Source organism: Aquarana catesbeiana, linkage group LG07 (assembly GCF_042186555.1).
Source record: "Aquarana catesbeiana isolate 2022-GZ linkage group LG07, ASM4218655v1, whole genome shotgun sequence".
Taxonomy (NCBI): domain Eukaryota; kingdom Metazoa; phylum Chordata; class Amphibia; order Anura; family Ranidae; genus Aquarana; species Aquarana catesbeiana.
Window position 1 is genome coordinate 58336195 of NC_133330.1, and position 288358 is coordinate 58624552.

The 288358-nt window shown below is 43.4% G+C and overlaps 1 protein-coding gene across 2 annotated transcripts; it reads left to right on the forward strand.

Annotated features, from left to right (window-relative positions):
- The first annotated feature begins 35850 nt into the window (after positions 1-35850).
- LOC141103045 (monocarboxylate transporter 2-like) lies at positions 35851-148809 on the forward strand. Of its 2 annotated transcripts, XM_073592202.1 has the most exons (6): positions 35911-35975; positions 36454-36490; positions 66799-67044; positions 130883-131026; positions 138736-139569; positions 141832-148809. In XM_073592202.1, the coding sequence occupies exons 3-6, from the start codon at positions 66828-66830 to the stop codon at positions 142137-142139; spliced, it is 1503 nt and encodes a 500-aa protein (XP_073448303.1). In that variant the 5' UTR covers positions 35911-35975; positions 36454-36490; positions 66799-66827; the 3' UTR covers positions 142140-148809. The 2 variants fall into 2 exon arrangements, with proteins under 2 accessions (XP_073448302.1, XP_073448303.1); XM_073592201.1 differs by lacking the exon at positions 36454-36490 and having other exon boundaries at positions 35851-35975.
- Positions 148810-288358: the final 139549 nt, after the last annotated feature.

A 288358-nucleotide genomic window follows, 5' to 3' on the forward strand; every position in this document is an offset into this window, starting at 1 on the left:
AATTTGGAGATTGATAGTGCTGTTGAGCCGCCACTGTTCATCACTGGCTGAGTTGAATAAAAAGCTCTTAATCGTACATTTCTGTATAAACAATATAGATCCTGTTTTAATCTAAACACATCCATTTTTTCTTTGGGACAGAAGTTCAGGCCTTTATTCAGGACCTGAATTTCTGTAGCATTAAGAGACATAGTAGAAATATTGTGTACCACATTAGAGATTAAGTCCTCTGTCGGTTCCTGGTGGCAATCGCTCTGGTTGTTGTAGCGCCGTCGGCGCTTCTTGCCTCCTCGTCTCCTGCTTTTGACTTTGGGGGGCCACGATCCAAAAAAGATTCCCTAGGTGTGTTAGTAGATGATCCAGAAGAGGTGATGGAAGAATTAGATGTAGATAGCTGTTGATTTTGTCGTGTGTTTTTAAATCTGGCATGGAAGCGATTTGGTTCAATCCAGTTATAGACCCGATTATTGATGTAATCATCCTGGTCTCTGTCCATTTTAGTGCGCTTCCTCGTTTCAATTGATTTTCTGTGTGTTGCTAATTTATCCTCCATTTCCTTTTTGGTTTTTAAAAAACCCTGCTGTCCCAATGATTCGGATAGTTGGTATTCTAAATCAATAATTTCTTGGGAAACGGCAGTACGCTCCTGCTGGAGGAATTCCACTGTTAAAGTATTTAAATAAAAATTATCCCACAGTCCCTGAATTCCAACATGCACCATTACCATCATATCGCAAGGGGAAAACCATACACAGTAGATTGGTTAAATCTGACCAAGTTCATACTCCTACTCCCCGGGTGACATTTCTGGGTCCTCCTAATATGGGTTTGTTCGCGTGCCTCTCTTGTATTCAATGTTCCAGTATGATAAAGGGTAAAAGCTTTAGCCATCCACATAAAGGATACAATATTGCCATTAAAGATTATTTTACTTGTCAATCCACTTATGTAGTATATATTATTAAATGTCCATGTGGACTGGTTTATGTAAGTGAAACTACACAAAAGGTAAAAGACAGGATTGCAAGACATAATTATTCGATCCGGGATAAGATTGACAAGTTACCACTGTCTAGGCATTTTGTAGAAATGAACCATACTGTTTCACAACTCAGGTATATGGTTATAGACGGCATCCCAAACAATAGACGGGGGGGTAATAGAGAGCTGGAACTGAAAAAGAGGGAGGCATACTGGATAAACCATTTAGACACCTTACAACCTAAGGGGTTAAACACGGACTTTGATTTGTATCTGTTCCTTTGAAATGTGCGCTTTCTATTGTGTTCCTTTAGGATCTCAGTCACTAGACAGTCGATCGATTAATATATCGGCCGATTTCATACTGACTGATCCAGTATTCTGGGGGGTCAAATCACTTTAACCCAACCTTTTATATTTTTGACCAAATTTTTCAACACCAACACATATATTAAAATTCCAGTGTACATTAGTCATGAAGGTTTTTCTTTCTGTGCCATATAAGTGAATCTACTTTTTTTATCCCAACTCCTCTGAAACAGGAAAAGCGCACTACCCCTGTACTACCTTTCTCCACCCCCTGCCCCCCCCAAACCCTCCTGGGGGCATTGATTGCACTCCCAACTGCAGGTTCTAGCCCCCCAAGCAGTCAGTCTGGTGCAAATCGCCTGAACCTCCCCTGAAGTTTCAGGTGACTTTGCCATTTGCACTGGACAGATTATTATTATTATTATTATTAACTTTTATATTGGCTTTTTTTCCTGGTGTGGGTTCTCTGGCATTTCAATGTTTGCAAGCTCATAGTTGTGATGGTCAAAAATCCACAAGCGTTGTCCATATTGTGTATACACAGTGTGACGGACTCCGGACACCCTGACTGGGTATCTCCGCCAAGAAGCTGCTTCCCCAGCTCTAGACCATGAGACCAGTGAATCTGGCTATAGTTACCCCAAGAACTAGGCAGTAAACCAGAATAAGAACTGTTTATTTGAACAAGAATACAGAATATATACACCACAGGAGGACATTCCCCTTCTGATCATATTACCCAATAAACTCAATAAACAAAACACAGGCTCTCCAGAGGAGAGTCGGGCTGTGGAGCTAAGGATGTAAGGACGGTGGTCATGGCTGTGTTACTTGGGAAGATATGGAAAACAGGGGTGTACTAAGATGCATTATACCAAAAGGCTGAAAGGGCGCTTTATTACCGCAGGGGACATGGATTACGCATAGAGTATATAGAGAAAGTTCCACGTCAGATACCATACTGGTGCCATCTCTTCCCCAGGTAAGCGATACACAGGCACGTGGCCATCTGCAAAGTGGGATTCATCAGGCCAGGCCATTTTCCATTGCTCTGTGGTCCAGTTCTGATGCTCACCTGCCCATTGTAAGCACTTCTGGCTGTGGATAAGGGTCTGCGGCTACCCAGCTCCATACACAACAAATTGTAAAGCTAATTTTTTCTGCTTTCAATACATATTCAGGGACAACATATTTCCTGTTAATATATCCAACCGACTTCCAGAAGCCATCGTCAAGTTAGTCAATGTCAATTCACTTAACCTGTTAGTGGTCACAAACTTATGGCTGGTCAGTGTATAGGTAAAGGTAATTGGCTTCATGTATATAATTACATCAAAATGTGTTAATGCAATGAATGTGTTTTACTGCTCCTGCAAACAATGTAAGTCTCTTAAAGTGGTTGTAAACCCTAAAGCCTAGTATAAACTAGTAGTCTTTTTTTTGTTCAACCCAGAATGGCTGAAGTTAAAGAAACTGACAGATCCAGAGGAGCCGCTCTACTAACCATGCAATGTTAGTACAGTGATCTCCCCAGCTGTGCTTTTGTGCTCTGACAGGGGGATGGCCCCCCACTAGAACACACCACTGGCCATTAGCTGAGAGCGCTGATTGGGATCCTATAGGCAGACCTTTTTCAGTCATGCCCCATCGACAGAAGCCGCCTTCTGTCGGACCGGCTGCAGTACACACCGGCCACATTTCAGTAGAAAGAGGCCGATGCCGCCCGACATTTGGCTCATGTGTACTAGGCTTTAAATATACCCAGTGAAGTGACTGGCCTCAGGTGATACACAGATATGAAACAAATCCTTACACATATGTTGTACTTGTTTATCTGCAGTAATTTTTTTTCTACAGCTGTTCAAAATCCATAATTTACAAAGCTCGTCTGAGCTTTCAGAAAACCAGGGGGCAGAGAGCTGAAGTTACACACTGCAGACCTCAGTGACCAGAGCTCTGAGAGCTGATTGGAAGGATTGGACACACCCCCTTCACACAGCAAACAGGAAAAGATCTGAGGCTGAAAAGCAAAGCAAGACCCCCTCTCCTGTCACCATTTTTCTCTTGGTGTCAAGAAAACCTGTCAGAAGTGACTCATGCTGACTGCAGAGGAAGGAAGCAGCAGACAGAAATGACACTTAGTTCTCTGGATTGAGACAATTACACACTATAGAGGGATATGTTTTGTACTTATTTTACGTCTGAGGTTCACAACTACTTTAAATTACCTATATACTGTCAAAATGAAATATTTTGTCTCTGTAAGTACACTATACTTTTCCTTTTATATCAAAAAGGTGCTGAGTGTACACAGACATCCTGTACGGCAGCCAAGAATTGGAGGACATTTTCTGCATCGGATCCAGATGAAGCCAGAAGGTCAGTAAGTGAATACATTGCAGATCCTCTGCTGATAACGGTAACCTCAACAGAATCTCTGGTTACTGCACAGAGCAGGAGATGGAGAGGGATTAATGTCTACAGAAAGTTTGTTAGCTAAGAGAAGATAGTGCTTATATAATAAAGGAATACAGACTCCTCTACTCTACTCTTATTTTAGTAAACCAGATGAAGCTGTGTCCACTATAATCAATCAATTATGCTAGCAAAAATCTTTTTTTTTTTCAAAACTTTATTGTCATTTATTCTTTGAAGTGATCATACACTTTTAATTCCATGTTCTATATAGTGGTGTTCAGAGTGAAAAGATAAGGACACTCAAGAACATCTACAGAAAAGAGTAGAAGAGGGAAGATGGGAGAGCCCTTATGATGTAGTACAGGATTGTTGTAAAAAAAAAAAATATTAGGCACATGGTAGAAATAAAAATGTGTGACTTTCATCTGAAGATGCTAAAAACGAGCATAGGCTTATGGTATCTGAAACCTTAAAGTGGTACATGTGGAGAATATATGCATCTCCACACAGAGGAGGTCAAAGTTGCTTTTGATGCTCGGGGGAGCCCAGTCTTAGGTCCACTTGAAGGACATCAGAATGGTAGGGTCAACTGGGCACCAGTAAAAAAAATCCCCAGAGAAGGTGCCTTTGCTTTTCTATGGCTTTTTTATTTATTTTTTTTTACTGAATTTGGTGGATTCATACGATTATAATGGGAATTGTGGGATATTGTGAAATCATTTCCCAAAAATAATACATTTGGTTAAAGAAATATTGTTTGAACTTCATGAATATATGTAGGTTCAATAAATATTTCCTATATTGAGAACATTAATATTAATTTTAACTTTTTTACCAATACTCCATGGTTCCAATATCATCAAATTAATCCACGGATTGGGCGCTTCTGCTTCGTGAGAAACCCCTGGGCTTTTTGTTTATGGTATTCATAGGCTGCAGTCTTGAGCTCAACATCTTTGGACATTTTTACAGGCTTTTTTCAGTGTTTTTACTTGTTATTTTTTTTAATTTATTATTATTATTATTATTATTATTATTATTTATTAAGTATTTTTAGTCAATTGAAAGTTAGTTAACAAAAACAAATGGTAAACTCTACAGCCCAGTTGTAGTTTGGTATATGAAGCAGAAACCATGCAGATTTTTTTACTTTGTTTTAGTTTTTGCACACAAGCCACATGAACATTTTAGGACTCCTGTAATGTGTTGGCATGTTTCTATTGATGAATTAAAAAAAAAAAAAAGTAAAAAGTTTTTTACATGTTGTGTTCTAATTTAATTATTATACTATAGGTTAGAAATTAAAGCAACAAATTGGCAAAAAACATTAGGCACATATAGTAGAAATAAAACAGTGTGACTTACATCTGATGAAATTACGAACAACCATAGGCTTATGGTATCTGCAACCTTAATGTGGCACGTGGTACATGGAGAATACATCTGTCTCCACACAGAGGAGGCCAAAGTCGCTTTTGATAGGGGAGCCCAGTCCTAAATCCACTTGAAGGACAACAGGATGGTAAGGTCAACTGAACACCGGTAAAAAAAAAAAAAAAAAGTCCAGAAAAGCAGAGGCACTTGTTTAGTGGATTAATTAGATTATAATAGGAATTGTGGGATATTGAGAAAGAATTCCCCAAAAATAATAAATTTGGTAAAAGAAATATTGATTGCACATCATGAAATTATGTAAGTTCCATAAATATTTCCTTTATTAAGAACATTATTATTCACTGAGACTGTTTTACCAATACCCCATGGTTCCATGGTTCATCAAATTAATCCACGGAATGGGTGCCTCTGCTTTGTGAGAATTCCCTGGGCTTTTTTTTATGGTATCCATAGGCTGCAGTCACTTTAAAGATGAACATCTTTACAGGCTTTTTAATGTATTTTTAGTCAAGGGAAACTTAGTTAATAGCGGAAAAAACAAATAGTAAAAAAAAATAAACTCTACAGTCCAACGGTAATTTGGTATATAAGTCAGAAAGCATGCAGATACATTGTTTCAGTTTTTGGACACAAGTCACAGGAACATTTTAGGACTCCTGTAACATGTTGGCATGTCTCTGTTGAAGAACTGAACAAAAAAAAAGTAAAAAGATATTACTAAATGCCACGTTCTAATTTAATTATTATAGAACAGGTTAGAAATTAAAGCAAAAATTTACTTGTAATGAGCCCCAGTCGCACCACACACTGATTACCAAAATAATATTGTTTGTGTTTTACGATCACTCTTGCTGCCAACTTTACTGTGGACCTTTGTAACAAGGTTGTTTGTATTTTTGTGATAAAAAGGTATTAATTAATTTACTGTTAATGGATTTACATGTAGGTATTTTTTTTCACTAATCCTTTGCAGGTCAAAAAGTGCTCACTAAAAAAAATAAAAAAATAAAAATAAAAAGTAATATGTTGACTTTGTTGTTACAGCACAAAACGCCTTCCTCAAACAAAACCAGTTCTTGTTTAAACAGACTAATGAAATCTTAAAAAAAAAAAAAAGCCTGTCTCCTTAAAGGCCACTAAGCTCAGCTTAATTTTCGCGGGCTGAGCAAGAGAAAATCATTTGATTCCCTTGTGCAAGCTAAACGGCATAAATTAGGGAATCTCCCATGCCTGCTGTTGTAATCAGAGTTGTGGGCAGCGTCAATACAACAACACTGTCTAACTTTCACTGCATCTGATGGGATACAATCAATTTTTGGCCAGGTGGTGCTTGCAGATCAACTCACCCAAATTTGAGTAACCTGTGAGGCCCTTTAGACTCTATTTAACCACTAGGCGTCCGTGCTATAGCCAAAAGACGGCTACAGCGCGGCACTCAATTGCCGGGAGAGCGTCCCTGGACGTCCTCCTGTTTACTTTCCTGCGTGCCGACGCGGGCACGCATGGGGGGAAATCTGTGTTGGCCATGTCCCTTGGGCACAGCCAATCACAGATCGTGCTAAATGGCCAATCACAGCCCGAGTGCATTCACACTGGGACGGTACGCTTGCAAGACGGGATAAAAAGTCCTGCAAGCAGCATCTTTGGGGCGGTGCGGGAGCGGTGTATACACCGCTCCCAAAACGCCCTACCCATTGAAATAGATGGGCAGCGCTGCCAAAGCGCCTGCAAAGTGATTTGGCAGCGCCGCAACTGAGGCGCTACTAACCCTTTCTTCGGTTAAAGGCGCCCAGTAGCGACCGAAAAGCGCCACTATAACAGCGGTGCTTTACCGCTAACGCCTGCACCGCCCCAGTGTGAAGGGGTCTAACTTTCCCAAAGAAAGAAAGAGCATTACCAGCGCTAGAATGGTAGATTCAATAAAATAGTCCCGAAATATATATATACACCCAGTGAGTCTTAAATTATCCGCATCTTTCAGGTAGGGCAGGGGGTGATGTTCATAGTCCCTTCATAAATCCCATCACCACACTTCGTGGAATACCACTCCCTAAGGAGCCACTGCCACTGACACCAACAACTGAGCACTGTTCCTCCCATTAAGACCAATGCTGGTGCAATATTCCTCCCATTGACACCAACGATGGCATACTATTACTCCCCCTAATACCAACCATGGGGCATTGTTTACTCCCATTGACACCAAGACATTTTCTGCTCCCACTGGCCACAGTGTGCCCCCCCCCTTTAAGTTTGAAGGACTTTAAACTGGCCCTTTGTATAAAAAGTTTGCAGACCCTGTCATAGAGTAATTGTGTTTTATCGATGCATCACAATATCATAATTCACCACCTGGTGGCACTAAATCTGATACATCAAATTGCAGGTCACATTTCTAGTAAAACCACAGGCTTTCAATCGAAAACCTTTTTTCAGCGAAACCATAAATAATTTCCATTTATACCTGGAAGCGCTGATTCCTGCCAAAACATTGGTTGGATGACATCTCCTTCTGCCTTATTTATATCAGCACAGATTCAGTTTCTTTGCAAAGTTGTATAAAGCATGCAGGGTCTGTGGGCTCATTTTCTAATCTCTGTATAAATTCCACAATAGCTAAATCCATCGAGTAAGGAAATCTGCAAGATTAATGCCTCACTAGTATTGTTAGCTTAATTCACATTCCTGTTCTCAAAGATACAATTGAAGAACTGTAACAATCATTACTAATATATCAAGGTTGAGATAAACATATCACACTCATTTGCTATACTAGCAGCTTGCAAAAAGTCATTACTGTATCGAGATTTAAATAATTGTATTTACATTTGGCTAAAGAAACAAAAACAATGAACATCTGTATTTTTTCGGTGAGATTGAGTTTAGATGCGTGGCTGTCGTTGCCGCACCTTTGAAAAGCAATCTCAATCTGTGGTAGATTGCTTTTCAGAGGCATTTGACAGGAGGAGGAGGTGAAAAAGCCTGTTTTATCCCTGTAAATGGCGCAACTCTGTGCCGCAACTGATTGCATTACACACAGTTGCATTGTGGTTTTCTGCACTACCCCATTCACATGAATGCGACAGCAAAGCAAGGCACAACGGGTGTGGCATGTGTACACCCACATCAAGCCGCCTTTGCAACTTAAGGGAAGCGGTAAAAATGAGGTTCAACCTCCTGTCTTCACTGCTCCCATCTCCTTTCCCCTTACTGCATATTTCAAATGATTTCACAACAGGGGTTTTCTTTTCTATTTAAAGATTCACATTAATAATTACATTTAAAGCGGAACTACACTGATCAGCTATAACATTATGACCCCCACATAATATTGAGTAGGTCCCCCTCTTGTTGCCTAAACAGGTCTGACGAAACACGTGATGATGTACGAAACGCGTCAACGTAGGCTGCACCTGTGAGAGCGGAGCTTACAGACTATGCCTGTAGTGGTGACATGACACGCTACCTCTGATAGTGCTGGTGCAACAGGATATCTAGCAGTACACACACCACGGTGATAGTACCAAGAGGAATCTTGACTCCCTGGTTCCAACTCGGAAACAAGGATGTGTTCCAGAAGCTAGCCTTCCACATTCCATAGCAGGAAAACAGAGGTTGTATGGACTATACATTGACTGGAGTACACGGGTATGGTGAGAGCCTGCGGGCAGCCTATCTTACTACTCATAATGTATCCACAAGAAGTGGTGTTTTTTTGTCACCTGAATTGAAAACCAGTATTTCCGGGTGGCCCAAGTTACAATCGACCCTGTCTGCGGTAACAATTGGACACATGACCCCATGCCCGATCCCAGTCTATAACTGTCCACCTCCCTGTGCGGTGCTAGCAATTTTTCATCGCTGCACAAGCTGTGACTATATTCAATCTCTGAGAAGTCATTCAGGATATCCTGGGGTTTCAGTGACCATGCCAGAGTTATGAAATCGCTCAGACACATGCTTGGTGGGAAAGCTTAATCACGCTAAGGCTGTTGGAAAACCATTAGTTGATTGCTGCTCTCTATACTGCTGAAAAGCGACTGATTAGCTGTAACACTTAATTTCAGTATTAACCACTCAAAAATTGTGTTGGCATTTATTTTCATCATTCTGGACATTCCATATGTCTTCAGAACAACACAGAGTCCCACTCATCAGTGTGGTCACTGAGTCAACTAGACTATCCTGTGATTACTGTCCATAATTTTTTTGGCTTGCTGCACTGTAAAAAATATTTGTGCTGGGTCTACTCAAAAAAATTGTGGCAACTATGTGCATCATATTTTTAAGTACTGTCAACTAAACGTATTTTTGTCTGACTCGTTAGACTTTCAATGTTTTCAACTTTGTTGTTTTAAGTAAAGCCAACTCATTTTTTTCAGTTTATAGACCATAGTGTTTTAAGTTAGGAATACATAACTTAACTTGTCTCAAACTATAGTTTTAAGTAACGTCAACTCAGCCTTTTCAGTTTATAGACCATAGGTTTAAGAAAAACCAACTCAATTTTTCCAGTTTATAGACCATAGGTTTAAGTAAAGCCTACTCAATGTTTTCAGTTTATAGACCATAGGCTTAAGTTAGGAATACATACATGTATGTATTCCTAACTTAAACCTATGGTCTATAAACTGAAAATATTGAGTAGGCTTTACTTAAACCTATGGTCTATAAATTGGAAAAATTGAGTTGGCTTTACATAAAACAGCAAAGTTGAAAACATGAAAAGTCTAATGAGTCAGACAAAAATAAGTTTAGTTGATAGAACTTAAAAAGCTGATGCAAATAGTTGGTTGAGTAGACCCAGCAAAATATTTTTTTTCAGTGCATTAACTTGTCTGGAATCATAGTTTTAACTGATATTAACTTATTTTTTTCTTGTAACTTACTACATTTTTTTAAGTTGGTAAAACGTATTTTCCAAATGTATTTGATATATGTTTTAAGGTTTTTATATAATAATACAATAATATGTTTTTTTTTTTAAAAATGAATAGTCTCATGGAACAGGCTTTCAAAACAAATGAACATTTATTACATATAGAGTATTACAAATGGAATATTATATAAAGCAGCATCAAATGAATTGGTAAACATATTTTTAACGACTTCAGAAGGTTTTACCCCCTTCCTGACCAGAGCACTTTTTACAATTTGGCACTGCTTCGCTTTAACTGGTAATTGCGCGGTCATGCAATGCTGTACCAAAACTAAATTTGCATCCTTTTTTACCCACAAATAGAGCTTTCTTTTGGTGCTATTTGATCACCTCTGCGGTTTTTATTTTTTGCGCTATACACAAAAAAAGAGTGACAATTTGGGAAAAAAAACAATATTTTTTACTTTTTGCTATAATAAATATCCCCAAAAATGTTTTTTAAAAAATTAATTTCTTCATCAGTTTAGGCCAATATATATTCTTCTACATATTTTTCTTCAATAAAAAAAAAATCGCAATAAGCGTATATTGATTGGTTTGTGCAAAAGTTATAGCGTCCACAAACTATGGGAAAGATTTATGGCATTTACATAGTAGGAACAAATGACATATCTCCTCTCCTCTGACAGCACAAGGATTTGTGGGTTTACACCCACAAATCCCCGTGCTGGCGACCGCCGGCCACACGAATTGGGTCCCCCGCCGTGCAGCTGGCGCGTGCGCGCGCCCTCTGGTGGCTCTTAAAGGAACCCTGTATCTGTACGGCGTTTCATGCAGGGGAGCCGGTCGGGAATTGGTTAAAAAAAATGCTATTTTCTCAGCTAACAAATCAAACTTAAACACACACATGTAACATACAGTATATCTGTAAAGAACATAGAACACAGAATGTATTAACTTTTTTTAAAGCCTTTTAGGAAAGTAATTTGCACTTTAACTACTTCAGCCCTGGAAGATTTTACCCCCTTCTTGACCACAGCAGTTTTTACAATGTGGCACTGTGTTGTTGTTAACTGACAATTGCGCGGTCGCTCAACGCTGTACCCAAACAAAGTTTGCATCCTTTTTTTCCCACAAATAGAGCTTACTCTTGGTGGTATTTGATCACCTCTACAGTTTTTATTTTTTGCGCTATAAACAAAAAAGACTGACAATTTTGAAAAAAAAACATTTTTTTTTACTTTCTGCTATAATAAATATCCCCAAAAAATATATAAAAGAACAAATTTCTTCCTCACTTTAGGCCAATATGTATTCTTCTACATATTTTTGGTAAAAAAAAAAAAATCGCAATAGGTGTATATTGATTGGTTTGCGCAAAAGCTATAGCGTCTACAAAATAGGGGATAGATTTATGGCATTTTTATTATTATTTTTTTTTTATTAGTAATGGTGGTGACCTGCGATTTTTATTGGGACTGAGACATTGCGGCAGACAGATCGGACACTTTTGACACTATTTTGGACCATTGTCATTTATGCCCTGTACACACGGTCGGATTTTCCGACAGAAAATGTGTGATAGAACCCTGTTGTTGGAAATTCCGACCGTGTGTAGGCTCCATCACACATTTTCCATAGGAATTTCCGACACACAAAGTTTGAGAGCTTGCTATAAAATTTTCCGACAACAAAATCCGTTGTCGGAAATTCCGATCATGTGTACACAAATCTGACGCACAAAGTGCCAGGCATGCTCAGAATAAATTAAGAGACAAAAGCTGTTGGCTACTGCCCCATTATAGTCCCGACGTACGTGTTGTACATCACCGTGTTCAGAACGATCGGATTTTCCGACAACTTTGTGTGACCGTGTGTATGCAAGACAAGTTTGAGCCAACATCTGTCGGAAAAAATCAATGGATTTTGTTGTCGGAATGTCCGATCAATGTCCGACCGTGTGTAGAGGGCATTATACAGCGATCAGAGCTAAAAATAGCCACTGATTACTATATAAATATCACTGGCAGGGAAAGGGTTAAACGCTAGTGGGCGATCAAGGGGTTAAGTGTGTTCCCTCAGCGTGTTCTAACTGTAGGGGGGATGGGCTACCACTGACATGACAGAGATCAATGTTCCTGATGACAGGGAACAGAAGATCTCTGTCATGTTACTAGGCAGAACAGGGAAATGCCTTGTTTACATAGGCAGTTCCCCCTTCTGCCCCCAATCGGCATGATCAGGGGCCACTGGCGGACAGCGAGTCCACGGGACACTCCCGCGGCGCACCCGCTATCCTGCTTTTGCGGGCTGACGTACAGGTATGTCAGTTTGCGCAGGAGTGCCATCTTGCTGACGTATATCAGCGTGAGCCAGTCGGCAAGCGGGTAAAGTGTGAACATTGAATGTCCAATATCTCAAAAACCGAACAAACAGAAAGTTTGTTTTTGTGGTACAAGGCTCTATTGAGGTGCGGAATCTAAGTACTATTTGGTGTTCACCAGAGCTCCTGATGGTGGAGATGAATTTTGCTGTGTGTTAGCACCAGATTGCTGTCCTCGGGAGCAGAAGCATAGTCAAGGAACAAGCCAGAGGTTGGTAATGAGTAGTGGCAGGTTGGGATTAAGCAGAACCGTAGTCGAGGTGCAAAGCCAAATTTCGGTAACGAATTGATGCAGTGCAAACAAATTCTATCTTTATTTTAAAATTTTAGAAGTTTAATAACATTGGGTGCAAAGTGGGCAGGGCTTGATGTTACATAATATGAATTTGAGTTCCAATATCTCAAAAACCGAACCGGCTGAACCATTCACTTTTGTGGCACAAATCAGCACAAACAAATGGTATAATTGTTTTTAAAATTTAATAGCATGGGGTGCAAAGTGGGCAGGGTTTCATCAACTATTATGAGTAATATCTCTGAAACCAAATGGCACAAACATTCATTTTTGCAGCACAATAATGCGATCTTTGTTTTTTAATTTTAATAACATGGGTTGCAAATTGGGTGGGGCTTGAGGTCACATAATCTAAAATTTAATATGCAATAACTTTAAAACCGAATGGCAGAAATATAAATTTTTGTGGCACAAAACACTTTTTAAGCTTAACAGCCGGCGGTTCCTCACCCTGCATCTTGCCTGTGTTCAGATCCGGCCATCCACATGATGTAAAAGAAAGTGTGATTCATCAGACCAGGCCACCTTCTTCACGTGCTCCGTAGTCCAGTTCTGATGCTCATTTGCCCATTGTAGGCTCTTTTGGCTGTGGACACAGGTCAGCATAGGGGACAGTGGCGGCCATCCATTAGGAGCGCAGGGGCACCGCCCACTAATCCATGCTAATCCCAAATCTACATGCAGGGCACCGGACGCATGGATTCAATGGAGTTTTTTTTTTTTTTTTAAGCACATTAGAGCCTGAGGCTCTAATTGTCTTAAAAAAAAGGGTGGGCTCAGGGCACAGGGTACTGCGCCCTGAGCCCACCTAGTTGTATGACATTAGCAAATTAATATTTGCTAGTGCCTTCCTGCTTTTCCTCCAGGCCAATCAGGAAGCTGGTTCTGAGACCCGATTGGCCAGGGAGTCTTAGGACTCCCGGCCAATCGAGTCTCAGGACCCATTTCCTGTTCGGCCGGGAGGAGAAGCAATGGTCCCAGCTCTTCCCTCAGCAAGCTGGAGCAATGAGCAACCTCGACTGATCGCCGCCTTCCCGTCCGATTGCCGCCTTCCCATCCATCTCCTGCCCCCCCCCCCAAATTTTGAGCATCAGCCGCCACTGATGGGGACCCTGACCGGTCTGCAGCTACACAGCCCCATACACATCAAACTGCGATCACCTTTCTATCAGAACCAGCGTTAACTTTTTCAGCAATTTGAGCTACAGCAGGCCATCTATTGGATTGGACTACATGGGCCAGCCTTGTGTATCAATGAGCATTAATGAGCCTTGGCCGCTCATGACTGGCCGGTTTGCTGGTTTTCTTTCCTTGGACCACTTTTCGTAGGTCCTGACCACTTCATGTCCACCTATTACAATTTGTCAAAGTCACTCAAATCCTTGCACTTACAGTGCATCCAGGAAGTATTGACAGCGCTTCACTTTTTCCACATTTTGTTTTGTTACAGCCTTATTCCAAAATGGATTAAATTCATTATTTTCCTCAAAATTCTACAAACAATACCCCATAATGACAACATGAAAGAAGTTTGTTTGAAATCTTTGCAAATTTTTTAAAAATAAAATGTACATAAGTATTCACAGCCTGTTAGGTACCTGGTAGCGAGCCTGACTTGTAGGAGAAGACCTCTCATACAACGCTGGTTCAAGAGCCACTGGAGTGAGGACAGTGGTCTCGTGAGCACAGTGGGGTAGGAGTGCCTGTTGAGATGAAAGGCTCTGATGCTGGAGCAGAGTAGAGATCCCTCCAGGGATGGCTGGACTGCAGGTGAGGTGGTAACAGGAAGCAGCAGGCTGCAGCGCTGAGGATGCAGATGCAGAAGTCCCTGGAGCAGGAGCTGAGGGTGCAATAGCACAGCAGCAAACGGCAGGCACAGGCAGGGTCAGACAGTCCAGATCAGCAGGCAGCAAGGCGGTTAATACAACAGGCAGAAGCAGAGTCGGTAGGCAGGCAAAGGTCGGCAACGGTATTGGTAGATGCAGTAGCAGGGTCAGGCAGGCCGGGTCGGATTGGAGAAGGAGGGATGGTCAGACAAGCCGGGTCAATGGGGTAATCAATCAATCAGGTACAGGTTTAGCAGATCCACAGAGCTGAGACGAAACAGCAGCGCATCCCTGCAGCAGGAGAACTTTTATGCACCTTTTGGCGCCAAAACGGCGCTAATGCGAATGCGCGCGCACCAGCGCCCACACGCGCCGCGCACCAGCGCGCGCCCGAGCGCCGCGCTGACGCACAGTAACAGCTGGAGATTGCTGTATTGCCTGAACAGGGGCGCGCCGGCGCATAGGCGTATGCACATGCGCCGGTCTGGTGCTGACAGATCCCTGACACAGCCTTTGCTCAATACTTTGTTGAAGCACCTTTGGCACCAGTTACAGCCTCAAGTCTTTTTGAGTGTGATGCTACAAGCTTGGCACACCTATTTTTGGACAGTTTCTCCCATTCTTTTTTGCAGGACCCCTCAAGCTCCATCAGGTTGGATGAGGAGCATCGGTGTACAGCCATTTTCAGATCTCTCCAGAGATGTTCAGTCGGGTTCAAGTCTGGGCTGAGCCACTTAAGCACATTCACAGAGTTTTCCCATAACCACTCCTTTGTTATCTTGGCTGTGTGCTTAGGGTCGTTGTCCTGTTGGAAGATGAACTTTCGCCCCAGTCTGAGCTCCAGAGAGCTCTGGAGCAGGTTTTCATCAAGGATGTCTCTGTACATTGCTGCATTCATCTTTCCCTCATCCTGACTAGTCTCCCAGTTCTTGACAATGAAAAACATTTCCACAGCATGATGCTGCCACCACCATGCTTCACTGTAGGGATGGTACTGGCCAGGTAATGAGCGGTGCCTGGTTTCCTCCAGACATGACGCTTGCTATTCAGGCCAAAGAGTTTAATCTTTGTTTCATCAGACCAGAGAATTTTGTTTCTCATGGTCTGAGACTCCTTCGGGTGCCTTTTGGCAAACTCCAGACGGGCTGTCAGTCATGTGCCTTTTACTGAGGAGTGGCTTCTGTCTGGCCACTCTACCATACAGGCCTGATTGGTGGAGTACTGCAGAGATGGTTGTTCTTCTGGAAGGTTCTCCTCTCTCCACAGAGAAATGCTGGAGCTCTGTCAGAGTGACCATCGGGTTCTTGGTCACTTCCCTGACTGAGGCCCTTCTCCCCCAATCGCTCAGTTTGGACGGGCGGCCCACTCTAGGAAGAGTCCTGGTTGTTCCAAACTTTTTCCATTTACGGATGATGGAGGCCACTGTGATCATTGGGACCTTCAATTCTGCAGAAACTTTTCTGTACCCTTCCCCAGATCTGTATTTCGATACAATCCTGTCTCGGAGATCTATTGACAATTCCTTGGACTTCATGGCTTGGTTTGTGCTCTGACATGCACTGCTAACTGTGGGACCTTATATAGACAGGTGTGTGCCTCTCCAAATCATGTCCAATTAACTAAATTTACCACATGTGGACTCCATTTAAGTTGTAGAAATATCTCAAGGATGATCAGTGAAACAGGATGCACCTGAGCTCAATTTTGAGTGTCAGGGCAAAGGCTGTGAATACATGCACATTTGATTTTTTTTATTTTTAATGAATTTGCAAAGATTTCAAACAAACATTATGAGGTATTGTTCGTAGAATTTTGAGGAACTTTGAGGAAAATAATGAATTTAATCCATTATGGAATAGGGCTGTAACATAACAAAATGTGGAAAAAGTGAAGCGCTGTAAATGCTTTAAATGGTCTCTCAGTCTGGTTCAGTAAGAATCACAATCATGGGAAAGACTGCTGACCTTGTGCAGAAAACCATCATTGACACCCTCCATAAGGAGGGAAAGCCTCAAAAGGTAATTGCAAAAGAAGTTGGATGTTCCCAAAGTGCTGTATCAAAGCACATTAATAGAAAGTTATGTGGAAGGGAAAAGTGTGGAAGAAAAAAGTGCAGAAGCAGCAGGGATGACTGCAGCCTGGAGAGGATTGTCAGGAAAAGGCCATTCAAAAGTGTTGGGGACTTTCACAAGGAGTGGACTGAGGCGGATCCTGGACATGGGCTTCAAATGTCGTATTCCTCTTGTCAAGCCACTCCTGAACAACAAACAACGTCAGAAGCTTCTTACCTGGGCTAAAGAAAAGCAGACCTGGTCTGTTGCTCAGTGTTCCAAAGTATTCTTTTCTGATGAGAGCAAATTTTGCATCTCATTTGGAAACCAAGGACCCAGAGTATGGAGGAAGAATGAAGAGGCACACACTGCAAGATGCTTGAGGTCCTGTGTGAAGTTTCCACAGTCTGTGTTGATTTGGGGAGCCATGTCATATGCTGGTGTTGGTCCACTGTGCTTCATTAAGTCCAGGGTCAACGCAGCCGTCTACCAGGAGATTTTGGAGCACTTCCTTCCGCAGACAAGCTCTATGGGGATGCTGACTTCATTTTCCAGCAGGACTTGGGACCTGCCCACACTGCCAAAAGCACCAAAACCTGGTTCAATGACCGTGGGATTACTGTGCTTGATTGGCCAGCAAACTCGCCTGACCTGAACCCCATAGAGAATCTATGAGGCATTGCCAAGAGAAAGATGAGAGACATGGCAAAAAGACCAGGGGCTTCAGCCCGAAGTCCAAGGCCGGCACGGGGGGGGGGGGTCTGCGGCGGCGGTGCAGGGTTTTTTGGCTGGGCGATGGGGTTGTGTGGTGGGGGGTAAGCACACTTGCTGGTTGCTACCTGGCTTACCGGTGCCCATCAATGCTGACCACTAAACTCACCTGCCTGCCACAGTGACCTACCTACTTGACATATACTTACCTACCTACCTGACACACACTGACCTACCTACCTGACACACACTGACCTACCTACCTGACACACACTGACCTGACATACATACACTGTCACGCACTGACCTACCTGACATACACTGACCTACCTGATATACAATGACATACCTACCTGACACGCACTGACCTACCTGACATACATACACTGACCTACCTACCTTACATACAATGACCTACCTGACATACACTGACCTACCTGACATACATACACTGACCTACCTAACATACACTGACACCACTGCATGAGACTGAACAATGCAGAAGAGCTGAAGGCCGCTATTGAAGCATCCTGGTCTTCCATAACACCTCAGCAGTGCCACAGACTGATAGCTTTCATGCCACGCTGCATTGAGGCAGTAATTGCTGCAAAAGGGGCCCAAACCAAGTACTGAGTACATATGTATGCTTATACTTTTCAGAGGTCCGATATTGTTCTATGTACAATCCTTGTTTTATTGATTGCATGTAGTCTAATTTTCTGAGATTCTGGATTTGGGGTTTTCATGAGCTGTAAGCAATAATCATCACAATTATGACAAATCACGGCTTGAACTATCTTGCTTTGCATGTAATGAGTCTATCGCATATATTAGTTTCACCTTTTAAGTTGCATTAGTGAAATAAATGAACTTTTGCACCATATTCTAATTTTTTGAGTATCACCTGTATATGCCACCCACTTTCAGGTGCCATTGTAACAAAATAATCAATGTTATGTACTTTATCTATCAGTGGTCCATAATGTTATGGTTGATCAATATACAGTATATTCACCCCCATTCCAGTGATGCAGTGTCCATGAGCTCCCTCACTGGCAGCTGGCCTAGTTCCAATCTTTGGCCATCTTGATTGGCCTGCCGAGATGTCATTCATCTTGGTAGCTGCCAAAATTGTACACTGGGTTGCACATACAGTGTAAAGTATGGAAAGGCAGATAAAAAAAAAAAAAAAAAAACACTTTAATGCAGAAGAGAAATACAATGGGGTTGATTTACTAAAACTGGAAAGTGCAAAATCTGGTGCAGCTGTGAATGGTAGCCAATAAGCTTCTAACTTCAGCTTGTTCAACGTTTTTTTTTTAAATTAATTTCCACTTTCATTTTAATTTCTACTAGCGAAAATGTACTAGAATCAGGTATCAGCTATCTGTTATTCCTTACACAGCAACACTCAGACTTGGATTGGGAGGTCATCAGGCTGATTACCGTTTGTTGAGGCTGTTTAAATCTCAGGTCTGGATGGACAGAAATACAAATCCTTTAGAAGGTAAAGCAGCTTGCATTCTCAATGTGTATTTAGCTGGTAGCCCAAAATTCAGCTTTCTGGATTTAGATAAAACTTTAAAGTGTATTCATAGCCAAATGTTTTTTTTTTTTTTTTTAATGGCAGTAGTAGAGGTTTGTACCATGCAGGGCCCGGACAATGGGTGGGAAGAAGGGGAAGCTGCCCTGGGCACTGTGGTATCATGTGGGGTGAGGGAGGAACCACAAGGAGGTTGGGGGGAGGGGCTTTGTGTTGGGAGGGGGAATTTGGGGGCGGCAGGGGATAAGACTAGTTCTAGGAGTGGAAATTTGGGGAGGTGTTATAGAAGTGTTATAGGAGTGGTGATTTGTGTTTGGAGGGGGGATGGAGGGAGAAGATTTGTGCTAAGAGGGGTAGTTTTGGGGGGTTTGTACTAGAAAAAGTAATATGGTAGGGGGGAGGAGATTTGTGCTAGGAGGGGATTTTTTTGGGGTGCTGGTATTTGTGCTAGAAGGGTTGATTGGGGGTATTTGTGCTAGGAGGGTAAATTTGGGGGGAATTGTGATAGGTTGGGTGATTGTGGAGAATTTGTGTCGGGAGGGGGGATTTGGATTGGGGGTGAGGATTTGTATTCAAAGAGAACATTTGAGAGGTAGAGGAATTGTTTTAGCAGGGGGGAATTATATTCCCCCCTGCACATTTTTGCTGGGGACATATGGGGAATGAGAGGATTACAGCTGGGAGGGTTGGGTGGGGCAAATATTTGTGCTGGGAAGGGGATTTCAGCAAGGGGTGGAATTGTATTGGGAGGAGGGGGAATTTATGCTTAGGGGGTAATTATGCAGATTAGTGCTTGATTTTTTTGTGCCGTGCTACCCTCTTAGCACCAACCTAGCACATCACCATTATAATATTTAATTGTGTATATAAAAACAAGTAATATGTTAACAAACGCATGACAAAACAGGCATATCATATATAACGCGTGCAGCTGCAACCAGATCCCCACCACTCTATCTATAACACCGCCAGTGTCCAATCTGGCATACATGTTTCAAGGGACAACCCTCTTCTTCAGAGCCCTGAAGAAGAAGGGTTGTCGCTCGAAATAAGTCCGTCAGATTGGATGTTGAAGGGCTTTCCTGCATTATAGGAGGAGCGGTGTGGATCTGGTTGCAGTTGCACTCATGTTTTTTGACATGCCAGTTATTGTCATGCATTTGTGAGTACATATTTTATTTTATATCTAGCACCCTCTAGGTAGGTAGGTACTAGAGTAGGATTTTTTGTTTTAGGGTAGGCAAATTAAGGCAGGCCTGGCTGGCAGTGGCTCAGGATAGGGGCTGGGAGTGGCTCAGGATAGCAGCTGGTGACTCACAGGCAGCATCACTAAGACCTCCATCTTCTTTCTAGAGCTTTCTGTAAGGTACTGGAAAGAGAGGAGAGGTGGAGCTGCCTAGGGAACTCTAAGGAGCCCTGACCAATCCCCAACTTGGATTGGCAGGAACAGGCCTCCTTAAGTACCCAGGGTCAGCCCAGCTGGGGAGGAGTTGGAGTTGTCCAGAGCTTGAACATGGAATGCTAGGTTGTTGGGGCCTTTAGCGGCACTCTCCAGTCTGGGGGGGGGGGTGACCTTGGGCTCAGGGATCGGGTGCGGACGAGGCCCTTCAAGAAACCATGAAGGCGTCTTGGACAGGAGGCAAAGGAGGAGCAAAGGGGACAGCAGGGGAGGGTATTTCCAGGCAAGTCTTCAAGGAGAGGAACAACTGATCACAGCCAGGAGGGCTGGTGAGTGACAAGAACAGTCAGGAGGACTGGGGGGGCACGCCTGAGAGGACTGGGAGCATGCAGTCTGAGATGGGTGCAGAGCCAGTGGAGTAGACTGTGTTGTCAAGGGCAGTATAGAAGGCCGGTTGCAGCTAGGAGGGCTGGCAGGACCTGAAGATGGGTTACTTGGCTTAGTAACCAACGCTAAGACAGCTAGCACCATAAACTTTCTATTTGCTACACTATGGAGCCGCGGTTCCTGCCTGCCAAAGGCTGTTGCTAAGGCCTGGCTGAGTCAGAGTCAACCACATTGTGATAGCTGTGCCTGGATATTAGAGAGGAAGCAATGTGCAGGAGGAAAAAGACTGGGACATTAGAGAGGAAGCGATGTGTAGGAGGAAAAATCGAGTGAACCTACTGAACTGTACATAGTTGTCCCAAGCAAATTGCTATTATTTCTACTGGGCATCCCATATTTTCCCTACCCTATCCAAGCTGAATTCTCTCAATAAAATACAAAAACAAAGCTGACGGACTGTTCATTGCCTTGGAGTGTCTGGGAAGTGAATGCCGGTCTTCTGCCGAAAAAGGTCCCCCGTCGGATAATATCCACCCTGTACTGCGCAGGCGCAGCGCTTGCGCACTACAGAGGACAAAGGAGCCGCCGAAAGTCTCTGAACATGAACAGCTGTACACGGCGCCTGCGCAATTAAGACTACATTGTGCCACACACTCCTGATGCTCATGCAACTCTGCAAGGGGCTACGGAATTATGCAAATATCAAAATGCCTTGATGGGTGGATGTCCACCTGGAGGAGTGAGCATTCCTAGGCAGGCTGTGTTTACATACAGGCCACCCGGGGTAACACCAATATATTATGCCAAGCCGTTACGTTTAAAAGAACTGAAATCCAAATAATGAAAAGGGACAGTCAGGCTGGGGAGGAAATAGCTAAATGATGCTGGGTGCCCTCCAGCCAGGAAATGAGGTGAGCTCTGAATTGCTGCAGCTTCTAATGCATACTGTGAGAAGCTCACGGTGTGCAGTCAAATCAGAGTATGCAGTTTCAGTACAGGAGAGGAGCCTGTACAGCTGTACAAGATCTGAAGGGAAGGCTGGAGTTTAGCTTTAACCATCCCGCTACTTTTTCCAAAAATAAAATGAAATCTTTTGGCTAGGGGTCCCCGAACTTTCTAAACAGTTTACTGTCCTTCAAACATTAGGGGGGCAGACTGTGGCCAATGGGAGTAGAAAATGTCCTGGTGTTAATGGCAATAAACAGTGCCCCCTTATTGGTGGCAGTGGAAGGAAAAGTGCCCCATCATTGGTGGCAGTGGAAGGAATAGTGCCCCATCATTGGTGTCAGTGGGATAAAGAGTGCCTCATCATTTTTGTCAGAGGGAGGAATAGTGCCCCATCACTGGTGTCAGTGGAAGGAATAGTGCCCCATCATTGGTGTCAGTGGAAAGAATAGTGCCCCATCATTGGTGTCAGAGGGAGGAATAGTGCCCCATTATTGGTGGCAGCGGGAGGTATAGTGCCCTATTATTGGTGGTAGTGGGAGGTATAGTGCCCCATCATTGGTGTCAGTGAAAGGAATAACACCTCATCATTGGTGTCAGAGGGAGGAATAGTGCCCCAGTATTGGTGGCAGTGAAAGGAATAACGCCCCATCATTGGTGTCAGAGGGAGCAATAGTGCCCCATCATTGGTGTCAGTGAACTGAATAGTGCCCCATCATTGGTGTCAGAGGGAGGAATAGTGCCCCATCATTGGTGTCAGTGAAAGGAATAGTGCCCCATCATTGGTGTCAGTGAAAGGAATCGTGCCCCATCATTGGTGTCAGTGAAAGGAATCGTGCCCCATCATTGGTGTCAGTGGAAGGAATAGTGCCCTATCATTGGTGTCAGTGAAAGGAATAGTGCCCCATCATTGGTGTCAGAGTGAGGAATAGTGCCCCATTATTGGTGTCAGCGTGAGGAATAGTGCCCCATTATTGGTGTCAGTGGTAGCAACTATGGCCCACTGTTGTGGGGGAAATAATGCCCCAAGGACCTTATCAAATCAAGCAAAGGGCAGTTTGGAGACCGCTGGTTTAGGCTATAGACACAATTTATTTGGTTAGCTGTGAAACTCTGTATATATAATATCCTGGTTACCATTCACAGAAGTGAAGGGAATACAGTAGCTGCTGATCTTTGGAAAGATCGATAACTAGTCCTGTTAGTAAGTAATCAGCAGCTGTTTGCACAGTGGCAGCAGAAACGGACCAAGCTGTCACCCCGTCACATGACTGATTTGTTTACTTTTTGCTTTATGTGACTGTATGAAGCGATAATGTGAATGTAAGTCATGAGTAATCAGCCCTAATGCTATACAATAATAGTGCATTACAAAGCACTATCTTACTGGGGTTAAGGCGATAGTTATCACCACTTCTATATTTGCAGTACTGGACTGTGTCTCAGCGTGTATGGCGGGGTGCAAAAAGGGTGTGGAATGAGTTCTGCACATGGACCTCACTAAATCGCTGGGCTTTATATAAAGCAATTAAAAGTCAACTCCAGGCACATCTAGAAACACAGGTGACATGCACAATAGAAGAGGGCTGTTTTACCTGTCAAGTAGTTATATTCCTGTCCACCCAGTCCTGAGATTTACTCTGCTCTGTCAGACAGTACAGCCAAAGAAATACAGAAAGGAACTCTATACTGAAAACCAGAGAATATAATATAATAAAACAAAGAATATTTTATCTGTTGGTATAAAAAAAAAATAATATAAAATATCCAACGTTTTTCAGCATCAACTCCACTCCCCTTTATCAGGGCTTAACACAGGATAAAACTTGGAAGGATGTTGATTTCACAGTTCTGTATTAGAACTCTCCGTGTGGAGTAACAACTTGACTGCAGTTGCTGAGAAGCAATGGAAGCTCCTCTGCTGCTCAGCAACTGCTGTCCTGTCAGGTGTCTGTGATAGTGAGCCCTTGTAGATCGTCATTTCGGGGTTCCCCAGGGAGCAGAGTCCAAGCACCAGCCTGCTTCTTTACTAGACCCCTGATGGTGGGGATGGACTTGGAACCAAGTCACGGCCCCCAGATATGCCCAGCTGAGGATGCGCAGAACACTCGCATGTGCAGAGTACGAAGGCAGGAGACAGAAGGGAATCCGGGAAACAAGCCGAAGTCAGGGCAGGCAGCAAAGGCAAGCACAGACGGTAGATGGGGTCAACACGGGAAGTCAAACACAGAATACTCATAATAGTAGGCAAACAGGAGCTCAGAGAACTTGGAAACTGCTCAGGCAACGCAGGCTGCACTGAGCATGTCTTATATAGGGAAGCAAACGGGAAAGAGGTGATGGAAAGAAAAGGAAATAAAAACCGTAGAATAGAAGGAGATGCCCATAGGAGAGAACAGAAGCCAAACAACACATGTGAAAGGAATCAGAGGACAAGGAGAACCACTACAGCAAGGAGGTAAGAATCACATAGGCAGGAAACTGCGGGCTAAATCGTAACAAGTCCATTGAAGTTTTATCCTGTGTTGAGCCCTAACGAAGGGTCAGTGGTGTTTCCCCCCAAAACTTTTGGATATTTTTCTTGTTCAAAAATTTTATTAGAAGGTATAAAGTAATACACAGGTAAACAATGGTCCAAGTCCGGACTAAAAATGAATTGGGAACATTACAATAGCCAGAGTCAATGGGCAATTGGCGGATTATACACATGGGTGGAAACAAAGCCTATGTTCAGCCTAGGAGAATAAATTCAGAAATCCAATGAGCTAACATTCATGATACATGTCCAAACTGCAGAAAAACAGAATAGTGGATAGATGAGATGTGCGAAGATTAGCAGTATTGTGGAACTGACCTGGCTTCAAATCTGAGGGTAGAAGTTATTAATAGAATGTTGGCTACCTAAGAGAAGAAGGTAGGTCATATAGAAGGAGAAAAAAAGGAAGAGGGAGAAGAAGGAAAGAAGAGAAGATACCAAGGAAGAAAGTGAGACCAGGTGGGGAGGAGGGAGAGAGCAGTAGGAGAAAAGAAAATGGGAAGGAAAGAGGGGAAGAAGGGAAAGGGGGAACCCCAGGTGTTACTGGACTGTATCAATTAGGCCAGACAGGAAGCATGCCAAAGAGGATACCACTCATGGGAGCAAAAGAGATTCATCAAAATTGGGTGGGAGAAAGTGCATCACCCAAGGGGACCAAAGGGCTTCGTATTTGGCAACTCTGTCAGAAATTACAACCTCAATTTTCGTGTGAATCATAGCCTGCCTTACCTTGTTTTTGACCACAAGGACACAGAGGGTCTTCCATGATTTGAGGATGATTTGTTTGGCCGCTATTGTTATCTGCAAGAGAAGTTTGAACTGATGCTGAGACAGGGCTGGTGGTTTGAGATTCACTAGGGCTATAGACAGGTCAGGTGGTAGAGCTGTGTCAGAAAGAGTAGAGAGCATGTTGAACAGGCTGGACCAAAAGACTTAGGCAATTGGGTATGACCACCACATATGGAGGAAGTTCCCTCTAGGAAGCCTCTAAAGCAGGTAGAGGGTTATTAGGAACATATTTGGAGATCCTGGCTGGGACCAAGTACCAACGAGTCAGGACTTTGTAGTTAGTTTTAACATGTTGGATATTTCTATATGACTTTTTTTTTACCAGCAATTAAATTATCTTAGACTGATGATCCATTTTGTATTTCTATGGTTTGAGCTTCTGTTGGGAAAAATTGAGGGAAAGCCTTGCTGTCTTGAAGCCGTCTCACTAGAGCTACTTAGCATGTTTGAAATTTTCCTTCATCTGACTACACATGCAAGTCTAATGTTCCCACACCTTTTTGAGTATGTTGTTCTGGAGACAGTACAGCCAGACAGAGGACACCACTTTCTCTGTCACAGTCAAAGACTTTGTAATGGGTATAGCGGTGCCATCTGTCCACTCGCAGCTTGCTGGCTGGACAGTAAAAGAGAAGCAAGAGACTGAAGTCATCTCTCTGCTCCCTCTGCTCTATCCTCCTATTATCATGTTCCTTGTCAGCCTATTTACTTGTAGTCAGGGTTTTTTTCTCAGAAAATAGGTGCAGGAACTCAACCACAATCCATGACAACCCTCCACCCCTCCAAATTGCATCAAATAGTGGATGTGGTCAAATTTCACTAACAGTAAATTCCGGGAGTGCATTATGTACAGAGTGCAGAGTTTGGGGTGGGGGGGTTTACACACAGACTGCAGAGTTCAGTGGTGTGCTGCACACAGAGTGCAGAGTTAAGGGGTGCACTACACACAGAGTGCAAAGTTCAGCCTTCTTCCACACCACTGCATCCCCTAACCACATCTCACTTTCTCCCCTCTTAAAGGAGTTGTAAAGGCGGAAGGTTTTTTTATCTTAATGCATCCACTCAGACCCGGGCTTCATGTCTGAGTGGATACAAGGAGCTCTAACTCGGCTTGGGTGCCCCTATAGAAAGCTATAGGAAGCTGCGCTAGTTACTGGAAAGTCCATACAATGGCTTGGAGATAAATTGGTAAACAGTTCAATCTTAATGAATCAAACACCAGGGTGAACCAAAATCAAACCAAACATGCCGCCACCTTAAGAAAAACCTGCTTACCAGCTGGCAAACAAAGTCGGGCAGATGGCTTAAACCCAGCCAGGGCCTTTGCTTGTAAGAAGATCAGCTAGTAGGCTAAAAGCTGGATGGTTAAAATGGATGGTCAAACCGCTCCTGACATCATACGACCTTGATCAGAGGCCCGAGACCCAGCCATAAACAAAGGAAACGAAACCATCCATAGCGTAATATTGTCACTAATAATAATTTAATAAATGAAGTATTGCACTTACATAAAAAAGCTTAAAAATCACGTATAAATAACAAAGCCGGCCGGCTGCATACGATATCCCATCCTCCTAATACAAAAGCATGGTCACGTCAGCACGTATCCTCCTCCAGACGCGTTTCGTCATAAATTACGTTATCAATGGGGAACGGGAAGCGTGCTGATCCACCACCTTATAACACACTACCAAGCCTCGTTCTGAATCCCGTAGGCAGAGTCTCAAGATGCCATCTTAAGTATGGGCAACCCATCCTAATTTCCAGGCAATGTGTTGAAAAAAAACAAAAAAGCAAGAAAAAAGAAAAAAAGAAAAGGAAAAAAGGGAAAGAAAAACTAGCAGCAAAGTGATGCCAATTCTAACTCAGTGCTGATGTTAATAGTACAAAAACGGCCAAAAGACCGACTTGCACTATATGAATCATAGTGAAAGATTGATGTGAAAAGATAATATAATACTAAGTTATACCGGGAAATAAATAAATAACCCAGGTAAACACAATAAATTAACCCTGAACTCTAAGGAAAAATTAAATGTGAAGGATCCATATTAAGTTAAATGGAAATTCAGTATAAAGGATGAAGTGCATAAATACACACAACCAATAGTGAGAAAAATTTAGATTTAAAGTGTATATGTGCATATTATACGATAATAGCAGCAAGATAGAATGTGAAACTACTATATTAAAAAATAGATTCATATATAAGTTAAAAAATTTATCATAAATTGATAATATGTACTAAATGAATTATATTATATAATTCATAATAGATAATAAAAATAACAACAAATAATGAAAGATAAAAATATTGGAAAAAGTATATAGATTAAAATAAAAATAGGAAGGTCTTAGATAAGGTAAGAAAATTAATATATATATTAATTAAATTTTAAATGAATTATGAATATATTAATAATGGGAATTAAGCAGGCCTAATCATAGACAACCACTTATACAATAATCTTGTCTAAGTGGGCTTCTAAGGCAAGCCAAAATATGATAAAATAATAAAAAAACGATGAATCAAGTCCATAGTGATAAACCCACCAACGTGACTCAGATCAAGTTTACACTAGAAAAGACAAAAACCATAACTAAGAACATAAAGAACCGGGAAAGCTAGGAATTGTCTATAAAGGCATTAACATCGACTTTCAAATTTCACGTACCAGGGAACTGCCCCTCCAATTGGGGCTGTATTTATCAATGCCCAAAAAAAGAGTATTAGAGGGATCCACTGAGTCGAACTTGCAAGGGGCGTTTCGTTCTGCCTATATACTGCAGCCCACAAGGGCATTGCAATAGATAGACCACGCCCCTAGCGGTGCAGGTGATAAAAGGACTGATGGCATGTTGTACCTGTGTGCTTGTGGACATAAAGCTGGTGGTCCTTCTATGTATACAGCTATTAACAGAACACACGCGACAGCGCCTGCACTGATAGAATCCAGTCAGTTGGTCAAAAAACGTAAATTTTTTAGTAGGGGGGTCCAATATGTTGGGGGCCACTCTATTTCTAAGTGAGGTAGCTCCCTTAAATACATCTGTGGGTCAGAACAATTCCTTCGTAACCTCAAATACTGGCTTTTAGGTATTGAACTAAGCCAAGGACGGTGATGACAACTGTCCATTGAGATGTAAGAGTTACGGTCGGTTGTTTTAAAAAAGGTAGACATAGACAAGACACCATCCTTGATGGACAACGTAAGATCTAGGAAGTGTATCTGTGATTGACTCATCTCGTAACTCAAATGTATGCCACGTTCATTTGAGTTCAAAGAGGACATAAATTCCTGTAAGTCATGACCATCACTGTCCCATAGGAGGAGGATGTCATCAATATACCTAGCCCACAGGATAAGCGGGGTCTCCTGTGGGCATAGATGACATCCTCCTCCCATCTGGCCATAAAAAGATTAGCCAGATTGGGGGCATATTTTGCCCCCATGGCTACTCCCCGACACTGAAGAGAGAACTGATTAGAAAATCAAAAATAATTATGAGAAGCTGCGTATTCCAAAAGCTCCATTAAGAAGGAAATCTGACAGGCTGGGACTCCCGAATCTCTATCCAGGAAACCCTTAACCACTTCAAGACCCAGGGCAGGGAATCCTTCAGATAGGACGGCATGTTGCGAACTAGAGGCTGATAGAATCAATACCACTCACAATGGGACGTCCCGGGGGGCAGACAGGGTTCTTGTGAACCTTCGGCAGGTAATAAATAGTTGGCGTTCTTGGTGCCTTAGGCACCAAAAATAAGCTCTCTTTTTTATTTAAAATACCCGCTGACAGACCTCTAGATATAATTTTCTCCAAATCTTTTTATAATTATTTTTAGGATCAGAGGGGAGTGGGATGTAGGTCTTGGTATCACCAAGGATCCTGGCCATTTTGGTCATATAATCCTTACGATCAAGAACCACAAAGCTGCTGGCTGAGGGGGCACTCGATAGGAGGGAGGGGCCAGGAGCAGCAAAAAGGGACCCGAGAAGTGGAGGATCTTGGCTGCTCTGTGCAAAACCAACTGCACCGAGAAAGTAAGTATGACATGTTTGTTATTAAAAAAAACAAAAACAAATGAGACTTTAAGCATTGACCTCTGTATGCAACCCCCCTTCCACTGCCCCCATATCCCTCCTCCCTCCTTAAAAGCTCCACCATTTTCCACATCTTACTTGTGTTGCTGTATTAAGCTGAAGCACCAAACTGGCTCCAGTACCTCTCCGCACACTGTAGGTGGCTCTGCCTCTCACACAGGGAGATCCCCAGTGGGGGTATCGGGATCTGCACTGCACCGCCCTTGTCCCCATCCTGCACTCAGTGGGAGGTTCTGAAGATCAGTTCTGTGGGAGCCATTGGGAGACAAGCTGTCACTTGTAAACACAGAAGCCAGACTTCTGTGTTTACAAGTTCTAGTGGTGAGCAGGGAGCAGAGGGCCTGAGCCAGCTGAAAAAAACCCTGCATGCTGTACACTCAAATGCTTCCCAGTTCTGTCCCTCCCTCTTCTAGTCAGAGTGCTGCTGTACAGAGGTTGCAGGAGGCTGATGTTGAGTTGAATTCAGGTGCTTGCACCAGTTGCAATAAAAATGCATTTAATGATTTATTACATATACATTCTAAATGTTCCCATGGCTTCATTTGTTTTTCGATATTAAAAATGTGCATGTTTTTTTAAATTACATAGAGTAGTTTTTGTAAAGAGTAACTTTTAAATGTATGTGACGTCATTGCCTAAAAGGGAGAAAGATCATTGTTGAGAAAATAAAAGCATTCTCTGAGTGGCACCCATGCCGAGCAAGCGACCTCCTATGTCCACTAAGCAGTAGGGCAGCCGCTTGGTACAGGATCTAGTAGCCAGCGGTGGCAGTGCCTTCTACAGTGATTTCGAGCTTTCACATGGATCTCACGGGTATGGCACATACACATTTAACATCAGTCCAACGTAATGTAAAAATTGCTACAAACTGCAGCTTTAAAGTGATTGTAAAGGCTCCATGTTTTTTACCTTCATGTATTCTATGCATGAAGGTAAAAAACTTTCTGTGTGCAGCAGTCCCCTCAGCCCCCTCTTATACTTACCTGAGCCCCATTAAAATCCAGGGATGTGCACAAGAGCCTCAGCTTTCTGAGGACTCTCCCTCCTCATTGGCTGAGACAGCCGTGGGAGCCACTGGCTTCTGCTGCTGTCAATCACAGCCAATGAGAAGAGAGAGAGAGGGCAGGGCCAAGCCGTGGCTCTGCGTGTGATAGGGACACACAGAGTAGTGACTCAGGAGCGAGCCAGCTTGGGTGCCCCATAGCAAGCTTCTTACTCTGGGGGCACTAGGCAGGAGGGAGGAGCCAGGAGGGCTGGCGGAGACCCGAGAAGAGGAGGATCAGGGCTGCTCTGTGCAAAACCACTGCACAGAGCAGGTAAGTATGACATGTTTGTTATTTATTTATTTATTTTTTTAAATTGTCTTCAATATAATTTTAAAGTAAATATTTATTCAATTTTTTGAGTCAGGATTTTGAATTTCTTTAGTACATCAACCTCTATATATAAGCATAAAATTCTATTTTTTTTTCCAATTCTTTTTATTAAATATTTTAAATATAATCAAATATAATATAAATAATACATAATATAATATTATATAATATATATTATACAATATTATAATATAATCAAGACCAAATATACTAAAATGATGTGTAAACTGCAACCTATAAGTATATCCTGTGAATTAAAGAGGAAAATAGGGAGATAAGCACAGCGCTGCGCCAAAAGATATTAGAAGATATATGGTACAATTAGCAGCTAACACACCTCTAGACTCAGGTAAGGGTTAAAAACGAAAATATTCGTGTAGCACTATATGTATATACTGTATATATATGTATATCACAAATCTTACATGTATAAAACAGTGAAAAAACCTAATCATCCCTTGAGGGCAAAAAAGTGCTTAATGAAGTGTCGCTGTGTAGTTCAACACTTGGAATACAGTGAATAATAATAACCAGTGGTAAAGAAAATAATACAATAGATCTAGAAAACCATACGCATATGGTGAATCAACCACTCAAGTCCATAAAAATGTTAATAATAATTTGTGAAAAAGAAAACCACCACCAAAAGTCCATGGGGTTGTGCAATAAAAATGATGAAAAAAATGGTCCTGGTCCTGCCACCTACTTAGATCCTCTGTCCATCTGTGGTTCCTTATCTATCTACTCATCTGCCAGATGTGATTTATTCCATCTACAAGGAAATTTGAGAGCCATATTTTCATCATTTTTTTCATCATTTTTATTGCACAACCCCCATGGACTTTTGGTGGTGGTTTTCTTTTACACAAATTATTAACATTTTTATGGACTTGAGTGGTTGATTCACCATATGCGTATGGTTTTCTAGATCTATTGTATTATTTTCTTTACCACTGGTTATTATTATTCACTGTATTCCAAGTGTTGAACTACACAGCGACACTTCATTAAGCACTTTTTGCCCTCAAGGGATGATTAGGTTTTTTCACTGTTTTATACATGTAAGATTTGTGATATACATATATATATATATACATATAGCGCTACACTAATATTTTCGAATTAAAGAGGAAGTAAACCCTGATGGGGTAAACCCTGCAAAATAAAAGCATAATGGGCTAGTATGCATCACAAACTAGCCCATTATGTTGCACTTACCTGCAAACAAAGCCCGCAATGTCCCCGATGTCCCCACTGGTGGCCGTATCCATCTTCACCATCTTCCTTCCGGGGCTATGGACTCCAGCTCTGTGACTGGCCGGAGTTGCGTGACGTCACTCCTGAGTGGGAGCCGCTGGTCACGGCACGAGCCCTTTAGAAACAGCACGATCGTGCTCTTTCTTCAGTGCACATGTACAGCGCAATCGCATATGGTAAATATCTCCTAAAGCGTGCAGCTTTAGGAGGTATTTCAAGTACCTACAGGTAAGCCTTATTACAAGCTTACCTTGGTAAAAGTGGTGTAACTAGGTTTACAACCACTTTAACTAAAATGTAAGCTATGGATGGCCCTGATGGCATGACCTGGCTTGAAAAACATTAGGAAATCAAAAGACTTGGGCGACAAAAAGACTGCTGAACAGTAGGAATGGGCTCAGGCGTGTCAAGATCCTAGTCCCAACCCACCTGCCTGATCCTGCCACTGCACCTTAATCATATAGAAAATTTATGGAGGGAGGTGAAACTTTGAGTTGCCCAGAGACAGCCGAAAAACCTGAAGGATTTAGAGAAGATCTGTAAAGAAGAGTGGACCAAAATCCCTCCTGAGATGTGTACAAACCTGGTCACCAACTACAAGAAATGTCTGACCTCTGTGCTTGCCAACAAGGGTTTCTCCACCAAGTACTGCTTGGGGATCAAATACTTATTTTAATCACTGAACTGCAACTTAATATATTGCATTTGTTTTATGTGGGTTTTTTTTCTGGATTGTTGGTTGATATTCTATCTCTATTATTTAGGTCTCATGCACACTGGACATTTTTACAGCAGCTGAGAAACGTCGATAAACGCTCAAAAATGCTAATGCGGAAAACCGCTAAAAACGGTAAAAATGCTAATCTGCGCTAAAAAACGCTATTGCAAAAACATTGAAAAAAGTTGAAAAACTCACTGCAAAGCTACTGATGTTTTTATAACGTTGTTTTAACGTCCAGTGTGCATAAGGCCTTAAAATACACAAATTATAGACCCTTCATTTCCTTGTAACTGGGCAAACTTACAAAACCTGCAGAGGATCAAATATTTATTTTCCCCACTGTAGCACGAATGGGGGAATCTATGGATTTCTCTTGTTTGGCCTTTTGGGCTGAAGGAGAGAAACCTTTCTGTGTATGGCCAGCTTTAGATTTAAAGAACTATTCTCTGATCTGTCCTGGAAGTGCTACACAGAGAAGAGGGGGAAGAGCAAGGATTTTAAATCCTTGGACCACCAGACTGGCTGCATGGGTACTAGGGTTGACACCTGTCCGGGATTCACCCGGACAGTTCGGGTTTGGAATCATGTGTCCGGGTTTCAAACTGCCTGAAACCCGGACATATTATTCAGACTGGACTATGGCTTCCAGCAGGGTTGCTGGCTGTAGTTGTCTAAGCCAAGATTGTCTGCTACACTCTCTTTCACACTGCCCAAAGCCAGCACTAACAACCCCCCCTCCCCACACACACACACAGACAGGAGAGGAGAGAGGGCTCGATCTGCTCCTCTTCCTCCCACCTCTACCCCTCTGTGTCTGTCCACACTCCAATCCCCAGGGCTGTGCCTCAGAAAAGGAAAGTTGGGGCCGGAAATGTGAAGTCCAGCAGCCTCAGATACATCTGAATGAGAGGTGCTGACTGCCAAGGGGTGAGTGAGCTCACCATCCATCCCTGTCTGTGACTAAAGTCTCCCCTCTCCCCAGTTCTCTCACCTCCCTCTGAGTGAGTACATGAAGGTAAAATCAGGGTTCTCAGAGCACCCCTTACATCAGAGTTCCCCTTTACACAAGAAGCCACAGTGTAAAACAGATGTAAAAGGGGGACTCTGCTGCTTCAGATGTAAAAGGGGACTTTTGTGGTTAACTTCAAATGATTAGAAATGTTATTTAACTGCAAAATATACAGTATGTATTGTTTATACTGTAAAAATAAAAATTGCTGTGTGCCATTAAAGTGTTCGGGTTTGACTTGAAGAAAAGGTGGCAACCCTAATGGTTACTGACATCTCAGCATCCATGGGGGTAAGTACAGTGGGGACTGGTGGGGGGATTGGTTGAGGGTGTACAGTGTTAGTTTTTTCAGTAAAGTTGAACCAACACTTTAAAAGTGATGCCCCGTACACATGAGCGGAAATTCGGCCAGCAAAAGTCTGATGTGAGCTTTTGGTCAGAAAATGCGACCGTGTGTACGCTCCATCGGACTTTTGCTGGTGGAATTCCCGCCAGAAAAAGATTGAGAGCAGGTTCTCAATTTTTCGGTCGGAAAAAGTTCCTATCTGAAAATGCGATCGTCTGTACAAATTCCGACGCGCAAAATTCCTACGCATGCTCGGAAACAATTTGACGCATGTTCGGAAGCATTGAACTTCATTTTCTCGGCTCGTCGTAATGTTGTACATCACCGCGTTCTTGACGGTCGAAAGTTCAGAGAACTTTTGTGTGACCGTGTGTATGCAAGGCAAGCTTGAGCGGAATTCTGTCGGAAAAACCATCCAAGTTTTTTCCGATGGAAAATCGCTCGTGTGTACGCGGCATAACAGTACCTGAAATACACTTTAATGGCCAAATCCATCTTTCTCACTATATTTCATGTTACACTCATATTTGGGATAAAACTTTGACACAGTCTGCAGCCCCCCTTTTCCTTAGAGAATAAGGGGCTCTTCTCTTTGTATGTTTTGAATTTGACATGGCCGTGAATAAAAAGTCCCATCTACCACCACAGCAGAAGGGGCTCGTAGGTGGTGATTGCCCTTTTAGTCCATTGGTACTTCCTCCAGTCCCATAACTAAGGCTCTATGCACACTAGCTTAAAAAACACTAATAGAAGCATCTTTTGAGCCTTTTTTTTTTTTTTAAAGAAGCAAATAGTGTTATCCTGTATCCATACACACTATTTTGGTCTAGAAGCATTTTTTAAGCTTCAGCTTATGGAGATTGAAAATAAACTCTTTTTTTTTTTTTTTTTTTGCGTCTTTGGGAGCAATTTCCCGGCAGAAAAAAATACTGAACGCTCCTAATTGATGTTAAAATGTTAAAAGCTGGTACAAAAACGCTATTATACCTCTCAACTTTTTGAGATGGGAATGAGGGACACCTACTAGCAAAAGTTTGTAGAAATAGGTCACACCCCCTTAAAGGAGAATAAACCCCCAAAAAAGTTTAGTTAAAGCGGAGTTCTGCTTAAAAAAAAATCAAATACAAATACTGCAGCTGCTGACTTTTAATAATCGGACACTTACCTGTCCCAGGGTCCAGCGATGCGGGGGAATGAAGCCCCGCTCGTCACCCCCTTCTCTCTGCGGCGCCCGCATTGTCACTGTGGGCGCCTGGCTGTGGCTTCACAGCCTGGGCACGCACTGCGCATGCGTGAACCACACGGCGCGCCGTGACTGGCCGGGCAATCATCTGGGACCTGTGACTTCTCCCAGATGATTGCCGAGAGGGAGGGGGGAGATGTGATCCCCCTTCCGGTGCCGCGGTGCGCCGGGAGGAAGTGGGAGCTGGGACCCTCTAAAAAGAGGGTATCCGCTCCCCCCCAGAAACATGACATTCCAAATATGGCATGTCAGGGGGTCATCTTCCCTTAAAGCCGAAGTTCAATTTTTGGGTGGAACTCCGCTTTAAACCCACACGTGCTTTTTTTTTTTTTATAATTTACCACTACTATTCCTTTATATTGGCTTTTGAAATTTACAAATTCAGCAGTTTAGAAATTGTATGAATTGTGTAGCACTGGGAAACACTTTTTGAAAGATAAATAGTGCATTTTATATACAACTATATAGATTAGACCAAAATGAGGGACAAATGAGGAGGAACGAGGGACAGCGGGACATTGCTCCAAATCAGGGACAGTCCCTTGAAATCAGGGACAGTTGGGAGCTTTGTTATAGTGTGCATGAAGCCTAGGTCCGTACCTTGTTACAGACCCGCACCTCGATCCACTGATGCACATTTTCTTTTAGTAATCAATCTGGGTGTATTTATTTTTTTTTTTTTGCAAAAAGTGGAATTCATCTTTCCCACATCATTTTCTATGCAATGCTAGCTAACCTCTGCTTTCTAAGAGGTGCTGCAGCAGCTGAGAGGTGCAAAGTTGCCCAAAGCATAAGCAGCTCCTCTTTCCAGCTGTTTTAATCTATTCAGAGGATAACTAAGTGGCCAATCAGGTAAAGCTGGTCCCATTTAAAGAAAAGTTTTGCAGCCAACCCACAGGTGATCAGAGGCACCCATAATGTAGTCATTGTGGTGTGACTGTCCCAGGCTCCTCCCTGCATCCTGCCTTCTTCTCTCCCAGATAAGAATTCTGTTCAAAAGTATTTTCCCTCTCCCCATGCTCCTTACTTCTAGTCCTCTTCTGCTGGGAGCTCCACGTCATCCAGGACAGGGTGAGTGAGCGGAGCCCAAGCTGAACTTTCTGCTGACTCAAAGTTTGTGCCCGGTGGGATGGCAGCGTTTAGGGTGTTTATGGATGATCAGGGACAAGGCTGGGACCCCGGGGACATGGGACATCACACCTATCACTTATACTGAGCCTTTTATAGCACCCAAATATTATAATGTATTAGTGTTCCTCAGCACCAGGATGTCCAATATTTCTGTCCCTTCATATTCTACTGGAAAGCTGGCAGCTACTAAAGAAACTCGTATCATAGAGCACTCAGGGCTCATTTACATCACACTGCGCAAGGTAATATGTGCATAACGCACGCTGGTATGCGCTGTGAATGCACGCTTCCGTGCAACGTTAAAACACATCGCTTGCTTTTTTCTGGCTGTATGTAATTTTTATACACTAATGCATTGCGATGCATTACAGCACGTCACAACGCACTGCAAAAAAATAATTTTTTTTTTTTTTTACAGAAGCACCGCAGTGTGAACTGAGCTCATAGGACACAAGGTACATTGCCTTCTCCTTACATTGGGACTTCATTCAGCAACACTTCTGAACGCAGCTGGTGCGAATGAGCCCCATTCACTCTTAAGGCAGAGCGTCTTTGTTGGTTTTTTGAGAGGTTTTTTTTTTAACGCATTTGTACAGGCATTTTTGCATGCATTTCAGGCTTGGGTGTTTTTATTTTTAATGAATGGAAAGGTAGCTACTGCATTTTTACAGGTTTTTCGCACTTTTTTTTAGGCGTTCCCAACAGATCTATTGGGGTCAAGATGCACAATTCCAAAAGAGGCTCATGCACTTTTGCAAGTTACCAGCTTCAAGTAACACTGTGGGGTTGATTTACTAAGGCTGGGTTCACACTTGTGCGATGGGGGAACCAGCACGATTCCTGTGCCGGTTCTCGCATCGCTCCTGAATCGCCAGAGGTTTACACTGACATCTGCGAACCGCTGCGGGTGTCAATGTAAAGTTAATGAACACCCATGCGATCCAATTCCAGTGCGGACCAAAAAAAGGGTCCTGTACCATTTTTGGGCGATTGCGATTTCAGCCATATACTTTGTATGGCTGAATTTGCATCGCACAGACATTGAATGTGATCTGCACAGCACTGCGGTGCAAATCACATGCAATGTCTGTGATTGCAGCCTTAAGGCAAATAGACTGTGCACTTTGCAAAGTGCAGTTGCTCCTGAGCTTAGTAAATGAGTTAAAGCTTCACTTTGCAAAGAATACCCAATCACGTGCAAATGAAATAAAAAAACTGCATTTTTGCTTACACATGATTGGATGATGGAAGTCAGCAGAGCTCTCCCTCATTTACTAAGCTCTGGAGCAACTGCTCTTGCAGAGTGCAACTGCACTTTTCAAAGTGCGCAATCTAATTGCCTTTAGTAAATCAACCTCAATGCTCAAATGTGAACATAATATAGGAGAAATCTTAGAGGTTGATTTACTAAAACTGGAGAGTGCAAAATTTGGTGCAGCTCTGCATAGAAACCAATCAGCTTCCAGTTTTTTTTTGTCAAAGCTTAATTGAACAAGCTGAATTTAGAAGCTGATTGGCTACTATGCACAGCTGTACCAGATTTCTAGTAAATCAACTCCTATGTATCAAATGCATGTCTGGTGAAGCTTCAAATCGTGCTACAAATTGCTCGGTGTGAACGGGGTCTGCACGCGGGCGATGCTTTGTACTGTGACCGTGCTGCCGAAAAAGTTTGCAATTAGCGCTAAAGATTGCTAAACATATAGATCTCATTTTGGCATATGACCGCACAAATTTGCAGCGTTGTGCTTATCATTAGCAATTTAATTCCTCTACAGACAAGACGCCATTGTTCCTTATGTGCAGCGATCAGTCGCTGATTGCTAGTTATTCATTGCGGGAGATCGCAGTTGATTTCAGTGGTGCAATCACAATGTGAAACATCACCCGTGTGTGCCCCGTGTGTGCCCCGTGTGTGCCCCGCGTGTGCCCCATGTGTGCCCTGTGTTTGGTTTATATTTTAGGAAATCTGTGATCCTCTTGATGTTTTAGAATACTATGTTTGCGTGGTAATGTTTTTAATTGTTTTCCTCAATATTGTGTTGGTATTTATTATTGTTTGTAAAGTGCTTTATGGCCTTCCATTTACACCTTTGTGTTTTAGCCCCCGTTCATACTTGAGAGCAGGGCTTTATTTCAGCGGTAATTGCGGGGGGAACACAGTTCTGGCACCCAGTGCTGAATTTAGAAGGTGGTAAAAAGGACAACTGCCCTGAGCCCCCTGACAGAAGGAGCCCCCTCCATACAAAAATAATATAACACATTATAAAAAAATGTATATAAAAATAATAATAATAAAATATATGATAATAAAAAATAACTTTCTTTTAATAAATGGATCTTGAGAGTAATATTTTGCTGGCCATCATGTGCAAAAGTTTTACTCTGGACTGGTATATTGTATCATTTTTTAAAAAAAAGGAATTTGGGCAGCTAAAGCGAAACGCTCCTAAGGAGGGTTGCCTATGACGTTGTCTCATGCATTTTGAAAATGTGACTGTTGTTGAGAATGTAAACCAGTCACCCCCCCAGGTCTAAATCTGGCCCTACCGCCACCTCCAAATCTGAATGTATGTAATGGCCAGGGGCATTGGAGTGTGCAGGAGAGTCTATTGTTACTGGTTACTGGGAGAATCTATTGTTGTATTGTTGTGCAGGGAGATCTACTGTTGCAGGGGGGGACGATATTAGTGGGGAGGTCTAATGTTGCTGAATGCTGGGGGATCTATTGTTGCAGATGGATCTATTGTTGTAGGGGGGTCTACCGTTGCTGGGGAGGGCTATCATTGCTGGTGGATGATCTATTGTTGCGGGGGGGAGGGGTATTGTTGTTGGGGAGGCCTTTTGTTGCTGGTAGGGAGTATATTGTTGCTGGGGATCTTATGTTGCTGGGAGGGATTTACTGTCGTTGGAGGGGTCAATTATTACAAGCTGCTGGGGGGTCTATTATTGCTGTTTTTATAATGGGGTACGATTTTTGCTAGGGTAACTATTGTTGCTGGAGGGTCTAAGCCCTGCTGGTTGTATGTTAGGCATTTTTGAGCTTTATTATGTGTTTATACTGATTTTCAAGTTTTTAGAAGTAAAGTGTCTTCAATTATTTAAAATGGAAAGATTGAATGCTAAATGTTAGTGTGGCATGCACCCCAAGTGTTTTGGCTTTGCCATTTTTCTAAGAACTCCAAAAAAATCGGACATTTGAGGTTCCAGTGTAGGGTAGGATGACTCTGGCAATGTGAGGACCTAAAAGTATATTTAAACCCTAACTGATTTAACTAAACCTTAAGGCCTCATGCACACGGGATGATAAAATAACATTATGAAAACGCCAGTATCTTTGCAGTGATTTTTTTTAAACTTTTTTCAGCGTTTTTGCAATAGCGGTTTTTAGCGTTTTTGAGCGTTTTTCCGCGTTAGTGTTTTTTAGCGTTTTTTTTTCATATTTTTTTTTTTTTTTTTTTCAATGGCTCAAAAACGTTAAAAAACGTCGGTGAACGACGTTTTTGAGTGTTTTTGACCGTTTATCAGCGTTAGAGCGTTTTTACAGCTGAAAAACGTCTCTCAGAACCCACTGGTCCTGGGTTTTTTTTTTTGCAGCTTAAAAACGCCTATGCCATTTGCAGCTCAAAAACGCCTAGGTGGGCATGAAGCCATAGACTAAGATAGACAGGCCTTTTTAAGCTGCAAAAAACTCTCAAAAAAGTGGCTGTAAAAACGTCCGTGTGCATGAGGCCTAAAAGAGAAGTATGGGTTTGGGGCTTTTTCCTCCATTATTCTTACCTAGGTGGATGAAGCATGGATCCGGTGCTGCATCTGTCCCGTGGCGCCTCTGCACTGAGAACCGAGCGATCAAACATCGCTGATGGCTCGGTTCTCATAGCTCCCTGAACGGAGAGCTGCTTACTGTCAATCAGCAGCTCTCCGCTTTGCTCCTCCATGTTTACTGGAGCGCTGAGCTGTGGAGGGGCGGCTCGCTGAGAGGCTGAGATGGGTGTCAGTCCAGGCACCTGGTGGATCCCATTGTCGGGATGACGTGGTACCTGGACTGATTTCTGTGACATCAGCAGAGACTTCGATCTGCTCTCTACTGAAAACGGGTCACAGGAGTGCAAAACGAATTACACTTCTGTGACCCATAGGAGAAGTCTGGCCAAACGAACTCAGGCTGGACTTCTCCTATAACTGACATTTAGTTTGATGAAGAACTGTGTGTATCGTTAGCAACTGCCATTTTTTTTTCACAAAATACCATTTTCTTAATTTTTTCATCCTTCATCTCAGTCTACATTACATAAGGGGGTGAATAAGGTTCAGGAGAGCAATTTTTTTTTAATATGAAACCAAAATCAAGAACACGGGGACATAACCTCCAACTAACTGGAGGAAAGTTCAAAACTAATCTTTGAAAGTATTTTTTTACTGAAAGGGTAGTAGATGCTTGGAATAAACTACCAGCAGAGGTAGTGAGGCAGTCAACAGTAAATGGCTTCAAACATGCTTGGGATAAACATGTATCTATACTCAATAAAGTTAACGAAAAGAAAACAAAACAAAAATTGGCTCAATGGTCTACTTTGGTCTTTTTCTGCTGTGACTTTTCTATGTTTCTATGTTACATTCACTTTCTCCAGCTTCAGCTGCACCTTATCTCTCTGGACTATCTTCCTAATGGTGACAGCAGTGAATACTGCCTAAGGCTCGATTCACACCTATGCATGTTGCTTTTGAGCGTTTTTGGAGGTTTTTTTTTCATGCTTGCCGCGTTTTTGAGCCGCGTTTTTGAGCCGCGTTTTTGCCGCGATTTTGCCGCGATTTTGCCGCGATTTGCGTTTTGCGTTTTTTTTTTTTTCATTTTTTTTTACAGTCTTACAAAAAAATTACAAAAAAAAAAAAAAAAAAAAAAAAAAAAAAAAAACGGCAAAAACGCACCAAAAACGCATCAAAAACGCATCAAAAACGCTGCAAAAAAGGTGCACTTGCGTTTTTGATGCTTGTCCATTGAAAACCATTACATGCAAAACGCTGCATTTTGCATGAGAAAAAGTCCCCGACCCTTTCCAAAAACGCGGAGATACAAAAAAGCATTGATGTGAACATGTTCCATAGGAACCCATGTTAAAAAATTCCCGTGCATTTCTGCAAAATGCAAAATGCATCAAAAAACGCGCTAGTGTGAATGGGGCCTTAGGCTCCATTCACACTAGCGCGTTTTTTGATGCATTTTGCATTTTGCAGAAATGCACGGGAATTTTTTAACATGGGTTCCTATGGAACATGTTCACATCAATGCCTTTTTGTTTCTCTGCATTTTTGGAAAGGGTCAGGGACTTTTTTTCATGCAAAATGCAGTGTTTTGCATGTAATAGAATTCAATGGACAAGCATCAAAAACGCAAATGCAGCGTTTTTGCAGTGTTTTTGATGCGTTTTTGCCTTTTTTTTTTTTTTAATTTTTAAAAAAAATTTTTTTTTAGACTGTAAAAAAAACTGCAAAAAAAAAAAACGCAAAACGCAAATCGCGGCAAAAACGCCGCAAAAACGCCGCAATAACGCCGCAAAAACGCTGCTCAAAAACGTGGCAAGCATGAAAAAAAACCCTCCAAAAACGCTCAAAAGCAACATGCATAGGTGTGAATCGAGCCTAAAGCCTCGTACACACGATCAGATTTTTGAATGACCATTCATCCGTTTTTTTGTGGCATGCTAGTCTCATGTCGAAAGTGAAGAGGTTACTCGCTATACGAAAATTCTCCTATGACAGAATACAACTTCAGAAGTGATGTCATGTGTTGAACAGTTTTGTATATATTCTTTCGTTTCTGAGCATGCCTAGTCTTGCTCTTATGATTTTTTCGTACGGAAACCATACTGATTAAACAAAAATCGGACGTTGAGTTCACATACGACAAAACATTTATAGCCTGCACATCCAGCTTTTGTCAGACGAAAAACCAGGATCGGCTATCAAAAGCACCATGCAAGCACTAACGATCCGAAAATCGTCAGATCGTTCGTCGGACGAAATTTTACTTCCAATTTTCGTATCGTGTGTACGGGCTTTTAGTAGCATGTGTTAGAACATCTATTTGTAGTCTCCACCAGGGTTGCATATATCAGGTGGACAATGCAAGAGTTCTGTTGGGAGACAGTTGTCACCCTGACAGGAAGTGCCTGAATAAGGACCTTCATGGCAGGAGCTCCAGGTATATGACAGGTGCAGATTTACAAAGATTAAGCAACTTTTGAAACTATATTAAAGTGACTGTAAACCTCTGAAATGAAAAATGAACAAAGCATATCCTTCTGTAGTGTGTACCAGCCTATAGCCAAAGCACTTAGTGGGATTTCTGTCTCCTCTCTCATTCCTTTGCTATCTGCTTGAGCCACTTTCGACAGTCTATCCTGACACGAGACAATGCCAGGAGACGGTCCTGCCCCTAGCACACAGAAAGCGATTGACACCCTCAAATGTCAAGGTTTCCGTATGAGAAAATTTAGAGGGGGCTTGTCCCTTTCATCCACTCCGGTCTCAGATTAGATTCATCACCCTACTATGTGCTCTGCACTGTGTGACATCAGACCCTGTACCTCCCAACATTGAGATGGGAATGAGGGACACCTACTAAGAAATGTATATAGGTATAGGACACGCCCCCTGCCACACCCCTTAAAGGAGAATTAACAAAAAAAAAAGGTTAATTAAATCCACAAGGACTTTTTTTTTTTTTTACCACTACTATTCCTTTATATTGGCTTTTAAAATGTACAAATGCCACCATTTAGAAATTGGATGAAATTGTATGACATTGGATGAAAGGTTTAGCACTGGGAAAAACTTTTTGAAAGATAAAAAGTGCATTTTATATACAACTTTATAGTTCAGACAGAGGGACATTGCTCCAAATCAGGGACAGTCCCTCGAAATCAGGGAGAGTTGGGAGCTATGATCTTGATCCAGCACTGTCATTGCCGGCAGACCTGCTCTGCTCTCTTCCAGCATCCTTAGCTGGCTCCTTCTGCAGTTAATGAATCCAGTATGGAGGTAGCGGAGGATAGGGCCAAGCAGCGCTGTGTGTGTCAATGGACGCCCAAGATCAAGCCTGCACGAGTGCCTCCATAGAAAGCGGCCTGCTATGGGGACACTCAGGGAGGAGCAGTCTAAACCTCCGGCAGGGGACTAAGGAAGAGGAGGATCGGGGCTGCTCTGAACAATACTATTGCACAGAGCAGGTAAATGTAACATGTTTGTTATTTTAATTTTTTTTAAATAACTTTACAATCACCTTACTCAGAATTGGTTCACCCTTTATTAAAGTAGAAGGAAATGCAAAACTTTTATTTTTTTTTAGTTTTGAGTGAATGTAAAAAATAATCTCAAATTTTAGGTTGTCCCCAGAATAGTAATAGAGGGGAAATCTTCCATTGGTGAAACTTTTTCTAATAACAACCAGGGGTTCCTCCACTTTGGAGGGATTTCCTCTCACTTCCTGTCTTGGCTATGGGACAGGAAGTGAAAGGAAATCTCCCCAATGGGGCACAGATGGATGGCAAAAATAAAACCGGGCTTAAGACCCTCTCTTATGCTATCCAAAATGAAAAAAAAAAAAAAGTTCTGCTTTAACTGTTTATTTTTCCAGTTCCACCTTATTACTGACTTCCTACAATATTGAATAGGAAAGATTAAAAAAAGTAGAAGTCGATGTCTATTAACAAAGGTGTGCCCTTATGTTCAGCATCATCAGTAAGGCTGTGTAGATCAGGGGTCTCAAATTGACGGCCCTCCAGATGTTGCAAAATTACAAGTCCCATCATGTCTCTGTCTATGGGAGTCATGCTTGTAAACTGTCAGCCTTGCAATGCCTCATGGGACTTATAGTTTCGCAAAACAGCTGGAGGGCCGCCAGTTTGAGACCCCTGGTGAAGAGTAATGATGGGCGGCAAAGTGCTGTAACTCAGAAGTGAAGAAATTGTGTGGAATGTAGCAGCCCATCTGTCCAACCCAGGAGCCAGCATGCAATATTAAAGCCCAATTGAATCTTCGGGTTAAATCAATAAAATACATTACAGGTGAATCGAGGCAAAGGTGTGTAAAGCCTTATGTTTTTTTTTTTTTTTTTTTTTTAAGAAGCCAAAGCCTGAGTAGGAGAGATAGCATGCTACAGAGAAGGCCCTTTTAGGCTCCATTCACACTAGCGCGTTTTTTGATGCATTTTGCATTTTGCAGAATGCATGGGAATTTTTTAACATGGGTTCCTATGGAACATGTTCACATCAATGCCTTTTTGTAACTCTGCATTTTTGGAAAGGGTCAGGGACATTTTTCATGCAAAATGCAGCGTTTTGCATGTAATACAATTCAATGGACCAGCATAAAAAACGCATGTGCACCGTTTTTGCAGCGTTTTTGGCATTTTTTTTTTTTTTTTGTAACTGTAAAAAAAAAAAAAAAAAAAAAAAAAAAAAAAAAGAAACGCAAAACGCCACAAAAACACTGTAAAAACGCTACAAAAACGCTGCTCAAAAACGTGGCAAGCATGACAAAAAAAACCTCCAAAAACGCTCAAAAGCAACATGCATAGGTGTGAATCGAGCCTAATGCCCCGTACACACGGTCGGATTTTCCGACGGAAAATGTGTGATAGGACCTTGTTGTCGGAAATTCCGACCGTGTGTAGGCTCCATCACACATTTTCCATCGGATTTTCCGACACACAAAGTTGGAGAGCAGGATATAAAATTTTCCGACAACAAAATCCGTTGTCGGAAATTCCGATCGTGTGTACACAAATCCGACGGACAAAGTGCCACGCATGCTCAGAATAAATAAAGAGATGAAAGCTATTGGCCACTGCCCCGTTTATAGTCCCGACGTACGTGTTTTACGTCACCGCGTTCAGAACGATCGGATTTTCCGACAACTTTGTGTGACCGTGTGTATGCAAGACAAGTTTGAGCCAACATCCGTCGGAAAAAATCCGCATTTTTGATCCATTGAAGTCTATGGAACCAAAAACCACAACAAAATCCCTGGCCCTTTCCATAAAATGCACAGATGTGAACTACATCCATAGGAAACCTTGTTAAATGGATTATAGTGTGTTTCTGAAAAACTTAAAACGCACTAAAAAAAATGCATAGGTGTGAACCAGGCCTTACTCTTGGTGTGGAAGCAGTGGTCTCTCTGCAGAGATCTGACACACCCCCTTGCTGAGTCAAAAGATAGAAATCTTCTCCTTTCTTTGTTAGCAACAGCCAAAAACTGATGTTGTTTTTGATTAGTGATAACCCATGTGATCATTTTTTTTTTTTTTTTTTTAAATTCTTTATTTACAAAGAGGCATGCAAACAGCAATATACAAACATCAATAGAACGGGCACATCAATTCTCCACATTTTACATACAGTTCTACTGATTAATCCTTACTGACTAGCAATATAACCTGATAACGTGTATACTCCTATTCAATTTCACCCTAGTTGACCGGTTTACAGTTCAAGGAAGCCCGCTGTGCCAGGTTTACTATTACGTATTACCTCTTGTTGTATTTTCTTTTCTTAATTTTCTATGTTCTCCCTCCTTTTCCTTTATCCGCATACCGTAGTATGCGAACAAAGAAAGACTAAGAACGGAAAAAGAAGGAGACAAGGAAAGTATAGAGAGCGAGGGGAAGAGGGATGAGAAAGAGAGATAAGAGAGCGAGAGGGAAAGAAAGGAAAGGAAAAAAAAAAAAAAAAAAAAAGGGGGGGGGGGGGGCGGGGGAAGTGGGAGAGCCCCCCCTCTCCAGCCACACCCGCAGTGTCTCCACCTTCAATTTCTCCAACTTACTAAATATCTAGGCCGCCAGCCTTGCATACTCTTCTGAGTAGAAAAACTGGAGCCAATAATACCACTTCTTAGAGAACTGTTCACTACGTCCCTGGTCAATGGCCACAAGGTCCTCCATTTTGTGGATATCAACTATCTTTTTCAACCATACCGCAATACCCGGGGGCTCCGTCTTTTTCCAGAATAGGGGAATACAACTTTTCGCCGCCGTAATCAATGAGGGCAGGATTGATTTCCTGTATGCTTTGCTTGGTATTTCATGATGGTGTAATAAAAAGAATTCGGGGGTCCTGGGCAGCTCCCTATCTGTAAACTTCTGTGTGATCCGGTGTACTTCTGACCAAAAAGGTGCAAGAAGCCTACAAGACCAGAATATGTGAAGAAGAGAGCCCTCTTCCTCCCCACACCTCCAACAAATATCCGTGCTCTGAGGAAACATCCGATGCACTCTGTCTGGTGTGAAATACCAATGTGATAGGACCTTGAACCCCGCTTCCTGTTGGGCCGCACAGATCGAAGTCTTATAGGTAAAGAGAAATATTCTCTCTGCCTGTCTCTCATTTAGCTTTATTCCCAAGACACGTTCCCACTTAGCCAGATAAGGAGGTCTAAATCCCTCGGGGGGTGAGATGAGGAGCTGGTAAAGTTAATGAAATGGCATGGCGCAATGGCTCCTGCTCCGAACAAAGAAGTTCGAATGCTGTCAATGCTCGCAAGAAAGGTGCCGGTGAGGGCTGTGCTCTAAGAAAATGCGCTAATTGGACCTTTTGCCAAAAAGAAAGACTCGCCAGGAGGGGATCATCCATTAGTTCCTCCCTGGTCATCCATTTCCCATTCCTAATGAAGTGACGGAGCTGCGATCTGTTACACCCCTTAAGAGCTTGGAATCTGGATTCGTTCACTCCTGGGCTAAAGGCAGGGTTATCCGTTACTGGGGTTAGCGGTGAGGGAGCGGGCACAATCGAGTGTTCTCTAAATATTTTTTGGGCCATTTGCCATGTCTCACCCACTGTAGGATGATCCGTTATGCGGACTGGTAGATTCTGCTGACACCACGGCAGTCCCTCTAGCTCCATACCCGTCAAGCACTTCTCAATTTGAATCCATTGTTTTAGTGTCCCATGGCGACACCAGTCGATTATTCTTGTCAAATGGCAGGCTGAATGATAGAGAGCCACATCTGGAAGAGCAATTCCACCGAGCATTTTTGGCAACCGTAGGATTGATTGAGCGAGCCGCGGGGGCTTTCTGGCCCAAATAAACAGGGTCAACTCCCTATTTGCTGCTCTTAGGAAAGCCTTTGGGATCCTAATGGGTAGAGTCTGGAGATAGTATAGAATGCGGGGCATAACATTCATTTTTACTATGCTACATCTACCAAACCAGGAGAACAAACCCGATTGCCACTTCTGCAGATCTTTTTTAATGTCTCTCAGCAAGGGGGGAAAATTAAAAGTGAATACGTCTTCCACCTTCTTTGGTAGACGGATGCCCAGGTATTTGATACTGGAATCCGCCCACTTAAAGGGAAAGTCTGCTTGCAGCAGTTTAGCCAATGAGTTCGGCATGGATATGTTTAGGGCTTCCGATTTTTGGAAATTAACTTTAAAATTAGATAATTTACCGTATGCCCTGAGCTCTGACATCAAGTTAGGTATGGAGACTAGGGGATTAGATATAAAAAAGAGCAGGTCGTCCGCGAAGGCCGCTATTTTGGGAGACAATGAGTCCCCCAGGTGTATCCCTGATATGTTGGGATTGTCTCTCACTGTACGGAGAAAGGGCTCCAATGCTAAGATAAATATTAAAGGGGACAAGGGACACCCCTGCCTCGTCCCGTTGGTAATATCAAAAGGGGAGGACAACAGTCCGTTTACTTTCACCTGAGCCGATGGTCTGGAATATATAGCTAACATCCAGTTCATCATCCTCTGTCCCAGTCCTATGTGATACAGGGTCTCGGTCAAGAAGGGCCAGTTCACCCTATCGAACGCCTTTTCGGCGTCGGTAGAGAGAAGTAGCATCGGGATTCCCTTCGTTCGTGCTGCGTGAATAAGGTTGATAGCTTTCGTGGTGTTATCCCTCGCCTCTCTGGAGGGCACAAATCCGACCTGATCTGAGTGGATAATTGACGGGATCCATTCCGATAATCTCATGGATAGAATTTTGGTAAAGATCTTTAGATCCACATTAAGGAGGGATATAGGCCTATAATTCTGGCAGTGCAACGGATCTTTCTCCTCCTTTGGAATCACCGAAATGAATGCCCGTAATGAATCCTGAGGGAAACTCGTCCCCTCCCCAGTGTCATTATAGGCCGCAAGAAAGTGTGGTGTCAGGATACCCCCGAATGTCTTATAGTATGTCAGCGAGTATCCGTCTGGGCCCGGGGCTTTACCTTTTTGCATACGGGTGATGGCCAATGCTACCTCCTCCTCCGATATAGGTTCCTCCATAGTTGCTAACGCCTCATCAGGCAGCCGAGGGAGACCTGACTTCTGGATGTATTGTCGTATAGCCTCCCTTTCTCTTATTTTATCACTAGCCGACAATTGTTGTGGAAGGTTATATAAAGAGGTATAATATTTGCGGAACTGTTCCGCAATGTCCTCCGTAGTATGTACTTTGTGGCCCTGTTCTCCCATGAGCTCAGGTATGAACGTTTGTGCCCTCTGGGCTCTCAAGGCCCTTGCTAACAATTTACCACATTTGTTGCTGTGCTCGTAGAAAGTGCGTTTGCATTTCGCGATCACTGCCTTAGCTTTGAACATCGCCAGTGATCTCAATTGATTTCTCAGAGTTGTAAGTTCCACAAGCGCTTGAGGTGCAAGGGATTGTTTGTGTATGGATTCCAATACCCTAATTTTATCTAAGAGTTCAAGGATTTGCTGAGACCTCGCCCTCTTGAGGCGAGTACCAATTTTAATTAGTATTCCTCTGATAGTGCACTTGTGTGCCTCCCAGATCATCTGAGGTGTACTATCCGGACCTATATTATCTGAAAAAAAGTTTCTAAGTTCCCTCGCCACCTCCTCCACCACCTCAGGTTCTTGAAGTAATGTGTCATTAAGCTTCCACTGCCATTGTCTAGGTACATGTGGTATGAGGTCTATGTCAACAAAGACTGGCGCGTGGTCTGAGAAAGTGATGGGCCCTATAGTTGCCGATCTTACCCTAGATAGCATGGACTGGGGAAGCATAAAAAGATCGATTCTCGTATAGGAATCATGAGGGTGAGAATAGAAGGTGTAGTCCCTCTGTGTCGGGTTCAGCACCCTCCACACGTCAACCAAGTGAAAGGCATGAAAATTCCTTTTTAAGCGCTTGAGTGCTGCATAAGAGATTTGGGAAGTTTGCCTCGACGCGTCTAGGTGTGGGTCCATAGTGAAGTTGAGGTCTCCCCCCAACACCACTGCTCCCTCAGCAAAGTCTTGTAGTTTCGTCAGGATAGACTCAAAGAATCTAATCTGACCAGTGTTGGGGAAGTACAAATTCACTAGAGTTACCAAGGAGCCGCCCAAGGTTCCCTTCACCAGTAATGCCCGTCCCTCATTGTCATTCCACTGTTCTTTCAGTGTCCACGGCGTTGCGGCACGTATTATAATGCTAACCCCCTTTGACTTAGATTCGGGCGAGCACCCATGGTATGCGGTTGGGAAAAAGCGGTCTTGAAGTCTTGGTATTGCATCGGCTCGAAAATGAGTTTCCTGTAAAAAGCATATATGGGCCTTCGCTTGTTTCAAATTAGCCAAGACCATAGATCTTTTCTCAGGGGTATTAAGTCCCTTGACGTTGATAGACATTAATCGGAGAGTATCCCTGGAGTCCATGATGCGGGTTAGGCCTAGGAAAGGGGTACAGAAAGAAATAAAAAAAAAAAAAAAGGGGGGGGTAAGTAGAAAAAAAGCAGAAAGAGAGGGCAGAAAAGTGGAGAGTGGGTCACTAAAGTATCAGTGCACCCAAAAAAAAAAAAAAAAAAAAAAAAAATGGGTGGAAGAAGAAACTAAAGAAACTAAAACGCCTATAGCGTTTGGGAGACTTAGTCTCAGAACACCCTTAGGACTACTAAATCAAGCCCCAGAGGGGTGTTGTCCTAATTGGGGTAGTGGCTGAACACAACCGTGATCGAGAGCTCCCCAACCAGACCCATATGTAAAAAAGAACAAATATAAGACAAGTGAACCATCCTGCACTAGCATATATTACTAGAAAAATTGAAACTGGAAAACGAGAAGTTCTCATGAACCTGCATATAAGCATCAGTATCTTGGACTTTTATCCTGCTATCTATATGACAAGCTACAGATTGAAAACTATGACTTAGGGGGAATGCCTCTGTCGCCCGCTACACCCCATTGCTTGCAATCAGTTAATTACATTCCAGTGATGTCACACTGGGAAACCCTTGTATCCGTCCAACTATATGAGTGTGCAGCAGGCGAAATTCAACACCCCCCAGAGCGCCGATGAGGCAAAACAGTGTAATAACCAGCATAACTTAGAGCATATCTGTGTTAAAGGGACCATACATTTATAACAGTAACAGACTCCCCCCCTCCCCCCCCCCCCCCCCCATGCGTCATTCACTGGTTTCCCTGGTGCAACTGGATTCTGACGTGCAGCCCCGCAACAGCCATCTTTCTGAGCGTGTTCCCTTTCCCGGCGTGACTCTCACCGGGAGGGTGCATCATCTCTGACCATGGCGATACAAGGGACCCCCCATTAACAGAAAGCCCCTGTGCCAAGCCGTTATTCACTAAGAAGCGGTGCAACGCTGCACGTCTACTGCAAATACGCATCCTGTTCCCCACTTCCTGCTATGTTCTAGACACCCCTCATCCCTCCCCTTCAGTGCCTCCACCTCCAAAGCACACACTACCTTCCATATGTTTATTCCTAGCCGTCGAGAGGGGGTTAGAGTCCTCTCAATTTGCTGTGTGAAAAAAAAAAGGATTTGTTAGTGGTTGTCCTCTTAACCTGTGACGAGCATTTTCAAACTTTTGCTGTAGTTTATGGCTCATGTTGCCCCAGGGCAACCACGCCACCCCATAAGACCGCTACCTCCTCTCCGCCGGAGTCTCCTATCTACTTGGTGATATGGGTGCGTATCGGGTGGAACACTCCATGGCATACCCCGGGAGAGGAGGGATGTAATATTTCTAGTATGGTCACACATCACAGTCCTGGAGAGGAGAGGGGTTCGGCAGTACTACTCTCCTGATCACAAAAGAAAAATGTAAGGGGCAGAGGAGGGATACTATCGGGATCGGAGCGGATCCCCAAAACAGTCGGCTTCCAGAGGGGAGGGGAAAAAGTTCAGTATCCCTGAGCCCGTTGATTACCAAGAAAAACATTACGAGTCCCGTAACACAGTCACCTCTCGCTGTCAGTCACTTACATGTATGGGATCTCTGGTCTCACGGCTCCGGATCCCTACTTCTTATCGGAGTATGCTCTCTTTGTCTGCGCCTTGTCGATCGACGAGGGAGACCCAATGATGCGCTCTGAGGGGCTGGACGGAAATCCCTGCTCGGTATGGGACCAAGCCAGTCCCGCAGCAGAACCGGCTCCATTCCCAGGAAGGCAAAAAGGTCCGGGAGTTCGGCATGTCGGCGTAGAGTAAAGGATTCGTTTCCTTTCCGGATGGTCAGTTGTATAGGGAATCCCCATCGGTATGACAGTCCTGCTCGGCTTATTCTCTCCAGCAATGGCTTCAGCATTGCTCTCCTCAAGAGGGTTGCACGGGACACATCTGGATACACTGAAATCTGTGCACCGTCAAAGTCTACCGGGCCCTTGAGCCGCGCTGCGCGCATGATCTGTTCCTTATGACTGTACCGGTGGAGACGGCATAACACATCGCGGGGACGTTCCATGTCCGTATGTTTCGGGCCAAGCGCTCTGTGTACCCTGTCGAACTCCAGGGAGGCGGGAAGGGCACCATCTAGTATTGTGTGTATTAGTGCCCTCACTGTTTCTATTAGATTCTCCGGGCCGGTGGCTTCTGGTATGCCTCTAAACCGTATGTTTTGGCGCCGGCTACGGTTCTCCAAGTCTTCAGCGTGCAACTGTACCTCTGCTAGCTGTTCCAGATATCTCTGCTGCGATCTCTCCAGTAGTGTTACTCGAGTCTCCAGAGCCCCCATTGAGGCCTCCTCTTTAGTTAGCCGTTCATCAATCTCTTGTACCTCTGCCCGGACCTCCTGCAGGTCACGACGGTGCTGCTCCTCTACTCTCAGTACAAGTGCCTCCATGTCCGCCTTGGTGGGGAGAGCTTCCATGTCTGCTTTAGTGGGCAGAGCCCTCAGCAGTGCTCTAATGTCGGAGTCATCGCTAAGTAGCTGCACAGACGGGCCTGTTGCCGGTTGGCTGATCAGCGATGGGTTTAGCAGATTCGGGATCCCCGTGAGGGCCTGTGAACTTGTACTCTGTGAAGCTGCCATGCTGTCAGGTGATGCAGATGGCGAGCAGGCCTCGCCACGTGTTATCCCAGCACGATCCTCCCGGCCTGAGCTGGACTTTTCTTTTAGATATCGGTCGATTTGTGCCGCCGGATTTGGCTTGAGGGATGCCTTGTACTTGCCTCTTTTTCGATAGCTCATGGCCGGGTAGGTAAAAGCTGGTGGAATGGCATAACGGCTTCCTTCGCTCGATCTGGGGTCAGGAGCTGATCTTGCAGAGTCAATGTGTGAGGTATCCCCCCCTTCCTTTTCAGATGCACTGGCAGATACAGGGGATGAGAGGGCACTGTCTAGATGGGGACGGCAAAGCCACAGTCCATGTGCACAGCTCAGATATATGGGGTAGGTGTGCCAAGATGGCCGCCGGTCACCCTGTGTAGGCTCAGGCTGCAGACTAGGCCGGTTGTGAGCATCAGTCTCCCCGGGCCCCTGATGGGTACACAAGGTAGCAGACAGAGGGAAGGGTGCAGCCCAGTCCTCCCAGAAGGCTGTATAGTAGCTGGGTACCTGTGTGGTGTGGAATGCTTCAGACAGGGCCGTCAGTAAGGAGGACCAAGATGGCCGCGGCCTCCGGTAGTAGGCCGAAGCCGCGGTCTCGATTTATATTGCCGCCGAGCGGGAGATCGCCGCTCCGCTCGAGACGCCGAACGTTCCTCCCCCTCAGGGGTCAGATTCTTCTGTCCCAGGTGGTCCGGGGAGACAGTCCAGCCGGTTGCCCAGTGCAGGTAGCTCAGGATTATGGCTTAATTAGGGGTACTGGCAGGAGCTCAGAGACCACACGTCTTACACCATGTTGCGTCAGGCCACGCCCCTCATGTGATCATTTTTATGAATTGTCGTTTGCGTGCAAAATACCACAAAAATCAAGTATATGGCAAATGCAAGAAAGTAATCAGATATATAATGAGCATGTGCTGTCACCAACAGATCTTAGTGAACAAAAAAAAGTTCTTTTATTTATAAAATACAAAATCAATGCACAGTAATGACAATACAATGTGCGCTATGCCCCAGTAAATCAATCCTTTATATCCTTAACATTGGCAAAGGGATTACGTTTTCAAACATAGCAAAAAATACAATGCAATAATGAAATCACAGTACAACATATCAAAACATAACTATGAGGCTAAGTTCACACCATGTGCGTACCTCCTAACATTTTGAGATGGGAATGAAGGAGACCTACTAACAAACGAATGTAGGCATAGGACACGCCCCCTGCCACACCCCCTTAAAGGAGAATTAACCAATAAAAAAAGGTTAATTAAATCCACAAGGGACTTTTTTTTACCACTACTATTCCTTTATATTGGCTTTTAAAATGTTCAAATGCAGCAATTTAGAAATTGGATGAAAGGTTTAGCACTGGGAAATACTTTTTGAAAGAGAAAAAGTGCATTTTATATACAACTATATAGATCAGACCAAAATGAGGGACAAATGTTTGGTGTGACGCGTTGTTGAAAAAGGGTCGGGGCCTTCTTTCTCATGTTTCTTGCATATAGGATATGTCCTTTGAAATGAATGGGCTGCCCTACACGTGATGTGCAGGAACTCGCAGAAAATGCGTGAAAAACTGTGCATGCCGTAGCACCTGTGGGTGTAAACCTAGCCTTAAAGCGAGTCTGCGCTGTGCTCAGAACAAAGGAAGGGATACACTTTAAGCTGAACTCTTGGAGAGAAAAAAAAAACTTTACGTTGGGCTCCCCCTCCACTGCAAGGGTTAAATACTTGTTTTTGCCTATGGTATTATTAGGTTCACACTGCCATAACCTCAAAGTCACATGACTTACAGTGCGACTTTGCCAGGTGACTTCAGTGTGACTTGATGCGATCTGAATTGACTTTGAAGCAACTTCAGGGAATGCCTGGGTAATCTTCCTGTAATGTTGGATCCAAATCACATGAATTAAGATGAGGATCTGACTTGGAGGCGACTCCCCGTACACAAGTCGGATAGACGTCGCCTTGAAGTAGTACAGAAACCTTTTCTAAAGTCGGAGCGACTTTGGTAGTGCTAATTAAGACAGCTCTCATTGACTAACATGGGATTTCACATGTCATGCAACTTGGAGTCTCACAAGTCGGGTCCCAAGTCGCGGCAGTGTTGAACTGAGCCTTATGCCCTGTATACACGATCTGAAAATCGGATGACAGATCGTCCAATTTTTTTCGCTTACAAGTTGCTAGAAGAAATTGAATAGATTACTAACGTCACGAAAATTCTCGTACGACAGAGAAAAAAAAAATCGGAAGTGATGTAATGTGTTGTCGTATATTTGTATTGTATTTTCGGACAACAACTGTATTGACTAAACAAAAATCGTACGATTGGGTATCGTACGAGGAAAATTTTCGTGCTTGTCCGATCGAATAATATCGGATGAACTGTCGTGATCGGCTTTCAAAAGCTCTGTACTAAAGATCCGATTATCGTACGATCACGTTGAAAGCGGTATTTTTCATCCGATTTTTGGATCGTGTGTACGGGCCATAAGGGTCACCTTACATGTTACAATATGACTGTACAATATTTGTACAAAAATAACTATATGATGGCCATACACGATTTGGTTTTATTATCAGAGCAATGTACAATTCGATCAAAATGATCGAATCGGCAAACAATCGAAAAGCCAAAACTTCCCTTCCCATCGTTTTAACCTTTCAATTTATTGTTCATTCGGCAGAAGTTTTCCAACCTGTTCCTTTTTGGCTCTGAAAAATCAAAAAACATTTTCTATTTGTGTATATTGTGTAGTGAAGTAGCGCTAATATAGCACGTAAAAAAAAATAAATAAAAGAATTTCTCAGATGCTCATGGCAAATATAAACTCATATAAAAGTGTTCAAAGTCCTAAAAGGTGCATCCAATAATATATATCTGAGCAATAATGCAATGAAATCCAGTAAAGTGTATCACATAAAACTAAACTAAAAGTAAATTGTTTCCCAGGAGTAATCAGCATCCAAAAAAATCAGGTGACTCAGAGAGATGATCAGTTCCAAAGTTAAAAATATAAATCAGAGTAGATAAGGGGGATAAGGACAGGTGAAAGAGTCCAAATTAAAGATGTAAGATGGTAAACATGTCTTTCTGCAATCCTCCCCCAGTAGTGCTAGCTTCTCACCCTATAGATAGACCCCAACGGGTCTACTGGGGCAACAGTGAACGACCAGCCTGTTGTTGAAGCTTTCCTCACAGCTTTCAAGGGATCACTGCAGCTTTTGTCCGGTCTCCACGGTCTTTTCCTAGAAGAAAGTTTTCTCCCAATCCTATAGGTGGGGCAACAGTAAACGACCAGCCTGGTTTTGAAGCTTTCCTCACAAGGTCCAAGGGTGATCGCTGTAACTTTTTCTCCGGTCTCCACGGTCCTTTCCTAGAAAAAAGTTTCTCCCTATCCGCAAGATAGAAGATAAAAAAGAAGGCTCTCCATAGTGTAGTAGGTTTAAAGGTTCAAAAGTAATTTATTTAAAAAATCTAAAAACTCCTTTACAATATAAATGGCAACAGCAGGCCAGACAGCAAAAAAACGTGTCAAACAAATGAAAAGACTTCCGGTCACGGCCGTAACCGGAAGTGATGTCACCAAGCTCCTCCCGACTAGTTGCTTCACAACACACGTGACTACCTTGATGAAGTCACGTGTGTTGTGACGCAACTAGTCAGGAGATGCTTGGTGACATCACTTCTGGTTATGGCCGTGACCGGAAGTCTTCATTTGTTTGACACGTTTTTTTTCACTGCCTGGCCTGCTTTTGCCATCTATATTGTAAAGGAGTTTTTAGTTTTTTTTTAGTAACTTACTTTTGAACCTTTAAACCTACTACACTATGGAGAGCCTTCTTTTTTATCTTCTATCTTGCAGATTGGGAGAAACTTTTTTTCTACGAAAGGACCGTGGAGACCGGAGAAAAAGTTACAGCGATCCCCCTTGGACCTTGTGAGCAAAGCTTCAACAACAGGCTGGTCGTTTACTGTTGCCCCACCTATAGGATTGGGAGAAAACTTTCTTCTAGGAAAAGACCGTGGAGACCGGACAAAAGCTGCAGTGATCCCTTGAAAGCTGTGAGGAAAGCTTCAACAACAGGCTGGTCGTTCACTGTTGCCCCAGTAGACCCGTTGGGGTCTATCTATAGGGTGAGAGGCTAGCACTACTGGGGGAGGATTGCAGAAAGACATGTTTACCATCTTACATCTTTAATTTGGACTCTTTCACCTGTCCTTATCCCCCTTATCTACTCTGATTTATATTTTTAACTTTGGAACTGATCATCTCTCTGAGTCACCTGATTTTTTTGGATGCTGATTACTCCTGGGAAACAATTTACTTTTAGTTTAGTTTTATGTGATACACTTTACTGGATTTCATTGCATTATTGCTCAGATATATATTATGGGATGCACCTTTTAGGACTTTGAAAACTTTTATATGAGTTTATATTTGCCATGAGCATCTGAGAAATTCTTTTTTTTTTTTTTTTTTTTTTTTGTCGACATGCTATATTAGCGCTACTTCACTACATGATCTACATTTTTAGAGGTGTTGGCCACACTATAGAAATTTAGCTGCATTTTTCATTTAGCACTTTATATGTATGCACTTTATTAATTAGCACCTTATTTGTATTGATACACTCTTGGTAGCGCATTAGTACTTTGCCATATCATTTTCTATTTGTGCCCATTAACTGGACAAAAAAAAAATGGTCCAAATGACAGATTTTCAAAAGATTTTTCATTTAGTGTATGGGGATCATTAGACTTGATTTAGGTTGGATTTGATCAAACTGAGTAGATCGGCCAGGGCAGAAAATGATCAATCATTTTGCTTTGATTGGCAGCATTGATATACTTTATTAATAAATACGATTGTATTTCGATCTATCAAATTATAAGATTGCATGGTGAAAACAGAGGTGAGATCCATAACTAAAATAACATAAAATAAGAAAGAAAATCAGATAACGAACGAAAGTCCGAAAATGCTAAAGAATAAATAACTAACTAATAATAACTAACTATTAAATTATAGGTATTGGAATATCCTCTCAAATTTGGCTGTTAGTGAATGCAACGAATACGAATTTATCCAAAGTTATGAATTATCTGAAATAACAAATGCCGCATCTAAACAAATGGAACGAATTAATGATAAATAATAAAAAGTTTTCCTTATTATTGTTATTTTTGAATTTGGGAATAGTCGAAAAAGTTGGTTAAACGGGTTTTCGTTAAGTTGGATGTTTCTGAATTAATGACTTTGTTAAACGAATTTAGAACAAAACGAATTGCACATGTCTAAATCTCAATGGCCGGGATACAGCAAAAAATGGCAGGGGTTCCAAATCTTCCCTACTCTGTGCATAACTAAAAATAATAAAAGTTTTAGCTAAACATGCTGAATATCTTTTTTTTTTTTCAAAATTTTTTTTATTCAGCAGAGACAATATACAAAACACATACAGAATATCGGGTAGGTGAAACATCATAACATCATATACAAGAAACGTCACATAATGCATAATAATCCGGTCCACATAACCATTTCCCCTGTTCAGGGAAAAAAGAGATTTCAGTAATAGTCTAGAATTCCCACCTGTACTCTAGTGATTCCGCCTGTCCCCCCCCCCCCCAAAACAAAAAGAAATTAACTATATGCAACCCACCCCCCCAGGGCATGAATGCAAAAAATATATAGAGTGGAATATTTCACTACACCATGGGGCTGAACCGAGTCTGTACCCCCACCCTCAAGTCCCTCCCACCAGCTTATGACAAATATATATCTCCGTCTCCATACTTCTTCAGCCTTTACTCATTCACCCCATCTTTCACTGTCTCCTTTGAGTCAACCACCCTAAACCAAACCTTCCTAAATTTCCTGGATGCTCCCCTGGCCTCATACATCATGCGGTAAAGAAGAATGTCAGACAACCATATCCCTAACGTCAGTCGTTCCGTGTGGATCCATCTCCTAGCTATAAGTTTCCTAACTCCAAAGTACATTTTTCTAAGGAAAAGCTTGGTGTGCTCATTTAACACCTGTTGGTCAAAAATTCCCAAGAGACATCTCAAGGAGGAGCATATATTCGGATGGTCAAAGTTATCTGCTATAAATTTAGTCACCATGGACCACAATGGCCTCACCATGACACGTTCCCACACTACAAAAGAGCCATCTGCCCCCAAACATTTATGGCAAGTAGCGGAGTTTCTCCTGTGCCTACGGAATAGTCTGACCGGTGTATAATACATCTGATGGAGGTATCAAAGCTGTATCATCCTATCAGTTGAAAAGATGACAGAGCCCAGATGAGTGTCCAATGCCTCCTGCCACAGCTCCTCTGACAATTCCGGTATAAACATTTCCCAACTAGACCTGGCCTTCGCTACCAACCTGGAGTCCCCTGGGCCCATCTCCCGAAAGTATCTGGAAATTCTTTTGACAGGGTCAGGATCACCAAGGACTTTTTCCAATGAGGTATTCTGTACCTGTACTTCCCTTGTACTGAACTGTGCCACCGCCGCATGCCGCAGCTGGGCGTATCGAAAATGCCAGTTTTCTGGGTATCCCAAACAGTTCCCTCAACTGAGCAAAGGTACACAGCTTATCTTCCTGAAATATGTGGTGAAGCTACTTAACCTCATACTTAGCCCATACTCTCCCATCCTCCAGTTTAAAAAACTCCTTGAGGGTTGCATTATACCACAGAGGGTTATTAGGTGATTTCCATAGGGGTTCATCTCTCTTTTGTTGGGCGCAGATATGAAATATCCATCCAGGCAGAGCCATCACCGAACCTACCCTTCTACTCGGCACTCCCTATAGGCCGTATTCAGAAGAGTCTCGGGATAATATCAAAATACAAGAATCATGTTATTTGAATCTTGTTGTGCTTTTTCATACCTCCCAACATTTTGAGATGGGAATGAGGGACACCTACTAACAAACGTTTGTAGGCATAGGACACGCCCCCTGTCACACCCCCTTAAAGGAGAATTAATAAAAAAAAGGTTAATTAAATCTACAAAGACTTTTTTAACACTACTATTCCTTTATATTGGCTTTTAAAATGTACAAATGCAGCAATTTAGAAATTGGATGAAAGGTTTAGCACTGGGAAACACTTTTTGAAAGATAAAAAGTGCATTTTATATACAACTATATAGATCAGACCAAAATGAGGGACAAATGAGGAGGAAAGAGGGACAGAGGGACATTGCTCCAAATCAGAGACAGTCCCTTGAAATCAGGGACAGTTGGGAGCTATGGCTTTGTGTATTTCTTCCAGAGCTGTATAAACTGTTGGCACTATATAAATCCTGTATATTTATAATAATAATAATTTGTGCAGTAATCCAGTGTGAGACTTTACCTCTGTGCAGGAGCTTCCTGTAATAAAGGCCGCTCATTGCTGCTCTCTCTCCTTGTGCAGAATGACTAGTCTTGTCTCCACCCCCTCCTGTACCTTTCTATAGGCAGAATGTAGTGGGTGGAGCCTGCCAAGTCCCTCCCACAGCTCTTCGCTCTGCACAGTACAGCACAGTGATGATGTCATTGCTACTTTTACAAGGTAATATCTGGTTTTGCAAAGGTTTTTGGTGCACACAAAAGTGGATATGCTGCATGTCCTTTGTGGCTATTGAGTAATAGGATTACATAAAAGTTTTTATGTCGGGAGTTTAGCTTTAACTAATGAAATTTATTTTTATAGCCTCACTGCAGTCAGCGTTTATTACGTTTTATTGGAAGCTTTTTTTTACTGGACATGTGACAGGCAGCTGTAATGTGGATCAGTGTGTAATGTGACCAGATCAGCAGGAGTGCGGGGCAGGCTAAGCTGCAGTGTGGTCACAGCGGATTCAACTCTGATACGACTCGGCACAAGCACTTGGAAGGCACATTGAAACTAAATACAGAGTGGCTCATGTACACATGAATCTCTATTTATTTCCAGCCAGAGTTTCACAAGAGTCAGCTTTTATAGGGTAAACTATCGCTTATGGGGAACAAGTATATTTTTCCAAAGCCTTCTTAGCCATTAAATGTCCTGCCAAACCAGTTTTTTTTTCTTTTAGTTTTAGATAAAAGGGTGAAGGATTAGAACCCCTGTTGGGCTTTTACTGCTATCAGGGGCTCTTGTTAAGATGGCCGCACATGTATCAGAATGATCATTTACGCTGAACTCCAGGCACAAGAACAAATAACAAGAATAAATTCCACTTTGTGTGCACCAATTGTCTTTGCGCACTCAGATATTACTTTGTAAAAGTAGAAGTGACATCATCATTGTTGTGTACATAACCTCTGCAGAGAGCAGAGCTGTGGGAGGGACCCAGCAGGCTCCACCCACTACAGTCTGCCTGCAGAAAACTACAGGAGGGGGCGGGGACAAGACCCGTCACTCTGCACAAGGAGAGAGAGCAGCAGTGACCGGTCTTTATCACAGGAAGCTCCTGCACAGAGGGAAAGTCTCACCCTGGATTACTGCACAGATCTTGAGGAAATACACAAAGCACACAAAGACTCATAGAAAAATACACATGACTCTTGTATCTAGGCAAAATTTGCATATCCTGGAGCTCACCTGTCAATCAATCATTTGATGCAACTAAAATGATCAAATCAAAATAAAAAAATCATAACCCCCAAACCCTCAATTGGAGAGATTTACTGAGCTCTCACTCAATGCTGATCCTAGCAAGATGAATAGACATGGCAGAGTTTTGTTGATTGTTTCTGATGAGTCATTTGGTGGGCACACATGGTTAATTTTTATTATTGGATCAAAGTGCAATTTGATGGAAATGATCAAATATGCAAAAAATCGATTAGCCATAACTTCCTTTCCAATTGATTTTGACTTGATTTAGATTGAATTTGACTGAGCCAATTGGCCAAAGAGGAAAATATGAATAATTTTGCATTGATCCGCAGCACTGCGGTACTTTGTTCATAAATATGGTCATATTTTAATCACTCAGATGATAAGATTACATGATGGAAACAGAGATGTGATTAATCATTTATGATCATATCTTAACTATTGATTGAAATCGACTTCCCTATGTGTGTCATATTGACCGAATAGGTTGTCGACTACAGATCAATATTTCCTATCAGATGAGATTGATCAAAAAAGAAATTGATTACTTATCAAATGTATGGCTACCAATACTAATATCTGCCTTTGTGTTAAAGAGCTGATCTTAATAGAGATTGATTCAATTATTTGCTTTGATAGATCGAATTTTCAATCGATGCCTTATGTGTTGTATTGTTTGATATTCCAGTTGATAAAGAATCGCTTGTTTGCAATTGCTTAATACCTGTAGGACTAGTATGAGAGAGCTTCTCCTTAATTACTGTCACAGTGACTATGGTTTCACATGACAGAAAGTGGGAGAAAACCTGTATCAGGGACACAGAAATAAATACAAAATGTAGATCTTCTCTTTAAATCTTCTCTTGCTTTACCTAAAAAAAAATAAAAAATATCTATCTATCTATCTATCTATCTATCTATCTATCTATCTATCTATCTATCCTCTGTGTTAAAAACAGGAAATAAAGGGAAATCTTTCTAATGGAATCCTGAATAGTAGTAATCTAATAGGGTGTTCTAGCCCCGCCCAGTCTATCCAAAAAAAAAAAAAGTTTAAGTGGATTTACACTTCAGTCTTACATGTGATGAATGGTTGAACAGTATTGCAACTGGATTAAACAATAAAATCCAAAATACGAATTCTAGAGGAAAGTCTATAAAAGGTCCTTTATTTTTACAGAACTTGGGATCTTTGACGTATTTACATTACTTGTGTGTTGGAGTGCTGGTTGTCTGCAGTGGGATTACTCACAGGAAATGTCTTTCCTCGGTAGTGCTGAAGCTTCCTATGAATTCAGTTACAATAACTTCCTGACGTGTATGCAAGTTACATATTACATATTAAATATTATTACATAGTTAATAGGTTGAAAAAAAGACTTGTGTCCATCAGGTTCAGCCACTCCCATGGTTTTTGTCCTCAGGAAGGCAACAGCTGGCAATTTTGCCACATAGGCAGAAAACTTTTTACAACCCCTTCCCCTCTGCCCAAAGGAAATCTGATAGGTTCCCAGGATAAAAATGTCTGCATATTATCCCCTAGTAATTATACCTGTTCATAGTTATAAGTAATTCTTTCAATGTTATCATTATTATTTTTGCCATTACTGCCTCATATGGGAAAGCAATCCACAGCTTAACCACCCTTGTCAGAAGCGTGTGCGTTCCTTCTCCATCATAGCTGCTGGTTCCAGCATCCTGGCTGTGGCTGTGGCCTTCTCCTTGTCTGTCCACCTGCAAGGTGATTGATGTGGCCAGTCTCTGAGTGGAGACCCTACTTGATATAAGCCTTCCAAACTTGCAGTCTCAGTCATGCTTGTAATAGAGTGTGTAATACCTGATCAAGCTGCCTGTTTGTCTGCCATTCTCTGCTAGATGGGATTTCCCGGTGTATGACCTTGGATCGGATAACGACTATTCTCTGAACTCTGCCTGCCTTTTACCTGGACTGTCATTGAACCACTCTGCCTGTCTGCCAACCGCAGTGCCTGTTTGCTTTGCTCAGTTCACACATGCCCTGGAGTGGTGGCCAGGCACTATAGCATTGTGTATAAGTCCTGGGGGTAACCTAGTACCAGTAGGTCTGCTTGCCTTATGGGAAAGGAGGCTGCTATAGGTTAAAGTAGTTCTAAAGTCAGAAGTTTTTTTTTATCTTAACGCATTTTATTCCTTCTGTGTGCAGCAGCCCCCCCCTAATGTTTAACTGATCCTCATCTTAATTCAGCGATGTGCACGAATGCCTCAGCATCTGGGACTCTCCCTCCTGATTGGCTGAGACACAGCAGCGGCACCATTGGCTCCCGCTGCTGTTTATCAAACTCAGTAAGCCAATGAGGTGAGAGAGGGGGGCCGAACTGTGTCTGAATGGACACATGGAGCTGCAGCTCAGATGCCCTCATAGCAAGATGCTATCAAAAATGCACCAGAAGGCAGCAAAAACACAAAACGCTTCCGGAATGCAGAAATTGTGGTATGAACCGACCCTTAAGAGGTTGTAAACCTCTATAAAAAAAAAAGAACCTATAAGACAAAGGCATAATAAACTAGTAGGCATCCCTACTAGCTCATTATGAAATACTTACCGGCTCATGACGATATACGTCGGTACTTTGAAGAGGAATATCGTTGTTATGGCAGCAGCTAGCTTCAGTGAGCGGTCTGATTTCACATAAAAGTGGTCTCTGCGGCGGATTCGCCGCAAAATCACTTTTGTCGGGGGCGGGAGAGGCCCCCCTGCCGCTCTCCGGTAGTCTCTGCCACTTACTGGAGCCGCCGGCGGAGACGATCGGGTCTTCTTCCCTGCTTGGCTGGTTGCCGAGTGAGGGAAAGATGGCTCCATAGATGTCAAACGTCACTTCCGCCCAATGCTCTTAAAGGAGTGTCTTCCGAATTTGCGGGCTCTGGCGCTGTGATTGGCCGGAGCCGCAATGACATCACTCCCATGCATGCGCGTGGGAGCCGCCGTTCACGGCACGGGCTCGGAAGGAACAGCACATGTGGGCCGTTCCTTCAGATTGCATGCACCAGTGATGTCACTGGCTGCATGCACTGGAAATATCTCCTAAACTGTACAGGTTTAAGAGATATTTTCACTACCTATAGGTAAGTCTTATTATAGGCTTACCTATAGGTAAAAGTTTGCAGAGGAAGTTTACTTCCTCTTTAATGCGGACCATTATTCACCAGAAACACTTTGCCTCATTGGATTCCTTCCCTCTCCACAATTACAAAAAGATGACTTTTATCTTTTTTTTTTTTCCAGTCCCCCTACCCCCTGCCTACATTTTTGTCTAGATGAGAATTATGTGTCCCTGCTCCTATGCATCCTGGGATATGCATGTCACTTATCCCCAGAGGTTGCAGAAGCAGGGACACACTCTGGAGGGTGCACCTTTCATCGGGGTCCAGCTGCAAGAACCGGAAATGACAGCTGGCTCCCAATGATGTCACAGAGGAAGATGGAAGACCACAGCAGGACAATACTGGGTTCATTAGACATGCAAGTATTGTGAATTGAGGATAACCCATCAAACCACAAAAAATCATCAGAAAGGGGGTGAAGTTCCCCTTTAATTTGCCAAATCTTCACACGGGCTTTGGATATTTTTAGTGTGTAAAAGAGGAAGTTTTCGCTTTAAAAGTTTCTTTAAATTCCAAAAAATAAAAATGTATAATAATCAACTGAAAGGATACGATGACTTGAAATTATAATATTCATATGGAAACTCTATTTTAAAGAAGCTTGTGGCATAATAATAAATGTAAAATAAAATGCAAAAATACTTATTGTAGCTTACAAAACTGAATACAGATGTTAGTCTAAAGAGACGAAAAGGACAATGATATACAAAATCTGCATGAATGTACTTTATGGCCTGGTTCACACCTATGCAGGTTGTAGTTTACATACTCCAGGTGCATTTCACATTTTTCTATACAAGTTATTGATCCACTGAAGTCTATGGAACCAAAAACCAGAAAAAAAGTCCCTGGCCCTTTCCATAAAATGCACAGATGTGAACTACATCCATAGGAAACCATGATAAATTGTTAGTGTGTTTCTTCAAAAACGCATTAAAAAATGCATAGATGTGAACCAAGCCTAAATTGCCTGACTAAGTACAGTAGATCTATAGCTGTTCAATGAGATTGTAGTCAAACTTAGGCTCGATTCACACCTATGCATGTTGCTTTTGAGCGTTTTTGGAGGTTTTTTTTTCATGCTTGGCACGTTTTTGAGCAGCGTTTTTGTAGCGTTTTTGCCGCGTTTTTGCCGCGATTTGCGTTTTTTTTTTTTTTAATTTTTTTTTACAGTCTTAAAAAAAAATTACAAAAAAAAAAAAAAAACGGCAATAACGCACCAAAAACGCACCAAAAACGCTGCAAAAACGCTGCAAAAACGGTGCACTTGCGTTTTTGATGCTTGTCCATTGAAATCCATTACATGCAAAACGCTGCTTTTTGCATGAAAAAAAGTCCCCGACCCTTTACAAAAACGCAGAGATACAAAAAAGCATTGATGTGAACATGTTCCATAGGAACCCATGTTAAAAAATTCCCATGCATTTCTGCAAAATGCAAAATGCATCAAAAAACGCGCTAGTGTGAATGGAGCCTTAGTATACAAAGATAGATGCAAAAAGTTCACAATGAGCCAGTATAAAGTCGTTTTTTTACATGTCCAAGAAAAGCCCCTTAGATAGTATTGTGTAGAGCTGTACTAATTATACTGGAAATCTTCAGTATGACAAACAGCATCCTGTCCTGCAGAACTGGCTTATCAATGTTCGTTGATAGGATTATTGACATTAAGATGATGAAAAGGGCAGGACTTTATTGAACCTAATACGTACTTGATTACATCTACCTATTTTCTGGCACATTTCAGCACTAGAGAAATTCCTGGCCATGTTCCGGAATAGGACTTTTCACACTGCTGTATATGGCAGCTTGGGTGCCAACTCAGGCGAAAGTGACAGGAGTTATTGAACCTAATACATACTTACACACACAGCCCTAGAGTCTAATCTCCCTGTTGGAATTTACACAGATTAATTACATCTCTACTTCCCCACATAGTGCTGTTCAAGCCTGATTGGCTGCTTTAATGAGGAAGGAGCTGTCAGATATATGCATTTATTTCCAAATGCTTTGATAGACAAACAGGGTGGTGGGTGAACACAGCAAAGCGAAATGTTTTTTTAACTTTGGGTGCTTTATCACTATCTCAAAACTGTACTTTGCACCCTGGTACAAACCTGGGAATGGGCTTTTTAGGTTACCAGTTACTTTCAATGCACAGAGTCAATGCTGAGATCACCAGAAGAAGGAAGGAGGTCCTGATTTATCTATATAGATCTTTATTTTTCACTAGACGGATCACCAGCAGGAGGAAGGAAGTCTTGAATCCCTTTATATAGACCTTTATTTAGAGGGACCATCAGCAGGAAGAAGGAGGTTCTTAGTCCCCTATTTAGATCTTTAGGTATCACTAGAGGGATCACCAGCAGGAGGAAGGAAGCCCTAAATCCCCTATATTGATCTTTATTTATCACTACCAGCAGGAGGAAGGAAGTCTTGAGTCTCCTATATACAGTAGATCTTTATTTATCACTAGAGGGACTACTAGCAGGAGGAAGGAGGTCCTGATTATTACCCTATATAGATCTTTATTTAGAGCTATCTATAGCAGGAAGGAGGTCCTAATACCAGTATATACATCTTTAGTTATCACTAGAGAGATCACCAACAGGAAGAAGGAAGTCTTGATGGACCACTTGGACTTTTTCTGCCGCTGCCCTTCTATGTTTCTATGTATGGAGACTGAACTGTGCATTTACAAACGATTTTCTATTATCTTCTAGGTCTATGAGAGGTGTGTCCTGAATAAAGAATGGCTCCAGCAGTGGGAACAGACTTGGGTTACACCCCACCAGATGGAGGCTGGGGATGGATGGTCGTTGTTGGGGCTTTCATATCCATGGGGTTCTCCTATTCCTTCTGTAAAGCTGTGACAGTGTTCTTCAAGGAAATCCAGGAGTATTTTGGGGCCTCAAAGAGTGAAATAGCTTGGATTTCCTCTCTGCTGCTTGCCTGCATGTATGCTGGAGGTAAGTACACTTCAAACATAAAAGTTTATGTAAAGGTCAACTCCACCCAGAACTAATACTTCATCTTTGACAGTTTCAATACAATTTGTTGAAAGATCCAATCTTAAATCGAAAAACTCTACAGCAATTTTATCAAAAGCAGACAGATTTTTTAATCAGGTTCAAATAGAACAATTTCAATCCCTTGCAGTCAATCAGAACCACCATTTTATGTATTTGATTACTACACTATTTCGATTCAGAATTGAAAGCTTCATCATGGTTTACTTGGCACATGTATGGACATCTTAAGATTTTCTTTATTTGCATATTGGTTCTGCACCAGTGACTCATGACTATTCAAGCCAGAGGATCAACACAACAATAGTAATTGCTGACTGTTGTTGGGGAACAGGTGGTATTAATGGAGACTTGTATTGTAAACTCATAACCTGAAAAGCTTAAAAAAAAATATATTGAATCCACATATAACAGCATATAAAGCAGAGGCCAATTTTAATGTCAATGCAATCAGATGATCCTTCAGTTTTTTTTAAGTGCGCGGATGCATGTAAAACCTCAACAAAAAATAGGAAAAAAAAGCTCATCGATCTACCAACTTTTATTAAACACTAAAACAATTGTGATATACATATGCACTTATATGTACCCAAAATGGTGTTTTGTACGCAGCGGCTTCTTGTTTTGTATTGTAAACGACCTTTCTATTTGTGCAGAGTATTGCAATAAGCGCTGGAAGCTTCTTGGATGCAGTAATATGGCTTTACTTTCATGGAGAAATATATTACATGTCTTACAGCACAGAGAGACATGAACAGGAAGCAGAAATATACAAGTACATGCACTGAACATAAACAGAACATCCTGTGATCACATTACCATAGAATACACACTATAACACCGCAGTGCCACCTGCTGGATAGATAGGTATAATCCATGTATTTTAGTTCAGTTTATATAACTTGCTGTTGCTTTTCCAACACTTTCAACATTGAGCTCCACTCAGGTTATTTACCCCCCCCCCTCCTTCCCTATTGAAACATGTGAGATCTGTAGGTGTTTACCATAATAGTATTGTGCATCTGTTATAACTCTGGGGCCCAACCCGTGGCCTGGGGCAGAAATTATTTTGCAGCCATGGGGGGGACCCTGTAGACAGTAATCTGTGTTTTCCTTACCTAGGTGCTTACTTAGGCCAGTGAAAGAAAAATGTTTTATAGACTGGTTTCCAGTAGTTAAATGGTTTGGTGAGTAAAAGGTCATTTTTATGGTGCTGCGGGGAGCACACATGTGGAAGCACTGATTTGTAAAGGGACTTTAATAGAGGTAACCATTAGCAGTTTAATTAAGGTGTTTCCAATATAGGTCTTGAAGCATGTATTCATTGTCAAAACTCCAAAAGCTTGTCTGTAGTCTGACCATCTCTTATAGCATGCCCATAGTCTAGGACCATCCTATGTAGCAGGCCTGTAGTTTTGGACCATCTCTTGTAGCATGCTTGTAGTCCTTGACCATCTCATGTAGCATGCCTGTAGTCTTTCTTCATCTCTTGTAACATGTCTGTAGTCTTTGACCATCTCTTGTAGCATGCCCATAGTCTATGGCCATCTTTTGTAGCATCCCCATAATCTATGACCATCTCTTGTAGCATGCCTGTAGTCTATGACCATCTCTTGTAGCATGCCCATAGTCTATGACCATCTTTTGTAGCACTCCCATAATCTATGATCATCTCTTGTAGCATGCCCACAGTCTTGTACCATCTTCTGGTGCATGCCTGCAGTCTCTGACAGCATTCTGCACTGTTATGTTCACTAAATATTATGTATAATCCTATGGTAATGCCAAGGGTCATAATTAGGACCTCTAATATGTAAGTTGACCACTCCCTGGCTTACACTGTCCTGTATTTAGTACACTGCATTCTCTTTTTATTATTATGTATTCTACACAGAATTCCAAAAGACGTTTGACTGGCTTATCGGATTTCGTCATGTCTGTTCCTGCAAACCAAAAGGAAAACACTGACCTTGTATTAACAGGTTATGACAAATGTACACACTGTTAACAAAGCAAGTTTAAAAAAACGTCAATTTAAAGGAATACATAAAACTGGATAAAATGTTGAAGAACTTTGTGAGACCATGTAGAAAAGCAGTTGCTTTCTGCATTCATGTTAAAGTTGCCAAGTAATTTTTTTTTTTTTTTTTTTTTTGCACGTTCCTTTTAGGACCCTTTCACGCCCTGGCATCCTGTTGTGTTCTTCTTGACACTTTCGAGTTAATAGATATTTGCATTGAATTATTATCTTTATTTTCAACTGGTTATCCTGCAAATAGCACGCTTCCTGTCCTATGCTGACAATGCTCCCTCACTGTACTGTATCTAAAGAGGAGCAGCATTGTCATCCTAGGCCAGGATAAGTTCAATAGATTTCTGCCAGGATCAGCAGGTATTTTTTTTTGCAGTTAATGAAAAGATTTAACAAACAGTTTCCAATAGTATACTTAACAGTTCCAAATGGAGCAAATATGAAAAGTTCATTATTAAAGTTTATTTACGCTTTAAGTGGACAGTTGCTGTTTCTTGAGAGCCCATTTTAATGTATTATTATGTCATATATTAACATGCATTTTGTTAAAGCCCAACTTTTGTAAACTGAGCCGGCACTGCAAGGGGTAAATACTCATTTTATCTAGGGGTGAGTAAAAGCACTTTTCTTTACTTGATCCACCACTCTCCTGGCAGACGGCGCTCTCCCATGCTGCTGCGGTGGACGGTCCCTCAGCGTCATCACGTCCAATGCATTGGTCTTGATGACATCAGGAACTTGGAACTCTGTAGTATGGGGAAAAGAAGCTGCGGGGACCGGTCTAGCAGTGCAGAAGATTGTGTACGTAAATCTTCTTTTCTATGCTCCTAGGCCTAAACAACCAATTAACCCTTGCAGCAGTGGCGGAATTACCAGGGTCGCAACAGTCGCACTTGCGACTGGGACCGGCATTTCGCCACTGTGGGGGGCCCAGCGGGTTTGCTCTTCACACACGGCTCTGAGCGGAGATCGTGTGTCATGGAACAGTAGCACAGAGACTCTGGCGGCAATAATGTTCTATTTGCCCGTCCATCCTCTCTGGCACGGGATGAGAGAGGACACACAGCTGATCTCACTGCTCCCTCTTCTCCCCCCTCCTCTTCTGTGTGCTCCGCGGGAAATGTGAGCTCCTTAGCTTCACACTTGACTGCCCGCAGAGCACACAGGGGAGGGGGGAGAAGGGGGAGCAGTGAGATCAGCTGTGTGTCCTCTCTCATCCCGTGCCAGAGAGGATGGACGGGAAAATAGAACATTAATGCCGCCGGTGTCTCTGTGCTACTGTTCCATGACACACAATCTCCGCTCAGAGCCGTGCTGTCCTGAGAAGGCAGACGGCACTGATGTAAATGAATAGCATTCACTGATGAGCACTGTTGGAAGGCACTGATGAGCACTAATAGAAGGCACTGATAGAAGGCACTGATGGGCACTGATAGAAGGCACTGATAGAAGGCACTGATGGGCACTGATGAGCACTGATAGAAGGCACTGATGGGCACTGATAGAAGGCACTGATGGGCACTGATAGAAGGCACTTATGGGCACTGATAGAAGGCACTGATGGGCACTGATAGAAGGCACTGATGGGCACTGATGAGCACTGATAGAAGGTACCGATGGGCACTGATGGAACTGATAGAAGGCACTGATGGGCACTGATAGAAGGCATTGATAGAAGGCACTGATGGGCTCTGATAGAAGGCACTGATGGGCACTGATAAGCACTGATAGAAGGCACTGATGGGCACTGATAGAAGGCACTGATGGGCACTGATGAGCACTGATAGAAGGCACCGATGGGCACTGATGAGCACTGATAGAAGGCACTGATGGGCACTGATAGAAGGCACTGATGGGCACTGATAGAAGGCACTGATGGGCACTGATGAGCACTGATAGAAGGCACCGATGGGCACTGATGGGCACTGATAGAAGGCACTGATGGGCACTGATAGAAGGCACTGATGAGCACTGATAGAAGGCACTGATGGGCACTGATGAGCACTGATAGAAGGCACTGATAGAAGGCACTGATGAGCACTGATAGAAGGCACTGATGGGCACTGATAGAAGGCACTGATGAGCACTGATAGAAGGCACTGATGGGCACTGATAGAAGGCACTGATGAGCACTGATAGATGGCACTGATGAGCACTGATAGAAGGCACTGATAGAAGGCACTGATAGGCACTGATGAGCACTGATAGAAGGCACTGATAGAAGGCACTTATGGGCACTGATAGAAGGCACTGATGAGCACTGATAGAAGGCACTGATGAGCACTGATAGAAGGCACTGATGGGCACTGATAGAAGGCACTGATGGGCACTGATGAGCACTGATAGAAGGTACCGATGGGCACTGATGGAACTGATAGAAGGCACTGATGGGCACTGATAGTGGGCACTGATAGAAGGCACTAATGGGCACTGATAGAAGGCATTGATAGAAGGCACTGATGGGCTCTGATAGAAGGCACTGATGGGCACTGATAAGCACTGATAAGCACTGATAGAAGGCACTGATGGGCACTGATAGAAGGCACTGATGGGCACTGATAGAGATACTGATGGGCACTGATAGAAGGCACTGATGGGCACTGATGAGCACTGATAGAAGGCACCGATGGGCACTGATGAGCACTGATAGAAGGCACTGATGAGCACTGATAGAAGGCACTGATGAGCACTGATAGAAGGCACTGATGAGCACTGATAGAAGGCACTGATGGGCACTGATAGAAGGCACTGATGGGCACTGATGAGCACTGATAGAAGGTACCGATGGGCACTGATGGAACTGATAGAAGGCACTGATGGGCACTGATAGTGGGCACTGATAGAAGGCACTGATGGGCACTGATAGAAGGCATTGATAGAAGGCACTGATGGGCTCTGATAGAAGGCACTGATGGGCACTGATAGAAGGCACTGATGGGCACTGATAGAAGGCACTGATGGGCACTGATAGAAGGCACTGATGGGCACTGATAGAGATACTGATGGGCACTGATAGAAGGCACTGATGGGCACTGATGAGCACTGATAGAAGGCACCGATGGGCACTGATGAGCACTGATAGAACGCACTGATGGGCACTGATAGAGATACTGATGGGCACTGATAGAAGGCACTGATGGGCACTGATGAGCACTGATAGAAGGCACCGATGGGCACTGATGAGCACTGATAGAAGGCACTGATGGGCACTGATAAGCACTGATAGACGGCACTAATGAGCACTGATAGAAGGCACCGATGGGCACTGATAGAAGGCACTGATAGAAGGCACTGATGGGCACTGATAGAAGGCACTGATGAACACTGATAGAAGGCACTAATAGAAGGCACTGATGGGCACTGATAGAAGGCACTGATGGGCACTGATGGGCTCTGATAGAAGGCACTGATGGGCTCTGATAGAAGGCACTGATGGGCTCTGATAGAAGGCACTGATAGAAGGCACTGATGGGCTCTGATAGAAGGCACTGATAGAAGGCACTGATAGAAGGCACTGATGGGCACTGATAGAAGGCACTGATGAACACTGATAGAAGGCACTAATAGAAGGCACTGATGGGCACTGATAGAAGGCACTGATGGGCACTGATGGGCTCTGATAGAAGGCACTGATGGGCTCTGATAGAAGGCACTGATGGGCTCTGATAGAAGGCACTGATAGAAGGCACTGATGGGCTCTGATAGAAGGCACTGATGGGCTCTCATAGAAGGCACTGATGGGCTCTGATAGAAGGCACTGATGGGCACTGATAAGCACTGATAGACGGCACTGATAGAAGGCACTGATGGGCACTGGTAGTAGGCACTGATGAGCACTGATAGAAGGCACTGATGAGCATTGATAGAAGGCACTGATAGATGGCACTGATGAGCACTGACAGAAGGCACCGATGAGCACTGATAGAAGGCACTGATGGGCACTGATAGAAGGCACTGATGGGCACTGATGAGCACTGATAGAAGGCACTGATAGAAGGCACTGATGGGCACTGATAGAAGGCACTGATGAGCACTGATAGAAGGCACTGATAGAAGGCACTGACGGGCACTGATAGAAGGCACTAATGAGCACTTGTAGAAGGCACTGATGAGTACTGATCGACGGCACTGATAGAAGGCACTGATGGGCACTGATAGAAGGCACTAATGGGCACTGATAGGAGGCATTTATGGGCACTGATAGGAGGCACTGATAAAAGGCACTGATAGAAGGCACTAATGGGCACTGATAGAAGGCACTAATGGGCACTGATAGGAGGCACTGATAAAAGGCACTGATTGGCACTAATAGAAGGCACTGATGAGCACTGATGGGCACTGATAGGAGGCATTTATGGGCACTGATAGGAGGCACTGATAAAAGGCACTGATGGGCACTAATAGAAGGCACTGATGAGCATTGATAGAAGGCACTAATAGGCACTTATAGAAGGCACTGATGGGCACTGATAAAAGGCACAAATGGGCACTGATAGGAGGCATTTATGGGCACTGATAGGAGGCACTGATAAAAGGCACTATGAGAGTAGGCACTAATGGGCACTGATAGGAGGCACTGATAGAAGGCACTGATGAGCACTGATAAAAGGCATTGATGGGCACTGATAGAAGGCACTGATAAAAGGCACTAATGGGCACTGATAGGAGGCATTTATGGGCACTGATAGGAGGCACTGATAAAAAAAGCACTAATGGGCACTGATAGAAGGCACTAATGGGCACTGATAGGAGGCAATGATAAAAGGCACTGATGGGCACTAATAGAAGGCACTTATGAGCACTGATAGACGGCACTGATGAGCACTGATAGACGACACTGATGAGCACTGATAGAAGGCACTGGTGGGCACTGATAGAGGCACTGATAGGAGTCATTTATGGGTACTGATAGGAGGCACTGATAAAAGGCACAGATGGGCTCTGATAGGAGGCATTGATGGACACTGATAAAAGGCACTGATGGGCACTGATAGGAGGCATTTATGGGCACTGATAGGTGGTACTGATGGGCAGTGATGAGCACTGATAGGCCACATTGATGAGCACTGATAGGCAGCACTGATAGGAGGCACTAATGTGCACTGATAGGCTGCACTTATAGGTGGCATTGATGGTCACTGATAGGTGGTATTGATAGGCAGAACTCAGGCAGTATTGATGGGCTTTGATGGGCAGAATTGAAGAGTACTGATAGGTGGCACTGATAGTACTAATAGGTGGCATTAATGAGCACTGATAGGTAACGCTTGTAGGTGGAAGTGATGGGCACTGATAGGCGGCATTGATGAGCACTGATAGGCAGGACTGATGGGCACTGATAGATGGCACTGATGATTGGGGAACCGATTATCAGTGTAAACAATTTACTGACATTCTTGACAGTTAACGGCAGTCCTTTCCTAACACAGATACAGTGTGTGAGGAAAGGGATGTGGATAACCGGCAAGTCTGTTTACATGTGATCAGCTGATCACAAGGTAAAGGGCCGCTGTGATTGCGCTGGATGCACGTCCCAGGGGTCATGCGGGAAGCACGGTTTTGGGAAGGATGTCCATGGGCATCCTCCCAAAATTGGAAGCCTGGGGCTCGGATGGAAGGGGGGCAGGGGGGCCCATCATGGTTTCTTGCACCGGGGCCCTGAAGGTTCTAGTTACGCCTCTGCCTTGCAATGTTACTGCACATTATGGGGCAATGGAACCCAGGGGCAATGGAGCTCAATTCAGAATGAATGGCATAGCACCAAGATGCATAACCGTGCTGATTAACACCCTTCCTGCCTGCCCTGGTATCCCTTTAAACAGTTCTGAATGCCCAGGGGATGGGAAGGATCAGTGTCATGTGCTCACTGTCACAGGGATCACAAGGTCATAAGCTGGTCCTGCCGGCTGCCAATCTTTAGTCCAGACCGAGCACTGTCTGACAGCTTGGTCTATGTGCAGGGAATGAGCAGTGACCGAGTTCTCAGCACATAAACAAAGACCACCCAATGACACATATGTGCAGCACGTGGGCGTTAAAACCCATCTTTGTGCTGTCGCACCTATGTGTTGACTGTAGGGTTGCCACCTCATCCTTTTAAACCCGAACCCATATAAATGACACAGATTCTGAGGCTTATTTTATTGCAGATAAGGCACCAAGTGAGTTTAATTACCACCTTAATCAGCCACAGAACCTGTGTAATCAATATGTGTTCGGGTTTAAAGGAATGAGGTGGCAACTCTAGTTGACTGGTCGTAGTGGGGTTACGTATGCAGATAAGGGGTTTGACTTTCCCAGTCTGTATATTTGACTACATACTGCCCATTCACTCCACGTTTGATGAGCTGTGTTGCTTAATGCAGACCCAATGCAATGACAAGCTGAAATGCATTGATTACAACAGGCATACCGTGCTGCAACACAAGTTAAGGGGGAAAAATAGCCAGCACATCAGTGCAATGTGTTAAAAAATGTACGTCAACACCATATGTAAAACAGATGAATGTCAGCACACATCAATTAATGCAATAGATGTGGTGGGAATGGGCCCCTAGAAGTTTGGGAAGCCAAAGTAACAGCCAGGCAGCTAGCACTTTCAAATGGAGCCTGCAATCCTTAAAACAAAAACTTCCTTTCCCAAGATCTTCTGTAGGCAGGCGCATTTTCCCCAGTAAGCAGTCTCACATGAGTTTTCCAAACTAAACTATTATCTCAGCGGTCAGATTTACAGTTCTTAATTAATTTGTAAGCATAAATAATTAATTGACGCTATATACATTACACAGGTATCAAGCAGTCGGATTGATTAGTGGTAATGTTAGTGGAAAAGTTCCAGCAGACGCAGCGCGCCTCTGGTTGGTGGAAAGTTAATCAGCGGCTTGCATTGTGTATGTTTGCACAGCTGGAAGTAATTGTGGATATAGAGGAGGCTAATCCATTTAAAGGGATTACCGCACATAATGAAAAAAAAAATTCAGCTCCACACACTGGCCCTTCTTGTGCTCAGTGGAGCTGAGCTGTGACATTTCATTTCTGTAAAGAAGATAAAATATTTTTGAAGCAAAATATTTCTCATACCAACAACTTGCACTCTCACCGAGCGCCATTTGGGCGATCCCCCGGAGCAAGAGCTTTATATAATCTCTGAAATTATAAGAGGAGTACTGCTTTAAAGCAAAATTCCAGATACATTTTTAAAGAGGAACTTCAACTTAAAAAAATATATATATATAAAAAATAGGAAGTCTTCCCGCAGCCGATTTTTATCACCATTGTAGTTTTTCACCGCTGTGGGTTTGGAAGCTGGCTGTAACTTCCTGAGGAATAACAGTCTGCTCCTCATTGCATATGCATGAGATCTCACAGCGCAGTAAGACTGGTCCTGCAGCCTCCTGGGATGTGTATCGTGCCCCAGGAGGCTGCGGGCAGGATGAATGTCATAATTCTTGCCTAGGTGAGAATTGAGGATGTCAGAGTAGGTACCTATCAGAAATAGGTACCTGCTCCCTGTAAAAAAAAAAATAAGTGTTGGGGTAGGGGTGGGAAGGAAGATGAGTACTTTTGCTTTTGAGTCATGGCCTGCTTTAAAATGATTGTAAGGGTTTGTTTTTTTGTTTTTTGTTTTTTTTTTTTAAATAACAAACATATCATACTTACCTCCACTGTGCAGCTCATTTTTGCACAGAGTGGCCCCGAACCTACTCTTCTGGGGACCCCCGGCGCCTCTCGCGGCTCCTCCCCGCATCAGATAACCCCCTAGGGGAAGCGCTTCCCAGAGGGGTTACCTTGTGAGCGTGCTCGCGAGTCTAGCGTTCGGGGTTCGTAGCCGCCAAATGTATGACTCGGCCCCGCCCCCCGGTGCCCGCATCCTTGGATTTGATTGAAAGCAGTGGGAGCCAATGGCTGCACTGCTATCAACCTATCCAATCAAGAGCTGAGAACCCCAGGCAGAGGGAGAGCGTGTCCCCGGTGGGTCAGGTTCCAGGGCTCAGGTAAGTAAAATGGGGGAACGGGGGGGGGGGGACTGGGGGGCCGGTCACTGCCAGGTGTTGTTTAAAAAAAAAACATAAAAAAACACCAATGTTTACAACCTCTTTAAAGTACAGTACTGCGCAAACGCTTTTGAAAAAAATGCTGTAAAGTGATGTTGTGTCTTCTTCCTCTTTTAGATGGCATCTGGGGGGGGCAAGAACGGGGCGAGCTGTGGTTTTATATATGTGAATATAATTAAAATAATAAACATGCTATACTTACCTGCTCTGTGTTATTGCACAGAGTGGCCTTGAACCTCCTCTTTTGGGGTCCCTCCCTGGCGCTGTCCTCTCCTCTGAATGCCCCCATAGAAGCTGCTTGTAGGGGGGCTTATGAATGGTTGATCTTTGGAACAACCACCCACTTACTTATAGCCCTTAACCATACTGCGCCCACTTCTTGCCAGAGACCTTCCAAAGACATCACTGGCCATTAGCTTTTATATTTCAAAGAAAAAGAATGTCCACACAAAGAAGTATAGTTGGCGCACTTTACTGGTGTTACTTCACAAGATGGCACATTAAAGTCATATCACATAGACATGCTATCCGGGGTCATTTGACAGTTCTTTGTTGATCACATATAGTGGATGATCAGCAGCAGTCTCTAATGAAAGAAGCATACAGCGTTTCATCTTCCCTTTTACAGTTTTTTCCTTCCCAGGGTCACCAGCACCCACTCAGAGGGATCTGACTTGCCTTAGGCTATCTGTGTCTAGCTCATGGCTCCCTACTTGTTGTTCCAGAGACAGGGCCTCTGTAGCTGCACCTCTAGCTTCAGTACTCTTATTCCAGGCCCTCCAGGGGGATATACTCACTTCAGAGAACACTTGGCCTGGCCTGAAAGGCCCTTTGCAACTTGTTCTAGCCTTGACCACCATAAAAAACAGGATGACTACAGCCGACGACTATCTCGCCTTGTCCAGGGCCCCTGAACTAGGTGACTACATTTGCACAATATGCGGTATCTAGCTCCTATGCCCCATCTGCTCTAGGCTCCTCCCAATCTGGCATATATATTCCCACTGACTCACTCATGACATTACTACAGGAGGGCTTTAGCTAAAATGGACCTAGCACCTGATTACACTATTTTCTGTTACCACACACTTTTCTGGGACAGAGCCACCTAATGGCAGAGTAGCTAACTGCACCTATTTACATGCTGTTTCCAAGCTGTGCTGTGTGCAACCACCCCCCGCCCCCACACAGGATTTGACAGCAGCAGGAGCCAATGTCTCTGTGTCCTGTGAGAGAGAGGCCAGTGCTACTGCTCTTGGGCACAGCACTGGATCGAGGTAGAACTCAAGTAAGTATTGAGGGTGGGAGGTATGGAAGTTGATTATGGAAGATTTTCTACCTTAAAATGTCCCTAAACCCAAAAATCGATAAATGGTGTTTTACATAATGTTCATGCTTAGTCGGTCTCTATCTCCACCTTCTGTGTCCCCAATTCAGCTAGGGATTTTACGGCTGTGGTTGGAACTCTGCACATGCTCAGTTTTCAGTGAGTTTCTATGCTGAGCATTTTCTCCCTATCACATCTGAGCAGCTCATGTGACTATAGAGTCACACATGTGGGTGTATACACAGTGGTAAATGACAGCCCACTAACCAGCTAAACACAATGGGGGCGGGATATTACATGTAGCTTAATGGTGGCTTCACCTCCCTCTTATTCATTTTAAATGGTTTTTATTAAATATTTTAGTCACACAGTAGAGGATAGTTAAGTTAGGCTGCAAAAAATCCTTGCTTGCTTTAAATGAGTCAGGTTAACAAATAAACACATAAACAGGCAAATGTGGGGCTTAACACCGAATGATGAAGACCCAGAACGCAGTTTACTTCTGGTGTGTGTTCTCCCTTACACATTTTAGCTTGAAATTAAAGCAAGAAAAACATGAAAACCTGATACCAAAAGAGTGTGAAAAAAGGGCAAATGGAAGAAAAGAGGGGAAAAAAAAAAGAGAGAGGAGTCTAAATGAACAGTTTTACGAATCACCTCCCTCTTATTTTTAAGCTGTAGGCTGGAGGGGTGTGACATAGCCTGTGACTTCAAGAAATCCACCCACACCATGTTATTTCCACAAAATATTAAAGATTTGATTTCAAATATATTTTTGTATGCCAATTTAAAATATTTTATCAATATTATTATTATTATTATTATTATTGTTATTTTTTTTTACTCTGTATTCCAAAGGCTGTTTTTTTTTAATTATTTTAAGCATGGTACCAGCAGCAGAGGACTAGAAGCTCCTCCTGCTTATGTTTCCCTGCAGGCAGGCTGGGTCATGTGACAACTGTATATATCTATTAGGAAAAAGGTACTTAGATGTTTTTTGTTTTTTAAAATGATGACAGTGCCATCATCCACATACAGAAATAGAAGTAATAATGTATATTAAACGGTGTGTGTTTAGTATCACTTTAATGCAGAGAATGCATTACGGTATGAATCCTCATGCTTTTAGAACCACTTTAATTTTAATAGGGCCATGCCGCAACCACATGCAGTGCGCTAGTGCAGCATTATAGGGTTGAATCACTTCCTATAAAATGCTCTAAAGCGAACTGAATGTGGATATGATCTGAAAGAGGCGTTCAAAGAAAATGCATTTAAAAGTTTTAATTTATCAATTAAGAACCTATAAAGTGCATACAGTATGTACAAAAAGCAACCTAAATCAGATCAATATTCGATGGGTCCACCCTTTGCTGTGGAAACAAGCTGTGTTTCCTTATACTGTAGTGTTGATTTTTTATCATGATTTTTTTAATGATTTTTCTATGAGCGAGTGAATTGATGTACTTGGCTCTTTAAAGTGAAACTCCACCTAAACACCAAATATTTATACTGCCGAGACCAAAAAACAAAAGACTAATGTTCCTCTAATGCCGCGTACACACGACCGGACTTCTCGTCGGACTGTACTCCGAAGGACTTTTCAACGGAGTTCCATCACACCAAAGTCCGATTGTTTCGACCGTGATGACGTACGACTGGACTAGAATAAGGAAATTCATAGCCAGTAGCCAATAGCTGCCCTTGCGTCGTTTTCGGTCTGTCGGACTAGCATACAGACGCACGTTTTTTTCGATAGGAATCGAGTCAGTCGGAAAGATTTGAAACTTGTTCTATTTCTAAGGTCCGTCAGATTTTTAGACAGAAAAGGTCTGATGAAGCCCACACACGATCGAATTGTCCGACAGATTCGTTCCGCCGGACCTCTGATGCCGAAAAGTCCGGTTGTGTGTACGCGCCATTAATGTCCTCCCTGCTTCAGATCCAAAGTGCACATCCACATTCTTCGTCTGTGTATGACTCAAAGTTCATAAGGGGATCAAAACTTCATCTTGTTAAATAAAAGTTGATATTTGATTGAATCCATTAAAAGCACAACAGAAGTACAGATCAATCATAAATCTGATGTGTTGATTACTGTGTGGACACAGGAGCTTTAGAACAGCCCTGTATGCACACCGTCTGCATTCTGGGCTGTGCAGTTGCTCCTGCACAGCTGTCAGATTTTGACATTCAGCTGTATCTGTGCAGCCGCTGCGTCTGCATCCACTTCTATAGATTGCCTGCATGCAGCTCGGGACGGATGCAGGAGCCAAAACAAAGGCAGCCTGCCAGAGCTGCTGTTAGAAATCATGGGGCCCCGTACAGGCTACCTTTTGGGGCCCCTTTTACCTGCCCTTGACCCTATCCCTGGCCCCTCCCCTGTCCCGGTTTTGAACATATAAAAGAATGAGCCATGACAGGTCCTTTTTATGAAGAGATCTGGAGTCTATTAGACCCCAGATCTCTCCTCTAGCCTCCAAATCATCTGATCATACTGAGATATCTGCTCCTACAGGGCTTTAGAAAGCCCTGTTTGTTATTTTGCAGAAATTAACTGTAAAGGTGCCGGGGCCCCCCGTGTTGAGTGGATAGGGCCGGGCTCGGTACAATCGGACTGTCTGTACTGCCTTATCAGCGGCCCTGCAGCCTGCACATGGGATGGGTGCTAGAGCCCATCTGAACAAGGCCTTTATTGCAAAATTTCACATTTTGACATCAGATGAGCTCCAGTTCCTGCACCTTCAGACCAGTTCTAATACATGCAAACTTCATTATTCAGATCAGCCCCAATGCATGCATTTTGCGCTCTACTGCCCCATACCCATTCACTTAGGATGGCCATACACGGAGCAAATTTCTTTCCTGCAACCGCGGGTTGCAGGAAAGAAATTTGCTTGATTCCCTCTTTAACACAGACAGGGTTGATGCGGCAATTCTTCCTGCCAGGCCATTGTCTTCCCCTGTCAGGAGAAGACAGTGATTATTGCTAGCCGCTATAGCAGCCGCTAGCGATAATCGCTAGTAAAACCTAGCATGGTGGTTGCACCCAAGTTGATCAATCGATCAACTTGGTAACATTCAGCCTGCCCATACACGATTCGAATCTTGAACCATGTATGGCCTGCCTTAGGCAATTTGCAGTTGGTGGGGGGGTGGAAATAATAGGTGATGGAGCCATGTTTTTACCTCCTCCCCTTATGCTGCAAAGGCAGCAGGATAGGGGTGTACACATCCCATGTTTGTGATGCTATGTGGAGATTCGGAAACGATACCCATGCTGCCAAATGCGACCCATTCAAGTGAATAAAGCCACACCGCAACTGAGAGCCAAACACTAGGTTTTTACAGTTGCAGCGTAGTATTCCAATTTAAAAAGCCCCCTCAGCTGTTAAAAAAGTCGTGCCTGCACAGCTCTCTGAGAAGCGATCAACCGCGGATCGCTTTTCAAAGAGCAACTCAAGTATCAACAAGCGCTCGCTGTACTGTATCTTTGCAGAGTGTGTGGATGGAAGATTTTGCTTTCAGCTCAAGTGACAGGAAGTTACAGGGATACTGGACTTCTGGCAGGATCAACAGGTATTTTCTATAATTGCTGAAATTATTCTTAGCCTGAAAAAGAAAACGAATGCAGACACCACATATAAGGACTGTTGAGCTACAATATATAACATTTTTTGTTCTTGGCTTTAGATATGCTTTCAATTGAAGTATTTCACATTTTACTAAAGCATACCTTTCATGTGAAGACGTAGGAAAATGTATTTTAATATTAGGGTTAATGACACTGGGAGTTATGGAAAGAGCTGAGAATGATCGTAGGCAGGGAAACTACATCATGATTAAAAGGAGAATTACCAGAATGAATGAGAATATAATTACACAAAGTCATCAGAAAAGACCCATGTGGCCATATTATCTTCTATAGCTTATCTGTGATTTCACCAATGTGGATATTTATGGCTTAAAGCTCATACCGACCAAAATGGAAATCAATATAAATAGCGTATGGCTCTCAGATCCCTCTTCTGTAATTTTCTGCTCTTCCTACAATTAAATGCAATGTTTTTGCCAAAAATCATGACTGTTGTATAACAGAGGTAACTCTACCACCACTTATATACCCCAACCTCTTAACCTTACCGTATTAATTGAGACCACACCAAGGTTGGAGTTAACAAGGCCGTAGCAGCCTAATTTATTTAAACAAATATATATATTCCAATTAACATAAAACATTGAAACATCTGTTAATCAACCCATCAATCTCCTAGCGTTGGTCTTTGCAGGAACTTCATAACCATCTGTGGAAAAACAATACTGCACTGCGGTACCTCTCCAAGTGTATTAATAGGCCTCAAGCCGACATGCTGGCTCAGAGACAACCACTAACCGCAGTGCCCCCATTAACACTTTCCATCTAATCTCCATTAGCTGGAAACCACCATCAGGACCCATAGCAACGATAGTTCCTGAACTCTTCCTTCTGAAATATCTTCCTTCCCCTGCAAAGACCAACACCCGCCACTGCCACGACATTGCAGGATTCAACGAACCTGTCCGAAATGAAAAGCAAGAAATACAAAACAGCCAAAAACAATGAAGCCAAAGGGAGGGTGGGCGGGAACTTTTCCCTAAACTGTGATGACTCATAGGGAGGGGCCTCCCTTTTATCTCCTCTCCAACCCCTCCCCCCAGCACCAACCTGATACACTCCCTCTCCTGATACTATTACCCTGTTTCCCCAGTCATGTAAGCCCTCCGCCTATGTCATTTCATTTGCTTTGCTCCGGGCTTTTCTTGACTGTTGTATAACAGAGGTAACTCTACCACCACTTATATACCCCAACCTCTTAACCTTACCGTATTAATTGAGACCACACCAAGGTTGGAGTTAACAAGGCCGTAGCAGCCTAATTTATTTAAACAAATATATATATTCCAATTAACATAAAACATTGAAACATCTGTTAATCAACCCATCAATCTCCTAGCGTTGGTCTTTGCAGGAACTTCATAACCATCTGTGGAAAAACAATACTGCACTGCGGTACCTCTCCAAGTGTATTAATAGGCCTCAAGCCGACATGCTGGCTCAGAGACAACCACTAACCGCAGTGCCCCCATTAACACTTTCCAGCTAATCTCCATTAGCTGGAAACCACCATCAGGACCCATAGCAACGATAGTTCCTGAACTCTTCCTTCTGAAATATCTTCCTTCCCCTGCAAAGACCAACACCCGCCACAGCACCCAAAGGAAACACCTTACCTATGGGTGCCCCTCCACACCCGAAGTGCTCTCTGAATACCCTCTTGTAATCCGAACACCCACATGTCAATACCCACCTCATGCAAATACACCCCATCTGCCCTCAGGTATCTCCCTTTCTCAAACTCCAATTCCACATGCCTAATAGCCAATCCCCCATGCCTAACCATGAACTTGCTCACATCCCTATTAATCTTTCTCCTGGCCCTACTAACCCTTTCCACCGACCTGGCCATCCGCCATGTTGTACGAGCCACCATGTCCGACCAAAACAATGACCATGCCAGGAAAATCCCTCAATAACCGCCGCACATCGAATTTGATGTCCCACGTAATGTCCAACATGGACCTCACCCCCAAACCGTTGCCGCCCACGTGCAAAAACGTCGGGCAGCCTGTCCCTTTTTTGCATACCGATGCACTTCAGTAACAATCCTACCCCATAACATCCCAGGGACTCCCAACCACGAATACAGCCTACCATCTATACAAACCCATATGCCTGCCTTCTTACCCAACATCACCCCTCCTGGCCCCCCAGAACACCTAGGAATGACCCATTATCCAGACCATTCCTGCCACCGATTCTGAAATTATAAGAAAGCAAACCCAACACCATGACCAAATAGTATTCCATACCACGCAGGGCCTAACATCAAACTCCTCCCCACCCTAATACTTCACAACCCAACCACAAGTTGAGGCCGAACTGCTGTCTGGGACCTCCTTGATTCCCACCACCCAATACGCTTTTACCGAATCCACATCCAGTCCACTTCTGGCTGCCTCCGTAGCAGCCCCTATCCAAAATGAATGAGAGGAAAACTCCTTCTCTACCCACCCCAATGCCCGTAAACATTTTCTTACAAAAAATCATCAACAATATGAAAGCGCGATACAGTAGATCCATCTACATGAGGCACAGCAGTGATCCTGGCACTGGAGCACCTGTACTGACCTCCCTTTTACCCATTTGATCGGTCTTCGATCTACGCAAAAATAAAGCCAACCCGTCATCTCCACATATAACCTCGTGACCCCCAATTCCCCCACGAACCTTTTTAAGGACTGACCAACTCCTCTATCCGAAACACCCTAAAGAACGCTAACAAAAAGGGCCACCTTGAACAAGATGGCCTGGTATTCAGATCAACACACTCCCCCAAATATGCTACCATACCCCGCATCATGACAAAGGTTACTGGTCTCCTGGCATCCCTGCGGGCCACCGATCGCCGGTAACTCTTAATCGCCCGTCTCACCCCAAAATCTTGTGTGAAATCAGGTTGACCTTGCAATTTGAATAGGAAAGCTAAACCAGCTAACTTCATATTCACAGCAGGAGTGGACACACCCTCTTCCCTATGCCTCACCTGAAATACAACACCAGTAAACGAACTGCCAGGCCAGCTGACCCTTCACCAGCCTTTTGAACGAACGCCAGCCCTTCCTTCCATCCCCTTCAGATCCCTGAACGAAGCACCCCACAATTTCACCGCCAGCCCCACCAGAAACAATTCCAGCAACACTAAATTCTTCCTAACTCCCGCTTCAAGCCATGACCACGGCCATGGTCCAGCACTCCACTGACCCTGGAATAAAAAACCCCAAAACCCGTAGAGCCAACAGTATCTGTAATAATTTCAAATGTCAAAATTGCTAACGGGCCCTAAAATCCATAGAGCCCGTCCGTGAAAGGATTCCCAAACAAAAAAGGTATGCCATACCCTCAAGTTCTCCCTGTGCGCTTTAACCAAGCGCACAATGCTCGTGGGAGACCTGATCCCGGCTGTACTTGCCAAAAACCAATGATAGAAAAACCCGCCCCCATTGGCCGAATGTGACATGCCAAATTCCGCTTACCCCCGAACGATTGCAGTACTCGCAGCTGACTTTGCGTAAACTAATCACACCTGCAATTTCTCCTTTTAAATTCGCCAGCTTATCTACCGTCAACCTGCGTTCCATTGCACCCGAGTCCAAGACAACGCCCAGGAACGTGATGACCACGCTTAAACCAATCACACCTGCAATATCCCCTTTTAAATTCCCAGCTTATCTACCGACAACCTGCGTTCCATTGCACCCGAGTCCAAGACAACGCCCAGGAACGTGATGACCGTGCTAGGCCCCCCCGTCTTCTCAGGTGCCACCGGAATTCCAAACCGGTCCGCTCTGTGTTCCCACGTAGCCAGGAGCCCCGCGCAGATTCTGGAAGAAGCTGGTACCATGCAAATGAAATCGTACAGGTAATGGATGATCGAATTCCCGCCCGACACATCCCTTACCACCCCTCCCACAACTGAGCTAAATTGCTCAAACAGTGCACAGGAATACATAGCAACACATCGGTGGGCATTGGACGACGCAAAATTACTCATTCCAATGACACCCCCAGCAACCGGAAGCTATCCGGGTGAACTGGGGGTAGCCGAAAAACTGATTCCACCTCCACCTTCGCCATCATTGCCCCCTTGCTGTAATGACGCACCCAACCCACCGTAGCAGCGAACGATGTACTACTCACCGAACATGTCTCCTGGTCAATGGCATCACTAACCGACCCCCTTTTGGAAAAGAAAGTGGTGAATCAACCTAAATTTGTTGGGCTCCTACTTTGGCACTACTCCAAAGAGGAAACTACCAAATCAGCGAAACAGTGCAGACGGAAAGGGGCCCTCCATGCGACCCCATGCAACTTCCCTACTAAGTTCCTCAGAAACTACATCTGGCTGTCGCATGGCCGATCACAAAGTGCAAGACACCGTGGAATCACCTCTAAAATACATGGAATCCTAACGCCAGCTGTGAAACCTGAATCCCGCAACTGAGCCACTTTCCAATCCGGATACCTACCGAGAAAACGGCCACATCCTTTTCACCATCACTGTGGTCCTCCCTCTTGTGTCCAGCCTCTCCAGCACGACCTATTCCTTGCTTGCAACCTCTGGACGACTGATGAGACCATCCACCCCTGAACACTAGTGCTTGTACCGGCACATCCCTCTGAACGTGCAGGTCCTAGCATTGTACTGCCAGCATACCCCTTTTTTGTTGCCGGCCGCCTGTCCCTGAGCCGAAAGTCCACCGGCCTCCCCTGAAAATTAACTGGTGCGGAGCCCACGCAGCCGTCCTCAAGCACAGTCACAGGCTGATGTCCTTATGGTCCCATCTCAACGCCGGCCAGATAACTCTCCACTGATGAAAATGCTCAACATACCTCAGCCACTCCGTGCCCCCATAAGCTTTATCCGCCTCCCCTATCAAATCCTAGTAACATAAGAGTGCCGAACAGTATTCGGGGTTCTTTTTCCCCACTCACCCTTGCACTGATGGTAAAACTCCTGTAGCCAGTTGGCAAATGTCGTCGGGATCAACCGGTATCCCCTCTACTCTCCGTCCTCCTTTGAATGATCCGGTTTAACCCTATCCAGGTTAAATTTTTGCTAACTGCAGCAGGGAAAAAATCTCCGCATACTCCCCCTACCACATCTTTTCTCATACTTCAGGCTTCAAGTGCGCACCCAATGGCCCCTCATAGTAAACATAGACCTCGCATTTTGCAGAACCAGCTAGTCTGATGACTTCCTGTCTGCCCGCAGCTTCCCCCGCCACCACCACCTTGGTCGTCCCCTGCGTAACCCCACCTGTGTTACCTGTGACGGGCATGTTGTCAAGGCCGGAACTACCGGAGCTACCGCACCCCCCAGCAAAATGGCTTGGCCGACTACTTTTGCTGGTGGGACCCAGGCTGACAGCGGCCCAGCGGGGGCTCTAGCCGCATGCCCCAACTTTTGCATCAATTCCTATGTCCCATCAAGAAAACCCAGTAACCCCGCAGCCCCCCCCCAGCTGCCTCAGCCACCGCTGTCCTTCCCGCCGGACCCATCTGTCCTGCCCTCTTGCCCTATGCTAACAGACAATCCCTCATGATATAAGTGTAAAGGTGACTTACCGGGCTGCACAGGAGTTGCCCCATCAGCCGACCATCTGCTTTCCAACGACGTTGCACTGCACTGCTGGAGGGGGGAGCAGCCTCTTCTTCCGACTCCCAGTTCTCCTGCCGACCTCTGTCCAGACCCCTCTTCCTCTTCTGATGAGAGCCCGCCAGGCATAACAGCACCAGCTGCCGATGGTTCCGCTGACCTCCGAACCCCCCCGCATTGCGTACCCGCTCACCGGCTTCTGGACGGCCTTACCAGGACCAGTGTGTGGGGCCTCAGTCCTGCTGGCCTCCGCTTGCCTGGAAGTCCTCCCCGGCTGTCCCCCACTGCTCCTCCTAAGGTCCCTTGGCGGTGCATAAGATAGCCCGGGAACCCCTTCTGCTTTGTTCCTCAATGGTAGGCCTCAGGCCGACTGACGTAGCGCTAGGAGGCCTGTGCCCTCCTGTTTCCACCGCCTAGTAGGCCGCAATGCCGCCCCGGAGCTCCCAGACTGTCCTCCTGGTGACCTCCTGTGCTGGAGGGGAGACCGCACAGGACTCCCCCCATCCCGCGCTGTTGCCCACTAGGCCGGGGGTCCCGTCGGGAGTCCCTGACAGGGTACCCCCCGACTGACGCTGTGGCCTAGAGTGACGGTCCGGTGAGAAAATCGCTCCAGCGGCCTGGGCCTACACGCCCGATTGCCCTACCTCCCCCCTGTAATGTCACCTGCTGCTGTTCGTGTTAGAATAAGCCCCAAAGTGTCCTGCAGCCAACCAGAGACCCTGAAACGCTGCTTCCTCCCTGAGCTGGGCCAAGAGCTGCTCCACCTCTGACATGCTTCTGCTGAACTTTTCCCTAAACTGTGATGACTCATAGGGAGGGGCCTCCCTTTTATCTCCTCTCCAACCCCTCCCCCCAGCACCAACCTGATACACTCCCTCTCCTGATACTATTACCCTGTTTCCCCAGTCATGTAAGCCCTCCGCCTATGTCATTTCATTTGCTTTGCTCCGGGCTTTTCTTTACTGCTGAACCCCAGGGTGATATTAAAACACATTATTTAATGCATCCGTGTATTCATTAAGAAAAATCATTTGTGTTTTTAAGTGATTGTAAAGGTTCGTTTTTTTTTTTTTTTTTTTTTTAAATATTACCTGCTCTGTGCAAGGGTTTTGCACATAGCTGCCCCAATCCTCCTTTTCTTGGGTGTCCCAGCGGCACTCCTGGCTCTTCCTCTTCAGTGAGTGCCCCAACGGAGAGCCGCTTTCCCCGGGGGCACCTGTAAGGGCGCGCTCCCGAGTCCTGCTGCTGCATCCATTGACACAGACAGCAGGATTCGGCCCCGCCCCTGTGTTACTGGATTTGATTGACAACAGCGGGAGCCAATAGCTTTTGCTGGTATCAATCTTCAATCTATCCAAAGAGGACCCGAGACAGCGGCTGGAGCTGCTGGGCTCATACTCGTCACTGGAACAATTGGGTTCAGGTAAGAAAAAGGGGGAGGTCTGGGGAGCAGGCACAGAACAGAAGGTTTTTCGCCTTTAATGCATAGAATGCCCTGAGACTTTACAACTCCTTTAAATGCAACCACTGCAAATGCCCAAATCTGTCTTTTCAGCCTCTATTAATTCCTTGCAAGTATAATTTAGACTGGGAGGGTCAGTACTAGGATGCGATGCAGGCTCTGCAGCATTCACATGTGCTTGCAGGAAACATGCTGACAGGAGGGGGAAAGATGACCTCATCAGTCTGCTGCAACTACAGCTTCTATGAATGAAAGGGTTGGCATAGACAGGCCCTGTGACAGAGCCTTATTTCTATTAGTTCTCAGTTCTATTAGTTGTACTACACCAGGGGTGCCCAACCTTTTGAGGAGCGAGGGCCACTTTAGCGATCTGGTAACTGGTCGTGGGCCACAATGAGCGGAGCGGGTAGATGGTAGGCCCGTGTCTGCTCTGCATATGCAGAGCAGACACAGACAAAGCCCACTCTACTCTATGAGCCCTCTGATCCGCCCAGACAGAAGGGGACAGATCTCCTTCTGTTTTTTTAAATGGATCGGATTGGAGATAGGTGGGTGTAAAAGGACACAAGTTTGTTTACATCTGCCGCTCTATAGAGGTGAATGGAGGGTCAGATTGGGTTCACCTGAAGAACAGACAGGTGGACCCGATCGGACCAATCATGTGAAAGGTGCCTAAGGCTGCTTTCACAATGATGCACTGCAGTTTACCTGCACCTCAACTTGACCTCAATCTCCACTTCTTCCTCAGGATTCCTACAGGTATCGCTGGCTGCTACTGTTCCCCAGATGGGTATGGCTGGTGACTGCTGCTGGCTGTCCTTCAGAGCTGGTACTGTTGGCGGGTACTGTTGGCGGGTACTGTTGGCGGGTACTGTTGGTGGGTACTGCCGGCAGGTACTGCTTGCGGGTACTTTTGGTGGATACTGCTGGCGGGTACTGCTGGCGGGTACTGCTGGTGGGTACTGTTGGTGGGTATTGCTGGCTGGTTCCCAACCCACCATCCCCAAGCTTCAGAGTGACAGGAGCCAGCGCTAGAGTAAGCATGCGGCTGCAGTAGAGAGCAGAGCAGATGCTTCCTGTATCGCTCCTGTTATAGGTGGAGTACATTTGGTATCACTCTGCCTGTGACAGGAGCCGGCGCTATACAGGGAGCATGGACTCTGCTTCCTCTAGTTCCGGCCTCCTTCCTTCACACTGATGCTCTGGGATGGCGGGTCAGGAACCCGCGATCTGGGCTTGACGACCCGCCATCCCAGAGCAGGAGGTGGCGGACCACATCAGAGGGTGCTACGGGCCACATGTGGCCCACGGGCCAGCGGTTGGGCACTCCTGTACTACACCTTCTATGAATGGAGCAGGATCTACAAATGGAGGGGAACCTTTCAATCATCATTCAATTAATGGCAGAGCTGGGCAGAAAGGACGGTCCTAGTCGGGCACTCTTGATGAGAGCCTTTGACAGTCCCTTCGTTCTATTAGTTCTTATTTCTATTAGCCATATCACAGCTTCTATGAATGGAGCAAAATCTATGAATAGAGGTGGACCTTTCAATCATCAGCCCATCCTCCATTTATAGATCGTTTCCCATTAACTTCATTCCATTCCATCTCCGTTCATTCACAAAATCTATGGCTTCAGTGAATGGCAGAAAGGACGGGCATAGTTGGGCACTCTTGGTGAGAGCCTGTGAAAGCCCCTTATAGCGATATTAAAACCTGTATTTTTTTTTTTTTCTAAATAACAAATATGTTATACTTACCTGCTCTGTGTAATGGTTTTATACAGAGCAGCCCGTATCCTTCTCTTCCCCTTCTCACTGGTTGTGACTGACAGCACTGGGAACCAAAGGCTCTCACTGCTGCCAAAAGCCAATCAGGAGTGTGAGTTCCTGGAGAGGCAAGGCTCTCGTGGACATCGCTGGATCGAGAGGGGGCTCAGATAAGTATTAGGGGGTGCTGGAGGGACTGCTGCACACAGAAGTTTTTTTACTTTCATGCATAGAATGCATAAAGGTAAAAAACCTTGTGCCTTTTACAACCACTTTAACTCTATTAACTGCCGCCACACTGGAAGATGGTGGAGGTGGGGGTGGGGGTTTATTTTCTGACAGCCGACACCCACGGCTGTCAGAATACCTGAGCAGTGCCTGCATCTGATTGGATGTTTGGCTATGAATTTTCCATTTGACTCCTATCACAAAAATTGTTTGAAAAATAGACTTTTGTCAAGCCGAGTGGTGCCGACAGGGCCACACATTGAATGAATTCCATTCGATTCAGCAGGAATTGGGCGAAAATTCAATCTGTGTATGCCCAGAAGGGAGAGGAGATTTTATACAGGTTGTTTGGTTTGAGATGTCTGTTGATCCACCTCAAACCAAACAAATAAGTAAAGAAGCTATATTTATGAGATTTTAAAGTCTCTGCCATGAAAACTATGGAAATATTTGTGTTCACACTGGAGTTGTTCTGTAATACATGAGAAATTCACCTCTAAATGTTATTTCACAAAACCTGTTTATAAATGGAGCCATTGTCACTCAGCAATATTACAGCTGCAGAGGAATTCTATTACATTCTCAAGAATTAGTAGGTTTAAATGTGGATTAGTGCAATAATTCTTAGAAAGGCATGTTAACAGAAAACGTACAGACATGTCGAGGTGAGGTGAAGATTTAACTCATTATTCTAATATTTATGATGGGGGCTCTTACTAAGCTGTAATATTGCCAAAGCGAGAAGTTAAATGATTTGTTGGTAAAGTGAAGTCATTATGTTTTTACTATGGACTTATATAATGTAGATTAGGGCTCAAAATTTCAAGTTCTGAGCTACTAGCCAGGCCTCAAGGGTTACTCGCCACCAGTTGCCCCGCCCAACCCCTACCCTGCCCCACCCCTAATCCCGCCCCTAAACACGCTCTCATAAATGATCTCATAAAATGATCCTTAAATGTTTTATGCAGAATTAAGTTATAAAAATATATATTAACAACAACTTTATCCGTGCATGCAACAATACAGCCTGCGTCCGCCAATGCAGCCTGCGTCCGCCAATGTAGCCTGTGTCCCCAATGCAGCCTGTGTCCCCAAGGCAGCCTGTGTCCCCAATGCAGCCTGTATCCCCAATGCAGCCTGTACACCCAATGCAGCCTGTGTCCCCAATGCAGCCTGTTTCCCCAATGCAGCCTACCTGTGCAGGGGAAGAGAGAGGAGAGCCGACGCCTGGATGATCAGAGCGCCGGGAACATAACAGCTTTCATTTCAATAGCTGTGTGTTGCTCGCTGCGCACTGTCAAATACAGCCCATCCCACCTGTCCGGGGAACTTTGATAGACAGATCACCCATAGCAGGATTGGACAGGTGATCTGTCTATCAAAGTGCCCGGACAAAGAGGAGGGGCTGTATGTGATGGCACGCGGCGGGGAACACACAGCTATTGAAATGAAAGCTGTTATGTTCCCGACGCTTTGATCATCCTGGCGGCGGCTCTCCTCTCTCTTCCCCTCCGATCGCTGGGAGAGTGGCTCCCACACAACCCGCCCACCCCCCACCCCCAGGCAGCCATAGCTCGCCAACCCTCAAAATCCATTCGCGAAATGGGAGCAGGCGAGTGGAATTTTTGAGAGCTGATGTAGATGAAAACTCAAAAAGCAAATCTAAAAAAGTTAACTGTATTTAAGCAGTACCCTAAGAAAATCTACCCCTTGTCTTCAATAATTTCTAAAAAAATTGCAGCATACTTTCTGTGCCTTAAGCTTCATAGCTGTATATCTACAGTGTGAGATCGTCTAAGGCACTACTGCCTAGTTTTAACAAGATTTAAAGTAAGATTTAGGGACTCCTTTATAGCAGAAAGCAGATATTGCTATCCGCTCTACCCACTGAAGTGAAAGGCCTCAGGTGATACACAGAGATGATACAAACCCTCCTACATACAATGCTGTAAAAAAGTATTTGCCCCCTTTCTGATTTTTTTTTTTTTTTTGCATATTTGTCACACTTAAATGACTCAGATCAAACGAATTTTATTATTACACAAAGATAACCAGAGTAAATACAAAATGCAGTTTTTAAATGATTGTTTCATTTATTAAGGCAAAAAGCTGTCCAAACCTGCCTGGCTTTATGTGAAAAACGAATTGCCTCCTAAACCTAATAACTGGTTGTGCCATCCTTGGCGGCAACAACTGCAATCAAGCGTTTGTGATAACTGGCAATGAGTCTTTCACATTGCTGTGGAGCAATTTTGGCCCACTCTTCTTTGCAGAATTGTTTTAATTCAGCCACATTGGAGGGTTTTCCAGCATGAACGGCCTGTGTAAGGTCATGATACAGCATCTCAATTATAGTCTGGGCTTTGACTAGGCCACTCCAAAACCTACATTTTGCTTTGTTTAAACCATTTGGAGGTGGACTTGCTGTTGTGTTTCGGATCATTGTCCTGCTGCATAACCCAAGTGCACTTGAGCTTGAGGTCACAAACTGATGGCCGGACATTCTCCTTTATGATTTTTTGGTAGAACTCAGAATTCATGGTTCCATCAATTATGGTAAGTCGTCCAGGTCCTGGCAAAGCAGCCCCAGATCATCACACTACCACCACCATGTCTGACTTTTGGTATGATGTTCTTGTTATGAAATGCTGCATTAGTTTTATGCCAGATGTAAACGGGATGCACACCTTTCAAAAAGTCTCATCAATCCACAGAATATTTGCCTGGGATCATTGTCCTGCTGCATAATTCAAGTGCACTTGAGGTCAAAAACTGATAGTCGGACATTCTCCTTTAGGATTTTCTGTTAGAGCTCAGAATTCATGGTTCCATTAATTATGGTAAGTCGTCCAGGTCCTGAAGCTGCAAAGCAGCCCCAGACCTTCACACTACCCGCACATGTCTGACTGTTGGTATGATGTTCTTGTTATGAAACGCTGTATTCATTTTATGCCAGATGTAACGGGATGTACACCTTCCAAAATTTTACATTTTGTCTCATCTGTCCACAGAATATTTGCCTAAATATTTTGGGGATAATCAAGATGTTTTTTGGTAAATGTGAGATGAGCCTTTGTGTTCTTTTTGGTCAGCAGTGGCTTTGGCCTTGGAACTCTCCCATGGATGCCATTTTTGCCCCGTCTCTTTCCTATTGTTGAATCATGAACACTGATCTTACCTGAGGCAAGTGAGGCCTGCAGTTCTTTATATGTTGTTCTGGGTTCTTTTATGACCTCCTGGATGAGTCGTCGTCATGCTCTTGGAGTAATTTTTGTAGGCCGGCCACTCCTGGGAAGGTTCACCACTGTTCCAATATATCTCCATTTGCAGATAATTGCTCTCCCCGTGGTTTACTGAAGATCCAAAGCCTTAGAAATGGCCTTGAAACCCTTCCTAGACCGATACATGTTTGTTTCTAATCTGTTCTTGAATTTTTTTCGATTGTGGCATGATGTGTGGCTTTTTGTGATCTTTTAGTGTGCTTCACTTTGTCAGACAGATTCTATTTATGTGATTTCTTGATTCAACAGGTCTGGCAGTATTCAGGCCTGGGTGTGGCAAGTGAAATTTAACTCAGCTTTCCAAAAGAATGTGGTTAATCACAGTTCATTCATAATTCAGCATGGGAGGGGGCAATTACTTTTTCACATGGGGCCAGGAAGGTTTGAACAGCTTTTTTCCCTTAATAAATGAAATTAAAAAATTAAAAACTGCATCTTGAGTTTACTCTGGTTATCTTTGTGTAACATAAAAATTTTGTTTGATGATCTGAATCATTTAAGTGTGAGAAATATGCAAGGAAAAAAAAAATCAGGAAGGGGGCAAATACTTTTTCACAGCACTGTAAGTTGTACCTGTTCATCTACAGCCCTCTCTCCTCTGCAACCTCCAAAAGCACACATTTTACACAGCATTTCTCAGCTCCAGAAGGTAGGGGGCAGGTATGTGACAACCAGGGCTGGTGCAAGGATGTTTGTCTACTTAGGCGAAAGTGCGCCGTTTGTGCAAGTGGCTGCCTGGGTGGGGATTTTGCTGCCCCCCTCCCCCCATCCTGTAGCCGCAAGGCAGCTGCTTAAGCCACCTTATGGAAGTGCCGGTCCTGCTGACATCAATCACCTTTTCTATGCTGCAGGGAGGGAACAAGACCATTCCCAGGGATTCTGTGGTGTTGGCATAACCTGTCAGAAATAATGTATGCAAATACCAAAGAGAGAAGAGAGCAGATAGGAACTGCACTAGGAGCTTTGGATTGGGGATAGTACACACTATAAAAGGTATATGCTTTGTTCATTTTTCATTTCAGAGATTTACAACCACTTTAAGGGAGCAGAACTTACATTTAGTTCTGTTGCTGTCCGCTAGCGTCAGAGCCCTGAAGCCAGCAGAGTACGGTGCAGATTTGTAAAGCACATTGTGTTACATGTTTGTTTTTTATTGTACTTTTTAAATTTATTTATTTATTTATTTATGAGGACTGCTTTTTTGTCATTAGTAAAGTGCTGCTAACTATTTTTCTTGCTGGAGAGGAAGCTGTACCTGGGATCTGCAGTACAAGGATATCCCTGCTTCAGCATCATTCATTCTTTGGATCTGTGCTTCCTCTACTTCTCGGACTGCATCTTGAAAATTCTCCCACCAGTTGTCAGATCTCCAGTCATCAGGGGACAGCTCTGACAAAAAGAAGCAAAGCCCTGTCTCAGACAAAAAAACTTAGACTGAAAGAAAATACTAAAACAAAAAAAAAGTTAAAAAAAAAAAAGAGGAACAAAAATAAAACACAATTTTAATTATAAAAAAAATGGGGCAGACTCATTGGACAGCTTGGTCTTTTTTCTGCCATCACTCTTCTATGTTTCAGAACAAGGCATTGTAAGTCTAAAAGGAAAAGATTGACTGCAGGGAGACCTCATACAATACTGGGGTCTGGGGACTAATCCTTCCCTCTGCCTGCCTTTTTTTACTACAGGTACAGGTCCTCTTTAATAACACAGTGTAATTACTACAAGTTGTGAAGTGACCCCAAGTAGCAAAAAGCTTTTATTGGCCACTCTGGACAGGCTGTTGTGATGAAATCTCCACCACATAAAAAGTGTATGGTTGATTTAACTGACTGGCATGTACTCAAAACCTAAATATGTTTTGGATAGAAGCCACTGAGTTTTATGAAGCAGTGGTATGCTGGTTACTTGATCATCGAAGATTAGAAGAAATACTTGACGTTTATTAAAGTAAATGTGTCATAGGAGAAATAGGTGCTGCCATTGCTGAAATACTTCTAAATAGTTTAGTTGCCTGGTTGTCATATTTTTTGAGCTGTTAACCTGAATCGAGTATGCAGTTTGGAAAAGTCAAAGAAAAGTCAGAAGACCATATCTAAATATTATAGGTCACTGATTCGGCATGACACCTGCCATTTTTGAAATGGCAATTATAGCTCCCTCTATGTTTCTTTGCTTATGGATTTCCTTTAAAGCTTGGCTCCAACTTACTTACAAAATAGCCCAGCCAATGCAAAAATAATAAAGGAGGTTCCATTACAATACTTATCATTTCTCTGACACTGTCCCCCATAGACTTACAGCTCTGTGAGCCTGACCTAACCCTTTCCTGGGTTAAAGTACTTCCAACATCATTCAACCCACTTTCAGTGAGCCCAGGGGCTTCAAGGATCTGACTAAGGGGCGTGCCAAAAAGCTGCTCTGGACGAATAGGAGAATGCTGAAGAGAGCCGTACCACGCTCAGCAGCATTCAAGCCTCACCCTACCCTGGAGGAAGTAGAGGAGAAAGAGGACCTGTGACATCACACAACCAAACTGAAGAAACCTGAAAAAAAGTATTTATAAAGAAAAAAAAGTGAAGTTTTTCTAAGGGCAGTTGGGGCCCAGAAGAGGGGAGCTTGAGTTGGGTTTTCATGTGTATGGATATCCAACATTTTTTAAGCTCAACTTTAGGATTGAAAAAATACTCTTGCACTGGGACCCACACTCTGCTAAATTAAGTTAAATGCCCCCAACTCCATTGAGTTGTGAAAGAGGAAGTATTATGCCCCGTACACACGGTCGGATTTTCCGATGGAAAATGTCCGATCGGAGCGTGTTGTCGGACATTCCGACCGTGTGTAGGCTCCATCGGACATTTTCCATCGGATTTTCTGACACACAAAGTTTGAGAGCAGGCTATAAAATTTTCCGACAACAAAATCCATTGTCGGAAATTCCGATCGTGTGTACACAAATCCGACGCACAAAGTGCCACGCATGCTCAGAGTAAATAAAGAGATAAAAGCTATTGGCTACTGCCCCATTTATACTCCCGACGTACATGTTTTAAGTCACCGCGTTCAGAATGATCGGATTTTCCGACAACTTTGTGTGACCGTGTGTATGCAAAACAAGTTTGAGCCAACATCCGTCCGAAAAAATCCTAGGATTTTGTTGTCGGAATGTCCGATCAATGTCCGACCGTGTGTATGGGGTATTACTGTATTCTTCTCTTTACAAGGCTCTGGCGCTCTACTCTTCCCCCTTACACTTTGGGCTGTGGGCAGTCCCTCAGTGTCATCATGTACAATGCAGGACTATTAGTCCTGTCTTTTTATGTGAGGAGGTAAGCATGCGACCAAAGGCCAATGCGCCTTAGAGAGGAGGCTTTGCACAGCTTATCGGAGTGAGGTATCAGGTAGGTATTCTGCCTTACAGTAGTACTCGACACCTAGACTTAGTGTGCACTGAACCCTTGCAGTGGGGCAAGGGTACTTTTTTCTTGTGGAAATTAAAGAAGGCACCTACCTCTATTCACTTCAACACATTAATTATCGTGAAAAAAAAAGGAACATGTGGTCTGGCCGCCCCTTTAAGTGTACAATATACACTATATAAAACATAATAGTCAGGCGCTACACCCTAAAAAAGTGAACAAATAGCTCAAAAAACAAATGAGTAAATAAACAGATGACAATGATTGCAAATCACTTCAACTCAAAACAGTTTTGAGTTGAAGTTGCAGTGATGTCATTTCCGGGGTAAGACTTCTCGTCTGAGCCACAGATCGCAGGGCTTTTGTTCTATATACTACCAAAGACTATCTATATTAGTGCCTGTACATGACACTATGAAATGGAGAAGCATTAGTAGACCCTGGGAGATTGCCATTTTTATTGAGATTTGCAATGCTGGAATTCACAAGCGCTTACTGACCTTCTTATGAAATCAGGTCAATTTTATGCAGTGAGTTTGCATTCTTACCACACGTGGTGGCATATGCACCAGAGTAGGAGGAACAAAGAAAAGCCACATTATATGAATATTATCCCTGTTCACGCTGTTAGGACATTTTTATTACGTTTATGGACTTTTGAGTTGACGTTTTGAGTTGAATTGATTTTGAATAATTTTCATCAATTCATTTGTGTATTTTTTTTTTTATTTTTTTTATTATTTCTAGCTATTCATTCACTTTTTTGTGGTATAGCACCTGACTTTCAAGTTTTATAAAGGGCTACTTTTTTCTTGTGCCCATAGTTGTGTTTTAGACTAGGTTTTAGACCTAAGTAGGGAAGGATAACACCCTTCCCCCGTCACTGACACAGACAATGGTCACCAAAAGAAATATACAGGGTGAAACTACCTAAGGGGGACACAGACAGCAATAAAAAAAACATTACAATTGTTCTAAATCTTCACTACTCTCTTCAAAACGTAAAAAAAAAGTTTGGGCTATACATACACTTAGTTTTATTGTGGAATAAGTTTAGTGTTCCACCTACAAAGTATTTTCGGGGTAATCTGCTCCCTCTTCTCTCTTGTCATATACCTTCTCATCTCTGTTTTGTAAAATGTTTCTCAATGTCCTGCAATCTTGTAAATAATGGAAGTACAGTGGAACCTTGGATTGCGAGTAACGCCTTTAACGAGCGTTTCGCAATACGAGCACTGTATTTTTAAAAATCGTAACTCGGTTTGCGAGTGTTGTCTCGCAAAACGAGCACGATTCAGGCCAAAGCGCGTGCAGTACCGCGTTTGGCCTGAGGTGGGGGGGCGCCGGAGCCGAGCGGCACCGTTCGGAAGTGCACGGAAAGGCCCGAGTAGAGCTTGGCAAACCTTGGGAACGGAGTCTTTCCAAGGTTTACCGAGGTCAGCCGAGGTGTCCTCGGGCCTTTCCGGCCGTTTCCGAGGCTCCCCCACCTCTGGCCGCATGCGGTATTGCATGCCATTGAAGTCAATGCGGAACAAATTATTTTCGTTTCCATTGACTTCAGTGGGGAAACTCGCTTTGATATACGAGTACTTTGGATTAAGAGCATTCTCCTGGAATGGATTACGGAAAGTATTCTGAGGTTCCACTGTATTGTAATCATTTAATAGATATGGGGGGCTATACAGAGTTTTTTTTTCATTGCAATATACAAAACGAAATGCAAACTGTCAGTGCTCAACTGATGAAAGGATACAAATCTTCTGAAGAACTTCCATTAAAAATTTGTTCAGTTCTTCCATTTGTAGTAAACAATGATATCCACAACTGTCTCCAGACTGCACAGCACTACAGAACAAATAAAAAGCGTTCTAGCACTGTGTGATATAGTCCGTAAAACTTTAATCTTATATCATAACTCAGAAAAAGCCATTTAAGGTGAGAACTGCTCTACTAACTGGATACTCGAGATCCATTAAGCAGCGTGTAGTCATTGTCTAAAGTGTGAGTTCTAGCTAATGCGATTCAAGGATGGATGCTTTACTCTGTGCTTTATGAATGATATAAGATAATGCTACAGTATATAATAAAGTTATACTGAGGATATCACACAATGCTGGTGCCCTTTCTGTGGTGTAGTAGTTACAGGAAGACCGAGCAGAGCTTCTTTTCACTAGGGAGGGTGGTATACTAAACTTTTGCACAGGTAGCCCTTAAACCTAAATTGGCCCTCTCTTCTGTATAGTAGAAGGGTGGGAATGGTCTATGGAGAACCTGTCATTGGTACAGCGTGGTATGACTTCATACAGAGGGATGTCAGCTTTGCAAAATATTGTCATGTTTCCTGCTTCTACCTTGGTCTTGCACACTATGTGGTGGTCCTTCCATTATGTATATTGTGACAAGTTGGGGAATTTGTAGCTCATTGGTAGCATCAAGCAGTAAGTTTACTCCATGCCAAAAGTACACTTTAGAATTTTTCTGCCAACTTTTACCCAAAACAAAGCATAAAAGTTCACAGTTGAATAGTTTCCCAAGCAGGGGGATCACACCGTCAATGCAACAAAACATAGAATTCAGCCCCGTGGCTATCTCTTTACAGCTTCACTGTTCAGGCCTCCTGCCTTGGTTCTCCAGACCGTCAATCACACAGCCCCAGTGCTCGTGCACAAAACTCTGTACCTTTGTCAGCTTGACTGCTTCTCCTGCAGCTCCCAGCTGCTACATCCTCACAGGCTCGGACCTTTGTCTGTCCTGACCTGGACAGTATGGTGTGATGTGCATCTCACAGCTCCCATCACACACTGAACCTCTTGGGAGGGTAGGGGCCACTGACCTCTAACTCTGGCTCTAACACACACCTGCATCATCAGTGTACTTGCTTCCCAGAAAATCTGGCCCAGACCTCCATTTCAAACAGTGGCACGGGCTTGACCTGCCACAATATATATAGACATGCTAGAAGGACAGGAATATAGGCAGTATATTACAAAGTTGGCTTTCCTGAGTATGACATCAGGCTGTACCAATATTTGGGGATGGTATAATCTCAGAACCCAATGAACAAATATGGGCAATTCTTTGGCACGATCGCCCGGGAAACCTCTGTGCTGGTTTATACTAGGTTTAGGACAATAAGTTTATTGCCAATTGCTAGTTTTACAGCACCAATTTCATTTTGTTGGTCTCTTTATTGCTGCTCAATATAAGATTGCTCAAGATATCATTAAAGTGTTGTAAAGTTAGGCAGCCCATACACGGTGCAAATTTCTTTCCTGCAGCCACGGGTTGTAGCCATTCCCACCGGGAGTACACAGTGATTATCGCTAGCAGCTATAATCGTAAGAGAATTAAGCAGGCTGGTTGTACCCAAGTTGATCGATCAAACAATATGGTACATTCAGCCTGCCCATTAACAGTTTCGGGTGGCGCTGATGACAGATCGGGGTAAAGGGCCAATCACTCTGGCCCTTTACCACGTGATCAGCTGTATCCAATGACAGCTGATCATGTATGTAAACACAAGCCGGTTATCAGCTCTCTTCTCCGATAAGAGTAGAAGAGAGACAATAACCAGCTTGTGTTAAAGGGACATCGACACTGATAATCAGGGCACTGGTTAGCAGTTAACAGTGCCCACCAGTGCTGCCAATCAGTGTCCATCAGTGCCTCCTCTTTAGTGCTGCCTACCAGTGCCCATCAGTGCCACCTATCAGTGCCGCTTATCAGAGCCCATCAGTGCCACCTATTAGTGCCCATCAGTGCCTCCTCATCAGTCGCTATCAGTGCCGTCTCATCAGTGCCGTCTCATCAGTGCCGCCTATCAGTGCCCATTAGTAGAGGAGAAAAATTACCTATTTGCAAAATTTTATAACAAACTATGAAAAAAAAATTTTTTTTTCAACGTTTTTGGTCTTTTTTTGTTTATTTAGCAAAAAATAAAAAACTCAGTGGTGATTAAATACCACCAAAAGAAAGCTCTTTTTGGCTGAAAAAAATGATATCAATTTCTTGTGAGTACAGTGTTACATGACCGCGCAATTGTCATTCAAAATGTGACAGCGCTGAAAGCTGACAATTGGCCTGGGTAGGAAGGGGGTATAGTAGCTGGTCATATACTGATTGAAATTCATCTAGTTCATCAGGGACTGGATCAATTTTAATCAGTGTGTGGTTGTCCCTACTCGAAGTCAAACGTTTGATTGACTTCTACCGATGAGACATGTTGTAAATTTTTCATGATCAGCTGCTGATTAGTGTATGTGGGTGCTGCTGTTAGGATACAGTCTCCCAATGCAAGGGATTCCTCCGTCCACCTTGAATGGATGAATTAGTGTATGGCCAGCTTTACATACTCAATCCCTTGTTCACCCCCATTCTTCTTATGCCCCGTACACACGGTCGGACTTTGTTCGGACATTCCGACAACAAAATCCTAGGATTTTTTCTGATGGATGTTGGCTCAAACTTGTCTTGCATACACACGGTCACACAAAGTTGTCGGAAAATCCGATCGTTCTGAACGCGGTGACGTAAAACACGTACGTCGGGACTATAAACGGGGCAGTGGCCAATAGCTTTCATCTCTTTATTTATTCTGAGCATGCCTGGCACTTTGTCCGTTGGATATGTGTACACACGATCGGAATTTCCGACAACGGATTTTGTTGTCAGAAAATTTTATCTCCTGCTCTCCAACTTTGTGTGTCGGAAAATCCGATGGAAAATGTCCGATGGAGCCCACACACTGTCGGAATTTCCGACAACACGCTCCGATCGGACATTTTCCATCTGAAAATCCGACCGTGTGTACGGAGCATTAGAGTTGTTTTGACAAAATTGAACTTGCTCTGTTTTGGGTGTAGTAGAAATGGTATGTATAAGGCTCCGTTCACACCTAGGTGTTTTTGGGCATTTTTCTGCTCTAAGCCTCAGCTCTAAAAACGCCCAACAAGACAAATCCCATTCATTTAAATGGCCCCAGTTCACATCAGAGAGTTCTGTCACCTAAAGCAAAACACCCGTCGCTCAAAAAAGTACAGGTGCTTCTTTTTTGGCAGATTACAGGCATTTTTAATTCTTCTACATTGGTGACCTTTCATCTGGGTTCACACTAGTGCGATGCAGGAACCAGCGCAATTCCAGCGCCAGTTCCGTATCGCTCCTCACCTACAGGCAGTTCACACTGCCTTCTGCGAACCGCCGTAGGTATCAAAGTTAATGACACCCCCAGTCTAGTTCACAGATCACAGTGCGAATTGTGAACTTGTCCCCTCCCTTTCCTGACCTACTGGGCTGCATGCTTGGATAAGGGTCTGGTATGGATTTTTGTGGGGGACCCCATGCCATTTTTTTTTTTTTTACATTCAGCTGATGATTTATTGGTTGTTAAAGTGGCGGCGACCAACTTCCCGACCCGCTCCTTAGCAACCAGCTATATACACCTTGTTGAATCTATGCCACAAAGAATATGGGCAGTTCTAAAGGCAAAAGGGGGTCCAACCCGGTACTAGCAAGGTTTATCTAAAAAAGTGGCTTGTAAGTGTACACCACTTTGGATTGCAGATGTTGGGAAAGTCAAAGTGTGTAGCAATAAAATGAGTTGCTTTAGACCAAAAAGGACAAATGTTGTCATAAATCTAAAGCATATGGAGCAGATCTCCCGAATATTTATTACATTCATGGCAAATAGGATAGCCCTCCTACACATCTTTTTTTTTTTATTATTATATCAAAACATCTCATTATACAAAATCATTCCCTTACATCTCAGGGAAAATATAGAATTAATTTACCTTTATATTTCCACCCTCATACTCCCCCCCCCCCCCCCCCCCGTTATTTTACCCCTTATTTCACCCAGTACTTCCACCTCGAAGTGCTAATCGCCTCCATATATCTCTTCATCAGTTTAAACCTCTTCCATTTTTTCCATCTATTTATAAATCCTTCTCTATTTTCTTCACCACTATGTCTCAAATACTCCATATTATATATCTCTTCTACTTTACTAAGCCAATCCCTTACTTTGGGGCCTTCTGTTTGCTTCCACTTTTTTGGTATCAGGCTTTTAGCGGCATTCATCATATGGGATATCATTGAATCTCTATATTGCTTTATTGGGATATCTACACCATGGAACAGACACGTCCATGGCTCATGGTACTCCTATGTTAGAAATCTCTTTTATATATTGTAAGATCTCCTTCCAGTATATCTTAATCTTGGGGCATCCCCACCATATATGGGCCATAGTTCCCACCTCTCCACAGCCTCGCCAACAATCTGACATTTGCCCTATTTGATATTTCCCTATTTTATCTGGGGTTCTATACCACCTAGTTAAACATTTATAGTTCATTTCAAACATTTTAATATCTACTGATAAACCATGTTCTCTCTCCCATTTTTTTTTTTTATAAATGTCGGGATTTCCAACCCCCCAGCCCTCCTACACATCTTAAACAATCGAAGTGGTGTATAATATATCCTATAAAATATACGTATTTGAATAAGCCTATCCCGCGCAGAAATAGTGGTGCTAAAGTAATTATGTAGGATCTCATCCCAATTTTGTAGCCAAAAGATCCGGAATATCATGTGACCAGCTAGACCTTACTTTACTCAGATATGTGGGTTTGTGCCACACAGCCAATTTTAACCACTTCCCACCCGGCCACTGCATATAAACGGCCGGGTGGGTGGTCTCTCCTTCTAAGTGGCCATTCCGGAACGTCCCTCAAAAGGAGCAGGATCACGCGCGTGCATGCCCGTGCATTGGCGTGATCCCGATACGCTCGTGTCACCCGGACATGGAGCATCTCCGATCGGCAGGAGGGCTCTGTGATTGGCCCTCCTGATCACATGACGGCCGTGTCCAATCACAGCCATCATGTGATGTAAATACAGAGCCGGTTGCTAGGCAATTGGCTCTCCTCTACTCACACAGAAGTTGTCAGTGAGGAGAGGAGAGTGGATCACTGCAGCCGGCTGGTGATCAGTGAGTATGAGCTGTTTTTTACAGTTTTTTACTCACTGATCACCAATCTTGTGTCCCCACACATGTAAAAAACACAAGGTAAACACACATGTCCCCAACACACATGTCCCCAAAACACATGTCCCCCACATAGTAAAAACACTTGTCCCCCACATATGTAACAGTACAATCACGTCCCAATGATTATCTGCGCACATCTGTACATGATCATTTGCGTACATCTGTCCGTGATCATACGAACCAATTATTATACACGTAACGGGAATTTTTTTACCAAAAACATGTAGTAGAAAACATTTTGGCTTAAATTTATGACAAAATTCGATTTTATTGGATTTCTTTTAAAATAGAAAGAAGAAAATATTGTTTTTTTTTTCCAAATTTCTGCTCTTTTTTCGCTTATATCGCAAAAAATAAAAAGCGGAGTCGTGAATAAATACCACGAAAAGAAATCTCTATTTGTGTGAACAAAATAATACAAATTTCATTTGGGTACAGCATTGCATGACCGCGCAATTGTCATTGAAAGTGCGAAAGCGCTGAAAGCTGAAAATTGGTCTGGGAAGGAAGGGGGTGAAAGTGCCCGGTATTGAAGTGGTTAAAACAGAAACAAGGAAAGAACTTCTGTTAGCAGTGTCAAGTCAATAGACAACTTGCACCTGTCCCAGGAGGCAGCTTAGCTATGCACACGTGATTCCGTGACCAACTAGGTAACCTACCTCTTCCTACGTAATTTCAGTGTTTTACTTTAAATTTTGTACTACCTGTACTTCTCCTTCATCTTGTAACACATTTAACAGCCCATGGAGCATAATTCAGTTTTAATAAGAGGCCAATTCCATCAAGGCAGAAATTAAAAGGATTTATAAAGTGTGAAATCTGTAATGAGCTTGGCCAATGATACGTGACATGTTTTTCTTATGAATAATTATCTGGTAAAGTCAGGGTGGCCAAACTAAAGAAAGACGAAAGATAGGTTCAGTGATTAAAAAGGCATTCTATGTCTAAATGGCATGTCCTTATTACTACCTGGAAGGATCCCCTATATGGCGTGACTAGTCCACTTAGCTCAGGCTTGGTGATTGTGGCTAGTTATGAATCCAATATAATTATACACCTCAGTAAACAAGATAAGTACTATTACATTTAATTCTAATGCATATGCTCCTGAGCATGTCAGAACAAAATTCTGTAGCCTATTAACATGGTGCTCAGCGGGATCAACTGATGGTTTATGAGAGGTAAAAGGTTAATACTCCCAAGGAATTAATCTGATCATTACAACCACTCTGCCTGCCAATTGTGCATGGAATGAATGGTCTGACCTTTTGCACTGTCAAATAAACTTATTTCATGGGGCTTGATTGGGCACCAAAGGCCACGCCAGACACAGAAAACAACTGCGGGCTGTTGATTAGCAAGGTATCTGACCCCGCGGCATTGAAGATCAACAAGTAAATGAAGCTGTTATTGAATATTAACGTGTACCTGGCATTCGTACACAATGGATTCAGCTATTTCATTAGCAGAGCCAAACTTTAGTAACAAGTGACCTGATGGCAGCCAAACGATCAACAGAACAGCTAGTGGATCAGGAAAATATGTGTTGGCAGTAAAGTATGGCTGTGTCCAATATTTTTTTAGCAAAAAATAAATAAATGAAGATGCCGATTTTAACCCCTTTGCACTGGCTGGAAAAGGCCCTGTAAATGGGCCATGGCGGGGATCCCAATCGTGCCGCACTGTGATTGGCTGCCTACCAGCTCCTAATTGGCAGTAGTTGACAGCTTGTTCGCAGCTCTAAGGGTGCTGACAGAGCGCACCACTGAACTAGACAGCAACATATATTTTTTGCAGTGACTAGACTTTAAAACCCACCCTGTCATTGTATATACTGTATGCATAATGCTCACATAAAGGGGTTAAATTGGACCTAGCATCAGACTTGCTTTTCATGTTAAGTGTTACTAAACCCAGGACCCTGCATTCACTATAACTGGTCTCCCACAGTACTCAGAACATGTAAATGCATCTATTTTAGTAAATTTAAACTGCCAAATACCTTTTCTCATCAGCAGTATATAGCAGTCTTGTATCGGTGCCCAGCTGAGCACTTGTTAAAGTTTGTAGGAGGAGTTTTCATTCTTCTCTGATTGCCCTATAAGGCTGCAGGACCCCTGACCCTCTGTCTGCACAGTGCTGATTGGCCCTGTGCTGATCACATGCACCTCCCCAAACAAAAAACTCTCTAGCAATACACACCAAACTGAGCATGTGCAGGATGCCCCCAAGGCTCTGTACTATCAGGAGATGGATTGGGGACAGTAAAAGAAGTGGAGGGTCAGAGAAGACAGGATCAAACAGCCTTTTTACACAATGCAGAGGATTAACCCCTTAGGTTCCACAGTGAGTATAACAAGCATGCTGTACTGCATATCCAGACTGATTTTACTGTTGTGGGTTTAGTAACACTTTTACCACTTGCCGACCACCGCATGTACATATACGTCCTAAGTTTGGCGGTGGATATCGTTGTTATGGCAGCAGCTAGCTGCCATAACCCCGTATCCCCGTTTTTGGCCTGGCGGTCGGCTACAAGATAAAAGTGGTCTCTGCGGCGTATTCGCCACAAGATCACTTTTATCGGTGACGGGAGAGGCCCCCCCCCCTCCTGCCGCGATCCGATGCCCTCCGCCGCTTACCGGAGCTGTGCATGGAGACGAGTGAGGGGAAGATGGCGCCCACTCGTCTCCATGACACTGCGGGGCGGAAGCGACGTCAAAACGTCACTTCCGCCCATACGTCTTAAAGGCACATTTTTTCAATGTCATTTTTTTAAATGACTTTTTTTTTGTATTGCATTTTAGTGTAAATATGAGATCTGAGGTCTTATGGACCCCAGCTCCGAAGCCGCGATACCCGGAAGTAACCCCCCCGGGGAGATGTCGGCTGCCGGAGTGGTGAACGAGGACCGCTGTGGGGGCTTCGATCTCAGGTAAGTAATTCATAATGAGCTAGTATACTATGCATACTAGCTCATTATGCCTTTGTCTCGCAGGTTTTTTTTGGGGGGGGGGGGATTTTTTAAATGGGTTTACAACCACTTTAAGTAAATCCATGCTAAGTGATGTGTAGGTGTAACTTCTCACAGAGATCACAGTATTTCAACTGACAATGACTTCATCTGCTTTCTTTCTCAGAAGAACAGTACCATGTTTGTTCAGGTATTATCCATGGACAACATCTACTTTCTGGAAGATGTTTGGCTATGTTCAGAAACGTCTGATACAGATCAGTCTCTGCTGTTACCTCTCACTTCGCGGCTTGTTACGATGTATAGTGTGATTAACTGGTGGGGAGAAGAGACTGAGGATATGCTTCCTCCTGTCTGCAGCAGACTGATGTCATCATCTCAGCCTAGGCAAAGTCAAAGTACTGAAATTCAAGGACTGCTTTAATGATAGATGGTAGAACTTTCTGCATAGGCTTGAAGAAGAACTCCAGTAATGTATGCACTTTTAAAAATGTGCTGGCTAATAAGAGGTTAAGTCCAACACTTAAACTACGTAGAGGGTTCTTTACTGTAAGAGCGGCAAGGATGTGGAATTCCCTTCCACAGGCGGTGGTCTCAGCAGGGGGCATTGAGAGTTTCAAGAAACTATTAGATAAGCAACTGAACGACCGCAACATACAGGGATATACAATGTAATACTGACATATAATCACACATATAGGTTGGACTTGATGGACCTGTGTCTTTTTTTTACCTCACCTACTATATAACTATTTAACAAAATGTATATTACCTTGGGACTTATCTCTTTTATTTACAATTTACACTTTTATAGAACATGGGATGTTTACCTCTAGATATATTTCCAATGCTCCAACAGTGGACCTTCCAGTCTCCTTCACAGAAGCTGTTGAGTTGCTTGCAGCTGCTCTGCCCCCCCCCCCCTCCTCTTCATTACATGAACCCATTCATAAAATACAAAGGGGGTTATTTACTAAAGGAAAATCCACTTTGCACTCAAATGCACTTGAAAGTGCACTTTGAGGTAAAGTCGCTGTAGATCCGAGGGGAACATGGAGGAAAAATAAAAAACAGCATTTTAGCTTGCACATGATTAGATGATAAAATCCGCCGAGCTTCCCCTCATTTCAAATCTTTCCCTTAGATTTAGAGCGACTGCACTTCCAAGTGCACTTGCAGTGCAAAGTGGATTTGCCTTTCGTAAATAACCCCCTAAAGTGTTCTGTGAATGGACAGCGGAGTAGGAGGTGGGCAAAGCAGCTGCTGTGTAGCGTGTCACATGGGTTGTCAGAGCACCAGGAGTATAGTGATAGCTATATGCCTGGCACTTTGTTAAAGTGTAAATTGTAAATGCAAGAGATAAGTTCACAAAGTGGCTTATGCCTCCTTGGACCTAAAGCGTTAATAAAAACAAATGCAAACATTTATTATACTGCAGCTTACCATTTCTTAGATGTGATAGCTTCATTTGTTTTCTTTTTATGTAGCGCACTACTCCCTTGAGAGCTGCTGATTTTGTTAATTTTACCTTATGCCAGCTTGTTCCATTTCCGATCCTCCCATGCAATTCCATAAAAGTAGCACTTCACACTCTGAACTTTTTAAATGGCTTTATTTGGGACACATTTGTAGGGCAATAGAATAAAGCATATGAGATGCTCCGTTGAATCCCATATTTGAACTAGAAAAGGGAAATATCAAATTGTACCCGTAGCTTTGTAGATTAAATTCCCCTGTTAGGGATCCTTCTCTGATTTCTGAAGTACACTCTCACTATGGGCAGCTCAAAGTCCTAGGCCTCACCACCTATTTCCATGACTTGCAGTGTCCAATCTCCTCCAATAACCCCGTAAAGTGTTTCTTACTGTGGTCCTTGGATACACAGCAAAGAATTCACCACCTATTTCCGTGACTTGCAGTGTCCAACCCCCTTCCACTAACCCCGAGAAGTGTTTCTTACTGTGGTCCTTGGATACACAACAAAGAATTTCTCAATAGCTCCACTGGGTTTGCACTCCCTTTGCACTCTCCCAACAACAGTCCATGTTCTACTCACAGAATGCTGTTCCCAGTATTCTTCTTCCGTTTAGTTGCTACTTCCTCCTGCGTTACATGATGACTCCTGCTCCAGGGAACCCGACCTTGGCCTCCCTAGAGTCACCTTCAGCTATCCAGCCGGGATCTCTGAACTCCCGGGCTTTCCAGCCTCCTCCCTGGAGGTGGCGGGGTCTCTGAACCCCCGGGTCTCCGGTCCCGAACCTCTGGACCTCGAGCCCTTTCCTGGAAAAAAATACCCCCGGGGACATGTGACCCCCCCCCCTTTTTATGACAGAGCGCCTTCCAGACCACAAAAATTAACTATTGGTCACTTCTCTCACATAGGGTTTCCTGACACTCAGTCAGCCCATCCTCTCTTGCCAGCAGAGTCCACTCCCAAGCAGAGGAGGTATCCCTGAGTCCAAGTGTAGGCGGCCACACCCCCTTCTACTCTATCAAAAACACCACTAAGCATCTACCAAAATGCTAGGGGTGCTACATGTAGGTGTAGCAGTACCCTCTTGAGGGTTGCTGAGTGTTTTGTTCTGTCACCCTGCCCAGCCAGGCACACAGTTCTCATTCACTCTCAGGCAGAAAACCAGTCCTTGAACTTTGTTTTGTATTTTTATTAAAGGGAATAAACTTGGATAGGGGTGGGATATTAATGAGATGCCCATCCGATTGCAGAAAATATATTTGGGACTAACTATATACACCTCCGGTATATACAACTCCAGTCTTCAGCTCCAGCACATCACTTGCTTGTGAACTATCTCTCCTCAACACGTCCAGCACATCACTTGCTTATGGACTATCTCTCCTCAACACGTCCAGCACATCACTTGCTTATGGACTATCTCTCCTCAACACGTCCAGCACATCACTTGCTTATGGACTATCTCTCCTCAACACGTCCAGCACATCACTTGCTTGTGGACTATCTCTCCTCAACACGTCCAGCACATCACTTGCTTGCACTTCCCAGACCAGCTAACACTGATTTGTAGGCCTGACACTGGCTCAGCCAAGCCTAAAGAAGATGCCCTTCGCAGGCAGGGACCGTGCACACATTCCTGAAGTTCTTCAAAGGCATACTCCACTTTTTTGAAAACCTAGTAAATGTATCTATATTGCAAAAAGAAAAAAAAATGTGCATCTACACATTTTTTTTGTATAGGAGCCTGCAAACCATTGCAACCGTAAACAGAGGGTCACAGGTGTAATGCACAGGATCCTGCAGACTCTTCCTCAATGGTATGGACCTTCAGTTATGGAGCGGGAGGAAGTAAACAATGGACTACAAGTCTGGTGACGTCAACATAATTGTAGTTCATCGAGAACCATGAGTCTGTCTGTCGCGGTTGCAGGAAGGACTTGTACTTTTTTCTGTGAATGGATAATGCAGCTCTGCAAGTGGAGCCACACAGAGCTGCACCAAATCCAAAAATATACAGAATGCAGCAGGGAGAAGAGCAAAGGTGGTTTGAGAGTGGGGGGACGTAGGAATGGCACAATGTTCCAAGTTACACCCTAAATATAAGTGTAATAGGAAACGTGGTATGAAAAGTGGAATTAGCCTTTACCTAAAATCAGTAAAGCAATGCAATATTGAACTCATGACTATCCTGTTGTCCTAATCCCTTTTAATTTCAAAGTTCATTGAATATAAATTAAAAATACTCTGCAAATTATCATAATTGTAGACCAACCAAATAACATTTACAGTAGAAGAAAAATCATTTTTGGATGCTTCTTTTGTATGTTTATGTTAGACATAACATGCAATGTCTATTTCTGAACCTTGAACCTAGTCAAGGTAATACTGTGACGGCTCACTTGACTTTCCATGACATTTGGCTTGAAAGTAAGTTTGACTTCTGTAAAAGTTTTACCTCTATAACTTGTGAAACTCCTGACTTTGCAGCTGATGAAAGGAAAATGCAGGCTCATTACATGCATGTTTTTGGGTGTTTAGTGGCTGAATGTTATGTCTAAGATTAGTCATGCTTGACTCCAGTCTCTGGAACATCAACAAGGTGGCTAAAGCTGACCATAGATGACTCAAAAAACAAACAGATTCCGACATTCACACCAGTGAGGTGGATGGAGGAATCCTTCCCGTTGGGATATTGTATTCTGGCAGCAGGAGTCTCCACTGTCAGAATATACTGATCATTGGCTGCAGCTGATTGGCCGATCAAGAATTTTTTTTCCCCAACATTCCCGTTTGACAGAAGTTGATCTACGGATCAACTTCTGTCAAACAAGGACAGCCACACATGGATCAAAATTTGTACCATCCCTGCTAGACTGACTGACTTTTGTTCCATCTATGGCCAGCTTTACACTGGCAATTGAAAGCCAACCTGTTCTTTACAAACAAGGGCAAAGCAACAGGTTCACTTTAAGACCACAAGTGAATGATGCCTGAAGAAGGAGCACGCATGCTCCGGAAGCACACACTACCCCGCTCCATCTGACATCTACCTTACACCCGGAAGTGACGTTGGTGGCTTCTTTCTGCATGTACCCATTTGACTAAGAAGTTCTGGGAGCCATCAGCACAGCCGAGACCATCCATGACCAGACTGACACCTCCACACGCCGCAGCACCTCCTCCCTTCAGATGAACCCCGTACAGTGTCTCCACCACGTTAACCTTCTCCTATTTACATTGTGAGTATGTATATATTTGTTGTTGCCATTAAAATACTTGACATACTGCACTCAGATGGCGCTGCTCACTTTCCTTGGCTTCACTTTTTCACCTTATGCCATGGACATTTATATGCTGAAAAGTTTTCTAGTGTAAAACTTCCAGTGTTCAGGGAGCCACAGGTGCCACGTACTGCCTCCCATACAAGTGAGTGGCTGTGCGTTACCCAACTATCAGGAAAAAAATACAGCTACTCAGTAGTGTATTTAGGTTTTGTGCTGCCCCAGGCCTGACTAAACTCATACACCCTCTAATTTAAATATGACGCACCCCTTTCTGTCAAGGCCACACTCCTTGCTGTTTAAGACCCATCCTGAAATTTTTGAGTGGAGACCCTAGTTCTGAGGGCCTGGGGGGTGGGCAATGGATTCCCTTAATTTGCATAGATTTCCTCTCGCTTCCTGTTTGGCTATGGGGCAGGAAATGAAGGGAAATCTCTGCAATGGGACAGGGATGATAAAAAAATAAACTGACAGGGGCTATAACCCTCCCTTTTTCTATCCAAAATGAAAAAAAAAAGTGTTGCCTATAGTTCTACTTTAAGCACACATTTCTGCTAATTCTATGGAGAGGACTAAGGAGATATAACCATGCCAAGGATGCAGCAGAAAACAGCACAGTGAGGAAGGTTTGTGGTCCAGAATGATAGGTTGCGGAATGCCGGCCGCCCGCATACTGGAAGCAGTGTGGCCGTTTTATGGGGGCCCTAGACTAATTTGCCTCTCAGCCCAGTCCACCCCATAAGGCTGGTGCTACACTAACAGTGTAGCGCAAGCCGGCGGGGACTCTTTCCGTGCTGCCCCCCTGCAAAGTGCTGCCCTAGGCCTGGGCCTTGTCGGCCTAGGCCAGGATACAGCGTTGCAGCTACTGCTCATACTTGTGGGGTAATGCTAATTTTCGCACAGCTAATTGTCATTCCCATGCAGCTAATGCTCATGCACATGTACCAGCACACATACGACCTGGGGCTAGTATTCAGTATGCACTGACACGTAGGCACATTTATGTGTGCCAGGTAGCATCGACACACATATCCAAGCGTGTTGGCACCAAACTACCTATTTAAAGGAGATCCTGGTGTGTGCTAATCACTGGATGTTCTTCAGCTTTCCTGTGAACAGTCTTCCTGCTTTTTCCTACTTTTGCTGACTGATCTGTTGCTGACCTAGCTCATTCCTGACCTTGCTCTGTGGATTTTGTACCGACCTCGTCTTGCCTCTGACTATTCTCTGCCTGCTTCTCTGGTACCAATGTTGCCAACCCCCCGAAGTGAAATTTTCTGGCAGAACGCCAAAATGTTCAAACGGCGACAATTTTTTACTGGCCCAAAAAAAAAAAACATGAAATTTACTGGCAGATCCACATTCTTTACTGGCACTGCAAAAAAGTACCTAAAATTACTGTTTTTAGTGCTAAACAGTGCAAATATCAATATTTGAACTATAAACACATAGCTAGTGCTATTAGCAATGTGTTTAAGTTAAACAAAGGTCAAAAAACATATTTCTCAATTTACATGAAGGTCAGGTTACTATAACCCGGCCAGCAGAGAGTTCCCCCTTACATCAGAGTCTGCAGAATGGTGACCAGAGACCACCTTCCGCAGAGTGAATACACTAAGGGGGGGGGGGTTACTAATATAGGGGGGAACCTTTATATCAGTGCCCTCTTACAGTATTGTATTCACTTCACCCTTACATCAGTGACCCCCCAGACTGGCCTGGCGGCACTGTCACTGACCTCCTCTCAGGTGCACCTTGCTGGGCTCAGTCAGACAGCTCCAGCTTGGCGGCTATTCTATAGTCTCCTCTCCACAGTCCACACATGTCTGTCTCTTCCCGTAACCCCCATCCCAGTGGTGCTCCCACTCTTGACTCCTTTCCAGGATCCCCTCAGAGACTGCAGACATGATAAAAGACAACAGATGGTCAGAGGCTGCGAACATGATACAGGAGGTGGACAGAGGCTGCGGACATGATACAGGAGGTGGACAAAGGCTGCAGACATACTACAGGAGGTGGACAGAGGCTGCGGACATACTACAGGAGGTGGACAGAGATTGCGTACATACTACAGGAGGTGGACAGAGGCTGCAGACATACTACAGGAGGTGGACAGAGGCTGCGGACATACAACAGGAGGTGGAAAGAGACTGCGGACATACTATAAGAAGTGGACAGAGGCTGCGGACATACTACAGGAGGTGGACAGAGGCTGCGGACATACTACAGGAGGTGGAAAGAGACTGTGGACCTACTACAGGAGGTGGATAGAGACTGCGGACATACTACAGGAGGTGGACAGAGACTGCGGACATACTACAGGAGGTGGACAGAGACTGCGGACATACTACAGGAGGTGGACAGAGACTGCGGACATACCACAGGAGGTGGACAGAGACTGCGGACATACCACAGGAGGTGGACAGAGGCTGTGGACATACCACAGGAGGTGGACAGAGGCTGTGGACATACCACAGGAGGTGGACAGAGGCTGCGGACATACTACAGGAGGTGGACAGAGACTGCGGACATACTACAGGAGGTGGACAGAGACCGCGGACATGATACATCCTCACAGTAGCCTCCTCCTCTGCCCACCATCATATTACTTCTCCACATCATCAGTGTGCTGTTTCCTCCTCCTGTACCCCTTTCACCTCTCCACAGGTCAGGGCAGCACAGTGCAGGCACCGGTGCCCGTAACAGACTTTCACGGCACCCCGAAAAAGGGTTTAAATTTACTGGCTTCCCGTAAATCTACGGGCGGTTGGCAACACTGCCTGGTACTGCCCTCGGCCTGCTACTGGACCTTCCTCTGCCTGCTTCCCTGGTACTGCCCTCAGCCTGCTACTGGACCTTCCTTTGCTTGCTTCCCTGGTACTGCCCTTAGCGTGTTACTGGACCTTCCTCTGCTTGCTTCCCTGGTACTGCCCTCAGCGTGCTACTGGACCTTCCTCTGCTTGCTTCCCTGGTTCTGCCCTCAGCGTGGTACTGGACCTTCCTCTTCCCGCTTCCTGTCCACGCTGCTGCCTCATCGTATATTGCCCTAGCTCACCTTGACTACCTCAAGGTGAGCTAGGGCAATCACCTGCTACGAAGCTTCTGACACCTGTGCTTCTTTGAGCCGTGTACCTCTGTCACCACTTTCAGGGGTGCTGGGATGAGAGCCAAAAGAAGAAGCCCTCTTGTGGACTAGTATACAAGTATAGGCACAATTAGCTGGAAAAAATGAAAAAAAACCCAGCACACAGACAATATGTAATAATGAGAAAATTCACATGTATATCTAAATCAAGCATTAAAAAACACAAAAAAAAAGTCCAAAAATGATAATTATGTGCTTAAAAAATACATATATACATATATATATATATATATATATATATATATATATATATATATATATATATATATATATATATATATATATATATATATATATATATATATATATATATATATATATATATTTAATGTCCAAATGGGGGGGGAGCTTGATGAAGGAGCGCGGCTGCCACGTCACTGCAGCCAGTACGCTCATAAAACGTGTTGCTTGCCAGTGACGTCATCTCCCCTCGCCCGCTGCTCATCTGTGTTCCAGGCCTCGTTTTGGTTTTCCATCTCCACCGCGGCCGGCTTACCATCTAGCGGTGTCTCCCACACTCAGTCGTGCACCCAGCAGGCAGGAATAGTTTTGATTGATCTAATGACTACCCCTCTGATGGATGTATTACACATACATGCTGGTTGATGACTCCGAAAGTGTGAGTGAGTTTTTTATACATGTGATTTATGAATAAACCTTTTAACGTCTGCATGTAGAGGCGCCTCTTTCTTTGTGCTTCCTCTCGTGGACTAGGCCTCTAACCATTATTCCCTAAAAGCAAAATTGGCACTTCAGGGGAAATACTCCATACCTGCACGTGCAGGTAAATGCAGAACACAATGGCGTTTACAAGTATAAGGCCACGGGCAGCCATTCAAGTGTGTGTGTGTGTAGGGGGGGGGGGGGGGCTTCTGTACGTTGCACCTACACACTGTAAAAAGTCTGCTGAATCTGGCTTAGTATACATTTATATAAATAGAAAATTAAGCTTTTTTTTTATTTTAAATTCGCTTGCAGTGGACTGAATTAGCACTTCACTGATTGGTTTTACTTGTTGCTTAACTACAAGGTCATGATGTATATTGTGAATTTCACATGTCTGATTGCTAATATCGGCAAATCTAAGAAGTGAATCACATTGTAAGGGATTTTATAATCCAATATGAAAGCATTGCATGTGTGAGATAGAAGCAAATGAAATACAGAAATGGAATGACGCCTGCTGGGATCAATAATGTGGCTTTTTTTTTCTGGTGTGCTCTTAGTAATTGTTAACTAAGTGTGTGACCCGAGCAGACTGCGCAATGGCTTATCTGACTCACATGATATGGAGAAGCTGCCTTGGCTTTGATAATGTTATAGGCTGTGATTCTGGCCATAGACAGACACAAGGACAGAAACAGACCCTATTATCTGTACTCAAAATTTCATCAGTTAAGTATGTTGTGTAACACCAGGAAATGTCATTGTTAGTGGATTTGAAGTCCGTGGTTTATAAATAGTTAAATACACTGTACTGTAAAGAAACCCAGCCTTGCATTAAAGTAAATCCTCATCGAGGTCACCTGTGCTCCTGGCCCCTCCCTCCTGTTGAGTGCCCCCACAATAAGCAGCTTGCTGTGGGGGCAGTCTCTCCCCTTGAATCTATCTTGTGCTTTTAGAAAGCTTGCTACATATGGCAGTCTCTCCCCTTGAATGTCCCTGGGTGTGCTGATCATAGGCGTGCGCACAGGGTGTGCCGGGTGTGCCCAGGCACACCCTAATCACCCCATGTGCATTAGTATTATCGCTCTGTGTATTAGCAGGAACATGTGAAAGATCTACCTCTTACTGGCTCTGTCATAAGAGAAGTGTCTATGCTCTTCTCTTTCACTGTACCGGCAGAGAGATCAATTTGCCAGGGTCATATATATGTAGATACAGACACATGCATGTGTGTTTGAGCTTTAGGGTGCACACCCTAATGCAATAGGCTGCGCACACCTATGGTGCTGATATACTCACACCGTCCTCCTTGCTCCCTCTGCCTCCCGGGCAAGAGTTCATGTCAAACCGCTCTGCTGAATGGATCCCCCTGAGCCTGCCGGAGCCCAGCCTGGAGCTGGGGTCTCCCCTAGACCTAGAAGACCCCTCCTAGGCCACCGCCAGTCTCCTCAGTACTCCATCTTCCACCTGACTCCTCTGCTAGCATGACTCATCCATATTTAAGGGCTGACTCAGCCACCCTGCCGGATCCACTGCCTGAGGATTGGCCAAGTTCCCCTAAGTATGCATATCAACCCTCCTGGCCTCTGCCCACCCAATGTTTCCAAATTTCCAGAAGAAGGGGGAGGCATCAGAGACCTACCAGTATGAGCCATCCAGCCTGACCTGCAGTAAAGTCTTGACCCAGACTCATTTTACCACAAGCCAAATACATTTTGCCTGCACTTGAACACTAGAGGGTGCTACATATTTTATTTTTGGAATCAGGAAACATGTCTTTACTGACAACAGTAAAAACTTTTGCTTTATATTTTTCAGTGCCTCTCGTTCCAGAATTTACTGTCTGTCAAAATAGCTGTATACATCTATTTGGGAATTATCTGTCCCATGTCTATGAGAATTCTGTTTCTGTCCTTCCTGTACTGATATGACACACTGATCAGAATAGCGCATGCTAGACAGTGTGTTTATCCTGGTAGTCCTGGAAGCTTTATTTTTATATTCTACACGACTATTCGGGATTTCTTCTTTACTGTGCTCTGCACTTTCCATTTTTTTGCTTGTTATGGAGAATGTGTGATTGCATTGTTTAAGTGAAATGATTTCACACAGTTGTTTCCAGGCGCAGAACAGTCCATAAACCAAATGATATACAATACTAGTATAACACCACAGAAATTGTCCTCTGAATTTTTTATCCTTTTCTCTGAGAAATATTCTTTCCTCATTATTTAGAGCGGTTTCACCTTGGTATGGAAATCCCCTCGCTATATATATATTTAAATTGTGCTTTATTTATTGGAGATGCTGAACGGGCCTTTTTCTCTCCGTGTCGGTGTATTTGGGCAGCTCTGGTACAAATTGCTGAACAGGGAATGGAGAAGTCATTTATTCTGGGAGTAATGATGCTCGGCTCCTATCAGTGAAGCACGTAAGAACGATCTGAAAAACCAAAGAACTGAATTGATTTCTTCTGCCTTCACCCTGCGAATATTTCTGACTGTCTCAATCATTCATGGTCTGATTTTTTTTTTTTAAAGTTTTATTTATAAGGTTGGTCTCAAACTGCTCAGTACCTCCTTCACAAATTCATTGGCATGAACTGATACTCAGGCGAGGATTAGGCAACATAAAGCTACCATAGACCGCAATGATGATGATGCTGCTTGAGGTTGGAACCTGTCCATGGGGTAAGATTTTCCAGCTTGTTGGAAGATCTTTGTGTGAGAAGGACAATTCTTTCCCCTTGTTACTGAGAAGAGAAAAAGAAGTATAACCCTTTCGCTGCCAGAGCCATTTTTGTGCTTTTTTGCACACGTTTAAAAAAATCATTTTAGGCCTGAAGACTGTATAAAATTCCTAAAAAATTATATGTAGCAATAACTCACGGTGGAGCTGCTGATTTAAAGCGGGCTGTTACCGTCACCTTTTTACCTGTAATTTCACCAACACCAAACTTAGAGTCCACGCTGAGCTTGTTATCAGACAATGCAGGCACCAGTCACTTGAGTACTTTTCCAATGCTTTAATGGGAGATAACTGGAAGTAGCAGGAAAGAGGTAGAAGAAGAGTTGCAGGGAAGTTCAAATACCTTTTCTTGGTGTAGCACTAAGGAATTGAAATCTTAGGGGTGAATGTATCCTCAATTCAGGATTGAATCTTTGCCCGCCCGGATAGGTCTCTCTCACTAACCTAGCAGCCGGAACGTAGCACGAATAAAAAGTCTCTGCCACAGATTTGAGTAGAACAAAACTGCACGATCCTCTGCCACAGAATGTAGTAGTTTTCGATGAACAGCAAACACAGTACCAGAACCTTTAAGCCGACCTGGCAGTACTTGTGCAGTAGATTAGTTTAGGATGCGTCCTCCAATCAAGTTACCAGGCCCTTCTTAATGCATGTCCGCTCAGCTCGATACCCTCTACCTGGCAGCGCCCACCATGCCGGTTAAGGGCCTCCAGTAGAGAAGGTGGAACCCAGGGATACATGGTGGAGGGTGCCCCTTACTAGGTGGTGTAGAAGCAATCTGGTTGCTTCGGAGGTGCCAGAGTACTCCTATCTGACAACCAGAAGTCGGATTGCCAGATATATACACAGCCACAGTGAGTGTGTGTGTAAAATCCTCGTCTGACAGGTCTGTACGACGTACTGTACATACCTGGTAGTGAAAGGGTTTAAGTATTTGTAACCCTAACAATGAATATTTCCAATGTGCTTCCTTTTGATCTTTTAAATATATCATTGAAAGTGTTTTGTCATATTTTTGTTTGATAATCGTGAAAAATACCTGTTGATTCTGCAAGAATTCCAGTAGGCTTGCATGTTCCCATATACCGTGCAGTTTCATCTTTGAAGAACTCGACCCCTACCCGCCACCTCCGTATATTTGTATTTTTTTTAAATCTCCTCTTACCTGCTTTCCTGAGTTATACACAAACTACATACTCCTTCTTCCAGCAAATCCAGGGTTGTCCTTCTGCAATACACCCTTAAACACTAGGTACTGTACCGCCACTGTCTCTTTTAGGTTCTTGCAGTCAGCATGCGCCGCATTGCATTATCGGGAGGACGGCTGCAAGAATCAGGAAGAGGCAATGGTACCCTGATGATACACAGGTACTGTAGAGTATCCTGAGGCCTCTTGTGATGCATGAGGTTAGTATCCCCATTGGCTGCCGGTAAGTTGGATGCCATTCTCACCTACGTAAGAAACTCAGAAGTCCTGGGAGTTATCCCTCAAATAAAAGCTACTAGGTAAATAATAAAATGAATGTCCAATTGTGTGTGGAGGTAGGAGGAAGGAGGAGCAGTGGGGTGGGGTAGGTGGGGGAGTGACACTGAGCAATATCCTTATTCCCCAAAATCCATACATATCTGTAGCGGTACCCCCATAGGGGCTGCTGAAATGTTGGATTGTCTGTCACCCTGCCCAGCTCGGTATTCACCTCTCAGACATAGAACAGTCCATATGCTTTGTTTTTTTGTTTTATTGAGGGGATTGAACTTGGATAGGGTAAGGGAAATATGGGATGCCCAGTAGAGTTAGTAGCTGGGACAACTATATACAGTCCAGTATATACACTCCATTTCTCCTCCTGCACATCACTTCCTCTCTAATCTTCCAGTCTTTCTCCTACAGCACATTGCTTCCTCTCTAATCTTCAGGCGCAGCTAGCACAAAGTGGTTAGACCTGACGATGGCTCAGCCAGGCCTTTAGTATTTGCCCTTTGCAGGCAGAGACCACGGGCCCCAAAAGTGTAGCAAAATAGAAAATCTCTGGTGCTAACTGTCCTACGCACGGCTACTGAGCCCAGTAAGCCATCTTCAGGCCCTGCCAGCCCTCCTGGCTGCAGCTGCCCTTCTCCACTGCCCCCTTCACCACAGTCCCCTATGCTGCACCCATCTCAGATTGCAAGCTCTCAGCCCTCTCAGGCATACCTCCCCAGTCCTCTCGACAGCCCTCTTGGCTGCGACCAGTTGTCCTCCCTGGAGTCTCTTAGTGGTGCTCTCTCCCGCTGTCCTCTCTTTGCTCTCTCTTGTGCCTCCAGTCCAAGACCTCTTCATGCGTTCCTGAAGGTGGTCTCGACTGCACCCGAGCCCAGGCCCAAGGTCACCCGCCCCCCCCAGACTGGGGAGCTCCCTCCAAGGCCCCCACAGCCTCCACACTCTCCCACTCCAGCTCTTCCTTTCGACGACTCCTCCCCAGCTGGGCTGTTCCTGGGTATTCAAGGAGGCCTGCCCCCTGCCAATCCAATTTGAGGATTGGTCAAGGCACCCTAGAATACCCCAGACAGCTCCACCTCTCCTCCCCTCCGCTCTTTCCAGAATCTTCTGGAAAGAAGAGGGAGGATTTAGTGATGCTGCCTGTGAGTCACCAGCTGCTACCCTGAGCCACTCCCAGCCCAGAATGAAACAAAACAAACAGGCCTGACTGCCAGCCAGGCCTGCATACATTTACCTGTCCACTACTTAAAATATTAAAACCCAAACCAAAAATGTAATAAAGCTTACCAATTATTAGATGTGGTGGCTGCATCAGTTTTCTTTTTTTTTTTTTTTTTCACTGATGATCTGGCCAGTAACACAACTCATGTATTAGAGTGCCCCACTCTGGATGAAGGAGCACAGGGGGTACCTTTGGACAGCAGCAATTTCAGTTTGGGGGGAGGGGAGTGTTGGATGTACTAGTAGATTTAGATAAACAAACAAATTGAAGCCAAACTCCAGCTTACAGTTTATATTCAAACAGTTTTTTTTCTTTTGGGATAAAGGTTTTACATGAATACATAAAAGCTGATCATTGTAAGCAGTCAGTGGTCAGTGGTAAATGGTTTGTCTAATCTCGGTAAACTGATATATTTGGAGGATATGAAAAAACAACATACTTACTGACGGGATCGCCAGATGAAAATAGAAGGAAGAAATCCCAAAAAACAAGACTAATGCAGCCATCAAATCTAAGAATTGGTAAGCTGCAATATAATGTTTGCTTTGTGTTTAATACTGCTTTAAAGCAGCACTAAACTCCCAAATACTCACCTTAGCTTCAACAGTCTAATGCCCATGAGTTCCTTTGCTAGTGCTAGCATCTTCTCACCAGCTTCTTCCGGGTGCCGGTCTTCAGCCATCTTGATTGGCATGTGCCAGGTGACTGCACTCCCACGCATGTGCAGGAGTGCAGTTATCCCGGTGTTCTGCCATATAGTGTCCTCCTATCGGATAGTGTCCGCTCCGTACTGCGCAGGCGCAGCACGGAGCAGAAGGAGATGCCGAAAATGTCCGAAGTTGATCACCTGACCATCAGCTGTACACGGCGCTTCGGTAGTTCTTAGCGATGGCAGTGTAAGAGGGCCCCTCGCGGGCTCGCTTCGCTCGCCACGCTTCGGGCACGGCCTCGCTGCGCTCGGCAACTATATATTCTCGCTCTGTGTCCACTTGGATAGTAGGGAATGATCCTGGACATAGGGTGAGAATAAAAGCGCAGGCGCCGTGTACAGCTGATGATCAGCTGTTAAACTTCGGAGACTTTCGGCGTCTCGTTTGTCCTCCGTACTGCGCCTGCGCAGTACAGGGAGGACACTATATGATAGGGGACTGTATTTGACAAGACACCGGCACACTGACACTGTGCTAGAATGTGTACATTCTAAAAAAAGGCTTGCTAGCAGGCAGGTAGGCATTGCTCTTTTGCAGTAAACAGCCTCCCTACTTGCAGTTTTTTTTTTTTTTAAGTTCAGTTCCGCTTTAATGGCCCTGTAATTTATTTTACATAAAAGTCGCTTCTTTTGCCGCGTACACACGAGCAGACTTTTCGACCGGACTGGTCCGACGGACCGAGTCCGGCGGACAATTCGACAGTGTGTGGGCTTCATCGGATCTGCAGCGGACTTTTTCAGTCGAAAATCTGACGGACTTTAGATTTGGAACATGTTTCAAATCTTTCCAACGGACTCGAGTCCGGTCGAAAAGTCCGCTCATCTGTATGCTAGTCCGACGGACAAAAACCCACGCTAGGGCAGCTATTGGCTACTGGCTATCACCTTCTTTATTTTAGTCCGGTCGTACGTGATCACGTACGAATCCGTCGGACTTTGGTGTGATCGTGTGTAGGCAAGTCCGTTCCTTGGGAAAGTCTGTTGGAAGTCCACCGAAAGTCCGTCGGATAGACCGTCGGACCAGTCTGGTCGAAAAGTCCACACGTGTGTACGCGGCATTACTGTGTTTTTTTGCCTCTATCTAATGCCCTCCAAAGACTTTGCTGGACATCTTGGTTGATAAATGTGTTTTTTATTGAGCACCACAAATTCAGCTATTGCCATGCTTCTGGTGCTTCTAGTTTTAGCTCCTGCAGTTGCAGTCGTTTTCTGCCACTCTGCCCGCCCCTCCCCTTCTCCTGCCCACTCACAAAGCACTTTGTATTATGTGAACCCATTCACAAAATACAAAGCCTTCTGTGAATGTAAAGCAGAGGGGAGGGGTGGGCAGAGCTGCTGTATTGTGAGAAAACAACGTCTCTCCTGTCAGAGCACTGGGAGTATAGGCAGCAATAGCTGTACTCCCAGTGCTCAGTAAAACTGTCAGTTGTAAATAATAGAGATTATTCCACAAGGTGGCAAGCATGGACTGAAAGAGGAAGTAAACCCTGAAGAACAGGCCCGGAGCAGAAGGGCAACGTAGGAGAAGGGCCCACATGACTGGGGGAGCTGGGCAGTCTGGGGTACTGATAGTTAGCTTATAAAAGGGGGGCTTCCTGATTGACCTGTGTCAGGTAGGTCAGTGTAGGTCAGTGTGTGTCAGGTAGGTCAGTGTAGGTCGTGTAGGTCAGTGTCTGTGTGTGTCAGGTAGGTCAGTGTGTGTCAGGTAGATCAGTGTAGGTCAGTGTCAAGTAGGTCAGCACGCGTCAGGTAGGTACAACCCCCCGCCCCCCCCCCGGTGCTGGGCTCGGACTTCGTGCTGAAGCCCCTGTTTTTTTTGCCACCTAGCAACACCGCTGGTCATAGGTTTTACTTCCTCTTTTTTCCCCTGCATAGTAAAAGCATAATGGGCTAGTAGTCATCGCATACTAGCCCAGTATGTGGCACTTACCTGCAAACGAAGCCCGCAATGTCCCCGCTGGTGGCCGCATCCATCTTCACCTCTCTTCCTTCCGGGGGCCATGGACTCCGGCTGTGTGACTGTCCGCTGTTGCGTGATGTCACTCCTGCTCATGCACGCAGGAACCGCCAGTCATGGCTCTTGCTAGTAAAGAAACAACACGGAGGTCCGTTTCTTCGTAGTGCATGCACCGATGACATCGGCGCAAGCGTATATGGTAAATATCTCCTAAACCGTGCAGGTTTAGGAGATATTTACAGTACCTACAGGTAAGCCTTATTATAGGCTGGTTCAAATCCCACCCACGACACTACCTGCCTGGAGTTTGCATGTTCTCCTTGTGCCTGCGTGGGTTTCCCTACGGGTACTCCGGTTTCCTCCCACTCTCCAAAGACATGCTGGTAGGTTAATTGGATCCTGTCTAAATTGTCCCTAGTATGTATGAATGTGAGTCAGGGACCTTAGATTGTAAGCTCCTTGAGAGTAGGGACTGATGTGAATGTACAATGTATATGTAAAGCGCTGCGTAAATTGACGGCGCTATATAAGTACCTGAAATAAATAAATAAAATAAATAAATATAGGCTTACCTGTAGGTAAAAGTGGTGTAACTAGGTTTACAAACACTTTAACTCATAGTAAGTCAGCACATTTCAAAAAGTGGCAGTACACCCTTCACTCAGTAAAAATTAAATTGTAAATAAATAGATAGAGCCTAACCCATAGTAATTCAGCACACTTTAATAACTAGCGGGATTCCTGGAGTTCAGCTTAATTTTTTCGTGAATCTGTTGCAAAGTTTCTTACCTGGAGATCCTGCCAAGACATCCTGTTTTAGGTTGACAGTGTGGCAACATGACAGCTTTGCACACTTCAGTTGGCAATTGGGTTGGGTTGCCTATCAGGTAACTACCAGGACAGGCGGACAACAGTGCTGCTAATTGTGAGGCAATGGATTAGCATTGTCAGACTGAAACAGGAAGTGCTGTGACTGGCAGGATCTTCAGCTAATAAACTAATATAGCTAATAATAGATTCCCAAAATTAAATTTGCTCATGAAGAATGTATAGAGTGAGGCAAACATACTGAAAAATAGATTTAGAGTTTACATACACTTTAACCGCTTCAGCTCCGGAAGGTTTTACCCCCTTCCTGACCAGGCCATTTTTTGCAATTCGGCACTGCGTTGCTTTAACTGACAATTGCGCGGTCATGCAACGCTGTACCCAAATAAAATTGATGTCCTCTTTTCCCACAAATAGAGCTTTCTTTTGGTGGCATTTGATCACCTCTACAGGTGATATTAAAAAGGTCAAAGTGTAAGTAACCTCTGTATAAAAGTATGGTGAAACCACCACTTTTATTTTATCTGTGTCAGTAACAGATCTAATCAAAAACCTGTAAACTAAATAAAATAAACTCAATATAAAAGTGTTGTTGTACTCTGATATAACAATCCCCACGTTATATACCAAAAGAAACTTAAAATTGTACAACCTTATATTTTACTCAAAAATAGCAAAAATATCCTCATAAGAAAGTGACAGATGTCAATGGATGAAACTCAACCATCATCATGGGAGAGTGACAAATACAAGTGGATTTCAACAAGTCTCTAAGGTTATCACAGTTCATTCAAATGTGGGGGTGATCTCAGAACGTACATGCGGATCTCATCCTGCTAAGTGCATGCTCAAAACAAGGGAAATTCTTCTTACATTCGACTATACGAAATGTGCATAAAATGCCCTTACCAGAGCCGGTGGACTCTCTGGCCGTTGGCGGTGAGTCATGCAGGCTTTTACCGTTTAAATGGTAGAGTTCAAGGTGTCTCCGATCCTGGGATGGGGGCTGAGATGTGTCTCACCACTTTAAATCCTCCTTGATCATAAAAGCCTGCATGACTCACCGCCAACGGCCAGTGGTTGAGTTCCATCCATTGACATCTGTCACTTTCTTATGAGGATATTTTTGCTATTTTTGAGTAAAATATAAGGTTGTACAATTTTAAGTTTCTTTTGGTATATAACGTGGGGATTGTTATATCAGAGAACAACAGCACTTTTATATTGAGTTTATTTTATTTAGTTTACAGGTTTTTGATTAGATCTGTTACTGACACAGATAAAATAAAAGTGGTGGTTTCACCATACTTTTATACAGAGGTTACTTACACTTTGACCTTTTTAATATCACCTGCACATATATATGCATTTTTCACCTGAATATAGCGCTGCACTTTATACTTTTGATTTTCACACACAATTTGTCTAATTGATAGTGCTGGCTGCTCGATTTTATTGAGTTGGCGCAGCAGTTTTTATTTATTTTATTTGATCACCTCTGCATTTTTTATTTTTTGCGCTATAAACAAAAAAAGCTGACAATTTTGAAAAAAAAAACATTATTTTTTACTTTCTGCTATAAAACATATCCAATAATTTAAAAAAAAAAAATCAAATTTCTTCATCAATTTAGGCCAATATATATTCTGTTACATATCTTTGGTAAAAGAAATCCCAATAACCGTATATTGAATAGTTTGCGCAAAAGTTATAGTGTCTACAAACTATAGGATAGATTTATGGACTTTTTTTATTTTTTATTGTTTTTAATAGTAATGGCGGCGATCATGAATTTTTAACGGGACTGCGACATGGCGGCGGACATGTACCTTAATGCAAGCAATGCATTAAGGTAAAAAACATTTTTAGGTTTAGTAACACTTTAAACACTTCAGCCCTGGAAGGTTTTACCCCCTTAATGACCAGAGCATTTTTTGCGATACGGCACTGCATCGCTTTAACTAACAATTGCGCAGTCATTCAACACCGTACCCAAACAAAATCGACCTCTTTTTTTCCCCACAAATAAAGCTTTCTTTTGGTGGTATTTGATCACCTCTGCAGTTTTTATTTTTTGCGCTATAAACAAAAAAAGAGCGACAATTTTGAAAAAAACAAAAACATTTTTTTTACTTTCTGCTATAATACATATATAAAAAAAACACATTTTTCATCAGTTTAGGCCGATATATATTCTTCTACATATTTTTGGTAAAAAAAAATCTCAATAGGCGTCAATTGATTGGTTTGCACAAAAGTTATACAAATGTCTACAAACTACTGGATCGATTTAGGCTTTTTTTAAAATTGTTTTTACTGGTAATGGCGGTGATCTGCGAATTCTAGTGGGACTGCGACATTGAGGCAGACAAATCTGACCCCAAATTACACTTTTTGAGGACCAGTGAAATTATTACATTGATCAGTGCTATAAAAATGTACTGGTCAATGTAAAAATGACACTGGCAGGGAAGGGGTTAACACTGGGGGGTGATCAAGGGGTTAAGTGTGTTCCCTCAACATGTTCTAACTGTAGGGGGGATGGGTTTACTGAAACATGACAGAGATCACTGCTCCCAAACACTGGGAGCAGTAGATCCCTGTCATGTCACTAGGCAGAATGGGGAAATGCTTTGTTTACATAGGCAGTTCCCCGATCTGCCTCTTTTTGCCGTGATCGTGGGCCGCCGGTGGACATCGAGTCTGCGGGACCTGCAGGCACGCTCCCACGGCACCCGCTATCCTGCTTTTATGAGTTTGCACAGGAGAGCCATTCTGCCGATGTATATCGGCGTGACCCAGTCGGCAAGTGGGTAAGGCTTTACAACCACTTTAAAGTATGTTTAGTGAAGGTGCAGAATTCAACGTAGAAAATACTATAATGGGCCACAGAATTATTTCCATTTCAGGTCTAATGGCTATAACTCCTCTTGGTATTGTGACAGGTGCACTATAGTCCTCACATTTTTCAGTATGTGGGCCATATATTATATCTTACAATTCACAGGCTGAAAAAAAATCAGTTTTAATAAAGTGGTTCCAAAGGCTAAAAGTTGTTTTACCTTCTCTGCGCAGCAGCCCTCCAGTCCCCCCTAATACTCACCTGAGTCACCTCTCCATCCAGTGATGTGCATGGGAACCTTAGCTGTCCTGGGTCTCTCTCTCTCTTCATTGGCTGAGACACAGCAGCGGGAGCCATTGCCTCCAACTGCTGTCAGTCATAGCCAGTGAGCCAATGAGAAGGGAGGGATGGTGGGGCTGAGCAGCGACTCTGTGTGTGAATGGACATGCAGAGTAGCGGCTCGGGAGCACGCCTGCTTGGGTGCCCCCATTGCCTGCCACTTGCTCTGGGTGCATTTGGCAGGAGGGAGGAGCCAGAAGTGCCAGCCAGGGACCCGGGAGGCAGAGGATCGAGGCTGCTCTGTGCGAAACCACTGCACAGAGAAGGTATGTATAACATGTTTGTTATTTTTAAAAAAATCCTTAAATATCACTTTAATAAAAAATAGATATATGAATGATTATGCTTTACTTAGATCATTTTTGGAATTTGCATGATATGATTCAGAACAACAGAGAAAGTACTTCAGCAAAACAAAGCAAAGTCCCCACTTACTTCAGGGTCCCCTATCAGAACCTTTCTTATATCAGGGCCCTCATTAGAGCCCATCTTAAATCAAGGTCCCCTTCAGAGCCCCTCATACATCAGGATCTCCAGCAGAGCCCCCTTACATCAGGGTTTTCATCAGAGTCCCTCTTACATCAAGGTCCCCTTCAGAGCCTCTCTTACATCAGGGTTCCCATCAGAGCCTCCCTTACATCAGGGTTCCCATCAGAGCCTCCCTTACATCAGGGTTCCCATCAGAGCCTCCCTTACATCAGGGTTCCCATCAGAGCCTCTCTTACATCAGGGTTCCCATCAGAGCCTCTCTTACATCAAGGTTCCCATCAGAGCCTCTCTTACATCAGGGTTCCCATCAGACCCTCCCTTACATCAAGGTTCCCATCAGAGCCTCTCTTACATCAGGGTTCCCATCATAGCCCTTCTTACATCAGGGATCCCATCAGAGCCTCCCTTACATCAGGGTTTCCATCAGAGCCTCCCTTACATCAGGGTTCCCATCAGAGCCTCCCTTACATCAGGGTTCCCATCAGAGCCTGCCTTACATTAGGGTTCCCATCAGAGCCTCCCTTACATCAAGGTTCCCATCAGAGCCTCCCTTACATCAAGGTTCCCATCAGAGCCTCTCTTACATCAGGGTTCCCATCAGATCCTCTCTTACATCAGGGTTCCCATCAGAGCCTCTCTTACATCAGGGTTCCCATCAGAGCCTCTCTTACATCAGGGTTCCCATCAGATCCTCTCTTACATCAGGGTTCCCATCAGAGCCTCTCTTACATCAAGGTTCCCATCAGAGCCCTTCTTACATCAGAGTGCCCTTCAGAGCCTCTCTTACATCAGGGTTCCCATCAGAGCCTCTCTTACATCAGGGTTCCCATCAGAGCCTCTCTTACATCAGGGTTCCCATCAGAGCCTCTCTTACATCAAGGTTCCCATCAGAGCCCTTCTTACATCAGAGTGCCCTTCAGAGCCTCTCTTACATCAGGGTTCCCATCAGAGCCTCTCTTACATCAGGGTTCCCATCAGAGCCTCTCTTACATCAGGGTTCCCATCAGAGCCTCTCTTACATCAAGGTTCCCATCAGAGCCCTTCTTACATCAGAGTGCCCTTCAGAGCCTCCCTTATATCAGGTCCCAATCAGAGCCCTTCTAACATCACAGTCCCCTTTAGAGTCTCCCTTACATCAGGGTTCTCATCAGAGACCCCCTACATCAGGGTGCCCATCAGCGCCTTCCTTACTTTTAGATCCCCATCAGAGCCCTCTTACTTCATGGTCTATCTTGGGATCCCCCTTATGTTAGAGTCCCCTTTACATCATATTCCCTATCATATCACCATATCATGTAGCAGCTGGACTGGAGCAGGTATAGACGAAGGAAGTTCCATCTTAGTGCTGGGACAAGCATGTCATTGATTGCAAGAATGCTGGCGGTCCTAGCAACTGACTATCTTGGGGAAAGACAGTACAGGGGGAAGGGGAAACTTGACTCTAGCTTTGGGCCACATTTGGGCCCCGGGCCGTAGTTTGGAGACCCCTGCACTATAGCATGACCGGTGAAAATAAAAAGCTATAGGAACAATAACACACAAGTTTATTATATACAGCAGAATAAATTGGAACCATTATCACACTTCATTACCCATTTTATGATGGTTCTTTGTATTATATTTTCATTTTCTTTAGTGATTTGCTATTAATCACATTTATTGTTTTCATGTTAGCAGCATTTTCAACCTTGGCACAGTCCAATAAGAGCAGTGTATATAATCCATTCTTCTCATATTGATCCAGGTCCCATCAGCAGCATCTTGGTAAATAAATATGGCAGCCGCCCTGTGGTCATCGCGGGGGGCCTCCTTAGCGGAGTGGGCATGATCCTGGCCACATTCAGCACCAGCATTTTACAGCTTTACATCTTCGTCGGAGTCCTTGCAGGTAATGAGCCATTCTTTCCTTGGTTACTCTATGCAATCTGTTGTAGCGTATGGATTTGTCACTGAAGCGTTGACAGGGCAATCGATGGGCAGATTTATGACATACATTTTATAAAAAGGAGTCACAGGAGATTGTATTGACATTAGTCAGAATTTCACATTAACATGTAACAAATCGGGTATTATACCGCACTTTTCTTAGATCTATATGTTCATTAGGGTAATGATGTTGCTTATGTAATACAGGTTAGCCGTTAATGGTCAGGCTAATATTGTCTATACAACTATTTGTGTTAAAGTATAACTAAATAGAATATGTTTTTTTTCTGATTTGGATAGCATTGTGAGTGGTTAGAACTGCTGTCATTTTTTTTTTTGCCGTCCGTGTCCCCGTTAAAGGGGAACATCACCTGTCCATCATTCATTTTATTTGCTTCTTACCTTGTCCACTGGGTTATGCTCAAATAGCATATGCACACACTCAGGGAATCCAGCGTTGTCCTGCTGTGATCTGTCACTCGCTGGGACCCATGCCACCATTTTCTTCTATGATGGTATTGGGAGCCAGGTCTCATCTGGGTTCCCGCGACTGGCCCTTGATGGCGCATCACCAGGTCCACATTTCTCTGGCCGCTCTCTTTAAGAAGATGCTTCCCTGGGATCTTGGATGTGGATAACCCAGTAGGCTTCTGGAGCAAATTAAAAACCTAGGCATGAATGGGGCAGGGCGGGCCAAAAAAAAAAAAAATGAAATTGTGGATGTCCCCTTCACATGGGCATACAGTATATGTATTTTTCTCCAACCAAACAATACAAAGTGTGTATACAGTAAGTCCATATAAAATGTGTAAAAAAATCTATTATAAAAATATATACTGTATTTATTGGCGTATAACATGCACTTTTTCATCCTGAAAATCGAGTGCAAATAGTGTGTGCGTGTTATACGCCAATACTGCAATTTGGGCTGCCTAGGAGGGAATGGGAAGGGGGGCAGGACGAGTGCCATCAGATTGTATACAGCGAGAATCTCCTGTTTACGCAACGACCTCTTTAATAGGAAGTCCCGTCTCCTGGGCCAGCATTGGACCACTGTTCTATCTATCATAGAAGCCAGTCCAGGAGGCAGGACTTTGTATTAAAGAGGCCGCCGAGTAAACAGGAGATTCTCGCTGTATGTAATCTGATGGCGCTCGTCCTGCCCCCCTCCCTATCCCCTCCGAGGCAGCAGTAATCTGAGGTGAGGCTGCATTCATGGCAATGGTGAGGCTGCATATGGGCATTGATCAAGCTGCATTGATGGGCAATTTGTAGATGGGCATTGATCAAGCCGCATTGATGGGCAATGGTGAGGCTGCATTGATGGGCACTGACCCTTATTTTGCTTCAGACTTCTTTATTTAAAATTTGAGATTTTTTTCTGAAACTTCCCTCCTAAAATGAAGGTGCGTGTTATACGCCTGTGCGTGTTATATGCCGATAAAAACGGTATATATAAGGAGCAAAAAGGTGCTCAGATTTTCTAAACTTCAATAGTCCCTTTTTCTTTGCAGTGAAGGAATGAAGATAACGTGCACTACCGAAGAAAGAGTGCTCACAAAAGGAATCACCATTTCTAAACTTTCATAGTCCCTCTTTCTTTGCAAACTGTGATTCCTTTTGGGAACACTCTTTCTTCGGTGGTGCACATTATCATCATTCCTTCAAAGCAAAGAAAAAGGGACTATAAGGCCCCTTTCACACTGGGCCGGGGGCGGCGTCGGCGGTAAAGCTATTTTTAGCGGCGCTTTACCATCATATTTGCGGAGGTATTCGACCACTAGCAGGGCACTTTTAACCCCCGCTAGCGGCCGAAAAAGGGTTAAAACCACCCACAAAGTGCTGCTGCAGCAGCGCTTTGCTGGCGGTATAGCCGTGCTGCCCATTGATTTCAATGGGCAGGAGCGGTGGAAGAGCGGTATACACTCCGCTCCTTCACCGCTCCAAAGATGCTGCTAGCAGGACTTTTTTTACCGTCCTGCCAGCGCACCGCTCCAGTGTGAAAGCCCCCGGGGCTTTCACACTGAAGAGACAGGAGCGGCTCTTTCAGGGCGCTTTGCAGGAGCTATTTTTAGCGCTGTAGCACCTGCAAAGCGCCCCAGTGTGAAAGGGGTCTTAAAGTTTAGTAATGGTGATCCCTTTTGGGTGCACTCTTTCTTTGCCGTGAAGGAATGATGATAATGTGCACCACCAAAGAAAGAGTGTTCCCAAAAGGAATCACCATTTCTAAACTTCAATAGTCCCTTTTACTTTGCAGTGAAGGAATGATGATAATGTGCACTACCGAAGAAAGAGTGTTCCCAAAAGGAATCACGATTTGCAAAGAAAGAGTGACTATTGAAGTTTAGAAATGGTGATTCCTTTTGGGTGCACTCTTTCTTTGCCGTGAAGGAATGATGATAACGCGGACCACCGAAGAAAGAGTGCTCCCAAAAGGAATCGCCATTCTTTAACTTCAATAGTCCCTCTTTCTTTGCAAATGGCGATTCCTTTTGGGAGCACTCTTTCTTCAGTGGTGCACGTTATCATCATTCCTTCATAGCAAAGAAAGCGAGACTATTGAAGTTTAGAAAATCTGAGCACTTTTTTGCACCAATTTATATATATATACCTGTATATATTTTTTTTTCTCAGTGTTTGCACATTTTATATGGACTTTATTTGCACAGATATGTCAATTTAGGATGAGTTAATCATATGTTTAATGCACTTTTATTGTGTCTCTTATATGATTTTTTAACCTATACCTAGCACAAGGATAGCGCACTTTTTATTGTTCGGTTGGAGCTTGTTACACATGCTACTTTAATTGGTGATTGCTGCTGTCTGTTCGATCTAATTGAGTTTTTATTGTATTTGTTTTTAGTTTTTTGTCACTAAGGTTTACAGCTTTTTTGCAAGCTCAGAAATATTATCTTGGGTTTAATATGTATTTTTTCTAGGCCATGTTCAAAAGTGTGAATGCACTGAAAAAACTACGACATGCAGTACTTTTTGCAGTGTGTCGCAATGCATCACCTCCAATTGCACTGCAGCCAATAGAACCTAGTAAAATGTTACTTTGGGGGTTATTTACAAAAGGCAAATCTACTTTGCACAGCAAGTGCACTTGGAAGTGCAGTCGCTTTCAATCTAAGGGGTAGATTTGAAATGAGTGGAAGCTCTGCTGATTTTATCATCCAATCATGTGCAGGCTAAAATGCTGTTTTTTATTTTCCTTGCATGTCCCCCTTAGATCTACAGCAACTTTACTTCCAAGTGCACTTGCAGTGCAAAGTGGATTTTCCTTTAGTAAATAACCCCCTTTGTGACATTTCAAGAAAGTTTAAAAAAAAAAAAAAGGAAACTTTGCAATGCACCGTGATTGGTGCATTGGCACCACTGTCATCCTACCACAGACCAGTGACTGTGTTCTAGTGCAGTTAAAGGTGAACTCCTGACAAACGGTTAAACGTACATATGAAGTATATATAAGGGAACTGTTTTACCTCCTGGAGGATTAGTACTCCTGTCCATTCAGTCATGAGGTTTACACAGCTCTGCCACACAGCACAGCCCTGCCTTGTCTCTGCTGCAGCAATAAAAGTTCCAGGTGTTGTTCCTCCCCCAGCCTGTGATTGAAGTTGAAAGGAGAAGCAGCAGACTGATGGGTATATCTCTGTCTCTCACCCTGCCCTCTCCTTCTATCAGCATGTACCTTGACTGGTTTATTGTGCTGCTTTTCCCAGCCTCAGTCGAAGCTCTACTGTACAGGGACTACAAAAGGCTTATACCAAGTCTAATTCAGGCACTTACTCTGCTTACATTAAGAACCACTTGCCAACTAGCCGCCGCAGTTGTACTGCGGCAGAATGGCTACGGCTGGGCGAAACAACGTTATGTAACGTCACTTCGCCCTGTGGCCACTAGGGGCGCGCAAGCAGCCCCCCTGCTCGCCCACGGAGCCGATGCGAGTGCCCGGCGGTCACGATCACCGCCGGGCTCCCGCGATCGATCGGGGCACACGGAGAGCCGGGATCTGTGTGTGTAAACACACAGTTTCCGGTTCTCTGAGGGGAGAAGTGACAGATCGTCTGTTCATACAGAGTATGAACAGTGATCTATCTCTTCCCCTACACAGTCCCCTCCCCCCTTCAGTTAGAACACACACTAGGGAACACATTAATTGCCCCCTAGTGTTAACCCCCTTCACTGCCAGTGGCATTTTTACAGTAATCAATGCATTTTTATAGCACTGATCGCTGTAAAAATGCCAATGGTCCCAAAAATGTGTCAAAATTGTCCGACGTGTCCGCCATAATGTCGCAGTCCTGATAACAAATCTCAGCTTGTCGCCATTACTAGTAAAACATAAATTAATAATAAAAATGCCATAAAACTATCCTCTATTTTGTAGACGCTATAACTTTTGCGTAAACCAATCAATATACGCTTATTGCAATTTTTTTTTTTACCAAAAATATGTAGAAGAATACATATCGGCCTAAGCTGAGAAAAAAAATCTTTTTTTATATATATTTTTGGGGGATATTTATCATAGCAAAAAGTAAAAAATATTGCGTTTTTTTTTTTCAAAATTGTCTTTTTTTGTTTAGAACGCAAAAAATAAAGACCGCAGAGGTGATCAAATACCACCAAAAGAAAGCTCTATTTGTGGGGAAAAAAGGACGTCAATTTTGTTTGGGTACAACATCGCACGACCGCGTAATTGTCAGTTAAAGCGACGCAGTGCTGAATCGCAAAAAGTGCTCTGGTCAGGAAGGGGGTAAAAAGCGGTTAAAAAATAAATGTGCTTATGCTATTATTGAATACAGAGCTTAGTTTGTCTCCTTTATCTTCACCTAGAGTTCAGCTTTAAGTGAGAAAAGGAATTAAATTTGCAAAAAAGAATTTTGTTTGTGACTTCAAATCATTTTAATGGCAAGTCAGCAAGAGAAGAGCTGAGTAGGATGCGATCACATACTAATTAATGCTAGTAAAATGAGATGATAATAAATTAGATTTGTGTCAGTGGAAAATTAATGATGGGATAATAGGGAGCTCTAATTGATTATTACCTAAACGGGTAGTTGGCATTCAACCCAGTGGTTGGCATTCAACCTAAATTTGCATAACATGTTATATTTCAAAAATCCAGTGTGCCTCCAAAAATGTGTTAAATGATAAAAGTGTTCACTTTTTTTGCAAATGTCAAAAGTTCCATAAAGTAAAGCCCTTGAAATCATTTATTTAATAATTCACATTTGTACACAACTCCAGATTGTTGGATATATGAAATTAGCTAAATTTAAGGCTAAATCTGCAAGGGGGATTTTTAGTAGTTTGTGCTATTAATATGGTTAACGATTAGACTCTAATGCCCTGTACACACGGTCGGACATTGATCGGACATTCTGACAACAAAATCCTAGGATTTTTTCCCACGGATGTTGGCTCGAACTTGTCTTGCATACACACGGTCACACAAAGTTGTCGGAAAATCCGATCATTCTGAACGCGGTGACGTAAAACACGTACATCGGGACTATAAACGGGGCAGTAGCCAATAGCTTTCGTTTCTTAATTTATTCTGAGCATGCGTGGCACTTTGTGTGTCGAATTTGTGTACACACGATCGAATTTCCGACAACGGATTTTGTTGTCGGAAAATTTTATAGCAAGCTCTCAAACTTTGTGTGTTGGAAATTCCTATGGAAAATGTGTGATGGAGCCCACACACGGTCGGAATTTCCGACAACAAGGTCCTATCACACATTTTCCATCGGAAAATCCTATCGTGTGTACGGGGCATTATAGTAGCAACTGATTGCTAAACAGGTAGAACAAATGCCTCCATATCGGGTAAGTTACACAGGTAGCACATGCTTGCACAATGCCCCAATATGTGTGGCTGGTCGATAGTACATTCTTCTAGTAAAACTTACACCATAGAAGTATTTTTTAATCTAATTAATGATCAATTACCACTCTTAGCAATTCATCACTAGTGATTTTAATAGAAGGAATTAGCTACTAAAAATTGCGTTAAAAAATTACCCTGAAGGATTCAGTCTATCTAGATTTGGGGGTGAATTATCATTCAACTCTTCTTTTGTCTCTTGTAGAATCCAGTGTTAAGATAGTAATCCCAGCTATGCTACGCCTCATTAGGCAATCTTAAATCCTCTAATCTTAAGGTACACCTATCCTTAAAATAAGACCCCTTCTATCCTGCCTAGAGATGTAAAATTACCAGAAATTTTGAAGCTCAGAAAAAAAAACCCGTTTTTTTTTCAGTTTTTTTGGGGAAGAAGCTGAAATTTCCGCAAAAATTGAAAAAAATGCTACATTAGCACTTTTTTGTCTTTTTAAGATTGAAAGTCATTCTGTTACTTTAGGAACATAAAATATGACTATGGACAATTTGACTTGGCATAAAATTATCACAACTAGCATATTAAAAATATAGTGTAGCCAAACAATTATCACAAACAGAATTTACTTTTTTATAATATTTATTTGTAACAAAGGGAGCAACAATCTCCTGAACTGCTTACTAGTTTATGTGGAACAGCCAAAAAGCCTCCACAAAACAATTTTCAAAACCAAAAGTAAAAATTTTTCATATTTCCACTCCACAGTATTAAATAAAAATAAAAATGCCATTCTCATAAAAAGAATTGAAGATGGGGGAAGTGTTAAGAAGAGAATGGGACTAAGTTTCAATGGACATGTAATCAATATCATTTTCTGAGCTGAAATTGTCAGTATCCGTCTCTGCTTCTGCAGCTACTCTTTTTTGTCCGTCATCACAATTAGGAACTTCTATAAACTTAAGGTGAACACCCTGTCTTTAAATATTTTATTCATCATGTTAAAATAAAATATTCCACAATTTTTTTTTTTTTTTTTCAATTTTTTCCAATTTTTTGGAAAAAAACAAAAAAGCCTTCAGGAAAAAAACTGGAAAAAAACGTTTTTTTCTTCCGAATTGTTCCGTTTTTTTTCCGGGCCTTCACATCTCTAATCCTGCCCACCTTGCTTTTTAAAGCAGACCTCCAGACTTTAGATGGGCTGATATCATCATAACTCTGTGTGTCCTATGCAAGAAGGCAAGATGGTAGTGCCTTTTCAGGGTGGCCACCATTCGCTAGAATTTGGTCCTTCAAACTATGGCCCATGGGCCATATTTTGCCCTCTACAAGAATTTATCTGGCCTGCATCTAGAATCAGTGGCATATTTTTATTGTGCACTGATTGAGAATTAAGGCCAGCAGAAGCAGCATACCATCTCCACTTCAATCCCAAAACCCGCACCCAAAACTCTGTAAGAGGGGCTCGGATGGGGACACTGATGGGGACCCTGATGTAAGAGGCACTATCATGCGGACCCTGATGTAAGAAGAGACTCTCATGGGGACCCTGATGTAAGGTGGGGGTCAGATAAAAAGGGGAACTCTGATGGGGACCCTGAAGTAAGGTGGGCTTCTAATGGCAACCCTGATGTAAGGGGAAACTCTAATGTAGACCCTGATTTTTTTTTTTTGGCCTGTGAATATTTGTAAAGTATACAGTGTGGCCCTCATACTGAAAAGTTTGGAGACCCCTGTTGAAGAATGACTTGCAATTTTTTTAAATGTACATTTTGTAGAAATTGTTCCTGTGCTAAAATAATTTGTTTCCTTTGTGTAGGGTTTGGCTTCTCTATGAACCTTCAACCCTCAGTTATCGTTGTGGGGAAGTACTTTGACAAAAGACGACCGATGGCTAATGGCTTGGCAATGGCTGGAAGTCCTGTTATTCTATCAACCCTTGCTCCACTGAATCAGTTTCTTTTTGACAAGTATGGATGGAGAGGCAGCTTCTTCATCCTGGGAGCCCTGATTCTGAACTGCTGTGTGGCGGGTGCACTCTTCCGTCCCATTGGACCAATGGCTACTAATAACAAAAAGGAGAAAGACCCAGAAAAAGTTAACAAAGATCCAACTGAGCAAGGAAAAACAGCAGATTCAGAAAAGGAGAAAGAAGGTTGTCTAACCCGGTTTAACAGAAGTCTGGACTTGACTCTCTTTAAGCACCGGGGTTTCTTGATCTACCTCATTGGAAACGTCCTAATGTTCATTGCCTTTTATGCCCCCATTGTGTTTCTTGCTCCATATGGAAAACATTGTGGTATTGATGAATATTCAGCTGCCTTTCTCTTGTCCGTACTTGCCATGGTTGATATGTTTGCCAGGCCGTTAACTGGAATAATAGCCAACACCAAATGGATAAGGCCAAGAATCCAGTACTTCTTCAGCTTTTCTGTGATATTTAATGGTGTGTGTCATCTTCTGTGCCCTCTGGCTACTTCCTACGCGGGCCTTGTCACGTACTCTGTGTTCTTTGGCTTGGGATTTGGCATGGTATGCGCCTTGCTCTTTGAAACCCTTATGGATCTAGTCGGACCCAAGCGATTTTCAAGTGCTGTTGGACTGGTCACAATTGTAGAGTGTGTTCCTCTTCTACTAGGACCACCGATTGGAGGTAATTTGCAAAGCTTGCACCCAAAAATACTGCAATAATGATGATATACTGTATATAATAATAATGTATATAACCATATGAATTAAATATAGAAAAAATAAAATGGTACTTTCCTGGTGCCATCCAAAAGCAACAACACAAAGTATTTAATAAAATTAAAACTTATTACAATTATGGTTAAAATCTCATTATGAAATATTGTACACCAACATAGTTTTATGATGAAGGAATGACCCATAGCATATAATAGAAGCCTCTGATGACTTCTCTGTCTAGGTAGTCAGTTTGTCATTCTGTATGCTATACAATATTCCTTCTTAAATTAACTTTTTCCTATGAACTTAAGTATGAACCAAGTTGAGTTTCGCTAAAGAGTTTCATCGGGAGTATAGAAAAATAAGTGTCCAAAAAAAGTTTTGTATGTATGTTCCACATGAGTCAGACATTTAGTTCTTGCGATATGAATCAAGCCAAAGGGGAGAACTATGCTGACGCCAGCACAAGCTAATATTTCACTGGCATGCCCCCTAATGATACCCTCCAGTACTGCTCACACACTTTATTTGATTTTTATTATGTTAAGGGATAAGGGACCATTGACTACCCATTAAGGTACCCATATGCAAAATATATAAGCAGATAAATAATGGGAAACAGGACTCAACATTAGTGAGCACCAGGCCTGGTAATGCCAACCATATGCCATGGATTTTTTTTTTTTATCAATTTATCTCTGGCCAGTTGTAGAGCAGAGCAGCCTTCTTCTGAAACTTATACATCCCATCTATAATGCTTGGCTCTCATAATAGTACTTGCTCACAGGAACATGTTATTTCCTGTACATTTACTATTAGTACAGAAAGTTTTAGGTGCAGGCACCGACCACTTCTGAAAACTGCACATATAGCATACCTCCCAACTGTCCCTGATTTCGAGGGACTGTCCCTGATTTGGAGCAATGTCCCTCTGTCCCCCTTTCCCCCTCATTTGTCCCTCATTTTGGTCAGATCCATATAGGTGTATATAAAATGCACTTTTTATCTTTCAGAAAGTTTTTCCAAGTGCTAAACCTTTCATCCAATTTCTAAATTGTTGCATTTGTACATTTAAAAAAACAATATAAAGGAATAGTAGTGGTAAAAAAAAGTCTTCGTGGATTTAATTAACCTTTTTTTTGGTTTATTCTCCTTTAAGGGGGTGTGGCAGGAGGCGTATCCTATGCCTACATACGTTTGTTAGTAGGTGTCCCTCATTCCCATCTCAAAATGTTGGGAGGTATGATATAGTTCTAAAAGGATATAAAAAAATCCATACCAGGGAGCCATATTCGTTTAGCACTGATTATAAGAAACATATAAATCTAGTCTTAGGAAGGTGATCCGCCCTAAGGACTTACACAATTTTTTTTATTTAGTCCATAAAGCAGCAGTATGAAGCACAAAGCCTTTGGTGTGACACTGTTTTGAGCCATAACAGCTCTTTATCAAGCCTGGAGTTTACTTTTACCTTTAACTTTGTACTGTTGATTTATGGATTAAATAAACAAGCATTGAAAGGTATTTACTGCTGTATTTTACTGAGTTTTACACTGTATTTTACTGAGTTTTACTCATGTTATAATGTTAGTGACTCTATGGAGTCTATTTATAAAAATTTGCTGACACAAATAATCACCATAATTTGTGTAATATGTTTACTTCCTATTATCATCAGCTCCATCTAGTGGATTGAAGGAGTGCAACTAATACACAGATGGTATTATTGTTATAAATGTCACACTTCTGTGACTATAGAGCCATGTTGGTCAATTATCCTTGCTCTATTTAAACATACTCTGTATTTTATGAAATATATTTTTTGTAATAAAATTATTAATTTTATTTAGGACTGTTATTTCCAGTTTTCATACGGTACCATCAAAGTCCATTCTAGCCTCCTCCCTATATATTCTTTCTCTAGCTCCATCTAGTGGCCGTAATGCAGTATTTGCCCCATTGAGGTAGTTCAGGAAAAAAAATGCATCATGGCCACTAAATGGATCTGACAATCATAGGAACTAAATATATTACAAACAATACAGCAATTATTTTTGACAGATGTGTGAATGCATGAGATATATGCACAGCATTTTTTTTTTATAAATAGACCCCAATGACTACTAATGAGCAGAGAGCTAAAAAAACAGGCAGTTATGTGCAATATAAAGGAAGATAATGCCTTAAAAAAATAATTATTCTGAATATCAATTTTATTCCCTTGCAGGTGCCATTATAGATATCCTAGGAGATTTTAAGTATATGTTTTTTGAGTGCGGAGCCATTATTGTGTTTTCTGGTGTCTTTCTGTTGGTCGGCAACTTCTACAACTATCGAATGCTCAGGAAGGAGGCTAAGGCAGAAAAAAATGAAGAGAAGAAAGAGTTGGAAATGAAGGAAAATGTTGGACAGAAAAAAGCTGACTACAACCAAGTCGCCACTGAAGACAAGCCAAAAAACAGCAGTGAAATCCCAACCACGATATGCGAAGCAGAGAAATCAGATGAAGCCAATGGATCAGGCCACATGGGTTAGAAGAACTTTAGAAAATCCACTCTATAGGCTTGATGTGCCTGTGTGACTTATAGGGCTGTATCTGGCAGCCTGTTTTGTACTGTAATGTAAGCCCCACCCCAATGTGTGACGTCATCGAGCGGGCGTGGCCAGAAGCAATGACTCCATATTAAGTACAGAGTTAAGCAAAATTAAATATGTCAAATACTGAATCAGGTTTATTAAATAAGGTTCTACAAAGAGAGATTACATTTTGCAATGAAAAGTACCTTCAGTTTTAATCAGCTACATCCCAGTTACATCAAAACAAGTTGTTTTCTTTACAAAGCAGCCACAGCCTAAGTAGAAAAGCCTGTCTCCTGTCAGCATGCTGGAAAGAAGGAGCCTTTGCTCTCTATGTGGGAGCAGTGGTCTCTCTGCTGTATTCCAACAACCCTTCCCATGCTGAGATAAGGCTAGGGCTCTCCAATCTGCAGGGAGCATGTGCTTTGCTGAATGCAGAGCAATAGTGACTCAGCAGAGGGCACGTCATATTTCTGCTGAGAGACCGCTGCTTCAACACATATAGCAAGTGTCCTTCTCTGCACCATGCTAGCAGGAAATTGCATTTTCTTCTCAGACTGTGGCTGTGTGTTCAAAAAAAATAACTGTATTGCACTGCACACATTTTGTTTTGATACATTTAATTGATTTAAACTGAAACAAGGTCTTTAATTGTGCTACAGTCTAATTAGTAACCAAAAAGACTCTGGTTACTCTGGATTACTTAAGCTTGCACTTTGTTATTTGCCTCACTGAACAAGCCAGTATGTCTCTGTTGGGTGAAGTCTTACCACTGGTGGAAGAATCAGAAAATTCTAAAAAAAAAAAAATGAAAAGGGAGTTATATCTCCAGAACAGAACCAGGTAGGAATAGGAAAAACATTTGCTAAAATCATTGTGAACTATGTAATAGAAAAGGTGACTATGTATAATGTAAAATATTTTAAACACATATGTTAAATATTCAATACATGATTTTAATTTATTTAGGAGTTGTCATTTTTTTGATCATCAATATATTTTCATTTTAAAAACACAGTGCTCAACACAACTTATTAAAGAATCTGGATGGAAAAGAAAAGAGAGACCCTTTTTATGGTCATGTTGTAGCACACCGAGATGGATTTCCATAGGGGATTCAGGGGCGTTTAAAACAAGATTTAAAGGGAAAAATAATATTTACTCATATTTACTACCTTATAGCTGGTTAAATATTCCATGTAAACTATTCCTTGACCATTTCTCCTTGACATCATGGTACTGTCACTTGCCCATGTGACTGCTGACAATAGATAAAGGAGACGGGTTGTCCTTTACGAGATACAAGAAAAAAACTGCACACGTGAATTAAGTTAATTATTGTGAATTAGTAGCACCACTGACGTGAGATATTATCACATAAACAAGTAAATAAAAAATTGTGTTGCGCTAGATAAATCAGCCCGTATGTTTACAATATGGCACCAATGTGATGCCTTCACAGCAATCTTATATGTGCAAAAGTTATTGTGTATCGACGTCAAATTTGGTTCCTCCACCTTGTGAATAGACCACCACCAAAGGTTAAGATGTACCTTTACCAAAAAGTATTGACCACCTATTACGGGGGTCAAAAAGGGCTCATATGTCTCATCTACTCTATCCACAGTCACTCCTCAGTGTTGGGTAGACGAGGGTGATCATCCAGCTATCATATGGAGAAGATAACCCTCTTGCCTCCAACCATAGTGCTCAGTGGAATATGCCAGCAAAGAGATAAGATGCCAGATAGTATAAAATCCTTTTAAGTTGGGCTTTATTGCAAGTAATGCACTTGACATGCCATTACATTTAAAAACAAATGTATCTTCCGCAGCATAAACGATCGTTAGCTCAATCCAGAAACTGATAACAGGAAATTATGCCTTTACGCCTTGGGCACACAGAAAGTGGGTTGGGTGACACCGGGCATCGCTCAACCTGGAAAAGGATCATAGAGTGGTGAGTCTGTAAGGGAGATGAATATTATAGTGAGAGCTGCATTTCTTATTTAAAAAAAAAAGCTGAACATGGTGTTTTAACATTAAAAAATAAAATAAAATTGATTTGGCGTTTTTAATACTTTGGTGTTTTTGATTTAAAGCCCAACTCTAGGAAATGTGAAAAATCTCCCTTGTAGTGGGGCTGCTCCATACTTCAAGGATTTACTTCTCATTTATTCTAGGGGAGAGTAAAAGCTATTTTACTTACCGTATTTATCGGCGTATAACACGCACTGGCGTATAACACGCACCCCAAGTTTAGGAGGGAGTTTTAAGGAAAAAAAACTTTTAGGAGGGAAGTTGAAGGGAAAAAAAACTTAAATTTAAATGCCCATCATTGCAGCCTTCTCAGTGCAACCTTACCCCAGTGCAGCCTTGTCAGTGCAGCCTTGTCAGTGCAGCCTTGTCAGTGCTGCCTTGTTAGTGCAGCCTTGTTAGTGCAGCCTTGTCAGTGCAGCCTTCCCCAGTGCAGCCTTGTTAGTGCAGCCTTGTTAGTGCAGCCTTGTTAGTGCAGCCTTGTTAGTGCAGCCTTGTTAGTGCAGCCTTCCCCAGTGCAGCCTTGTTAGTGCAGCCTTCCCCAGTGCAGCCTTCCCCAGTGCAGCCTTCCCCAGTGCAGCCTTCCTCAGTGCAGCCTTGTCAGTGCAGCCTTGCCCCAGTGCAGCCTTGCCCCAGTGCAGCCTTCCCCAGTGCAGCTTTGCCCCAGTGCAGCCTTGCCCGAGTGATCCCCTGCCATCCTGGGCTTCAAAATCGCCGACCGCGATTGGAAAATGGTGCCGCCGGCGCCGAAATACACAGAGCCAGTCCTCGGCGGCTCTCGTTCACTTTCGGCTCCACTCGTAGTCCCGCCCGGGATGGGCGTGACTGTGAGCGGAGTTATCCGAACCTAGCCGAGTACACTCGGCTAGGTTCGGGCGGCGTCGAGTGAAGCCGAAAGTGGCCGAGAAGTGTATTTCGGCGCCGGCGGCGCCATTTTCAAATTGCGGTCGGCGATTTTTTAGATCTGTCAGCTCAGGATCGCAGGGGATCGGCGTATTACACGCACCCGCGATTTTCCCCTGATTTTAAGGGGAAAAAAGTGCGTGTTATATGCCGATAAATACGGTATCTGATTCTCCGGTCCCCCAGCAGATGGCACTCCTCCCATGCTTCCACAATGGAGTGTGCCTTGGCGCCATTAGTCTTGATGACATTAGGACCTTAGACTGCTGGAGCTTGGGGGAGAAGGTGCTGCAGGGGCCAATCTAACAATGCAGAGGAGTGGAGGATCAGGTAAGTAAACCTGCTTTTTCATGCCTCCTAGACAGTGTTAATTTTGACAGCAAATTTCGATTTAGTTTTAGTCTTTGTCTTAGGACTAAAATAGCATTTTAGTTTTAGTCCCATTTTAGTCTTCTGCAATTGTTTTAGCTTTAGTCGTATTTAGTCGACTAAATCTCCAGTACATTTTAATCGACTAAAACTCATTTTAGTCGTCTAAAATCTAGTGGGTGTAAATAAATTGTAATGCATTAGTTAAATATTTCTCTACAATTTCCAAACTCATTATATACTGCTGGAGTGAAAAATCTAATGTTACAGTTTATGGTATTGAGGTATGAACATGCACTACAGACCAGTATCAACTTTGAAGTCAAATTTCAATTTAGTTTTAGTCTTATGCCCCGTACACACGGTCGGACTTTGTTCGGACATTCCGACAACAAAATCCTAGGATTTTTTCCGACGGATGTTGGCTCAAACTTCTTGCATACACACGGTCACACAAAGATGTCGGAAAATCCGATCATTCTGAACGCGGTGACATAAAACACGTACGTCGGGACTATAAACGGGGCAGTGGCCAATAGCTTTCATCTCTTTATTTATTCTGAGCATGCGTGGCACTTTGTCCGTCGGATTTGTGTACACACGATCGGAATTTCCGACAACGGATTTTGTTGTCAGAAAATTTTATATCCTGCTCTCAAACTTTGTGTGTCGGAAAATCCGATGGAAAATGTCCGATGGAGCCCACACACGGTCGGAATTTCCGACAACACGCTCCGATCAGACATTTTACATCGGAAAATCCGACCGTGTGTACGGGGCATTAGTCTTTTGACTAAAATGCCATTTTCGTTTTAGTCGTATTTTAGTCATCTCAGTTGTTTTAGCCGTATTTTAGTCGACTAAAATGTTTTAGTCAACTAAATTAACACTGCTCCTAGAGACTTAAATGAGCAGTTAATCCTTTGCAGTACAGGAGCAGCCCCACTGCCAGAGAGATTTTTTGAGTTGCCCAGAGTTGGGCTTTAAAGTGGAAGGAAAGGCTTTTCTATAGTTCAACCCAAAACAATGATGAACTAAAATATTAGTACATCTGTATTTTTTTTTAAATGCTTTATTTTTACCCTTTTTTAATTATTATTATTTTTTAAATTAAATAGTCCACCTGCCACGTGGCCTTAAAGCTTTAAACTTTTTTTTTCCCAGTTTGGCTGCTGGACGTGTCCACCTCCTCCCTATTTTTGTCATAACTGGAAATGTTATTACTATGGCAGCAATCCGCCGCTCCTCCAAGCCTGTAGCAGAATGGGGGTGGGGCTATTTCGATCTCTGCTGGATTTATTACACAGACCAACAACGGTTTAAGGAAGTGCCTATGAGCTGCCACAATCAGCTAAACAGACAGATTGTTGTTAGTAAAGAACAGGAGAATGCTGATTGTCTAGCTTAGACTACTGTTTTTAATCTAGACAATCAGCAATTTTAGAAAATGCATAATATAAAAGTTAAAGTTATTTGGCATACTAATCATAGGCAAATTTTGATAAATTTTTTCCTAGAATTGCACTTTAAGAAACCTGCAGGTGATAACAACCTACGAGTGTTCATCCAAAATTATTAATCTCTTCTAGGTTCAGGTGTCATTCCATTCTTCCCCTTTCAGTGTTCATTGCAGTAATTTATCATTTAATAACTAGTTTGTAGAGATCACTCTATATACAGTACATGTTGGACCAAATATTTTACTAGAAGAAGTAACCGTGAACCACTGACCTCAGCCAAAAGCAATTTTTATTATTTATGGTAATTTGCATAAAGAGAAAAGTGAGAATGACTCTCTGTTCACAAATTCTGTACTCAGCAATAAACATGTTATTTACAATTGCAGCAAATTTACATTATTTTAGTTGAGTAGGTGACACCATAATAAAGACAGTCACTTAGATGGAAGGGTCACAGATGGGGGTCCGCATTTTGACTCTGTATTCCCAAAGACCCCAGCCGCTTAGCATCTTTAGGTGACGGCCTATATAAGAGCAGTGTGTACAGCAAGCTTTTGCAAAGCATTTGTAAAGACACCCCTACTGATAGTTTGGCTTTAATGGACAGAATATCACTTCAAGGGCTTGTTCAAACCTTGGCCTTAGGTGATCATTGTAAGGCTTCATCCACATGTGCACCCGGGGGGGGGGGGGGACACACTCCCTCCTGAACATTAACATACAGCTGCTCACAGCTGTGTTTCATGGTCGTGGCAAATTTTAAACAGCATGTCAAGAATATAATTATGTATGTGCCATACCTGTATGAACCCTGTGGAAGCTGCTAATCACCGTAGTATGTCCTGCTACTCTAGTGATCTTCACTTTCTTCTGGGTCCTGTGGTGAGCGGCTGCCCTGAAGTATTGTAAACACAGGAAGTTGGCCACTCAGTACAGGAGCCATTCAGAGAACGCTTTGCATTCTCTCAATGCATGCAAAACATTCTCTGGATGAGGCGGAGGGTTGGGACAGGGACATCACAATCTCCACCTTGTCCAAGCAGAGAACACTTTGCATTAATTGAAAAAGTGCAAAGCATTCTCGCCTGTACTAAGCGGTCAACCTTCTGTGCAGCGGGACAGTTGTTTAGATGGGATGTGGAAGCTCATGGAGATCACTAGACAAGCAGTGCCACCTACAGTGATTTTCAGTTTTCACGGGATGCTACAGGTATGGTATATGGACCAATGTAACAATGTAAAAATATCCAATACCTGGGACTCATCTTTAAGTTTTCAGATGTGATGTGCAGTGTGCAGGAAATCATGAAGTTCAGACAATACAAGGAGAGAGGCCATGGGTGGTCAACCTGTGTCCAGCTGTTGCAGAACTTCAAGTATCAATATGCCTCTACCTTTAGGAGTAATGCTTGTAACTGTCAACAGCTTGCAATGCCTCCTGGGACTTGTAGAGCCTCAACAGCTGGAGGGCCAAAGGTTGAGCAGCCACATTTTAGGCTATCCATAGATTAACCAAAATTCAGCCAGTTCAGCAGGGACGCTGCTTCTGGACAAAAGTTGCTCTAAGATTTACTTTGTTCGAACAGGCTGTTGATAAAGTTTCATCTGATCAGCAGCTTCAACAATTTGATTGTAGCGCTGATCGGTTTATTTTGACAGCAAAGGAGTCCTCACTGTCAAAATACAATAACACAGCAGGGAGGATTCCTCTATTCACTATCTATGGCCAGCCTTATTCTTTATAATGTATAATTTATACTGGTTTCCCTCCAAACAGTACAAAAGTGCAAAATCTACCTCTTTGTTGTGTATATGTTGTAAGCAAATAAAGCTGTAAAATAAAAGATGAATTGCTCAGCAGGAGACTATTTACATTTTCATTACTAAAGTTACATTTTATGTTGCTATCCCTTGGCTTGAGACATTCTAAAGCAGTAACTAATGGAACGGAAATATTTATTTCTTGCTATTAGGTGAAGGATAATGTCATCAGTGAACTGTTTCTCCAGAAAACATATGTGAATACCAAAGGCACTTAGTGAGTGGTAGAATGAAGAGCGGAATTCTATATTATGTAGGAATTTTACTTTTAATTATCAAAAGGGCTGAAGATGGGAATGGCCATGGAAGTTGGGTCCTTTCAGTAACAAGTCTCCATGAATACATTCCTAAAATGGTACAATATACAATTTACATTCCTTTTATAATTAGAAAGCAGTCCTTGACTTTGCCTAGGCTGAGATGATGTAATCAGTCTGCTACAGGCACTTGGATTTAAATGATTGTGTTATCTCTGAGCCAGCATCTTAATCTAGGAAGTAGATTTTGGCCTTGTATAATAGCTGAGCAAAGATGGCACCATCCTTTTGGAGAGAAAAGCAGATGAAGGCCTTTTCAGGAGCTGTACTGTGAGAATTAAAAATATCTGTTACAGGAAAATGGCAACCGCTTGCACTTGGGACGCCAAAATGAAACCTAGTAATGTAGGATGGCTTCATTTCTGCTCTCCACCTGCAGGAGAAGTCCCTCCGATGCATTTTACCCCCTAGTAGGCTTATGCCCTGTACACACGATAGGATTTTCCGACGGAAAATGTGTGATAGGACCTTGTTGTCGGAAATTCCGACCGTGTGTGGGCTCCATCACACATTTTCCATCGGATTTTCCGACACACAAAGTTTGAGAGCTTGCTATAAAGTTTTCCAACAACAAAATCTGTTGTCGGAAATTCCGATCATGTGTACACAAAACCGACGCACAAAGTACCACGCATGCTCAGAATAAATTAAGAGATGAAAGCTATTGGCTGCTGCCCCGTTTATAGTCGCGACGTACGTGTTTTACGTCACTGCGTTCCGAACGATCGGATTTTCCGACAACTTTGTGTGTATGCAAGACAAGTTTGAGCCAACATCCGTCGGAAAAAATCCATGGATTTTGTTGTCAGAATGTCTGATCAATGTCCGACCGTGTGTACGGGGCATTAATCATTGTGGCCTCAACAAATATGCCCATCAGAGGGCAAAACAAGTCAGAGGGTCCTCTCCTGCAGCTGGAGAGCAGAGCTGAAGCCATCGTACATTACCTGGTTTAATTTTGCTCACAGGTACTTGGGAGAATACAATTTATGGACTGAATACAAAGATTACATGGTCCAGTCTGCATTACTACTAACTTAGTTGATATGTGATATATTTTTTTACAGATGTTTTAATTGATTATAATACAAAGTCCCAGAAAAGTCAACGGATACAGTCCCCAGGTTGTCTAAAACATGACTTACACAGACCAGGGACAAAATTAGCTCTATAAATCGAATCCTGAGGTTGGCACTCAGCATTCACCAACTACCTGTGTGCAGCCAGGACAGTATTCCTTATACACATGACTGATGTGCAGTTGGGTACGTGGTTGCCTAAAGGCTTAGAAAGCTCTGCCTTGGAACAATAAAATTCTGAACCCAGGGCTACATGATTTTTAGCTGTTCAATTTACTCACCAAAATCTCCCTATATTGCTTGCTTTGTCCATATCATACTTCTGTAGCTCTACCCCTGTAGGATCCACTGTATAGGATGGGCCCTCTATTCTTTGCCTCAATGTTCTCAATAACCTCAGCCCCTCTGACGCACCAAGTTGAGTGTACAAACATACAAGCTCACAGGAATTCACTGAAATAAATACCTAATAGTAGTTCTATATCAAGTAAGAAAGAAGTAAGGCGCCAAACCAGGTAGAAAAGAAAAACTTAACCACTTCAGCCCCGGAAGGATTTACCCCCTTCCTGACCAGAGCACTTTTTACAATTCGGCACTGCGTCGCTTTAACTGCTAATTGCGCGGTCATGCAATGCTGTACCCAAACGAAATTTGCGTCCTTTTCTTCCCACAAATAGAGCTTTCTTTTGATAGTATTTGATCACCTCTGCCGTTTTTATTTTTTGCGCTATACACGGAAAAAGACCGAAAATTTTGAAAAAAAATGATATTTTCTACTTTTTGTTCTAAAAAAAATCCAATAAACTCAATTTTAGTCATACATTTAGGCCAAAATGTATTCGGCCACATGTCTTTGGTAAAAAAAATGTCAATAAGTGTATATTTATTGGTTTGCGCAAAAGTTATAGCGTCTACAAACTAGGGTACATTTTCTGGAATTTACACAGCCTTTAATTTATGACTGCCTATGTCGTTTCTTGAGGTGCTAAAATGGCAGGGCAGTACAAAACCCCCACAAATGACCCCATTTTGGAAAGTAGACACCCCAAGGAATTTGCTGAGAGGCATGTTGAGCCCATTGAATATTCATTTTTTTTGTCCCAAGTGATTGAACAATGACAAAAAAAAAAAAAAAAAAAAAAAATTACAAAAAGTTGTCACTAAATGATATATTGCTCACACAGGCCATGGGCATATGTGGAATTGCACCCCAAAATACATTTAGCTGCTTCTCCTGAGTATGGGGATACCACATGTGTGGGACTTTTTGGGAGCCTAGCCGCGTACGGGGCCCCGAAAACCAATCACTGCCTTCCGGATTTCTAAGGGCGTACATTTTTGATTTTACTCCTCACTACCTATCACAGTTTTGAAGGCCATAAAATGCCCAGATGACATAAAACCCCCCCAAATGACCCCATTTTGGAAAGTAGACACCCCAAGCTATTTGCTTTGAGGCATGTTGAGTCCATGGAATATTTTATATTTTGACACAAGTTGCGGGAAAGTGACAAATTTTTTTTTTTTTTTTTTTTTTTTGCACAAAGTTGTCACTAAATGATATATTGCTCACACAGGCCATGGGCATATGTGGAATTGCACCCCAAAATACATTTAGCTGCTTCTCCTGAGTACGGGGATACCACATGTGTGGGACTTTTTGGGAGCCTAGCCGCGTACGGGGCCCCGAAAACCAATCACCGCCTTCAGGATTTCTAAGGGCGTACATTTTTAATTTTACTCCTCACTGCCTATCACAGTTTCGGAGGCCATGGAATGCCCAGGTGGCACAAACCACCCCCAAATGACCCCATTTTGGAAAGTAGACACCCCAAGCTATTTGCTGAGAGGCATGGTGAGTATTTTGCAGCTCTCATTTGTTTTTGAAAATAAAGAAAGACGAGAAAAAACATTTTTTTTTTTTCTTTTTTCAATTTTCAAAACTTTGTGACAAAAAGTGAGGTCTGCAAAATACTCACTATACCTCTCATCAAATAGCTTGGGGTGTCTACTTTCCAAAATGGGGTCATTTGGGGGTTTTTTTTGCCACCTGGGCATTCCATGGCCTCCGAAACTGTGATAGGCAGTGAAGAGTGAAATCAAAAATTTACGGCCTTAGAAAGCCTGAAGGCAGTGATTGGTTTTCGGGGTCCCGTACGCGGCTAGGCTCCCAAAAAGTCTCACACATGTGGTATCCCCGTACTCAGGAGAAGCAGCAGAATGTATTTTGGGGTGTAATTTCACATATTCCCATGGCATGTTTGAGCAATATATCATTTAGTGACAACTTTGCGCAAAAAAAAATTAAAAAAATAAAAAATTGTCTCTTTCCCGCAACTTGTGTCACAATATAAATTATTCCATGGACTCAACATGACTCTCAGCAAATAGCTTGGGGTGTCTACTTTCCAAAATGGGGTCATTTGGGGGGGTTTTGAACTGTCCTGGCATTTTATGCACAACATCTAGAAGCTTATGTCACACATCACCCACACTTCTAACCACTTGAAGACAAAGCCCTTTCTGACACTTATTGTTTACATAAAAAAATAATTTTTTTTTGCAAGAAAATTACTTTGAACCCCCAAACATTATATATTTTTTTTAAAGCAAATGCCCTACAGATTAAAATGGTGGGTGTTTCATTTTTTTTTTTCACACAGTATTTGCGCAGCGATTTTTCAAACGCATTTTTTGGGGAAAAAACACACTTTTTTACATTTTAATGCACTAAAACACACTATATTGCCCAAATGTTTGATGGAATAAAAAAGATGATCTTAGGCCAAGTACATGGATACCAAACATGACATGCTTTAAAATTGCGCACAAACGTGCAGTGGCGACAAACTAAATACATTTTTAAAAGCCTTTAAAAGCCTTTACAGGTTACCACTTTAGATTTACAGAGGAGGTCTACTGCTAAAAATACTGCCCTCGATCTGACCTTCGCGGCGATACCTCACATGCATGGTGCAATTGCTGTTTACATTTGACGCCAGACCGACGCTTGCGTTCGCCTTAGCGCGAGAGCAGGGGGGACAGGGGTGCTTTTTTTTTTTTTTTTTTTTTTTCCTTTATTATTATTATTTTTTTATCTTATTTTTAAACTGTTCCTTTCATTTTTTTTTTTTTAATCATTTTTATTGTTATCTCAGGGAATGTAAATATCCCCTATCATAGCAATAGGTAGTGACAGGTACTCTTTTTTGCAAAAATTGGGGTCTATTAGACCCTAGATTTCTCCTCTGCCCTCAAAGCATCTGACCACACCAAGATCGGTGTGATAAAATGCTTTCCCAATTTCCCAATGGCGCTGTTTACATCCGGCGAAATCTAAGTCATAAAATGCTCGTAGCTTCCGGTTTCTTAGGCCATAGAGATGTTTGGAGCCACTCTGGTCTCTGATCAGCTCTATGGTCAGCTGGCTGAATCACCGGCTGCATTTTCAGGTTCCCTGTTGAGACAGGAGAGCCAGAGAAAAACACGGAAGACGTTGGGGGGGGAGGGGCATTCCCTCCCACTGCTTGTAAAAGCAGTCTAGAGGCTAATTAGCCGCTAGGATTGCTTTTACATGAAAGCCGACCGCTGGCTGAAAAGAATGATACCAAGATGATACCTAAACCTGCAGGCATCATTCTGGTATAACCACTCAAAGTCGTGAATGGCGTACCTGAAGACAAAAAAATGGTTAACAATAAAGCACAGTAAACGGTAAGGTATAAAAAATTGCATACCTGAAAAGCAAACATGATAAAACATAACAACAATAAAACATTGCAGAATAGAATACAGTAAAAAAGAACAGAACAATAGAGAGAGAGAAAGAACAATAAAACGACAACTATTTTTTTTTTTATTTTATATTTTTGTATGTGTTTTTTTTTTTTTTTTACACTTTTTTTTGTAACTAACTTTTATAACTGTAACCGGTTCCAGGTTCGGGTCTCTCAAAATGCGATGGCATCTTGGGAGACCCTGTGAAAGTGTGCCTAGTCTGTGCAATGCTGTACCCTACGCTAATACTCAACTAGTGAATGGTAGTGTTCAAAACATTCACCAATGCAAAGACCAGGATTGTCAGGACAGGAGGGACAATAATAGCGGGTGTCACGCCTATATCTGCGCTTGCTGCAGACACGACATCTTTTTTGGGGGGGTTCGTTGGGTAGGGGTACTCGGGAGGACATAAAGAAAATGCCTCTCATGCAGCCGACTGCATTTGGTTGGGGATGTGAATGGGGGAAGTACGGGCGCTGCAGAAGTGGTGGGTTCCCAATTAGGATTGGCGAATGCAGCAGGAAGGGCACTATGGACACGACGGGCCTGTGTTTGTCTTCTTGGTGGCAGCGGGACACTACTTGTGCTTGTCACCTCACCAGCTTGAACTGCACTTATGGGACTCGCCACGTCACCAAGTGTTACTGCAGTGCTGGTTTGACTACAACCGGGGTGTACTAGGCCGCTGGGGCTTGCCAGTTCACCAAAACGCTACCAAAAAAACTGTTAGCGATCGCAAGGATCAGGCCTGACTCTGCGAACGCTGCAGTTATGCGTTTAGTGTTTTGTAAGTGTCAGTGATCGATCGATACTGCACTTGGGTGGGCTGGGCTGGGCCGGGTGGAGGGGCAAAACGCAGGTGCTAGCAGGTATCTGGGCTGATCCCGCTAACACTGCGTTTGTGGGAACCCTAAACTGCTGGGGACGCTAGTATAGATCTGATCAGATCAGATATTGATCCGATCAGATACTATACCACTAAGGGAGGCGTATGCTGCGTGCGTGGGTGTTAGCGGTACTGGCGCTAATCTGACGCTGCCTGGGGCTGGTGCTTGCCAGTTCACCAAAACGCTACCAAAAAAACTGTTAGCGATCGCAGGGATCAGGCCTGACTATGCGAACGCTGCAGTTATGCGTTTAGTGTTTTGTAAGTGACAGTGATCGATCGATACTGCACTTGGGTGGGCCGGGCAGAGGGGCAAAACGCAGGTGCTAGCGGGTATCTGGGCTGATCCCGCTAACACTGCGTTTTCGGGAACCCTAAACTGCTGGGGACGCTAGTATAGATCTGATTGGATCAGATATTGATCCGTACAGATACTATACCACTAAGGGAGGCGTATGCTGCGTGCGTGGGTGTTAGCGGTACTGGCGCTAATCTGACGCTGCCTGGGGCGACGCATATCACCGCCGGGCGACCGGGGGGCTAAACCTTTATTCGGTAATAAACGGCGGGTGCCCTGACACTATAAAAAATAAACAAACTAACCAGCGTCACCGTAACAGTTATACGGTGATCAGTGGTGAAAGGGTTAACTAGGGGGCAATCAAGGGGTTAAAACATTTATTAGGTAGTATATGGGGGTCCCTGTCGCTATAAAACGCTGACGGCGAACCTAAATATTTACGTTCCTAACTAGCGTCACCAGCGACACTAATACAGCGATCAGAAAAATGATCGCTTAGTGACACTGGTGACAGGGGGTGATCAAGGGGTTAAAACTTTATTAGGGGGGGTTAGGGGGGTATCCTAGACCTAAAGGGGGGTAATACTACCTGCCCTAACACTGTAACTGTCACAAACTGACACTATGCAGTAATCAGAAAAAAAAAAAAAAAAAAAAAAAAAAATACTGCTAATGTCAGTTTGTGACAGGGGGGGGGGGGGTGATTGGGGGGGGATCGGGGGGCGATCGGGGGGGGATCGGGGGTGTAAGGTATGCCTGGCATGTTCTACTGTGTGTGTGTGTGTGTTGTGTGCACTTACATGTCTTCTCTCCTCGGCGCTGGACGGAAACTGCCGAGCCGAGGAGAGATGACATCACATCCTCTGCCTGTGTGAAACTACACACAGGCAGGGGAGGATTCCTATTGGCTGGGAGCGATCGCGAGGGGGGGGCCACGATCGGATGGTCTCCCCCTCGCCTCCCGACGCTCCCAGTCAGATGCCGACCGCCGATGGCACCGGGGGGGGTCCGATCGGACCCCCCGCCCGCGGGAGGCAGATCACGTATATATACGTGATTCTGCCTGCCCGTGCCATTCTGCCGACGTATATCTACGTTAGGCGGTCGGCAAGTGGTTAATATACTGTCACACAATATGGTTGGTAACTAGGTAAGCAAAAATGGATTAACCATGGTAATAACGCAATTTAGCAAACAAAGGGATTAACATTAGGAACTGGGCATACCATGACATTTGGCGTCCAGATTAGCAAGGCCACCTCAAGTACAGCAGTGAGCAGTAGTAAAGTTTAATCTACCGAGTGCTGGAACTATACAGCCAAAGCGCATTTATGGCAGCAATGCTAGTCCTACACTGACTGTGTATGCACTGTCCAAAAGAAAAGGAGGATGATAGCAGAGGGGCAGTGGAACAAAAGGGGTTGCAGAATAATTATTATTGGAAGCGCAATCCTTTGAGATGTTCTTCCTCCAGCTATCGTTTGGGCCCTTTAAGAGCGTTGGTGCACTTAAAGTCAGTCCCCGTTTACCTGCATGCAGTATAGTTACAGTATAGATACGGTATAGTCTTGAAACAAGTGCAAGGTTGATGTGGTAAAGGATCAGTATAATGCAGTATAGGGTTGGTATAGGTGCAGACTAGGTTTGGAATAAGTGCAGTATAGAGTGCAATATGGGTGTGGTATGGATTGGGTACACTTGGTATTCTGCTCTCAGTGGCTCAGTCCCTGCTAGCAGTATCAGCAATGGGTGAATAGCCTTCTCAGCAGTCCCCCAGATGCTGTGGTGACCTCTTGTTGTAGAAAGGGGGATCCCCTCAGTCTGTCCCCGAAAGCCTGCGGTTATCAGTGGTGAGAAGCAGAGGGTGAGTGGACGCTCCAGTCCCCATGCGGCAGCATTGCGGGTGCTGTGATGTGAGCGGTGCTGCGGTGTCCCCACTCCCAGTCTCAGTCTCAGATCTCCTCTGGTATGGTATCCCGCTGGCAGGTGAATATCCAAACAGAGGTGCTCTCTCCCTCACTCCCTCTGTGCCAAGGAGAGAAGAACTTTCCTAGGCAGTTTAATAAAAATTGTCTCTTTACACCTACTGCACAGTGTTTATTGGGATCTTTAGTGTAAGGAATCTATTTGTCTCAATATATGGCTGCCGTCTGAAACCACAACTCCCAGGATTCTCAGCATTCTGCAAAGAAGTCTATGGGCTTGCTTAGCTCAGCCAAAAGAGAATGGTGCTGCATTCCATCAGTATCTCAGTAAAGAGAAAGGAGAATAAAAAGCAATGTCTCTTCTCCATATTGCTGTAGCTCAGCACCTGGCTACACTTCTAAAGTGGTTGTAAAGTGTAAAGTGGTTGTAAAATGAAAACAGCATTTCCTTCTATAGTATAGTATAGTCAATCTAAAACACCTAGTGTGATTTCTAGCTTTTCTCTTCTACCTCTGCTATCTGCATGAGTCACTTCTGATCATTTATGCCAACACCAAGCAATCCTGGGAGAAGGCCCTGCACCCCCCTCCAGCACACAGCAGGTGACTGACTGCTTCTGCTGTGCATGTTTTCCTATGCAACTATGTTAAGGCATAGCTCCCAACTGTCCCTGATTTGGAGTAATGTCCCTCTGTCCCTCTTTCCCTCTCACGTGTCCCTCAATTTGGTCTGATCTATATAGTTGTATATAAAATGCACTTTTTATCTTTCGAAAAGTGTTTCCCAGTGCTAAACCTTTCATCCCATTTCTAAATTGCTGCATTTGTACATTTTAAAAGCAAATATAAAGGAATAGTAGTGGTAAAAAAAAGTCCTTGTGGATTTAATTAACCTTTTTTTTGTTAATTCTCCTTTAAGGGGGTGTGCCAGGAGGCGTGTCTTATGCCTACATACGTTTGTTAGTAGGTGTCCCTCATTCCCATCTCAAAATGTTGGGAGGTATGATACACAAGTACCAGCGTATACCTTCATACAGCCACATCTTGTACTTACACCTTTTTTATTTTATGTCTCAAAATGAGTGTTTCTAGGTAAAAGGCAAGTACTGTTTTGCATAATAAATATACAAGCACAAGATTGAGATCATTTAACCAGTTCATGGCTGGGGGGGGCTCAATTTGTGACTTTGTTACTGAAGTGACTCCATTAAAAGGCAGTTTGCAAAGTCTGCACAAGGGGTCCACATTCCAGAACCTTGACCCTGAGCGGACAGGGCCCTAAATGCCAGTGCCACTCATCCAGGTGCAGCCTGCCATAGGCTTTGACTGCCAGCAGTGGGGCTGTACGCTGTAGTGTCCCATCTGTGTGCACAAAAACACCAGGAAGGATGCACTGCAGTTGGATGGCCCCATGTGCAAAGAGCCTCAGAACCCTCAATGCATGAAAAACCTACCAGCACTATTTTTGTGCAGCAAATGAGGCACTGTAGTGCACACATGAGCATTAACAACATATAATAATGTGCGCACCACCATGCATGCAGTGTAGCCTTTTGTTTCCCTCTGCCACTTACACTGGCCATACACTGTGTGAAATTTAGCTGGTTCCTCATGAACCAGCCAAAATCTGCTCTGTGGGTGGCCTTGTTTACAGCAACAAAAAATAAATAAATAAGAAGGTTTTAGTTTTACATTTTATATTCACATAGCTCCCAACTGTCCCTGATTTGGAGCAATGTCCCTCTGTCCCTCAATTCCTCCTCAATTGTCCCTCATTTTGGTCTGATCTATATAGTTGTATATAAAATTCACTTTTTATCTATCAAAAAGTGTTTTCCAGCGATAAACCTTTCATCTGATTTCTAAATTGCTGCATTTGTAAATTCCAAAAGACAATATAAAGGAATAGTAGTGATTAAAAAAGCACTTGTGGGTTTAACCAATCTTGTTTTTTTTTTGTACAATTCTCCTTTAAGAGGGCGTGGCAAGGGGTGTGTCCTATGCCTGCATACTTTTGCTAATAGGTGTCCCTCATTCCCATCTCAAAAAGTTGGGAGGTATGGTTAAGGGGGTGTGTCCATTCCCTCCGCTCAGGTCTCAGATTACACCCAGATCCCTGCTTTATGCAGTGCAGTGTGTGACATCAGATCCCCACCCTCCTGCCTTCTGAAGCTCAGAAATGCTGTGTAAAGTCTGCACTTTGAACAGCTCTGGAGGAAACAGGGCTGCAACTTATCTAACTTATCTATCTTAACTTTCCTAAACAGGTACAACTTATGTAGGAGGATTGGTTTCATCTCTGTGTACAACCACTTTAATGTGAGCTGCTACATAAGAGATTTTCACAATGGCACACTGCCACAATTTCCTGAAATAGCAGGAACTATCAGTGATGGATCTCTTCTCTATAGAGCTAAATGGAAGTGGGAGATTAATCACTCAACAATCACTTATTTTGGAGATTTTTTGGCAGTTTTTCCTAATCAAGTACAATCCTGTACAACTAACCACATGACATTTATCGCCCAACAATCACCCAAGAATCTCCCGCAGTAGAACAAAAGAGATTTTTTATCAGTGAATATTTTCAGTCTCTGAAATTAAAAGTCACCCGCATAGCCCTGAGCTAAAGCTTATTATAGCAGTCAGAGAACAGGTGAACAAGTGTGCACAATCTGTCCATTTCAAAGTGAATCTAAACCCGAAAAGAAAAATTTAATATACTGCAGGTTTACAGTCCTTAGATGTGATGGCTGCATTAGTTTTCTTTTTTTTGTTCAGGCTTTGAACATTTTTAGGAAGTACATAAAATACCTGTTGATCTTGCCAGACATACTGGGGTTGATTTACTAGAACTGGAGAGAGCAAAATCAGGTGCATCTGTGCATGGTAGCCAATCAGCTTCTAACTTCAGCTTGTTCAATTAAGCTTTGACAAAAAAACCTGGAAGCTGATTGGTTTCTATGCACAGCTGCACTGGATGTTTCCATTTCCACTTTTAGTAAATCAGCCCCACATTGTCCTTGTTACTTCCCGTGAGTTGAAAAGGCAGCATAAACAATGTCATCTCTCTTTTGTAAACTACTAGTCTCATCAATCCACCGTGTAATGGAGATGAACAAAGGCAGACATGTTTGAAATTTAGCCTGTTTGACAATCTTGGCTCCTTCCATAGATAGCGTGCTTGGACAACAAGGGGGAGATTTTCCTAAAACTGGTGCACACAATCTGGTGCAGCTGTACACCCATTTTTGGGTGAATGGGTAGGGGTACAATGTACCCCATACTCAGTCACATAGGGTTGGGGGGGCCGGGATCTGGGGGCCCCATTGTTAAAGTGGTCTTCCAGATTTCGATAAGCCCCCTGCCCGCAGACCCTGATAACCACCGCCCAGGGTTGTTGAGAAGAGGCCCTTGTCCCCATCATTATGGGGACAAGGTGCTTTGGTATGGGAGGCACAGAACCCTCCCTGCCCCAAAGCTCCCACCCCACCATGTTGAGGGAGGGCATGTGGCCTAGTATAGTTCAGGAGGGGGCAATCACTCATCCCCCCCTTTCCCGACCTGCTAGGCTGCATGCTCGGATAAGGGTCTTGTATGGATTTTGGGGGGGACCCGCAACAGTTTATTTATTTTGGCGTAGGGGTTCCCCTTAAAACCATAGCAGACTGAAGGGCCTGGTATGGTCCTGTGGGGGGACCCTATGCCGTTTTTTTTTACTTTGACAAGGGGTTCTTTCTCAAGGTTTCTCAAGATTCATACCAGACTCAAAAGACCTGGTATTTGTCAGGATCAAAGTCAGATCCCTTTATTGAAGTCGGACATGAAAATGCAGGGCAAAGTTGGATCCACAGTCATACAACTGTCGTGTTGTACCAGTGTCAAGCCGTCAATCCCCATGTGACATAAATTCGTTTTCTGCTGCTGTAATCACCATGTCGGATGTCACAAGTCAGATGCTTAGGACGAGGATCCGACTTTGATCCAACTTCAGTGATTTTGAATGGGCTTAAAACGGACCAAAGTAGTGCAGGAAGCTTTTATAAATTCGGACCGACTTGTGTCGGACCAGTTAAGACGGCTTTCATGGGGAACCATTGATTTGTGCACGTCATGTGCTCCCAAAGTCAGAGCGTATGTCGCACCAGTGTGAACCAGACCTGAGCCTAGGTTCAAACTGCTGCGGATTAGAAATCGTGCAAGTTCAGTTGAACTCGTTTGATTTCTAACCAGCAATGCAGTCCAACTTCGAGGGCGATTTGACAGACATCTGTGCGGGTTCCTGCACAGATGTCTATTGAAATTGCCCCAAAGTTGCCAAAAGTAGTGCAGGAAATACTTATGGAAATCACTGAGATGTCGTAAAGTCGGTGTCGCACTGATTGGGACAGTGCCGTTGCTGGCAATAGGCTGCAATTTGGCAAATCGCATGTCAAATGGTGAAGATGTGAGCAGGAGCTTATTGTCAAAGCTTAATTAAACAAGGTGATGTTAGAAGCTGATTGGTTACTATGCACAGTTGGACCAGAGTCTGCCTTCTCCAGTTTTAGTTAATCTCCCACCAACTGTCTCTGAATTGCCAGGTTAGTTCCCCATCTTGGCCCCCTGTTCCACTGATGCTGTGTCCCGAACCATGTCCAAGGATCACAGCATCAACCTTATTTGAGTTACTGCACATGCACAGTAACTCAAAAAGGCATTAAAGTGTATGTAAACCCTCACCTTGTAAAACAACTATTTCAGTTTAAAATAAAAATGAGAGAAAACACATTTGTATATAGATATAAAAAATCATTGTAAATACATGTTTTCCCCTTTTGTTTTATAAGTGATCACATTCCCTCTGTTCTGAGCAGCACAGAGTAGTGAGGGAGGAGAAACAGCAGTACACTGAGCTTCCCAGTGATAAGCTGCGCAGGGGGGCGGTGTGAACAGAAGTCTGATCATTAGAGGAGAGCAGGCTGAGCTCCCAGCACAGCTAGACAACTGACCACGCTTTGCTCTCTTGCATAGCGTGGTCAGTTTCTAATAGGACAGCAGGGGGACTGGCAGGAACACCAGGGATTTTATCCAAATGAAGCAATACAAAGAGAACAGGATATTTTTCATACAAGTACATGGTACAGCAGGCACATATCAGGAATATGAGATGTTGTGGTAAAATACTCTTTTATTGTGTCTATTGGGGTCATGAGTGGGCCACGTTTAGATGTAGGGTATAGGTGGGATCAATCCATAAAGTGGACATGATGGACAATCCTTGCACATTTAGAGGTGGGACCTGGGCAGGATCAACCTGTAAAGTGAGCATGATGTTGTTGCGCCCATCTGAAAAACGGATAGCCAAAGTTCAGACTGTGGGTGGAATAACAGTGTTCTGGAAAAGGATGTTGGTATGTATGAACATGGAGACGTGAGTCAGGTAGACATAAAGTGACAGGAAGCGCATTATTTGCAGCATTACTAGGTGAAAAAAAGGTTGAAATTAGAAAACGAATGAAGGCACCACATACAAGGCCTGGTAAGCTGTAATATAAAAAATATTTGTTTTTGGATTTAAATGTTTTAATGCATCCTGGGGCAGCTTATCCCCCTAAAAATGAGCCTAGTAGTAACACAAGTCTTCCATTAAAGGCAATGAAGGTGGAAGGAGAAGGAACAGTATCACAGGGAGCAGGCAGTTGCAATGCTGGCTTATCCTGAGGAGGAGAACAATAGCGATCAGATAAAGTTCTCTAATCTGTCAGCATTAAAGTAATATTAAAGAGCAGCCCTGATCCTCTTCTTCTGGAGTCCTCCGCCAGTGCTCCTGGCACCTCTCTCCTGCAGGGTGCCCCACAGCAAGCAGCTTGCTATGGAGGCTTCCGGGCAGGCTCGCTCCAGAGCTGCTGCTGTTCATTCAGACACAGAGCATGGCTTGGCCCCGCCTCCTCTCTCTCCTCATTGACTGTGAGTGACAGTAGTGGGAGCCAATGTCTGAACCAGGAGGCAGAGACCCCGACAAGCCACTGCTCTCGTGCCCTTTGCTGGATTCAGATAGAGCTCCGGTAAGTATTAGTGGGGCTGCTGCATGAAGAATGCATGAAGGTAAAAAACCTTGAGCATTTACATCCACTTTAATTTTCAGGCGAACCAGCGTGAAGAACTGGCCAAAGGTGAATAATAGATAGTCCATCACTGATCTAGCTGGAAACTGTCATCTGTCTATAGACACCTTTAAAGCCAAAATCTAAATTCATGTCCCAGCATCCTTTGTAACCCCTCTCCCTTAGGAGGACAGAGAGGGCAATCTGTGACAAAGACCTGAAGCACTGAACTGTATGCAGTCTACCGGGCGCTCGGGTTCGGCGCATCACGGATCTGGTGAGCAGATTACTGGGAGGGGCTGGGGAAGACCCGGCTGTCATGGTGCACGTTGGCACCAATGACAAAGTCAGAGGCAGATGGAGTGTCCTAAAGAACGATTTTAGGGACTTGGGAGCTAAATTGAGGAAAAGGACCTCCAAGGTAGTATTCTCAGGAATACTACCGGTACCTCGAGCCACACCAGAAAGGCAGAGGGAGATTATAGAAGTAAACAAGTGGCTGAGGAGCAGGTGTATTAAGGAGAGGTTTGGGTTCCTGGAGGTTTGGGCCGACTTTTCAGTCGGTCACCAGTACTAAAGAAGGGAGGAACTACAACTAAGAGGAGAGGAGAGTGCAGATCTGCTGGGAGTAAAGATGGCCAAAAAGTTAGAGGGTTTTTTAAACTAGGCGATGGGGGGGGGGGTGTCCAGAGGTAGAGATAGTCAGTGTGGAACATAGTCCAGAGGGTAGTATTGGGGGCAGTAGTGGTAGGTTGACTAAAGCACATGAACCCAGGGTAAGTATAGTAACAATCCTAGTTGCAAACACCCAATAAGAGGATAGTATGTGACTAGTCTATATAGAAGGAAAAAACACAATGTGTGAGCCCCCAAAGCTGCATAACCCAAATGTATACAAAAAAATAGGAAGTTTCCCCAGGGGTTTTTTAGCAGCAGTAGTTGATATAAAAAATCATTTATTAACAGACAATGATAATTCCAAATGAACAATGATAAATCAATATAGGTAGTGCGACACAAAAACAAACATGGAACATCTGGTTGTTATTTGGTCACTAGTGGATTCATGTTATAGAAAAATTAATTAAGTTATACATGACATAGTGTAGTTTATTCGTTAGTTGGATTGATTATAAAAAGGGTTGGCTAGCAGTCAAGAAAGGTTGAGTGGGGGGTGGGTTGTAGTGATGTGATTAGTAAAGTGAAAATGCATGATGTGGGATTGACTGATGATGGGGCAAAACAAGTGTAAAAGTGTAAAAATGAAAAAAAAAAACACTGAAAAACTGAAAAACAAGTGTTAAAAGTGTAAACAATTGTATATGTGAAGTGAGAAGATGAAATGATGAAAGTTAGATAGATGTAGGTGCCAAAAAAAGTGATGTGACACTGACTAGTATATACAGTACGTAAGGTAAGAGGATATGACTAAGGTTTTTACTACATAGGGATGGTAGTGTAAGGTAAAAAAATAACGATGTTGGAAAATGAACATAAATGGGTATAACACAAGTACATAGATTAGCCAGTCAAACAGCATTCCAAAAGGTTGCACTTACCAAGCACTCCATCAGTTTTATATTAGTATATAACAGCATTACCAGGGAACACCTCAGGATCTCCTGGGAGCTGTGAGGTTTTAAAGTGTCTGCATGATTGTCCATTGTCTGCAGGTGTCAGGCCCCTCCCCATCCACCCTTACAATGGGTCTGCGGCGCCAAAAAGGCATTGTCCGCGTGGTCCCCTTGGAGTTCCGGAAGGCATGGCCCCGGCATGAGCCGTCGCCTCCGACGCTAAAGTGCGACGTCATTGACAGTCCGGTGGCGATCACGGGACGCCGCCGGCACGGAAGGGGCTCCCCACAGTGGCCCAGGGGGGTACTCAACTGTAGGGAAACACGCATTGGGGAGAATCGCAGAAGGCATCCAGGTCTCCCCAACGTGCCGGGAAGCGGGGCGGAAAAGATGCACCCACCCAATGTCGCAGGGCTGAACACAGCAGCCCGCAACATGAGGATGGACAAAGTAAAACACTGCAATGCATGCAAAGTGATGAACAAAATAAAATGATTCACAAATATTCGTATATTATATATAGGTATATAGTTGGTCGGAAGAGCCAAGGGCATATACAGTGCCATCAATTAAATAAAAAAAATGGGGGGGAGAAAAAGAAAATGGCTTTTTGCACCCCAAGAAAAAGGATTTGCTCCTATGCTCAAACAGTGATTCCACATGTCTGAGCCAATTAGTATGTGACTAATCTAAACTACGTGGCATGCCAGGATCCTGGCAGACAAGATGGGTGAACTAGAGATACTGTTGTACGAGGAGGGTTTGGATTTTGTGGGAATTTCAGAGATCTTGTTCAACAGCTTGGCTGGCAACCATTCAAGGGTATACCCTTTATCGCAGGGAGTATGAATATGAGAGATGACATCACTAAGGGAGCTAGGGAGGAGGTGAAATCCTTATGAGTAGAGCTCCAAAGGGATGAATAATACTGGGAGTATGCTATAGGCCCCCTAACCTGAGGGAGGAGGGGGAGGCAGACCTCCTATCACAATCTGGATTAGCAGCAAGGATGGGAAGTGTTATCATGGGGGATTTTATCCAGACATAGACTGGGGGGGAGGGAACCACACATTCGTCTAAGGCTTGCCAAATCCTAAATGTCTTGCAGGATAATTTCATGGGTCAGATGGTAGACACGCCAACTAGAAATAAAGCGTTACTAGATCTACTGATTACCAACAATACAATTGACTTCAGTATAAACAACACAAATAGGAAACATAAGGGAAATACAAATAAACTGAATTTCAAAAGAGCCGACTTCTCTAAACTACGAACCTTGCTAGAAGGCATAAATTGGGATAAAATCTTAGGAACACAGAACACGGAGGAGAGATGGGTTTGCTTTAAGAGCATATTAAATAAGGGCATTAGCCAGTGCATCCCATTGGGTAATAAATTTAAAAGAGCGAACAAAAGTCCTGGATGGCTTAACTCCAATGTAAAAATGCATATAAAAGCAAAAGAGAAGGCCTTCAAAAAATACAAGGTTGAGGGATCATCATCAATATTCAGACTTTATAAAGAATGCAACAAGAAATGTAAGGATGCAATTAGGGCGTCTAAGATAGAACACGAAAGACACATAGCGGAGGAGAACAAAAAAAATCCAAAGAAATTCTTTAAGTATGTAAACAGTAAAAAAGGGAGGACAGACCATATTGGCCCCATAAAGAATGAAGAAGGACATCTGGTTACAAAGGATGGGGAGATGGCGAAGGTATTGAATTTATGCATTTTGCACAAGCATTTGACACAGTTCCCCATAAACGTTTACTGTACAAAATAAGGTCCGTTGGCATGGACCATAGGGTGAGTACATGGATTGAAAACTGGCTACAAGGGCGAGTTCAGAGGATGGTTCTACTGAGGAAGGCCTGTGATTGGCCGATACGCGTCTAGAAGGGATGAGCTGATAGTCACTGATCACAAGAAGAGTTTTTCATGTTTTATTTCTTCATTTTTTCATTTTATGGACTATTCATTTATATATAGGATTTATTTATTTTAGAGATTTGCACTTTATATTTATAATTTTACACATAGCGCTACATTTATTTATTTACTATCCATTTTAAAACTAGTGTGGTGTACCACTTGGAATGTTTAGCAGCTGTGCACGTTTATTATAAGGTTAACTTATTTAAACATCACAAATTTTTTTTTACTTGTGGCGCTGATTGTTTCATCTTATGATAATGGGGAATACTCGGAATGGTCAGGGGTCCCACAGGGTTCTGTACTGGGACCAATACTATTTAATTTGTTCATAAAGGACCTGGAGGATGGGGTAAACAGTTAAATCTCTGTATTTGCGGACAATACTAAGCTAAGCAGGGCAATAACTTCTCTGCAGGATGTGGAAACCTTGCAAGAAGATCTGAACAAATTAATGGGGTGGGCAACTACATGGCAAATGAAGTTTAATGTAGAAAAATGTGAAATAATGCATTTGGGTGCAAAAATATGAATACAATCTATACACTGGGGGGAGAACCTCTGGGGGAATCTAGGATGGAAAAGGACCTGGGGGTCCTAGTAGATGATAGGCTCAGCAATGGCATGCAATGCCAAGCTGCTGCTAACAAAGCAAACAGAATATTGGCATGCATTAAAAAAGGGATTAACTCCAGGGATAACGTGATAATTCTCCCACTCTACAAGACTCTGGTCTGGCCACACCTGGAGTATGCTGTCCTGTTCTGGGCACCAGTCCTCAGGAAGGATGTACTGGAAATGGAGTGAGTACAAAGAAGGACAACAAAGCTAATAAAGGGTCTGGAGGATATTAGTTATGAGGAAAGGTTGTGAGCACTGAACTTATTCTCTCTGCAGAAGAGACGCTTGAAAGGGGATATGATTTCAATTTACAAATCCTGTACTGGTGACCCCACAATAGGGATAAAACTTTTTCGTGGAAGGGAGTTTAAAGGGGTTGTAAAGGTAAAAATTTTTTCACCTTAATGCATTATATGCATTAAGGTGAAAAAACTTTTGACAATACCGCCGCCCCCAGCCCCCCCGTTTTACTTACCTGACGCCTCGAATCTCCGCTGCTCGTTCTCGTCATCTCCATTGCAGCTCAGCCTGGTCGCTGATTGGCTGCAGTGGATGGATTGAAAGCAGCGCAGCCATTGGCTCGCGCTGCTGTCAACCACATCCGATGACGCGGTGCACCGGGGGGCGGAGCCGAGTGATACAGCGAGCCGCTATAGCTGCCAGCTGTATCACGGGAGCGCGCCCGCAATAACTAACCACCATGCGAGGGAGCTCGCATTAAGGTGGTTAATGCTTGTGGGGAGGAGCTGAAACAGCCGCCGAGGGACCCCAGAAGACCAGGTTCAGGGCCACTCTGTGCAGAACGAGCTGCACAGTGAAGGTAAGTATAACATGTTTGTTATTTTTTTTTAAAAAAAATTTTACCTTTACAACCCCTTTAAAGACACGTGGCCACTCATTAAAATTAGAAGAAAAGAGGTTTAACTTTAAACTACGTAGAGGGTTCTTTACTGTAAGAGCAGCATGAATGTGGAATTCCCTTCCACAGGCGGTGGTCTCAGCAGGGGGGCATTGATAGTTTCAAAAAACTATTAGATAAGCACCTGAACGACCACAACATACAGGGATATACAATGTAATACTGACATATAATAACACACATAGGTTGGACTTGATGGACTTGTGTCTTTTTTCAACCTCACTTACTATGTAACTATGTAACATAAGCATACATTTGAAGAGAGAGCTGCAGTTCCATTACAATCCTTCACTGACTTTATTTGGCAAAAGATAAATGATCTGTGACATCCAAACACATCCAGCAGAATGTTGGCGTGTTTAAGCAAAAGCCTCAGCCTTAGTGGGAATAAGCCTCACCCCACCCCATGGAACACCCCCATGACCAAGAAAAATAAAATGAGTATACATACCTTTTTTCCAGGTATCTTTGGCCGGGTCCAATGATGCCCTGGGTCATCTACACCAATGTTTCAAAACTCCAGTCCTCAAGTACCCCCAACACGTCATGTTTTCAGGATTTCCCTCAGATGAAACGGCTGTGGTAATTACTAAGGCAGTGAAACTGATCAAATCACCTGTGCAAAATAATGGAAAACCTGGAGCCTGGACTGGAATTGAGAACATTGATCTACACTCTCTTCTTCATCCGATGGTGGGCGGATCCTAAATGCTGCAGAGAGCAAAGCCACATAATGATGTCATACTGCACTCGGCAGCATTCCTCCTCTTAAACCAGGATAGGGAGCAGAGCCATGGCACCCTGGACTTAGAAAGTGTAGGCTGAATGAGGCTGGGCATCATTCAACAGGGAAATACAAGCACTACTGGATTGGCAAGCTGGTGTCTCTACAAGGGACAAGGCCAAAAATAGGGTAAGTATAGCCTGCTGGGCTCCTTTTTTTTTTTGAAGGACTGTTGGGGCTTGTAATAATAAATGTTTACCCAAGCTGGAGTTGGTCTCTAATAAAGTTGTCTGTTTGGGCAAATGCTGGGAATGTTTTTCGAACATGAGATTGACCTGAATGGTATCTTTTCGATGGGAAATTAAATTAAGTACAGGGCATTGTAGAACTTCCTGCTCCAGAAACTACAGAATTGTCCCAGATCATGACAGCCCCTACCCCAGCCTAACCGTATCGTCCGCTGACTGAAGAATACAAGACCTCCCATTCATCATTCATTCCAATCACATGCCTGCATGGCAGGACTGAATTGAGTAATGAAGGTAATTAAACATCCATCTATAATTAATTTCACACACTTCTCTGCTTCTGACAAACTGTCTGCCTGTAACGTCTCTGACACTGATAGGTATATGACTTGTTCTGTTTGGCGCACAATGTTGTAATCATCAATAATTTCTGCAGAATTTTGCTTCCATCAATAAATGCAAATTAACATGCTGCTTTATAATTTCAATAATAATTTTCATATACACAGGTAGGGGCATGTTCTAATGGCAATCTAGATGTTTAATAATGTAATAAACATTCAGCTTAACCTATGCCGCGAGCTACCCAAGCAGTGTTTTTCCCAGTGTTTTCAGGGAAAGGTTTGATTCAAGATAATTCAGTTAGACAATTTAAAATATTGACAACAAATATCAAATACTAATAATAAATACTGAAATATCAACATAAAAGTAATAAAATGTAATACATAAATACAATAAATACATATTAAATTAAAGATAATATGTAAATAAAATGTATCAATTGATCATAGACAATTTTAATTAAGACAAAAATCAATTTGACAACTGACAATACTGACAACAAATATTAAATACTGAAATATTAACATAAATAGATACATAAATAAAAATGAATAAATAGATGTTCATGTGCATTGAATAAAAACAAGATGTAAAACAATATTAAAAAAAAATGACAATAGACAATTTTAAGATAGATAACTTAATTTGACAATTTACAATACTGAAAACATTATAGGTAAAAAATTACAAAATTGAAACCAGTCATTTTGAACTAAGATAAAAAGGATGCTAATTATAGTCATAAATAAAAAATTGATATAGATAATACAATTAATTCCATTATGTAAATACTATTTACAATACATAATTACAATGACACAAAATTCACAAAAGATCATTTGAATTAAGATAATAAATAATTTCTGAAATAAGAATCTAGTGTAATTAACATTCTGGTAAACAACTACTGTAAACCACATAGAGACGTGTATTGTCTTCTGAGGCAGTCAGTAAATGATCTGTTTGAATTAAATGTGAGGCGGAACTAAAACCATCAATTTAACATAAAAAAACAGTAATATTCTCGGCATGCCAAAAATACTAACTGCCACATTTGCTTGTGCTTTCAGTTTGTCAAACCATCAAATGGCTTGAGTCATAACTGATCACATGTGCAGCACCATGGCAGTTGCAGATCTAACAGAAGCTAAGATGGAAACTTCCTCGGCTGAAAAGGATAGGAGGGTTTAGTTCCATTTAAAGCGGAGGCCCGCTGAAAAAAAAATATTAAAAGCCAGCAGCTACAAATACTGCAGCTGCTGACTTTTAATATATGGACACTTACCTGTCCAGGGAGCAGGGCTGGACTGGGACAAAAATTTGGCCCTGGACTTCATCCAGACCGGCGCACTTTAATTGTGCAAACAAGCACAAAAACAGTATATAAACTATACGCAATTGTGCAAAAAAACATAAGTAGCATAACATAAGGAGTCCTCATTAACCTCTTTTATTATTTCACTTATTCTCCTCTGTATTTTTCTCATCTTTCTCACATCACTGCGTGACGTTGAGGGCGAACCAAGAAAGCCATTTCAGGCTTTCACTGAAACCGGCCCACTGAGCCATCGGCCCACCGGGAAACTCCCTGTAGTCCCGATGGCCAGTACATGCCTGCCAGGGAGCCCACGATATCGTCCTTCGGCTCTCGACTGCTGCCGCCGCCATCCTCGGTGAGGGAATAAGGAAGTGAAGCCCTGCGGCTTCACTTCCTGGTTCCCTACTGCGCATGTGCGAGCTGTGCTGCGCGTCCTCTCTGGTCCCTGCTGTGTTCTGTGTCTCACAGAATACAGCGGTGGAGGAGAGTGTAGGCACCGGAAGTGGCGTAGGTCACCGCAAGCACCGTGGTGATCTATGCCGGGAAGTGGGAGAAAATACCTGTATTAGACAGGTATCTGCTCCCTCCTCCCCCCTGAAAGGTGCCAAATGTGACACCGGAGGAGGGGGGAATCCAAAAAGTGGAAGTTCCATTTTTGGGTGGAACTCCACTTTAAGAGAGGAATAAAAGTATTTTCTCTCTTAAATGTAAAAGCTGCAACTGTTTCCTAGTTTTCAGGTTAGGTTTAGAAAACACCTGATGATCTTGATAATAAAAATCCAATATCCTTGTACAGTGAGAGATTCCATTCAGTTACATGGATTTTTGTTACCTGCACACACAGAAACAGTATTTTCAATTCCAAACTGAAGGGTCATACACAGTGGTGGCTGGTGCTCAAAATTTTTGGGGGATGCAAACAAACTGAAAAATACTGAAAAAAAAACCCCATCAATTGCAGCCTCACTGTGCCCATCAAATGCAGCCAATTGTGCCCATCAAATGCAGCCACTGTGCCATCAATTGCAGCCATTGTGCCCATCAAATGCAGCCACTGTGCCCATCATATGCAGCCACTTGTGCCCATCAAATGCAGCCACTTGTGCCTGTGAAATGCAGCCACTTGTGCCCATCAAATGCAGCCACTTGTGCCCATCATATGCAGCCACTTGTGCCCGCCATATGCAGCCACTTGTGCCCCTTCAAATGTTGCCACTTGTGCCCCAACAAATACAGCCACTTGTGCCCATCATATGCAGCCACTTGTGCCACATCAAATGCAGCCACTTGTGCCCATCAAATGCAGCCACTTGTGCCCATCATATGCAGCCACGTGTGCCCCTCAAATGCAGCCACTTTTGCCCATCAAATGCCACCACTTGTGCCCATCAAATGCCATCACTGGGAACCCCGCCCACCAGCTGTCTGCTGACACTTACCCCATCTTAGTGTCGGGTCAGGCAGCGGGTGATGGCGGTTGAGCTGTGGGACTGCTCCTGTGTCCTCCATGCTTCCCCCTCCTCTCTTCTTTGGTCTGTGCCTTCAGCCAATCAGTAGACGCTTATTAGACCCGTGCTAGCTGATTGGCGGAGAGGTGGTTCAGGGTTAGAAAAGCAAATAGTCATTTGTTTTTCTGGACTGCGAGCGCAATGCTCTGCGCTCCAAGTCCTTTTTTGAAGCCTATGGCTCTAATCAAGTGCTTCAAAAAACCACCCCTGCTGCTGGAATTCAGGTGCCCGGCATTCGAACAGGGGCTATACATGAATCTATCCATTAGTCACTAAAGAGGTGGCTGGAGAGAGGGGGCGGTGCCCGTGCGCCCTTAACCGGTTCCCAACTGGCGCACGCCGATGTACGTCGGCAGGATGGCACGGCTGGGCAAATGGGCGTACCTGTACGTCCATTTGAATTTCCCGCCGTGCCATTGCGTGCGCGCCGCCGGCGGCGCGCGCACGCGCCGGCCGGGAGCTCCGTGAGTCGGGTCGCGAGTCCCGCGGACTCGATCGCCGCGGGGATACCCGCGATCGCCTCACGGAGAGGACGAACAGGGAGATGCCGTTGTAAACAGCATCTCCCCGTTCTGCCTAGTGACAAGTGTCACTCGATCTCTGCTCCCTGTCATCGGAGCAGAGATCAGTGACGTCACCCACACAGCCCATCCCCCTACAGTTAGTAATCACACCCTAGGACACACTTAACCCCTCCCCGCCCCCTAGTGGTTAACCCCTTCACTGCCAATGTCATTTACACAGTAATCAGTGCATTTTTAATCGTACTGATCGCTGTATAAATGACAATGGTCCCAAAAATGTGTCAAAAATGTCCGATATGTCCGCCATAACGTCGCAGTCACAATAAAAATCGCTGATCGCCACCATTACTAGTAAAAAAAAAAATTATTAATAAAAATGCCATAAAACTACCCCCTATTTAGTAAACACTATAACGTTTGCACAAACCAATTAATGAATGCTTATTGCGATTTTTTTTTTTACCAAAAATATGTAGAAGAATACGATCGGCCTAAACTGAAGAAAAAAAATGTTTTTTTATATATTTTTGGGGGATATTTATTATAGCAAAATGTAAAAAATAATGCGTTTTTTTCAAAATTGTCGCTCTTATTTTGTTTATAGCGCAAAAAATAAAAATCGCAGAGGCGATCAAATACCACCAAAAGAAAGCTCTATTTGTGGGAAAAAAAGGACGTCAATTTTGTTTGGGAGCAACGTCGCACGACCGCGCAATTGTCAGTTAAAGCGACGCAGTGCCGAATCGCAAAAAACGCTCTGGTCAGGAAGGGGGTAAATCCTTCCGGGGCTGAAGTGGTTAATGGACGGGCTGCCCCTGGTCATACCCCTGGAAATTTTTATCAATTATCACCTTATTCAAATAGATTCAATTGCAATAATGACTGAATGGATCTAAGCCTTCTAATGCCACCAGCAATTCATATATCTAATTAAGGATGTTGGAAGGGTTGTTAATAGGAAGTCATTACTTGATTATTTTAAACACAGTTTAATGTAGCATTGCCATGTGTACAGCCAGCATTGGTCTAATGGTACCAAAATTGAACCGTGTGTAAATGACTTCCAGCCTTAGGCTCCTTTCACACGACTGTTCCGATCAGATCTACCTGTCAGTAAGGGGGACCTGATTGGACACTTCTTTCACCCCTATAGACTGCCTACCTCCGATCTAATTAGGTCCACTAAAACAAACAGATGGGGATTCAATCTTTTCCGTGTAACGGAACAGGGTAGACTATCCGTGTCTTCTCTGCATAAACTAAGCGGACACGGTCCTGCCAACCGACCGCTCTGGTCTGATCAGTAGGAAATCAGCGGACAGATCCTCTGTTGTTCGAAACAGAAGGCGCCCACGTGAAAGGGTCCTTAGTTCATTGTGGAGATTGCATTTTTGAAGTTTCTGTATGAAATGAGGAACAAGTGGGAAAAGTAGTACACATTATGCTGCCCTGAATGAAGACATTTTGTACAAACATCACGCAGGGTCAGACTCATTATTTCTGTTATTTCTATTCTCCCAAGTCAAATATCTTCTCTTACCCCAGTGACTGGCTAGCCTTAGGACTTACATATATCATTGGCCTTTCTGTCAAACGTTGCATTTGCTATTGAAATGTGTTCCAATGAAAAATATAGCCTTAGACAAGGAGAGGAAGTGTTTGGCGTTCTTTGCCTGCAGTTCAAACACATCTCAATAGGACACGCTGTATCCAAAGAAACTCAGCGTAATGTAAAGCAGGTCAAGTACAGCATCTGAACTGCCATGTGTACCAAATAACGTCAATGGGATTTCTATTACCTGCATTTGACCTGCATTTGACAAGCGTTCCAATTACATTTCACTTGCAGTGCAGAACGACTGTTGACAGAAGCCATTAATATCACACTATTATTAAGGGGTCATAGTCATGCAAGGCACACCTAGTCTGGGGGCAAGGAGGCAGTCTGCACACTCTACATCAGTATACCAGGACCAACTACTAGAAATGTATCCCAAACAGTCACCCTACTCTGCTAGCATTTAGGGTCCAGTGTAGACCGATAATGATCTGTAATTACAAAATTCCACCAATAAAAAGCACATAAGAGAGATGGTTTCATGTTTCCTGAATGATAAAGAGCCTTGTGGCTTCCCTTAACATCCCATGCACCCCGTTTTGCATTGAGTTTGTGTTAGAGTAAAAAATTGTATATTGTGCAACAACTACTGTACATCAGTATTCAGTAGAGATATATTCTTCAACCAGTAGATGGCAGTGTTTATAAGTTTGTAGCTGCATCTATGGTATGCTCTATGTCTTCTTCCTGAATAAAAGTTCCTGTTTCCTGTCTACAGTTAAGCAGCAAATACCATGTGGACTGTTCACTGTCTATCCTGTAGGGCTATATACAGAATTTCCAACAGTTCTTATGTAACCACAGGTACAGAGATGGACTTAAAGTGGTTGAAAACCCTTACATATACCAAGTGAAGTGACTAGCCTCATACAAAGAGATTAAACAAATCCTTCTACATAAGTCGTAAGTTGTACCTACAGAAGTTGCACCCTTCTCAAGAACACATTTTATACAGCATTTCTGATTGTCAGAAGGCTGGGGGTGGGGATCTGAGGTCACACACTGCACAGCGTAGAGCAGAGTGTAATCTGAGACCTGAGTGGAGTAAATGGACACACCCCCTCTACACAGATGTCAGTCACAGGCTGTGTGCTGGAGCTCCTCTCCCCGTCTCCCTGGATCCCCTAGAGTAAGCATCACCTGTACAAAGTGACTCTTGCAAATAGCAGAGGGGTTGTAAACCCTCGTGGTTTTACAACCTCCTGTGCTGCAGTTGACCCCCCAGAGCCCCCCTTTTTCTTACCTGAGCCCAATCATTCCAGCGATGAGAATGAGCCCAGCAGCTCCAGACGCTGTCTCGGGTCCTCACTGGATAGATTGATAGCAGCAGGAGCCATTGACTCCCGCTGCTGTCAATCAAATTCAAGGATGTGGGAGCCGGGGGCGGGGCCGAGTCCTGCTATCTGTGTCAATGGACGCAGCAGCAGGACTCGGAAGAACCCCCACACGAGTGCCCCCGGGGAAAGCGTCTCTCCGTGCGGGCCCTCAATGAAGAAGAGGAGCCAGGAAAGCCACCGGGGGACCCCAGAAAAAGAGGATCGGGGCCACTCTGTGCAAAACCCTTGCACAGAGCAGAGCATGTTTGTTATTTAAAAAAAAACAAAAAAAACCAATCACTTTAAGGCCCCTTTCACATGAGGCGGACTCCGTTTCTACGGAGCCCGCCTCGGTCCGCCGGCTCAGCGGGAGATCTGTCCGTTGATCTCCGCTGAACCGGCGGATGACAGGTCGCTCTCTGCTCACTGAGCGGGGAGGGGCTTGTCAGGTGCCGCTGCCGCCTATGGAGGGATCGGACGAAAACGGACAGCGTGTCCGTTTTCGTCAGATCTCCCCCGATCCGATCCGCCAGCGAGGGACCTGGACGTAGGGCCATCCGTCTGCTCTTCAGCGGATCGGACCGGGTCGGATGTCAGCGGACATGTCTCCGCTGACATCCGACGCTCCATAGACTAACATGGAGCGCCCGTTCAGGTCCACCGTCAAAACTGACAGGCGGACCTGAACGGTCCGATCGTGTGAAAGGGGCCTAAGAGGAAAGCAACAGTAGAAAAATATAAAACAGTTTTTAATTGGGCACTGGCCAACAAGGATCAGTATGGTAAATACAGCCTTGTAGGACGATGGACAGAAGGTGTGATGTCATCATTTTTATAGTCAGCCAATCAGGTTTCATTTATCTGCAGTTTCAGTTGCAGGTAACATCGAAAACAATATATTTGTCTGTATTCTAGTGGAAATTTAGACACCATCGTGAAATCTTTCATGCTGATGTCTCAGAGGGTAATTAACACACAGCACTTAATAGGGTTATGCCTTAAGTAGCTCTGTGATCTCCCACTGGTTTCAGAATGTGTGCCCTTTTCGTTTTATAGCCATGAGTTTTATGAGACCAGTCAATGACAATGTAGGAACGAGGTAAAAAAAAAACCTGCCATCAAATATTACGAGGAAATAAAATAGTATTTATTAACGCATGTGTATTGAATGTGAATCAGCAGAGAGAGTCACTAATTGTCCAGAGTGTTTATAAATGGAAGCTGCACCCTATTCAGCAAGTTTTTTCTATTTCTTGCTTTATTAATATTATCATTATGAAGAACTGCACTGTCACATTTTTAGCGTTCTCTGCATCCTCCCTCCACTATATTAAAACAAAAAGAAAAAGTTTTGGTTGGTGATCCATGTTAACTTTTTTCTTGAATTTTTTTACTATATATATATATATATATATATATATATATATATATATATATATATATATACATACAGTGCTGTAAGAAAAATATTTGCCCCCTTCCTGATTTTTTATTTTTTTGCATATTTCTTACACTTAAATGATTCAGATCATCAAACAAATTTTAATATTACACAAAGATGACCCGAATAAATCCAAGATGCAGTTTTAAAATTATTAGTTCATTTATTAAGGGAAAAAAGCTGTTCAAACCTGCCTGGCCCTATGTGAAAAATTAATTGCCCCCTCCCATGCTGAATCATGAATGAACTGTGATTATCCACAATTGTTTGGAAAGCTGAGTTAAGTTTCACTTGCTACACCCAGGCCTGATTGACCTAGCCGGCATTTGAGGTCTGCGTTTCTCGATGATCCCGATCGAAGCGCGGTTCCTTCTGGAGACTCTGCCAAACTCCTGATATGACTCGCCAAGCTGATATGACTGATTTCTGATTGGGACTCTAAAACAAAGTTAATACTGCAGCTGCAGGAACAGATTCATAGGACTCAATCACTGTGTTTAAAATGTCCGTTCCGTGAAAATGTATTATTACATGTTATTTTATACATAGATAAGAAAGGGGTGGTGTGAGATGTTATTAAAAACTAACAAATAGAAATATGTTATTAAAAGCTAACAAATAGAAATATATTATTAAAAACTAGCGAATAGAACAATTACAAAAATAAAACATTGAGAAGGGAGGGGGGAGTATAGAGCGTTTAGGAGGAGAAGTGTCTGTGTGTTAGGTGAAGGTTACAGAACACATTTCAACAGTGAGAACTAAATGGAGTCTCTTGTGCTTAAATGAACAGTACAGTGAATGTCCATGTCACTGCCAGACCTGTTGAATCAAGAAATCACATAAATAGAAGCTGTCTGACAAAATGAAGCATGCTAACAGATCACAAAAAGCCACATATCATGCCACAATCTAAAAAAATTCAAGAACAGATTAGAAACAAAGTAATGTACATGTATCAGTCTAGGGAGGGTTTCAACGCCATTTCTAAGGCTTTGGAACGCAATTCAACCACAGGAAGAGCCTTTAACCACAAATTGAGATAACTTGGAACAGTGGTGAACCTTCCCAGGAGTGGCCGGCCTACAAAAATGACTCCAAGAGCATGATGACGACTCATCCAGGGGGTCATAAAAGAACCCAGAACAACATCTAAAGAACTGCAGGTCTCACTTGGCTCAGGTAAGATCAGTGTTCATGATTCAACAATAAGAAAGAGACTGGGCAAAAATGGCATCCATTGGAGAGTTCCAAGACCAAAGCCACCGCTGACAAAAAGAACACAAAGGCTCATCTCACACTTACCAAAAAACATCTTAATTATCACCAACTTTTAGGCAAATATTCTGTGGACTGATGAAACAAAAACTCAACTTTTTGGAAGGTGTGCGTCCCGTTACATCTGGCATAAAATTAATACAGCATTTCATAACAAGAACATCATACCAACAGTCAGACATGTGGTGGTAGCAAGATGGTCTGGGGCTGCTTTGCAGCTTCAGGACCTGGATGACTTACCATAATTGATGGAACCATGAATTCTGAGCTGTACCAGAAAATCCTAAAGGAGAATGTCCAACCATCAGTTTGTGACCTCAAGTGCACTTGGGTTATGCAGCAGGACAATGATCCGAAACACAACAGCAAGTCCACCTCCAAATGGTTCAAACAAAGCAAAATTTAGGTTTTGGAGTGGCCTAGTCAAAGCCTGGACTGAAATCCAATTGAGATGCTGTATCATGACCTTGCACAGGCCGTTCATGCTGGAAAACCCTCCAATGTGGCTGAATTAAAACAATTCTGCAAAGAGGAGTGGGCCAAAATTGCTCCACAGCAATGTGAAAGACTCATTGCCAGTTATCGCAAATGCTTGCTTGCAGTTGTTGCCACCAAGGGTGTCACAACCAGTTATTAGGTTTAGGGGGCAATTACTTTTTCCCATAAAGCTAGGCAGGTTTGGACAGCTTTTTTGCCTTAATAAATGAAACCATCATTTAAAAACTGCATTTTGTATTTACTCAGGTTATCTTTGTGCAATAATACCATTTGTTTGACGATCTGAGTCATTTAACTACTAGCCAACCAGCCGCCGCAGTTGTACTGTGGCAGGTTGGCATGGCTGCGCATATTGCCGTAGCTGTACGTCGCTCCTTTAAGACATCACAGCAGGTGCCGCGTGTCCCCGGATCTGATGCACGTGCCCGGCGGGCGTGATGACCTCCGGGCACCCGCGATCGCTCGTGACAGAGCGAGAACCGGGATTTGTGTGTGTAAACACACAAATCCTGGTTCTCTCAGGGACAAATCCCGGTTCTCTCCCCTAGTCAGTCCCACCCCCCCTACAGTTAGAACACACCTAGGGAACACAGTTAACCACTTGATCGCCCCCTAGTGTTAACCCCTTCCCTGCCAGTGACATTTATACCAGTAATCAATGGCTATTTTTAGCTCTGATCGCTGTATAAATGTCAATGGTCTCAAAATAGTCTCAAAAGTGTCTGATCTGTCCGCCGCAATGTCGCAGTCCTGATAAAAATCGCAGATCGCCGCCATTACTAGTAAAAAAAATTAAAATAATAAAAATGACATAAATCTATCCCCTATTTTGTAGACGCTATAACTTTTGCGCAAACCAATCAATATACGCCTATTGTGTTTTATTTTACCAAAAATATGTAGAAGAATACATATCGACCTAAACTGAGGGAAATTTTTCTTTTTTTTAAATGGGGATATTTATTATAGCAAAAACTACAAAATATTGTGTTTTTTTCAAAATTGTCAGTCTTTTTTTGTTTATAGCGCAAAAAATAAAAACCACAGAGGTGATCAAATACCACCAAAAGAAAGCTCTATTTGTGGGGGAAAAAAGGACATACATTTTGTTTTGGTACAACGTCGCACAACCGCACAATTGTCAGTTAAAACGGCGCCGTGCTGGCCCATCGCAAAAAATGGCCTAGTCTGGAAGGGGGCAAATCCTTCCAGGGCTGAAGTGGTTAAGTGTGACAAATATGCAAAAAAAAAAATAATCAGAAAGGGGGCAAATACTTTTTCAAAACATTGTATATATATATATATATACACACACACACAGGCACGTACATTTAGTTTGACATGTTTATTAAGAGGAATCTGATCTTCATGTGCAGACAAGGCAGGGAGGTCACAAAAACATTTAACATCACGACACTAAAGAGACAGAGAGAAATACTCTCAATTAATGGTGGTGTCACATCATATTGTAGTTGCGTGGCCATCACTGCCAGCCAAAAGGTTAATGAGAAAAGTGTCTGTCTGTATTGAAGGAGTGGTCAGATATAGATGTGACTGCTGTCTGGTTGCATCCATCGCCCATGTGATAGATCAATACAGTGAGGGGTATACACTGCAGATTACAATACACATTGAAGAGAATATCATTCTGTTAATGCTTCTAGATATATATGTGACAGCAGTCTGCCTAAAAGGAATTTTCATCTCTATAATAAGCCTCTATTGAACACTGGCATTGTCTAAGCAGTAATAAGGGCCAAGTAGAAGTATGAAAGATCTGGGGTACCCACAGACACAAAACCTCAAAACACAAAAAATAAATAAATACATATTATTATTATACAGGATTTATATAGCGCCAACAGTTTGCACAGCGCTTTACAACATGAGGGCAGACAGTACAATAACAATAGAATACAGTAGGAATCAGAGAGCCCTGCTCGTTAGAGCTTACAATCTAGAATATATATTTACACATTATATTCTCACATATGCCTATTCACATACCAAATATAGACACAGGGCTAACACTTTGGTTGAGCCAACCTTAAAAGGGAACTTCCCTGAAATACCTGGAGACTACATGGCAAACAGCAACTGTTGAAGCAATGAAAACTTTGGTCAGGAATATGTAATGTACATCCCAGCTTACAAAGTGCATTAGTTAGGTCTACATTGTGTACAACACAGCTTACAGACTGTAGAGGTCAGGAGTATGTTGGGGGAATGCACTGTACAGAGTGGTTAGTGCAGTGTCCCTTTAAATTGGTGGTCAATGATGAAGTGCTCCTAACACTGGTGGTCAGTAGAGAAGTGACTCCTTATATTGATGGTCATTGTAGTGTATTGTTATGTTGTTGTTTGTTGGAAAGATGCCCCCTAAGTAAAATTGTAAACTCACTGTAGTACCCCCTTACATCCTTTCTCAGTGTCAAACTGCCCCCTTATGTTGATGGTTGGGGGGTGCGCCTTCTTACAATGGTGGTCAGTACTCTTCTGCTTTACATTGGTGGTCAATGTAGTAGTGCCTCCTTATGTTGGTGGTCAGTGTTGTAGTGCTCTCTTAAGGTTATGGTCAGTGGAGTAATGCTTCCTTACATTGATGGTCAGTGGAGTAGTGCTCCCTTACATTGGTGGTCAGTGGAGTAGTGCCTCCAAGTCAGTGAAAAAGTGCTCTCTTATTTTTGTGGTCAGTAGATTAGTGCTCCCTTTTATTGGCGTTCAGTGATGCAGTGTCCCTTACACTGGTGATCAGTGGAGTAGTGCTCCCTTACAGTGGTAGTCAGTGGAGCAGTGCCCCCTTATGTTGATGGTTGGGTGGTAGGCCTTCTTGCAATAGTGGTCATTACTCTGCCCCCTTCCACTGGTGGTCAGTGAAATAGTGCCTCCTTACATTGGTAATCAGTGGAGTAGTGCCCCCTTACATCGGTGGTCAATGGAGTAATGCCATGTTACATTGGTGGTCAGAAGAGTAGTGTGACCTTACATTGTTGGTCAGAGGAGTAGTGCCCTCTTGGAGTAATGCCCCCTTACATTTATGGTCAGTGGAGTAGTGCCCTCCTACACTGGTGATCAGTTGAGTAGTGCCCGTTACACTGGTGGTTAGTGGAGCAGTGCCCTCTTATATTGGCAGTCAATGGAGTAGTGCCACCTCACATTGCTGGTCAATGGATTAGTGCCCCCCTTACATTGGTTCATAGTGTGTGAGGAGGAAAGCACCAAAAGCATGATGTGTAAAGTCCAGATTTTATTTTATTTGATCTTTTGTTTCATAAAAATCCAACACATTTCAGGGGTTCAAAGGATTCCTCTTCATCAGTGCTTTGGTGCTTTTTAACCAAGAGTGTACTTGACTAGAAAAATTAGAGATCCTCAGGGTTAATTAGTTTGATCATTAGTTTGATCATTAAAGATGCTGGTCAAGTCCACACAGGTTGGACTTGATAGACTTGTGTCCGTTTTCAACCTCACCAACCTATGTAACTATGTAATGGCCAAATATTTTCTATTTTTCTATTTTTTAACAGATAATGGCCAGCAGAACAAATCGACACTCCTTGGTGGATATCACCTCAACACACATTGACCTGGTATAAACCAGTATATTACTAGATACAATATACACAACAAGAGCTGCTCCTTTTTTTTTTAATCCCCGTGCCAGGTCACATTACATAGCTTTAGGAAGGGCCTATAGACTCCAGCTAATCGCCATGGGAAAAAAACACCACATCACATTGCGTATTGTGACAATGATCACCACTCGACATTGAGATGTGACCACCACACTGGATACAAAGAGGAAATAAATTAAGGCTATACTTTCCCGTGGAAGGAGGAAAGCAGACCAAACCCCAATTATCTTTAATGTGCAGTAATATTTCCCTATGTGTACAGGAAATGTAGTAAACACTATATAACCGCTGTGTTTCCCAAATGTAATCCAGTGGGCCCACAGAGCACCAAGCACAGCAATGTAATACAGCATGGATTCCTTTAAAGTGAACCCATATTTTGCAGTAAAAGCACTTTAAGGCTGGGTCCGGTGCGTCCCTGTTCTCTGTTTCAGGGGTGAATCAGGTCTGAATTTTTGCCTGAATTTGGCCTGAAACGGAGCAAAAGACGCACAGGACCCTTCAGCAGTGCACTCCGCTGCCACCCCGGACATGTGTGAACCCAGCCTAAAACTAAACCTTCAGGTGTCTCTAAGCTTACAAACCAACTGTGACTGACTTTAGAGTCCCTGTTGTGATTTTTGAGAAGGAATTAATTCACATTACAAGCAGCTAGAGAGGTCAGTGATGGCTTATTTTAACACTCTTTTACTAATTTTTTTAGAATATGTAAAAAAATTGATGTCCATAGACTGGGTACAGATTTGCCCTAAAGTATATCATTAGAGAGAACTTTTTGGGGGACTTTTAAGTCCCGTGATAAAGCTATAGACACATATCAATAAAAAGTGCTAGTCTTTTGGGGAAGTCAGTAACTTTAAAGTAAACTACAGTAAATCGGAAGTTCTCAATATTTCTCTGCCAAAGTCGGACCTACACAGACTCTCGACTGCCTTTTCCTTTAAAACGGGATCTACCTCCATCCGATACCTTGGTATTCAAATACCGGAGGATGCATCCCAACTCTTTTCCAAGAATTTTACCCCCTTACTTCTTAGAACTCAAGCCGATCTGTCTACTTACACGTTCAAACGGCTCTCCTGGCTTGGTAGGGTGAACACCTTGAAAATGGATGTCTTTTCCCAGTTTTTGTACCTATTTTAGACAATCCCTATATACATACCTAACTCCTATTTTCGGAAATTGCACCAGCTGTTCTCTAAATTCATTTGGAATTCGGCCTGTCCTAGATTTTGATACTGAACGGTATCTCTTCCGAAAGCGAGAGGGGGAGCTGGAGCCCCGGACGCTTCCTTGTACCATAAGGCAGCGATACTTACTCGCATACTGGACTGGTTCCATAACCATACGACCAAGCTCTGGGTTCACTTGGAAAGCCATATGAACTCCATTGAACTCTCAGCTCTCCCATGGACCACACCCGCAAATCGTAGGGGTTCACACCCCCTCTGTGACCTCACTCGTCAAACAATCCAAATTTGGGATCGCTTAATCTCTAGCGGGAACATATCAAATCCTTCGGGGCCTATGACCCCCCTATTTGGGACTCCAGCCTTCCCACCGGCTATGCACGTGACAAGCTTTGGACCTTGGCGAAAAGAAGACCATAGGAGGCTTTCCCAGGTTCTCCGAGCAGAATCCACTCTAAAGCCAGATACCCCCCGAATCGCTTTCTCGATACCCTATGCAGTGGCTTCAGAAACAACAAATGACTTCCTATATCTGAACCTTCCCATCAATTTCAGATATTCTAGCTGAACCGACAGGATTCAAGGATATGCTCCTCCAAACCTATCCTCCAACGCACATAGTATCACAGCTTTATTCCCTCTTGCTGAATGCTTGTCACCCTGATCTCCCACCCTATACGAAGGCTTGGGAAAAAGATTTCCAACACTCCATCTCCCCCATTGACTGGCAAAAATGCTTTATTCTAACGCACAAACTCTTGCTAGCCACTAAAACTCAAGAAAAGGGGTTTAAACTGGTGACGAGGTGGTATAGATGTCCTTATACATCACTTCAATTCGACAACGCCAGATACTTGTTGGCGATGTCTAAGCTCCAGGGGCACCATGCTCCACATTTGGTGGGAATGCCCCCCCCATACAGAAATTCTGGCAACAGATCTTCCTACTATACTGCAAACTGATGGCGACCGCTCTCTCACTTCTACACCCAAGATAGCTCTTTTATCCATGCTCCCGGGCACATTCAAGTCCATTAAAAAAGATATATTACCTCACTTCTTGGCCGCAGCCAGAATGGTGATTCCAAGGTATTGGAAGTCGAGGACTGTACCTTCCCTGGGGGAGTGGGCTATTGAGGTGGACCGCATTAGAGACCTTGAACGTCTGTTGGCTGAGGAATCTAATAAAGACGATCAGTTCTCTCTTACTTGGACTTCTTGGTCCATGTTCCGCTACTCATTGGACTTCATCTCCTAGGCAGAGGGCAACCTAGACAGTACCACCTCATGACCATGTTGGAGAGACTCCTGTTCCTAACCTTTCTGCTTTCCCTACTTTACCCTAAATCCTTCTCCTCTTCGTATAAATGTACTCCTCAGAATCCAGATACAAAATACGACCCTCCCAGGCAAATCCTCTACAACATAACAGGTTTTTGGAATATGTTTGATTGTAGTAACGAATTAAGTTTACATGTAATCCCCTCCCATACAGGGAGAGGGCCCTTTAATTATCCATGTTATGTCTCAACATGTTGTTCAAAATAATATTTTTTCCTTGTTATCGACACACATAACGAACTTGGTACAATACTACATTATTTATCCTTCGTATACATTTGATTTATTGTCATCACCTACTACTGTTTTTGATGTTATCTATGTGTAATACATTACCCTCTATGTTTCTTTTAATAAAATAAGATTGAACTAAAAAGTGCTAGTCTGTGTGGAGTCCATTGGGGTCCACCTACATATTACAACTGGAACCTGTGGGTTTAACATTGAATAATCTCAAGAGAACATGTGGACATATGGACCAGTAGAAGATTTCCTAAAGACCTCATTGACTGGTTATGTCCACATTGATCCAGTATAGGCTCCATTGCTGCAGAGTATATTGTCTATAAGATTGGGATTCCTTGGTATCTCATATGAACTACCCCTCCCAATTACTTCTATTTGCACACACATGAGTGAGATACATGGTTGCATCTCATGGTTGGTCTCTTGACAAATACTGATATGTATCTACTAGCCACAATCTCCTGATAAAAAGAACCTTATTCTTGAAACATGTTGAAGTACGGCACTTCCATCAAGTGCTATAACTGTCAGTCCTGGTTCACACCAGTGCATCTAGTGGAAGTTTTTTTACCCTAATGCAACAAGTAATGCATTAAGGTTAAAAAAAAAACTTTTGGCTTTAGAATCACTATAAAGGTACCAAAAAATATTTTGTATGGTCTTCTTCAATAGTAGAGGGAAGTTGGTCCCAATGAGGGGGAACATTTTTGGATACCATGCATACTCTTTTTTTTCTTGTGTACGTTAAAGTTTCTTTAAAATATGTAAGAAAAAAATGTCTATGCAAAGTAGTTTCTTATATCTCACCCAAGGATTTGTTGGTGGAATTTCTGCATTGAGATCCATGGCCTGAATACCTGCTGTGCCCATTATTAACTCCCCGTTGGGTTTACTGTTTCTAACAGTGGTGGCTGGTGCTCAAAATTTTTTTTTTGGGGGGTCAAAAAAAAAACCCCATCAATTGCAGCCTCACTGTGTCATCAATTGCAGCCACTGTGCCCATCAATTGCAGCCACTGTGCCCATCAAATGCAGCCACTGTGCCCATCAAATGCAGCCACTGTGCCATCAATTGCAGACACTGTGCCATCAATTGCAGCCACTGTGCCCTTCAAATGCAGCCACTGTGAACCTGTGCCCACCCGCTTGCTCCTTGCCTAACCGGCACTTACCCCATCTTGGTGGTGGGTCAGGCAGCAAGTGACAGCGGTGAACTGTGGGATGGGCAGCGGGTCAGGCAGCAGCGAGCTGTGTCTTCTCTTATTTCTTCCTGCTAGGTGTCCAATAGGAGTGCCTGTCCCTTCAGCCAATCAGGTGACGGGTATTAGACCCCCGCTTCATGATTGGTGGAGAGGCGGTTCAGTGTTAGAAAAGCGAATATTCATTTGCTTTTCGAACACACCTGGGTGGGCTCAGAGTGCAATGCTCTGCGCCACGAGTCCACCCTATTTTGAAGCCTATTAGAGCCTATGGCTCTAATCAAGTGCTTAAAAAAAAAAACCCCCGCCACTGTAATTCAGGTGCCCAGCATCCTAAAAGGGGCCGGATGCCTGAATAGGGGGTGCTATGCATGAATCTATCCATGATACATATAAGGGGGTGGCGTGATAAGAGGGGGCGGCGCCTGTGCACCCTTAATGGACGGGCTGCCACTGGTTTCTAATATAGACACTGGAACAGAAGGAGTGGGAATCACGATCTGACTAAGCCCACAAAGCTCAGCCTACAATGATAATGATTTTTTTGGGAGTGCAGTGGCCTTTGGTTAATGTTTTTGGCTACATAGCTCCACATTCACACTTATGTGCGATAAACTTGCACTTTACAGCCCCTGACCACAATGCACAGTGATGTCACCCTGCATGGTGCACTGCGGTGCCATTAATGCACAGTACAGTAGATGACGATGTACCTGACTGCGACGCTCCACAACATACATACTATGTGTTCTATTGCGTTGCAATAAAAACATGGTGCAGGTCTGGGCTTTATTCCATTGTCATGCATTGGCAACCCATTCTAAATGAATAGTTTGCCTTTAAACAACACAATCCGTGTATTAATTAATATGAACATACCAATAATGCAAAAGTCATAATCTGTAGCTCTTTACTGAAGTTCTGTTAGTGCTTTTTGCTGTGCAGTCAGCTGTTACTTTAATTAATTTCTCTAAATGCTTGTGCAAACAGAACGTTGCAAATGATGTGTTCCTTACAGTGAAATAATAAGGTAATGATTTTCTGCCAATCTGTAGCTCCTGTTAATACAAGCAATACATCAGAACGGCCACTGGGGGGCAGCCTTGCACTGTGGGTGAGCTATTACTACAAAGCCAAGGGACTGCATGTTTTTTTATGTTTCTTTTTATTTAAGCTGTTTCCTATTTTCATACACCTGATTAGATTCCAAGTGATTTCATTCACATTTGTAATTCCATTTCTAATTAGCAATAATTAAATATACATTGCTAAGCCCTACAGCACTTTATAGGGCACTATCTCCAGGGATTACAGAGAACTGATTACAAAGTGCATTATTTACCCAAATCTGGCGGATGCAAATTTTTAAAGTTAATTGTAAACAGTTTGGGACTTCCTAGTGGTAATTGTGATCTTGAAAACATCTAAAAAACCTATGGATAAAACAAATGGGTCCTAGAGCTTTCGACATTCGTTTATATCCACTTTTTGCTGCTTTTCAACTTTTGCAGTTTTTTTTTTTTCTTTTACGCTTCTGCTGGATTTTTGCAATGTTCATTCTAGGCATTGAGGAAAATAGCTAAATATGGCCAAAATGATTGTCTTTGTTCTTTAACCCTTTTGCTGCCAGGGCCATTTTTTTCTTTGCAAGCATTTAAAAATATTTTAGGCCTGAAGATTGTATTTTCTGCAAGCAGAGACCCAGGAGAATAAAACGGTGGCAGTGTGATATTGGTGCAAGGGTTTACAAAATTTCAGTAAAAAATACATTAAGGTTCATTTTTAGCACATACACACACAATAAATTCCCCAATTTTTGGTAAAATATAAAAGATGAGGTTGAACCAAGTAAATAGAGACCCAGCATGTCAAGCCTTAAAATTGTGTGCACCACTGAAACAGCTACAAACTTCAGCACCCTAAACTTTCCATAGACAATGCTTTAAACCCCCTACAGTTCATCAGTTTAGCTGTGAATGATGACCCTACAATTATTGCTTTCACTCTGACATGTACGGACATAGACTATATTACCAAAAGTATTGGGACACCAGCCTTTACACGCGCATGAAATTTAATGGCATCCCAGTCTTAGTCCGTAGGGTTCCACATTGAGTTGGCCCACCCTTTGCAGCTATAACAGCTTCAACTCTACTGGGAAGGCTGTCCACAAGGTTTAGGAGTGTGTCTATGGGAATGTTTGACCATTCCTCCAGAAGTGGATTTGTGAGGTCAGGCACTGATGTTGGATGAGAAGGCCTGGCTCGCAGTCTCTGCTCTAATTCATAGATGTTCTAACGGGTTGAGGTCAGCCCCGGCAAAAGTTCCTCCACCCCAAAAGTGCTCATCCATGTCTTTATGGACCTTGCTTTGTGCACTGGTCCAAATCATTGGGTGGAGGGGGGATTATGGTGCAGGGTTGTTTTTCAGGGGTTGGGCTTGGCCTCTTAGTTTCAGTTAAGGGAACTAATAAAGGCATCAGCATAACAAGACATTGTGGACAATTTCATGCTCCCAACTTTGTGGGAACAGTTTGGGTATGGCCCCTTCCTGTTCCAACATGACTGCGCACCAGTGCACAAAGCAAGGTCCATAAAGACATGGATGAGCTAGTTTGGGGTGGAGGAACTTGAGTGGCCTGAACAATTCACCTCAACCCAATAGAACACCTTTGGGATGAATAGAACGGAGACTGCGAGCCAAGCCTTCTCGTCCACATCAGTGCCTGACCTCACAAATGCGCTTCTGGAAGAATGGTCAAACATTCCCATAGACACACTCCTAAACCTTGTGGACGGCCTTCCCAGAGGAGTTGAAGCTGTTATAGCTGTAAAGGGTGGGCCAACTCCATAATGAACCCTACGGTCTAATGCCCCGTACGCACGGTCGGACTTTGTTTGGACATTCCGACAACAAAATCCTAGGATTTTTTCCGACGGATGTTGGCTCAAACTTGTCTTGCATACACACAGTCACACAAAGTTGTCGGAAAATCCGATCGTTCTGAACGCGGTAACGTAAAACACGTACGTCGGGACTATAAACGGGGCAGTGGCCAATAGCTTTCATCTCTTTATTTATTCTGAGCATGCGTGGCACTTTGTCCGTCGGATTTGTGTACACACGATCGGAATTTCCGACAACGGATTTTGTTGTCGGAAAATTTTATCTCCTGCTCTCCAACTTTGTGTGTCGGAAAATCCGATGGAAAATGTCCGATGGAGCCCACACACGGTCGGAATTTCCGACAACACGCTCCGATCGGACATTTTCCATCTGAAAATCCGACCGTGTGTACGGGGCATAAGACTTAAAGTTCATGTGTGTGTATAGGCAGGCGTCCCAATACTTTTGTTAATATAGTGCATGTAAGATGTGGAACTCAATGTTTACATGTGTAGGTGCTTCTGGTGCATGTGTTACGTGGGGTGCCTCAAACATTTTTTGGGGGGGTTTATGTGTTTGAGTGTAACTTTTTTCTTTAACTAAAAATCCCCTGTGATACTATTTTGCTGTGATAGGTTCCCTTTATTGAGACAGTGGGGGTCTATAAGACCATTGATGTCTCCCCTACACTTCATTGAAGCTAATGGAGCTCATAACATGCTCCATCAGCTTCTTCCCATGGATGCAGCGACCAGGTACAGTGACAGCCTAACCCACAAATGATGTAAGGCACATCACTTCTGGGTTCTTACTAGGTAGGGGAGATCAGCAAACGGATGTTTGCTGGTCTCTCTCCCCTCTATCCAGCGACACCTGTACATGGGGGCGTGGTGGTGCTGCATGAAAGTGATCAGGCGGCTGTAGATCCACCTGATCGCTTCCACCTGACAGCTAACCTGGCTTATCAGATTTACACACAGCAAAAGGGTTAAAGGGAATAGGTCATCAGTGTAGGAAATTCAACCACTTTGAGGGCATGGTAAAGACCCACTCAAACCTTTACGTCTGTGATTCAGCTTCATTTTATTTGAATTAATTACAGGTACAGTACTTATATAGAGACATCAGTTTACACAGTGCTTTACATATATATTTTACCTTCACATTTGAATGTAAAATATTTGATTTTCCATGCATGTTCTAACACATTATTATGTGATTACATAAGTTAAATCATGTTTTTTCTGCATTTGAAGTGCATTTTTATATGGACCATTTACTAGTCATCAGTCAGAGTGATAGCATACCTCCCAACTTTTTGAGATGAGAATGAGGGACACCTATTAGCAAAAGTATGTAATCACAACTTCAGCCCTGGAAGATTTGGCTGCTGAATGATTGGGCCATTTTTTGCGATTCGGCACTGCGTCACTTTAACAGACAATTGCACGGTCGTGCGACGTTGCACCCAAACTAAATTGATGCCCTTTTTTCCCCACAAATAGAGCTTTCTTTTGGTGGTATTTGAACACCTCTGCAGTTTTCATTTTTTGTGCTATAAACTAAAAAAGAGCGACAATTTTGAAAAAAAACACAATATTTTGTACTTTTTGCTATAATAAATATTCCCTTTTTTTATTTTTTAAAGCTATTTTTTTCTCAGTTTAGGCCAATATGTATTCTTCTACATATTTTTGGTAAAAAAAAAAATATCGCAATAAGCTTATATTGATTGGTTTGTGCAAAACTTATAGCGTCTACAAAACAGGGGATAGATTTATAGCATTTTTATTATTATTTTTTTTTTTTGGTGGCGATCTGCAATTTTTATCGGGACTGCGACATTATGACAGACACATCAGACACTTTTGACACATTTTTGGGACCATTGGCATTTTTACAGCGATCAGTGCCATAAAAATGCACTGATTACTGTAAAAATGTCACTGGTAGGGAAGGGGTTAACACTAGGGAGCGCTCAAGGGGTTAACTGTGTTCCCTAGTGTGTGTTTCTAACTGTGGGGGGAGGGGACTGACCTAGAGGGGATGACAGATCGTGGTTCCTAGCTATTAGCGTGCCTGCTATCCCGATCCCGCGAGCCGACGTATAGCTACGGCGTTTAGCGGGACCGTGCCCGTATAATGACGGCGGCTGTTCAGCAAGCGGTTAAAGGAGAATTGTACAAAAAAAATGATTGGTTAAACCCATAAGTGCTTCTTTTACCACTACTATTCCTTTATATTGGCGTTTGGAATTTACAAATGCAGCAGTTTAGAAATTGGATGAAAGGTTTAGCACAGTAAAGACTTCTTAAAAGATAAGTAGTGCATTTTATATACATCTATATAGATCAGACCAAAATGAGGGACAAATGAGGAGGAAAGAGGGACAGAGGGACGTCTCTCGAGATCAGGGACATTTGGGAACTATGGTGATAGGGTTGGCAACGCATTAAAAAGCACCAATGATTATTATATTATATTATACAGGATTTATATAGCGCCAACAGTTTGCGCAGTGCTTTACAATATAAAGGGAGACAATACACCAACAGTACAATTCAAAACAAGAGGGTTAGAGGAACCCTGCGAGCTTACAATCTAAGAGGGAGGGGCTGGTAAAACAAAAAGTAGGGACTGTGAGGGATGAACTGATGAGGGGAGTAGAAGATTCGGTTGTTAGCTGAAGGCAGGTATAGGCCTCCCTGAAGAAATGAGTTTTCAGGGATCGCCTAAATGTGGACAGAGTAGGAGATAACCGGAAGATTGGGGTAGTGAGTTCCAGAGGATGGGAGAGGCTCTGGAGAAGTCCTGGAGATGAACATGGGAGGAGGAGACAAGGGAGCTAGAGAGCAGAAGGTCTTGGGAGGAGCAGAGAGGACAGTTTGGCTGATATTTGGAGACAAGTTTGGTGATGTAGCTTGGGGCAGAATTGTGAATGGCGTTGTATGTTATTGTTATTGTTAGTGTTGGATGATGTTTTTTTGTATTACCCCTAGACTTCTATTGACCTCAGAAAGCCATAGAACTAAAAAAAAAAAAAAAATCAGGTCAAAGTTTCCAAAAATAGCACAGAGATGTGAACATTTGTTATAACATAAGGACTATGCGCAAAGGTGTTGCAGTGTGTTGCAATGGAAAGACCCACCGGCAGAACACTCTGGTTAGCACTCTTCAGAATTGTCTGAGACCTCTGATCAGAAGTCAGTCAGCTGCTGGATTTCCAGCATGCTCGGACGACTTCTGTCGGACAGACTGGCATACACACAGGCCGAATGTGGCCCTTTTTTTTTTTAACCAGCCAATATCTCCCAACATTTGGCCCGTGTGTACCCGGCTTTAGAATGTCCAGAAAAACCTGCACAGGGGGCCTCAAGGGAGTAAAGGGTATTTTTTTATAACCAGAATTTTATTGTGCACACAATTGGAATAATGAAATGAATACAACTTCACTTTTTTCACTAAGGGTGTAAAAAACAAAAATGTAAACATAAAATGACTGTTCAAATAACTGTTCATCCTTTGAAGCCGTAGATTTGTTTCGTGTGAATGGGGCACAATCAAATGCTCTCAGGCTATTTTCTCTGCAATTCAAGAGTGAAGGTAGAAAATATTGCATTACGGCCACTAGATGGTGCTGACTATTATAGGAACTAAATGCTCCTCCACGCCAACTAGTGACCATAATGAAGTCACACATTAGAATTGCAGATTTTTCCGCACAGAACAATTTTACATGCAGTTTCATCGGACAAACAGCTATATAAGATTGTATATCCCTAAGCGAACAATCACTACTAATTTAATATATAAGCCATATTATTTTTTATTTTTATTTTTTATTTATTTCAGGTACTTATATAGCGCCGTCAATTTATGCAGCGCTTTACATATACATTGTACATTCACATCAGTCCCGACCCTCAAGGAGCTTACAATCTAAGGTCCCTAACTCACATTCATACATATTAGGGCCAATTTAGACAGGATCCAATTAACCTACCAGCATGTCTTTAGAGTTTTTATAAAAAGTAGCTGGTCTTCTACTCTGTGCATTTGAGCGGCTAATAACAATACTTGGCATGTGCCATCTCTTGGCGACCACTGTCTCGCTTCAAGCGGAACTAAGCAATTTGGGCATTATAATACAATAGAGGAGGCCCTTAAGATTTACTCAACGAGAGATACAAACTACAGCCAAAGTGTTTTAATGAAATGAGCGTTGGGTGACTGATAACTCCGGCTCTGGACAGGGGGGCCGTTCATACAATTATTGCAATGACAGCTGGTTCTGGATCCTCGTACATAGAAGCCAAGTTGGCGACAGAAGCTGCAATATCCGTTTAGTTCTGAAATTCTTACACAGGGACAGATCTCTACAAATCTTGCAGAAGACAGACACAGCCCATAAAGGAGCGTCATTATATGTATTGCATACCAGCAGCTTAGAATGACTTGCTGCAACGTGTCACCATACATTGGAGGATTTTTTTCTTTATTATGGAGATGAGGCTCCGTGCTTTGATAAATGCCCTGTGTGTGAATCAGATTTGGACGGCAGGACTGAATTTAAATGGATATTATTACCGCCAGCAGGTGCTTGTAAAATGGAGTGCATAATAGGAAGACAATTACAAGTGGTGCTGATTTTATTTATTTTTTTTAATTCTTACAGAAAAAGTGGGTAAAATGTCTGGTTCCTTGGCAGGCTGGGCCAGTATACCAAGACCCACTGCCCACTCAAAGCTATGATTAGTGCCCCCCCCCCCCCCCCCCCGATCATTTAAATGTACACCACACATGTGCCAGATACAACAAAGTGAATCTTCACCAACAACAAGGATAAAAGAAAATGGGGGTATATGACGCTTACCTATACGCTAAGGGCACTGCCAGTATAAAAAGGAGATGAGGGGCTATATTAAGGGTGTGCTAGGGACTGAACCCTATATATACAATAACCACCAGCCTGATATCCTGTACCCAGTACCTAATGTGGGGAAAAAGAAGTAGTATGAATAGTGATAAGCACCCAACCTAAAAGGTCATGTGAATAGTAAAAATTAAAAAATTATATAATTATTTAATCCTAAATTGCAATAACACAAGGTCTGCCCTATAAGTGCATGTGCTATGTGAATCTTCACCAATACAGTTCAAGTATATTTAAACCCAATCACTAAAATCTCTTATGATGCTGATGTCTTTTTTCAGAAGTAATTTTCAATAATGTTAAAGTGGCACTAAATAAAAGGAAAGTTCAATTCAGATATGTATTCCTAAATCAAAAAGCACCTTTTATGGCTCTAAGCCTCCTCTGAATCTTCAAACTGAATCTTCAAACTATTTTTGTTGCTGTGATCTGACTTCCTGTTAGAGAGCGGCTACGTTCGTTCTCCATGGTCCCACTATATGTAGGAATGTATGCGGCTACGTTCGTTCTCCATGGTCCCACTATATGTAGGAATGTATGCGGCTACGTTCGTTCTCCATGGTCCCACTATATGTAGGAATGTATGTGGCTACGTTCATTCTCCATGGTCCCACTATATGTAGGAATGTATGCGGCTACGTTCGTTCTCCATGGTCCCACTATATGTAGGAATGTATGTGGCTACGTTCGTTCTCCATGTTCCCACTATATGTAGGAATGTATGCGGCTACGTTCGTTCTCCATGGTCCCACTATATGTAGGAATGTATGCGGCTACGTTCGTTCTCCATGGTCCCACTATATGTAGGAATGTATGCGGCTACGTTCGTTCTCCATGGTCCCACTATATGTAGGAATGTATGCGGCTACGTTCGTTCTCCATGGTCCCACTATATGTAGGAATGTATGCGGCTACGTTCGTTCTCCATGGTCCCACTATATGTAGGAATGTATGCGGCTACGTTCGTTCTCCATGGTCCCACTATATGTAGGAATGTATGCGGCTACGTTCGTTCTCCATGGTCCCACTATATGTAGGAATGTATGCGGCTACGTTCGTTCTCCATGGTCCCACTATATGTAGGAATGTATGCGGCTACGTTCGTTCTCCATGGTCCCACTATATGTAGGAATGTATGCGGCTACGTTCGTTCTCCATGGTCCCACTATATGTAGGAATGTATGCGGCTACGTTCGTTCTCCATGGTCCCACTATATGTAGGAATCTATGTGGCTACGTTCGTTCTCCATGGTCCCACTATATGTAGGAATGTATGCGGCTACGTTCGTTCTCTATGGTCCCACTATATGTAGGAATGTATGCAGCTATGTTCATTCTCCATGGTCCCACTATATGTAGGAATGTATGTGGCTACGTTCGTTCTCCATGGTCCCACTATATGTAGGAATGTAGCCACCCTCTCTTGCTCCCTTTTAAGATGTGCTAGAGCCCCGTGGGCAACACACAGTCACTGATGTGTGTGCATTGAGGGTTATTTTTGCATCCACCGGCAGGTTTATTACTACACTCACTGACACAAGGGCGGATCCAGGGGGGGGGCAATTGACCCCCCTCTGAGAAAATATTACCAACTCCGAGACCTCACCATGGTGAAACTAAGATGACAGGCACCAGCGGGCGGGGCCGTGAGCTCCACTGATGCTTTGACCCCGCCCCGTGGTATACAGTTGACAGTCAGCGGCGCTTTCCCAGTGAGCAAGGAGTGGGTGGGGCCATGAGCTCCATTGACGCCCTGACCCCGCCCCATGCCATGCTGCCTGTACATCGGCAGTTGGAAGGCCGTGGGGTGTGAGCGGTGGCACTGGTGAGCCTACGGATGGTGAGCGGAGCTCAGGTGGCAAGGAGCAGGTAGGTCAATATGTGAAAAAATTAAAGAGGAACTGCAGTCTGCTCACATAATTTGTAATAAAAACATCTTAGCCATTCTGAAGCTTCCCTCCAACCACTTTGCATATTATTTTATATATACTGGGATTCTGTACTTGCCAAATATGCTGCAGAAATCTCCCTCCACTGAGTCTGGCTGCAACCATTTTAACTGTGGGCAACTGAAGCTGCTGCCTGTTCACTTCCTGGATTTACACAGAGGCACACCTCCATCTCTGCTGCTCTCATTGGCCCTCTTATGGCTCATCCCCCCTCCCTTCTTGGAAAACTCTCATGAGAGTGAGAAAGAGAGCTGTGCATGATGTCATAAGCCTAGGCATTTTTCCAGACAAGAAACCGGAAGTGGGCTGTATAAGGTATTTACTGGCAGAAAAATGTTTTACTATCCAAAGTTAAAACAACAAAGGCAGAAGATTTAATAGATGGAAAGATGAAAAAATTACTGAAGTTCCGCTTTAAGTTAAAACCCTGCGCCTAGGTTGCTATGAATAAAATGTGAACTATACAATGTCAGCTTCAGTAACAATGTAAACACATCAGCAATACAAATGAATGAGAAAGAAAAAATTAAATAAACAAATCTATCTACAAACTGCTTATGTTCTTTATAATAATAAAGTTATAGGTGGTTAAACGTATCCTGTCTGTCTGTAATGTAATAATCTAATCTGGAATGATAAACGTGTCACTGTTTTAAACAAGGTTAGGACTGTATGATACGTTAAATACAGTTTTGTAAGCAACACCTTATTTTCTGGCAGTGCCCCTCCCGAGACTAGACTCTGGATCCGCCCCTGCACTGACACCAATGTTGGGGGTGATTATTACGTCCACTGACACCAATGTTGGGAGTGATTATTACCTCCACTGACACCAATGTTGGGGGTGATTATTACGTCCGCTGACACCAATGTTAAAGTATAACTAAAGGCAACTTTAGTTATAACTAGTTTTGGATAGAGTGGAGAGGAATTAGAACCCCTGTCAGTTTTTATTGCTTCCTGTGCCCCTGTTAAAAGAGATTCACCCTCTCTATAACAAATCCTGTTTACCATTATCATAGAATGTGAAAAAAAAAAATATCCCAAATTTTGGATTGTTCCCAGAAAAATAATACAGGGGACCCTAGTTTTAGTGACCTAGGGGGCCACAAGGGATTTTATTTGCAGGATTTCCTCTCACTTCCTGTTTGGCTATGGGACAGGAAGTGAAAGTAAATCTCTGCAAAAAATCTGACAGGGGTTATAACCCTCCCTTAATTTATCCAAAATGAAGTAAAAAAGTTTTGTCTATAGTTCTCATTCATGGGCTATTATTGCAATCCACTAGTGTTGTGAGTTATGTTTGTGTAGCACCCCTGATCCCCAGAGGAATGGTGGTACCCCCAGAGACAGGGTGGGCTGACATTCCACTTCAGGGGTAGATCACTTTGGCAAAAATGGGACATGTAGACATATGGCCCTCCGTCACTTCTAGGTGAAACAAAATTTGATTTTATTACTCATAGTCCATGGCAGAGAAAGTTAGGGTTACAGATGCTCCAGATTAAAGCAGGACTCTGGGACTGCAGGACTACTTCATATAGAACTGAACAGGAAAAAGACCTTTAAGTCAAGGCCAACAATCCTGTATTAGGATGCTTTTAGCAGACATCACCAGTAGCAACCTCATTTGTTCCCTCCAAGAGTCAATAAGCTTCTACTCACGAGGTTCCAGTGTAAAAGCCCTGTAGACACCTCCAGTAGGACCCTCCTCTGGGACACAATCCTGTATCCAGGAAGAAACAGTCACCGGCCTCAGCTCCAGGCTTAAAGTGATTGTAAATTCTCTTATTTTTTTCTTTAAAAATAACAAACATGTTATACTTACCTACTCTGATCCTTCTCTTCTCAGGTCCCTCTTCGGTGCTCCTGGCCCCTCCCTCCTGTCGAATGCCCCCACAACAAGCAGCTTGCTATGGGAGCACCCGAGCAGAGCTGCAGCTCCGTGTGTCCTTTCAGACACGGAGCTGCGATTCGGCCCGCCCCTCTTTCTCCTGATTGACTAATTGACTTTGATTGACAGCAGCGGGAGCCAATGGCATTGCTGCTGTTTTTCAGAGTCCAGGACAGCTGAGGCGCTCATGCACATCACTGGCTAGAGATGGGCCTCTGGTAAGTATTAGGGGGCTGCTACACAGAGAAGTTATTTATCCTAATGCATAGAGTGCATTAAGATAAAAAAGCTTATGCCTTTACAACCACTTTAAGCACATCCAGACCCCTTTAGGCAGACAGACCTAAAGAAGTAGCACCAGCACACGCACTCTACCCAGGCCAGAGCCTGGGGAAAGACAGCTTGCATCTGTCAGCCCTGAAAATGTATAACCCTTTTCCATAACACACCACTGGCACAGGAAACTCCTACTGGTGGGCTGGAAAAATATACGAATATTCATAATTCAGACCTGCTGTGTGATCTCACTCTAATACCAGAGGTGACTGTGCCACCTACTGACAGAAGGGAGAACTGACAGCGATCGGCGATCGCATGGCGGCAATCAGTGACTTATAGCGGGGCTGCGAAATTTTGTGGACAAATCGGCCACTAACTGACACTTTTGACACTTTTTGGGGACCAGTGACACTAATACAGTGATCGGTGCTAAAAATATGCACTGTCACTGTACCAATGACACTGGCTGGGAAGGAGTTAACATCAGGGGCGATCAAAGGGTTAACTGTGTGCCTGGGGCGGGGGGGGGAGCCCTGAGCACTGATAGGGGACCCGAGAAGAAAAAGACCGGGGCTGCTCTGTGCAAAACCACTGCACAGAGCAGGTAAGTATAACGTTTATTATTTAAAAGATAAAATTAAAATTGTAGGTTTACTATTATTTTAAGTATATGTGTAGGGAATATTTTTGGAGAATAAGGATATTGTTTGGTGTTACTTCAAATTAGGGCTTTCATAAAAAATGCATGGGTGTTAATGCAGTGCACTTTACATGTTAGTGCACTGCAGTGCAACACACAAGGCAACACAGCTCCAACATGCATTCCAGTGCACCTCAATGCATAGTAAGGAGCTACCGTGCGTTGAGGTGCACTACATTCCAAAAAATTATGCACGCCCATTTTTTTCAAATGAGTGGTAAACGAGAAATTCCGGACAGCCGCACTCAAAAGTACCGTAATCTTCAATCTTTATTTAAGTATAATCATAAAAATACATGGCACAGCATCACAAAGCAGGAAAGCTGACGCGTTTCACACTGTAGTCAGTGCTTAATGATTAAGCACTGACTACAGTGTGAAACGCGTCAGTTTCCTGCTTTGTGATGCTGTGGCATGTATTTTTATGATTATACTTACATAAAGATCGAAGATTACTTTTGAGTGCAGCTGTCCAGGATTTCTCGTTTACCTCTCAATTACCAGCATTGTCTGCACCTGTTACTTCCAGCATGGAGAAAATGTTTGTTCCTCGCAGACGTCTTTCAGAACAGTGATATTTTTTTCTGGACTTTGCTCATACATTTTTTTCAAATGTTTTGGTGCATTGCCAGCCTATTTATTTTAATTATTATTATTATACAGGATTTATATAGTGCCAACAGTTTATGTAGCGCTTTACAACTTGAGGGTAGACAGTACAAATACAATACACTTTAATACAGTAGGAATCAGAGGGCCCTGCTCCTTAGAGCTTACAATCTAAGATTAGAGATTGTGATAAAACAGCGCTGATCCAATTGATAAAATACCTATATAAATCTAGTGATGAGGAGTACCATTCAAAACATATAATCTATACCCAATTAATAATACACACACATTTGATGTATATACAGAACATTAAAGTGCAAAGTACTTATGAATCAACAGTATTTGAATTCAGACAAATTCTTTTATGTGAAAAACAAAGTCCATAATAATGTGTTCCAAAAAATTTAAGATGCGTGAAAAAAAAATAAAGTGCATATGAAAAAATATATATATCAATCAAAAAAATATGTAGAACTGATCAATAACAAGCATGTGTAAGGACAGTTCTTCAAACATCAATCCGCAACAGTGCCATGCAGTGAAGAACTTGTATGCTGATAAAAACTGTGACAGTTACACCCAAAAAAGTGTGATCCTCCACCAGCTGTACCAAACTGACTCACCAGATCCAATAGCTGGTCAGATTATAAACCAGCAGTTTTGCCTTTTTGCAATCAATGCTTAAGTCAGAGGTATTTGTTTAGCAAGTACACCTGGTCATCTCCAATAAGTCATACCGTGATATCCATATACATATATATATATATATATATACAGGTGGGAAGAAGGATACTCCAATAGTGTGATACTGCTTATAAACCAATTTTACTTAAAACATTTAAAATCTACACTCACACTTTACACGTGTCACACCCGACACTAGGGATTTTAAGCATAGAAATGTATCCAAATGGTCTCCAGCCGCTGTGGTCTATCTGCAAGCTGCAAGTACGATCCTGGACAGCGTGTTGGCGTCATCGTCCTGACCCTACGCGTTTCATCATACAACGTCCTCCCAGACGAATGAGTCCTTCCGGCTGCCTTAGGACTCATTCACAGAGGCACATTCACAGAGAGAGATGGTCAGAGACTACAGGTATGCTACAAGGGATGGTCAGAGACTAGAGGCACGCTACAAGAGATGTTCAAAGACTACGGGTATGCTACAAGAGATGGTCAGAGACTATGGGCATGCTACACGAGATGGTCTGAGAATACAGGCATGCTACACGAGATGGTCTGAGAATATAGGCATGCCACAAGAGATGGTCAGATACTACAGGTATACTACAAGCGATGATCAGAAACTATGGGCATGCTACAAGAGACAGTCAGAGACTACAGGCATGCCACAAGGGATACAAGAAAAGAACAATTCCATAGCTCAACTCACCAACCAGTCTGCTGACCAACCAAATTTACCTGTCTAACCGTATGTTAAAAGCAGGGGTTTAGTTAGCACACATTTGCAAACGCATGTGAAAGCTGCAAGGCCTCGTCAAGGCACCCTGTATTACTTGCAGTCCTAACACTAAATTTATAAGTGTCTCCACAGTGGAAGCACATGCATTGAATGGATAGGTGTGAGACAGGTGAGCCTGGAGGCCGCCCTAGCCCCCCTTGGGTGTGGGCGGTGACCAGTGTCTTGTTACCGTTTGTATATTTGGGTCGGGGACACACTGGACGCCTTTGCTGCTCTTGCTGGGTGTCCAGTGTGTGTCCTGTCCCTTTAAGGGGGCTAGGGCGGCCTCCAGGCTCACCTGTCTCACACCTATCCATTCAATGCATGTGCTTCCACTGTGGAGACACTTATAAATTTAGTGTTAGGACTGCAAGTAATACAGGGTGCCTTGACGAGGCCTTGCAGCTTTCACATGCGTTTGCAAATGTGTGCTAACTAAACCCCTGCTTTTAACATACGGTTAGACAGGTAAATTTGGTTGGTCAGCAGACTGGTTGGTGAGTTGAGCTATGGAATTGTCCTTTTCTTGTATGTATATGCCCTCCATGTGCTCCTTACTGTGAAGGCCAGTTATGGGTGTGGGCGGTGACCAGTGTCTTGTTACCGTTTGTATATTTGGGTCGGGGACACACTGGACGCCTTTGCTGCTCTTGCTGGGTGTCCAGTGTGTGTCCTGTCCCTTTAAGGGGGCTAGGGCGGCCTCCAGGCTCACCTGTCTCACACCTATCCATTCAATGCATGTGCTTCCACTGTGGAGACACTTATAAATTTAGTGTTAGGACTGCAAGTAATACAGGGTGCCTTGACGAGGCCTTGCAGCTTTCACATGCGTTTGCAAATGTGTGCTAACTAAACCCCTGCTTTTAACATACGGTTAGACAGGTCAATTTGGTTGGTCAGCAGACTGGTTGGTGAGTTGAGCTATGGAATTGTTCTTTTCTTGTATGTATATGCCCTCCATGTGCTCCTTACTGTGAAGGCCAGTTATGGGTGTGGGCGGTGACCAGTGTCTTGATGCCACAAGGGATGGTTAGAGATTACAGGCATGCTACATGGGATCAGCAGAGACTACGGATATGCAACAAGAGATAGTCATAGACTACAAGCATGCTGCAAGGGATGGCCAGAGACTACGGACATGCTACAGGAGACAGTCAGAGACTTCAGCCATGCTACCAGGGATGGGCAGAGCCTACAGGCAGCCACATACTGGAGATGCTACATGATGATGAGACTACTATTAAAGCCCCTTTATAAATCAATGCTTCCACATTTGTGCTCCCCACAGCTCCATAAAAATTACCTGTGCCACATTTTTTTTTTCTCTCGGCAAGATCCATTATATAAGATTCTCGGAAAAAAAGGATAAAGAGAAAAGGAATGGACAGCATGGAAAAAAGTATAAGAAATGTACCAAACTATTTTGCTACTAAAAGCCAGTCTGTATAATATATTTCCTTCACTGGCCAGAGTAAGCAATCAGGTACAGGAAACACAGACTACTGTCTGAAAGGACCCCGAGGGCCGCAAGTTGGCTACCAAGGACTTACGGCCTTGGTAGTCACAGATTACCACTAGAGGGAGTCTTTACATAGCTCTAATGGAAATACATTGATGGAAATAAAGAACACTTTGGGTAAAATTTACAATAACTTAGCATGTTCACACAGAACTCACACCTTCATTTCCCTCTTATTGGGTCATGAGAATCCCAGGTTTGTCTTTATTCTCCCGAGCATGGTCAGTCGCTGTACTGAGACTAATTGAGTGAGCTCTTTCCTTGTTATTGCTAGAGATCGTTAATGACCAGTACAGCAGAATATTGAGAGCTGCTACACCGTCGCTTGTCAAATCTTCCTGCTAAGATTGTTCACTCGTGTATGTTCTTCCACTCGCAGCGTCCAGTATAGGGAGTATAAACAAGTACATTAATCACAAACCTTCTTATCCTCATCAGCCATCTGAAATCTGAATAATGATGGATGGTCCTCTCACTTTTACTACCCTCCAGTTATCACTTAGAAGACGACAGTTGAGCGACAGCGCATGTATGAGTTTTAGAGAGCTCAGCTTGGCGTGCCTCACTCTTTTATAGATCAGGGAGTAAGTTATTTAGCTGGGAACAGGCTTATTTATCAAAGTAAATAGCAAATGCGTTAACCCATGGCGACCCATGAGAATGTATCATCAGAAACTGATTGGTTGCTATAGGCTAACACGTTTGCACCTTGATAAATCTCTGCTTTATTGGGAACCTTTCAAGAACTTTTCAAGTCTGCATGAGTAAACTCCTGCCATGTCACAATGTAGAGCAACATTATCATTTTCCACAAATGCTCCCCCTTTTATTAAAACAAAAAAAAATCCCCCCAAAAAAACAAACCAAAAAACATCTTTGAGGTCCAATCAGGTGACTTTGCCTAGCCTGAGATGATGTAATCAGTCTGCTGCGGGCAAGAGGAAGCATTTCCTCAGTGTCCCTAACTCTTTAAAGAGAAATTATCATCAGAAGTTGAAAATCCTTCTTGAATCCCTCAGGGGACCCAGTGGACATAGCACTTGGTCCTGTTCAGATCCATTAAGTGGTTTTAAAAAAAAAGGACATTTTCTTTTTATGTCTGTGCTGTAGCTCCACCCCAGTCTGAAGCCCAATTTATGGACGTTTCTATAGTGGAGCTAAAATTTAGCACTGTAGCTACTGCCTCTTCTCCGTTCTGCCATCTAATCCTCAAGCCTAGTGCCTCCTCTGCTCTACCCTTCTGCCTTGTACACTGGAGGAAAAATTGATCCCAGACCCACCCACCAGCTATTCTGAGAAGAGAGACTAGTGCAGTAGTTGCCGACATGTGTTGTTGTAAATGGCGACATGCTGGAGATGAGAGCCATCGTTCACAAAAACACAAGCCCACAAAAACATAATACATAGTTTCCTTAGACAGCATGCAAAAAAGACAGGAAAAAGTGGTACATGTACTATGTACACTAGGGGCAAGAAAGCATAAAAATGGGTGAGACTTCTTTAAAGCTGAACTCCAGGCAGGTATAATAGACACAAATTAATGCAGCTGTGTAATATTTAACACATTAATAAATGTATTTTAAATGGAAACAGTGTACATATCTGAATTTGACTTAGCATCAGCCTCTTGTAGTTCCTGTACTCAGACTGGGGGAGGGAGAAGCAACACAAGGAACCAGTTGTGCCACAGCTCAAGCAGTATACTGATAGTAGGGGAGAGCAGAGTGACAGAGAGATAAGCTCCTCAGTCTGTTGCTTATCCTTTCACTGTCCAATTACACACAGGGAGGGAGAAGACCTGTAAGTGTTATTGACCTGCAGCAGAGAAAAAATCAGGTCTCCTGCCCTGCTACAGCTCTATAGTAAATATGTATTGCATTTGTGTGTTTAGTTGTCTGCCTGGAGTTCAGCTTTAAAAAACAAACATTTGATTTCCTGCCTGCTGGAATGGTATTAGACATCTTTGGTTACTGGGTGCTTGTCATTATTTTTTTTAAACTCTGGCAACAGGGTCACTTTAAAGCCTATCTCTGGGCTCCCCTCGAACAGGAGCCCCCTTCCCTCCTTGAAGCCCACTCTCTGCATCACTACACTGTGGGCACAAACACGTTGGTGTCATGGTTCATGGTAGCCTGCACTCACAGTATGCCTTCTGTCCTCTGACACTGAGCACCATTCAACCTGGAAGATGGAGAATATCTTGTGGCAGAGAAGAGGTATAGCAGGGGACAGCGGTGGAGAGGAGGTAAATATTGCAGCAGAATTGCATTTTTTTTTAACCTTAAAAAGAAGTCCACCTTTTATACGATGTTTCATGTTACACCCATATTTGGGGTGTAACATCAACCATGGTCAGAGTCTGCAGCTCCCCAGAACCAACCCCCCCCCCTTACAGAGCCAGGGGTTCTTCTCCCCTCTGGCTTCTGGCTTTTTTTAATCATAGCGGCTGTCTGTGGCTCCACCCGCACAGCTTCATCATTCATTCACAGAGATCTGTGAATCAGAAAACTACAAGTCCCATATGCCATCTCAGCCAAAGGGACGTATAGTTTTCAATGGAGCATAAGTGTGGTGACATCACCGCACACACTGTCCATTGATACTTCCTCTAGTCCTGTAACTAAAGGTCTGTACCTTGCTACAGAGCTTCAATTGGAGGAAGAGTCTGCAGGAGCCTGTGCATTGCATCCACTGAACGCAGTTGCAATGCTTTGCAGGCTTCAATTCAATAAAGTACTAAATGCAATATGGACGCACTTATTTAATTTTTGATTTTTTTTTTTGCAAAAGTTGGAGTTAGCCTTTAAGGGGGATTTTTATAATTAGAAGCTCTTCGTTCATTGGGTCAGAAGGTCGCGTTAAAGGAAATGTGCTAAGAGTAGGCTGCCATTGCTGACCTCTCCCTATGAAAATACTAGTTATTCTTAGTACCAGTTTCCTTTACAAATAAGAGGTCTCTTGTTTTCCTACAGCACAGAGATTCTGAATTATGAGCTATTTTACAGCCTTGCAATCACGATTCATTATTTGTAAGTCTACTGGTGGGTCTCGGGGAAATCCCTTAATAGAACAGGCCTGCATTATACAGCTCTGTGCATACATTACCTTCTCCCTTTTTCCTCTTTGAAACATGAAAAAAAAGGAAGTTGGCAGCACACAGTGTGTAAATTCACTTCAGCTCGGTCTCAGTTACGAATGCCGTTGGCATTTTACTTATTCCAAACAGGCAGCCAAAACAGCAGCAGCTTTTGCCAACATATTCTGATAGAAAAAAAAGAACATAATGACTTTTACTTTGAGTCAACACAAGCTGTAATACAGATGTAGATCCAAGTGCCTCTCTGTTAATCATATAATATTACGGGGATCAAATGATGGTACTCTGTCTGTGCTGGCATGGTGGCTGCCGATAAGAAATACTGTATGTCTTGCGCGCCAAAATACGCTGTGTCATAAAACCAGATGTGAGGTGGGAGAGCTAGTAATGGCTTGTGTTATCACATTTGATGAATACATCACAATTATAGGACACCTCTAACCAAACTGCTAAATACAGAATTCAAATGTTTCCATATTAACCTGTCAAAAGATTTTTAAAGGGATGAAAGTACTCCATACTCTCTAACATTTTAAAGAGAATTAAAAGGTACAGCTTGCCCAGTGCTGCCCCAACCTACCCTTTCCCCCTCTACTATTTGTGCCCCAACCGACCCTTTCCTCCCTCTCCTATCTGTGCCACAATGGACTCTTTCCTCCCCTTCCTATCTGTGCCCCAACCGACCCTTACCTCCCTCTCCTACCTGTGCCCCAACCTACCCTTACCCCCTCTCCTATCTGTGCCCCAACCAACCCTTTCCTCACTCTCCTATTTGTTCCCCAGCTGACCCTTTCATCCCTCTTTTATCTGTGTCCCAACCGACCCGTTTCTCACTCTCCCAACTCTCCCAACCTAGCCTTTCCTCCTTCACGTATCTGTGCCTCAACTTACCCTTACCCCCTCTCCTACCTGTGCCCCAGCCTACCTTTACCCCCCCTCCTATCTGTGCCCCAACCTACTGTTTCCTCCCTCTCCTGTCTGTGCCCCAACCTATCCATTCCTCCCTCTCTTATCTGTGCCCCAACCTATCCTTTCCTCCCTCTCCTATGTGTGCCCCAACCGACCTTTCCTCCCTCTCCTATTTGTGCCCCAAACAACTATTTCCTATCTGTGCCCCAACCTATCCTTACCTCCCTCCCCTATCTGTGCTCCCGCCTACCCTTTCCTACCTCCCCTATCTGTGCCCCAACCTACCCTTTCCTCCCTCTCCTATCTGTGCCCCAACCTACCCTTTCGTGCCTCCCCTATCTGTACCCCCACCTAAACTTTCCTCCCTCCCACAATGAATGGCTTTTCAGAGGCTGGCTGGGGGGCAATATATCACCACCCGAGCACCTGTTTTAACCCTAAAAGTCTGCATCACTGAACTTCAACTGTGTGCATTTTAAAGCAGTTTGAATTGCAACATGTTTTTTATCTAGTTACTCAATGCCACATCTTTTATATTTTACCAAAAATTGGGTATTATATTGTGTTTGTGTGCACCAAAATTCATTTTAATTTATTTTGTCCTGAAATTTGGCATTTATTAAACAAAATCCAACTGCTGCCATTTTATTCTCAAGGGCCCCCTGCTTTCAGAAAATATATGTTTGAGGGTTCTAAGTAAGTATTTTCTAATGAAAAAATTGATTTTAGCATGTGTGGGAAAAACTAAAAAACTGCTCTGAACAGCAAGTGGTTAAAGCTGGAAAGAAACTGGGCAAAATTATGGACTTTCTTTCTCTTAGATTGCACCCTAAAATTGGGGACTGTCCCCAGAAACCGTGGAGGTCTGGTCACCCTATTTTATTGCTGTCTGTGGCTCTTTTTACAGTGACTATGACATGCCCCTTTTCTTGCATGGGTGGTCACAGGAAGGAGAAGTGAGGGAAAAATCACCTGAATGGTGATCTGGAGTTGGTCTTTCAAACAAAAGCCAAGTGGAAATAACATATCATTCAATACTAGCATTGATTTGGGCTTTGGATGGTTTTCTCTTTGAAGGCGCATGTGCGGGCCGCTGAATTGTGTGTGCACTCACCTCTCACTTCTAGATGTCATTGTGCATTGTGGAGAGCGGTGCTGTGCTATGCATGTGCTGCCATTGCTGACTAGATATCAGCAGAGGAAGATTAATTAGTAAGGCTAGGGGCCTGGGGATTCATCCTGTGATTAATGAGGCTTTACACCAGCAGTTCATTTGTAAGTCACGGTTTAGTCTAGCCCATCAAAAAATCAGCCGTCTTTTTTTCAAACCGTGATAAGGTGGTAAATCATATTCGGGGGGGGGGGGGGGGGAGTTAAAAGTGTATAATTAGAACTTTTTTCCTGCAAATGTTCTTCTGGGATTTTCTGTGGAAGTTAAATGTAGAAATACATTTCCTTGAATACATAAAGGCTGACATAGGAGAGTAAAGAGCACTAAACCAAAGGAGATGTTTGGAATGCATCCAGTGCTTGTGTCTGGCATTATCATGTATTGTCCAGAGGAAGTGCCTCATGTGTCAATGTAAATTCAGCCATTTCCTGCCAAATCAGACAAAATTCAATCCATTGGTGACTCTGCTGGCCAGGGCTGCCATGGGGGGGGGGGGGGGGCAGCCCATACACATGTAGGGGGCACTGGTGTCCCGAGGGGCCCCGGCCATTCAGGCCCCAACCAACCAAAAAGACTGAGTTGCTGCTGTAGTAACTAGCATTTGCTAAAGAAAGGTGGCCGCAGAGTGAGCGATGCACTCAAAGTAATGTCTCTTTTCTGAATATGTGGGGATATCTCTTTGCTGGATTGGGGTGTCTCTTTGCTAAATATATGGGGCCATCTCTTTGTTGGATTGGGTTCATTTTCATATATTAAGCTGTAAGCGTGTTAAAATAAAAATGGGTCCACGGAAGGACTGGGGTGGCTACTGGGCAGATTTGATCGAACGGCCAGGGGGCGGGCCCTGGGGAATGTTGGTGGTTGGGCTGGGGGGGAGGGGGTAGGCTTAAAACTGTGTAAGAGGCCCCAAAATTTCTGATGGCTGCCCTGCTGCTGGCACCACCTGACCCAACAAAATTTGATCTGAAGATCAAAGAAGTCTGGCGTAAAATTGTTGGCCCAACAGTGATTGCAGCCAATTAGGTATGGTATGTGGGTATAGACTTTAAGAATGCAATAACCTGCAGGGGAGATTTCTCGCTTTTAAGGGCTCTTTCACAAGGGATGTCTAATCAGGTCCGCCTGTCAGTTTTTCAAAAAGACCTGATTGGACCCTCTATTCACTCCTATGGAGCGGTGGATTTCAGCGGTGACATGTCTGCTGACACCCGCCACTATCCGATCCTGTTTGCAAATTCCAGATTGTGGTCCTATTTTTCATCCGTCTGGCGGATCGGATAGGATCAGATAAAAATGGGCAGGTGGTCCATTTTCACCTGATCTCCTCATAGAGGAGAGGGGGACTGTGTCCATCTCCTCTTTGCACAGTAAGAGGAGATGGACCTGTCATCGGCCTGCTCAACGTGGATCAGTGGAGAGAATGCATTAAGGTGAAAAACCTTAAGGCTTTACAACCACTTTAAAGGGGTATTAAACCAAAAAGAAAAATAGTTCTTAAAATGCAGCTTACCAATTCAATAACCAAGTGTTAACTGGAGTTTGGCTTAAAGTGGTTGTAAACCCAATTCATGAAACTTTAGCTGAGCACATATATCTGTAGTGTTTTCTTATCTCTCTCCAAAGCACTGAGCCCTGTATGTTTCTTCTGTCCCATAGCTTTGTTATCAGCCTGATAACTTCTGACAAGTTCTCTGAGATGGGAGATAAAAGCAGCCTGAAGTTTGTGTTGTGGGAGGTTGCTACAAATAGATTAGCAGAGTGCTGCTCGAATCAGAGCTCTGCACATTCCTTCCTTCCTTTGCCAATGTGGAATGGGGGTGTGTGCCTTTCCTCCAATCAGCTGTCTTGGCTGTATGCCAATAATCCACTCCCAGTGCTGAACAGGAAGAGAAAATCTGTAACACGATGTGCACTTTCTAATGTATATATAAAGCTGAAGACAGCAGATATACATGTAAAACTTATGTAGGGAGATTTGTTTCAGCTCTGTGTATCATCTGAGGCTGTTCACTTCACTAGGTACAGTGGGGCAAAAAAGTATTTCGTCAGCCACCAATTGTGCAAGTTCTCCCACTTAAAAAGATGAGAGAGGCCTGTAATTGTCATCATAGGTATACCTCAACTATGAGAGACAAAATGTGGAAACAAATCCAGACAATCACATTGTCTGATTTTTGAAAGAATTTATTTGCAAATTATGGTGGAAAATAAGTATTTGGTCACCTAAAAACAAGCAAGATTTCTGGCTCTCACAGACCTGTATCCACTTCTTTAAGGGGCTCCTCTGTCCTCCACTCATTACCTGTATTAATGGCACCTGTTTGAACTTGTTATCAGTATAAAAGACACCTGTCCACAACCTCAAACAGTCACACTACAAACTCCACTATGGTGAAGACCAAAGAGCTGTTGAAGGACACCAGAAACAAAATTGTAGACCTGCACCAGGCTGGGAAGACTGAATCTGCAATAGGCAAGCAGCTTGGTGTGAAGAAATCAACTGTGGGAGCAATAATTAGAAAATGGAAGACATACAAGACCACTGATAATCTTCCTCGATCTGGGGCTCCACGCAAGATCTCACCCCGTGGGGTCAAAATGATCACAAAAACGGTGAGCAAAAATCCCAGAACCACACGGGGGACCTAGTGAATGACCTGCAGAGAGCTGGGACCAACGTAACAAAGGCTACCATCAGTAACACACACGCCGCCAGGGACTCAGATCCTGCAGTGCCAGACGTGTCCCCCTGCTTAAGCCAGTACATGTCCAGACCCGTCTGAGGTTTGCTAGAGAGCATTTGGATGATCCAGAAGAGGACTGGGAGAATGTCATATGGTCAGATGAAACCAAAGTAGAACTATTTGGTAGAAACACAACTCGTCGTGTTTGGAGGAGAGAGAATGCTGCGTTGCAACTAAAGAACACCGTACCTACTTTGAAGCATGGGGGTGGCAACATCATGCTTTGGGGCTGTTTCTCTGCAAAGGGAACAGGAAGACTGATCAGTGTACATGAAAGAATGAACGGGGCCATGTATCGTGAGATTTTGAGTGCAAACCTCCTACCACAAGCAAGGGCATTGAAGATGAAACGTGGCTGGGTCTTTCCAGCATTGCAATGATCCCAAACACACTACCCGGCCAGTCTCCAGATCTCAACCCCATTGAAAACCTTTGGAGGGAGTTGAAAGTCCGTGTTGCACAGCGACAGCCCCAAAACATCACTGCTCTAGAGGAGATCTGCATGGAGGAATGGGCCAACATACCAGCAACAGTGTGTGACAACTTTGTGAAGACTTACAGAAAACGTTTGACCTCTGTCATTGCCAACAAAGGATATATAGCAAAGTATTGAGATGAACTTTTGATATTATTATACAGGATTTATATAGCGCCAACAGTTTACGCAGCGCTTTACAATATAAAAGGGAGAATAGTAATAATAATAATAATGTGGGAGAACTTGCACAATTGGTGGCTGACTAAATACTTTTTTGCCCCACTGTATATGTGAGGGTTTACATCCACTTTAAGTGTAAGCCACTTAAAGTGGAGGGCCACCCTGAAAAAACAAATTGCACCAAAAATCCTAAAAAAATAAAAAAAAAAACATTTAAAAAAAAAAAAAATTTTAAACTTACCTGAACCCTTGTTGCTAGGCAGTCTTCCTAATCTGCCTCTTCCTATTCCGCGGCGTGTCCTGTTCCTCGGTGAGCGGCCCTGTTGCCTTCTGGGAACTGTGTGTGTTCCCAGAAAACCACGGGGCCATTCACAGAGCGCCACGCCGATCGCACATGCGCAGTAGGAAACTGGCAGTGAAGCCACAAGGCTCCACTGCCTGTTTCCCTTAGTTAGGATGGCGGTGCCGGGACCCGAGAGCCGAGGGACAGGTTGGCCTCGGGCGGCCAGCATCGCGGGCACCCAGGAAAGGTAAGTGTACTTATTTAAAATCAGCAGCTACAGTGTTTGTAGCTGCTGACTTTAAAAAAAAAATTTTGCTGGCTGGAATCCCGCCTTAAATCAAACTCCAGGGGCCTCTTCCCCACAACCCTGACCAACAGTTGTGGGGGTCTGCGGGTGGGGGGCTTATCAGGATCTGGTGACAGCTGATGACTCATCGGTTGTTAAGGACGAGGCAGTCGTCCACTCAACAACCAGGTTGTTTACTGGCTGTTAAGGTTGCCGGCGGCTGTTGGGTTCCCTAAATATTGCATGCTGGGACCACTACTTATTTACTGCATGCATTTTTTTTCTCTTTTTGTGAATTGACTTTTATGCGGTATTTACCAAGCATGTTTGCTTTATGCTGTAAATACCGCATAAAGCCATTGTGAATTAACATTTTCAGGATCGCATGCAGTATTTGTGAAAACACCTAAATACCTCATGCGATCTGGTTCTGTGAATGGAGCCCAGTGTCAGGAATAGTGTCTCATTGTTGGTGTCAGTGGGAGGAATAGTGCCCCATCATTGATGTGAGGATTAGTGTCCCATTGTTGGTGTCAGTGGGAGTAATAGTGCCTCATCGTTGGTGTCAGGAATAGTGTCCCATTGTTGGTATCAGTGGGAGGAGTAGTGTCCCATTGTTGGTGTCAGTGGGAGGAATAGTGCCCCATCATTGGTGTCAGGAATAGTGTCCCATTGTTGGTATCAGTGGGAGGAGTAGTGTCCCATTGTTGGTGTCAGTGGAAGGAATAGTGCCCCATCATCAGTGTCATTAATATTGTCCCATTGTTGGTATCAGTGGGAGGTGTAGTGCCCCATCGTTGGTGTCAGGAATAGTGTCCCATTGTTGGTATCAGTGGCAGGAGTAGTGTCCCATTGTTGGTGTCAGGAATAGTGTCCCATTGTTGGTGTCAGTGGCAGGAGTAGTGTCCCATTGTTGGTGTCAGAGGGAGTAATAGTGCCCCATCGTTGGTGTCAGGAATAGTGTCCCATTGTTGGTATCAGTGGGACCTCCAGCAGGACAATGACCCCAAACACACTGCTAAAGCAACACTCGAGTGGTTTAAGAGGAAACACCTCAATCCAATAGAAAATCTATGGTCAGACTTAAAGATTGCTGTTCACAAGCACAAACCATCCAACTTGAAGGAGCTGGAGCAGTTTTGTAAGGAGGAATGGGCAAAAATCCCAGTGGTAAGATGTGGCAAGCTCATAGAGACTCATCCAAAGTGACTTGGAGCTGTGATAGCTGCAAAAGGTGGCTCTACAAAGTATTGACTTTAGGGGGGTGAATAGTTATGCACATCAAATTTTTCTGTTATTTTGTCCTATTTGTTATTTGCTTCACAATAAAAAAAAAAAAAAAAACATCTTCAAAGTTGTGGCCATGTTCTAGAAATTAAATTATGCAAATCCTCAAACAGTCCATGTTAATTCCAGGTTGTGAGGCAACAAAACACGAAAAATGCCAAGGGGGAGGGGGGGTGAATACTTTTGCAAGGCACTGTATGTAACACAAAAATGACATCTGATGCTAGAACCACTTTTATGACAAAGAACCACGGGGAACTAGATTTTATATAAGAATAGTTTGGAGGTCTTTGGAAAATTCATATTCATTTTTTAACAGTTACAGTTTATATGTTTGAAAGCTTAACATAGTGATGCTACACAATGGACATATTACACATCTTTTACGTGTATATGCTGTACATGATGCATTATAAGTGATATCCTTGAACCACTTAAGCAATAAACAGCACTGTATGTTTCTTAGTTTTATATTGTTATACATGTTATATAACATTTTATAATTGCCTTTTAAAAGTGGAGAATAAAAAACACATTTTCCTCCAAGGTATTATCCTGAACTTTATCTGTTAGCCATCATGTTATATAGCATCTCCTATGAACTCTGGGCAAATATAAAAGACACAAATTAAAGCAGCTCAGTATTCATTATTTTAATACTTGATTAAATGTGCAAGCAGCCAATTAGTTCATATGGCTACAAAAATCATGCTGATAGGAGGAGAGAGCAGAGTGACACGCAGATGAACTCATCATTGTACTGCTTCTCCTTTTACAGGTTGGGGGCAGATCCAGGATGACCTGGGCTCAGGGGAAGTTGTTTGAATGATGCTGGCTATCAGACTGAGGACATCTAGTTGAAGGCAAAAATAACTGTGGAAGAAATCTCTGAACTAAATGTAAATACTGTAGCAAAAGCTGTTTTTATTTTATCTTTTTATTAGCTATTCATTTTTATCCTGTTTTAAATATAACTTTTTTTTGGTGAATAAAAAAAAGTTTCACCTTACATTGTTCATGATTTCTCTTTATGAGAACATGCTGTTGATTTGTGTATGCTGCAGTGGCATCTAAATACCTTGGTTTTACTGCAGTGTCTTCAGCAGAATGTACCAGTGCATTTAGGCTAGGTTCACATTGATGCGATTTAGCATGCGATTTGACATGTCAAATCATAGGCCAAATCGTTTGCTATTGCCAGCAATGGTACCGTCCGAATCTGTGCGACGCCAACTTTGCGGTGCTGCACCGATTCCCAAAAGTAGTTTCTGTACTACTTTTGGTGTCTTCGAGGTGTGATTTGTATAGGAACCCGCACAGATGTCTCTGAAATAGCTCCTCAAGTTAGACTGACATGAGCTGAACTCGCACAATTTCAATCCCGCTGTCAATGTGAACCTAGGCTTAACATTGGTACGGCTGCTTGTAGTCCAGTTCAGGAGTGTATTAGAAAAGGTGACAACGCTGCAGCTGAATTGGGTAAGTGTTGTCATCCCAGGAAAATTAGTATCTGTGAATACAGGTTACTGGTGCAATTTAGATAAAATTGGGACTTTACAGTTTTTGACATTACGTGAACCATGATAAGATATTTTGTATAATTGTGTGTAATTGGTGGTCAGTGGGAAGAATGGCCCCTACATTGGTGGCCAGTGGGAAAAAAGCCCCTTACATTGGAGGCCAGTGGGAAAAATGCCTCTTACATTGGTGGACAGTGGGAAGAATGGCCCCTACATTGGTGGCCAGTGGGAAAAATGCCTCTTACATTGGTGGACAGTGGGAAGAATGGCCCCTACATTGGTGGCCAGTGGGAAAAATGCCCCTTACATTGGTGGCCAGTGGGAAAAATGCCTCTTACATTGGTGGACAGTGGGAAGACTGGCCCCTACATTGGTGGCCAGTGGGAAGAATGGCCCTTACAGTGATGACCAGTGGGAAGAATGAGCCTTACATTGGTGGCCAGTGAGAAAAATACCCTTTATATTGGTGGCCAGTGGGAAGAATAGCCCCCACATTGGTGGCCAGTGGGTAGAATGGCTCCTACATTTGGTGAACAGTGAGAAAAATGCCCTTTACACTGGTGGTCACAATACCACCCTTACAGACAGTAAAAAAGATCATATTTATCATGCAGCTGACTCTGACTCCAAGTGATGTTGGCCCCTAAACTATGAAGGCACCATAAACAGGAGGTCAATCAAGGGACCCATGGAGGAACCCGGGTCTGAGACTAGCTGCCCTACACTGTGTCTTGTATTGAATTGCAGCTCTATTGCTCCTCCTCTCCTTCTTGATGTGGGTATCCTTTCCCACCATTTTCCTCTGCCAGTGGTAGATTCTCCACTTCTGACCTGCATGACTTCACCTAAGGAACTTGTCAGTGGCCTGGATGTCATAGACACATCCCCTTATAGTTCCCAGCAGGGGCTTGTTGTAAGCATTGTGCTAGTATCATTGGTGAGTATTACCAACACCTTTCTCCCACTCACTGTATTAGCCATAGCCAAGCCATGGGTATCAAGCATCAAAATCTAGTAAATGAGCAGACTTTTTGAGGGCATAGTGTTGGACTGGAAGAAAGTACTACAGTGAAAGTGATGTCATTTGTTTTCTAGCATCCGAATCTCAGAATCACGCAAATTTAGTCTGAATTTAAATTCATAACAGTATGTATCATACATATCTAATAATAAGAGTGTTGTTCAAAGTTTTTTTTTACTTTCTGTTTAGTGTGGGGGTCTAAAAGACTTTGCCATGGGGCCATGGCCCCGACATACTCAGTAAGAGGTAGGGAAAAATCTATGACCCCTGGGGACTTCTTGCCAGTGAAGCTCATCCCAGCAGTCATAGAGGTTACTTTATTATTATACAGGTTTATATAGCGCAACAGTTTGTAACAGTTTGAGGGTAGACAGTAGAAATACAATACATTTTAATACAGTAGGAATCAGAGGGCCCTGCTCCTTAGAACTTACAATCTAAGAGGGAAGGTCAAGAGATACAAGAGGTAATAACTGTGGGGGATGTGGTGATTGAGAAGATAAATGTACAGTTGTTAGGTGGGGGCCAGATAGGCTTCTCTGAAGAGATGAGTTTTCAGGGATCGTCTGAAAGTGGATAAAGTAGGAGAAAATCGGACAGATTGGGGTCAAGTATTCCAGATGATGTGAGAGGCTCTGGAGAAGTCCTGAAGGCGAGCATGGGATGAGGTGACAAGGGATTTTGAGAGCAGGAGGTCTTGGGAGGAGCGAAGAGAACGATTAGGTTGGTATTTTGAGACTAGGTTAGAGATGTAGCTGGGGGCCAGGTTGTGGATGGCTTTGTAAGTTATAGTTAGTATCTTGAATTTAATTTGTTGGCTGAGTGGCAGGCAATGGAGGGATTGGCAGAGGGGTATAGCAGATGCTGAGCAGTTTGTGAGGTGAATGAGCCTGGCAGCAGCGTTCATGATGGACTGAAGTGGGTATAGCCTATTTAGAGGTAAGCCAATGAGGAGGGAGTTGCATTAGTCAAGGCGGGAGATGACCAGCGAGTGGATTAGAAGCCTTTGTGGTTAGGAACATAGGTGTGCGCAGCCTATTGCATTAGGGTGTGCACCCCAAAGCTCATATGTGTGCATATACTATATTTATAGGGCAGTAGGGAAATGGACTATGTCGGTAGAGCAGTGGACTGTGTCAGAAGGGCAGAGATTGGTGTCAGTAGTTTATTTTTTATATATTTTTTTATTATTACTTTCTTACGATTTTATAATTTTTTACAAAAATTTTTTACAATTTTTTATTACTTTTTTTTTTTACAATTTTTTTAGGAGCTCCATTGGGGGGCTTTGGTGAGATATCATGGGTCTAAACAGGCCTCTGATGTCTCACTTTTGAGACAGAGAAATGGATTAAGGACAGATATTCCCCGGTCCCTTTCTCTGCAGCCAAGCAGTAGGGGAAATGTGCCCAGCACAGGGCGATTAGGGTGTGCCCAGGCACACACCTGTGCGCACGCCTATGGTTAGGAAGGGGCATATCTTGGAGATGTTGCTGAGGTTGAGGCGGCAAATTTTGGATAGCGATAGGATGCGGGGCCGAAAGGTTAGTTCAGAGTCCAGGATTACACCTAGAACCTTGGCGTGATAGTTGAGTCGTTGATATTGACAGAGAAATCAGGGGAAGTGGCACCTGAGGGAGGAAATATCATGAGCTCGGTTTTGGATAGGTTGAGTTTGAGGAAGTTACTGAGTTCTCTTCATATTTTTCAGGAGAAATAGATTTCCAAGTTTCCATGCATGCACATTTCTTTCCGAATATGTAGCAGAGATCACTTTAAATTGTCAATCTTCCATACACAGCAGGAGAAGACATCTATTGTCCAAAACAATCATTGTCTAAACCAAAAAATTCAATCTGCTAGATGTCCAGCTGTCTCTGAGCAAATATTTCTGGGTTACTGACCCAGAACCAGCATGCTGCAAGTAAAACCAGAACCCCTGCTCTGCATATATCTTCCAAATTAAAGTACAAGTCTCTGGACACTTGTTCTAGGAGTCCTTTGTAACTCCCCTGTAACATTTTCATTAATTTTCATCAATTAGTTGTAAAAAAGAAACACACTTTAAACAAAAATTGCTTTACTGTAAAATATTTCATTTAGTGGTTTTCCAAAGGGGATTACCCAAAAACCACGGACAAGCATATTCTGCCAGTAATTTTCAGCTTGCAGACTTGTTTTGAAGTAATTAGTACTATGGTAAGTGCAATTGCCATTTATTAAACTGCTTCCAAAGAAACAAAGGAAGCAATGTTTTCTGCTGTGTAATTATTAAATCAGACACAGAGGGTGTTTAGTTGTTTATCTTTGGGTCGTTGATTTTACATTTATCATCCTCTAATGCCCCGTACACACGGTCGTAGATTGATCGGACATTCCGACAACAAAATCCTAGGATTTTTTCCGACGGATGTTGGCTCAAACTTGTCTTGCATACACACGGTCACACAAAGTTGTCGGAAAATCCGATCATTCTGAACGTGGTGACGTAAAACACGTACGTCGGGACTATAAACGGGGCAGTGGCCAATAGCTTTCCTCTCTTTATTTATTCTGAGCATGCATGGCACTTTGTGCGTCGGATTTGTGTACACACGATCGGAATTTCCGACAACGGATTTTGTTGTCGGAAAATTTTATAGCCTGCTCTCAAATTTTGTGTGTCGGAAAATCCGATGGAAAATGTGTGATGGAGCCTACACACGGTTGGAATTTCCGACAACAAGGTCCTATCACACATTTTCCATTGGAAAATCCGACCGTGTGTACGGGGCATTAGTATTTTATTTAAATAGTTCTAATGAGGTTAATAGATATGGTACGTTTTTGTTGTTTGAAACAAACATCATATTGGGTAGATTGGCATTTTAAAGAAGAACCCCGGACAGCCCTGGTACCTTCCTTGATGCATTTCATATTGCCCTCCTGCAGCTTTTTGTCAAATACATTTTATCAACCAGAAGCTTAGGCTTAGGCTGGCCATACATGGGTCGAATTGCGAAAGAATTTTCTTCAGAAAATCTTATTTAAGAATTTTCGTTCGAATTTCGCACCATTAGTGGGCCGCAGCAACAGTCGATTTTCGAACGGCCATCAAATTTGAGTGATCGCATGTTGGAAATTATTTGAAAGGCAAACGATTTTCCAATCAATGATGGTAGAAGCCTGCAAGAAATATAATCGAAAAAGAAATGCGCATAAGCACAAGAAAAGAAAATTCCCAGAAAGAAAAGAAAATTCCCGGAAAGAAAAGAAGACGATTCCTGCCCACCAACATTTTTTTCTGTAGCAACGTGATTTGAAATTGAAGGCTTGGTTGGTCAAATTTGGAAATCAACGGTGGCACCGTCGGATCACAAAACGCACAATTTCTGATTTTCGAACGAAAATTTGTTCAGAATTCGACCCATGTATGGCCTGCAAAAGGCATCAAACTCCCCAGTTCCTCTACAGTTCCTGATTAGCCAAACAGGTCCTTTTACTGGGGCATACCTTCCAACTTTCTGAGATGAGAAAGGACACCTTCTTTCGCAATGTATTTTAGGCAATGGACACACCCCCGGCATGTCCTCAGTTATACAGACCATTAAATTAGTTGTGAACATACTGTGTTATAGACACTTTTTAATACAAGTTATAACTATGCAGGCACCATAGGCAGGCTTAGTTTAAATAATTATCTTTATTACCTCTTCTAACAAGGTTACAAAGTTATGTCATGTGACCATGCATCTCTTCTTCCTGGCGGGCAGGGTTACAGGACACTGTGCAGACACACAGGGCGCCTGTATTCCACAGTCTGTTCAACCTGAAGCTAGATGCAGGCTGTATGGGCATGTTCAAGAGACAGGATATGATTGGGAGGGGCTGTGTGCCAGAGGCAGGCTGTGATTGGTCGGGGGGGGGGGGGGGGGCATGGTGGGTGAACAAACTACCTAATATAGGCATGCTGTGTGTCTGCACATTGTCCTGTTCCTGTACCTCTTATTAGCCAGCTAACGACTAACAGGATCAACCTAGTACTTCAGATGAAGGAAGTACATGATAGAGACTGTGATTTATAAAAATACATACACATATGTGATAACAGATTTAGCATAACATACACTTTAAGAATGCATATGCCAAAAATAATTGGTTTGACCCAGAATAGTTTTTTGCACCATTACTTTTTCTTTATATTGGTTGTTCAAAATAGCAAACAAAATAATTAAGAGATAGGATGAATATTTACTTTTAGTAGTTGAATAATACATTTTAATAGATATGTATACATCAGACCAAAAAGAGGGACAATTGAAAAGGAAAGGGGGACAGAGGGATTGGTTCTAATCCCTTTTGGATTGAGGGACAGTCAATCCAAATGAGGAACAGTTGGGATGTTGGCTTGAGCTCAATGTCAATAATGGGTGATGTTGACCCAGCTCTTTGTCTTCACTGCAATGCCAGTACTTGTACTAGCCCAGGCCAACCGTGTATGTGACTTAGCCCGGGTTCACACTGTCCATGACTTCAAAGTCACGCAACTTCCATGACTTTGAAGTCGGACCCCAGTGTAAACTTAGGCACAACTTGCATGCAACTTCTTTAACAGAAGTCAATGCAAGTCGGACCAAAGTTGGACCAAAAGTAGTGGAGGAACCTTTTTCTAAGTCGAATCAAGTCGCACAGATTAGAACGGTTCCATTGCACAGAATGAAGTCTGACTTCTGATGCGACAACTGAGCGATTGTCACATCAGTGTGAACCGGGTCTAACTCATGTATGTAGTACAATGATGGGGTGTTCTTAAAGTACAATTAAAGGCTTCTGTGGAGTCTAAACAATGCCCCTGGATTTTATTAAGCTGATTCAAACTGAAGGTTCAAGTGGGCTTTAAATTAGGTCTAAATCTTATTAGAATAATATTTTGTTTGCTAAAGCGCTGTGTATCATAAAAAGGCCTTGTTCTCCATACTACCTTTTTCTTTTTTTGCAAGGGTTCTTTCACATGGGTGGCCAGGGCTTATAAAAACAGTTGGCTGAGCCACGGTTTTACCACTCTATCTTGCCACCAAAATACTAATATTTCAGTCTGACATAGGCATTTTTAACTTGGGCTGCAGAGTTTGATAGGCGGCATCCCCTGTCAAACTTACCCAAAGAGTTCTATAGAAGCCCAACCACATTTACGAGCCAAACACTCAGCTCGCAGTTGCATTGCAGTTTTTTAGTACAAAATCCCCCTTGGGATTTAAAAAAAGCAGACTTTCAGGAAGAGGCAGGACCACCTCCTAAATGCCTGCCAACTGTTGCTATACCACTCTCTGAAATGCAATCCACCGTGGATCACTTTCTAAAACTCACTTGATATAGGGCAGTGATGGTGAACCTTGGCACCCCAGATGTTTTGGAACTACGTTTCCCATAATGCTCTTGCACTCTGCAGTGTAGTTGAGCATCATGGGAAATGTAGTTCCAAAATATCTGGGGTGCCAAGGTTCACCATCACTGATATAGGGGGTCTCATGTGCAGTCCTTGATATTACAAAAGGAAACACATAATACCCAGTGAATGTATCACTATAGAAAGTCGACAGAGACTGTAGACATGCAGCGAGAGATGTACAGACGCTAGAAGAATTGTAAAAGATGGTCAGAGACTGCGAACATGCTTTACAAATTGTTGGAGCCTGGGTGCATGCTTCAGGAGTAGGGTTGAGCTCGGGCGTGATACTAGCCCCAACCCGCCTGAGCTATCCTGCCAGGAAGTTGTCACTATGAACTGCCAATTATAATCAACTGAAGCATTTCCCACCCTGCAGTTGCGCAGCTTGGGGTGGTAAATAACGCTGTTGCTTATAATTGGTGGTCCAAAGTGACAGCTTCCTGGTGGTATAACTCAGGTGGGCTCGGGCTAGTAGGACACCTGAGCTTAGCCCTACTTCTGAAGGGAGAAGTATAGCTAAAGCTATTTTGGCTGTACTTCTCCTGTAAGTTACAGGAGTGCAGTTCTTTCTGCACTCCTGTGACCAGTTTTCAGCTGAGAGAGGGCTACAGCCCGCTGTAGGCTGATGTCACAGAGCCAGTTCAGGCATCTGGGAATCCACCCAGATGTCTGGACTGGCAGCTGGCTCAGCCTCTCAGTGAGTTGCTAAGAGCCTGAGCCAGCCGCTCCCATCCCCTGCACAGCCCAGCGCTCCAGTGAGTGCTGGAGGGGCAGAGCAGAAAGGCGCTGACTGACAGTCCCCAGCTCTCTGCTCACTGAAGGCTGAGAACTGAGCGATCAGAGGTTTTTGATCGCTCAGTTCTTAGTCTTAAAAGTGGTGGGGGACAGAGGCAACATCAGACAGATGCTGCATTCATCTAGGTTAGTGTAATTTTTTTTTCCTGAAACCCAAACTTCTCTTTAATGCATGCACCCAGGCTCCAACAACTTGTATAGCATGTTTGCAGTTATTGACCATCTCTTGTTACCTATCTGCGATCTCTGACCACCTATCAAGAGCAACCAAGGCATTTCCCACTGTGCACATATAAGCTCATTTGTATACATGTGTCCATGGGGCTGAGAATGCCTTGGTTGATTGTGATTGATGGTCCGTAGTGACAATTTCCTGGGGGGATGGCTCAGGCGAGTTCAGGCTAGTATCACGCATCAGCTCAACCATACTCCTGAAGCATGCTCTCAGGTACCAAAAACTTATGGTTGGTAGTCCACAGTGACAGCTTCCTGGTGGGATAGTTCAGGCAAGTTCATGCTAGTATCTGAACACGCCTGAGCTCTTCCCTATAAAGGAGTCAAAAAATAGAGACACTGGTAAAGATCATTGCTAAAACAGCTCCTGAAACCATGCTCCCTACAGCTCCCTCTATCATTAAAGATCATAAGAAGAAAAAAAAACAAAAAGAGAAAAAGAGAATGGACAGTACATAAAAATTAGGATAATGTGAAAGCGACAAAACAAGCTAACCACTAGAAGCCATTCTAAAGAATATTTTTCCTTCATTGGCTAAGCACTAAAACAGAGAATCCTGTTGGACCCCAATAAGCACCAAAGAGCAGCGGTTGGCCCCTGGACCACAGGTTGGGCACCAAAACCCTAGGATATACAGGTTCCAGAGCTCAAATAGTTAAAAAGCAGCATGTTTCTGTGAGGTAGATGTATTTCTTATCTACGCCTTCCATTCCAAAACAGAAGCACAGCCATCATTTGATCCCCGTAATATTATATGATTAACGGAGAAGCACTTGGATCTACATCTGTATTACAGTTTGTGTTCACTGAAAGTAAAAGTCATTATGTTATCTTCTCCCTCAGAATTAGCTGGCAAAAGCCGCTGCGGTTTGGCTGCCTGTTTTAAATGAATAAGATGCCAACGGCGCTTGTAACTGTAACTGAGCTGATGTGAATTTGCTTACGCTGCGCTGCCAAGTCCTTTCTTTCTCGTAAAGAGGAAAAAAGAAGATAATGCTGACACAAAACCAGATAATCCAAGGCTGTTTCTTTAAAAGGGCAAAAATGTTTGTCAGGGATCAATCATCAGAGATCGAATTGGAGTTAAGACACTTATTCTACTGGTGTTCCAATGAATTCATTCCAACCCCAAAGTAAGGGTGAGAATTTGCCTCCTGGAGAAGATAATCTACTTTGCTTTGATTGCTCTGCTGTTTATGGCTAAACCTGGTTTAACCATGTCTCATTCTTGGCTACAAATCTGGTTTAGAAATTTAGAGGATCTGCTGGGAGTGTTGCATGCTTGCATCTCCTGTTGCATCCTGAGACCCCTGGATAACGATGAATGGGACCATGGATGGGACCATGGTGTATAGCTGGTCAAGAGTCAAGAGTCTAGCACTCCTGATGATCAGATTTTGTTTGATCCAGATCTTAAATTTTTTTTGTCGGAAATTCCAATGGAAAATGTCCGATGGAGCCTACACACGGTCGAAATTTCCGACTACAAGCTCCCATCGAACATTTCCCATCGGAAAATCCGACCGTGTGTACGCAGCATTAGTGTGAATTCAATTGATCCCTAACAATGGGCCAAGGTAGCTATACCTGGCAGGTAAATTTAGGAGCAACCCTGCCTAAACATCAGGGTGCTACATTCTCCCCATGCCTACAAAACTACGTCTCGGAGTTTGCAGAAAAAAATTATTTGAGCTCTCAAGCCTGAGAGCGAATGTCCTGGCAAAACTGGGATGGGTGGGGAAATGGAAAGGGTAACAATAACAGTAATATATGTGGCGTACCACAAGGAATAAACATAGTATTAGACACATGAAATGGTAGATTACATATGACAAAGAAATATTAAACATTTTTATGTACAACATTAAAGGCAATGTACCACTCAAATATTTAAGATAGGCACAAGCAATGACCTTATTTCCTTAACTGTCTAGCTTATATATACAATGATAAGAAATATAAAAGAAGGTTAGTGTTGTCGTCAGGTTAGATCCCTGTCTCTCTTTATCCAAGGAAGATGCACTGATACAACACCTGAAAGAGAGCTCAACAGCAATGCAAATGTATCCTATCCTATTGTAACATGGTGCAATATATACAGTATATATATACCCAATTCAGCCCCGGAAGAATTTACCCCTTTATTGACCAGGCACTTTGTTGCTTTAACTGACAATTGCGAAGTCGTGCGACGTTGCACCCAAACAAAATTGACATCCTTTCTTTCCCACAAATAGAGCTTTCTTTTGGTGGTATTTTATCACCTCTGCGGTTTTTATTTTTTGCGCTATAAACCAAAAAAGAGCGACAATTTTGAAAAAAAAAAAAACAATATTCTAAAATTTTTGCTATAATAAATATCCCCCCCAAAAAAATAAAAAAAATAATTTCTTTCTCAGTTTAGGCCAATATGTATTCTTCTACATATTTTTGGTTAAAAAAAATCGCAAAAAAGCGTATATTGATTGGTTTGCACAAAAGTTATAGCGTCTATAAAATAGGGGATAGATTTAAGGCATTTTAATTTTTTTTTATTAGTAATGGTGGCGATCTGCGATTTTTATCATGACTGCGACATTACGGCGGACACATCGGACACTTTTGACACTATTTTGGGACCAGTGACATTTATACAATGATCAGTGCTATAAAAATGCACTGATTACTGTGTAAATGACACTGGCAGGGAAGGGGTTAAACACTAGGGGGAGATCAAGGGGTTAAGTGTGTCCTAAGGAGTGATTCCAATCCACAATCAGACACACGTGGCCGCACTTCCTTCATCTCCTCTGCAGAGCGGGGACTCCTCCCCCTGCCAACAGATTGGTGCAGATGTTCTCTGGGAATTGTAACGCCCACCTCCTTCATTCTGCGGCATGCCAAGACTGTAATGGTGTCCATTTTGGAGTCTATATTAACCCTCACAGCGCTGGCGGGAAGTGTCAAAAGACCAGGCTGTTCCTCTCCCACGAACAATGAGACTTGGCTCCTCCCCACTTTGTTAGAATGCATGACAACACAGTCTATTAGCATTATAGATGTTACTTGCCACCTTCCCATGGAACCAGACGAAATCCCGGTGAATCTGAAGCCGGTTGCAATGGGTGACTGCTGCGAGGATAACATCTTTGCCCCACGTTGGGCGCCAAATGTAGCAAGGTCTCTGGCCTCCTTCAGCCTAATGAGGACCTCCAGGACCAGAGATAGCTGACTTCCTTCTGTATGTGGTGGGTTGTAAGGCATAGTGGGTGTAATGCAAGGTAGATTCATTGGGCGCCAGACACTTCTTGAATGCAAAGAGATTTTTATTTCTCTCAACAGAACTTTGCGAGAGAGGCTTAGGGCCAGGACACCCTTAGGTAGTTGCAATGTTAATTGGCAGACTCCGAGACTTCAACAGGAGGACAGTCATGCAGGCAAAGGCGTCCAGCAAGACACCGCATCTGCATGTGTAGGAATGCTGTCTCTTATGGCAGCAGTCTTTAACAGTTTCTAACACAAGGTGTAACAGTTCCTTTACTTCCACTACAATCACTTCTTGTAGTTCTTCAGCCCACTGAGCTTCCAGTCTCTCTCACTAGACTAGAGGATTCACTGCCACTGAATCCCGCAAGCTCCTCCAATCTTCACTGTAGTATCTTCCCCAAGCGTCACCCCCGCTTCTCTGCTGGGTCCCTAGCTTGGCACTCAAGATGCTTTTCAAGCTTCATACCACTGGCCTGCTCGGTCCCTGGCTTGACACACAAGGCTGCTCTGCAAGCATCACCTCCGCTGGGTCCCTGGCTTGATACCTACTGAAGTTACCAGATTCTTCACCATCCCCAGTTGGTTAAAATTCTGCTCTGGTACTTGCTTCAACTACTCACTGTGGTCCTTGGTAATAAGGTGATTGGTCCCTTAGTGGCTACAGCTTCCCTTCTACCTCCGACCATATCAGGTTCTCCAGCAGAACTGTCACTTCTGGTTGGACTGCAAGCTGCAATCCCAACCCTACGCTGCTCTCTTGCTTCTGGATAGGCCCTCAGACAGCCTAGCAGCCAGATGTGCCCGGGATAGGCCCAAACTCCGGCCTAGCAGCCTGGGAAAAACAACACACGTCCACCCAGACAGCTGTCCAGGTGGCACAGAACACGGTTCTCCCAGCAGGCCAAGCATTTAAGAAAACTCCTGCCCATTGGCTGGGATACCCCATACACCCATAATCTGACCTTGCATGGCCCTTCTCGTATCTAATGCCACCAGGTAACCTGCCACCTAGCGGCAAAAGATAGAAGCGCAGCATTTACAGACTTATGCCGCGTACACACGGAAATGCCGCCAGCAAAACTCTGATGAGAGCTTTTTGTTGGAAAATGCGACCGTGTGTATGCTCTATCGGTCTTTTGCTGGCGGAATTCCAGCCAGCAAAAGATTGAGAGCATGTTCTCTATTTTTCGGTCGGGAAAAGTTCCTATCCGAAAATGCGTTTGTCTGTATGCAATTCGGACACGCAAAAAATCACGCATGCTCGGAAACAATTTGACACATGCTCGGAAGCATTGAACTTAATTTTCTCGGTTCATCGTACGTCACCGCGTTCTTGACGGTCGAAAGTTCAGGGAACTTTTGTGTGACCGTGTGTATGCAAGGCAAGCTTGAGCGGAATTCCGTCGGAAAAACCATCCAAGTTTTTTCTGGCGGAAATTCCAATCGTGTGTAAAATCTAAATCTAAATCTAAATCTAAACTAAAATAGTGTGAAATCAATTGATTCCTAACAATGGGCCAAGGTAGCTATACCTGGCACATAAATTTACTAGCAACCCTGCCTAAACACAAACATGAATGAACTCTAGTAAACTCTCGTAATGTATTAACCACTTCAACCCCCGAAGAATTTACCCCATTCCTGACCGGGCAATTTTTTGCAATACGGCACTGCATCGCTTTAACGGACAATTGCGCAATCGTTCAACTCTGTACCCAAACAAAATTTATGTCCTTTTTCCCCACAAATAGAGCTTTCTTTTGGTGGTATTTGATCACCTCTGCGGTTTTTATTTTTTGTGTTATAAACCAAAAAAGTTTTGAAAATAGAACAATATTTTTTACTTTTTTCTATAATAAATATCTGCAAATTAAAAAAAAAATTGTTTCCTCAGTTTAAGCCGATATGTATTCTTCTATATATTTTTGGTAAAAAAATTGCAATAAGCGTATATTGATTGGTTTGTGCAAAAGTTATAGGGTCTACAAAATAGGGGATAGATTTATGGCATTTTTATAAACATTTTTTTTTACTAGTAATGTCGGCAATCTGTGATTTTTATTGGGACTGCGATATTGCGGCAGACAAATCGGACACTTTTGACACTTTTTTGGGACCATTGACATTTATACAGTGATCAGAGCTAAAAAAAGCCACTGATTACTGTATAAATGTCACTGGCAGGGAAAGGGTTAACACTAGGAGGAGATCAAGGGGTTAACTGTGTTCACTCAGTGTGTTCTAACTTTGGGGGGCGGGGGTGGGACTGCCTAGGGGAAGAGACTGATCAGTGTTCCTATATACTAGGAACATACGATCTGTCTCCTCTCCCCTGTCAGAACGTGGATTTGTGTGTTTACACACACAGATCCTCCTTCTGGCTCTGTCAGGAGCGATCGCGTATGCCCGGTGGCCATCGCGGCACGCCGGGCACGCGCATTGGCTCCTCAGTACCGCACGCGCGCCCCATATACCCCTTAAAGCGGTCGCCGTACAGCTACGCTGATAAATTAAAACGGTGACAATCACAGGTAATAGTTCAGAATAAAGTGCAGACATTCCCCTAACATCCCTAGTCCCTAACTTTATGCTAGTGGCTACCCCTGCATACCTGTTAAGTCCTTAATTGGATGAGTCCATAGTAGGTTAAACTTCATCTTCTGCAATTCCCTGGTCCCCCAGGCTCTGATAACAGCATGGCAGTATTCCAAGTCCCGCTTTTCCGGGCCCAAACTGACTCAGGCCATCACTTACTCTCTTCCCTTTTCAGGCTTTCTCCCCCCTGGGTGTGGGCCCCCTGTTCCTTTTATATATATCACACAGAACCAGTGGGCCAAACCCAGCAAAAACTCGCCAAACAGAAAACCCAGGAACACACACACTGCCATGTGTACTGCTCTGTTAAAGTCAATGGCAATTTGCTGATGCAGGAAATGCAAGAAGACAATGCCCTTATACACAAGCCCTTAGTTGGTTTATTTTTTACCCTGCCAGGGTTGCTTATAGTGTATATATAACCAACTATTTTTTCTTGGATAGAATAAGAGGTTAAAACCCCTGTAGGTTATTTATTGACTGCCTGAATACCATTGAGACACAGCAGGAAGTTAGAGAAAATCTCTGGAAGTGGGGGGAATGCCCCTCATAAGCCTCGTACACACGATCTGACTATTTGCCAACAAAACCGTGGAATTTTGTCCGAAGGGCGTTGGCCGAAACTTGTCTTGCATACACACGGCCACACAATTGTTGGCCAACAATTACGAACGTAGTGACGTACTAGACGTACTACGTGGTTTTTCAGCTCTTTAGCGCCACCCTTTGAGCTCCTTCTGCTAATTTCGTGTTAGTAGAAGTTTGGTGAGTGTTGATGCGCGCTTTTCATTTCGCACTTTTTATTTTGCGCTTTTCATTTAGCAGTTTTCATTTCGCACTTTTCAGTTTGCGCTTTTCAGTTAGTTTCTGAACGGCCGTTCGTCAACCAGCCATGTTGAATCTGAGGAGATAGCGTGTTATTTATTATTGGCCTTGGAGTTATTGCTTTGACATTATTTTTTTGGTTGAATAATGATTTGATTTGGTATATTTTCTATATTTTTGGATGCATAGAATAAACTTTTTGGTTAAATTCTATTGGCAGATAGCATTTCTAATTGTATTATTTTTGATTTTTTTAATGCACAATATAAAAATTGTGTAGAATAATACTTGGCTATGTGTTTTACTTTAAATGACAGTTTGGGAGTAGGCAGCTACATTTAAAAAAATACAATGTAAAATTGACAAGGGACACCAACATAGTTGTATCTTTGATCTTAAAAACTATGGGATAATGGTGTCGGGGTAACTTGCCCCCCCCCCCAAAAAAAAAGCATATTAATATTATTCTTGATATCACTAGAAAAAAAAGCCTTTGAAAATTTGTTTGCAATAACTCCATCAGTATCACTAGCAAAGCAGCTTCATTATTATCCCATTAAAGAAGAAGAGAATTGTGCGCTGCATTTGGAGATTTCATAATTTGCCGCGTCACAAATGTTAATTCTCCATTATGAACGCTAGTTTACAAGACCGACCGCTTCTGGCTCGTCCTTGCTTCCGAGCATGCGTAAAAAAAATATAAAGTAATTATCTGCGCTAATCAATAAAAGCAGCCAGCAGAGTTTGTTGATCACCAAACATAAAGTCCAAAAAAGTCTATAAGAGCGGCGCTTCAAATGGATGATATTAAAATTAGTGAGTCCGAGGTATAGGGAGGAAGGTTCCAGTCACCGGTAGAAGTGCATGGATGTGGAAGCACACAACACCACGTGGTAAAGTGATCTGCTTACCAGAAAGCAAAACAAGCTAGGCGTATAATTTAATCCACGGCTCATCCAGCATGTCAGCCTCCACAATACACCATCAAGGAGAGGAACAGCAACATCAGGATAGCATTCACAGCCGATATAACTTCTCCAGGGATTCACATCAATAGTACAGGCTCTCAGTAAACCGATCAACCATGCCCAATGAAAGAAACATAAGCGATCAATAGTGGAGCCCGTAGTAACAAAAGGATAATTTATTGTAGTAACTTACATTTAAAATCAGGAATGCATGCATCAAGGAAACGATAGGCTGCAGCGTTCAGCGTGCTGGTGTCAGCCTGCCTGACATGTTTCATCTCAAACGGATGTCTTCAGAGGCGTGGTTATTCCGAGCATGCGTGTTTGTACTTTGGACTTTTGTTCGACGGACTTGTGTACTCGCGCTTGGAAAGTCCGACAACAATTGTCCGATGGAGCATACACACGGTCGGATTTACCGACAACAGCCTGTCATCCAACATTTCTTGTTGGAAAGTCCGATCGTGTGTACGGGGCTTAACAGTTATCAGTGCAACACGTTTCCCCATTGAAAGATTTCTCCTTGCCAGTTTTTCTGGGGATAACTCAAAAACTTTGGACTTTCTTTCTCAGTAACGGTGGTCACCGGGATAAAAAGAAGGGCGCATCTCCCAAATGAGGACACAGGCAACAATAAAAGCTTGAAGGAGGCTCTTCTCTACTCTATTAAAAAACCTAAAAAAAGGAAAGGTTTTGCATATATATATATATATATATATATATATATATATATATATATATATTTTTTTTTTTTAATTTTTTTTTTAATCCAAGCTCAGAAATTAAATTGACACTAAATGATATCCTTTTTTAAGTTAAGAATACATACTGGAATAGATTTTTTTTTTTGCAAACCAGAGATTAGTGTCACTTTAACTGACACCTTTGCTTTGGTTATATCCACCTTTAAGGCAGCACAATACATATGCTCAGAATGCCGCCAGTATCCTAGCAAAGCCTCTACCTGCCTGCATATGAGCTGCTGAAATCGTAAGTTCAATACAATGTCGTTTTATTATTAGAAAAATCATTTTTTAAATATTACGATGACAGCTGGCAGCAAAGCCGTAGATCGTGCATCTCTCTGGACAGACTTTGCGGATTTTTAGCACTCCATAATTATTTCAGCTATATTATTTAACTCAGCACTCTATTCTAATGACCAATAATGGCCTTATTTACTCTTTAATGTGTTTTCTCTCTGCATTTCTTCATGAGTCTGTTCCTTTCACGCAATTATCTGTGTATAAACAGATTACAACCGGCCATATTGCGCTCTAATTCTTTACTGACATCATAGGCCTGCTTATTGGGATAGGGGAGATTCATTCATCATGTTCTAATCTGCCTCTGACATCACACTAAACTACAATCAGCTGCCATTAATAATTCAGATCAATTGCAATTAACTTTAAAGCAGATTAATTTGGGAATAAAAACACTGGCAGCATGCGCACACATAAAATGCTGAAGAGTGGCCGTCCACTGCACTAAAAGTTTAATGTACAAAATCATTAGCAAGTTAAATTGTGTTAGCAAAATTAGAAGTGAACATTAGGCCACTGATAATGAGACTAACTAATGATGTAATTGGGCTATACTGCATGTACAGTAGCAGTACCAAGGAGGCTGATGATGTGCAAAGTTCATTAAGACAAAGCAGCCAATCAGATTTAAGTCTCAGATCAGTGGGATCATTTAAAGTGGTTGTAACGGCACAAGGTTTTTTATGCATAAAGGTAAAACCCAGCCGCCCCTAATATTTACCTGAACCTCCTCTCGATCCAGCGATGTCCACGAGAGACTTGTCTCTCCAGGGACTCGCACCGCTGATTGGCTTTTTATCAGCAGGCGGTCCGTTTTCTTCCAATCTCCCCATAGAGGAGAGCGGGGCTCTGACAGGTCCATCTCTGCACAGTGAGCGGAGACAGACCTGTCATCCGCCTGCTCAGCGGGATTAGCAGGTCGATTCCCCGCTGAGCAAAGCGGAGTCTGTTGGGCGGACCGCCCGTGTAAAAAGAGCCCTAATACGTCTGATTGTATTTTAAATCTTTAATGTGTAATACTAATTATGTAATAAAATTTGCTACATTTTTATTATAACTGTGTCCCGTGTGCTGTGCCAGTAAAGTCCAATAAGTTATGGCCTTTGGACTCTACATTTGTTATAGCTGGAATAAAGATGTGGCACATGAGTGGTTACTATGTTACAAACAAACCATAGCTGAATCCTGTAATAAATCTAAAGGTCTAGCATCTTCAATGATTCACAGGGAAATTACTTAAAGTGTATTTTCACTTTTGCAATTAACTTTGAAAAAACCCACCATATGTTTCACACTTTTTTTTCAAATTAAAAGTCAGAATGTAAGGGGGCTTGCTAATAGCTAGAATTGGGCACCAAGAGCACAAGTCCCTGCCCCGCTTCCTTTCCTGTTAGAACAGTGACCCTCCTGATTGAAGCTCTAACCCTCAGTCATTTGTGCCCAATCAATGCCAGAGGCCTTCTCCCGACATTCCAGGCCATTAAACTTTATATTCCCAAAGGAACGAATAGCCACAGAAAGATAGGGTTTCTGCAATTTACTGATGGAACTTGGAAGATAGCACAAACAATTACATCACTTTGAAATACTATCCAGGGGTCACTTGACAGTCTTTTGTCAATCACATTTACTGGACAGTCTGCAGTAGTCATATGTGAAAGAATCATGCAGCAGTTTTAGTAATTCTTCCTTTAGCCCGGGTTCACACCACAACAGGCTGCGGATCGCACAGGAGCGCTGTGCGTCCCTGTTCACCGTTTCAGGGACGAATCAGGGCCGATTCTATGCCTGAATTCGGCCCTGAAACGCAGCCAAAGACGCACAGCGTTTTTGTGCAGTGCACACCGCAGCCGCCCCGGAGATATGTGAACTGGCTCCTTAGGGAGCCAGTCACATTCTCCTGCTATGCGAATTAGAGGTGCGGAAACGCACCTCTAATTCGCATAGGTGTGAACCCGGGCTTAAACAGTTTCTCTCCACCTGAGGTCAGTACTCATTGAGATGGGATCTCTTCAGTCCTTCCTACTGGGACCCCCCAGGGGGTAGTCTAAATTCATGGAACTCTTGGCCTGGCCTCAAAGACCTTTTTGCAACCTCCCTAGCCCCCATCTTTATAACGGTCAAGAAGTCTACAGGTGGCTGTTCTGGGTGCAGGACTGTCCAGGGCCTCCACTTGCTGGCTACATTTGCCTGATGGTGGGGTCTCTGGAACCCATGCCCCAACCGCACTAGGGCTCATCCCAAGCTGGCTTATATGTGAGCACTGATTCACCCATGACATCACTACAGGAGGGCTCTAACTAAAAGGGGCCTAGCACCGGATGACACTGCTTTCTGTAACTAGATACTACTCTGGAACAGAACCACATAGCAATCTTCACCTGCTTACAAGCAACTAGTAACGTTGTAGTTTAAGGTACTTCCTGGGTTCCATCTTCCTGCAGCCAGTTCTTCTTAACATTACCATATTGGATATGGGAGCTGACTATGACTTCCCGAGGAATCACAGCCAGCTCCCCACTGCACATGCACAAGATCGGCACTGTAGGACTGGCTGTGGACAGTATGCGTGGGCAGAGGGAGTGCCTAACTGCATGTCATTCTCACCTAGGTGAGACCGGGCACCCCATTCACAGATCATGCTACAGGCAGTGTAATCAGTGAAAGAATTGTTCTCATTGGAGGAGTGGACAGGAAGGGAGGGGCATGTCCCTGCTGAATCACCTTTATTGCAACTGAGCCTGGGGATCTGAACCTGTTAATCCCCACAGCGCCAGAAATTCAGCAACAGAAAGAGGACAAGGCAGCCCTGCAGTGAAGATTTCTACTGAATCCAGCATCCTGCACATCATAAGACATACTTCATTACAGGTAAGTGGGGTAAAAAAAGCTGAAAAGAAAATGTATTTTTAAACTAAACTTAAAGGAGAAGTCCAGCCAAAGCTCCTTTGGCTGGGCTTCTCCTATAGATCACAGGAGTCCGCTCTCTGCTGACATCAGAGGAATCAGTCCAGGCACCGCGTCATCCTGACAATGGGAGTCTGGATCTGCCAGCTGCCTGGACTGACACCCGTCTTAGCCTCTCAGCAAGCTGCTGAGAGCCTGAGACGGCCGCTCCCCACCCCTCCACAGCTCAGCGCTCCAGTGAGCGAGGAGGAGCAGAACGAAGAGATGCTGATTGACAGTCAGTAGCTCTCCGCTCGGTGAGCTGTGAGAACCGAGCCATCAGTGATGTTCAATCGCTCGGTTCTCAGTGCAGAGGCGCCGGGGGACAGATGCAGTATCAGACCGATGCTGCATCCACCTAGGTAAGTATAAAAAGAACCTTTACTTCTCTTTTAAGCTTTAATAATAACTTTAATAAGCACACAGAAGCCACCCAATTTGCGTTGTTTGTATTGATATGGCCATATCAATCCACACTTACAAGTGCATCCTCCCTTTGACCAGTTGCATAGCTCCCAACTGTCACTGATTTCGAGGGGCTGTCCCTGATTTGGAGAAATGTCTCTCTGTCCCTCTTCCCCCCTCATTTGTCCCTCATTTTGGTCTGATGTATATAGTTTTATATAAAATGCCCGTTTTATCTTTCAAAAAGTGTTTCCCAGTGCTAAACTTTTCATCCAATTTCTAAATTGCTGCATTTGTACATTTTAAAAGCCAATATAAAGGAATAGTAGTGGTAAAAAAAAGCCCTTCTGGATTTCATTAACCTTTTTTTGGTTAATACTCTTTTAAGGGGGTGTGGCAGGGGGCGTGTCCTATGCCTACATACGTTTCTTAGTAGGTGTCCCTCATTCCCATCTCCAACTGTTCTGAGGTATGCAGTTGCACTATCCCTCTGTTTTACTGCTGGAGCATGAAAGTTGTAGCTGGATATCCACCAGTTCCTAGGATCCTGCCTAGGTTGCCTTGTAGATGACCTGGCTCTGAGGACACCCTGTACTCCACAACAGAAGGAACAGAGACCATTTTTCTGGAGTTCCCAAGAGTCATAGCATAGCTCCAAACTGTCCCTGATTTCGAGGGACTGTCCCTGATTTAGAACAAAGTCCCTCTGTCCCTCTTTCCTCCTCATTTGTCCCTCATTTTGGTCTGATTTATATAGTTGTATACAAAATGCCCTATTTATCTTTCAAAAAGTGTTTCCCAAATTAAACCTGTCGTCCAATTTGTAAAAGCCAATATAAAGGCTTATATATATAAATATATATATATATATAAATAAATATAATCCTTCTTTAAGGGGACGTGGCAGGGGGTGTGTCCTATGCCCACATACATTTGCTAAAAGGTGTCCCTCGTTTCCATCTCAAAAAGTTGGAAGGTATGCCATAGGATGTCAACTTGTGAATCAGCCCTCTAGAATCCTCCAAGAACTGCAGTCTCACTTTGAAATGTACTAACCCTTTAAGATGCATAATCAAAGTTTAAACAATACCTGAAATAAAGTTTAGCTTCTGTTTCTGCTGAACTTTTTTTTTTTTTTTTCTGAGTATTTTATAGATTTTCCGTCCAGATTTGAAGATGAGAAAATGGAGAAAGTTACGGAAGTGGAAAAGACAGTGAGAAGGGTCAGCGGAGGGCAGAGTTGGTCTAGGAATAATTTCAAAGAATAACTGCATTGCTGGGGTGTCTGACAGATCACTGCCTCACTATTCCGTATGGACGGAGCTTGCGTGCCAGCCCAAATGTTTTCAGGATGCTGACTGGGACCTCCAGGGAATATCCCGACCAAAGCACAGATTACAGGAGAGTTTACTGGGTCAAGTAGTATAGTTTTTTTTTTTTTTTTTTTCCGATTTACCCCTCTAAGCACTTGTTATCTCTGTACATTATCACTCAATAACTGTCATTAAATACATTCACAAGCAAGTGAAGTGCGACTATGGACTCCTGATCACTACAAAGAGCTAGCAATATCTAGAATGCATATCCCCATAAGAAGAATACACAGCCTAAATTTAAAGGGCTAGTCCACCCAAAACCAAAATATCAGTTTTCAGTAGATGCTTGAGAGTTACAGGATATCTAAAGCCAAGAATAAAAATGTAATACATTGCAGCTTGCCAGTTCTTGGATGTGGTTTTCTTTTTCAGGCTAAGAATATTTTGTGTAAGTACTGCAGAACATCTGTTGATCCTGCCACAAATCCTGTTTATTTGTAACTTCCTGCATACTAAACTGAAATCTCAATGTTAACATTGTTAAAGTACTGCCTGATGTATAGAAAGTGTATTATAAAAAGCCTGTACTGTGTACACAGAAATAACACACAGGCACACTACTGTAACTTACAAAGTCTTTTGTATTCTTAAAGCGGAGTTGCACACAAAAATGGAACTTCCGCTTTTCGGAACCCTCCCCCCCTCCGGTGCCACATTTGGCACCTTTCGGGGGGAGGGGGGTGCAGATACCTGTCTAAGACAGGTATTTGCACCCTCTTCCTGGCATAGACTCCCACGGGAGTCTACGCCTGTTCCCGTCCCGTTTCCCTGGGAAACACGCAGGTTCCAGAAGATAGCAGGGACCAGTTACGATGCGCAGCGCGACTCGCGCATGCGCATTAGGGAACCGGGAAGTGAAGCCGCAACGCTTCACTTCCTGATTTCCTCACCTAGGATGGCGGCGGCAGCTGCCGAGAGTCGAGCGAGTGATCGGCGTCGACTGCCGACATCGCTGGACCCTGGGACAGGTAAGTGTCCATTTATTAAAAGTCAGCAGCTGCAGTATTTGTAGCTGCTGGCTTTTAATATTTTTTTCTTAGGTGGACTCCCGCTTTAAGAGATAAGGTTAGATCAAGTTTCAATTAGCAACCAAGGTTAGGGCTGTCTGTCATTTCAATGTTTCCCATCAGTGCGAAGCTGAAGCAAAGAAAACTTTAAGGCAGAACCCTACATGTAAAACATATATAAAATGGAGTCTTTAAAGTGGTTGTACACCCTGTACAACCCCTTTTACCTACAGGTAAGCCTAAATTAAGGTTTACCTGTAGGTGCTGGAAATATCTCCTAAACCTCCACGGTTTAGGAGACATTTACGAAAAAGCTGAGCGGCGATGACTACAGCGCATGCGCTGATGTCATCGATGCATGCGCACTTTAGAAAAGGCACACCGTGCCGTGATGTGAACATGTTATATAGGAACTCGTGTTAAAAAATTCCCATACATTTCTGCAAAATGCATCAAAAAACGCATTAGTGTGAATAGAGCCTTAGCCACTGCCTGCCCGCCGGCCGTCAAATGACGGCTGGGCGGCGTGGCTCTCGTTCTGGGTGGACGTCATATGATGGCCCTCCAGGCACTCCATCAGTGACTACACACTGCACGCCGGATCGTCATACCTATAGGTCCTACCAGAGGTGGAACGCTGGGACATTATTTCCACCAAAAGAAAGCTCTATTTGTGGGAACAAAATGATAAAAATACTGTTTGGGTACAGTGTAGCATGACAGATTGTCATTTAAACAGCGACAGTGCTGAAAGATGAAAATTGGCTTGGACAGGAAGGGGGTGTAAGTGCCCAGTATTGAAGTAGTTAAATGGACTGTAGTGCAAATCTGCAAAATGCAAAAAGCACTAAAAATGCATAGGTGTGAAACAGGTCTAATAATGGGAGAAATTAGGATATTAAAGAGACCCTATCTCCATTAAAAAAAAGAATTACATTGAAGAGGAATAACCTCTGTGGCAGGCAGTGGATAAAATCGTCGCTGTCTTACAGAGAACGAGATGGTGATGCTATCTGATGCTTCAAGACACAGTAGTGGTGTAGCGGTAGGAAGAGGAACCACAGCGCCCAGCAGTGGTCATGCCAGTGCCAAGACAAGGCCCTGTAGCACCCGAGGCACAGATACCATAACCCCCCTCCCCCAGGAAGCTTAGTCAAGTGATGTTTGCACATCCATGTACACAATGGTTGGGCCAGAGCAGAAATTTTTAATTAAGATTTTGATTTTGTGTTCCTCCATGGGACAATGGATAGGGGATGTGCTGTTGCAAGGTAGACTTTTGCAATTTAGTCACAATAAGCATAGGGGAACAGAACAAGAATTCCACTAACATAATGATAACCAAAATCTGTCAAAGATGGTGTGACCCAGTGCTGGGCCAACCTAGAGGCAGGCTCAGTACCAGTGCACCTGAGGCTGGTGCCTCTCCTGCCTCTATCGGTCGGCTTGGCCCTAGATCACATTATCTGCCCTTATCTGCCATTATCTGGAACCCGAGCCCTTCAAGAGAGAAAAGACTAATGCCGCGTACACACGAGCGGACTTTTAGACCGGACTGGTCCGACGGACCGAGTCCGGCGGACAATTTGACCGTGTGTGGGCTCCATCGGACCTGCAGCTGACTTTTTCGGTCGAAAACCTGACAAACTTTAGATTTGGAACATGTTTCAAATCTTTACGTCGGATCTCCGCCGGATCCAGTTCCTATCGAAAAGTCCGCTCGTCTGTATGCGAAAACCGATGCTAGGGCAGCTATTGGCTACTGGCTATCAACTTCCTTATTTTAGTCCGGTCGTATGTCATCACGTATGTATCCGTCAGACTTTGGTGTGATCGTGTGTAGGCAAGTCCGTTTGTTCGGAAAGTCCGTCGGAAGTCTGCCAAAAAGTCAGTCGGATAGACCGTCGGACCAGTCCAGTCGAAAAGTCTCCTTGTGTGTACGCGGCATTAAAGGGGAACTTTCCTCTGCTAGTTGACTTGAGAGCCATGGTCCCCCTCTGCAACTATAATAGCCATTTATTTGGAAGGGGGGCTATCTCTGTCTTTTTTCCCCAGCAAGACATTTATAGTCTGACAACCCCCTGGGATATCAATGAAAGTTGGATGGGAGCCTATTCAGAGCACCTCACCCTAGAGTGGTAGGGGCACATAAGGGTAGAGGGGGGCAGTGAGGGGAGGACAGACGCGGCATTTGTCCCACACACTGAAGCAAGCAATATACTTTACACCATCAGTTAAAGGACGCTATACTACTTATCAGTCTTTCTTGGTTGCACTGAGGGCGATAAGTTCTATCTCCCCTTTAAGGCTGCAGTAAGATCATTTCCTTTTTTGAGACAAGGTATGTCTTCGTATATGGCTTCAGTAGATGCTCTGTTGACTGGGGGTAGGGTATCTTTGTAATAATTCATATATAGGTTAGAGCGTTATGGCAGTATGTTTAGATGGTAAGGATGCTATGGCTATAAATGTTGTTTACCCATTGGCACTGCTCATATATTATACATATATACAGTATATTTTGGTTTGCAGGTATCTGGGATGATATTTACATTGAGGATCAGATTTAGTGTTGCCCAGTGACCACACATACATTGTTGACTTTGGTGATAATAATCTTTTGACCACTATAGGATCTATTGTATATATATACCCCTTTGTTTACAGTTCTGATACAGTATGTTGCCTACTGGTACCTACTATAGAGATTGTCTATACAGGACTGATTGATGCATCGTGTTCTAATGGACATATAGGCATTATTTTTTATACGGGTCGTGTCCTCTATTCAACAACACCTATGGTCCTAAGTGGTGTATAATCATTCAAGCAACTAGAGAGGGCCTCTATCCTCCAAAGTTGGTTTGCAGTGTTTTGCATTATATATTCATTTGGTGCAGTGTTTACAAGAATCATTTTGCTCATGCGCTCATATTTTCTTCCCCTGACACTCCCCCTCACATTTTCTAGTGTGCCCCCATGCCCGCTTCCGAGAATTAAGCCTCGTACACACGATCAAAATGTTGGCAGGGGATTGTCTGTTGACAGGCTGTTGTCCTAAAATCTGACCGTTAGTACGCTCCTTTTGACAATTGTTGTCCAACTTTCTGCCAACAAATGTTGGATGACATGCTAGAAAAATTTTCGGCGGACTGTTGTCAGATTTTCTGATGGTCAGCACACAAGTCCGTCACACAAAAGTTGAAAGTACAAACACGCATGCTCGGAATCAGTGCTCACCAAACACAAAATTAGCAGAAGGACCTAAAGGGTGGCACGCAAGAGCTGGAATTCCTAACACGTTTGTGTTTGTTGGCCGACAATTGTGTACCGTTAGTATACAAGACAAGATCCAAGCACATGCCCTTTTGACAAAAATCAGACGCTCGGTTGGCCAACAATCTGATCGTGTGTACGAGGCTTTGGACTGCTGAGAAAGCTTTCGCTTTCCCTGCAGCATGCAATTTTGAAATCCTTCACACGGCAAACAGAAAATATGTCATTTGTTTCATTTCGCTTCTCTCCGAATTATAATAAACAGCCCGAATAAAGGCAAAAGCAATCTCAGTTTGTTTCCATTTAATGCTAATTGTAAACGGTTGCACGGCTTTCTGTATGTATTCAGCAGAGCAAAATTTGCACCCGGAAAAAAGTGATTTATGTCATTATACAAAGGGATTATGTGGGCTAAATCGTCTGCAATGGTACAATTAGCCGCACAGTATTGTTTGATTACAGTTCAGGGAGGATTATGTAATCTGCTTGGCACAAAAATGCCCATGGAATTTATTGACTTCTGTACTAAATGAGGTCATTTAAAAAGCTTAATTTGCACAGGCAACTTTCCCTGCCTCCTCCTTGCTGATATAAAGGCCCATCATCAGAAAGTATTGTACGAATTTAGGTCATAAACAATTTACCCGTGAATAGCACAAAAAACAATTTTGCTTATGTTTTTGGAAACAATTATTATTACACATTTTGTGTGTGCTATTAACGGTGTAGAACGCCATGCCGCGCCTATAAAATCCAAGCGAGAGCTTCCATTAAATTTAATGAAATAGCAATTGTTTAGAAATAATGCATATTTAGATAAAAGGATGGGGTGTAAAAAGAAGCTTTATATTGGGGAAATTAGCTCATATGCATAATAATGTACTCACTATACGATTGGTAGCTGAATATATTGTCAAAGTGGGAATGTATAGAAATTAGTAAAAAACAAAAGAGAAAAAAAAAAAGATGTTTGTTTTTTAGCTTTGGGTAACAGTCAGTAATAAGAAAAGACATTATAAGAAAATATATATTTTTTTAAAACATTATTAACTTTGTAATGTTCTGAGCTTCTGTAAAGTTAGGTAAAGCAGATCTTACAAGTAAAAAACAATTCTGCTGCTAATAATAAAAACTGGATGACAGGTCAGCTTTAAACCACAATAATTAAAGCCCAACTATTAAATGTTTTTTGTTTTTTAATTTTTGGATAATGTGGGATAGGGTTAGATCCTCTGTCTGGTTCTTCCTAATTGCTTGTGTCTTTTTTGAGATCTCCCTTCTGAGTACAGGAAGTGGTGGAAACTCTCTACTAATGGGATGCAGACAAAAGCATAACTTTTTCTTTAGTAGAGTGAGGAAGAGTTATAACTTCTTGCTATGTTTTTATCGCTATCTCAATGACAAGTACAACCCTCATTTTTGTCCTGGTGTCATAGGGACAGGAAGTGGGGAAAATGTCCTAAGCAGGGTCACAGAAAGTGTAAAGTCGCGTACACACAATCGACTTTCCAACGGGAAATGTTCGATGTCAGGCCGTGTGTACGCTCCATTGGACAATTGTTGTTGGATTTTCCAAGGACAAATGTTGGATGGCAGGTTTTAAAATTTTCCGCGGACAAATGTCTGTTGTCGGATTTTCAAGCGTGTGTACACAAGTCCGTTGGACAAAAGTCCAAAGTACAAACACGCATGCTCAGAAGCAAGGACGAGCCGGAAGCGGTCGGTCTTGTAAACTAGCATTCGTAATGGAGAATTAACATTCGTGACGTGGCAAATTATGAAATCTTGAAATGCAGCGCACAATTCTCTTCTTCTTTAATGGGATAATAATGAAGCTGCTTTGCTGGTGATACTGATGGAGTTATTGCAAACAAATTTTCAAAGGCTTTTTTTTTCTAGTGATACAAGACCAATATTATTATGCTTTTTTTTTTTTTTTTTTTTTTTTTGGGCAAGTTACCACAACATTATCCCATAGTTTATAAGATCAAAGATACAACTATGTTGGTGTCCCTTGTCAATTTTACATTGTATTTTTTTAAATATAACTGCCTACTCCCAAACTGTCATTTGAAGTAAAACACATAACCAAGTATTATTCTCCACAATTTTTTTTTATTGTGCATTAAAAAAAGAAACAAATAAAATTAGACATGCTATCTGCCAATAGAACTTAACCAAAAAGTGCATTCTATGCATCCAAAAATATAGAAAATATACCAAATCAAATCATTATTCAACCAAAAAAATAATGTCAAAGCAATAACGCCAAGGCCAATAATAAATAACACGTTATCTCCTCCGATTCCGCAACATGGCTGGTCGACGAACGGCTGTTCAGAAACGAACTGAAAAGCATGAAATGAAAAGCGCGAATCAACACTCACCAAACTTCTACTAACACGAAATTAGCAGAAGGAGCCCAAAGGGTGGCGCTAAAGAGCTGAAAAACCACATAGTACATCTTGTACGTCACTACGTTCGGAAATGTTGGCCAACATTTGTGTGACCGTGTGTATGCAAGACAAGTTTGAGCCAACAACCTTCGGACAAAATTCCACGGTTTTGTTGGCGGAAAGTCCGATTGTGTGTACGAGGCATAACTGTTACCCAAAAAACAACAAAAATTCCCATCTCGCTTTCCAGCCAGTCTGCAACAAACCAAATTGACCCTGTTTATTTACGCTAACAACAAGAGGTTTTATTTGCACACATTTGCAAATATATGCATAAGTCCTTAAAGTGGGGGTCCACCTATCTGTCGTTTTTTTTTTTTTTGAGTTCATTCACAAACTTTTCTTCTCAGCATTACATACTCACATATTGTGTGTAATATGTCCGCCTGTGTCAGATTTTGTTGGAAAGAATAACTTATATTATTCACTGCAGGCGGTTTCCATCTTCATTGTGGGCATTTGAAGCCCACAAGCATTTATTTCCTGGATGTGGTGAATGCTGTGCTCCCAGCATTCACCGCTCGTTCCTGCACATGCTCAGTGGCATCCTGAGAAGCCTGAAACTAGCTCCCAGGAGTCTGGGAGAGGCTAGAAACACGCCTACTCCCACGGGAGGAGAACCAGGAAGTGCAAAGAAGAATAGAAAAATAAAAGGTAATTACGGCGATTTAAATTTTTTTAAACGGCATGTCAGCATCTAGGCAAGGAAGAGAATACATACAGATATTGTTCAAAATTTGGGTGGAACCCCGCTTTAATTTATCCATTATTATATATGTGCTCCAACTCAGGAGACTCTCAAAATTATAGAGTTAGGACATGGCCACTGCAGCTTACACATAAAGTGTGCAAACTAAACCCCTTGTTTTTAATGTGAACTGCTAAACAGGGTCAATTTGGTTTGTTGCAGGCTGGCTGGTAAGTGAGCTGGGAATTTTTGTTTGATGTTTTTTGACATGCGTCGCCCTTCCATGTACTCCTTGCTGCAAAGACCAGTTATAGGTTGAGGTGGTTCCCATTTGTTTGTACTGTAACTGTTGCCCACTCTATTCAAAACATAAAAAAAATCTCGATTTACTCCACTAACTGCATTTAAAAAAAATCTCCACATGAACAAACAATGGCCAGAGTTGGGCTTTAACCACTTAAGGACCAGCCTCCGCACTTGTCCTGCGACAGGTTAGCTCTCCTGGGCAAATCGCCATACCTGTACATCGGGCCATCAGGGGACGCGCGCAGTGCGATGCCGGAGCCATTGCGCGTGGCCAGCAGCCGGAATGTCCGCCAGCCACCCGCGATCTCCCCTAAGAGAGACAAAACAGTATGTCAATGTAAACAGATCGTTCTGTCAGGGGAGAAGAGACAGATCTGCTGTTCTTAGTGATTAGAAACAGCGATCTGTTGCCTCCTCCAGTCACTACACTCCCCCCACAGTTACAAACACCTCCCTAGGGAACACTTAACCCCTTGATCGCCCCCTAGTTTTAACCCTTTTCCTGCCAGTTACAGTTAAATAGCAATCAGTGGGTATTTTTAGTTCTGATCACTGTATAAATGTCACTGGCCCAAAAAAAGTGTTTCAGTCCCGATAAAAATCGATGATCACCGCCATTACTAGTAAAAAAAAATAATAATAATAATGCCATAAATGTATTACCTATTTTGTAGACGCTATAACTTTTGCACGAACCAATCAATATACACTTATTGCAAATTTTTTTACCAAAAATATGTAGAAGAATACATATCGGCCTAAACTGATGAAGAAATTTGTTTTTTTTAATTTATTTGGAGATATTTATTATAGCAAAAAGTAAAAAATATTGTTTTATTTTCAAAATTGTCTGTCTTTTTTTGTTTATAGCGCACAAAAAAAAAAGCAGAGGCGATCAAATACCACCAAAAGAAAGCTCTATTTGTGGGAAAAAAAAGGACATAAATTTTGTTTGGGTACAATGTCGCACGACCGCGCAATTGTCAGTTAAAGCGACGCAGTGCCGTATCACAAAAAATGGCCTGGTCATCCTTCTGGTCCTTAAGTGGTTAAAGTAGAACTAAACTGGCAGATGCAGGTAGGGGGGCTTTTGCCATAATACATAAGTATGCACAGTGTACTTACTCATTATGGCAGACTTACCTCTGAGTTTGCCCTCCTCCAGCACTGACGGCTCTGTGCTCCCTCTCGCCAATCTGACCGCAACTGCCATATTCACACAACTTTCACACAAATCTCACTAACTGGATTCAATCAGAAAAATGTGTGACCTTTGGTTGAATGCTGTGTGAATCTTGTGTGAAAGCAATTTATATAGAACTCAGAGTCTCTTCCATCGAAAACTCTACCTCCTAGAAATGTTATTACTCAAAGTATAACTAAAGGGAAAACTTTTTTTTTAGTTTTAGGTAGAGTGGAGATGGATTAGAACACCTTTCAGGTTTTTAATGCTATCTGTGCCTTCGTAAGGGAGGTTCACCTTTTATTTTTTGTCCCATTTATTATTATCATCAAAAGTGAAAATTAAAAGAAAATTCCAAAGTTTGGGTTGTCACCATAACAGGAATAGATGGGAAATGTTCCAATGGGGACATTGGTACTGGTGGCAACCAGGGTTTCCCTCACTTTGAAAGAATTTCCTTTAATGTTTTGTTTTGGCTATGGGACAGGGAGTGATGGACCCTCCACATAAGGTCAAAATGAAGGCTTACTAGAAGGATTGAACTCATAGGAACGTACGTTCAATGAGTCAATCAAGCTTGTAACCCCAATGGGTAATCAAAAGGGGGAACCTCACGACTGGATGGTAGCAAAGCTTCAGGACATGTCCACACTTCTGACGGAACTTAAAGTGAATGGCAAACCTTCCCACGAGTCATCTCAGATGGATAGTCCATATAAGAATAAAGAAGGGGGGCCACATAGCATAATACCGTTTGGAAAAACAGATTTATTAAAATAAGTAAACAACTTACATTTCGGTAGTAAAAAAAGCGCTTCAAATAAAAATTATGGCAGGCAGTGGAGTCTCCACTGGACTATCCATCTGAGATGACTCGTGGGAAGGTTTGCCATTCACTTTAAGTTCCGTCAGAAGTGTGGACATGTCCTGAAGCTTTGCTACCATCCAGTCGTGAGGTTCCCCCTTTTGATTACCCATTGGGGTTACAAGCTTGATTGACTCATTGAACGTACGTTCCTATGAGTTCAATCCTTCTGGTAAGCCTTCATTTTGTCCTTATGTGGAGGGTCCATCACACTTTTGCATGTGTTATCCATGTGGTGAATAAGGAACTATACATACCTTTGGACTAACATCAGTCCTTTTCAGCTTTTAAAACATCTGAAGAACATCAGAGACTTTATTTGTTTATTTGTCAAGCTACTACATTTTGTAATTTCTGCTGTTTGACATAGACGTTTTTCTTTATTCTTATATCTTTATAAGTTTTTTAAACCCACAGCGCTACACTTGTATATGCATTTGAAATCTTGACAAAATCCTTATTTGTTGTGTGAGCTGCTTTCTCGTTGGGTAAGCGCAGGGTTACACTCTTGTCTTTTATGGGACAGGGAGTGAAGATAAATATCATCAATGTGATACAGACGGCAAAGAAAGAAGTGATAAGTTCTCTGTCTAAAACCCAAAATTGAAAAAAAGTTTTGCAGTTAGTTCTACTTTAATTTCTCCCTGCATCTGTGTGTATGCCTCTCGCTGTGTGTATTATGTATGTAGAGATGATAGCAGTTTGAAATATGCTATGTATTTATGATGAGGCAATGCAATTTTTTTGTTTTTAATAGTTTTTAATACTTTGTTTTACTGCAGTTGACATAAAAGATTTTTTTTTAATAAAGTAGATAAAATATAATTGTGACTATAAAGAACATACTAAGAATAGCTCTGTTTTTTAAGGTGACTTGTTGAAGGCAAATTGATTGTGATCCAGTGAGGTGCAGAATAACACACGCACACACATATATGTGTTTTATATACGTATATCTATATATACAGTGGGGGAAAATAATTATTTGATCCCCTGCAGATTTTGTAAGTTTGCCCACTTGCAAAGAAATGAAGGGCCTTTTTTTTTATCACAGGTGTATTTTAAATGCTAGAGACAGAATATCAACCTAAAATCCAGAAAAAAACATAAAACAAATGCTATAAATTAAATTGTAGTTCAGTGAGTAAAATAAATATTTGATCCCCAAGCAAAACATGACTTAGTACTTGGTGGAGAAACCCTTGTTGACAAGCACAGAGATAAGATGTTTCTTGTAGTTGGTGACCAGGTTTGCACACATCTCAGGAGGGACTTTGGTCCACTCTTCTTTACAGATATAAATCCTTAACCTCTTGCTGACCGCCTACAGCAGATGTACTGTGGCAGGTAAGCTCTATTGTGCAAAACAACACTGGGGTACGTGCGCACGCGGCCAGAGGCGCGATTGCATGCCAATTGGACGCAGGGGATGCCAATCAGCAGGTCCGGTGGACCCGATGTCTGTCGGCCACTCGCGATTGTTCCCCAGAGGCAGAACGGCCATCTGCCTATGTAGACAAGGCAGATCACCATTCTGATCACCATTCTGACAGGGGAGAAGATAGAGATCTTGTGTTCTTGCTAAGCAGGAACACTGATCTCTGCCTTCATCCAGTCAGAGCAACCCCCACACATTTAGCAAGCACCAGCTGGGCACACAGTTAACCCTTTGACTCCCCTGATGTTGACCCCTTCCCTGCCAGTGTCATTAGTACAGTAACAGTGCATATTTTTTGCATTGACCACTGTAATAATGTCACTGGTTCCCAAAAAAGTGTCAAAAGTGTCAGTTAGGTGTCCCATTTGTCCGCGATAACTTTTGTGCAAACCAATCAATATATGCTTATTGGGATTTTTTTACCAAAAATATGTAGCAGAAAACATATTGGCCTAAACTGATGAAGAAATTAGTTTTATTACAATTTTTTCATTGGATGTCTTTTATATAAAGCCAGAAAGTAAAAAATATTGTTTTTTGTTTTTTTTTCAAAATTGTCAGTCTTTTTTTTGTTTATAACGAAAAAAATAAAAGCCGCAGAGGTGATCAAATACTACCAAAAGAAAGCTCTATTTGTGGGAAAAAAAGGACATACATTTTATTTGGCTATAGCGTTACACGACAGTGCAATTGTTAGTTAAAATAATGCAGTATTGCAAAAAATGTCCTGGTCATTAAGGGGGTAAAATCTTCAGGGCCTGAAGTGGTTAAGGTTTCTTGGCAACTCTGAGTTTCAGCTCCCTCCATACATTTTCTATAGGATTAGTGTTCTTAGGGTCATAGTCAGCATTTTTCTATCTACAAACATTGCAAGTCCCCCTTCTCAAGAAGGCACTTGTACAGTCATGCCAATGAACTTCTAAATGATTCAGAAAAGGGTTGGGAGAAAGTGCTGTGGTCAGATGAGACCAAAATTGAGCTCTTTGGCATTAACTTGACTCGCCGCGGAGATAGAAAAATGCTGACTATGACCCTAAGAACACCATCCCTACAGTCAAGCACGGAGGTTGAAACATTATGCTTTGGGGCTGTTTCTCTGCTAAAGGTACAGGCCGACTTTGCCGCATTGAGGGGCCAATAGACAGGGCCGTGTATTGTAAAATCTTGGATGAGAACCTTCTTCCCTCAGCCAGAACACTGAATAAGGGTCATCGATGGGTCTTTCAACATGACAATGACCCAAAACATACTGTCAGGGCAACAAAGGAATGGCTCAAGAAGAAGCACATTGAGGTCATGGAGTGGCCTACCCAGTCTCCAGACCTTAATCCTATAGAAAATTTTTGGAGGGAGCTGGCACTTCGAGTTGCTTATGCCGCGTACACACGGTCGGACTTTCCGGCATACTTGGTCCGGCGGACCAGAGTGTGCCGGACAATCCGCCCGTGTGTGGGCGGCGGCGGACTTTTCCGGCGGACTTCTTCCCAAAAGCCCGCCGGACCTAGATTTGAAACAAGTTTTAAATCTTTCCGTAGGACTCAGTTTCGGGCGGAAAGTCCGCTCGTGTGTGTGCTGGTCCGACGGAAAGCCCGCTCGTGTGTAGGCTGGTCCGACGGACCAGATACGACGCGAGGGCAGGGTATTGCATCTCGCGCTCTCTGCAATAGGAAAAACAAATTTTCCTATTGCGGTGAGCGCGGTGCATGCCAGGCCCTTAGGTCTGGTATGGATTATAAAGGGAACCCCCTACGCCGAAAAAATGGCGTGGGGTCCCCCCTAAAATCCATACCAGACCCCGATCCGAGCACGCAGCCTGGCCGGTCAGGAAGGGGGGTGGGGACGAGCGAGCGCCCCCCCCCTCCTGAACCGTACCAGGCCGCATGCCCTCAACATGGGGGGTGGGTGCTTTGGGGGAGGGGGGCGCCCTGCGGGGCCCCCCCACCCCAAAGCACCTTGTCCCCATGTTGATGAGGACAAGGGCCTCTTCCCGACAACCCTGGCCGTTGGTTGTCGGGGTCTGCGGGCGGGGGCTTATCGGAATCTGGGAGCCCCCTTTAATAAGGGGGCCCCCAGATCCCGGCCCCCCACCCTATGTGAATGAGTATGGGGTACATGGTACCCCTACCCATTCACCTAGGGAAAAAGTGTAAGTAATAAAACACACTACACAGGTTTTTAAAATATTTTATTAAACAGCTCCGGGGGGGGGGATCTTCCTCCGGCTTCGGGGGTCTTCTTCCGGCTTCGGGGGTCCCTCCGCTTCATCTTCTCCCGGCGTCCGGTTGGTTCTTCTCCGCTCTCTTCTCCCGGTGTTCCTGTTCTTCGGCCGGCTCCTCTGCTGTCTTCAAGTAGCTCTCTTGCCAGCAGAGGTCCGGACTTCTGGGCTTCTGGGCTTCTCTTCCCCAGATGTTGAGACGACGCTCTCTCCTGCTGGACTGCTCTCCGAGGGCTGCGTTGTGACTTATATAGGCGGAGACCCCGCCCCCTTTTGATGTCACAGTCCCTGGGCATGCTGGGACTGTGACGTTTTAGGGGGCGTGGTCAACATCACCCAGTAACCACGCCCCCTAAAACGTCACAGTCCCAGCATGCCCAGGGACTGTGACATCAAAAGGGGGCGGGGTCTCCACCTATATAAGTCACAACGCAGCCCTCGGAGAGCAGTCCAGCAGGAGAGAGCGTCATGTCAACATCTGGGGAAGAGAAGCCCAGAAGCCCAGAAGCCCAGAAGCCCAGAAGTCCGGACCTCTGCTGGCAAGAGAGCTACTTGAAGACAGCAGAGGAGCCGGCCGAAGAACAGGAACACCGGGAGAAGAGAGCGGAGAAGAACCAACCGGACGCCGGGAGAAGATGAAGCGGAGGGACCCCCGAAGCCGGAAGAAGACCCCCGAAGCCGGAGGAAGATCCCCCCCCCGGAGCTGTTTAATAAAATATTTTAAAAACCTGTGTAGTGTGTTTTATTACTTACACTTTTTCCCTAGGTGAATGGGTAGGGGTACCATGTACCCCATACTCATTCACATAGGGTGGGGGGCCGGGATCTGGGGGCCCCCTTATTAAAGGGGGCTCCCAGATTCCGATAAGCCCCCGCCCGCAGACCCCGACAACCAACGGCCAGGGTTGTCGGGAAGAGGCCCTTGTCCTCATCAACATGGGGACAAGGTGCTTTGGGGTGGGGGGCCCCGCAGGGCGCCCCCCTCCCCCAAAGCACCCACCCCCATGTTGAGGGCATGCGGCCTGGTACGGTTCAGGAGGGGGGGGGGGGGCGCTCGCTCGTCCCCACCCCCTTTCCTGACCGGCCAGGCTGCGTGCTCGGATCGGGGTCTGGTATGGATTTTAGGGGGGACCCCACGCCGTTTTTTCGGCGTAGGTGGTTCCCTTTATAATCCATACCAGACCTAAGGGCCTGGTATGCCCCGCGACGGGGCTCGCAAGGTGTCAATCTCGCCGATAAAAGCGGCAAGATTGACATCCTTTTCTAGTCCCGTCGCACCTGAGTCACGTTCAAAATGAACGGACTTGTCCGTGTGTGGGCAAGTCCGTTCATTCTGAAAGTCCGCCGGAACTCCGGCGAAAGTCCGTCGGAAAGACGGGCGGACCTAGCCCGCCGGAAAGTCCGGGTGTGTGTGGGCAAGTCCGTCCGTTTTAAAGTCCGGCGCACCTGGCGGACAAAGTCCATCGGAAAGTGTGCCGGACCAAGTAGGATAGAAAGTCCGACCGTGTGTACGCGGCATTAGCGACAGCCAGGAAACCTTAATACTTTAGAGAAGATCTGTAAAAACCAAAATCCCTCCTGAGATATATGCAAACCCGGTAACCAACTACAAGAAACATCTTACCTCTGTGCTTGCCAACAAGAGTTTCTCTACCAAGTACTAAGTCTGTGTTTTGCTTGGGAATCAAATACTTATTATACTCACTGAACTACTACAACATTTTTAACATTTGTATCATGTATTTTTTCTAAAATTTTGGGTTAATATTCTGTCTCTATAATATAAAATACACCTATGATAAAAATTATAGACTCTTCATTTCTTTGTAAGTGGGCAAAATTACAAAATCTGCAGAGGGTAAATAATTATTTTCCCCACTGTATAGGCTCATTTGTGTGTGCATTACATTTAATTTTTAAAAATCTACATAATAATCCCCATATATACATTTCTGTTGTCTATTGAGCTAATTGCCTAAAGCTCCATTTTAAAAACCCATCCACATTCCGATTAAATCCATAAAAAAAAATAAAAAATTCTGTATCATTGTGTATGTGGCCAACTCTTGGAAAAGAGAATTCACCTTCAGCTCTGATGTCTTCCACGACCTTGTCATAATTTGCTTCCAAACTTAAAAACAGGAAAACCTGTACACATTGGCTCCATCCAACCTGCAGCATTCCACCGAAGGCAGAACAAACAAGTGAGGTAAACGATATTCTGGTAAATCTCAGCGGCACCCAAGGCCCGCGCACTGCTTCGGCCTATTTTAAACCATCACAGGAGACGTGTAATGGGTGTCCCTGGAGGCTTGCTTCCAGCTAAAAGGCTTTCGCTTGGCTACTCCGCATCATGTAAGTTTGTTTAAGTTGCATAATTCATGAAGGGTACATAACACCATCCTTGACTTCACTCTTCACTCGCCAATCGCTTGATCAGAGCAGAAGTGACAGGGCAAAGGGGCTCCTGAAATCTGACATTATCACGCAATGCGTCGAGGGAGCGCTTGTGGGATAGCGATCACCTTATTATTTTACCTCCTTGAACTTTCTAGTATCACATGTTTTAGGAAACTCCTCTTAACACTTCCATGTTTGCACAGAAGATTTGAATATGGAAGCAAGATTCTGAGGACATACAATTACATTTTTTACAAAAGTGAGATTTTGACAGTAAAACTAAAAGTTGCATCATGTCATATTAAAGTGGACCTATCATTAAAGTTCACACTTAAAGCCCAACTCTAGGCTACAATTTGTAATGGTCTGTTTAATGGCTGTTTTCAAAACGAAAAACTCTGGAGTTGTAAACTGCAGTTCTTCTTTTCTGCCGCAAGATGCCCTCAACCCTTTGAGCAGAATCCACCTAGCAGCATTCAATGCAGAAGATTGAGGACATCCTGAAAGTGCAGTGCTTTATGAGATCCCTGGTACAGCATTCTACATTCATATGTAAGGATGCAAAAATCACATGTCAGCATTCTCAAATATATAACTATCACATACTATGGGGGACATTTATTAGTTCTGTTGGCCAGTAAGGCAATGCTAAAAAGGAGCGGTGTAACAGACCTGAGACTGATTTAGTACAATTAGGCAGTTCAATTTATAATGTCTCCCTCTGCTGCTCTAAAATAGCACTGCAACAAAACAAAACCTACCCCTGAGCTATTTGGGTTTGTTATAATGAGGTGGGTGAGGAATTTGTAATTAAAATAGAAGGTTTCAGAATATAGAGGGTCATATAGACTAGAGGAACATATACAATAAACTGACACTATCTTTAGAGCTATATTAAGATGTAGAAATCCCGAGGGTAACTAATATGAAAGCCACTTGGAAATATCGTATGATTAGATCAGCGGTCTCCAAACTGCACCTCGGGGCCAGATGCAGCCCTTTGCTTGCTTTTATCCAGCCCTTGGGGCATCAGTTTATCCACTGATCCCAACAATGGGGCACAATTCCTCCCAATGACACCAACAATGGGGCACAATTGCTCCTAATGACACCGACGGGGCATAATTCCTCCCAATGACACCAATGATGGGGCACAATTCCTCCCAATTACACCAACAATCGGGCACAATTGCTCCTAATGACACCAACGATGGGGCATAATTCCTCCCAATGACACCAACAATGGGGTACAATTCCTCTCAATGACACCAATGATGGCAATCTCGATTCAACCCCCCTCACAATCTTAATCCAGCATTTCCACTATTCATGTAACAAGTGCAGAGCCATTCTCTGCTCAGAACTGTCCAAAAAAAAGGGAGGCGGCAAAGTTCATCACAACATTGCTGATTGCTGAGAAATAAAAAGAAACATTGTATCATTTGGCTCTTTTAGATCAAAGGGATGAACTTTGGTCTGCAAATGAGGGCAGTTTAAAGGGGTTGTAAAGCTTCATGTTTTAAAAACATAAAATAACAAACATGGTATACTTACCTCCTCTGTTCAAGCTTTTGCACAGAGTGGCCCCGATCCTCTTTTTCTGGGGTCCCCCCACGACGCTCCTGGCTCCTCCCCACATCGAGTGCCCCCTTGGAGACCCGCTTTCCAAGGGGGCACTGTGTCCATTGACACAGACAGCAGGACTCTGTCCCACCTCCCGATTCCCGTGTCACTGGATTTGATTGACAGCAGCAGGAGCCAAAGGCTCTTGCGGCTATCAATCTATCCAATGAGGACCCGAGACATCGGCTGGAGCTGCTGAGGTTGTTCTCATCGCTAGGAAAAATCGGGTTCAGGTAAGTAAAAGCGGGTCTCTGGGGGGTAGCTGCACTACAGAAGGTTTTTCACCTTAATGCATAGAATGCATTAAGGTGAAAAACCTCAAGGATTTACAACCCCTTTAACCACTTAAAAACCAAGCCTTTTTCTGACACTTTAAAAGTTAAAATCAGTATTTTTTGCTAGAAAATTACTTGGAACCCCCAAACATTATATATATATATTTTTTAGCAGAGACCCTAGAGATTAAAATGGCGGTCGTTGCAATATTTTATGTCACACTGTATTTGCGCAGCGGTCCTTCAAAAGCATAGTATGAAAGATGATGTTACACTGAGAATCGTGAGAGAATTGTGATCTTTATTCTAAGCAAAAAAATTGTAATTCTCATTTTATCCAGAATCGTGCAGCTCTACTCCCACTGAAGCAAATGAGGAGGCAATATTTTTTCCTCCTGATGTCGGGACCTTTTCTACTCCCACTGGCCACAGTCCAGCCCCCCTAGAGTCTGAAGGACAGTAAACTGGCCCTTTGTTTAGAACGTTTGGAGACCCCTGGGTTAGATGATAAGGATTTGGTATTAAATATAAAATTGTAATGAAAGTTAAAATCAAATAAAAATATATAAAATAAAAAAAGCCTGCCCCTGACCACTTCTAATTGTGAATTAAAGTGAAGATCTGTCTCTTCTCCAGTGGTACTTAACACCATTTGGTATGTGTTTCTCATCTTTGAGGGGATCATGGTATGCTCCCAGCCTTTTCAATGCCGGGTTCCGACCTCAGCTCCTGGGAATGATACTTTTGGCAGCCTTCCCTGTCTGGATGCACAGACTCAGACTCTACAGGCTTGTAAGTATCCATAGGGATGAGTTTACACCTCTCTCCCTATATGTATATACTTCTCCCACATATGGTTTCAACCATGGTACATATTGACATATTCATGTTTTGTTGTAGACCCAAGTGCACCTGTCCCTGAAGAGTGTACGTTTATATATACGAAACGCGTCGGACCTACTGGATGCACCTATTCTGTAGATGATTTATTGATTCTAATATACTGTATGTACTAGATTTCTGTGATCTTATTTTGTTTCCACATGAAATATCTTACCATTTACCATACTATCGGCCTGCCATGCTGCATTACTGTTTTCACCATACGTGGTTTTTAACATGTGATTGCATATTTACTCATTGCATTCATGTTATGCTGTGATGCTTTTTGACAATAAAGGTATCCTTTTCAAAACTAATTTATCATTTAGCCACTCTCATCCACCTCATTCAAAGTCCCGAAATCCCCCCTCTTTGCTACGATATAGGGATGGAGACGTGTTCCCACATATTTGCTTCTCTAGTGATAAATCTGTCACAGACCAGTGCAAATCTGTTGCAGTTGGTTGCCCAGGAATAGGGATGAGCCTGTGGTTTGAGTCGAACGTAAGTTTGTGTCTACGGTCAACAGTGGTGGTCATGGACATGGTGCATCCGCTGCAGGTGGCCGTGGGGCACGCTTGTCCTTTTTTGCTGCTGCTAGCCGTGTTATTGAGCTACAACATGCAGAAGAGTTGGTGGAGTGGATAACGAAGCTGTCCTCATCCTCCTCATCCTCTGTCACCCAGGCTCAGAGTAGTTTGCCTTCCAAAGCAGCTGCCAAAGCGGCCTATTCAACCAGTTCCTTGTCCATAGTCAATCCTTCCGTAGCCCCATCATGCACGGAGGAGTCCCCAGAATTATTCGACCACAGTGTCGGTTATATGCTGCTGGAGAATGCGCAGTGATTTGAAGGCTCCGATGTTGGTTCACAAGTTGAGGAAGGGAGTAACGTGAGCCTAGAGAGAGGGGGTGCCACAGAAGGACAAGAAACTGGCAGTCATGTTTCACAGCAGGGCCCATTCCTGTGCCCAACAAGAGTACTTGTGAGGGGTTACAGTGTTGTGACACCACCACTACCACCACCACCCAAGGCCCAATTTTTCTGCCCCTGTTTAACAAGTGCATGTAATTACAACTTTTGATATAATATTTTACAGCAGGGCCCTTTCCTGCGCCCAACACAAGTATCTATGAGGGGTTACAGTGTTGTGTCACCACCACCCAAGGCCCAATTTTTCTGCCCTTGTTTAACAGGGGCATGTAATTACAATTCTTGATATATCATTTCACAGCAGGGCCCGTTCCTGCGCTCAACAAGAGTATCTGTGAGGGCTTACAGTGTTCAGATACCACCAACACCTAAGGCCCAATTTTCTGCAGAGTATATACAGCAGGCCGTATAGTATATATACTGCCGTTCAGAGTATATAGTGCCTGGGGGATCACCACGCCATTTTAAAAAAAAAATTGTTGCGGGGTTACCCTTAATATCCATACCAGACCTGAAGGGCCTGGTATGGATGTTTAGGGGGACACCCACGCCATTTTTTTTTGGTATTTTTATAGATTGCTGGGATCTGACATTACAGCCGCAAGCTATTTTAAATGACATTTTTTCCTTTAGAAATGTAATTTTGCTGTGGCACCGTTATAAACACGGGAAAAATGCGCTACTTTACAGGCATACTGAGGACACCCCCCAGGCACGATATTTAAAGGAATATTTAATTTTAATTGTTTCACTTTAAGCATTATTAAAATCACTGCTCCCGAAAAAACAGCAGTTTAAAACTTTTTTTTGCATTGATCCATGTCCTCTGGGGCAGGACCCGGGTCCCCAAACACTTTTTATGACAATAACTTGAATATAAACCTTTAAAATTAGCACTTTGTTCGCGTGTTTGAACTAATTTTTTGCCTGTTCGCATGTTCTGCTGCGAACCGCACCCCAGGGGGTGTTCGGCTCATCTCTACCCAGGAATATAGGTGCATGTGTCAACAATACACAGAAAAAGAGTCACATAGACTTGTTAACCAATAGGCACCTTGGTTTGTATCTACATTTGCCTAATAAATGTCCCTCTATGTCTCTTCTTCAATAAAAGCTTCTTTCCTGTCTGCTTGCAAACTTATTGAGCATGCGCAGCTCAGTGTACAACTCAGCATGCCTTGGTTCCAAAATAAATGAACTCCTGCACACAAGTGTGGGAATGACATCATCCCAGGCTGGTGATTTAAGATGGCTGAGGATGCTGAACTGGGAGCAGATATTAATGACAGCAAAGAAGCTCATTGACACCACAATGCTGGACGGATAGTGAGTTCAATAAACTTTATTTTTGATTTAAAGCCCAAATCTGGGCTACATTTTTCAAAGTAGAACTAAACTGTATCTGAACACCACCATCTAAATACGCTATTTGATTAAATTTTGATATTCAAAGCAAACTCACCATCCATGTCTGCATGCTTTATTTTGTTGAGAAACAAACCCCATAGAACACCTTTGGGATGAATTAAAGCAGAGACTGCGAGCCAGGCCTTCTCGTCCACATCAGTGCCTTACCTCACAAATGCGCTTCTGAAAGAATGGTCAAACATTCCCATAGACACACTCCTAAACCTTGTGGACAGCCTTCCCAGAAGAGTTGAAGCTGTTATAGCTACAAAGGGTGGTCCAACGCAAAATTGAATCCTGCAGACTAATGCCGCGTACACACGGTCAGATTTTCTGACGGGAAATGTTGGATGTGAGCTTATTGTCCGAAAGTCCGACCGTGTGTATGCTCCATCGAACATTTGCTCTCGGACTTTCCGCCAACAAATGTTTGATAGCAGGTTCTCAAATTTTCCGCCAACAAAACGTTGTTGTCGGAAAGTCCGATCGTGTGTGCACAAGTCTGTCGCACAAAGTTCAGGCATGCTCGGAATCAAGCAGAAGGAGCCACACTGGCTATTGAACTTCCTTTTTCTCGGCTCGTCGTACGTCTTGTACGTCACTGCGTTCCCACGTTTGTAATTGTTGGCCAACATTTGTGTGACCGTGTATATGCAAGACAAGTTTGAGCCAACAAACGTCGAACAAAAATTTTGTTGTCGGAAAGTCTGATCGTGTGCATGCGGCATAAGACTGGGATGCCATTAAAGTTCATGTGCATGTAATGGCAGGTGTCCCAATACTTTTGACAATATAATGTGCATTGAAACCTATGCATATTTGTGCAATGTGGGTACCATGGGTTAAAAAAAGACCCTACTCACTAAATATTTGGTGCAGTTTCCAGCAAAACGCACCTCCCTCCAAGATGGATTGTAAATCAAGTACTTAACTGCCTAATATACGGACCTGTGAATGTAACCAACGTAGTCAATGGCACTATTCCAGAATAGGGGTGCTGACTGTAACTCATCTTACCTTATTTAAAAATAATAAACTGGCATCCCTTCCGTCTTGTTCTTGCTGCATCATTTTGGATATTCATTTATTATTTTCATGACACACTTGGGAGACAAACGCACAACTGCTACAGTGAAAGAGCACTTAGCATCACTTTACAAGCCCTAGTATAACCGCAAACTACTTAGTCAAAAAAGCTGACACAGATGCAAATGGTCCAAAAAAAAAGTTAACAGTGAATCTGGAAAGTACATAGAATATCATGGAAAACGATGCTGCAGGAGTTAAAGAAAATGCTGTTTCACAAAAGCTGTTGTGGTTGTTTGTGTTTACGTTCATTTTGATTGGCATCCCAATGCACTATTACAGTAAAGCCCCTTTCACACTGGGGCGGTGGGGGCGTCGGCGGTAAAACAGCGCTATTTTTAGCGCTGTTTTACCGTCGTTTTTGCAACGGTATTCGGCCGCTAGCGGTGCGGTTTTAACCCCCGCTGGCGGATGAAAAAGGGTTAAAACCCTCGGTATTGCCGCGGTATTGCCGCGGTATAGCCGCGCTGCCCCATTGATTTCAATGGGCAGGAGCGGTGAAGGAGCGGTGAATACACCGCTCCAAAGATGCGGCTTGCAGGAGTTTTTTTCTTCTCCTGCCAGCGCACCTCGGGCTTTCACACTGAACAAACAGCAGAGGCTGTTTTGGGTCGGTTTGCAGGCGGTATTTTTAGCGCAATAACGCCTGCAAACCGCCCCAGTGTGAAAGGGCTCTTATAGGCAAAGTTGAGCCTTGTAGATGCATTAAAAAAGGGTCATCTACCTCAAAACATAAGCTTTACATTCACCAAGACCACATTACCTATATCCTGTTAATCCACCCAAGACCCCCAGGAACCCCCCACCCCTCCTACTGAACCCCCACCTTCCTTACCCTCAAGTTATTATTTTATTTATTTATTTATTTATTTTTTATTTAGAGGATTTGCAGCAGATAACAAAAGAATGCATGATTCTATACATGTATCCAACAATTGTTTCAAAACTGTTGCAAAAGACATTTCCAAAAAAAAAAAAAAAAATCCACATAGGGGTGCAGCATTAATTATAGCCAAACATGATGAAGGGATTCAGTAAAAGTGAAGGGCGGACTTTTCGACCGGACTGGTCCGACGGGACGAATCCAGCGGACAATCCGACCATGTGTGGGCTTCATCGGACCTGCAGCGGACTTTTTCGGGTCAAAAATCAGACGGACTTTAGATTTGGAACATGTTTCAAATCTTTCCGACGGACTCGAGTCCAGTCGAAAAATCCGTTCGTCTGTATGCTAGTTGGCTACTGGCTATCAACTTCCTTATTTTAGTCCGGTCGTATGTCATCACGTACAAATCCGTCGGACTTTGGTGTGATGGTGTGTAGGCAAGTCCGTTCATTCGAAAGTCAGTTGGAAGTCCGTCAAAAGTCCGTCAAAAGTCCGTCAAAAGTCCGTCGAAAGTCCGTCGGAAAGACCGTGGGACCTTTGATGCCGAAAAGTCTGCCCGTGTGTACACGGCATAAGGCCTCCGTTAATGTGAGATAGGCCACTTAGTTGGAATCTATGTCTAGAAAATCTCAGAGCACAGTATATAGGAATGTATTAAAATCAGATATGACTATGCGTGTTTTAATATATGACAAAGGGAAGATAGGAAAATGGAAAGGGAAAGTGAAAACGGGAAAGAGAAGAAGATCAGTCTCAGGACTTTGAATGTCTACACAAAGGAGGCTTTAACAGGTAATCAACATGTGTAAATGTGTAAATTATGTTAGATGCACATGTAGCATTGACTCCCTAAGAAGCCACTGTAAATAATTGGGTCTTCCTACCTGTCCTGTACCTGCCTTCTATTTGAATCCAAACACCCACCGAAAAACGCCTGACAATAACCAGGCTCCAGTCACTGATGCGCAGTCATGTTGGAACAGGAAGGGGACATCCCCAAATTGTTCCTACAAAGTTGGGAGCTTGAAATTGTGCAAAATGTCTTGGTATGCTGACGCCTTAAAAGTTCCCTTCACTGGAACTAAGGGGCCAATCCCAACCCCTGAAAAACGACCCCACACCATAATACCCCCTCCACCAAATGATTTGGACCAGTGTACAAAGCAAGGTCCATGAAGACATGGATGAGCGAGTTTGAGGTGGAGGAACTTGACTGACCTGCACAGAGTCCTGACCTCAACCTGATAGAACACCTTTGGGATGAATTAGAGTGGAGACTGCGAGCCAGGCCTTCTTGTCCAACATCAGTGCCTGACCTCACAAATGTGCTTCTGGAAGAATGGTCAAACATTCCCATAGACACACTCCTATACCTTGTGGACGGCCTTCCCAGAGGAGTTTAAGCTGTTTTAGCTGCAAAGGGTGGGCCAACTCAATATTGAACCCTACGGATTAAGACTGGGATGCCATTAAAGTTTATGTACGTGTGAAGGCAGGCGTCCCAATACTTTTGGTAATATAGTGTACTTTAGGCTACTTTCACACTGGGGCGGGGGTGCATTAGCGGTAAAGCACAGCGGTGCTTTACCGTAACTTTAGCAGCGCTTTTCGGCCGCTAGCAGGGCGCTTTTAACCCCCCGTTTGCTTCCGAAGAAAGGGTTAAAAGCACCTGTGTTTCAATGGGCAGGGCGTTTTGGGAGCGGTGTATACACCGCTCCCAAACCGCCCCAAAGATGCTGCTTGAAGGACTTTTTTCCCATCCCGTAAGCACACTTCCCCAGTGTGAAAGCACTTGGGCTTTCACACTGGGGGGGGATGAGAGGTGCTTTACAGGCGCTATTTTTAGCGCTAAAACGCTTCAGCATGAAAGGTGTTTTAGAGCAATGGCACCACATATGTTGCAGGTTATACACTTCTTCAGCCAGGAGAGGGCACTGTTTAGCCACAAGGCATTTTACAGTAGTAATATTACAACAATAGCACTATATATATGTTGCAGGTTTTACACTTCTTCAGCCAGGAGAGGGCACTGTTTAGCCACAAGGCATTTTACAGTAGTAATATTACAACAATAGCACTATATATATGTTGCAGGTTTTACACTTCTTCAGCCAGGAGAGGGTGCAGCTTATCCACAAGCCAGTTTCCAAATCATAATACTGTATATCACAGAACACAGAATACATACCAAAGAATTCCAGAGGAATACTTCTCTATGAGTAGGCTAAAGCTTATTCACGCTAAGACCCCCAAATGTCCCTGCAGATATCTGGATGCCAGTAGGAGACACTTCCAGGAGGCTGAAAGAGGAGACACCCTGTATGTGGAAACCTACTTTTCCCCTTCTCTCCTTAATGCTACTCCTACTGTCTTCCTCAACAACAAGGCTCTGTTCGTATCTTCCTCCCACACTGCAGGAACAAAATTACACAGATTTCCACTATTATTGCAATTCCCAGCCAAGATGGCTGCCCAAATCTCATGGGATTTTGGTATCCAATAGCTGTCCTCTCCTAGATGTCTGCCTGGAGCCTGGTGGAACAGCAGTGCAAAGATCCTTGTTCCTTTAATAGAGGACACTATGGTGGGGACAGAGGACACTATGGGAGGTACAAAGGACACTACAGTGAGGGGGGGGGGGCAGGGGACAGAGTACACTGCTTTGGGGGCACAGGAAACTTGCTATGGGGGGGCAGAGAACACTATGGAAGTGATGTGAAGGGGACAGAGGACACTGCTATGGGGTAGAGAAAACACTGAAATGGCGGGGAACCTTATTAGGGACCCCATCACTCCTGGTTACAGGGACCCCTTCTCGCCTGAGGACAGGGACCCCATCACCCCTGGGGGCAGGGACCCCTTCTGCCCTGGGGACAGGAACCCCATCTCTAGACCATGCTGGCTGGCAGGGCTGACGTCAGCCACCCTTGGGTACCAGGATGGGGGAGGGGGCAGTAAAATCCGAATCCCCAGTCACATGCTCCCTCAGGGTGAACTGGCTTTGTATTAGTGAAGCACCTTATAGTGGTTGTAAACCCTCCGAGACAACTTTAGCTCTTCATAATGTAGATAACACAGGCAGCTGATCGCTGCCTGTAAAAGTGCACTCACTGCTGTAGTTTCCATGTAAATTGTCCTGTAATCGAAAATGACGCCATGCGCGATTGCGCTGTTGGATGTTTCATTAACGGCACCTAAAGTGTGCCATTTCTGTATTCCCTGCATGTCGGGACATTTCTATGGACGAGCGCCCCCTCTGAAAGGCACAGAGGAGAAGTCTCGCGATGCTGCTGATTATCTCTTTCCTGATACGACGCTTCGGCACATGCGCAAGATTTCAAAAGGGAGACAGAGTAAGGGCGGAAGTGACGTCCAGAACAGATTCAGCAAACAGCACAAACAATGGCGCAGCCAATACCCGGAAATTAAGAGATTACAAAGAGCCTAAATAAGGTATTTACAAACCTCGTTTTCGGCCGATTTGAATCTATTATCCCTTGTAATAAGCTATTGTATGTGAAAATTGAAAAAATAAGAAAAATCTGCTGGGGTTTACTTCCTCTTTAAAGTGAGGTAAACCTGTACTGTTATTATTACTATGTTATGCTTATTATTATCTTTATTTATTAGCAGGTGAATGTGGCCCTCCATGCATTCACATACATTAAAGAGGAGTTCCACCCAGGGGGTCCATTAAAAAAAAAAAAAATTAAAAGTCAGCAGCTACAAATACTGCAGCTGCTGACTTTTAATTGGACACTTACCTGTCCCAGGGTCCAGCGATGCGGGGGATCGAAGCCCCGCTCACCCCCTCCCCTCCGCTCGTCGGCGCCGGCATTTCAACTGTGGGCGCCGGGCTGTGGCTTCGCAGCCTGGCACCCACTGCGCATGCGCGAGCAGCACCGCGCGCCGTGATTGGCCGCTCAATCACCTGGGACCTGTAATGGGTCCCAGATGATTGACAGGAGGGAGGGAGCAGAGCCGAGCCCTTCCTGTGCCAAGGGGGAAGTGATGTCACCAGCCCAGGCAATGGAAGAGGCAGACTACGAGGGACCACCTAGCAACAGGCATTTAGAGGTAAGTAAAAAAAAAAAATATCCAAATGGTTTTTTTTGGGGTTTTTTTTAGAATTTTTCAGGTATTTTTGTTTTTTTGGGTGGAACCCCACTTTAAATCTGGCCCTCAAGTGGAAAAAGGTTTCTGACCCCTGTTCTACGCCTTGTGCCCACTACCATGAAGGCTGGATACTAACTGAGGGAACATGAAGAAAAGGGGAGAGGGTCTCATCTATGGACTATGCCAGCTAACCTAAACACACAGGTAACTGGATTGTACCACTTCAGAAATACAATAATAAACAAATTGTAGTTACACTGGATGCCACTAGATGTCAACACAAAGATATTTATACATTACATAATACAGTCCAGTATAAATACCATGTATACTGGACTGTATTACCAACCTTGTGGAATTATGGAACAAATTATTTGTATCTCATTGTGATACAACAGTAAAAGTACAGAAAACCACTTTAATGCTTCTTTCTTGATAAAGCCTGTGGGCAAAAGAAGAATAGAGTAAGGGAAACCCTGCAATGCATCGCTAAGGTAGAGATGAGATTATGCACAGCCAACGCTGAAACGTTATTGAGTAAACCTGATCGACCACAAAGCTGGTAGTGGTTAGGGGAAGTTGATGCCCTTCTGATGGTGTGAATATAGCTCCCTGTCAGTATATCACACACCAGGATGCCTGGGCCCCCCATGTACCAGAGGCCTCAGCCGTTCCATCAGATCATGGAGCCCTAACATGGAACCACGTTAATATGCATAAAGTGAATAAGCTGAGTGGAAAATAAAGAATTTTTTGCCAATATCCCGAATTACTGAAAAAACTTTTGCATAGATATGCAAGACAACCCCCTTTGGGACTTTCAAGGCGGAATGAAGAAAAATATATATTTTGCTAAAAGGCAAGTGCCAATTTTTATTTAGAATATATAAAGTAAAACTGAACAGCAGTCCAATAAAAATTGTAATATATGTAGCACTCTCTAGTGTGCTAGTGAGTTTTTGTTTAGTGTAGATACATTTCCAGGCTTTGCTGGCAGTCATGCCTGGGTGTGTATTTTGATCTGGGCTGGGAGTGACTCAGTGTAATGCTGGGTGACTCACAGGTGGCATCACTGAGATCTCCTACTTCTTTCTAGAATTTTCTAGTACTTTCTACAAAGAAAGGCTGGATGGAGAGGTGGCGCCACCTGGGGTGTTCTGAAGAGCCCTGACCAATCTCCAACTTGGATTGGCAGGAGGCAGGCCTCCTTAAATACCCAGAGTCAGCCCAGCTGGGGTGGAGTTGTTTGGGTGGAAGAACTGGAGATGGAGTGCTAGGCTGTTGGGGCCTTTGAGGGAGCTATCCAGTCTGGGGGGGGGCGGGTGATCTTGGGCCTGGGCTCGGGTGCGGACAGGACCTTCTAAAACACACGGAGGTGTCCTGGACAGGAGGCACAGGAGGAGCAAAAGAGGACAGCAGGAGAGAGCACTGCCGGGACAGATGTGTGACAATATAATGAAGTGTAAGTGTAGTTTAGTAAATCAACCCCATATAAACTCCATGCAGTGCTCCTTCCTGCCCGCTGCTTGTGGGGTAGCTTATGGCAGCCCAATTTGATAGAACCTATCCATGCTTTTCATGCTGATTTACTGATTGTAGATGTACCATCATACACAATAGCCTATTATTTGTATGTGAACATGTTCAACTCTTGTATTCACTTCATGATATTTTTCACACATCTGTTTAATAATTACTATGGATTGCAATTTTAGATATGTCTCATACCCAAAAAACACTTGAAGAAGGAGATATTCGAAACAAATTGGGATCCTTTCAAGAGTTTCTCTCAGGACGACCAAGCACCATGTTGGCAACTTTGGGTGCATACCTTGATGTATTTTGTATCAATGTATAACGTATGACACTATATTGTTTCTCTCTGGTTCTTACATTGTGTGTTATATATTACAATTTTATTGGACTGCTGTCCGGTTTTACTTGATATCTTCTAAATAAAAATTGGCACTTGCCTTTTACCAAAATATACCTTTTTCTTCATTCTGCCTTGAAAGTCACAAAGGGGGTTGCTTTGCATATCTATGCAAAAGTTTTTTGCCGGTTGAAGTGCAAGGCCTTGCTGAAAAGTAAGCTCTGGGCATTTTGGGAGTCTTTCAGGTCAGAGGACGGAGAGAGACCCACCACCGCACACATAGAGGGCAGGGCTTGTAGGCTACAGCAAGCTTTGGAATGGATGGAAGTTTAATAATGAAAGGCTCTAACTGCGTAGAATGGCCACCACTGGCATCTAGGGGGCACTTACAAGTTCCTCAGAGACTGGCTGGATCAGATGAATGTTAACAACCCAGAGACGGACTTTCCCAAACTAATCACTGAAACCTCCTCCTAGTAGCAGGCAAAAACAATCAATTCCTTGAGCTTAGGGAAGACCTAAGAACCTAGAAAAGCTAAAAACCAGCTCAGGGGGGGGGCGTGGCTTGGCGCCGGACTCTAATGGACGCCTGATCCCTGCGCTCCGGTCCTCAGGGGGTAAAACAACAGCTTTACAGAGCCATCCGCGAGCCAAAACATGGGGAAATCTAAGGGGAGCTCATCCCCATCCCGTTCCCGATCTCCGCGGAGACCCGACTCGCAGGCGGGCTGCAGCATCCCGGAAATCTTCCGGACGCAGCCACGCGAGGCCCCGGCTTCATCCCAGGCCTACTCGGCCACGGCGCGCTCCTCCAGCCTCAGCCCCTCAGGCAGACACCGGACACAAACGCCCTCACAGCATGTGCTGACAGATCACCCCCTGAACATAGGAGACCTCAGAACAGTGGCAGAAGACATCAAAGCCACCTTCGCAGCAGTCATCTCTGACCTGAGGAGAGACATCCAGTCCATGACGGTCCGCATGGACAACATTGAGGAATCAGCAGCACACAGTGAAAATGCCATCCACAGGCTCCAGAACTCATCACAAGCACACTCCGTTCAGCTCAGAGACCTATACAGATACATGGAAGACCTGGACAATCGTGGCAGACGACACAACCTTCGGGTAAGAGGCATGCCAGAATCGATCGACCATACCTAACTTGCCCAGGCAACCATAGCTGTATTCAACGATCTCCTAGGCAGACCCCCTGAGACCCCCATTGAATGTGAGCGTTTACACAGGGCCCTCAGACCCCGGGGTAGAGATACTGACCCTCCCAGAGATGTGGTTTGCTGCCTAGTTAACTTTAAGCTGAAAGAGGAGATCCTTCGCAGGGCCAGAGATCGTCGCAACCTCTCTTTTCAAGGCTCAGAAATAAAAATCTTTCAAGATCTATCGCCTATCACTCTGCAAAATAGAAGAGACCTCCGCCCTCTCCTTGATCTACTACGCACAAACGGAATCCAATACCGCTGGAAATTCCCTTTTTGCCTCTCAGCATCAACACAAGGTCGAACAGCTAACCTCAGAGTGCCCGAAGACCTCACTACATTCTGTGAAATTCTGAACATCCCGCTTATTGAACTGCCTGACTGGTACCGCTCTCTCAGACCTCCTCAACTCAGAAGGTCCAGCTCCATGGATGCATCCCAGTCCGCGATGAGTTCCACATAAGAAGACGCAGATCCAACTCTCCCAGGATCAACGCACCCCCAGGACCCAGGAATCCTGCAGACAACAGCCCCACAGCCTCTCCTGCCCACAGGCGACCCCGACACGGAGGTGCCGAATAAAGGAGTAACCCAACACTGTCTCCTGCCGTTCACCTGAAACCCTTCCACCTTGTACACCATAAAGGCCTATGCAAGACAGACGTCAACCCAAAACCTGACCATCCGACTGCCTGCAAATGGATCTTCTTCAAGTCAGAAGCAAGATGATTTGTCTCAAAGGATCAACACAATTCCTCGCCTCCCCCCCACCTAGTCCACGATGGACGCTTAGCACCTAGTCCCACAGACTGGCCTAACCCATGAAAACACCCTCCACCCCGCCACCTCTCCCCTTGTTCCCGTCTGATCTCGCAGCAAATTCAACACAGACTTCAAGCAACGGAACATGAGACACGCAAGTATAGCACGAACATATACGAAGATAATTAATGTATGGGAATTCATTCCGACCTCCCCAAAAAATCATAGCCCCTTTCCTTTTTTCTTCACCTCCTACCCCCCATCTTATCGCCCCCCTTAATTAACCCTCCCTCAGGCCTTTGTGACCCTCCCTGAGCAAGTGTCGATCCCTGCTGTGTCAGACACAAATCACATCCCCGGGTCAAATTCCCCTTATTCTAACCGATTCCCTCTTGAAAACAAATCGGGACTCAAGTTTATATGTTTATGTTTATGATGTTGTCTTCCCTTTAGAGGGGCGACTCCACACAGAACCTCAATCTCACATCCTTATCTTCACCCAATCTCCACATATCCAACTCCTATAGATGTCCCCATAATACTAAGAGCTGATTTTTATATAATCAGACCCCCCCCTTTTTTTTGTTTTCTTTCTTTTTCATCTAATCAAATGACTACCCTACTAATTACCAGGTTTCCAAACCCTGACAGCCACCAAGATGGCAAAATAGCTATAACCTACACACACCAAGGACCCCAGTAAAAGCGTCAACCTGTGTGGAGTCGCCCATTCGTTATGCATATTAACATAGAAAGTTGTTTTGCTATCCTAAGTTGAGTTTCAACTCGGAGGAAGTTAATATTCCTACTAGAAGGTATCGGTTTCAATGTTATTATTGTTATCCCTGGTATTACTTGAATACCCGTTATACAATGACCTATCATATATGCTGAATCTTGATAGACTCCTTACCAACTAAATGGCCGACCCCGTATGGGGCAGACCCGAGATCTAGGTACTTAACATGTAATGATATGTCATTTTACTTCTTTATAGTCCTGTTTTTTCTCTATTAATAGCATAACTCAACATAAAATGTTTGCTTTTGGCAACCAAGCGAGAAAACCCTGGTGGACTTCCGGCATGTGTGACTGACCCCCGTATTCCGCCTGTTCAACGGCATATAGGTTACGACATTTAGATGATTGATCACACAGATAGGCTGAACCGGCCTACCCTTATAGTGAACCTGTGGGCTACCTATTCTTCTACCGTGTGGGGCTCGGTCAGACAGGCTGGAAGCCTATTCTGAGAACAAGGCGAGCAATATTAACGCAAAAGATACATTTTAAATTTATAGAGTTTGGTTCACATTATCAGATTGATTGTACAGTGGACTCCTTACATACTTCTCTGAACAACTGATTGACCCGCTACCAGACGTCCTCTACGCATCCCCACAACAACCAAGGCCGCTTTCCCCTTAATCAGGCGAATTCACTCTCCTGCCTCAGGAGACCTTGCTTGATATTTTCCCTCAGGCAATGACTATACCTTAAACTTAAGATCTCACTCACCCAGTCCACAATCCCCATGTCTATGACTAATACTACAACTTACAGGCTCACTCCTCTATCTAGACCAGCCACACCCCTCTGAGGACCAGAGGATTACACTGTATTTCCAAACCGTTAACACCGGCTCCTTACACCTCCCCACACAACGGGAACCTATCGCGCCCGTTGACCTACACCGGACAACGTTCTACCCCATAAGAAGGGTCCCTGGACCCTTCTTTACCTCCGGTACATCTAGACTCCACATATACATCTAGACCTTTTCTCGATCTTTTCTATTTCCTCTTCTTTTCTTCTCTCCCTTCCCACCCCTTTTCTTCCTCTTCTCCCTTCCTCTCCCCCTCTCCTATCCCCTAGAGACCCCTTTCCCACTTTAGATCCCCCCCTCCTCGCCCCATATTTGCATTTAGTTTTTCCAAACCCATCCTTACCGACCTTACCCACTCCCCCTTCCACTGCCCCCTCGGTCTCCGCCACCTCCACTTCACCACCACTACCCCCTTCTGATCCGACAACAACCCCACATACCACCCCTAACACACTCGAAGAAGTGTACAGACCAAGCCGACGAAAGACCACATCCTTTTAAAGTATGCCGCACGTACCACCTACTACCAAACACAATACGCTAAAAGTGACATCCCTAAACGTAAAAGGGCTCAATATCCCAGAAAAGCGCAGCCAAATTCTGACTATGATGCACAAACTAAAATCCAACATAGTTTTCCTTCAAGAAACCCATTTCCGGGCAAATAAGGTCCCTAAGCTTACTAATCACTGGTTCCCTCATTCATATCATTCTACCAACCCCTTGGCAAAGACTAAGGGAGTCTCAATCCTGATCTCTAAAAACTTATCCTGGGAACTCACCGATTCACTCATTGACAAAGATGGTAGATACATCTTTTTGAAAGGTAAACTGCAGGGCCGGCCTGTGACCTTGGCTAATATTTACAGCCCTAATTCTGCACAACCTAGCTTCTTTAGACAGATCTCTCAACTTTTATCAGGCTTCTCCGTTGGTCTAACCGTACTTGGGGGAGACTTTAATGTAGCCCTATACCCAATTTTAGACACCTCTTCAGGCTCCACATCGCTGCCATACAGAACTCTGCGCCAAATAAAACTGCAACTGACCGACTTGCTTCTACATGATACCTGGCATACTCTCCATCCAAATGACAAGGACTATACTTTCTTCTCCGCCCCTCACAACAGATACTCCAGAATTGACTATCTCTTCCTCTCCCAACCAGACCTTCCATTCCTTTCCCATGCGACAATTGAGCCAATGATCCTATCTGACCATCACCCCATTACAATGACACTGACCTTCCCTGATCATCAGAATGTTTCTAAAATCTGGCGCCTAGATTCTACCCTATTGACCTCAGAAGGAGACATCGCAGACATTAGACAAACCATACACAATTTCTTTATTGACAACGACAAAGGAGACACATCTCCGTTAACACAATGGGAGGCCCACAAATGCGTCTTAAGAGGGAAACTTATCGCCCTTAAAACGTCGCGGAAAAAAGCCCACCAAGCCAGTATTTCAAACCTGATCCAGAAAATCAAAACCCTAGAGATAGCTCACAAACAGACTCAGGCCCAACAGACATATCAGGAACTCACACAAACCAGAGAACATCTACTCACTGAGTTATCACAAAAAACGAAAAGTAAATTCATCCTACAACAGAAATTGTTCTATGAATTTGGAAATAAAAGCGGAAAATATCTGGCCCGAGCCATCCAGAAGAACAAAGCCCGTTCCAATATCCATACGATCAACGACTCCCAAGGCAGATCAAAAGTCACAGCCCCTGACATAGCCTCCCAATTCGAAACATACTACTCTAACCTATACAATCTCGGCACACCAACTGACAGCTCGTCTAATAGTATTGATAGGCGATCCCTTATAAAAAATTTTCTAAAAGACAATTGCCCCAAACCGATTGATAGAGAAGACGCTGGCCCAAACGGCTTCACAGCCGTATATTTTAAAACCTTTATAGAGACACTTACTGGCCCCTTTCTCAAAGCCTTCAACTCCCTGTCCTCCTCCACACTTCCCTTCCACAGACTCCTTGAAGCCCACATCACAGTTATACCAAAGGAAGGAAAAGACGTGACCCTAGTAAACAACTATAGGCCGATTTCCCTACTAAATGTTGACATAAAACTCTTTGCAAAAATCCTAGCCAACCGCCTGCTTCCTCTGTTACCATCACTGATAGATGGAGATCAAGTGGGTTTTGTCCCAGGCCGAGAGGCAAGGGACAACACCATTAAAGCTATAAATCTTCATCATTGGATGACAACTAATAAACATAAAGGTTTCTTTCTATCATTGGATGCGGAGAAGGCGTTTGACAGACTGGCATGGGACTACATGGGGGCAGTGTTGCGACACCTGGGCCTCCTAAACCGCATGTTTAACTCAATCATGTCTCTATACACGACACCCACGGCCAGAGTTCGGATTAACGGACATCTGTCAAACGCCTTCTCCATAACCAACGGAACGAGGCAGGGTTGCCCACTCTCCCCCATCCTCTTTGTATTGACCCTTGAACCTCTCCTGAACTGCCTCAGGAGGAATGAAAATATCAAAGGTATACCCATATCAGGCCACACCTATAAGTTGGCAGCCTTTGCTGACGACATCCTACTTTCCCTTAGCGAACCTCACACCTCTATTCCGAACTTATTAAAAGACTTCCACCTCTTCCAGCGCATCTCTAATTTTAAAATAAACTTCACCAAATCACAGGCTCTCAATGTCACCATCCCAAAAGAAACAGTTGCACAATGTGAAACTAACTTCCCATTCCTCTGGCGACGCAACGCAATTAAATACCTTGGCATTCACCTTACAACGAACCTATCAGATCTATTTGCACAAAACTACCTTCCCATCCTCAAAATGATCTCTGCTGATCTCAAAAATTGGAACAAACCCCAGTTTTCCTGGTTCGGGCGTGCAGCCATTATTAAAATGAACATTCTTCCACGCATCCTATATATTCTACAAGCTGTCCCCATTAAACTCCCCCCATCATTTTTCTCATCCTATAGGAGGCTTTGTACAGAGTTTTTGTGGAAACAAAAACATCCGAGAATCACCTACGATCTCCTAACACGACCTAAGATGAAGGGGGGCATTGGCCTTCCAGATCTGAAAAAATATTACTGGGCTTGTCATCTTACCCGTATTGTGGATTGGTCATTACACACCCAACACAAAGATTGGGTCAGACTGGAGGGATCAATGTCCCCATTCCCGCTGAAATCCGCTCCCTGGCTGGAGTCGACACATATTCCCTCCACTCTCAAAGTTCACCCTCTTATTGGACCGACCCTGGGATGCTTCAGGGAGGCCTGCCGCAAACTACACATATCGTCCTCCCCGGGCCCTTTAACTCCTATAAGACAGAACCCTGCCTTCCCACCGGGAATGTCGGCACATTTTCTAACACATCAATGGCAACTACCTAACATACAAGCACATCAGTTTTTTCGCGACGGCTCTTTTCTAGACCGCCTCACACTAACACCCGCCATCACCAGCGACCCTTTACCACTTTGGACATACTTCCAAATTAGACATTTTTTAAAGGAAATCAATCGTGACTCTTCCATATCACGACCACTCACTCCTTTTGAACATTTATGCTCTCAATCTAACCCCCAACAACATTTAATCTCCAGTATATATGCTATATTGTTTACTGGAACTTCCCCCAAACAAGGGAAAGCTTGCAAGTCATGGGAAAGAGAATTACAAACTGAACTAGAAGAAGACCAGTGGGAACACATCTTCACGATTGCCCACAAAGGCTCCCTAAATGTGTCCATTCAGGAAAATAATTATAAGACTCTGACACGATGGTATAGAACCCCAGCCATCTTGAACAAAATTAACCCCTCATTCCCCAATAAATGCTGGAGATGTGGGGATGAACCAGGCACTCTGTTACATATTTTGTGGTCATGCCCAGCTATTCAACCATTCTGGACGCAAGTCCGAGAACTCACGGAATCAATATCGACCTACAACTTAGACCATTCCCCAACCCATTGCCTGTTTCACCACTCAGATCTATCCACGCCATACTATCGTAAGACACTGGTCTTACCCCTACTGAATGCAGCGAAAATGTGCATCCCTAGACACTGGGGTACGTCTCATGCTCCGACCATCCAAGAATGGTTCTCGCAAATTAATAAAATAGCTGACATGGAAGAACTCATTTCCTTTTCACGAGACTCCCCAGCTAGCTTTTCCAAGACGTGGGCTTGCTGGACTCATTTTCGGTCAACAGACAGATACCTAACACAGATGAAATAATTCCCGACTTGACATTGCCCACCTGAGACCACCACCCAACACCCAACACCCGACTTCTACACTATTTAAACCTCTTAGCTGCACCTCTCATACACCTTATCTCTCTCCCCAGACGGCGTGGTCCCCCCACCCCTAAACAAGGGACGAGTATGGGGGGTCACACGTCGAAATTAGCCCAGTACTACTCTCCGAGAGTAGAAATCAGACAGTCCTGACCTACTTCACCATAAACTATTACCAATCGTAATCTACACCACAAATGACGGAGACCGAGAGGACATTCATTCACCCCTCTATCCCCCTTGACCCCCCCCTCCCCCTTCTAGTTCCCTTCCCCCCCAACCTCCCTTAGATACCCTCCCCCTCCCCCCCCCCCTCTGTTTCCTCTTCTTTTCCCTTCTTCTTTCTCCTTTACTTCTCCTTCTTTCTTCACTTACTTCTCAATATCCACACACAACCCCTCTCAAACCCCTACACGATACGGACCTCCTAACAGGGATCCCGACCAATACCTCCTTTGAAAATGTGGATTGAATTATCATACAAACTCTTACGCCTCCACCCAACGAGTAGGAATTCCCCCCCAAAATCATTACTGCAACGTGGAAGGAGGGGAGGGAAAGAAAGAGGGGGAAAAAGAATAATAAAAAGATATATTTTATGCCACCAGAATTAACACTAACCTCTCGACAGACACTTAAATGTGATATTGGATTAGCCCTGACCACCCCACCATACATATATTATAAAGCACCAGTAAGAGATTTTCTGTTATAGCCGATTCATTGTTATCTTTGTATCAATTGTAAGAATCTACGTTTATTCCCCAACTCTTGTACAATTGTATGATGATACTGTCACACTACTATACTGTTTTATTTTTCTTTCTTTCAATAAAAATTTATTTTGTAAAAAAAACCAGCTCAGGCTGGTTACAGCCCAGCTACAACATATGCTAAATTTTGATAGAGGCACAAATGCACAGAGCAGATACACACATACACACTTATTGGAGGATTGCTATTGAAATGAATGTTCTGGTGACAGGGTCTCTTTAAAACATAGAAGAGAGGTGGATCACACATTTTGAACATTATTTTACAATCCTTTGGCAAGTAAATCAGTTCCTATATACTGTACATGTGGTTGACCTATTTAGCTGTTTGGCTGGAGTTTCTCTTAATACATCGCCATCAGGAAAACAGGGATAGTTGTGCCTAGTGCACAGTGGGGAACTGGGAAAGTGATGTTTAATCGACACATTTCTGTCCTGTAGCTTACTACAGCTGTTTCCATCTGACCAGATGTCCAGCAGGCAGGAGCAATATTAAAGCTGACATTAGCTGTGGCCACAACCAAAATCAGAAGCAGAGGAGTGATCAGCACTTATGGTTTTATGGTTCAAAAACTCACGATGCTCTTAATGGCCTTTAAATGGTGAACATTCTGAAAATGACTGTCAGCCCTGGAAGGCAATGCATTTCTATTAATTAATGCGCTAAACAGTCTGGCCGCGGCTTACCCAGCCAAACTCCCTGTGCAAACAAAGACCAGAAAGCATTTCTGCTGATTCTTGTCTGACAATGTGTAAAAGTGCCCAGCTGGGGACCGTAAAGACCCACTCCGAGTCCACCCAAACCTCATTTCAGCTTTGCAGAGCTGCTGGCAAGTTCTGTCACATGGTGAATACACAACTAGGTTTTTAAAGTGGAACTGTATGTAAGAATTTAAAAAGGGTGACCAGGCAGGCTTTACATTGCGAAAGTGACCTACTGGGGGGAATTTGCTAAAACTGGAGCTCACAGAATTTGGACAGCTGTACATAGTAACCAATCAACTTCTAGCTTCTATTTGTTCAGCTAAAAAGGAACTGCAGTCTGCTCGCATGATTTGTAATAAAAACATCTTTGCCATTCTGAAGCTTCCCTCCAACCACTTTGCATATTATTTGATATATACTGTGATTCTGCACTTGCCAAATATGCTGCAGAAATCTCCCTCCACTGAGTCTGGCTGCATTCATTTTAACTGTGGGCAGCTGAAGCTGCTGCCTTTTCACTTCCTGGATTTACACAGACACACAGAGGTACACCTCCAGCTCTGCAGCTCTCATTGACCCTCTTATGACTCATCGCCCTGCCCTTCCTGGCAAACTCTCAGGAGAGTGAGAGCGAGAGCTGTGCATGTCTTTATAAGCCTAAGCTTTTTACCAGATAAGAAACAGGAAGTGGGCTATATAAAGTATTTACTGGCAACTGGTTAATATGCAGAGGTGTTCCAGATTCTGTCCGCTTGAGGTTTAGAAAAATCCCCACAGTATGTCCCTTCTGCCTGTTCTCCTTCTTATTGGCAATGTAAGCTGAGCTGTGCATGTGCAGCTCAGTGTACAATTTAAGAACATGCCGGGATGGATGAACTTTTGTGCAACAGGAAGGGAGAAGGGGATTGTGTAGACTAATTAATGAGGGTTAAGGAGATGTAAGCCTCAGACATAATATATGAACAAAGCATATGCTTTTATAGTGTGTACTTGTCTCAATTAACAGCACTGAGTTTTGATTCTGTCTGCTGCTTTCTTCCTCTGCTATCAGCATGAATCACTTCTGACAAGTTTTTCTGACACCAAGAGAAAAAAGTGACAGGTGAGGGACCTCTGGCACACAGCCTGTGATTGGCAGCCTCAGCTCTGTTGCTGTGAGCTGTGTGGACAGGAGTGTCCGTTCCCTCCAATCAGCACTCAGAGATCTACTCCCCGAGCTCTGCAGAGTATAACTTCAGCTTTCCACCCCCTTTTTTCTGAAATCTCAGATAAGCTTCATAATTCAGCACTTTGAACAGATATAGAGAAGAGAAGGCTGCAGATAGTCAGATACAACTTACAGTATGTAGGAGGATTTGTTTAACCTCTGTGTATCACCTGAGGCCAATCACTTCGCTGGGTATATGTAAGGGTTTACAACCACTTTAACCACTTCCTGACCACCCATAGCAGGTTTACTGCTACAGGGCAGCCGTTGTGCACAGGATCACGTATATACGTGATTCTGCACTTAAACCTAGGGGGAGCGCGCATGCACGCACCGCTTCTGCTGTGATTGGTCACAGCAGAAGGCAATCAGTGGGTGCTGGCGAATGGATGTTCACCATCACCTGCCGATTGTTGGGAAGAGAGGCTGGAAGGTTCTCTGCCTATGTAAACAAGGCAGAGCTCCATCCTGACATCAGGGATGTCATGCATTTTCTTACCATGGTTAAAATCCATAACATCCCTTAGTAAAAGCAGCACACAGCATACAAAAACACTGGCTAGGCACACATTTAACCCTTTGATCGCCCTAGATGTTTAACCCCTTCCCAGCCAGTGACATTAGTATAGTCACAATACATATTTTTAGCACTGATCACTGTATTAGTGTCACTGTTATGCCCCGTACACACAACAAAACCGTGGATTTTTTTCCGAAGGATGTTGGCTCAAACTTGTCTTGCATACACACGGTCACACAAATGTTGTCGGAAATTCCGAATGCCAAGTACATGGTGACGTACAACACGTACGACGAGCCAAGAAAAATTAAGTTAAATAGCCAGTGCGGCTCTTCTGCTTGATTCCGAGCATGCGTGGACTTTTGTGCGTCGGACTTATGTACACACGCTCAGAATTTCTGGCATTTTTGTCGAAAAATTTGAGAACTTGCGAAATTCCGACAACAAATGTTCTATGGAGCATACACACAGTCGGACTTTCCGGCAACAAGCTCACATCCAACATTTGTTGTCGGAAAATCCTATCGTGTGTACAGGGCAGTAGTGTCAAAAGTGTCAATTAGTGTCCAATTGGCCGCTGCAATATTGTAGTCCTGCTATAAGTAGCTGATTGTTGCCATTACTAATATAAAAAAAAAAATTACAGTATATATCCTATAGTTTGTAGACGCTATAACTTTTGCGCAAACCAATCAATATACACTTATTAGGATTTTATTTTACCAAAAAAATTTGGCAGAATACATATTGACCTAAATTTGATTTTTTTTTTATTGGATATGTTTTAAAGCAGAAAGTAAAACATTTTTTTTTTTATTTTTTTTTTTCCAAATTGTCAGTCTTTTTTTGTTTATAGCTAAAAAAAAAAACAAAAAAACACACACACATTGGCAATCAAATACCACAAAAAAGCTCTATTTATGGGGAAAAAAGGACATACGTTTTATTTTGGTACATCGTTGTATGACCACGCAATTGCCAGTTAAATTGCAGCCCCGGGTCTTCACTAACAATCGGTAGCTGACAGCCAATTACAGTTGTCACATGACCAATGATCCTTCTAGCCCTCTGGGTGTTCAGAACCCTTTAACCACTTGCTTACCGGGCACTTAAACCCCCCTCCTATCCAGACCAATTTTCAGCTTTCAGCGCTGTCGCACTTTGAATGACAATTGCGCGGTCATACAACACTGTACCCAAATGAAATTTTTACCATTTTTTCCCCACAAATAGAGCTTTCTTTTGGTGGTATTTGATCACCTCTGCAGTTTTTACTTTTTGTGAAAAAAATGTAAAAATCTGAATTTTTTTTTTTTTTTAAATTGTAATTTTTTTATATTTTGTTATAAAAAATTAAACAGGTAATTTTTCTCCTTTATTGATGTACGCTGATGAGGCGGCAGTGATGGGCACTGATAGGCGGCAGTGATGGGCACTGATGGGTGGCAGTGATGGGCACTGATGGGTGGCAGTGATGGGCAGCACTGCCGGGTGGCACTGAGTGGCACTACAGGTGGGCATTGATAGGTGGCACTTGTGGGCACTGTTAGGTGGCACTTGTTGGCACTGTTAGGTGGCACTGTGGGCACTGTTAGGTGGCACTGTGGGCACTGTTAGGTGGCACTTTTAGGTGGCACTGATGAGGCAGATGTGCCTCTTCCACTTGGGGACCGATGTCCCTCACATCCTAGCTGGTGATCGGCTTTTTTTTCTACTCACGCTGTCAGCGTGAGTAAAAAAAAAAAAACGATTACCAATCTTTTGTTTACATCATGTGATCAGCTGTCATTGGCTGACAGCTGATCACACGGTAAGGGGCCGGGACCGGCCCCTTACTTAGATCGGTGATCAGCCGAGTCTCAGTGACTCGGTGATCACAGCGCGCTCGGCGCGCGCCTTGTAGGGCGCGCGCAGGGAGCGTGCACAGGGGAGGCCGTCATATGACGGCCTCCCGAGAATGCAGGTCCGCGCTGTGGCCGTCATTCGGCCATAGCGCGGATGCCAGGAGGTTAAAGAGATGCTAGGGCAGGAGGGAAGAAGTTAATAATGTATTAGTGAATACAGAGCTGCATAAAGTTTTCTGCTTTACAGTTAATCCTCGTACGTACGATCGGTTTGTTGGCCAACAAAACCATGGACTTTTGTCTGAAGGGCGTTGGCCCAAACTTGTCTTGCATACACACGGCACACAATTGTTGGCCAACAATCATGAACATAGTGATGTACTACATGGTTTTTCAGCTCTTTCGCGCCACCCTTTGGGCTCCTTCTGCTAATTTCGTGTTAGCAGAAGTTTGGTGAGTGTTGATTCAGACTTTTCATTTCACACTTTTCAGTTCGTTTCTGAACGGCCGTTCGTCAACCGGCCATGTTGCGGAATCGGAGGAGATAACGTGTTATTTATTATTGGCCTTGGAGTTATTGCTTTGACATTATTTTTTTGGTTGAATAATGATTTGATTTGGTATATTTTCTATATATTGGATGCATTGAATGCACTTTTTGGTTAAGTTCTATTGGCAGATAGCATGTCTAATTTTATTTGTTTTCTTTTTTAATGCACAATAAAAAAAATTGTGTAGAATAATACTTGGCTATGTGTTTTACTTCAAATGACAGTTTGGGAGTAGGCAGTTACATTTAAAAAAATACAATGTAAAATAACAAGGGACACCAACATAGTTGTATCTTTGATCTTAAAAACTACGGGATAATAGTGTTGTGGTAACTTGCCCCAAAAAAATAAAAAAAATAAAAAATAATATTATTCTTGATATCACTAGAAAAAAAAAAGCCTTTGAAAATTTGTTTGCAATATCTCCATCAGTATCACCAGCAAAGCAGCTTCATTATTATCCCATTAAAGAAGAAGAGAATGTGCGCTGCATTTCGGGATTTCATAATTTGCCACATCACAAATGTTAATTCTCCATTACGAACGCTAGTTTACAAGACTGACCGCTTCTGGCTCGTCCTTGCTTCCGAGCATGCGTGTTTGTACTTTGGACTTCTATCCAACGGACTTGTGTACACACGCTCGGAAAATCCGACAACAGACATTTGTCCGCGGAAAATTTTAAAACCTGCTATTCAACATTTGTCCGCGGAAAATCCGACAACAATTGTCCGATGGAGCGTACAAACGGTCGGATTTTCCGCCAACAGCCTGACATCGAACATTTCCCATCGGAAAATCCGATCGTGTGTACGAGGCTTAAGTGTATGGATTATTTTTACCCCAACTAAAATAACAGCATTGCCGAGCTTTGTTTCTGTTTTCCGACAAGCTGCGAATACATTAAAAAGTTTTATTTCTTTTTCTTAACAATGCTACGACAATTAACAATAATATGTTGCAGAACAAATAATGATTTCTTCCGCATTATACAAAGTGTGACTTTATTGGTAAGCAATTTAAATGACAAAATGATTTGTAATTTGTGCACCTGCAATTACTGCCAAAAATTCCCCACAGTAGAATAACTTTCTAATTAACAGAGGCAATCTTTTTTTGTCTTGGTAAAACTGGAAATGTTAAAAGTAATGTTCCATTTTTATGTGAGTCGCAGGATGCTCTGAACAAAAACCGGGATAGGGAAGACAATTGGATCAGAACACTTTGTGAGTGCGGTAGGGGTCCACGTGTCATGCTCGTGGGGAATCTGAAACCGAATGCAAAAGAATGACAATAATTAAAATTCAGCAATTTGTGTTTCACTGAGGATGATATATGTGCATGTCAGGACTCTCAAGTGAAGACGCTCGCTCGTTAAAAAATATTAACACATTAGAGGCTTTATTGAATAAAATGTTCAGTACTAACTAACTTGGTTTGAATTCCACTTGGGACAATCTCTGACTGCAGTTTTCTTCTGTTACCTCCCACCATGCAAGAGCGCACTGGGGAGTTAAAGCAGTAGTAAACCGCATAAAAAAAAAACAGGACCAGGTAGTTTAAGTTTTCTGCTTATCTGAAAATGAAGCCCTCCTGTCACTGCTGAAGGCACTTCCATCTTCACACGATCTTCTTTCCAGGTTTGCGGGCTTCAGCGATATAAATGGCCGAGCCGACGATGACGTCGTTTTACGGCACAGGCATGCCGTTCATTCAGAGTGCACGCGTCGGTGTCGTCACCAGCTGCATCTAAAGTAAATATCTCCTAAACGGTGTAAGTTTTGGAGATATTTACTGTACCTATAGGTAAGCCTTATTATAGGCTTACCACTAAGCAGGGCTTTTTTTCTCGGAGAATAGGTGCAGGAACCCCCCCCCCCCCCCCCATCTGAGTCACCCCCTACCCACCTCTGACCACGGTCTCTTGATTCCGCCCCCTACCCACCTACCAGTACTGTCCCTTTTAGAGAGTACAGAACCAAGTATCATTTTGTGGTGCTAAATCATTTGTATGGAACATGTTAATGATAAAAATAAAAGCAGTAAAATAGATCCCCTGCAGCCAGGAACAATTGAATCTCAATGGACTCCACCCCAACAACAATAGATTCCCTGCAGCAACAGTGAACCACCCACAACAAAATATCACACCCAGTAACAAAATATCCACCCAAGCAACATTAGACCCCCCCACAGCAGCAACAACAGATCTCCCAGCAGCCAACATCAATGGATCCTTCAGCAGCCAGTAAAAATAGACCTCTCCCTCAACAGTAGATCCATTCCAGCAACATAAGACCCCCCAGCAACAATAGATTCCCCATCAGCAACAATAGACCCTCACACAAAATCAGATCCCCACCAGTGACAATAGATCCCCCAGCAGCCAACATCAATAGACCCTCCAGCACACCCCACACCCCATGCTATTACATACATTCAGTGCTGGCAGTGCCGGAACTGCGTTCCCCCACGTTCCCACTGAAAAAAAGCCCTGCCAATAAGTAAAAATCATACATGGGCGTTTACTCCCACTTTAATTGACACATGACCAAAACGGGTTCTACGGTGTAAGAGTGTAATGACGGCATTCGGGTCTAGTGTAAACTTAGGTTTTTAAAAGGCTGAGGTATGCTTTTACTACTCCCTAACTGCCCCCCCCCCCCAAGTTGCAAAGGCAGCTGCACGGGGCTATACATGTGCTGTGGCTGCATTGCTTTGCAAAATCTCCCCTGTTGCTTTCAGCAAAAGAAACCACCCTTCGAACGTGACCCATTCATATACAGTGCCTTAAAAAAGTATTCATACCCCTTGAAATTTTCCACATTTTTTCATGTTACAACAAAAAACATAAATGTATTTTATTGGGATTTTATGTGATAGACCAACACAAAGTGGCACATAATTGTGCAGTGGAAGGAAAATGATAAATGTTTTTCACAATTATTATAAATAAATATGTGAAAACTGTGGTGTGCATTTGTGTTCAGCCCCCCTGAGTCAATACTTTGTAGAACCACCTTTTGCTGCAATTACAGCTGCAAGTCTTTACCAGCTTTGCACATACAGTGGAACCTTGGATTATGAGCATACTCAGTTCCAGGAGAATGCTTGTAATCCAAAGCACCCGCATATCAAAGCGAGTTTCCCCATAGAAGTCAATGGAAACACAGATAATTCGTTTCGCATTGACATCTATTGCATGCAATACCGCATGTGGCCAGAGATGGGGGGGGCGCCAAAGAGCCACGGAAATACTTGGGGACAGCTCGGCTGAACTCGGAAACCTTTGGAAAGGCTCGGAACCACTCAGGAAAGGAGTATTTCCGAGTGTTTCCGAGTGATTCCGAGTATTTTCGAACGGCTCCAAACGGCTCCAAAACGTTCCGAGTGTCACCGGCGCCCCCGCACCTCTGGCCAAATGCGGTACTGCACACCACATTAGCTTGAATTCTGCTTGTTTTGCAAGACAACACTCACAAACCGAGTCAGAATTTTTATAAAAAAAAGTTGTTCATCTTTCAAAACGCTCGTTAACCGCGTTACTTCTAACCTAGGTTCCACTGTATAGAAAGTGAAATATTTGCCCATTCTTATTTGCAAAATAGCTCAAGCTCTGTCAGATTGGATGTAGAGTGTCTGTGAACAGCAATTTTCAAGTCTTGCCACAGATTCTCAATTTGATTTAGGACTGGACTTTGACTGGGCCATTCTTACACATGAATATGCTTTGATCTAAGCCATTCCATTGTAGCTCTGGCTGTATGTTTAGGGTCGTTGTCCTGCCGGATGGTGAACCTCCGCCCCAGTCTCAAGTCTTTTGCACACTCTAATGCAACGTACACACGGTCGGATTTTCCGATGGAAAATGTGCGATCAGAGCGTGTTGTCGGAAATTCCGACCGTGTGTGGGCCCCATCGGACATTTTCCATCGGATTTTCCGACACACAAAGTTTGAGAGCAGGATATAAAATTTTCCGACAACAAAATCCGATCGCGTCAATTCCGACCGTGTGTGGCCTGTTCCGACGCACAAAGTGCCACGCATGCTCAAAAGAAATTTTGACACGAAACAGCTCGGTCTGGTAAAATTAGCGTTCGCAATGGATACAGCACTTTCGTCACGCTGCAATGTTAAAAATGGTTTAATACAGCGCACTCTCTTCTTCTTTATAATGTGACAAGAATTAAGTCGTTTTGCTGCTCATATTCACACACACTTCTCACAAACTTTTTTTTTTTTTTTTTCCTTGGGATTCCCTGAATATATTGTTATTTGTCACACCGTACAAAATTTTTTTTTTTTTTTTTTTTTTATTTAAAGCCATTTTTCTTTTCGATTTTATGTTTGTCGTTTTTCAAAGGCTGTTCTTTGTTTAATGTTATTTTTAGTTTTACTCCAGACTATTTTTGTGTGTGTTTTGTGTGTCAAGTTACCACAACACCATTATTATCTTTTATTATTTAATCTCAAGGAAATTGTTTGTTGTTGGTGTCCCTTTTTAATTTCACATTGTATTTTTGAAATGTACCTGAATCCTCACAAACAAACTGTCCTTTTTGAAGTAAAACACACATAGGCAAGTATAATTCAAACCAAAAATCCTTTATTAAGGGCTCAGAACCAAACAAAGAGGGAGGCAACGCTGGATAAACAGGAGAAATTAGCGAAGCCTGGGACCCCCAGGGCAGACATCAATTCTTGAACATCAAAATTGGTGGCCTGAGGAGTCCATATGTAAGGGAGGGCAGTCTGGTCCAGAAGTCCCAGAGATCCGGAAAGCAGCAGATGACATCTGTGTCCCCAGGCTGTGGTACCACAAGAGGCTGCATCTTTTGGCCGACCAGACTGGATCCAGGGTCCTCACTTTCTGGTCTTCCTTCCACGCTTCATTCCGGGCTGTGGCTCTGCTGTTGGAGATGTGGCAGGAGGAGGAGTAGGACCTGGAGGAGGAGGAGGACTAGGAGGACCTGGAGGAGAAGGGGGAGGAGGAGGAGGACCTGCAGGAGGAGGAGGAGGACCATGTGTGAGTTCACAAAGGTGTGTATCAGATGTAATTTGGGCCCTCATCCCCTTATTAAGAGCCTCCAATATTAATGACTCACACATGAGTTGTTGTCCCTCCTCCATCCTCTGCATTTTAGAGGCAATGATGGCAGCGAAGTCCTCCTCCATGGTGTGTGGTGCTCCCAGGGCCTCTGTAGCCCTCCAAAAGAGGCCTATGGCAGCCTCCTCTAGGGCACTCCTCCTCCTGCCACTTTCTCTTTCCAGGTGTAGGGGAGGGACCTGCAGATCAGGCAGCCTGCTCGGCCCGGCCACCTCCTGGCTGAGACTTCCCTGTGTATGAAAAAGGGACATGGTTTTAGTTTTTGCCTCATCAATCACAATCAGAAATTAGTACTCCAAACTAACATCTAGTTAACATCATTGATTGGACAACCAGCAATATTTAGAGGAATGCTATACCTGGCTCAATCTGGGCTCCTCCACATGTTGCTGCCTGGAAGGCCCAGGTTGGGCGTCAGAAGCCTCAGCTGGGGGGGAAGGAAGCGTGGAAGGAAGACTGGAGAGGGATGACCCGGGTTCAGTCTGGCCTGCCAGAAAATGCAGCCTGTCATAGTACCACATCCTGGGGACATAGATGTCATCTGCTGCTCCGGATCTCTGCGAATCCTGGACTTTCTGGCGCTCCCTTACATATGTGCTCCTCAGGCCACCAATTAAGATCTTCAAATATGTGATGTCTGCCGTGGGGATCACCTGCTTCACAATTTCCAACAATTGATCCAGCGCTGCCTTCCTCTTTGTTTGGTTCCTGTAATGTGGGTGGTTGATCTCCCACAGACAAGGCAGCTCCCTGAACATGTCAATGAATATTGCCATGAAGTCATTATCTTGTAAGATATCCATTTTCACTGCAAGACACAACACAAGACAAACCCTAATGTCAGGCCAAACTCTACTAATCTTGTTACAATATAGGCCTCAATGTAGAAGCAGTATAGGCACAAGTATGTCTCTTACCTTCGTTCTTACGATCGGCGCCTCCAATGCTCCTTCCTCCGCTCACAGATCGTACGTAATATGCACGTGTGGTACGCTTTATACACACTGCGCATGCGTGTAACTCCGTCCGCCCCTGACGTTCTTTCTAGTCTATTCCCCGCCCCTTTTCGTTCGGCGCAGTGGGTGAAGAGCACATGGCGGAGTCAGAGCAGGTGCGTGCTAATTACAGGAACGAGGAGGAGGAGGAGGAAAGCCCGGATCCGGACACGTCCCGATCCAGAAGGAGAAGATTTAAGGCCACAAATATATCCTTTGGGGAGATGTTGGAGATGGTGGACATCCTGAAGAAGGCCGACTATGATGGAAAGTATGGGCCTTACCCCAACCCCAATATCAGAAAGGCCAAGATCATTGCGAAAGTGGTCAAAAGTCTGCACAGGAATTTCAGGGTACGACGATCGAAAGATCAGCTCAGGAAGCGGTGGTCGGACCTGAAATTAAGAGAGCCCGAGCAGTACAGAAAGATCCGGAGAGTGCTGCAAAAAAGTAAGTAGTTGTGCTGTGTTCCTATTCTTTTTGTCTTTATTACGTTTTTGCTGCTCCATATGCTTTTCTTAAGTGTTGTATAGTTAAAAATGTCAATTTTAATGTTCATGGGCCCATTATTCATTCGTATCAAACATTTTTCTTTCGGACTATAAAACACCATTGTGGCCATATGCATTTTCCTACATTTTTTAGGGCCTACTTGGATGCAAAATATTTGGTTGTGTAGATGGGTTTGTTACTAGAATTAAATGCAAACTAGATTCTGTGTAAGGAGAGGACACTGTGCAGCTGTTTTCACATCTGGACACTGGAGCACTAGTGTGGGACACAAGAACACCCTTTTTATTAGGGGGGGCACACAGGTGCTCCAGTGTATACTATAGGGGGGTCTCCATCTGTGAAGCTTGTACAAAACAGGTAAAGTATTGCAGGTTGACAAAGGACACTAAAAAACCTACATCTTGGAACTCTGTTAAAATTGACAATTGTACCCCACTTTCAAGCAATGTTTCCTATTTATAGTTCTGCCATCAAATATCTGTGTGCTAATTATACCATTTTTGTTTTACATAGGGGAGAAAAGACTCAGAGGACACCCCTCATCCGAGGAGACCAGAGACCCCCCACCTCTGGAAGAAGGTGAAATCCCCCCAACCGAAGCTGAGCAGGAGGAGGAAGAAGATGTGGTGGAAATTGGCACCACAACAGGTGAGTGTCTGCGACCACAGACTCAGGTAAGAGATGGATGCCGGCATATTTTTGATACCTGTTTTTGTTTGGTTTCTCTCTTTTTAGGTGATCGTGATGTTATGGATCGAGATCCTTTCACATCAGAAAGTGCCCAGATCCTGATCGGGGAGATCATGGGGTGTAATTTAGAATAGGAAAACCTCAGGAAAAAAATCAATGATGTGATTCTAAAAAATAATAACATCATTGATGTTTTGGGGCAAATTTAAAACCCCACAAAATCACTATCTTTTTTTGTGTGCTACAATCTTTTAAATTTTTGAGCGATGTTTCGAAAAGCCAAATTTGGAGGATGCACACAGTGTGCCAACATGTGCTATCTGCCATCATGGGAGATCAATGGACGCGTTTTGGGGGTGCAACCCCTTCCTCAATAATAAAGTAGCTGTGAGGAAGGGGTTGCTCCCCCAAAACACGTCCCTTGATCCCCCGTGATGGCAGCTAGCACATGTTGACATTCGTAAATTGGTGTGCATCTTCCAAATTTGGCTTTTCAAGGGGTGACTTCACCCCATCTGAACGCAATATCAAACACAGTTCCTAAATGCTCATGTCTGATATTGCCTTCAAGTTTTACCATATGTGAACTTTGTAAGTTCAAGTTTTTTGTGTTTCTTGTTGGTTTTACACAGGCCTGTTTTATGGTAAATGGACATTTCTATTTTTGATAATGCCACCCCAAAAATTGTTAGACAACAAACATGTTGGTTTGTTTTAAAAACCGTTAATCAAGAATGTGTGCATTATTGTCTCAACGCTACAACACTTTTGTGGTGATGTAATTGCTGTTTTCTGAGAAAATGGTGGTTATTTCCTAAGGGCAAATCCTCTTTGCACTATAAGTGCAGTTTCAGTGCAGTTTCGGGTGCACTTGTAGTATAAAAAGTGTCTACGCCTTTAGTAAATAACAGCCAACAGTGCTTTGTATAAGGTTACACAATCATGCCATTTTCAGGACTCCACACATTGCTGTCAGATAAAACAAACACAACCAGTAAATGTCACCAAAGATTAAATTTTTTTTTTATTTGATAAATGCTTCACAAATTGTCTGGCATATTGATGGTCCCCCTACCCGCAAAGAACTCAAGGTATCTTAACCGGACATCACGGGCACTCAGGGAGGGCAAGCCAGGACGGCCACTTTCAAGCGCCATCAGGGTTGTATCATGTAGATTTCCGGCCTCAGGCCCAACTGAGCCAGCATAGTTGGCAGAATGTTGGCGTAAAAAGTTATGGAGAACACAGCACGCCAGGATTAGATGATTAAGTTTATACTCCGCCATATGGATGGGTGTCAGAAATAGGCGGAACCGGCTGGCCATGATTCCAAATGTGTTCTCCACCACTCTTCTGGCTCTGGCCAGCCGGTAATTAAAAACCCTCTGTTCCGGGGTGAGGGTCCTCATCGGGAATGGCCGCATAAGATGGTCCCCCAGCGCAAACGCTTCATCCGCAACGAAGACAAATGGGAGTCCTTCCACATTGTCCTCTGGAGGTGGCAAGTCCAAGCTGCCATTCTGGAGACGCCTGTAGAACTCCGTCTGGGCGATGACTCCACCATCGGACATCCGGCCATTCTTCCCCACGTCCACATACAAGAAGTCGTAATTAGCCGACACCACTGCCAACATCACAATACTATTGAACCCCTTATAGTTGAAATAGTACGACCCCGAGTTGGGTGGTGGGACGACATGGACGTGTTTCCCATCAATTGCCCCTCCGCAGTTAGGAAAGTCCCACCGCTGGGCAAAGTGGGAGGCCACAGTCTGCCATTCCTGTGGCGTGGAAGGAAACTGTTGAGGAAAACAAAAATAAATTACTATTTTTGCACATAAACATGGCAAGCAGATTAGGCACAAACATTCTTGGCCAACCTCCAGATAGCATTTATTAAGGGAAAATTAACACCAAAGTATAAGGTACACCTATCATATTCCCCCCCCCCCCCCCCATGGGCCATTTCTAACATTATAGGGGGGGGTGGAATCTTGGAGAGGTAACCCTCTTCACTTCATTGAGAGATGAATGCCTAAATACAGGGTATTACTTGGAACAGCCCCTCCTTAGTTACACTATTGGCAGCCCACTGGACAGGTAAGAAGTGTCATAATACAAAGATATAAATACACACTGTACACATTTGAGGACATTTGGACATTATGATATTACCTATCAAGATAATAATAATAGAATACAAAAACTTTAAACAGTACCATTGGAAAGTATACAGGCAGGCCCTTGCACTACATGCTTTGGGGAATTCATCCATACATCTGACCACAAAAGAGATGGGTATAGTGTGTATGGGTTTGGCAAAGTCAGCAGATAGATGATTGAGGATAGATAGAGAATTGGGATCAGCTGACTTAGCAGTTGGGGGGAGGGAGGGTTACTAAAAATGATTTGGGGACACCACAAAAAAAAAGCCTCTGGCACTCTGCCTAAATTTAAAGCAAAAATCACATTTCTAAACATTTTAGGGGGTGTTTGGGGTAAAGCACTACTATGGAGCTGACAAAATACATTGTTAAGTGACTACATGAGGTGACTATAGGGGCAGGAGAGCATGTTGGGGAGGTAAGTGAAGGCAAATATGTATGAAGGAGTAAAAAAATAATTACCTAAAAATCCAGCATGAATGAGGACAAAGGGGACATTCACAGCATATTCCAATCATGGTAATTAGGGAATGAGGAAAGATATACAATATCTTAGCAAACATTAAATACAATAAAATGTGATATTAAAGGATAAAAATCTTACCTTCATATACTCCTTCTGCAGGACCTGATGATGGCAGTACAGGTCTCTGGGATAATGATCCCCAGAGCCTGGGGGGAGATGCCTGTCGAGAACTTGAGGTCCTGCAGGCTTCTCCCTGTCGCCAAGTACCGCACCTCCGGAGTGATGGCTTG

Coding starts and splice junctions, on each gene's coding strand:
- LOC141103045 (XM_073592201.1), top strand. CDS start 66,828: ATGGCTCCAGCAGTGGGAACAGACTTGGGTTACACCCCACCAGATGGA. Junction 67,045..130,882: donor TGCCTGCATGTATGCTGGAG/GTAAGTACACTT, acceptor ATATTGATCCAG/GTCCCATCAGCAGCATCTTG. Junction 139,570..141,831: donor ACTAGGACCACCGATTGGAG/GTAATTTGCAAA, acceptor ATTCCCTTGCAG/GTGCCATTATAGATATCCTA.